The sequence below is a fragment of the Nicotiana tabacum genome, chromosome 17 (assembly GCF_000715075.1).
Source record: "Nicotiana tabacum cultivar K326 chromosome 17, ASM71507v2, whole genome shotgun sequence".
Lineage (NCBI taxonomy): Eukaryota > Viridiplantae > Streptophyta > Magnoliopsida > Solanales > Solanaceae > Nicotiana > Nicotiana tabacum.
The window spans coordinates 143,888,333-144,176,690 of record NC_134096.1 but is presented as its reverse complement, the minus strand read 5'-3'; the positions used below and the strand labels follow the sequence as shown (position 1 = coordinate 144,176,690).

Sequence of the window (288,358 nt, the reverse complement as noted above, 5' to 3'; positions counted from 1 at the left end):
ATCTATCCAAATTAATTCAATTCAGTCAATACTAATTATAGGAATTAATTCCATATGAAAATACTAATTTTCTAATAAAATTCGAAATTTAACTCAAAAATTGCCCGTGGGGCCCATGTCTCAGAATCTGATGAAACTGAGAAAATCCGACAACCCATTCAATTATGAATCCATCCATACAAATTTTATCAAATTCCGATAACAACTCGACCTCCAAATCTAAAATTTTCGTTCTTGAAAAGTTTTGCAAAAATCTTGATTTCTTTCATTTAAATCCGAAATAAATGATGAATATAACCATGTATTTATTAAATATAATCACTTTTGGATATAGGACACTTACCCAAGTCGAAGTCGTGAAGAAATCCTCAAAATCGCCCAAGAACCGTGCTTCAAAAATCCAAAACGAAATGAAGGAAATGACCATTTTTTGTCCTTAAGTTTTTTCCTATCCATCACTAAAAGTCCATTTTCCGTCAATAAAAGTCTATTTTTCTTCACTAAAAGTCCACATTAGAACTTCCTTGCACCAGCAGTTATTCTTTTTACTAAAAAGGCTCTAACTCCATCATAGGAACTCGAAATTCGACGATTCTTGTTCCTATGAGTCACAAATAATAATACGAACCTAGTCGTTCAATCGAAACTCAATTTAGATCTCATTTGCTCAATGTGATCCCAATTTTGCTCGTTAAACAATTAACTCAGATTTCGCGCTAAAAACCCAATCGCGACTTGATGAAATTAGACCAAACTTTCTAGATCACTCCTATAATTCATTATCAAAATCCCAGAAGTCTCAAAATCAAATTTCGATCTCTAGAACTAAAAATTGACCTTTGGATCATTACATGGTTATGCTGAAAACATCAAACTCTTCCAAAACTATTCCCCGACAGCCTGTAGTGTATCAACCATAACTTCTTGTACTCAACTCCAATTGCCAAACGTTTTAAATTTCTGCAAACTAGATACAAAGGGCTACAACCTTCACATTTTGCTCATCGCCAACTCCTTATAGATTGCGAGATATAAGCTCCCAAAGTCAGCCCTGTGCAACAGAAATTTCTGGCGATGCACAATGCTGTAGCCAAAATTTGCAGTATCAGCTTCAGTCAATCGATCATAACGTTTTGTACAAATATCCGAATGATGAATGGTTTATCATTCTAGAAACTATAATCAAAGGGATACAACTTTCATGTTTTGGTAATTTACAGATTCCTTATAGATTTTGAGATATAAGATTCCAAAGTAACTTCTGCGCATCAGAAATTTCGCACAATGCTGTAAAAGAAAACCAGCAGTAAATAAATGATCCGAAACCACTTTGAAACTCACCCGAGGCCGTCGGGACCTCAACTCAATACACCAAAAAGTCCTAAAATATCATACGAACTTAGTTGAAACCTCAAATTATATAAAACAATGCTAAAACCATGAATCATATCCCAATTCAAGCTTAAGGAACTTAAGAATTTTCAACTTCTACATTCGATGCTGAAACCTATCAAATCAATTCCGATTGACCTCAAATTTTGCACACAAGTCATAAATGACATAACGGATCTATGAAAATTTTCAGAACTGAATTCTAACTCCGATATCAAAAAGTCAACTTCCCGGTCAAACTTTCCAAAAATTCAACTTTCGCCATTTCAAGCAAAATTTCACTACGGACTTCCAAAAAAATTTCGGACACGCTCCTAAGTCCAAAATTATCATACGGAGCTATTGGAATCATCAAAACTCCATTTCGAGGTCGTTTACACATAATTCACCATCTGGTCAATTATTTCAATTTAAGCTTCCAAAATAAGAATTGTTCTTTCAATTAAATCCTGAATCATCCGAAAACCAAACTTGACCATCCTTGCAAGTCATAATACACATTTCCAAGCTGCTCGATACCTTAAGCCACCGAACGAAACGTAAATTCTTAAAATGACAATTTGGGTCGTTACACAAGGAGAGGCCGATTAATTAGCAAATTATAAGATTTTTTACCTTTTATAGAATTGTATCAAGAGTATGACTCCCCTACTATATAAACGGAGGTCTGATCATTTGTAAGACATATCAAAAAATGCATCCAAAGCAATACACTGTTATTTCTAGTTCTTATTATCTTGTCATTCTATTCCGACATCGATTGAGGCACTTCTTGACTCGAGGGTCACCAACCTTCAAGGCTAAGGTTGTTCAATTTGGGTGATTTGCATTTATTTTCTTATCATTAATTTTAATATTAATCTATTCTTTCAATTTGTATCAAGTTAAATCATGTATCCTTAAAACAGCGTATAAATTCAATTGTTATCTGATTTTAGGGTAAACACATATATTTAAGTAATTTTGAAGAAATATAGCATTTTTATACATGGTGTAGGGAGAGGACTATGGGTTCACATGAACCTATATCCATCAACCTCGATACGCCTCTGCATCGGAGGGGCATACGGGACCGAGACATAGATGGTTATTATTATCGATGATCACTCTACAACCCGATCCCGTACCTCTTCGATGTGATTTCAATCCGTGAATAAACATTACGCTCGCCTATTGATCAACTACTGCTAGCTTAGAACAAAGGAGTAATAGGTATGGTTTTTACGTTCTTTCTATTCTTGTTTGCAAAACAAAGTTTGCTCATGGTAGGTATGTAGTTTCACGTATCTTTTATTGGAGATATCACTTCTTTGAACCCCATGATCCACATTCCACACAACTAGAGATATTATAATTCCATATTTCATATTCGTGGACCACCTAAGATTTGGTTAGTTCGGGGTTACTTGAAGAACCTAAAAGAAATGAAATCTTAGATAATCTCCTTTTAAGATGTTTATAGTTTTTCAACTTCTCATGTTTATAATCCTTCTGTATATGATTCTCTTGTTTATGCATGTTGTTAATGAATGGTGTTTAAGACTTGAACCTTCCCCTTTTTTTTCAAGTTTGCGGCAAGTTTTTAAGATCAAATAGCATTACTAACCGGTTCGATATATTTCCTATATATCTTGGTATTTCCTATAAACCAGTGCCAATTAATAAACAACGAATTAAATAGATAAATTGGACAATAAAATAAATCAAACCGGTATGCAAACAATGCCTCGACCTCGATTCGAGATAGTCCCAAGGTTAGTTAATAAGAACAGTAGAGGATGGAAGAACCAGCGATGAACAATAAGTAAAACAAAGAAAGCAGCGTATGTGTATATTATTATCAGTGAATAATGATTGTCCCCCTTACAAGTGAATGGGATCCCCCTTTATATAATAGAGGAATCCTAAATAAGGTACAACTCTAATAACGGAAGTAGGTCCCATGATTGGCACTAATAACTGCTTTGATTTGATCTGTTCCGGGATTTTCGCCGTGATCTTCGACCGGTTGCTGATATCTCGCCATTCCGTTTTTACGCTTTACTCGAAGTCAGTCATGCTTGATCTCGATTGTTGCTGGCCTCGATCTCAATGAACACTTCGATCTCCAAGCTTGATGTTCTATCTTTGAGCTCGAGCCCGATCTATTATGAGGTTACCCTCGAGGCAACCACCCTGCTAACGAAATCGGGTATGCCCAATTTCGACCGTATACAGATAGTCCCCTCGTTTTTTGGAGTATAACGAGAAGAAACGAATTCGAGACTTCGATTTAATACCTCGATCAATTATGATATCAACATCGTGATGTAAGCGACATAAGCGATTGAAGCGTCACATCTGCACAGCTCCCAAGGTCATTAATTAACGCCAGTTGATGGTCGGCCACCAGTGCTTTCAAACCATCAAAGTGGCTTTTATAAATAGACCACCTTCATAATCTTCTCAAACTTTACTTTCAAACTTCTTCTAATCTTCAAAAACTCTTCAATTCTCTTAAAGTTCATCAACTTTGCCGGTTTCCGATTGCCAATCTCTTATTAAACCACAAATTCTGCCTTCTTCTTCCTTAAACCTAATATAGCAATGGCAAAAACATCAAAGACCATTCCTCAAGAAGAAAAGGCCTCCTCATCGCGGCCGGCCGGTGACAAAACACCGGTGGATCCACGTATCAAAGAGTGCATCCCCAGGCCATGTGAATTTACTTCCGACTTTAAAGTCGAAAAACCCTCTTCGGTTCCTGGCCGATGCAAGCCCATGTCTAGATATATTTGTTTGATATCCGAAGGCAATCTCTAGCAGGTGAAAAAATACTGCCACTGGGAGAATAAAGAGGTGGTAATTCCTACCCCCGAGGAGGACATCACCACTCATGTGAAAGGGTTCTTAAGTGTGTATACTTACCCTTTCACACTGGGTTCCGTCGACCCTATCATAATCGACTTCTGCCGCCAATACCGGATAACCCTAGGCCAGATCTACCCCTCTTTTTGGCGCATTGTCATTTTGCTCAGATTCTTCTCGAGCAAGGTCGAGGGGATGTCTTTCACCCTCGATCATCTCATTAGGCTATATAGCCCCTGTCTTTATCGAGGCGGATTAATAAGGCTTCAGCGCTGGGCCATGAAGGTGCTGTTCTCGAGCATAGACAAGGACCGAGGATGGGTGGGCCGGTTTGTCCGAGTCAGGACCTCCGACTTAATCCTCGCCGAGAGGATGCCATTCCCCGAAGAATGGAACATGAAGCATAAGTAGAACCTCACTGATAATGTTTGATTACTTGTTATATATTCTTCTTTATGGTGCAGCTTCCCCCTGGTTTCCTGGTGCAGTCCCGGACCTTGTAAGTTGGGTTCGACAACTGGTTTCAACCTCTTCGTATGCTGAGAGCTCGTGGCACGATTTGGCCAAGGGTCGATGGGAGGCCAAAAATCATGGTAAGTTCCCCTGTCCGTGTTTGATGCTTTCCTGTGAAATACTTCTTTTTAACTTGATTTCTTCTCATACAGGTCTTGGAGGTAATGTCATCATGAGGCCGCCTCCCCTCGGGGAAGAGGAGGTCCCGAAGTCAACCAAAGACAAGAAAAGGAGAAGGGCCTCACCTCTAGATACCCCAAAGAACAGGAAAAGCAGGGCTCAAAAGTCGAAGACTGATCCCGCTGTTCTGTCTGCCGATATAGTCCAAATACTACGAGATGAAGACGAGGAGAGAGAAGATGCTGACTGCCTACTTGTGGCTCGGAAGAGGGAAGGCATCAAAGCTTCGAGAACTGATGAGCCGGTGACGGTCGAGGAGGTTCAGCCGCTGACCGAGATGATCTCGGAGGAAGGCCCGAGCAGAGTCTGCGAGTCATCGGGTGTTGATGATGCCTCCTGCCGTGATGAGCAACCGGTGGGTATGTCTGAAGGGTCTAGTTCTGAGGCCCTTCAAAGAGAAGATAATGCCCCAAGTGACTCGCTCGGGGCAATTAACATTGATGATTCGCCGCCCGGCCCCCCGTTCTCTGAGGGGCAGTTTTGGGATACTCGGTCCATGGGGACCCCTGATGTGGGGACGCCCCCGAAGGGGATGATATATTTCGCGGCTGCTTCGCGGGGGTCGATGATGTTCCCGACCTGGACACATCACTCATTTTTGATGAGGCTCAGTGGTTTCTGAACCAAGTGAGTTTTAGCCCATGTTACCATGCTTGCATTTGTTCTTAATTCTCTAAGTCTGATTTAATTCCTTTCTATACAGGCTACAGCGCTCCATCGAGAAGCGTCCTCCAAATATCGAGCTGAGCTGGCCCGATGTGAGGCTGATCTCAAAAGGCTTACGGGGGAGAGAGACGCCCTCAAACTCCTCTATGTGCAAAAAAAGAGGAGATCATGAGTATTTGAGCCGAGCTGACAAGAGCTCATCAAGATCAAACCGAGCTCATTGAATGGGTAATGTATATTTTTGAGAGCTTGTTATGTATTAACTTGATATTGGCTACTAACACTTTGATCCTGCAGGTTCAGCAGAAGGCCAAATTGGTTGAGCAGCTTCGTGAGGAGGCCAAGATGAAAGAGGCAGAGACTTTGGGGTAGAAGCAGAACATGGACCGTCTCGCCTCGGAGAAAGATGCGGTTTGGGCCCAACTGTCTTCGCTTGAGCATCAACTCCAAAGTGTGAAGGAGGAGAACTTGGCTCGAGCACAGAAGGTTGAAGAGCTCGAGACTCGGTTGGCCGCTGAGCTTGCAAGGGCCACATCCGAGGCAGAGGCACTCGTGACCTCCTACCGAGCCGACGCTGAAGCCGCTAACACTCGGGCAAAGGAAATTTCCGATGCTACTGATGTTAGATTGTCCCGTGTTGCCGAGCATGTTAGGCGCCGGTCTCATAGAGAGACTCTTGAGGAGGTACATGCTTGTGGTTTCGGCCTCATGGCTAATATCGAGAGTGTGAAGGTTTTGAAGGATGAGGTCAGAGCTTTACTTTTCGATGACGAAGACTCTACGAGTGGATTCGAGAACGGAGGAGACGAAGATGAAGCTCCCGAAGATGCGGCTCCCGAGGCGGACTAGGCACTTAGGATGTTTTTTTGTGTGTAAGACCCTGTGTGGTCTTTGTAAATACTTTGCATATATGAAAGATTCCTTTTCTTTCCATTTCGTCTCCGATTTCTGATTTATGATAAATTCTGTTTTGCCTTTGCCTTGTGAAAACTTTATTGCAATCGGGTTGGTGTAGCCTCTATAATAGAGTGAGCAATAGCTCGAACTCAGAGTATAACAACCCCTTGGGATTTTTAGTTAAGCGAGGGCGAGTCCCCGAGCTCAACAATATGTTCGGGATTTTGATTTCGGATGGCTTGATCAAATTCGTAATTGTACTATATTTTATAGCCGAGTTCGAGTAAGTTTCAAACTCACACTAACAGATCCCATAAGGTTTTATATCAAATAATGATGAATCCTTGAGCTATATTCAAGTCAGTTTTATTTGGGCTCGGAATAGTGGAACCCTTAAGTCCGAATTGAGTGAGAACAAAATCTCGAACTCTAAGTATATTGGCCCTTAGGCTCTTTAGATTGGGCCGATATGGCCTCTAAAAGATGGTTGTTTTTCCCTTTTTGGGCTTAGAAGACTTAGTAAAAAGTTTCTTTATGCCTTAACACGTATTCTTTACCCATTGGGTTTTTTGAGGTTTCGATGTCGATTGAAACCCCTTTACTTTTTATGCCTTAGCACGTTTGTATTAAGATAATTCGATACCTCTTAAGGTTTTTCGAGGGCTGATTTCATTGAAGTCCTTTTGATTACTTGCCGAGGGTATCCTTTTTTAACAGGCTTTTCAAAGAATTCGAAGGCCTATTTTTATTGCGGGATTCGGACGTCTCCGAGCAGCCTTAATTTGGCCGTAGCCTTTGGGTATGCCTCTTGGGCTTATTTCCCAATAATACTTCAAACATGTTCGAAGTGTTAGTCCCCGAGAGTGATGTCCTTGGCCTATAGATCGAGGGGTGCCTCTTTGAGGTCTTATGAATTTGAGTTTAGATAACTCGAATATGTCGATTGTCGACGACAGTCCCCGAATGTATGAGGTATATTTGCACTTGGCCCTTGAGCCATTTCTCACAAAATCATAAGTATGGAGCTTGTTTAGTAGAAAATTTTCTTTGAGACACAAGATGTTTGATATAGGAAGAATGCTTCTTTGTATAATTTATACATGCGTACATGTTTTTCCATCTGGGCTCGACTAATCTATATGGACACGGTTCATTCGACCGTTTGGCCCATTACAAAGTTTCTCTATCGAGACCCTTTGACACGAAGTATTTTCCTCAAAAGTGTAACATCCGAGGGTGATGCCCCCCAGTATTCGAGGTTGATTGTAAAGAAGCCTTGGATACTGTTGAATTTTCCTCAGGCAACACATAATTGTTGCCTCGTTAAAACCCTCGCCGAAAAAACCCACTTGGGACAAAAACCGATCTAAGGGAAAAAGAGTGCAACGTGTGCTTTAAAACCTGAGGTCTCGATGTCTTCGATCAAACACCTGCAAAGAGTTAGTGTCAAATATATAAATGAAAAAATGGGATAAAGTCATACCTTAGCAATAATACCGTTTGAGAAGCGATATGTTCCAATTATTTGGCAGTTGTTCGCCGTCCATCGTGCTTAGCTTATAAGATCCCTTTCCGACGATGTCGAGGACTTGGTAGGGTCCCTCCCAATTTGGGCCGAGCTTCCTTTCATTAGGATCTCGAGTGTTGATGGTGACTTTCCTCAGGACTAGTCCCCGACTCTAAAGTGGTGAAGGTTGGTTCTCCTATTGTAGTATCTTTCGATTCGTTGCTTTTGTGCAGCCATTCGAACGAGTACGGCTTCTCATTTTTCATCCAATAATTCGAGGCTAGTATTCATAGCCTCGTGATTTGACTCTTCTGTTGTATGTCAAAACCTGGCACTGGGTTCCCCGACATCGACTGGAATCAAGGCTTCGGAGCCATATACTAAGGAGAACGGGGTTGCCCCCGTACTGGACTTGGATGTTGTTCGATATACCCAAAGGACTTCGGGTAGAATTTCTCTCCATTTCCCCTTAGCGTTGTTCAACCTTTTCTTTAGGTTTTGAATGATAGTCTTATTCATCGATTCGGCATGTCCGTTCCCACTAGGGTGATACGGTGTTGATAATATCCCACTAGCATCATTGATTTTTCCTTTTTATTTTGTGATCTTCGAGGAATTTCGTCACTTTGCTGCCGATAAATTATTTTCCATTGTCACACACTATTTCGGCGGGTATCCCAAATCGACATACGATGTGATCCCAGATGAAGTCTATAACCTCTTTCTCTCTCACTTTCTCGAATACCTGTGCTTTAACCTATTTAGAGAAATAGTTAGTCATAAATAAAATGAATAGAGCTTTACCTGGGGCCGATGGCAGAGGGCTGACGATATCCATTCCCCATTTCATGAATGGTCATGGGGATAGGACTGAATGAAGTTGTTCTCCGGGCTGATGGATCATCGGTGCAAACCTTTGACATTTATCACATTTTCGAACAAACTCCTTAGTATCTTTTTCCATGGTATCCCAGTAGTATCCTGCTCTAATGATTTTGTGAATCAGTGATTCGGCGCCGGAGTGGTTCCCACAAGTGCCTTCATGGACCTCTCGTAGAACATAATCGGTATCTCCTGGTCCTAAGCATACTGCCAATGGTCCATTGAATGTCCTTTTGTGTAATATTCCATCTTCAGCCAATGTGAATCGAGCAGCTTTGGTTAGTAGGGCCCTCGACTCTTTAGGGTCCGATGGGAGCTTTTCGTTCTTCAAGTATTCAATATATTTATTCCTCCAATCCCAGGTTAAGCTTGTACAGTTTATCTCGGTATGACCTTCCTCGATCACGAATCTCGAGAGTTGAACGACAGTCCCCGAGCTGATCTCATCTTCCTCGACCGATGACCCCAAATTTGCAAGTGCATCGACCTCACTATTTTGTTCTTGAGGTACATGTTGTAAAGTCCATTCCTTGAAACGGTGCAAAGTTACCTGCAATTTGTCCAAATACCTTTGCATTCTATCTTCTCGAACTTCGAAGGTTTTGTTTACTTGGTTCACCACCAGTAAAGAGTCACACTTAGCTTCAATGAATTCTGCTCCCAAGCTTTTATCTAGCTCGATACCTGCAATCATGGCCTCGTACTCGGCCTCATTGTTAGTCAACCTAGAAGTTTTGATAGATTGCCTAATAATCCTACCCATGGGCGGCTTCAAAACGATGCTTAGCCCGGATCCCTTCACATTCGAAGCACCGTCTGTGAAGAGGGTCCATATCCCCGATGATGTACCCGATTTCAACAAGAGTTCCTTTTCAACTTCGGGTACGAGAGTTGGCGTAAAATCGGCCACGAAGTCCGCTAAAATTTGAGACTTGATGGCCATCCATGGTTGATATTCGATATCGTACCCACTGAGTTCGATGGCCCATTTTGCCAATCTGCCTGATAGTTCGGGCTTGTGCAAAATATTACGAAGTGGGTAAGTGGTTAGTACGCATATAGGGTGACATTGAAAGTATGGTCTTAACTTTCTAGAGGCGTTTATCAGTGCAACTGCCAATTTTTCCAAGTGTGGATATCTAGTTTCTGCATCTCCTAAGGTTCGACTTACATAATAAACGAGAAATTATGTACCTTGCTCTTCTCGAACTACGACACCACTTACCACGATTTCTGATACTGCCAAGTACAAGTAAAATTTCTCATCTGCCTTTGGAGTGTGAAATCGTGGTGGGCTCGATAGGTATCGCTTCAATTCCTCTAATGCTTGTTGGCATTCCGGGGTCCAGGCGAAATCGTTCTTCTTTTTTAGTAGAGAGAAAAATTTGTGGCTTCAATCCGACGACCTCAAAATGAATCATCCTATGGCAGCTATCCATCCAGTTAGCCTCTGCACGGCTTTTACATTGTCCACGATGATGATGTCTTCGATGGCCTTGATTTTATCGGGGTTGATCTCGATCCCCTGATTTGATACCATGAAGCCAAGGAACTTGCCCGAACCGACCCCAAAAGCACATTTCTCGGGGTTGAGCTTCATGTTGTATTTCCTTAAAATCTCAAACGTTTCCTGCAAATGAGCCAAATGGTCCTCTTCGCGCAGGGACTTAACTAGAATGTCATCAATATAAACTTCCATTGATTTACCTATTTGTTCTTCGAACATTTTATTTACTAGGCGTTGGTAAGTAGCTCCTGCATTTTTTGCCCGAAAGGCATTACATTATAACAATATGTTCCATACTTGGTGATAAATAAAGTCTTTTCTCGATCCTCCGGGTTCATTTGGATTTGATTGTACCCGGAATAGGCATCGAGAAAAGTAAGGATCTCGTGGCCGGTCGTGGCATCGATCATGTGATCGATGTTAGGCAGTGGAAAAGAATCTTTGGAGCACGCCTTGTTTAAATCCTTATAATTTACACACATTCTAAGTTTGTTCCTTTTTTTAGGGACTACAACTACATTGGCTAACCATTCGGGATATTTCACCTCCCGAATAGATCATATTTTGAGAAGTTTAGTTACCTCATCCTTTATGAATGTGTGCTTTACCTCGGACTGGGGTCTTCTCTTTTGATTCACCAATTTGAACCTAGGGTCCAGGCTTAGCCGCTGCGTCGTTATCTCCGGTGGGATCCCTATCATGTCCAAATGGTACCAAGCAAAACAATCTATGTTATCAATAAGAAATTGAATAAGCTTTTTCCTCAGTTCGGGGGTTAATCCCGTTCCCAGGTATACCTTTCACTCGGGCAGGTACTCGATCAGTATAACCTGTTCCAGCTCTTCGACCATTGATTTGGTGGCATCAGAATCTTAGGAAACAATAAAGGTTCGAGGGGTCAGAAAATCCTCATCTTCTTCTTCTATCTCCTACTTCCCCGATACGGTCGAGGCTGGTGGATGTGACTGCTATTTGACTTCCTGTTTACCTTTGATGCTCGACCTTTTCGAGGTTGATAGTGTCGATATCGGTGTTACCTCATCGACCGCAAGCATTTCCTTTGCAGTATGTTGTTCCCCGTATGTTGTTTTTACACCGTCCGACGTCGGGAATTTCATCATTTGGTTGATAGTCGAAGGGACTTCCCTCATATTGTGGATCCAAGGCCTTCTGAGTAGGGCAATGTACCTCATGTCGCCCTAGATTACGTGGAACTTGGTATCTTGAATGGTTCCAGCCACGTTCATCGGTAGAATAATCTCCCCTTTAGTTGTTTCACTGGCCATATTAAAGCCATTTAAGACCCGAGTTGCGGGCACGATTTGATTTTGTAGGCCGAGCTGCTCCACGACCCTCGATCGGATGATATTCGTCGAGCTACCTGGATCCACTAAAACACGCTTAACTTGAACTTTATTCAATAAGATAGAAATTACCAGAGCGTCGTTGTGGGGCTGAGAAATGCCTTCTGCTTCTTCGTTGTTGAATGATAAAGTACCTTCGGGCACATAATCTCAGGTTCATTTTTTCCTAATGATTGATACCTTAGTGCGTTTGAATATGGGTCCCTATGGAATGTCGACTCCACCGACGATTATATGAATGACATGTTTGGGTTCCTCCTGCTCATTTTTTCTGTTAGCGTCTCTTTCTCTGAAATGATTCTTGGCTCGATCGCTGAGGAACTCTCAAAGGTGGCCCTCATTGAATAGACGGGCTACCTCCTCCCTTAATTGCCTGCAATCCTCGGTCTTGTGACCATGCGTGCCATGATACTTGCACATCAAATTTGGGTTTCTTTGGGAAGGCTCAGTTTGTATGGGTTTGGGCCACCTAGTATCTCTGATCCTTCCGATTGCCGATACAATGCCCGATGCATCAATGCTAAAGTTATATTCCGATAACCGAGGTGCCTCTGTGGGATCGGCATACTTGTCAAAACTACTTTTGCTCATAAGTCCTCGAGAATTCTGTCCTCGATCACTTCTTCGATCGTTCCGGGCGGAATTGCATCCTGAACCATTGTTCCTTCGATCTGCGATATATGGTTGATATCGGTCTCTGTTCGACCTTGGCTCCCCGTCGATGTCCCTCTGGTTTTTAACTGCCGACCTGTTTGGATGTACTGAACTGGAAAGGGCTCCTAATTGGTCGTCCTCGACCCTGATCTTCGATTGATATCGATTGTGCACATCTGCCCAAGTTATAGCTGGATACTCGGTCAAATTTTGTTTCAACTGACGTGATGCTATCGAACTCCACTCTTTCAACCCTTGGGTGAAAGCTTGAACGGCCCAATCATCTATGACTAGTGGCAACTCCATGCGTTCCATTTGAAATCACGACACGAACTCCCTCAGCATTTCATTATCCCTTTGTCTTAACTTGAAAATATCTGATTTTCTCGTTGCGACCTTTATGGCCCCGGCGTGTGCCTTTACGAGAATCTATTAATATGGCAAATGAGTCGATGGAATTCGGTGGCAGGTTGTCATACCAAATCATTGCTCCCTTCGAAAAGGTCTCTCCGAATTTTTTCAACAGCACAGATTCGATTTCATCATCTTCTAAATCGTTACCCTTGATGGCGCATGTATATGAAGTAACATGCTCATTGGGATTGATGGTCCCATTATATTTGGGTATGTCTGGCATACGAAACTTCTTTGGAATAGGCTTCGGAGCCGCACTTGGAGGAAACGGATTTTGTACAAACTTCTTCGAATCCATCCCTTTCAAGATTGGCGGTGCCCCCGGTATCTGATCAATATGAGAGTTGTATGTCTCCACTTTTTTATCGTTGGCTTCGATTCTCTTCTCCACTGATTCAATTTTTTTGGTGAGCTCCTCGAGCATTTTCATTACCGCAGGATCAGTCCCTGATTCGTTACCATTCGACCTTTCCCGTACTAGTTCGGTACGGAGAGTAATTTCCGGCTCGACCTTATTCGGGGCTCTATGTTGATTTTATAACTGAGCAATAGTGGCTTGCTGAGCCTGAATCATCTCGAATATCACTTGGAGACTGACTCCTTCGTCTCATCTGCCCTGTGTTCCTTGGCCACTAAATCGGCCTTCTCTGCGTACACTCCCATCGAGATATGCGCCTAAGTCCGCATTTAGAGCAACGTGCGAACTGACATCGACTGGGTTAGCAACCGGTGCTCCCCCGAGATTAGCATGTGGCACCTCGACTCCTGGAGCAATCACATTTTCATTTTCACCATGGAATCCGAGGCCATTGTCACCGTGTGTGGATGCGTTTTGTGAGTTTGACATGTTTTAACCTGAAAGCAAAGATACTTGACAAGAACAAGCGTAAAATAGTGTGTTTTATCAGAATCAGTACTGAACAATCACTATTTTCCTTAGCCCCACAGTGGGCGCCATTACCCTAAAAATTGAGTAACAATTAAACTTATATTATGGTTTTAAGGATATTTGATTTAAACTAGTACCAATTGATAAACAACAAATTAAATAAATAAATTGAACAATAAAATAAATCAAACCGGTCTGCAAATAATGCCTCGACCTCGATTCGAGATAGTCTCAAGGTAGGTTAATAAGAACAGTAGAGAATGGAACAAACAGCGATGAACAGTAAGTAAAACAAAGAAAGCAGCGTATGTGTATATTCTTATCAGTGAATAATGATTGTCCCCCTTACAAGTGAATGGGATCTCTCTTTATATAATAGAGGAATCCTAAATAAGGTAAAACTCTAATAACGGAAGTAGATCCCATGATTGGCACTAATAACCGCTTTGATTTGATCTGTTCCGGGATTTCCGGCGTGATCTTCGATCGGTTGCTGATATCTCGCCATTCCGTTATTACGCCTTACTCGAAGTCAGTCATGCTTGATATCGATTATTGCTGGCCTCGATCTCAATGAACACTTCGATCTCTAGGCTTGATGTTCTATCTTCGAGCTCGAGCCCGATCTATTATGAGGTTACTCTCGAGGCAACTATCCTGTCAACGAAATCAGGTATGCCCGATTTCGACCGTATACAATTACAGATTGGACCAACTGCACACGACCAGCATAAGACATCTTCTTAGCAGTCCAGGAAGAAATCGTGGCTGTGATCTTTTCAATCAATGGTTGCCACTGTATGAGAGCTATTTTCTTTGTAAACAAAGGAATGCCTAGGAACTTGAAGGGTAAGGATCCACTTGCAAATCCCAGGTGTGCCAATATCTGGTCCTTCACAATTTGCTTTACCCCACCAAAATATACTGAACTTTTTCCTAGATTAGCCTGTAAGCCTGATGCCTGAGAGAATTGAGTAAAGCATTTGTAAAGTGTAGCCACTGAAGAGAGATTATCCTTAGCAAATAACAGAAATTCATCAGCAAAACTCATATGAGTAATGCCTAGCTTCCTACATATGGGATGATATTGGAAGTTAGGCTCCTTCTTAAGTCCATGCAGTGATCTACTCAAGTATTCCATCGCTATAGCAAAGAGAAAAGGGGAGATAGGATCTCCTTGTCGAAGACCCTTGGCATCATTGAAAGGTTCTGTGGTTTCCCCATTCACAAGAATAGTATAGTTGACAGTCTTAATATATTCCATTATCCATCTGATAAACCTGTCAGGGAACCTAAGCTCCTCCATAACCTGTTGTAAGTAGATTCATTCTACTGAGGCGTAAGCTTTCTGAAGATCAATCTTTATCATACATCTAGGGGATATCTAGGCTCTTGTGTAGGATTTGACTAGCTCATGAGTTAGAATGACATTATTAGCAATCTTTCTACCAGGAATGAAGCCTTCTTGAGCCTCACAAATGATGTAAGGCATGACTTTCTGTGATCTGGAAGCCAAGATTTTAGAGATCATCTTGTAGAGGATTGAACAACTGGCTATTGGTTTGTACTCTTTGAATGTGGTAGGTTTATTCACTTTAGGCACCAATGTACGATAGTGCAATTTATGGCCTTATAGAGTTTTCCAGTTGAGAAGAACTCTTTCACAGCATCTATAATCTGAATATTGATAATGTCCCATGCTTTCTTGAAGAAAACTGCATTAAAGCCATTAATGCTTGGAGCTTTATCATCACCAATTGCTTTGAGGCTCTCAACAATCTCTTGATTGGTTACTTCTGCACATAGATCAACCCTTTGTTGGTGAGATAGTGTAGGACGTCCATGCTTCATGTATGTTCTGTTGATGGCAGGCAAGGTAGTGGTAGTTGTTCCCATTAAACTTTTATAGAAATCAACAATCTCTCTTTTGATAGCATCAGGGTCAGTTAGCTTGTCTCCTAGCAAAGTTGTAATTTCTGTGATTTGCTTCTTTTGAGTTCTATTCTTCATCACTGCTATGAATGATCAGTCTACAATCCGATCCCGTACCTCTTCGATGTGATTTCAATCGGTGAATGAACATTACGCGCGCCTATTGATCAACTACTGCTAGCTTAGAACAAAGGAGTTATAGGTATGGTTTTTACTTCTTTCTGTTCTTGTTTGCAAAACAAAGTTTGCTCATTCTAAATATATTATGTACTTTCATCTATGTTGTGTTGGAAATCTTTCTTTGAAAACCTTGATCCACGCAACTAGAGTTATTATAATTCCATATTTCATATTGGTCGACCACCTAAGATTTGGTTAGTTCGGGGTTACATGAAGAACCTAAAAGAAACAAATCTTGGATAATCACTTTATAGTTTTTCAACTTTTCATGTTTATAATCCTTCTGCATATGATTCTCTTGTTTATGCATGATGTTAACAACTATCTTCAAGATTTGAACCTTTCCCTTCTTTTTTTAAGTTTGCGGCAAGATTTTAAGATCAAATAGCATGTACTAAACGGTTCGATTTCCTATATGTATATATTGGCATTGAAATTACTTTAGGAGAAAAAAGGGTTTTCATACATGCTGCAGTTATGTTTTACGATCGATAAAGGTGATACATGCTAGCCAATATTTCCAGAAAAAGAAAAAAAAAGGTTTTCATTCATTGCCTACAAGCCCGAAGGCTACTAAATTTCCATTTTTAATACAACTTATCCTATGTCTATAGGGGAAGTTTGTTTGAATTCTCCTTAGGTCTTTCCGTGGAGAAAGTGTTTTCTGCCTTCTCTCTATTCAATGTATATTTTTGAATTCCAATCAAGATTATGAGAAAACTAATAATGACACTTAATTTGTTTCCTTACTGATATGCTTTTGAATCTCATTAAATTTGTGGTGTATGTGTTTTAATTTATTCCCAAAAAGGGATAATTTGCGCATAATTAGGAATCGCCTTCCTCCTCGGGAGACTTGATCCAAAGAATAAGGAAGAAAGTTCTACTTGAGCTATAAAAAATAGACCAATTTGATTTTTTGTTGTTGGCTTTAATTAATTCCTCACACCCAACATTTAGATGTCAATGTATTTTGCGGCTTTCTGAATATAGTTGCCGCCTAAATTTGGGTAAGGTTATCTAATTTAAAGGATAGTATAATTAGTATTGCAAGGAAATATAACAAGTGTTCCCTCTTTTTTACTTTATGTGACTCAGTTAATATTTGAAAAGTCAAAGAAATTCCTTTTATATCTTTTTGCAAATACTTTTTAAGTGTTCTGAATTACTAACAATTATAATTTATAATACTTTTTACATACTTTCTAAATATGTAAATTTTATTTTAACATATTTAATAATTCTATGTTCGAATTCACATTAAAAATTAGTTAGCTTAACTCTCATACTCTGAGCTAGTTAGGTGCGGATCTACATATTAAATTTGGGTGATCGAGCACCCAATAAACTTGACTCACAAATATATTATTGTATAGAAAATTTGAGAAAATTAATATAAATCGTCAGCACTACCCTCTAGATAATCAGTCTGATGGGTGCTTTGGCTAAGAAAGGGTGCTCGAGGTTTGTGAAAGTTGAGGGGGCGAGAGTTCGAGACAAGCCTTTTTTCACAGGCAAATTTTTTTTTTTTTTCTTATATTATCAAGCTACTTTCTCTCTTTTGTTCTTTGCCGTTTTCACCAGCCACTTCTTTTACCCCGTACTACTTTTTAAAAAAAAAATTTGCTGACTTTGTTTCATCTTTTCTTTTTTTAACAAAATCTAATTCACTATAAAGAAAAAGAAAGAAAATGAAAAAGGACTCTAAAGTTTGACCCTTCTGAAGACGAGCAATTCCTCCTGATCAATCTTTTTTCTGATAGTTGTGTTATTCAACACAATTTTATGGTGTCTATTACTCGTTAACTTTTTTCATCATGTGTTCTAATAGTTGCACTTATACGATACAATTGACAGCATCCACGAACCAAAATTCCTGCATTCGCCAAATGGAACGGAGGAAGAATAAAGTATTATTCTTTGTTTTTTTTTAATTAATTCTGCATTGAAAAGACAACGAATATATATATTAGATCTAAATGATAAAAAATAAAGTAATGGGTTATAAGTTATAACTTATTAACCCTTGGGTATTTTCTAAGGGTATTTTGGATTAAATAATACAGCATTATATTCTTATAAGTTCTACGTCATAAGTATTACTTTCCGAAAAAGAAACATTACCATCTATTAGGCGGCGGTATTCTTATATATAGGCTTATTGGTTTTAACCTACAGAGAGTTGGCAGTTCATATATATCTATATATAGTTCTTATATATAGGTAAGGTATATTGATTAGCCTTAGACAAAAAGAAGGAACCTGTTCTTTGCCCTAGAGAAAAACAGAAGAAGCGAGATATGAACAACTTCACTGTTTGAAACTACATCGAAGGGGCGTAAGGGATTGAGGCATAGATGATTATCATCCGTCTAACAACCCCTTGCCTCTTCGATGTGATTTCAATCTGTGAATGAACATTACGCCTATTGATCACAAATGAGCAACAAGTATTGTTTTTTACCTTCTTTCTCTTCTTTTTTGCAAAACAAAGTTCGCTCATTCTAGGTATGTAGTTTCACGTATCATTTGTTGAAGATATCACTTCTTTAAACCTTTGAATTTCATGTTTCTTTGTCGACCGTTGAAGATTTGGTTAGTTCGGGGTTACATGAAGAAGAAACGAAATCTTGGAATTATAGATTTTTTAACTTGTCATGTTTATAATACTTCTGCATATGATTCTCTTGTTTATGCATTATGTTAACAGCTATCTTCAACATTTGAACCTTCAATTCCCCATCTTTTTTTAAGTTTGCGGCAAGATTTTAGGATCAAATAGCATATACTAACCGGTTCGATTTCCTATATGTATATATTGGCATTGGAATTACTTTAGGGGGGAAAAAGGTTTTCATACATGCTACAGTTATTTTTTACAATCGATAAAGGTGATACACGCTCAACAATTAATGCTCCCAGAAATTTAACAGAAATCTTGATATATTTCTTGAGTTTCTTCTTGATTTGAACCCTTTTCCTTGCAGTTAGATGATATAAGATCATATACCTTAATTATTACTGTAGAAGGCAATTCCCAATTCAAAGCAGGATATTATATTGGCACACATATTTGTACGTACAAAAGATGCAAGCATGAGAAACTTTGTTCGATCAGTTAGTCATTGTAGGTAGATCATTAGCATCCAAAGGAAACAATTCACTCACTATATGCCGGCCAAGTTTTCCCTAAATTAGGCACTATGAAAAGTGATTAATAACTAGGCCACTCCTAACGATAGTTCTCATTGATCAGAATTGAGATGGGAGCAACTGTGCCGAACTTCTCCTTGGAATCCAGTAAGAACGCCAATATTTGACAGTTTAACCATGGCATGAGCAAACTCAGTCCTAAATATAGCCCCCTCATCCAAAGCATAATCCATCACCACCGCTGCCGTCTTTTCATTAGCCATCAACTGTTGATCAGCAAACAGCAGCCCTCGTCCTCTTGTCAGAGTCTTGTAGTAGTGATTATCAAATGATGTTCCAACCGAGGAAAGCGCTGACAGTCCCTGGGAGTATGATATAGCAGACTCACTCAGACCCCTCGCTGTATGTTCGTTGAACATATTGTTGATGGTGCTGTTATCGTCTGGACACTTCTGCATCAACTCTTCAAGAAAATCAGAAGGAATCGTTGGATCAGGTAAACCTGTCCCCATGAAATTACTGAGCCTTGGCCGAATGAATTCACAACCAATCTTCCCGATGTTATGTCCTCCTTCAGATGATGAAGAAAATAAACAGAAGAGAAATTTCAAAAGATGTACATGTGTTCCAAAAAAGGATGCAGACTACAACATATGAAAATTAAAGTATAGGATTAGAAGATTACCAAGTAGTGCCACTGTTTCCCTCTCATCAAATCCTCTGAGCGAAAACAGCCTAAGAGTTTCAGAGATATTCCCATTTGGTCGTGGAATTTCAGCCATTGCCTCATCAAAGAATGATTCCTTACTGTCCCTTCTGCCCGTAAGCACAGGATAATATAGACCACCAGCCTAAAATGTACAAAAGCAGCATGTGAAAGGGAAAGCTTAAAGATATAATACTTGATGATAAAGTGTCAATTTGTTCGCAAAACTAGAAGATATCAAAATGCACTGTTTATAAATATTGTACCATATTTTCGGAATTGTACCCTGTTAACATATATATGATACCTCTAAGAGGTGTAAAATGTTCTATTATGTACTAAATATCTGAATATGCACTACAAGATCATTCAACTAAACTACTTCAAAGATATAATACTTGGAGTTGAAATGCCAATTTGGTCCGCAAAGCTAGAAGATACCCTAATGCACTGTTTAAGAATATTGTCATATTTTCTGAACAATGCCCTGTTGACATGTAAATGATACCACTAGAAGGTGTAAAATGTTTTGTTATGTATTAAATATCTGAATATGCACTAGGATCGTTTAACTAAACTATTTCAAGAAAGATGGATTGCATGCTAGTGCATGAGTTACATCCATTTCACGCCAAATTCTATTCTCCAATTGCTCCTTGAACAGGAACACAGAACAGATCCATGTAAAATAGAAATTAAGTACTAAGAGTAAGAATGAAGAAATCAGCAAAAACCTTAAGGTGCTGGATTATAAGAAACAAAGGATATGGCGAAATTCATACCAGAACGATGCCATCTCTTGTTGCAAGGACAAGGATATCAGAACAAGAAACAACCCCAGGGCATGCCTCCTCAATCTCATCTTTTATCATATCAATGAAATCAAAGCCTTTCAATGTCCTATTTGGGATGGCGTCACGTTCAACAGTCCCATTCTCGTTATTACTGTCAGCTAGCAGAACAGATGCATCACAACCCTGAAATCAATGAAACAGAAACTTCACTGTCTGGAAACTCTGCCTTATCCAAAAAGAAAAGAAAAAAATTCATTGTCTGGAATTGTTTTCACAATCAGTCTGAGCTCCTTCTTTGCTAAATATCATTTCTCGACTCCCTTAGGACTCTAAAAGCTCACCTCTATTTCAGAAGTAATACCATCCCGCCCTCTTTTTATTACCCAAAGGATACATACACAGAGGGATATAACTACAGGTAAATATACATTAAAAAATATTCGGAACTCAATAAACATAAAACTGAGAAAGCAACTGATCCAAGATCAGGTAAAAGCTCCATCTGAATCAAACGACGAACACAAGGCACAAAGACACATGACAACATATGAAGAATCACATGTGCACAATGCACGAATCAAGATACGCGGCTAATTATTAAGAGAGAAGCATCCACAAGTACATCAAAGAAATGCATTTGCACGGGCGCGCATCAGGAACCAATGCAAATAAGAAATACAAAATTCACCAAGTATTGTCAATATATATCTACATGGACAAGACCAGTACAAAAAGTCAGCATAGAGCAAATAATTTGAAACTCAGTAAAAACACACTTCTAAAAATTGGGAGGATAACAGGAACTGACCCAATTGAAGCAGTTAAAGAACTTAACATAAAAGACTAAGACAAGAAAAGTTCACACGACGCAAGACAACAAATATCACAAGGCTAATTATAAAAGAAATGTCGACAAATCTATAAGAGAAATACATAAAATGAATTCACAATCGATACATGCATGGAACGTGTAACAGAGGAATAATAGTGACAAACAGTGAAAATACTAAAAATATTTTGTGTATCGAGGTCACATGCACTTGAGATTGTAGAACCTAAAAAACTAAGAACTGCATCAAATAACAGAAGGAACGACACAAAATAGATCAATTATCATCATTTTCTTGATAATACGAATTGGAGTTGCTTCCAAATATTAAAAGTGAAACAACATTAATGCAGCAATAGAGTACACAGCATAAGACGTTAGTCTCTTTTAATACGATTGCAAGCCTCTTTAATCCCCTTTCTCTGCTTCATTATTAAAGGTACTAAATCCTTTTCTTGATGTAATCAAGCTTACATTTTCAAAAGAAACGATTATACATAGGTGTGCGCACACCAGATTCATGAACAGATAAATATTTGTCCAAGACTGATGAGAAAATGAGATGAATAATTTACAGTTCCACAAAACCCAGTAAAAAGAACTCATGAACGATGCACATATCAAGAATCAGTAAAACAGTAAAAAATGACAAAATAAGAAATTGAATATACTTAATCAAAGGATTCAGAAAATGGAGAGTAGACGTACCCGAATGAAACAATCATGGAAGAGAAGGCGTAAGAGTTTTGCTGGGGCGTTGTGTTGCAGCTGAACAATTCTCAGCATCATTCTCCTCACAATGTTGTCAACATTCCCACATTTCTCCTCATAATAATCATATCGAAGGGGCGTACGAAATTGAGAAGCATTACCAGGGGCAGATTCTGTTTGCGCTGCCATTGTTGTCACAATGCTGGCAACCAAGAATGAGAAAACCGCCATTAAAGCCCAGTTCTTGTTTACCATTTTGAAAAGAGAGTAATGGAAAATGACGACTTAACAGAAAGTGAAAATTGGGAAAGCGTCGGTGAGGAATTGACACCTGACTTGCTTTCTAATCTACACCGCTATATATAACACAGAAAACTAGCTCGCGCGCGCGCCAGGGTTTGAAACAGAAGATGGAATATAACCGTATAACAAATAGCATTTCTTTTCTTTTTTTATTGGGCCAAGATTTTGATAGAATTGGATACATTGAGAGTGAGTATCCGAATTCCATGACTCAATTGAGAGCAAGGTCGATCAGAATTGTAAGGAACCTGAAGGGGGAACGGAGAAATGGAAGGGATTTAGGAGGAATTAGGAAAGTTCTGTAATGGGGGACACGTGTATATGTGTTATAGTGTAAAATAATAAAAAACTGATACTCTGAAAAATAATACTTAAAAAATAGCTAATATATAAAAGGTAACAGATGGACGGTTAAGTTCGAAGAAGGCAAGTTATATTTCACGAGTCAGGATTTTGCTTCTTGTGATATTATCATTCCTTTTTGGTGTAATTAGTTCGACCAATTTAAATTCACTTCGTGTAAGTGGCTATAATAGCGTTTGACCAAACTGGAAAAATTAACTTACTTTGAGAAGTGTTTTTGATAAGAAACAGTTTGTATTTAGCTAATTAATTTAAAAAGTACTTCTAAGCAGCAATTAATATTTGACCAAGCTTTTAAAAAATATTTTTAAGTATATTTTTCTCAAAAGTGCTTCTAGAAGAATCTACTTTTTCTGCTTCTCCTCAAAATACTTTTTTTCTCCTAAAGGTTTGGCCAAACACTTCAAATTTGAAAAAAAAATATTTTTTTTGAAAAACAAATGCTTTTGAACTAGGAGAAGCTTGGTCAAACAGACTATAAGTGTATTAAGCTGGATAAAAATACTTTCTATTAAAAAAACAAAATTCTAAAATCCTTTTTGCCTAACCAATTCGTGCACAACTTAATTCGCCACTCTACCGAAGATCGAACTACCACGCTCTTGAAACCTCGTAAATTTGCTTTTCTTTTATGAGAATACAAAGAAAATTACTAATTTCGCTTCTCGGACCCATTTGGTGTTTGAGCACCACCACCTTCACTGCTTTTACGTAACAGAATGAATTCGTCAATTCGATGCGATAGAGAACCGAAGGGATTATCCAATTCATCACTCAATTGGTAGAGGTCAAAAAGGATAGAGACATTATCATGTAAATCGGTTATAAGTGGGTTTCCATTAAATAATCAAATCATACAAAGATTTAAGTAGCAATTTTTTTTATGAGTGAGGGAACAAACATATAGAGTGCAAACATAGAGCCAATATGAAATCAATACAATTATTACTTAATTGATTCCCCCGACATTCAAACCAGCTAATAGCTAGAATGTGGAGAAAAAAAATTAAGAAGATTTAGCATACTACAAGAAAATGGTTTAGACTTTAGACCTCCAACGGCTCTAACTTCGTTGCCATAAATAAGTCTTTTGTCCTTATAGAATACCTCTCATCCACAATATTTAGTTTGCTCATAGCATTTGCTTTGGTTAATCACTTCTTTTCAATTCCTTATCTTCTTCTTTATAATTCAAGCATTTACAACTGTCTCTATCTATTAAATATTAATTGTTGTATATGTTTGTTTACCTGTAAAACTCTATTAAATATTAATTGTTGTATATGTTTGTTTATCCGTAAAAAAGTACAATTGAATTTGTTACGTGGTTAATAGACAAGCGAATTGATTTGATCCAAGAAATGATAAAGAGATAAAACTAATATTAAGCTTAGCAATTGAAATTGAATAAGATGACAAGCTTGGCTCCGAACGCAGTGCCTCCGAAAGCAAAAATGGAAATATCGACAAGGTGCAAATAAAATTCTTAAATTGAGAGCGAAAGTAGTAAAATAAAGCTTAGGTATGCAGAAAAATTTCTCTCTCTACAATGGTTGCAGAGCCTGCTATTTATAACTTTACCTAGGGACGAAACAAAGACCCTAGGATCAAGCTTCTCTTAAATGATAATAAAAGAGTCATTGATGAACATGTAACGACGGACCATGAATGCAAATATTCTCTGCAACGGTCGCTCATTTAATGTTAAAGAATATTCCCTCATTGAATGCTATCTGATGGCAAATTCTTGATCTTCCTCCGTTGACTACGCTCCCTTCGGGATTTATCTGGTGCTGATTACATTTGTTGTATCCGGTATTGCCTTTTGCATATCTTTGATTCCACGTGTCATGTTACCATTCGACTATATGTTATAAACAGGGGCGGAAGGGGGTTCATCCGAACCCTCTTCGCCGAAAAATTACACTATATATATAAAGCAAAATCTGTGTTTTACCTCTATATATTATGTTTTTAATTCCAACTAGCTATAATCTTTTTAAACTTTTTTTAACCCCCTTAGCGAAAAATTCTGCCTTCGCCACTGATTGTAAACCAATTTTACCCTATTAGTTATATGACCCTCCGGCATACAAATGAATGTATTGTTTTTGAATTCCAGTTAGGTTTATGAGAACTAATAATGACATTTAATTTTTTTTCTTTTCTAATATGCTTTTGTAACTTGTTTAATTTGTGGTGTATATGTTAATTAGCTCGACTAGTATTTGCATTCACAATACAATTGCCTGCACAACTATGTCAATTTTAATTTGTTTGAGATTTTTCTGATTTATGTTGGGCCAAATAAAAAAGATACCTTCAAATTATCAAGTTGAACAATTAATTTCCCCCTTCAAATAATGAAATACTCTAAACAACCATTCCTTATGTCGGAAATTGTTATAATTTTCCTTTTTCCCCCTTTTTTGATATAATTTATATACACTATACAGTGTACAATCCGAGTAGTTCAAAGAAAAGTTAGAAGCTTGAAATGTCGAACTAGTTTTGTATTAAGGCTGAGTTGTTTGATTGGCTGAGGCTGGCAGTATATAAATATGAAAGGTGCTACGTCACAAGTATTAATAGTTTCCAGAAAAGAAACGCTACCATGTATTAGGCGGTGGTAGTTTTATATATATAGGGATAGTGATTTTAACCCTAGTAGTATATATTGATTAGCAGAGTTTGCCTAGAGAGAAAAGGAAGAAGAACTTCATTGTTTGAAGCTACATCTGAGGGGCATACGGGACCGAGACATAGATGGTTATTATTATCGATGATCAGTCTACAAACCGATCCCGTACCTCTTACATGTGATTTTGATCAGTGAATGAACATTATATTATGCATATTGATCTACTACTGCTAGCTTAGAACAAATTAAAGGAGTAACATGTATGTATGTTTTTTTACTTTCTTTCTGTTCTTGTTTGCAAAACAAAGTTTGCTCATGCTAAATATATTATTTAGTTTCATCTATGTTGCGTTGGAAATCTTTCTTTGAAAACTAGAGTTATTATAATTCCATGTTTCATATTCGCCGACCACCTAAGAAATTAAGAGAAACGAAATTTTTGATAATCTTTTTTTTATGATGATGTCTATAGTTTCCATGTATATGATTCTCTTGTTTATGCATGATATTAACATCTTCAAGAATTAAACATTCTATTAACATCTTCAAGAAATAAACCTTCCCTTCTTTTTTTCTTTTTCAATGTGCGGCATGATTTTAGGAAAAAGATAGCATGAACGAACTGGTTCGATTTTTGCGTCGGAACTACTTCCAGGGAAAAGGAAGGGTTTCCATAAATATTACAATTATTTTTCCACAACCGATAATGGTGATAGTATACTCGCCCAGCAATGTTTCCAGAAATTTAAAAATTCTGGATAAAATCTTGAATTTCATCTTGATTTGAACCCTATTTCTTGCAGCGCGATGATATAAGATATCCGTACCTTAAAAGCAGAATATTATATTGGCGCACATATGTGTACGTAAAGCTGCAAGCATGAGAAACTTTGTTAAGTCAATCAGTGATCGTAACTAGATCCATTAGTATCCAAAGAGAAAATTTCACTGAATGCCACCTAAATCAGACACTAGGAAAAGTCATGAATAACTAACTAGTCTACTCCTCCCAGGTAGTTCTCATTGATCAGAATTGAGATGGGAGCAACTGTGCCGAACTTCTCCTTGGGATCCAGTAAGAATACCAATATTTGACAATTTAGCCATGGCATGTGCTAACTCAATCTTTTCATATTAATAATCCATCACCACCGCTGCTGTCTTTTCATTAGCCATCAACTGTTGATCAGCAAACAGCAGCCCTGTTTTAGTAGTGATTATCAAATGAAGTTCCAACCGAGGAAAGCGCTGACAGTCCCTGGGAGTATGACATAGCAGACTCACTCAGACCCCTAGCTATATGTTCGTTCAACATATTGTTGATGGTGCTATTATCGTCTGGACACTTCCGCATCAACTCTTCAAGGAAGTCAAAAGGAATTGTTGGATCAGGTAAACCTGTCCCCATAAAATTACTGAGCCTTGGCCGAATAAATTCACAACCAATCTTCCCGATGTTATGTCCTCCTTCAGATGATGAAGAAAATAAAAAGAAGAGAAATTTCAAAAGAAGTACATGTGTTAAAAAGAGGATGCAGACTCCAGCATATGAAAATTATAGTAGTAGGATTAGAAGATATTCCAAGTAATGCCACTGTTTCCCTCTCATCAAATCCTCTGAGCGAAAACAGCTTAAGAGTTTCAGTGATATTCCCATCTGGTCGTGAAATTTCAGGCATTGCCTCATCAAAGAATGACTCCTTACTGTCCCTTCTGCCCGTAAGCACAGGATAATATAGACCACCAGCCTAAAATGAAAGCTTAAAGATATGTAGTAATACTTGATGATAAAGTGTCAATTTGTTCCCAAAACTAGAAGATATCATAATGCACTGTTTATAAATATTGTACTACCTCCGTTCAAGTTTATGTGAACCTATTTCATTATTGGTCTGTTCCAAAAAGAATGACCCCCTTCTAAATTTTGAAACAATTTTGCTTAAACTTACATTTCTACCCTTAATGAGAAGCTTTTATAACCACAAAAATACTGTAGGCTCCTTTTTGAATTGTTTAGGACCACAAATTCCAAAAGTCTTCATTTTTTCTTAAACTTCGTGCCCAATCAAACAGGTTCACATAAATTGGAATTGAGGGAGTACCATATTTTCAGAAGTGTGCCCTGTTAACTATATGATACCTCTAAGAGGTGTAAAGTATAAATGAACAGAGAGTTTATGATGAAGTTGTTATCTTTCATTGATAGGAGCTGTAAATATATAGAGTTTACAAGAGATTAAACTTGAAAAGATAAGTACAAGGAAGATACGGATATACATGGATACATATCATGATTAGTTTGAATGTAACTAAAATCTAGGAAATGGTCGGATCATGTTAATATGTAATCCTTTATCATTATCCTTTATCATGCCCCCGCAAGATTGGCGGGATTGAGAGGAGGCCAATCTTGGTAACTTGTTGAAGGAATTGCTGCTTTGGAAGCGGTTTGGTTAGCGGATCTGCAAGTTGTTCACCTGCTGGTATATGTTTCACACAAATTTCTCTCTTGGCAACTTGATCGCGAACAAAGTGAAAGTCGATTGCTACATGTTTCATTCTACTATGGAAGACAGGATTTTTGCAGAGGTATGTAGCACCAATATTATCACAATATATGACAGGAGCTTTGAGCCGGGGTAAGGAAAGCACACGAAGCAGATGAGATAGCCAATTTATCTCTGCCACTGTTGTTGCCACTGCCTTATATTCTGCTTCAGTGGATGAGCGAGCAACTGTACGTTGTTTCTTTGAGGACCAGCTAATTGGAGTGGACCCAAGAAATACTATGTAAGCTGATGTGGACATACGGTCATCATGGTTCCCTGCCCAGTCAGCATCTGAAAATGCTGTGAGTGAAAGAGAGGTGGACTGTTTAATATGCAGACCATATGTGATTGTATTCTTGAGGTACCTGGGAAGTCTTTTGACTGCTTGCCAATGTTTAGTAGTCGGACAATGCATGAATTGAGCTAACTTATTAACTGCAAAGCAAATGTCTGGACGAGTGAAAGAGAGGTATTGCAAGGCACCTATGGCACGTCGATATTCGGTTGCATCTGTTGGAGCTGAACCATCATTGGCCGTCAAGACTTCAGAGGAAGACATTGGAGTGGATACACCTTTAGCATTTAGCATATGGTGACGTTCTAACACATCTGAGATATACTTATGTTGTGTGAGAAGTAATCCGCCATTGCCGGGAGTGATTCGACACCAAGAAAGTAATGAAGATGCCCCAAATCTTTCAAAGAAAATCGATTGGCCAGTGTTGTGACGAGCGAGCGAACAGCGAATACCGAGATGCTTGTAAGAATAATATCGTCTACATAGACTAGAAGAAACAAGTGATTGTCTGACCGAGCATTAGTGAAACCATACGAGATAAGAAAGGAACGAAGCTCCATGTACCAAGCACGTGGAGCCTGTCATAGACCATAAATTATCTTCTTCAAAAGACACACATGATTGGGAAATCGAGTGTCCTCGAAGACTTGGGGTTGCTTCATAAAAACAGTGTCATGCAAAGAGCCTTGTAAGAAGGCATTATTGACATCTAACTGGTGGATGGTCCAACCCAGGGTTACGGCAACAGTGATGATAAATCGGATTGTGATGTGTTTTGCAACAGGGCTAAAGGTGGAGTCGAAGTCAAGGCCAGGTCTTTGGCTATACCCTTTCGCTACAAGACGTGCTTTGTAGCGTTCTACCGTGCCGTCCGTATTGTGCTTGATTTTGAAGATCCATTTGCAACCTACAACATTTTGGTGAGGAGATGGGGGTACTCCAGGTTTGGCTACGTAGAAGAGCATAAAATTCTACTTGCATTGCAGCACGCCATTCAGGATATTTAGATGCTTGACGATAAGTGCTAGGTGCTAAAGGGAGTGCCGACAACCCTGTGGTGGCTAGGTAATCAAAGACTTCTTTGGGCTTGAAAATGTTGTTCATAGAGCGTGTCACTGGTCTATTTTGGGAGGCTGTAGGCTGAGGTGACGTGTAATTTGGAAGTATATTTGATTGTACAGTAGAAGAGTTGGTGGAATCGGGGTATGGTGTTGGTGAGGCAGACTTGTTAGTGTTACTGGATGGGGGATCAGGGTTGTTTTCCACATGTGCAGGAGGGATTAAGGAAGGGGAGAGATGTGAAGAACTTACCTGTGAAGTTGGGGCAGCATGCTCTTCTTCGTTCAAGGCAGGATCTTGGGGAAGTCTATGCGCCGTTAGAATTGGCAGATCTTCATGTAGGTTGGATATGGATTTGGAGGTTGTGTCTTCAGTAATTGATGGTGTTGCAAAAATGGGAGAAAGCCATGGTGCTAAATCTTTTGGCATGACACAAGGCAGATTTGTTTGGTAATCTTTGAAAGGAAATACTGATCCAACAAAGATAACATGTCTAGATGAATAAAAATTTTGATGTTGAGGGTCATAGCAGATGTAGCTGCTGGAAGCTTTGGCATACCCCATGAAGACACATGGTCTTGATTTACTGTCCAGCTTATGATTAGTATATGGCTTAAGCCATGGGTAACATAGACAACCTAAGACACGTAACTTAGAATAATTAGGTGAGGTATGAAATATTGCTTCGTAAGGTGATTTATTATTTTGATTGGGGGAAGGTAAACGATTAATTAAGTATACTGCTGCTTGACATGCGAGAGACCAGAAAGAGAGTGGAATTGAAGCATGGTGCATTAGCGTGAGAGTCGTCTCTATTATGTGACGATGCTTTCTTTCGGCTGTGCCTACGTGTTGGGGAGTATAAGGTGGACTCGTAAGGTGTTGAATACCATGTCTATTAAGCAAGGAGCACATACCAACGTATTCACCACCCCCGTCGCTATAAACAGACCTAATGGAAGTATTAAAATATCGTTCAACCTGATTTTTGAAGTTATCAGAAATATTGGTGACATCAAATTTTTGTCCAGAAGTAAAGAGCCAAGAGTACTTGTGAAATGATCAACAAAGACTATGTAATAGTGAGTTTTATCTAAAGAAATGACCGGTGAAGGTCCCCACACATCAGAATAAAGAATATCAAGAGGACGGACACTTTGCAAGGTGTTGATGCCAAAAGATAGTCTATGGCTTTTATTAGATAAACAAGAATCACAGAAGGTAAAAGACATAGATGTAGAGACTGGAAGATTCAATGATGAAACAATCAACTTGGTTATTCGAGGTTGCGGGTGTCCAAAGCGAGCATGCCATAAGTGTAGTGAAGGACGACAGGTGGAGGTTGCGAACTGGGTGGTCGCTAGTGATATCCTAGTGGTTGATTGGGTTGATGGCCATTCATATAGATCCCCATTATTCCGGTCTTGAAAAAGTGATGCCCCCGTTCTCAGATCCTTCACAAGAAAATAATATGGGAAAAATTCAATAGATGTATTATTTTGTCTGCAAAACTTAGCTACTGAAATAAGATTTTTTCGAATATTTGGAGCACACAACACGTTATTAAGCACAAAAGGACTGGAATGGGAAGAGGTCTTTGGGAGAGAGGTATCACCTATGTGAGAAATAAGAATACGGTTACCGTCACCAATGATAATCTCATCCGATCCAGAGAAGTCTGATACTGACGGAAGATTTTGTGGATCATTTGTCATGTGGTGCGAAGCTCCTGAGTCAATTACCCACCGACTATTTGGGGTGTTAGTGCGAGCAGCAAAATTCGCTTGTATTTCAGCAGTAGAGTGAGATCTTGATCGGCAAACTTTGGCTATATGTCCAAATTTATCACAGAGTTGACATTGAATGCGATAATTATTAGACTCCCTTGATGGATTTCTATTTTGTTGTCTGTACTGATTATTGATGTTGGGTTGTTCATTCATGGGAAACGATTTGCAATTGGTGTTGTAGTTATTACGCGATCTGCTTCCCAAGTTTGTGGAGTTCCTCTGATTGAGTTGAGCAGTGATGATTAGTTGTTCCTTCTTGGCATCTTCATGTTTGAGGAAGACTTCATGTCCAAGTAGCTTGTCGTAGAGTTCCTCAAAGCTTATTGGTGTGTCACGGGCACGGATGGCTGCAGAGATCTCTTTGTACTCAGGTCCCAAACCACTAAGAACTTTAATTGTTAATTCTTCACTGCTAAGAGGGGAGCCTGAGGCAGCTAGTTCATCTGCAAGAGTCTTGACATAACAATAACAACAACCCAGTATAATCCCACAGTGGGGTCTGGGGAGGGTAGTGTATACGCAGACCTTACCCCTACCCTGGGGTAGAGAGGCTGTTTCCGATAGACTCTTGGCTCCCTCCCTCCAAGAACTCCCTACCTTGCTCTTGGGGTGACTCGAACTCACAATCTCTTGGTTGAAAGTGGAGGGTGCTCACCACTAGAGCAACTCACTCTTGTCATCTGCAAGAGTCTTGATCTCTCCCATAAATTCAGCAACGGACCTGGAGCTTCGCTTAAGAGTGGATAGTTGTTCACGAAGTCCAAAAATACGGGCTTGTGATTTGTTTGCATATGCAGTATGTAGACTTTGCCAAGCAGTTGCAGCTGTTGGGGCATTAGCAATAACTGGTGCAATCGTGCTATCTACCGAGGCCATGATTGCATTTCGGAGAAGACTATCATGTCTTGTCCAGATTTTGTAAGTCGGGTTGAGCGTTTGTTGAGTATTTGAGCCATTTTGTTGAGTTGAGAAACTGTGGAGGAAACGGTTCAGTGCCGTCGAGATAGCCCATAAGATCATAGCCAAAGATAAGGGTAGATATTTGTGCTTTCCAAGTAGAAAAATTATGGCTCCCAGTGAGTTTCAAGGGTAGTTGCGAAGCTGCATTGATTGAGATCAGTTGGGGCTGTTGTGGGATACCAGATGCAGCAGTCACAATTGTTGTTGTGTTGGCTGTGGAACCCATGGTTTGTGTGGTAAATATTGGTAATTGGTTTGAGGAGAAAGTGAAGTTGCAATGTTGGTTAGCCTTTTTACCAGAATCGAGAGGCTCTTTAGAGCATTTGCTGGCCTGATACCATATAAATGAACAGAGAGTTTATGATGAAGTTGTTATCTTTCATTAATAGGAGCTGTAAATATATAGAGTTTACAAGAGATTAAACTTGAAAAGATAAGTACAAGGAAGATACGGCAACATGGATACATATCATGATCGGTTTGAATGTAACTAAAATCTAGGAAATGGTTGGATCATGTTAATCTGTAATCCTTTATCATAAAGCATTTTGTTATGTCCTAGATATCTGAATATGCACTACAAGATCATTTAACTAAACTATTTCAAAGATATAATAGTTTAAAGATACAAACTTGATGTTGAAATGCCAATTTGGTTGGCACAGCTAAAAGATACCATAATGCACTGGTTATGAATATTCCCATATTTCCAGAACTGTGCCCTGTTAACATATACTATATGATACCACTAGAAGGTGTAAAATGTTTTTTTATGTACTAAATATCTGAATATGACACTACAAGATTGTTTAAAAACTATTTTAAGAAAGATGGCACACATACCACTAGAAGGTGTAAAATGTTTCGCTATGTATTGAATATCTGAATATGCATTACAAGATCGTTTAACTTGTTCAAGAAAGATGGCACGCATGCTAGTGCATGAGTTACATCCATTTCACTTGCCAGAGTCGACTCTCCAGTTGCACCTTGAACTGGATCACGAAACAGATCCATGTAAAATAGAAAGTAAGTACTATTAAGAGTAAGAATGAGGAAATCAGTAAAGAAAAGCTGCTGGACTATAAGAAACAAAGGATATGGGGCAAATTCATACCAGAGCGATGCCATCTCTCGTTGCAAGGACAAGGATATCAGAACAAGAGACAATCCCAGGGCATTTCTCCTCAATCTCATCCTTTATCATGTCAATGATATCGAAGCCTTTCAATGTCCTGTTCGGGATGGCCTCACGTTCAACATGAGTCCCATTCTCATTACTGTCAGCTAGAAGAACAGATGCATCACAACCCTGAAAAATCAGTAAAACACAAAACTCATTGTCTGGAAACTCTACCTTATGAAAAAAAAACAAAAACAATAAAGTCATTGTCTGGATCTGTTTTCACAATCTGCTCCGAGATCCTTCTTTTGCTTAATATCATTTCTTGACTCCCTTAGGACTCTAAAAGCTCACCTCTACCTTTTCAGAAGTAATGCCATCTCATCCTCTTTTTATTACCCATAGGAAAAGTGGGAAAAGGAGTGTCGGTACTGGGTACACACATAAAGGAATATAACTACAGGTAAATATACATTAGAAAAAAAAAATGAATAAGTGAATCTGCTGAAACTAGTGAGAAGAACAGTACATGTTTTTATCTTTATGTACGCATTCCAAACTGAGAAAGCAATATACCAAATTGGATCAGTTAAAACCTACATCTTGAATCAGAGGACGAACACAATGCACAAAGACACATTACAACATATGAAGAATCACAGTGCACAATGCACAAATCAAGATCACACGGCTAATTATAAAGAAAGAAGCATACACAAGTGAATCAAAGAAAAAAAATAAGAAAAAATACAAATGCACAAAATCGTGCGCGCATTAGGAACCAATGCCAAATATGGAAAAATACAAAATCCACAAAAGTATTGTAAATACACATATTCATGGACAAAACCAGTATAGATAAATCAACATAGAGAAACTAATTTGAAATAAGTAAAAACACACTTCTGAAAATAGGGAGGATGAAGAAGTTAAGGACCTTTATGCAAAAGACTGAGAAGGCACAAAAAGTTCACACAATGCAACACAACAAACATCACAAGGCTAACTATAAAAGAAATGTCTACAAACGTATAAGAGAAATACATAAAATGAAGTCACATCCGATACATGCATGGGGTGTAACAGTCTAACAGAGGAATAATAGTGACAAACGGCTGGAAGTACGTATTTGTGTTCAGATCGCGGACACATGCATTTGAGATTGTACAGCCAAAAAAGGTAAGAACTGCATCAAATAACAGAAGGAAAGACACAAAACAGATCATTTATCGTCATTTTCTTGAAAATAAGAATTAGACTTGCTTCCAAAAAAATTAAAGTGCAACAGTAGAGTTGACAGTGTAAGACGTTAGTCTCCAATAATACGATTGCAAGCCTCTTCAATCCCCTTTCTCTGCTTCATTGCAAGCCTCTTCAATCCCCTTTCTCTGCTTCATTATAAAAGGTTCTAAGTCGTTTTCTTGATTTAATCATGCTTAAATTTTCAAAAAGAAAGATTATACCTAGGCGTGCGGACAATAGATTCATGAACAGACAAATATGCTTCTAGAGTGATGAGAAAAATTAAATGAATAATACTATATTCCAGGAAACTCAGAAAAACCCCAATAAATGATGTACATATCAAGAGTCAGCAAACTGTATACGTACAAGAAAATAGAAATAAAGAGTACGAATAGAAGAACACCATTGCACATACAAGAGCACCTAAAATTTGGGAAAGACACAACAAAAAATATGAAAGTCAATATATTTAATCAAGGATTCAGAAAATGGAGAGTAAACATACCCGAATGAAACAATCATGGAAAAGAAGGCGTAAGAGTTGAGCTGGGGCGTTGTGTTGCAGCTGGACAATTCTCTGCATCGTTGACCACACAATCTTCTAAATATCCTCGCATTTCTCATCATAATAACCATATCCGAGGGGCATACTGTCATGACTCAATTTCATCTATAGGTCGTGATGGCGCCTAACACTAAAGCTAGTCAACCCAACTAGTAATTTAAACTCATATTCAATTCTTTGAGTACTTAAACTCTTCTTTCTTGCAAGAACTAAAACAATAGGCCCATTTCCATTTTCTTGGCTTCGGTTTCCATTTTGACACCTTAACTAAGCTCATTACCTAACTTCAACCTAAATCAATGTATACCTATTAAACACAAAAACTGACATGGCAAGAGAATTGTATTTCACCCCCTCTTACGCGCGTGAATTTAATGGGTTTGAGATCATGTTTTTTTTTTGTTTAAATCAAAATTGACTTTTTTTTCTAAAGGCCACCCATAACCACCTGATCCGCGACGAGTAACGAAAGCAGAAAAAGAACGACAATAAATTTTATTGCTGGAATTAATGGAGATCGCCGGAAAAGTCAGAACTCCGGCCAGGTCCAAAGAGGCGACAAGCAACAGTAATATGTTATCAAAGTTTTAACATTTACACACCAAGCACGAAACCAGTAATAGACAGAACACGAACGAATCTCCGATACCACAATGATGGAAGACCAGAAATGGTGATAAATGTCGCCGATTTTAATGGTAGCCCCCGAAATATTAAATGTCTGGTTACTTCTTTCAGTTCTGCTCTTTTATCAGTTAAAACAACAACGAAACAAAATAATAGAGATGAAGGAGGAAAGGAAATGAGCAATGGCCGGTGGTTGCTAGAATCGCCGGATTCTTTTTTGTTTCTTCCTTTTTTTTCTCAACTTGGATTTTTTCTTCTCCAGTTAGCTAAAAGAAGGGATTTTCAACCCAAAAAAGAAAGAAAAAAAATTGACATAAATTTCTCCCTTTCCCAGATATGAAAATCCAAAAACGGTACCTGTGTTTTTTCCTTTTGGCAGATGAAAACGGTAGTCTTCTGGTGGTTGAAGAGCCAAGGAGATTGGGGAAGACGAAGGTGGGTTTCTATAGAAGGGGCTGGTGGGATTCCATGGAATGAAAAAAGAAAGGGGGTGGTTGGGAAGAAGGTGACGGTGGGAGGGGGGTGTTTAAAATAAATCTTTTTTGTTTTCAAAACTTCTTTTTGACTATTTTCCAAATGCCACATGTCTCCCTCTTATTTGTCATTTTGCTAAGTCATTCATGTGTGAATTACACGCACCTTATTGTTTTTACTGGTTATGAGTAAAGTGTTCAATAGATCACTTTATATAATATTAAAATGTTCAATAGGAAAAACGCTAAGTTAAAGTATCAAAATAGAAACTGGAGCCAAGTTTAAGGGGCTGTACACCTATTTGGCCAAAATAATATGAAAAGACCTAGTAAATTAAAATAATCAAAAAATATAATATTAAAGTGTTCAATAGGAAAAACGCTAAGTTAAAGTATCAAAATGGAAACTGGAGCCAAGTTTAAGGAGTCGTACACTAAACAATATGAAAAGACCTAGTAAATTATAATAATCAAAAAAAAAAATTTAATCAAGCGCAGGTGTGATTGAAGCCACTTCCCCTTCCGCTTCTGCGATTAAAGCTCGCATCTGCGAGGGGTCGCACCTGCGGCTGTACAAGCGCAGGTGCCAACGTACCAGAAGCAGAAAGCTTCAGCATTTTTCTCCTAAGTCCGAAGTTGGTCCGAGCCTCGTCCGGTTAACACTCGGGGCCCCCGGAGCCCCGCCCGAATATACCAACAAATTTGAAATCATAAAACGGACTCGATCGAACTCTCGAAACGTGTAAAACAATATCAAATCTAAGAATCATACCCCAAACCAAATTGATTCAACTTAGAAATTTCAAATTCTTCAAACTTACTCTGAATGCACCGAAATATACTTATACTACTCGGAATGACACCAAATTTTACGTGCAAGTCTTAAATCACTATACGGAACTATTCCCAAACTCGAAATTTCAAACGGACCTTGATTACTCCAAAATCTATTCCAAACCAAATTTAAAGAACTTTAAACCTTCAAATAGTTAATTTTTACTATTAAGTGCTAAAACGCTCCCAGGTTATCCAAAATCCGATTCGATCATCCGTCCAAGTCTGAAATCATCAAACGAACCTATTGGAACCGTCAAATTCTGATTCCGGAGTCATTTTCTCAAAATGTTCACCGAAGTCAAACTTGGCCTTTTAAAGCCAAACTAAGGAACCAATTGTTCCGATTTCAACCTGATCATTTCCATATTCCGAATCAACCATCCCGGCAAGTCATAAAATCAAAATGTTCGTCCACATCTTAAACAAACGTTCATCCTCGAATAAGTTTAGAATTGTACCTGGAGTGCCAATTAAGTGTGGATATCTGCTCCGCATATTTTTCTCGGCCTCCCAAGTCGCTTCCTCGACTGGTTGGCCCCTCCACTGGATTTTTACTGCAGAAATCCTCTTGGACCTCGACTGGCGAACCTGTTTATCAACAATGGCAACTGGTTCTTCTTCATAGCACAAACTATTATCTAGTTGAACTATGTTGAAGTCTAGCATATGTGATAGGTCGGCATGATACTTCCGGAGCATAGATACATGGAAAACCAGATGAACTCCCGATAGTCTGGGAGGCAATACAAGCTCATAAGCAACCTCCCCAACTCGTCTCAACACCTCAAATGGGCCTATAAACCTTGGGCTCAATTTTCCCTTTTTCCCAAATCTCATGATTCCCTTCATCGGCGAAACTTTCAAGAGAACTTTTTCACCTATCATAAATGATAAATCACGCACTTTCTGATCTGTGTAACTCTTATGTCTGGACTGCGCTGTACGAAGTCACTCCTGAATCAACTTTACCTTTTCCAAGGTATCCTTCACCAAATCAGTACCATATAACTTAGCCTCACCGATCTCAAACCATCCGATGGGCGAACGACATCGCCGGCCACATAAAGCCTCAAATGGAGCCATCTCGATGCTAGATTGGTAACTGTTATTATAAGCAAACTCGGTCAAAGGCAAGAAACGATCTCACTGACCTCGAAAGTCAATCACACATGCCCTGAGCATATCCTCCAAAATCTGAATTGTCCACTCTGACTGCCCGTCGATCTGCGGATGAAAGGCTGTGCTGAGCTCTACACGGGTCCCCAATTCACTCTGTACTGCTCTCCAGAAATGTGAAGTAAACTGAGGGCCTCTATTTGATATGATAGAAATCGGCACACCATGCAACCGAACTATCTCCTGAATATAAATCTGGTCCAACCTCTCTAAAGTATATGTAGTCACAACAGGAATAAAGTGTGCCGATTTGGTCAACTTGTCAATAATCACCTAAACTGCATCAAACTTCCACAAGGTCCGCGGCAACCCGACTACAAAGTCCATAGTAATGCGTTCCCATTTCCACTCTGGTATAGTCATCTGCTGAAGTAGGCCACCTGGCCTATGGTGCTCATATTTAACTTGCTGGCAATTTAGACACCTAGCTACATACTCAGCTATGTCCTTTTTCATTCATCGCCACCAATAATGCTGCCTCGGGTCACGATACATCTTCGTAGCACCTGGATGAATAGAATACCGAAAACTATGTGCCTCCTCCAGGATTTTTTTCCTCAGTCCATCCACATTAGGAACATATAGACGATTTTGGAGTCGCAGAACACCATCCGCTCCAATAGTAACTTCCTTGGCACCACCCCGTAGTACCGTTTCTCGAAGAACCACTAAGTGTGGATCATCATACTGGCAAGCCTTGATCTACTCAACTAGTGAAGACTGAGCTACAACACATGCAAGAACTTGGCTGGGCTCTGAAATATCTAGCCGTACAAGTCTGTTGGCCAAGAACTGAATATTCAAAGCTAATGGCCTCTCCTCTGCTGAAATGAAAGCCAAACTACCTATACTCTCCGCTTTTCTACTCAAGGTGTCTGCAACTATATTTGCTTTGCCCGGATGATATAGGATAATAATATCATAATCTTTTAGTAACTCCAGCCATCTGCGCTGCCTTAAATTTAGGTCCCTCTGCTTGAACAAATGCTGCAAACTGCGATGATCAGTGTAAACTTCACAAGACACCCTATAAAGATAATGCCTCCAAATCTTAAGAGCGTGAACAATCGCAGCTAACTCCAAATCATGTACCGGATAATTCTTCTCGTGGGACTTCAGCCGATGTGAAGCATATGCAATAACTCGCCCTTCCTGCATTAATACACAACCTAAGCCAACGCGTAAAGCGTCACAATACACTGTATACATCCCCGAACCGGAAGGCAACACTAATACTGGTGTTGTAGTCAATGTTGTCTTGAGCTTCTGAAAGTTCACCTCACAATCATCGGACCATCGGAACGGAGCACCTTTCTAGGTTAATTTGGTCAAAGGTGCGCAATAGATGAAAAACCTTCCATGAACCGACAATAATAACCTGTTAAACCCAGAAAACTCTTGATCTCAGTTGCCGAAGTGGGACGATGCCAATTCTGAACTGCCTCAATCTTTTTTGGATCAAACTTAATACCCTCGCCCGATACAATATGCCACAAAAATGCTACAGACTCTAGCCAAAACTCACATTTAGAGAATTTAGCATATAGCTTTTGTTCCCGCAGCGTCTGAAGCACCACTCACATGCTGCTCGTGCTCCTCCTTACTGCGCGAGCAGATCAAGATGTCATCAATGAAGACAATGACAAACGAATTAATATATGGCCTGAATACCCTGTTCATCAAATCCATAACCGCTGCCGGGGTGTTAGTTAAACCGAAGGACATCACCAGAAATTCATAATGACCATATCTAGTCCTGAAAGTCATTTTCGGAACATCCAAATCCTGAATCTTCAACTGATGGTACCCTGACCTCAAGTTGATCTTAGATAACACCCTAGCACCCTTCAACTGGTCAAATAGATCATCAATACGCGGCAACAGTTACTTGTTCTTAATAGTGACTTTGTTCAATTGTCGATAATCGATACACATTCGCATAGTACCATCCTTCTTCTTCACAAATAATACCGGTGCACCCTAAAGCGATACACTCGGTCTGACGAACCCTTTGGCTAGTAACTCCTCAAGCTGTTCTTTCAATTCTTTCAATTCTTTCGGAGACATGCGATATGGTGAGATAGATATAGGCTGGGTATCTGGAGCCAAATCAATACAAAAATCAATATCACGATCTGGTGGCATGCTTGGGAGATCTGAAGGAAATACATCGGAGAACTCCCGAACTACAGGCACTGAATCAATAGTCGTAGTCTCTGCAGTAGTATCCCGAACATAGGCTAGATAAGCTAAACAATCCTTCTCAACCATGTGTTGAGCCTTTATAAAAGAAATAACCCAATTAAATGCACTAACAGACGAACCCTTCCATTCCAACCTAGGAAATTCTGGAATAGCCAAGGTAACAGTTTTGGCATGGCAATCTAGGATGGCATGATATGGAGATAACCAGTCCATGCCCAGGATAATTTCAAAATTGATCATCTCAAGCAATAGGAGATCTGCTCTAGTTTCATAACCACAAAATATAATAATACAGGACCGGTAGATCCGATTCACAACAACAGAATCGCCCACAGGAGTGGACACATAAACGGGAGTACTCAAGGACGCACGGGAAACACCCAGTAAACGAGCAAATAGAGATGACACATAGGAATATGTAGATCCTAGATCAAATAATACGGAGGCATCTTTGCCGCAAACAAAAATAATACCTGTAATCACGGCATCTGAGGCCTCTGCATCTAGTCTGGCCTCTACCTGGCTGACCTCCACCTCTAGGACGACCCCTACCCACCTGTCCTCCACCTCTTGGTGGTCGGACGACTGGTGGAGCAACTGGTGTTGTAATCATAGGCTGCTGACCCTGCTGCACTGGTCTACCCTAAAGTCTGGGGCAGAATCTCCGTATGTGACTGCGACCCCCACACTCGTAACAACTCTTAGGTACAATGGGTTGCTGACTAAGAATCTAGCCCTGGTGACCTGAATACCCACTGGAAGGACCCTAAATAACTGGTGGGCGATAAGAACTCTCTGGTATAACACTAAAATAAGGTCGCATTGGAGCACCCCGAGGAGGCGTTGGTGCTGGATATGGGGGCCTACTGGACTGCCCTCTCCCGAACTGACCTCTGCCCCTAGACGAAGCACCTCTGAACTCTCCAGAATACCTAAACTGCTTATCTCTCATAACCTGCTCTCAGCTACGCTGACGCACACCCTTAATCCTTCGGGATATCTCCATGACTAGCTCAAAAGAGGTACTCATCTCAACCTCTCGATCCATAATGGCCTGAATGCCAGTATGTAAATCCGCAACAAACCTTCGCACTTTCTCCGCCTCAGTAGGGAGTATCATAAGTGCATGGCGAGATAACTCAGAGAACCTTGCCTCATAATCGGTCACTGACATCTGACCCTGATGGAGCTGCTCAACTGAAATCGTAACTCTTCCCTCTGAGATGGTGGAATATACCTGTCCAGGAAGATACAGGTGAACCTGTCCCAAGTCATGGGAGGAGAATCTGCTGGTCTGCCAAGAATATAAGACTTCCACCATCTACGGGCTCTGCCCTCTAGCTGAAAAGTAGCAAAGTCAACCCCATGAGACTTCCAATATCCTCATGTTGTACAGTCTATCCTTGCACCGATCAATGAAATTCAGGGGATCCTTATGTCGCTCACCCCCAAAAATAGGATGATGTAGTCCAGTCCATCTGTCCAACAGTTTCTGCAGATCAGCGGCTGCAGCTGGCCTTGGCTCAGGAGTAGCTGCTGCCACTGGCTGGGCTCCACCCACGGGTAGTGCATCCTGGGTCTGATATACAGCAGCTACCTGCCCATGAGCCTGCGTGGTAAGGGTCTGTGCTCCCCCGCCCGCCTGAGATATAGCTAGGTCTGCCAGAAATAAACCGGCCTGAGTCATAGTGTCCATGAACCGCAGCATATGACCCATGACATCCTGGAATCCTGGTGCAGATGTGAAATCCACCGGAGCTGGATTTGCCACAGGCACCTCACCCTGTTCCTCAACAATGGGATTCTCTGCTGGACCCACTGGCGGCATAACTGGAACAGTCCTGGGACGTCCTCGCCCCCTACCACGGGCTGGAGCCCTCCCTCGGCCTCTGCCTCGACCTCTAGCAACTGGGGGAGTAGCTCCTCCCTGGTCCGGAGTCTCATTAGAGCGCGTTCTCAGCATCTGTGAGAGAGTATGATAAAGATATTTAGTACTACATTAATTGCACGATGGAAGATGAAGAAAGGTAGTTTCCTAACACCCTATAGCCTCTCGAAAATAAGTACAGACGTTTTCGTACCGATCCGCAAGGCTCTATTAGGCCTGCTCATAACTTGTGAGACCTACGTGAACCTCGTGCTCTGATACCGTGTTTTCACGACCCAATTTCACCTATAGGTCGTGATGGCGCCTAACACTACAGTTAGGCAAGCCAACTAGTAATCTAAACCCATATTCAATTCTTTGAAAATTAATCGAGTACTTAAACTCTTCTTTCTTGCAAGAACTAAAACAATATGAAAAGACCTGGTAAATTAAAATAACCAAGAAAAATAATTTACTCAAAACATTCTACTAGTGTGTGTGCCAAGACCTGGTGTCACAAATGTATGAGCATCTAGTAGATTATACAAAACTCCAAATATTGTCTGAAATAAAATAGACAGAATGTAAATACAAGAAGAGACATTGGTAGCTGCAGAACGGCTCAGAAAGGCAGCTCACCACTACGCCTCTGGATAACGTGGGTGTAAGATGATAGGTCCTCCACTAGTACCTGCCTCAGGTCCTGCACAAAAAGTGCAGCAAGTGTAGTATGAGTACGTAAACAACGTGTACCCACTAAGTATCAAGCCTAATCTCGAAGTGGTAGAGACGAGATGGTCGACTTTGACACTCACTAAGGGTCAACAATAATAAATAGAATTATTTAAATCAGCATGATTCACAAAGTTACCAATAATTTTATTCAATTAGCAGAAATAATAAAAATCCTTCAAATACAATAATTTCCAATCTATTAATTAAATTCACAAGCTGTAATTAAAATAGCAAGGTATTGTGTAATTATTATTATTAGGCACGATTTCTGTCGAAGTTATACGGCCCGTTCCAGAGTGTTGTGTACACTGCCGAGGGACGTGCGGCACGATCCATAGATGCATTTATCCTGCCGAGGCGTTCGGCCCGCTCCACAAGAAAGGAGGACATTTTCTTATGTACCTCTGGAAGGAGAGTATATTTATTATAAGATCAATTCGAGAGGATGAACAATTTCTTTTAACAATTAATTAATTTAAACAGAAAATTAAACATATGAGATTTTCATCTTTTAATATTTTCCCCTAACAATTTACAATATATATATATATATATATATATATATATATATATATATATATATATATATCAAATAATTTTAATTAAACAAAGAATAAAATTTACACAAGTAGTTTATGATTTGAGTCCTAGACTACCCAGACTTTAGCATAAATAGTAGCTACACATGAACTCTCATCACCTCGTGCGTACGTAGCCCCCAAAATTTAGCACAATTATTTAATTTAATCACCTATGGGGTAAATTTTCACAATGAGTACGAAAATCTTATAAAAATATTTAGGAATAAATAATTCAGCAAAATAATATATCAAAATCTTTAATACGTTGCTTCAATACCAAATTTAAAAATGTCAAATACTTCATATTAATAATATTTAATTTTAAAAAAATCAACTTCAAATAATGCACAGAATAAAAGAAATCAAGTTTCAACTAAACAGGTAAAACAATTAGCAGAAAAAGGTTGAGCAACTTTAAAACATTAAATCAATGATGAAGAATAAATGAGAATAAAATCGTTTAATTAATGCGCAACAGTGATCTACACAATTTAAAAACATAATCTTTCACATTTAGCCCGTGTACACACTCGTCACCTCGTATACACGACTTTCAACACATTACAATTTATCACTTCAATACCAATCCTAGGGAAAATTTCCCTCACACAAGGTTAGACAAGTCACTTACCTTGACTTGCTCCAATTTAACCAAGTAGTATGCCTTTTCCTCGATTTTCCGACTCCGATCGACTCGTATCTAGTCATAATTAATTCGATACAGTCAAATAAAATTATAGGAATCAATTTCATAAGAAAATATTATATTTTTCAATAAAATCCGAAATTAGTTCAAAAATCGCACGTGGGGCCCATGTCTTGGAATCCGGCGAAACTTATAAAATCCGACAACCCATTCAATTACGAGTCCAACCATACCAGTTTCACTCAAATCCGACTCCGAATCGACACAGAAATCTCAAAAATTTATTTTTATGAGATTTCTAAAAGTTTCCCAAATTTCCATTTCAATACACTAGTTAAATAGTGAAAACAATGATATATTCGTGTATATTGACCAAATCCGAGTTAGAATCACTTACCCCAATGTCTTTCCTTGAAACTCTATCAAAAATCGCCTCTGCTCAAGCTCCAGTTTGTTAAAAATGGCGAATGGGATGAATGCCCTCTTTTATAAATCTGCCCAGGTAGCCTTCGGAACTGGGCCTCGATCGTGGCTTCGATCATAGCCCTCGAGCCTAGGTCTTGATCGTGGTTTCGATCACAGGCTCGAGCCTGGGCCTTCGGTCATGGCATCGATCATGGCATCGAGCCTGGTCCTTCGATCATGGCCTCGATCCTGACATCAAGCCTGGGACTTTGATCATGGCCTCGATCATGGCATCGAGCCTGGGCCTTCGATCATGGCCTCGATCATGGCATTGATCCTGAGCCTTCGATCAATGGCCTTCGATCACTGGCCTTTGAGCTTGCCTTCGATCATGGCCCTCGAGCCTTGCCTTCGATCATGGCTCTCGAGCCTGCCTTCGATTATGGCTCTCGAGCCTTGCCTTCGATCCTCAGCTCGATTTCTAGGCTTGATTTCTAGGCTCGACTTCTGGCCTTCGATTTTTGGGCTCGACTTCTGGGCTCGATTACTGAGTAGAGGAAAATTTGCAGCAGCTGTTTAAGTCTCATTTTTGATCCGTTAATCATCTGAAACTCACACGAGGCCCTTGGGACCTCAACCAAATACACCAACAAGTCCTAAAATATCATACGAACTTATTTGAAACCTCAGATCACATCAAACAATGCTAAAATCACGAATCATGCTCCAATTCAAGCTTAATGAAACTTAGAATTTCCAACTTCTACATTCGATGTCGAAACCTATCAAATCAAGTCCGATTGACCTCAAATTTTGCACACAAGTCATAAATGATATAACGGAGCTATGAAAATTTTCGGAACTAGATTCCGACCCCGATATCAAAAAGTCAACTCCCCGGTCAAACTTCCAAACTTTAAATTCCTATTTTAGCCATTTCAAGCCTAATTTCACTACGGACTTCCAAATAAAATTTTGATTACGCTACTAAGTCTAAAATCACCATACGGAGCTGTTGGAATCATCAAAATTCTATTCCGGGGTCGTTTACACATAATTCGACATCCGGTCAATATTTGAACTTAAACTTTTAATGTTTCATCAAAATTCCATATCTCGGGCTAGGGACCTCAGAATTTGATTCTGGGCATACGCCCAAGTCCCAAATCACGATACGGACCTACCGAAACTATCAAAACATTGATCCGAGTCCGTTTGCTCAAAATGTTGACCAAAGTCAACTCGGTTGAGTTTTAAAGCTCTAATTCATATTTTAATCCATTTTTCACATAAAAACTTTCCGAAAAATTTTACGGACTGTGCACGCAAGTCGAGTAATGATAAATAGTAATTTTCAAGGTCTTAGAATATAGAATTAATTATTAACTTTAAAGATGATATTTTGGGTCATCACATGCACAGACAACTCACGTGTCATAATATCCTAACCTCACCGACAGGCCCTCGGCCTTACTCAATCCTCAACCTCTCTAGTCTCTCAGGCTCTCAGAAATCACAAAGATTAGCCCAAACAAAGATAACATAGTGTATCAACAAATATCCAGAAAAGACTGAGGTATAATATGCAAGAAAAATCATGACTGAGTACAAGACAACAATTAGCAAATAATTCAACAAGTACGCGACCTCGGTGGGTCCCAATAGTATTATCACATAGCCTCAGCATGATTTCTAATATGATTTATAGTCAAATTGTTTTAACATATAGAGAGCATATAGCTAACAACAAATTATTCAACTTTACAGTTTCACAGGACGGACCAAGTCACAATCCCCTCGATACACGCCCATACGCCCGTCACCTAGCATGTGCGTCACCACCAAAATATTCACATGACACAAAATTCTGTGGTTTCATACCCTCAAGACCAGATTTAAAACTGTTACTTACCTCAGAGTGTGAAATTCTTTACTCTGCTATGCCTTTGCCTCGCAAATCGGCCTCTGAAAGCCTCGAATCTAGTCACAAATAATTCGTTTCAATCAATAAAATTTATTAGAATTAATTCCCTATGAAAAATATAATTTTCCATAATAATCCGAATTTTAGCTCAAAAATTGCCCGTGGGGCCCACATCTCGGAACCCGACAAAAGTTATAAAATCCAAAAGCCCATTCAACCACGAGTCTACCCATACCAACTTTACCAAAATTCGACCTCAACTCAACCCTCAAATCTACATATCTTATTTCAAATTTCTAAGTTCCAATCTCCGATTTACACCTCAAAATCATGTAATCTAGTCGGATTATTCGATGATAATTCAATATTATGGAGTAGAAATGATCACAAGGGACTTACCTCAAGTTTTCCTTGAAAATCTATCAAAAGTCGCCTCTCCTCAAGCTCCAATTTGACAAAAATGGCGAATGGGACGAAGTTCCTATTTTATAATACTGCCCAGACAACCTCGGTTCTGCCTCGATCTTGGGTCTTGATCTTGGGCCTCGATTATGGTTGTCGACCCTGGCCTTCGATTATGTCTTCGACCCTGGCCTTCGATCATGTCTTCGACCCTGGTCTTCGATCGTGACCCTCGACCCTGTGCTCGATCGTGGCTTCGATCCTGATCCTCGACCCTGCCTTCGATCGTGGCCCTCGACCCTGGACTCGATCGTGGCTCGAATCTAGCAGAAGAAATTTCCAGCATAAGGAAATTGCAGCAGCTGTTGTAGTTCAATTTTTGATCCGTTAACCATCCGAAACTCACCCGAGGCCCTCGGGACCTCAACCAAATATACCAACAAGTCTTGCCCCAGTTTGGCACTGAGAAAATTTTGCGAGTTATTGGGTAAAACTGCAGGTCAATTTATTTTATTTGAAAGATCCAAAAATGAAACTAAAGGCTCCGAAAAGGATGTTCTTATCTTAGGTATAAAATTGATATAACTTGGACTTAGGAGGTGCGTGTCCCATGGGTATCATTGGAATGGCTGTGAGATTGAAGGACTCGAACTAGGAATTGCATCTCCTTGGAATAATGACTCATATTAGGGAGTGCATCTCCTATTAAAATGAATACGGTTGACTCACGCTAGGAAGTATGTCTCCTACGAGTGAGGTTGAAAGACTCGGACTAGGAAGTGCATCTCCTAGGATTAATGGTTCATATTAGGAAGTGTGTCTCCTATTGGAATGACTCAAGCTAGGAACTGCATCTCCTATGAGTGAGGTTGAAAGACTTGGAGGGAATGTAACCAGGGGTTGGCGCCCTGTATCACTGAGAAAGAATGTAACTAGGGGTTGGCGCCCTGTATCACCAAGAAAGAATATAACCAGGAGTTGGCGCCCTGTATCAATAAGGGGGGATATAATCAAGGGTTGGCGCCCAAACTAGGAAGTGCATCTCCTACGAGTGAGGTTGAAAGACTTGGAGGGAATGTAACCAGGGGTCGGCGCCATGTATCACTAAGAACGAATGTAACTAGGGGTTGGAGCCCTGTATCACTAACAAAGAATATAACCAGGGGTTGGTGCCCTGTATCACTAAGGGGGAATATAATCAAGGTTTGGCGCCCAAACTAGGAAGTGCGTCTCCTACGAGTGAGGTTGAAAGACTTGGAGGGAATGTAACCAAGGGTTGGCTCCCTGTATCACTGAGAATGAATGTAACCAGGGGTTGGCGCCCCGTATCACTAACGAAGAATGTAACCAGGGGTTGGCGCCCTGTATCACTAAGGGGGAATATAATCAAGGGTTGGCACCCAAACTAAGAAGTGTGTCTCCTACGAGTGAGGTTGAAAGACTTGGAGAGAATGTAACCAGGGGTTGGCGCCCTGTATCACTGAGAATGAATGTAACCAAGGATTGGCGCCCTATATCACTAACAAAGAATATAACCAGGGGTTGACGCCCTGCATCACTAAGGGGGAATATAATCAAGGGTTGGCGCCCAAACTAGGAAGTGCGTCTCCTACGAGTGAGGTTGAAAGACTTGGAGGGAATGTAACCAGGGGTTGGCGCCCTGTGCCAATGAGAATGAATGTAACCAGGGGTTAGCGCCCTGTATCACTAACAAAGAATGTAACCAGGGGTTGGCGCCCTGTATCACTAAGGGGGAATATAATCAAGGGTTGGCGTCCAAACTAGGAAGTGCGTCTCCTACGAGTGAGGTTGAAAGACTTGAAGGGAATGTAACCAGGGGTTGGCGCCCTGTGTCACTGAGAATGAATGTAACCAGGGGTTGGAACCCTGTATCACTAACAAAGAATGTAACCTTGGGTTGGCGCCCTGTATCACTAAGGGGGAATATAATCAAGGGTTGGTGCCCAAACTAGGAAGTGCGTCTCCTACGAGTGAGGTTGAACCACTTGGAGGGAATGTAACCAGGGGTTGGCGCCCTGTGTTACTGAGAATGAATGTAACCAGGGGTTGGCGCCCTGTATCACTAACAAAGAATGTAACCAGGGGTTGGCGCCCTATATCACTAAGGGGGAATATAATCAAGGGTTGGCGCCCAAACTAGGAAGTGCGTCTCCTACGAGTGAGGTTGAAAGACTTGGAGGGAATGTAACCAGGGGTTGGCGCCCTGTATCACTAACAAAGAATGTAACAAGGGGTTGGCTCCCTGTATCACTAAGGAGGAACATAATCAAGGGTTGGTGCCCAAACTAGAATGAATGTAACTAGGGGTTGGCGCCCTGTATCACTAGCAAAGAATGTAACCAGGGGTTGGCGCCCTGTATCACTAAGGGGGAATATAATCAAGGGTTGGCGCCCAAACTAGGAAGTGCGTCTCCTACGAGTGAGGTTGAAAGACTTGGAGGGAATGTAACCAGGGGTTGGCACCCTGTGTCACTGAGAATGAATGTAACCAGGGGTTGGCGCCCTGTATCACTAACAAAGAATGTAACCAGGGGTTGGCGCCCTGTATCACTAAGGGGGAATATAATCAAGGGTTGGCGCCCAAACTAGGAAGTGCGTCTCCTACGAGTGAGGTTGAAAGACTTGGAGGGAATGTAACCAGGGGTTGGCGCCCTGTATCACTGAGAATGAATGTAACCAAGGGTTGGCACCCCGTATCACTAACAAAGAATGTAACCAGGGGTTGGCGCCCTGTATCACTAAAAGGGAATATAATCAAGGTTTGGCGCCCAAACTAGGAAGTGCGTCTCCTACGAGTGAGGTTGAAAGACTTGGAGGGAATGTAACCAGGGGTTGGCGCCCTGTATCACTGAGAATGAATGTAACCAGGGGTTGGCGCCCTGTACCACTAACAAAGAATGTAACCAGGGGTTGGCGCCCTGTATCACTAATGGGGAATATAATCAAGGGTTGGCGCCCAAACTAGGAAGTGCATCTCCTACGAGTGAGGTTGAAAGACTTGGAGGGAATGTAACAAGGGGTTGGCGCCCTGTATCACTGAGAAAGAATGTAACCATGGGTTGGCACCCCGTATCACTAACAAAGAATGTAAGCAGGGGTTGGCGCCCTATATCACTAAAGGGGAATATAATCAAGGTTTGGCGCCCAAACTAGGAAGTGCGTCTCCTACGAGTGAGGTTGAAAGACTTGTAGGGAATTTAACCAGGGGTTGGTGCCCTGTATCACTGAGAACGAATATAACCAGGGGTTGGCACCCTGTATCACTAACAAAGAATGTAACCAGGAGTTGGCGCCCTGTATCACTAAGGAGGAATATAATCAAGGGTTGGCACCCTGTATCAGTGAGAAAGAATGTAACCAGGAGTTGGCACCCTGTATTACTTAGAGAGAATATAGCCAGGGATTGGCACCCTTTATCGCTGAGAGAATATAACCAAGGGATGGCGCATTGTATCACTTAGAGAGAAAGTAACCAGGGATAGGATACCTTGTATTAAAGTGGAACCTCACTAAGGATTAGTGTACCTTAGGTTGGAAAATACATCTAGGAATTGGTGTACCCTATACTGAACATGCGACTAGGGTGTGGTGTGCCCTATATCAAAATGGGACCTCAACTAAGGACTGATGTACCTTATGCTGGAAAATGCAATGGTTGATGAAGTAATTATGGGCATGCCTAGAAAGCAGAAGTAGAGTCTTTGAAGAACTTACATTTGGTACATTCGTACTTTGAGAACTTCATTCCTACGCTACTTTGTTTCCTGCTTCAAACAAGGAAAGATTTGTGAGTTTAACAGTGGTGGTCGGTTTGTGGCCTTGATCCCCTGAGTAGTTTGAATTTGCGGCCACCTTGCTGAAAAAGAACTGATTCTTTCAGCGCGATACCGAGTTGCTCGGATACTCTGTATTGCTTTTTGGAAATCTTGGTTTTCCATCATTGCCCTCGACTATTTTCGTACCCGAATGTCTAAGGTGATGTTGAACCTTGTCTATAAAGCAAGTCTTCACTTTGGAGGTTTTTTCCTTTAAAAATCAAACTTGATTATCTTGCACCCGATATCAGTTTGTGTCTGTGGTGCTATCCGTTTTGCCCATGAAGCAAGTCTTACTTAGTGACCTTTTCGATTTCTTCAAAACACTTTGTTCGGCTTATTAGAGGAAATCAGAGTTGGATTTGTGCCTTTGTCAATACCGTGTATGCCTTACATCATTTGTTTTGCATTTACGGGGAATGGTGACCAATTTTGTGTCCCTTTCTTTGTTGGTTTCTAAGCAAATAGACCAGCAAAGTTTTCTCTTTGGAACTTTCGTCTGCATGAAACCTTAGATATCGTTTAATCTCAACAACTTATTATGCATGTTGCCTTCTGGATATGTCCTATTTGATGTGCTAGGATAGAATTCGTTTTGTATAGTTAGAAAGCTGGTAACAGATTTTGAAATCATTTCTCTTTTGTTTTTATAAAAACTGACTCAAAATAATAATGCAAATGAATAAAATGACGCGATGTGAAAATGAGAAAGAATAGTATTTAACTGAAAAATGACACTTTACGAGGAGAGAAACATAGAATGGGCTCTTTTGAATATTGTAGTAAAGCTTTAATGATCATGACATGCATTTTGGATTGAGCGGCCAAATCTATCCAGCCAATCTACCCTTTCTACTTGTTGTTCCCTTTCGTCTTTGAAGTTGGCCTCTTTGTGCTAATCATTTGCATAAAATCATAGCTCACCTTCGACTGGTAGTGCCCCGGAAGGTTTTCACCAGCCGATCTCTCTCATTTATTTATCTCTACTTACCATCACCTTACAGTGCCCATGAGGGTTTTCACTAGTAAGACTCTCTCATTTTTTTATTTGTTTTATTTTTTTTTGCATTCTTGTGTGAGCAACTTGACATTGTTCTATGTCGTGTGACAACTGTTGCTTATTACGTGCTTCGCTTGGCATTCTCAGAGATTAATTGGGAGGTCTTTATTTGTATGGATTTTGGATAGGGTTAAAAAGAAAGGGTTGTATGAAGGCTCAAAATAGACTCAAGATGATAGGGTTGTATACTTACAACTCTTGGAATCGACTCTTCATAAAAACATAAATAAAAAAATAAAATAAAAAATAATAAATAAATAAAAAAAATTCCCGCCCCAGTTTCAGATACTGGGGAATTTTTATTTTTGATTTGGTTGGACTGAACCCTAGTATAGAGCTGCCTACGTATCCTTTAAAGGAATCAAGTCAAACGTAGTTCAAACAAACACGAAAGATTTCTTTGTTGTCTTTTTTTTCTTTTCATTTTTTTATTTTTCTTTTCTCCTTTCCTTTTCTTCTCTTCTCTTTTTTTTAAACAACAAATTGACCTAGCTCCTATTTTCTGGTGGCATGTATTTTTTTTTATTTTTTATTTTATTTTTTTGAACTTTGACTCTATAGTTGATTCCAAAAGAGGGGGGTCAAAGAAAAATAAAACAGGCTCAAAAGGGGTGACGAAGGGTATAAGTATTTAGGTAGCAGAAAAATGGCCTCCCGCCTCAAGAATGCCAAACATACTATCTATTCTCAGGTTCGGCATTGATAGACATGAATGTCTTCTTGGTTTTGCCAGTTGTACAGCTCCGTAGTCAATATCTTATTCGCAACAAATGATCTTTCACAAATTGGAGCCATATTTTATTGGTCTTTGCCTTGATGTGAAATGATACATTTCAGTACCAACTAATCTATTTTAAATTCCCTGGAATGCACCTTCTTTGGAGATTTGGGTCATCTTCCCTGATATGATTAGATTATGGCAGGTCGTGGCCAAAGAGACTTTCATTGATTACTCCGATTAGGCTTCAAAACTTTTAATTATCCTTAAGCCGGTATTCATGATAGGTTTGAGATAAACATCTTTAATCTCTACGGATATGACTATATTGGTTCCATGTGACACAGGCTTATCATCAAAGTTCTTCAACTTCTTATTTATCCTTCGAGTATTTTTTCTCGATTCAATTCAAGATTAGACAGACTTTCTAAAATCTAGCCGAAAACTTCGCATGCATGTCATGTCACTAAAATTAGCATGAAAAGAACTATATATGCAAAAGAACCATACATAGTGGATTAAAATGATACAAAGCGAAAAGTTGCATTTTATTGATTAAAGGATAGAGAGGTTTGATAACAGGACAATCAAACAACATTTGGATCACAACCTCGAAATAATACGGATGATAGAAATTATGACAAAATAAATTACCAAGACTCCTTCCCGGCAAGGTGGGGAGTGTCTTTCCAATTATCAAGCTCAAATATCTTAGCTACGAATTTGCGCATCAGCATCAAACAAGACCTTCAACAATTTTGATTGCCTTACATTCAGCGGACAGGTTCTTGACATTTTTCACCAAACCGTACCCATATTCTTTATCATTGTAAATCATATGAACAGTGCGTGCTTGGTCATGACGTTTAGGATGCCATTATCTTGAACCATGATCATTCCTTCTTGAATCATCATTTCTATTTCCTTTTTCAAAGCCCGACAATCCTCAATGCTATACCCCTGGACATTAGAATGGTACATGCATCGTACATTAGGGTCAAAACCTTTTGCATATGGATCAGGAACATACCCTTGAAGAGGCTCAATCATGCCACAACATTTTAGCCTTTCAAACAAACTTATGTAGGATTCTACGATTGGCGTGAAATTGTCCCTCTGCTTATGTTCCCTTTCACACTCTTGTTTTGGACGAGGACGAAAGTATGTTAAAGCCGGGGCTTGCATATGTTGGCGATTGGATGGCTTGGCATAAGACTGAGCATTGAATGTTGCATACTGTGGAGCAACTGAGTATCATGGATCCGGGGGTTGAGATGTTCCCCTTTGGCCTCTTTTTGCCCGTGATGCCATCATGGCCTCCTCATCTTTCTTCTTTTGATTAACAAGGTTGTCCGGCCTATTCTGGATTTCTTGGGTGGCTGCTTTGAGAGCTACTTGACTTATAATTCGGCCAGTATTGAGGCCATTCTCGATCATTTCTCCTATCTTGATTGCGTCAGCAAAAGGTCTGCCCATTGCGGACATCATATTTTGAAAATAATCAAGATCCTGAGCCTGAAGGAAGACAATGATTAACTCATTGTCATACATGGGTGGCTTAACTCTAGATGCTTGCTCTCTCCATCTAACGGCATACTCCCTGAAGCTTTCAGTCAGCCTTTTCTTCATATTGGACAGGGAATTGCGATCTGACGCAATGTCAATGTTGTACTGAAATTGTTTGATGAAGGCTTGGGCCATGTCATCCCAAATATGCTAGTGAGAGACATCTTGGTCAATGAACCATTTAGAGGCTACCCCCACAAGGCTCTCCCCGAAATAAGCCATCAACAACTCTTCTTTTCCTCTCGCGCCCCTCAGCTGGCTGCAGTACTTTTTCAAGTGGGCGATAGGGTCACCGTGTCCATCATATTTTTCAAATTTTGGGGTCTTGAACCCTGGTGGAAAATGGATGTGAGGAAACAAGCATAAATTACTGAATGAGACACTTTTGTGACCACCTAGTCCTTGTATGTTCTTTATGTTCTGCTCAAGACTTTTCATTTTCCTGACCATCTCATCTGGCTCTCCTGTCTTGAGAGCCTTCTCATTTTCTGTAGGTGACTCATACTGTAGGGTCTGATTGTGTGGAGTCGAAACCTTAAAAGCCATATCTGGAGAGTAGCACTGGCCATCATAAGCACGATATAATGGCTCGATGTTTGGTCTCGTCATAGGATTTGGTGGCGGGATTGTATACACTGGCACGCCAGACATAACGAGAGGGGTGTTCCTAACCGGTGCGGTAGGAGGTCATACATTGGAAGTACCAGGTGCGGCAGGGAAATTGTAATTTGGCACATACCCCGGAGGCAAAATATGATCACTCGTTGTGGGGAGCGGTGGTTGAGTATCCTGGGGTACGGTGTAAGTTCCCTCTGAGGGACCCTGAGGCGGAGGCTGACCGGAGACCCAAGCCTGATACACGTCAGACAGTTGTCGTTTCAATCTTCTTACTTCCTCCGACTCTTGCTCAACTGTTTGACCCTGAGGGTCGTCACTAACCACCTCGATTTCATCATTGTTAGCCATTGCGACCTTCTTCTTAGATCAGGTAAAGTAATGATGTGTTGCCAGTTTCACCACAAACCAACCACCTTAAACTTACTAGATAAGAGACAACAAACGTGTTAGGGTTAAGCATTTTACAGATATGAATCATACATAATATGCCATGATCCTAACAATATCAACACTTCTAACATGCTTTTGGAAGGCTTCATGTTTCATTCCGGCTTATAAGGTTGCTGCATATTATTTTCTCTCTTTCTTCTCTTTTCTTCTTCTTCTTCTTCTTCTTCTTCTTCTTCTCTTTTTTTTTTTACTCTTTTTTATCTTCTTCCCTTTATTTTGGAATTATTGAGAAATATTTCGATTGAACCTTTTGGGGGTTGCCTACATATCATGCCACCGCATGAATCAGATCGTTACGTAGTTCAGGAAAAATCGGGAATAAAGTAAAATAAACTAACTTTTTTTTTAGTCATATACAATTAATCCCATAAAAGCTGCTAGCAAGGAAAAATATTTCGGATTTTGTTTTTTTGGAATTTTGTTTTTTTTTTGTTGAAAGAAAACTTCTAAAGATAGATTTTTTTTTGGAATCTTCGAAAGAAATACTTTTTTTAAAAAAAAAAAAAAAAATTTAAAAAGACAAAAAATAGTTTTTTGGATTTTGATTTTTTGTTTTTTGAATTTTGGGAGAAAGACCTTTTTTTAAAAAGAAGAAAATAGTTTTTTGGAATTTTGGATTTGACGTATCAAAGAAAGACTTCTAAAGAAGGAATTAAAGAAAAATATTTTTTTTGGATTTTTTGAAAATTGAGGGCCGGAACCAATGAGGTTTGCCTAAGTATCTCACATCCGATGAGAATCAGACCCGCGTAGTTCGGTGATAAAATTTCCAATGAAACTAACTATATTTTCTCTCTTTATGAAAAATTAATCATGGACACCAAACGCACCAAATCACTTTGGGCTTTTTTTTTATTTTTTATTTTAAAAAGAACGAACATTTGTATAAAAATCGGGAGCATGTTTTTATTTTTTTTTATTTTTCTCTGCTTATTTAACTAATCCACCCTAAAGTCGGTCGACATGTAAGCCTCCCAAATAAAGTAACAAGTCGCACATAAGTGAACGTTATGGTCTCAAAGAGGATACCTGTCTTATACGGACCCGGCTTCTGTGCCGAGTTTCGCTAAGTCAAATGCACGTGATGCAAATAAAGCGAACCTACTAGGGATATCCGGCATGAGGTATATTCTTCTAGGTTTAAATCCTGATGGAGAAGGTGTCTAGACTGGCTTACTCGAGCGGACAACCCAAGCCGAGGAGCGTCAAGCGTCACCAGTAGTAGAACAACACTGGCTAGCTAACGACTCTCTCGCCTAAGCATGTGTGACTAAATTCTTTACCAGAAGCTGGTAGGCTAACTGGCTTTATCTCAAGACAGAAATTTTGTAATGCTGGTAGGCAAACATAACATAACTAACTATAAGACGACTCAGAGGGGTGCGAGAGAGGATACAATTTATATGTACAGTTCAACAATATCAAAAGAGTATAAAGTGGACAAGTAACAGATTAGGCCCAAATACATCACAATATATACAAAAATTAATAAAGCCAAATAAAGTCAATATACATGCTCGAATTCTTAATGTCCCCAGCAGAGTCGCCAGAGCTGTCACACCCCTTTTTCTACCCGCAAAATAATATTGTGTGGATTAAAGGGTTTTTCCAATTAAAGTGACAAAATTGAGTAGGGATTATTTTATTTACAGAGTCGCCACTTGGAATTGATTTTGTTGGTGTTCCAAGTCACCTTTTATTTGAATCCTTAATCAAAGGAAGATTTGACTCTATTATTATTGGTCTGCGAAAATAAAGTCCGGGTAAGGAATTCTGTTAACCGGGGAGAAGGTATAAGGCATTCCCCGAATCCCGTGGTTCTAGCACGGTCGCTTTTATTGACTAAAATTTGGCTTGAATTATTTTTGGATAAAGTGTGTATTATTTGCCTTAAGTTACTATTGTCTAGTGCTGCTTAATAATTAATAATTTTGGCCTAGGAGCGTGCAAGCACACAAAGTCCTTATTTGATTATATGTATTAAAACAAAGAACGTGTCGGTACACATGGTTTAAATACAATTAATATTGAAAAGTCAAGGAGCGGGAATGCACACATGACTACTTTATTAAAAATAAAATCGACCAAGGACCGTGTATGAACACATGGTCTACATCTCAAACGTGCCTAAAATTGCCTATCGCTTAAATTAATTAAAAAGCGCTTCTTTTTTATTTATTACTTGTTCGACTGAAAAAAAAATATTATTATTAAAAACAATTTTCACTAATGCAAGACATTAAACCTGGGTAAGCTTATGTTAAGCTTTCATGGTATTGGGCCACTTATTTTATTTAACAAAAGACAATTTATTGGATTTAAAGAAAATGCCCATCTTGCTTTCTATTGTCATTGGGCCTACAAATTTTAGCTTAATTGGCCCATGTTGCTTAAGAGACTCGATGACCAAGACAACACAAAATAACAAGTATTCTTCTAAGCCCAAATTGCTTCTTACATTGATGTCCAAACTAAAAATTATTATTTTTTCCATAAAAGAAACTTACATGCTAATTATTATCTTTTATCTTCTTAACCAACTATTTCTTAAGGACTAACATAATATTTCTACTCATCTACACCAATCATGGCACTAATCAAACTACACTCATTAACAACATAAAAACCACGACTAAATATAAAAACTACAAAAAACGGTAATACTTCAATGCTAAAGAGAAGAACTATATTAAGTATAACATTATGTTGACTATAATTCAAAGCATCAAAACATTTGAAGCTAGAAGTCTTTCTTAGATAATTATACATGAACCATGAAAGTAACTCACGGAAAAGAGCCCAAACTAAGCAAACATGGTTAAAAGTGGGGTCTTTTATCTTTTCCTTAAACTAAGTAATCTTAACAGAATGCAATTTCAATCACATATATAAAGAACAAAATGATAATTTAACTAATTTTTAACAGATTTACATGATGATAACACTAATAATCATTCATCTTGAAACAAAATCAGATCTAATATGTTCCATCAACCAAACCGGGATCAAATCCTTCTTATTATCATCAAGAATCTGCAATATAAGAATTTGAAAGTTACCTGGTTTGTGGAATAATAAAATACAGCAGTGCAGCAACAAAAAATTCAGCAACAAATACAGTAGAAACAACAGCAACTCAAGTGTTAAGACAACCCAGAAAACTCAACAAAGATGCTTGAAACTGGTAGCTATCAACTTCACAAATTGCCTAAGGGATCTTTCTATTTTTCTCGAGGTTTTTGCACTCAAATAATCCTCACAAACTCTAAAATTTCAGCTTGTTATATGTATTAAGCTGCTGATTTTTCTCAAAGATATATGTCTTTAAGCAACTCTCCAAGATGTGTCTCAGTATAAGATAGAGTGTGTAATAGAGTGTCCCCCTTTTCAGTGAGTAGGCCTCTACATTCTAAGTGTAAGAGAATCCCTTTTATAGGAGAAAAACAGCCCTTTCAATAGGCAAATAAAGTTAGATTTTTTGGACAGATTTTGCTTCACCAAAAATTTGTCCAAAAGACTACCTTTATGTGCTAAACACTGTTCAAGGTCTGTCCCAAAGGTGAAAGGACAACCTGAAAATCTGTTGTGTCAGAAACAAGGAGAAAAAATATCCTTTCAGCCACCCTACTAGTAAAAGTAGGCTACTATTACCCTATTTTGTGATAAAATAAACTAAACTTCAGATTTTAACCATCAACAACAAACTACTTGCTCAAACAAATCAAACTTGGACAACTATGAACTGACAAAGCATAGACAAGACTAAAAACGTAATTGAACTAAGTATTAAAACCAACTTGATGGGAATGAATTCGATTTGTGCAAACTAATTACTAAACAAACAACTAAATTCACAAACTAATGCTCAAAATAGAACGAGCATCGTTAACAATCGGACGATGACTAACAACAACTAAATAATCGACTAACTAAGTGAACGATTTAACTAATACACTAAATATCATGTTTAAATCAATAACGAATCTAACAAACTACTATACTAAATAGAGATAGCTAATTAAATAAACCTAACTTGAAACTCTAATTAACAAGAAATAACCAAAACAGAAAAATAAATAATAATAAAAAAATCAGAAACTAATCTACTAAAAAAAAATCAGAAATTAATTAAAGAGATGATGATTATACCTAACAAGTATGCTTGAAGCCGTTCGAGCCACGAAAAGACGCCGGAGATGCTAAAAGGCGACTACCCGACTCCATAACGCATGTTTCTTTCGGGTAGATGCTAGAACGAAATGCGTTTCAGCATCTCGCCAAAAGAAACGAGTGTCTTTGAGTCGAAAAATAGCTAAAATGGGGGTTCGGGGTATTTTGGCAGTGGTGAGGCGGTGGAGCCGTGGCAGCGGCGAGGAGCGGGCCGGCGGCAACGGGGATTTTGGGGGTGAAATGGGTAGGAAAAGATAGGTCTCGTGGAGCTCTATCCATTCATGTATGTGTTGTAGGGTGGTGTTGGCCGGAGCTTCAAGAATTTGGACCAAAAAGTGGCGGCTAAAGTTTCTTAGATCTAAAATTCAAGGAGTTTGAGGGTTTTTTTGAAGGAATTGGTTTGGAGATATGGGAAGAGGAGGTTGTGGAGATTATATGGTGTTAATTTGGAGGTGTTTGGAGGTGGTCCGCAGCCGATGGCTGATTTCCGGCGGCGGCGGCAGAGCGGCAGAGAGAAAAGAGAGGAGAGAGAGAGAAGAGAGAAAGAGTTATGGGGGAAATGAGGGAATTTTTCAGATTTTTGAGGCTTTAAATACCTCTTGAGAGATCAAATATGGACCATTAGATCAAGGGGTGATCAATGGGTGAGATTTGATCTTGGGTCACTTAATGAAACGATGTAGTTTTGAGGCAAAACTACGTCGTTCCGGACCCTTTCAAAGGCAGCCCCTTATCTTGCACTTTTGTCCACTTTCTCTTTCAAATTTGGCCCAATTTCTTTCTTAATCCTACTTATTAAACTAAATTTATACAAACAAATAAATTAATTAAGTAACTTATTCAAATGATCAATTAACTAGATTAATTCACCAATTTAATAGTTAGTTAATTCCTAAAATGCACAAATAAAGAAAGAACTATTTTTTTGGTATTTTTATGATAGGAAATATGCAATCAAAGACACAAAAATTGGGAAATATAATTAAAGCAACAAAACACTAATGACTTTAGGAGGTGTTAAAATAGTACAAAAATTAGGTATTCACACAAATGAATGAAAATAATATTGGCAGGAAGATGGATGTAATTTGAATGGTTGGATAAAGACATGTTTAAAATGAATTGTAGTCATGGAGGAGTGTAATAGTTGCATGGAGGAGTGTAATGGTTGCATGGAGAGTGGAAGAGGCTAATGGGAAGTATAATGGCTGAATAGGGTCTCCACAAAGAGTCTTTAAGTTATATTGGAAAGTGGAATAGCTGTATTATAACTCCCTCTATATATTCCTCGTCTGCTAACCCTGCATAAAACAAAACAAACTGAAACTGCTACTACTTCTAAGCATAACCATGGATAGGACTCTGAACAAGAAAGTTGTTGAACAACCACTCCATGGCTCACCCGTTAGTCATAATGTTTTGTACCAAAATCTTAAGCATGACTTTAGGAAGCTGCAGTGTGCGGCTAATGAATTGCTTGAGAGGCTGGTTCGTGACTCAAGCATTGATTACCTAAAAATTGTCATGTTGGAGGAGCATCCGTTAAATTCAATTTACACCATGCTTGATGATTTGACCAGATCATCCGTCCAAAATGGAGCCAGGAGCAATTCCATTATTGTTATCACTAGTGACACTGAATCGGCCTCTAAGACCACCAAGTCTCTCTTTGTTACTGTAACGACTCGATCGATCGGTTTGACCTCTAGCTCATCGTTCGGCAGTTTGAGCCCCTGAGTAGTTTTGCTTCATGTATTATGACTTGTACGCGTAGTCTGAACTGAATTTCGGCAAGTTCGGAGTTGATTCGGATGGAAAAATCTCATTTCGGAAGCTTTACGTTGGAAGAGTTGACTAAGGTTTGACTTTTGAGGAAACGACTTCGAAATCGGGATTTGAAGGTTCCAATAGGTTCGTATGATGATTTTAGACTTAGAACATATTCGGATTGAGTATCGGGTGGTCCGGAAGCATTTCGGCACTTATTATGGAAAGTTGGCATTTTGAAAGTTTAAGAATTTCTAAAGTTTGATTTGAGGTGAATTTTGGTGTTATCGATGTCCATTTGGGGTTTCGAGCCTTTGAATAGATTTGTATCATGATTTATTACTTGTGTGTAAAGTTTGGCATCAATCCGGATTGTTTAAGTATGAATCGGATGCGTTGTCGAAGTTTGAATGTTAGAAAGTTTAAATAAAGGTTCTGATTGTCGATTCGTAGTTTCGATGTTGTTTGGTGTGATTTGAGGCATCGATCAGGTCTTTGTCATATGTTTGGGACTGGTTGGTGTAATTGGACGGGGTCCTGGGGACCTCGGGTGTGTTTCTGGATGGTTTCGAACCAAGTTTGGGCGATTTGCAGTTGTTGGTGCTGGTGTCTAGTTTTGTTCTTCGCGAATGCGAAGGGTTTCACGCATTCGCGAAGAAGGATTTTGGACTGCTGGATTTTTGTTCTTCGCGAACGCGACATAGGGGCCACGAATGCGGAAGAGAACCTGAGTCAGCCTGTGCAAACGCGATGTGGAGGTCGCAAACGCAAAGGAAGAAGGGGAGTTGGGGGCATGGAGGTGTTAAGCCTTCGCGAACGCGGCTGTGTGACCGCGAACGTGAAGCATTAGGACCCGGAGGCATCGCGAACGCGGCATAGGCATCGTGAATGTGGCGTAGGCATCGTGAACGCGACATAGGCATCGTGAACGCGGCGTAGTTAACGGGAGCGCGAAGAGGAATTTTGGAAGCAGTGACTTTAAGTCTTCACGATTGCGAAGATGCTCCCGTGATCGTGTAGAATAACGGACCTGGGCATACTTGGTTTTATATGGGATTTGGTCATTTTCTTTCATTTTCACTAGGTTGGAGCGATTTTTGGAGAGCTTCAAGGGGATATTTTCATCATCTATTGCAAGGTAAGTAATTCTCGCATATTGTTAGCTAACTACATGGATTCTACAAAGATTTAAACATGAAAATTAGTAGAAATTGTGAGATTTTGAAAGAAACCTAGAAATTGGTATTTTTGGATTTTTACCATGAAATTGGACATGGAATTAGCAATAAATCATATATTTGAGTTCGTGGAATTATGGGTAAAGTTTATCTTCAAATATGTTTGGAATCCGGGCATGTGGGCTCGAGGGTTGACTTTATTAACTTTTTGAGCGGAGTTGGAAATTGTTATCAGTTGATTAATTATAAGCATTGGAGTATATTTTGATTGATTTGCACATTGTTTGACTAATTTCGGATCGTTTGGCTTTGAATGGAAGAGTTAGAGAGGCATTAGAGCCCGGTTATGGAACTTCGGAGCAAGGTAAGTCTCATGTCTAACCTTGTGAGGGGGAAACTACCCCCTAGGTGATGTAATTGTTATGTGCTACTAATTGTGGGTGCTACGTGCGCACAAGGTGACGAGAGTCCGTACGTAACTAAAGCATGTTTATGTCCGGGTATACTTAGGACTTTATCATGTAACATTTAAATTATTTGAACTCATTCTGCTAGCTTAATTAATTGAATTTATAATTGAAATTTATTTACTAATATACGTATATATTAGGCCAAGCCTTATCACCTTCAGTTGTTGGCAAGTTATTTGAGAAACGGGAAAGGTTATACTTGGTGCTCATGTACGGTATTGTAAGCACGTGTATCTTAATTCGGTAATTTCCTTCCTTTCTTGTGGAGCGGGCCGAATGCCTCGACAGTATAATAGATGTATCTATGGTTCGTGCCACTCGACCCTCAGCAGTGTACACATTATTCTGATTTTGCCGAATGACCTCGGCATAATCGTGCGTTATTTCGCTGGCAGTTCGAATATTCGCGAGGTTATCCTTCCACTGATACCTGGCATTCTATATAGTATTTCTTATCCGTTTGTGACACGACCCAAAATCCAACTAGCCGTGATGGTACCTAACCTCACCCGCTAGGTAAGCCAAATAGCAACAATCCAATTCAATTAATATTTAACTGACTCTAATACACTCCCCAAGGACTGGTAGTACAAATCATGAGCTTCTAAGATAAGAATTTACAAGGCTGACGTGAAATAAAAATAGATCATATGTTTGAAATATACATGAAAAGATTAAATATTCTAAAGCTACCATGAACAAGATGCAGTTGTGACTGGATTGCAGGTACATATTCAATGATAGCTCCCGCCATACACAACAACATCAGCATCAAAAATCTGCACACAAGGTGCAGAAGTATAGTATGAGTACAACCGACCCCATGTACTCAATAAGTAACAAACCTAACTTATATTGAAAGTAGTGACGAGCTTGTACCAAGGTCATACTCTACACAAATAACCAATAACATCTCATAACAATACAATTTAAAACAGCATAAGTAATAATTAAGTATTGAATCTGTGATTTTTCTCAAAAACTTTAACGACAGATAAGAAATTTCATTATCAGATGGCATGAGGAAAAAACTTCTCTATGCCTAAATATCAAGTATGCATGTCAAATACAAAGCAACACAGTGATGAACTCATGTACACACTCTCTCAGAGTACTCGGTATCACTGTCTCGCTTATCCACTCATCACGCTCAATATTCAACACACTTAGTCACTCGGCATTGTACAGGGCAGATCCAACCCAAGTATAAATAACAACTCTCGCACAGTCACTCATTACTGTATATGGCCAATCCAGCCCAGGGAAGATCCATTCCAAATATATACATAATAACTTACATTCATTCATTCAGTATTGTATAAGGCCAATCTAACCCAGGGGAAGATCCATCCCCAAATATAAATAATTCGAACAAGATCCATGTCCAGGGAAGATCCATCCCTCAATATAACTCATCGGGCAAGATCCATGCCCAGGAAGATCCATCCCTCAATATATATATATATATATATATATATATATATATATATATATATATCAATTGCGCTCACTGTTGGGGGTGTGCAGACTCCGTAGGGGCTCCTTTAGCCCAAGCGCTATAATGAGCCAGATCCAGGCATAAGTAAATAAAACTTTTTGCGACGTGCAGCCCGATCCCATAATAATAACCTCACAATCAGGCCCTCTGCCTCACCCATTCACCATTCTCTCTAGTCTCTTGGGCTCACAATGTCATGAAACTAGCCCAAAATGATGATATGGTGTATCAATAAATAATAACAGAGACTGAGATATGCTATTCAATGAAGGAAATAATTCAACAGCAATATGACCTTTGTGGGTCTCAATAATAGTGGCATATAGCCTCAGCATGATTTTTAACATAATTCTTTGCTCAATTTCTTTAACACATAAAACCACACGAGTAATGCCAAGATTATTTGACTACACAATTCCACGGAACCAATTACGTCAAAAATTTTACGGTGCACGCCCACACGCCCGTCACCTACCATGTGTATCACCTCCAAACAATTCACATAACATGTATAATCAGGGTTCATACCCTCAGCTCCAAGTATAGAAATGTTAGTTACCTCGAACAAGCCGAATCCAATGCCGAGCAAGAAAAGCAATACTCCAGAAATTCCATTCTGCGCGTATCAACCTCCATACGCCTTCCTATCTCCTCAACTCAAGCCAAACGATTTGTATCTATTCAAACAACGTGCAAATTAATCACAATTTACTCCAATGCTTATAATTTAACAATTTATAAAAATTCTCAACTCCGCTCGAAAATTCGGTAGTGGGGCCCATATCTCAGAATCCGACAAAACTCATAAAATCCGACAACTCATTCAATTATGAGTCCAACCATACTAGTTTCACTCAAATCCGACTCCGAATCGACATTCAAATCCCAAAAATTCATTTTATGAAATTTTTACAATTTTCCCCAAATTTCTATCTCAAAATACTAATTAAATGATGAAAATCAAATCCGAGTTAGAATTACTTACCCTGATAAGAGTGGGTTTGTAATGACCTGGCCGGTCGTTTTGAGTATTATAACTCCATTCCCCCATTTACTGCTCAATTTATGTTTTATAGTTATTTTATGACTTACTGGGGTAGTTGATTCGGGTCCGGAAGGAATTCGGAATGAAATGAGACACTTAGTCTCATAATTAAAAATTTTAAGTTAGAAAAATGGACCGGATATGGACCTATATGTAAACGACCTCGAATTTGAATTTTGATGATTCCAATAGCTCCGTAAGGTGATTTTGGACTGTCACGACCCGGAATTCACTAGTCATGATGACACCTAACCCAACCCGTTAGGTAATCCAATTAACGATTTCCCATTTTCAATTAGTTTAATAACACAATTTAATAAAGGAGTTATCTAAGTCTTATATAACCCCAAGGACTGGTACAAATTATGAGCTTCTAAGAATAGAATTTATAAGCTGATATGAAGTAAATACATCTTCTGTTTGAAAAGTACATAAAACGAGTTTTTATAAATCTAGGGCTACCATGAACAAGAGGCAGCTACAACAGGAACACAGGTACATCTTCAATCCTCGCAACCATATAACACAGCTACAACAACAACCAATATCTGCACGCAATGTGCAGAAGTAAAGTATCAGTACAACCGACCCCATGTACTGAGTAAGTATCTTGTCTAACCTCGTCGAAGTAGTGACGAGGCTTTGGTTAAAATATGCTCATTGATAAAACTTGTAATGTAACTAACAATAAAACTATACTATAGTACAACAGAGTAGAGCACACGAAACGATTATACAAAGCAATAACGGAGTACTAAAAGAAAACACAATTCAACAGGTATCAAAATCTCACCCAATCCTTTCTTGAGAGCGAAAGCCAATAAATCACAACAATCACATCAAAACTTTCATAATGTGAGAAATATACCCAAGACATCAAATTCAATGGCACGACAACACCCTTTGTGCATTTATCTCATTCTTACCAATTATGCGTAAAGCAGTACAAGGCAATTGACAGAAATGTCGATAACAGAAGTGACAGAGTGGGAAATACGCAAATAACTATGGAGAACGAGAGTGTACATGAGAACATCAATAACAGACTGAACAGAAAGCATATAGGTAATGACAATGATTAGGAAAAAGGAATGTAATTTTGACTAACTAGCAAGGTGAAGGCATGAAGACAAATATGACAAATAAGGAAGCGGACACATGATCTTTATAAGTTAGCAAATAGGGACATGAACGACTAGTATGGAATAAGACCTACACTTAAGTGCAACAAAACAGATGGCATGGATGAAATCCTAACAGCAGGAAATAGGCATGATATTAGCAAGTTTAGGCAAATAGAAGGCATGATAGCATGACAACAATGTGATAGAGGATAAAGACAGAACAATAACGACATATCACATAAGAACCATGAACACAATAATAACAACTCTAGGTAAAGACATGAAGGTATCTGCAAGAAACAAATATCACAATATAATGCATGTCTCTCGTCCTCACTTTCACGGAAACACCCTTCGTGCCATGAACTCACCATAACATGAAAGCGTAATAATATAAATATAATGGCACAACATCACCCTTTGTGCTTTTACTCACATAATATGGCACGACATCACCCTTCGTGCTTTTACTCACAATTATATGGCATGGCATCACCCTTCGTGCTTTTACTCTCAATAATATGGCACGGCATCACCCTTCATGCCTTTACTCTCAATAATATGGCACGGCATCACCCTTCGTGCTTTTACTCTCAATAATATGGTACGGCATCACCCTTCGTGCTTTAACTCTCAAATAATATGGTACGGCATCACCCTTCGTGCTTTACACTCTCCCTCACATGATAATGCATAGACAAAGGCACGGCATCACCCTTCTTGCTTTACACTCTTCCTTACCAAGCATATGTATATCAATGACAAACAAGGCGGGAAGCATAAATAATATCAAAGGGAGTGTTTAAACGAATATTTCAAATGAATCCCAATCACAACTTTCCAAGCCAATAATTGTTCAATAAACCCACAAGAACCTTTTTATTCAACTATTCCAACAAATTTCACAAATGATCTACAACACAAGTATAGAATCTAGTATCTCAAGAATATCGGCCGTAGCAACGTATTAATGATTATGCAAATTGATGACCGAATTAAACACCAATGTATTCTCAGAATTTCCATCAAATTTGATCAAGTTATAATAAGCTCTTAGTTTCTAACATTTAATACTATGTTCTTAGTATCTAGGAGCTAAGTAAGGCATGAGGCAAGAAGATCACGTGATTCTACCAGACACAGTTTATAACATATTTTACCCCCGAGCATGGTTACCATGGCACATGCATATATGTTCGTCACCTCATATATGTATCACCCCCGCATGTAGCAAACAATGTCAAATAGTAGGAAAAATTCCCTCAACAAAGTTAGGCAAAACACTTACCTCAAAGAAGGCAAACCGATACTCAAAATGAACTTCTCGGGTGATATGACCTCCGGGCGGCTCAAATCTAATCAAAATAACTTCAAAGTACAAATAAAACTCGTAAGAGACTATTCCGGATCATAAAGTCTCAATCTTTAACAAAGTCTAAAAATTGACCCAAAAGTCGACCCCAGGGTCCCCACCTCGGAACCCGACAAATTTCACAAAATATGGCCACCCATTCAAGTACGAGTCCAACCATACTACTTTCACTCAAATCCGACTCCAAATCGATGTTAAAAACTCAAAATTTCATATTCTAAACTTAAGGCCAAAACCTCCAATTTCCTCTATAAAATTCATAATCCAATTATCAAAAACGAGGGTAGATTCGTGATATAAGATAAAAAATAAGTAGAGAACACTTACCCTAGTCAACAAGATGAAAATTGCTCCAAAATCGCCTTAATCCGGTCTTGGAAATGTTAAAATGAAGTCAAAATTGCGATTTTTAAAAGAACATTGCACAGGTCTTTTATGCATCGCGAACGCGGAAGAACTATCGTGTTCACGAAGAAGAAAACAAAAGCTGCCCAGAATACCCTTCGTGAACGTGAGAAACGGGACGCGAACGCGATGAACAAGGGACAGGACTTACGCGAACGCGTAAGAGACACGCAAACACGAAGAGGAAAATGATCACCAGTGCCCGGGGCCTGGTTTGCACTTCGCGAATGCGACATATGGAATGCGAATGCGAAGAAGGAGGTGGCAGAACTTTGCGAACACGAGAGGGTAGCTGCGAACGTGAAGAGGAAATATTCCACCCTCCAAAATAACACTACGCGAACGCGAGTGGAAGGACGTGAACACGATGAAGGAAAACCATATGACAGATTCAGTAGTTCAAAATAGGAGGAAAATGTCCAGTAGCCCACCTGGAACACACCCAAGGCCCCCGGGACCCCGTCCAAACATACCAACAAGTACCATAACATAATACGTACCTACTCGAGGCCTCAAAACACAAAAAAAAAAATTAGAACGACGAATCACACCTCAATTTGAATTCAATGAACTTGAAACTTCAAACTTCCATAACCGATGCCGAAACCTATCAAATCATGTCTGATTGACCTCAAATTTTGCACATAAGTCACATTTGACATTACGGACCTGCTACAACTTCTGAAATTGGATTTCAACCCCGATATCAAAAAGTCCACTTCCGGTCAAACTTATCAAAAACCTTTAAATTTCTAACTTTTTCCAAACGACTCCAAAATGACCTACGGACCTCCAAATCCATTTTTGGACGCGCTCCCAATACCAGAATCATCATACAGAGCTATTCTTAGACTCAGAATCCCAAACAGACATCGATAACATTGAAATGCACTTCAGCCCAAATATGATGAATTTCATCCAAAAATGCTAACTTCCACAATAGGCGCCAAAATGCTCCCGGGTTATCCAAAACCCAATCTAAACATACGCCCAAGTCCGAAATCATCATACGAATGTGCTGGAACCTTCAAATCTCAATTCCGAGATCGTTTACCCAAAAACCCAACCTTAGTCAATTCTTCCAACTTAGAGCTTGAATCTTGAAGTTCATCCTTCCAAATCGATTCCGGATAACTTGAAAACCAACACCGACGATTTACACAAGTCATAACACATCATGCGGAGATGCTCGAGCTCTCAAAACTCCGAGCAAAGTGCAGATTCTCAAAATGACCTATCTGGTCGTTGCATGGACTTAGGAGCGTGTTCGAAAACTTATTTGAAGGTCCATAGTGGAATTAGGCTTGAAATGCCGAAAGTTAAATTTTTGGGAAGTTTGACCGGGGGTTGACTTTTTGATATCGGGGTCGGAATCCGATTCTGAAAATTTGTCAAATCAATTAAAACAATGCTTAAAACATGAATTACACCCCAATTCAAGCCTATTGAACTTGTCAAATCACGTCTGTTTGACCTTAAATTTTGCATACAAGTCATAAATTACACAACGGACTGACTTGAGAGAATTAGGAACCTTAGATTATTTGCTAAGTGAAATTCATGTGAGCCGCTTATATGTGAGGTGACGAGTACTTATGCGCCGCCAATTTACCTGTTTTTCCATGTTTCTTCTGTTTTCTTATATTGTCTCTTCCTATGCCTAATTGCTACATGTTTATACTAGTGTTGTTAAATTCATCGTCATTATCATGTTTACGGATTTTCTGTTGGTAATCGAGTATTTATTTAAAAGTTGAGATTTATATTGTGGAAACCAAATGTTGAAGTAAGGTTTGTACTTGTTATTCTATCTCCCTGTTGTTATTTATGCATTGCATTATGGTAAGTGAGAGTGTTAATGCACGAAGGGTGATGTCGTTCCATATTGTGAGTGTTAATGCACGAAGGGTGATGTCGTGCCATATTGTGAGTGTAAAAGCACGAAGGGTGATGCCGTGCCATGATATGAGAGTTAATGCACGAAGGGTGATGCCGTGTCGTGATATGAGTGTTAATGCACGAAGGGTGATGCCATGCCATTTCTATTTATTTTATGGGGAGATTGAGAGTAAAAGCACGAAGGGTGATGCCGTGCATTTTTCCTTACTATATTCACTATTCCTGTTGTTTCATGGTATATTGACTGCTCCGGTGATCATTCTGTTGTAGTTCTTTATCTTGTATTCCCCTCAGTATGTTCCCCTCTCGACATTTCATGTTTATTTCTTCATTTTTGTTATTTGTATATACACTGTTAAATTGTACAGGTTGATTTGTAGGTGCTTTGCCTTAGCCTCGTCACTACTTCGTCAAGGTTAGGCTCGACATATACTAGTATATGGGGTCGGTTGTACTGATACTGCACTCTACACTTTCTGTGCAGATTTTGATACCGCCTCAGGTTGATCGAGATTTTGCTATTGGTCCGCTGTCCGGAGACTCAAGGTAGATCTGTCGGCGTTCACAGACCTTGAAGTCCCCGTCTATATTTACTGTTTTACTGTTTCTTTCATTCAAACAATTGTATTTCTTTCAGACTATTACTCATAGTAAATTCTAGAATGCTCATGAATTGTGACTCCAGATCTGGGTGGTAGTAATTAATACAGTTTTATGATATTCTGCACTTATTATATTTTATCTTAGTTAATTATTGATAATTACTGAATGGGAATAAGGAATTGGTTTAATGATTCTCTAACATTGGCTTGCCTAGTAAGTGAATCATTAGGCGCCATCATGGTCCTGTTGGTGGGAAATTTCGGGTCGTGACAAGTTGGTATCAGAGCACTAGGTTGCCTAGGTCTCACGATTCACGAGCAAGCTTAGTAGAGTCTGGAGGATCGGTACGGAGACGTCTGTGCTTATCTTCCAGAGGCTATGAAGTTTAGGAACAAGTTTTACTTCCATTCTTCTCTGTCGTGTGATTTTTCTTTCTCAATGCTGATTGAACTCTTCTACTCTTATTCTCTCGCAGATGGCGAGAACACGTACCGCTTCCTTAGCTGAGCAGCAGCCAGAGCCTCCAGAGCCTCTAGTGGCAGTTCCTACGCGGGGCAGAGGTCGAGGTCGAGGCCAAGGCCGTGCCAGAGGCCGGGGCAGGGCTCAGCCTAGAGCACGAGCAACAGCCCCAACAGTGGAGCCTCAGATAGATATTGATGAGGAGATTCCAACTTAGACTATTCCTTCCGGACCAGCTCAGGTTCCGGAGGGGTTCATTGCTACCCCAGTACTTCAGGACGCTTTGGTCCGTTTGGTGGGCCTTATGGAGAGTGTGGCCTAGACTGGTGCATTTCCCATGGCACCAATAGTCTCTCAGGCTAGAGGAGGAGCCCAGACTCCCACCACTCCCACTCCAGAGCAGATAGCTCCCCAGTGGCAGGCTCCAGCAGCTCAGCCAGTCGGATTAGTTTAGCCGATTATTGCGGCACAGGTCGAAGATGGGGCAGCTATGTCTTCTTGGGCTTTGTAGAGATTGGACAGGTTTACCAAGCTCTTTCCTGTTCACTTCAGTGGTGCTCCTTCAGAGGACCCCCAGGAATATCTTGATATCTATCACGAGGTTCTACGAAATATGGGTATAGTGGAGACCAATGGGGTCGATTTTGCTGCATTTTAGATGACTAGTTCCGCCAAGAAGTGATAGAGGGATTACTTGTTGTCCAGACCAGCTGGGTCGCCTGCTCTTACTTAGGACCAGTTCTTCTCAGCTCTTCATAGAGACGTTTCTGCCTATCACATTGAGAGAGGAGCGTCGCCGCCAGTTTGAGCGTCTCCAGCAGGGCGGTATGACCGTTGATCAGTATGAGACCCATTTTGTGGATTTGTCCCGTCATGCTATTATTCTGTTTCCCATCGAGAGAGAGAGAGGGTGAGGAGGTTTTGCTCAGCCTATCAGATTGCAGATGGCTAAGGAGATTGGGAGTGAGATTTCTTTTCAGGCGGTTGCTAATGTCGCCAGACGAGTCGAAATGGTTCTTACTCAGGGAGGTCAGGGGTCTGACAAGATTTATTATTCCGAACAGCCAGCCTACAGTGCACCACCAGCACCTATTTGTGCACTTCCAATCCAGAGTTATCAGGGTGGTTCTTCAGGGCGATAAGGTGAGTTTCAGGGTCAGCAGTCACAACAGCCGAGGTTATGTTATACTTGTGGTGATCCGAGGCACATTGCTAGATTTTGTCCTCGGGCAATGGACAGCTCACAACATCAGAGTTCTCGTGCCATGGTTCAGGCACCAGTTGCTGCACCACCTGCTCAGCTAGCTAGAGGCAGGGGTCAGGCAGCCAAAGGTAGAGGCCAGACTGTTAGAGGTGGAGGTCAGGCCGTTAGAGGTGGTGACCATCCAGTTAGAGGTCGTCCCAGGGACTTAGTTCAGAGTGGTGGGGCCCAGCCCCGATGTTATGCTTTCCTAGCCAGACCTGAGGCTGAGTCATCTGACGCTGTTATCACAGGTACTATTTCAGGTTTTAGTAGAGATGCTTCAGTTCTATTTTATCCCGGGTCTACTTACTCCTATGTGTCATCCTAATTTGCTTCATATTTGGTTATGCCCCGCAATTCCTTGAGTGCTCCTGTGTATGTGTCCACACTAGTGGGGGATGCTATTGTTGTAGATTGTGTTTATCGTTTGTGTGTGGTCAGCATTGGGAGTCTTGAGACTCGTGTAGATCTTCTACTTCTCGATATAGTTAATTTGGATGTCATACTGGGTATGGATTGGCTATCACCTTATCATTCTATATTAGATTGTCACGCCAAAATAGTGACCTTAGCCTTGCAGGGATTGCCTCGATTAGAGTGGAAAGGGACTCTTGGCCATTCTACCAGCAGGGTTATCTCTTATTTGAAGGCTCATCATATGGTCGAGAAGGGGTGTCTAGCTTATTTGGCTTATGTCCGCGATTCTAGTGCAGAGGTTCCTTCTATGGATTAGGTGCCGGTTGTTCGTGAGTTTCCAATGGTGTTTCCTGCAGACCTGCCGGGGATGCCACCCGACAGGGATATTGATTTCTGCATTGATTTGGCTCCGGGCACTCAGCCCATTTCCATTCTGTCATACCACATGGCCCCGCCAGAGTTGAAAGAATTGAAGGAGCAGTTGCAAGATATGCTTGATAAGGGCTTCATTAGACCTAGTGTCTCGCCCTGGGCTGCACTTGTGTTGTTTGTGAAGAAGAAAGATGGATCGATGAGGATGTGTATAGATTATCGACAGTTGAACAAAGTCACCATCAAGAACAAGTATCCATTGCCGAGGATTGATGATTTATTTGATCAGCTTCAGGGTGCTAAGGTGTTTTCAAAGATTGATTTGAGATTTGGATACCATCAGTTGAGGATTAGGGCATCCGATGTTCCTAAGACAACTTTTCGGACTCGGTATGGGCATTATGAATTTCTAGTAATGTCATTTGGGCTGACAAATTCCCCAGCAACATTCATGGATTTGACGAACCGGGTGTTCAAACCCTACTTGAATTCCTTTGTGGTTGTGTTTATTGATGATATCTTGATCTACTCCCACAGTCGAGAGGAGCATGAGCAGCATCTTCGGATCATTCTTCGGACTCTGAAAGATAGCCAGTTATATGCTAAGTTCTCAAAATACGAGTTTTGGTTGAGTTTAGTTGCTTTCTTGGGTCACGTTTTATCATCAGAGGGTATTCAGGTGGATCCTAAGAAGATTGAGGCAGTTCAAAACCGGCCTAGACCCACATCATCTATAGAGATCCATAGTTTCTTGGGTTTTGCGATCTATTACCGTCGATTTGTGGAGGGGTTTTCATCCATAGCAGTCCCATTGACCAGATTGACCTAGAAGGGTGCCCCGTTCAGGTGGTCAGACGAGTGTGAAGCGAGCTTTTAGAAGCTCAAGACTACTTGGACTACGACACCAGTATTGGTGTTACCCACAGGTTCAGGATCTTATACAGTATATTGTGACCCATCTCATATTGTTCTAGGTGCGGTATTGATGTAGGGTGGCAAGGTTATTGTATATGCTTCGCGGCAGTGGAAGGTTCACGAGAAGAATTACCCTGTTCATGATCTAGAGCTGGCAGCCATTGTTCACGCGCTGAAGATTTGGAGGCACTATCTTTACGGCGTGCCATGTGAGGTATTCACTGATCATCGGAGCTTGCAGTATTTGTTCAAGCAGAAGGAACTCAATTTGAGGCAGAGGAGGTGGCTGGAGCTATTGAAAGACTATGATATCACCATATTGTATCATCCCGGGAAGGCCAATCTGGTGGCCGATGCTTTGAGTAATAGGTCAGTCAGTATGGGTAGCCTTGCATATATTCCAGTTGGTGAGAGACCGCTTACATTGGATGTTCAGGCCTTGGCCAACCAGTTCGTGAGGTTGGATATTTCTGAGCCCAGCCGTGTTCTAGCTTGTACAGTTGCTCGGTCTTCTTTGTTTGAGCGCATCAGAGATCAGCAGGATGACGATCCTTGTTTACTTATCCTTAGAGTCACAGTGCGGCATGGTGGTTCCAAGCAGATTACTGTTGGAGATGACGGCGTTTTGAGGATACAGGGTCGTATTTGTGTGCCTAATGTGGATGGACTTCGTGAGTTGATTCTTGAGGAGTCCCACAGTTCCCGACATTCTATTCATTCGGGCGCCGCCAAGATGTATCAGGATTTGAGGCAGCATTATTGGTGGAGGCGAATGAAGAAGGACATAGTTGCCTATGTAGCTCGATGCCTAAATTGCCAGCAGGTAAAGTGTGTTAGAGACTTGGTGGTTTACTTCAGAGGTTAGAGATTCCTGAGTGGAAGTGGGAGTGTATCACTATGGATTTTATTGATGGACTCCCACGGACTCAGAGGAAGTTCGATGCAGTTTGGGTCATTGTGGACAGGCTGACTAAGTCAGCACATTTCATTCTTGTGGCAGTTACCTATTTCTCGGAGCGGTTGGCAGAGATTTACATTCGTGCGATTGTCCGTCTTCACGGTGTGCCCATGTCTATCATTTCTGATCGAGGTACGTAGTTTACCTCGTACTTTTAAAGGGCATTTCAGTGTGAGTTGGGTACGCGGGTTGAGTTAAGCACAACATTTCATCCTCAGACGGACGGGCAGTCCGAGCGTACTATTTAGATCTTGGAGGATATGCTCTGCGCTTGTGTTATAGACTTTGGAGGATCATGGGATCAGTTCTTTCCCCTTGCAGAGTTCGCCTACAACAACAGCTACCAGTCGATCATTCAGATGGCTCCCTATGAGGCATTATATGGTAGGCAGTGTCGGTCGCCAGTTGGGTGGTTCGAGCCGGGAGAGGCTCATTTGTTGGGTACAGACTTAGTACAGGATGCCTTGGATAAGGTCAAAATTATTCAGGATCGACTTCGCACAGCTCAGTCCAGGCAAAAGAGTTATGCTGACCGTAGAGTTCGTGATCTTGCATTCATGGTCGGAGAGAGAGTGTTACTTCGGGTATTACCCATGAAGGGTGTAATGAGGTTCGGAAAGAAGGGCAAGTTGAGCCCTAGGTATATAGGACCTTTTGAGATTCTGGAGAGAGTAAGAGAGGTGGCTTACAGGCTTGCATTGCCACCTAGTTTAGCAGCTGTTCATCCGGTATGCCACGTGTCCATGCTTCGAAAGTATCACGGAGATTTGTCTCATGTGTTAGATTTTAGCTCTGTCCAGTTGGATAAGGATTTGACTTACGAGGAGGAGCCGGTGGCTATTTTAGCCCGGCAAGTTCGCCAGTTGAGATCAAAGAGTTACCCTTTAGTTCGAGTGCAGTAGAGAGGTCAGCCTATTGAGGCAACTACTTGGGAGTCCGAGTCAGATATGCGGAGTAGATATCCCCACCTTTTCACAAGCCCAGGTACTTTTCTATGTCCGTTCAAGGACGAATGGTTGTTTTAGAGGTGGAGAATGTGATGACCCAAAAGGTCATCTTATATTTTAGAACTCGAATATGTTCTCTTAAGCCTTAAAAATCTCATTTTTACCCTCCTCGATTTGCGTGCGCAGTCCGGGCATGTTTTCGGAAAGCTTTTATGTTGAAAATTGATGAAAATAAGAATTTAAGACTTAAAAGTTAATTTTAGTTGACTTCGGTCAACTCTTTTGGTAAATGGGCCCGAATTTGTGTTTTGACGGTCCCGGTGGGTCCGTATCGAATTATGGGACATGGGCGTATGCCCGAAATCGAATTCGGAGGTCCCTAGCTTAAGTTATGAATTTTTGAAAAAATTAAAAGTCTGAAAATTATTTGTTTTTAAGAATTGATTGATGTTTGGCATTGTTAGTACCTGGTCCGTATTTTGGTTCAGGAACCTGGTACAGGTTCATTATGATATTTAAGACTTGTCTGTGAAATTTGGTGAGAAATGGAGTTGATTTGACGTGATTCGGACGTCCAGCTGAGAAAATAGAAATTTTAAAGTGTTCTTGAGAATTTCATTTGATTTGGTGCTAAATTCGGAGTTCTACGTGTTATTTTGGCGATTTGATCATGCGAGCATGTCCGTATGATATTTTTAGACTTGTGTGCATGTTTGGTTTGGAGCCCCGAGGGCTTGGGTGAGTTTCAGATAGGCTACGGGATGTTTCGAACATAGAATTTTTGTTGTTTGCTATTGCTGGTGCACATGTATTTTGTGCTTCGCGATCACGAAGCAACTCTCGCAATTGCGAAGTGTAAACTAGGCTGGGAGGTAATTTATTCTTCGCGAACGCGAAGCATTGGGGGTGGTACTCTTCGCGAACACGATCAGTCTCCCGCGAACGTGATAAGTTAAGGGACCTGGGGGAGGGGGTCATGTTCTTCTATGCGAACACGTCCACTGGGCCACGAACGCGAAGGCTTGGGGGGAGCCGCCTTACGCGAACGCGAATGCCTTAGGCTGCTATGTATCGCGATCGCGACAGGCCTCTCGCGAACGCGATGAAGGCATGTCCAGTGTTTTAAAACAGACTTCAAAATGGTATTTGTTCAAAATTTCATATTTTCTTCCGTAGAACTCGACCTAGGGCGATTCATGAAGAAGGATTTCGACACCCAATCATAGGTTTGCACTTTCTAACTTGTTTTCTTCAATTTCCATCATCATTTATTGAATTCCTAGTCTTTAATCTTGTTCTTTAAGGGTAGAAATTAGGGATTTTGGGGGAATTGGGAATTTTACAAATTTGGGGATTTAGACCTCGATTTGAGGTCGGATTCCAAACTAATTACATACTCGGGCTCGGGGGTGAATGGGTAAATGAATTTTGGTCCAAACCTCGGGTTTTGACCAAGCAGGCCCGGGGTTGATTATTTTGACTTTGTGGAGGAAAATTTGGGAAATTTAATTTATGCAATATAATTTATTTCTTTAGCAATATTTGATATTATTGAGTCATTTTTGAATAGATACGAGTGGTTTGGAGGTGAATTCCAAAGGAAAAGCTGTGATTGAGAATTAAGCGGCCTTCGAAGTGAGGTAAGTGTTGTGTCTAACCCTAACTTGAGGGAATTAGGAACCTTAGATTATTATCTAAGTGAAATTCATGTGAGCGGCGTATATGTGAGGTGACTAGTACTTATGCACCGCCAATTTACCTGTTTTCCATGTTTCTTCCATTTTCTTATATTGTCTCTTCCTATGCCTAATTGCTACATGTTTATACTAGTGTTGTTAAATTGATCGTCATTATCATGTTTACAGATTTTCTGTTGGTAATCGAGTATTTAGTTAAAAGTTGAGATTTATATTGTGGAACCAAATGTTGAAGTAAGGTTTGTACTTGTTATTCTATCTCCCTGTTATTATTTATGCATTGCATTATGGTAAGGGAGAGTGTTAATGCACGAAGGGTGATGCCGTGCCATATTGTGAGTGTTAATGCACGAAGGGTGATGCCGTGCCATATTGTGAGTGTAAAAGCACGAAGGGTGATGCCGTGCCATATTGTGAGTGTAAAAGAACGAAGGGTGATGTCGTTCCATGATATGAGAGTTAATGCACGAAGGGTGATGCTGTGTCGTTTCTATTGATTTTATGGGGAGATTGAGAGTAAAAGCACGAAGGGTGATGCCGTGCATTTTTCCTTACTGTATTCACTATTCCTGTTGATTCATGGTATATTGACTGCTCCGGTGATCATTCTGTTGTAGTTCTTTATCTTGTATTCCCCTCAATATGTTCCCCTCCAGATATTTCCTGTTTAGTTCTTCATTTCTATTATTTGTATATACATTGTTAAATTGTACAGGTTGATTTGTAGGTGCCTTGCCTTAGCCTCGTCACTACTTCGTCGAGGTTAGGTTCGACACTTACCAGTACATGGGGTCGGTTGTACTGATACTGCACTCTGCACTTTCTATGCAGATTTTAATACCGGCTCGGGTTGATCGAGATTTTGCTATTGGTCCGCTGTCCGGAGACTCAAGGTAGATTTGTCGGCATTCACAGACCTTGAAGTCCCCGTCTATCTTTTCTGTTTTACTGTTTCTTTCATTCAGAAAGTTGTATTTCTTTCAGACTATTACTTGTATTAAATTCTAGAATGCTTGTGAATTGTGACTCCAGATCCGGGTGGTAGTAATTAATACAGTTTTATGATATTCTACTCTTATTATATTTAATCTTAGTTAATTATTGATAATTACTGAATGGAAATAAGGAATTGGTTTAATGATTCTCTAACATTGACTTGCCTAGCAAGTGAAATGTTAGGCACCATCACGGTCCTGTCGGCGGGAAATTTCGGGTCGTGACAAGAAATCTCACAAATACATATATAAACACTCCCAAAACCCGGTGTCACTGAGTACATGAGTATCTAAATAAATACAAGGTCTGACTGATAAAATCATTGTCTGAAAATATAGAACAGTACAATAACTTCAAAGGAAGGGAGTGAAAGTTTGCGAATGCCAAGTAGCTACCTTGATAATCTCCACAGAATAAACTCCTAAATCTAGCAACCGCCGTATCTGGGAGCACCTGGATCTATACACGAGGTGCAGAGTGTAGTATGAGTACAACCAACTCAATAAGTAACACGACTAATCTCTGGGATAAAAGTAGTGACGAGCTCCGCAGGTACATTCCAGTATAAATAATGGTACAGAAATATAGGCATGGTTTCAAGTTCAATAGTTAAACTCAGTACAAGTGAAATAGATCAATACTGCATGATATGAGAAATATGTCATCTCAGTGGAAAGACCTCATGTAATACTGGTCACAAATCATTCGGTCACTCCGTACTGTTTATGGCTAATCCAGCCCAGGGATATTTCATCCCATATATATATACACATCAATAGTCAGTCAGTCACTCAGTACCGTATAAGGCCAATCCAGCCCTGAGGTAATTTATTCCCCAAATATAAATGATACGGACAAGATCCATGTCCAGGGAAATATTCATCACAATAATATAAATAAGGCAAGTCCATGCCCTAGGAAGTCCATCCCGAATATGCAATTATCTACGTTCACTGGAGGTGTGTACAGACTCCGGAGGGGCTTCTTCAGCCCAAGCATAATATAAAGCCGATATGGCCTACTACAGGCAGGCAGTCCCGATTCGTATAATAAATAAGCCTATAAGGCCTGCGGCAGGCGGGCATCCCTGATCCATATAATAATAAAGCCAATAAGGCCTGCGGCGGCGTGCATCCCCGATCAAGAACAATAAAGCCTATAAGGCCTGTTGCGGTGTCACGACCCAAAATCCCACCATAGGCGTCGTGATGGCACTTAGTCTCTAAAACTAGGTAAGCCGATTAAAATTATATTTCGATCCATTTTTGTTTTAGATATTCGAAACCAACAGCGGAAATAAATATAACAACCTCTCAAGACTGATAATACCGAGTCATGAACTCTAATTGAATACATGCAGTGATCTCAAGGATCGAATATAAAATACTGTTCTGGGATCGGGCTGCACGCCCCAGCAGGCCTTATAGGCTTTATTGTTCTGGATCGGAGCTGCACGCCGCCTCAGGCCTTATTGGCTTTATTATTATATGGATCAGGGTTGCCCGCCTGCAGCAGGCATTATAGGCTTATTTATTACACGGATCGGGACTGCCCGCCTGCAGTAGGCCATATCGGCTTTATATTACGCTTGGGCTGAAGGAGCCCCTCCGGAGTCTGTACATACCCCCAGTGAGCGTAGATGATTATATATTTGGGATGGACTTCCCAGGGCATGGACTTGCCTTACTTATTTGTATTGTGATGAATTTTTCCCTGGACATGGATCTTGTCCGTATCATTTATATTTGGGGAATAAATTACCCCAGTGCTGGATTGGCCTTATACGGTACTGAGTGACTGACTGTCAGTCGACGTGTATATATATACGGGATGGAATATCCTTGGGCTGTATTTGCCATAAATAGTACCGAGTGACTGAATGATTTGTGACAAGTATTACATAAGGTCTTTCTACTGAGATAACTTATATCTCATATCATGCAATATTGATCTATTTCACTTATACTGAGTTTAACTGTTGAACTTGAAAGCATGCCTACATTTATGTACCATTATTTATACTGGACTGTACCTGCGGAGCTCGTCACTACTTTCAGCCCAGAGGTTAGTCTTGTTACTTATTGAGTTGGTTGTACTAATACTACACTCTGTACCTCGTGTGCAGATCCAGGTGCTCCCGGATACGGTGGTTGCTAGATTTTGGAGTTTATTCTGTGGAGATTATCAAGGTTGATGCTTGGCGTCCGTAGACTTTGACTCCTTTCCTTTTGAGTTATTGTACTGTTCTATATTTTCAGACAGTGATTTTATCAGTCAGACCTTGTATTCATTTAGATGCTTATGTACTCAGTGACACCAGGTTTTGGGAGTGTTTATATATGTATTTGTGAGATTTTTTTTGCTGAATTTAAATATTATGTCTTCAAACATAAAAGATATGGTGGTTTATTGAGATTGTTGGCTTGTCTAGTATTGAGATAGGCGCCATCACGACAGGTGAGATTTTGGGTCGTGACAAGTTGGTATCAGAGCCTAGGTTACATAGGTCTCACGAGTCATGAGCAATTTTAGTAAAGTCTTGCGGATCGGTACGGAGATGTCTGCACTTATCTTCGAGAGGTTGTCGAACCCTTAGGAAAATTTTACTTTCTTGTATTCTATAGTACGGAATAGATTCAGCTTGAAATATAACTCTTTGAATTCCTTCCACACTTTCGTGTGCGCATGTGAGCGCTAAGTATCAATTGTGCATCGATGGCTTGTGATTCCATGAACGAGGTTCGAGATGAGTATTATGTGTTTTGTTGATGGGCCAGTCTAGAGGACTTGAGGCCGGAGTTAGACCGCAGCTTAAGCTCGGTAGTTTCGATTGTGAGAACCTGTGATATTGGACTTATGTGTTCGGTAGTATTCCTATGAATGAAATTTGTGGCTCGATGATCGGTTGAATGACTATATGATAAGTATGATGTGAATGCGAGATGTGTTCAGATGGGTTGAATGAGACAGATAAATTTTACTTGTGACTCAAGAGTTTGCTATTGGGTACTTGATTCCTATTTTGATGTGACGTACGGTCTTGAGTTGTGAGTGCGTTGAGGGATCTATCATGATGTTTAATTGCAGAGTGAAGTAGATATTTATTTCTTGTTGATCAGTTCAAACTCAAAAATATTAAGTGATTCCGTAGTAATTGTGGTTGCAAAAGGGTATAGCAAGATGCCAGTTCGAGGCTAAACAGGTGGGTTATCTCTTGCGGAGTAATCTACGTATGTGTGTTCCTTATAATACTGAGTGGAGGGTTTCTTTTCTCCAAGCGGGGTATATGTGTTGAAATTTGAGTTTGGATTAGTTGAGAAAGTTGACTTGACCATCACGGGGATGAAGGCGAGCTTAGTATATGCTTTGAGGTATTTTATGGTTTGTGTTACCTGAGCTTGTGAAGAATTTCCGTGGAATTGACTGCGGGATTATGACAATAGTAGAGTATGGGCATGGTGAGTTATCAGATGTTTTGTTATATGGCTTTGAGCCAAGTGGGGGGAGTCTGCTATCTACGATTTGATTGCACGATTATATGCGGTAACAGAGGCATACTTGTTGATTAGTTATGACTTGCAGAGGTTGAGATCGGGGATGACTCGAGTAAGAAAATTTTTTGAATGCGGGTTATACTGCACTTTATGAAAATATGAAAAATCATGAAATGATTAAATTATTATTTTGAAGGATGTAGTGCGCACGAAGTGTCACGACCCAAAATCCATAAAGGTCGTGATGGCGCTGGACTACACTGTCAGGCAAGCCAACAATAAATACTTAATTGGGTTCTCATTTTGTTACTTTTGAAATCATGTTTTATCGTTCAATTTAAATCGTAAAAGATGAAATTTACAAAAATAAATAATAATATCTTTAAAATTTCAAATACAACACAACCCATAATCCTCCCAAAACTGGATGTCACAAGTGCATGAGCATTAACTAGGAAGGTAAAATAAAATACAACAGCTGTCCGGAATACAAATTGGACAGGAAAAGAAAATACAATATTCTGAGGGAGACTCTGTTGGCTGCGAATCATCGTAAAGAATGCAGCTCACCTAAGTCCCTGCCATAATCGTGCCTCTGCGCCCACAAGGCCGCTAAACATATGTGTACCTGCACAAAAATATACAGCAAGTGTAGCATGAGTACATAAATCAACGCGTACCCAGTAAGTATCCCGCCTAACCTCGAAGAAGTAGTGACGAGGGGTCGACTCGGACACTTACTATGGGCTACAATCAATATACCAATGATATGATAATTATGGATTTTTATGAGGCAACAGTAAACACAATAACATGAGGCAGGTAAATAATTCTCTTGTTAATAGGGGATTTCCAACTTTATCTTCATCTTTTAACAATTTATATCTCCGGCCAATGAGGCCATATCAATTATCAATAATTCCACACAATCAATTAAGTCATGTGCAAATCATGCCGAGGTCGTACGGCCCGATCCAACATAATATTTAAATTGTGCACTGCCAGAAGAACGAATGACGTGAACCATAGATGCATCTATAAATTTCCCCGCTCACGAATCATACCTGCGACGCGGTCCCCGCTCGCAAATCATACCTGCGACGCGGTCAAATATAAATTTAAGGAAATACCCCGCTCGCGAATCATACATGCGACGCGGCCATATATAAGTTTAACATTTAAATCATATTTATTTCTTGATTCTTTTCAAAATAAGGAAAATTCAACTTGAAGCTTTTTAAGGAAAATTACCCCGCGCGCGAATCATACCTGCGACGCGGTTACACATAGATTTCTTAAGCTATTATAATATTCCTTAATTCTTTTCGAAATTACGAAGTTCAAACGAAACCTTTTAAATCTTAATTTATTCAAATTTCCATTCTTTCACGACAATCATTAGTCAACCTCAATCTTGCTTCTTCTCGAGGCAAACAATAACATAAATCGACAGCAACGTTAACAAGGCATGATGTAAACCTAGACTACCCGGACATAGGCATAACTAGTAGCTACGTACGGACTCTCATCACCTCATGTGTACGTAGCCCCCACAATTAGAAGCATATATTAATTTAAGCATATATTAAATTATTTCACCTATGGGGTTAATTCCCTCTTATAAGGTTAGAAAGGAAACTTACCTCGCTCCGAAATTTCATAATCGGCTTCCCAGCCATTCAATCAACTCAAATCGATGCCCAATGCTCCAAAACTAGTCAATAAATGAGAAAATCTATAAATATATACTCTAATACTCATTATAATCCTATTTATAACAATTTCTAACTCCGGTCGAAAAGTCGATAAAATCACCCTCGGGCCCACGTGCCCGGATTCCGAAATTTGTTTTAAAGATAATCATTACCCATAACCTTATAAACTCAAATATATGATTTATTCCCAATTCCATGCCAAAATTCATGGTCAACATCCAAAAATATCAAATTCTAGGTCTTCTACCAAAACCTCACAATTTATACTAATTTTCCATGTTTAAATCCTTATACAAACCATGTATTTAACTTATAATAAGTGGGAATCACTTACCTTGAGTTACTTGCTGAATATCTCCCCTTGAAGCTCTTCAAAATCGCCCAAACCAAATGAAAATGAGAAAAAAGGGCCAAAACTCCGCTTAAACGCATTCTGCCCAGCACGACCTTCGCACCTATGGCTCCGCAGGTGCGGTCCAAATTTCGCTCGTGCGGTTCTCACTGCCTGTTCAAGACCTCACACTTGCGGTCAAGTAACCGCACCTGCGGCTTCGCAGGTGCGAGAAACCTTCCGCTTTTGCGCCTGCTTCCGCTTCTGCGAGGCGCTTTTTGCTTTTGTGCTTGCACAGATGCGTCCAAAAGCTCCGCACCTGCGGCCCTTCACCTGGCCACCCTGCTCCGCACCTGCGACTCTAATGTTGCTTCTGCGCCCTCCGCACCTGTGGTCAAAACATCGCAAGTGCGGGTACACCAGATATCAGCTGCCTCAACTTTTCTTCAAATTCCAAATTCGATCCGTTAACCACCCGGAATCCACCCGAGACCCTCGGGACCTCAACCAAATATACCAGCACGTCCTAAAACACGTTACGAACTTAGTCGAGCCTTAAAATCACATCAAACAACGTCGAATTCATGAATCACTCCCCATTCCAAGCTTAATGAACTTTGACATTACGGACCTACTCCAACTTTCGGAATAGGAATCCGACCCCGATATCAAAAATTCCGCTTCCAGTCAAACTTCTCAAAAACCTTCAAATCTTCTAACTTTCGCCAAACGACTCCAAAATGACCTACGGACTTCCAAATCCACTTCCGAATGCGCTCCCAGTACCGGAATCACCATACGGAGCTATTCTCAGACTCGGAATTCAAAACGGACATCGATGACATTGAAATGCACTTCAACCCAAATTTATGAAATTCTTCCAAAAATGCCAACTTCCACAATAGGCGCCGAAACGCTTCCGGGTCATCCAAAACCCGACCCGGACATAGGCCCAAGTCCGAAATTATCATACAAACCTGTTGGAACCTTCAAATCCCAATTCCTAGGTCGTTTACTTAAAATCCAACCTCAGTCAATTCTTCCAACTTAAAGCTTCCGAAATGAGAATTTTCTTTTCAAATCAACTCTGAGCTTGCGAAATTTCAATTCCGACCACGCGTACAAGTCATAATACCTGCAGTGAAGTTGCTCATGGCCTCAAACTACTGAACGACGTGTTAGAACTCAAAACGACCGGTCAAGTCATTACATTCTCTCCCACTTAAACATACGTTCGTCCTCGAATGTGCTAAGAACTGCATTGGAATTGCCCGAAATCACTGTTTAACACCTCGTGCACCTAACCATGCTACCACAACATAGTTGAGCGCATTAGTTCGATCAAATCTGAAGATATTCTCTCTTATTTAGGCAAATAAGCCTTAGAGCCCAGTTCCAACATCCGAAATTCTCTGCCAGGCCGGCTTCCCACATACGAACACCATAACAATCACCACACGATGTACCAGAACATGACTGCCTACCTTTGCTGAATTCACACCATGCACCGCATGATTCACATGACCATAATAACATCTTCTGATATCAATAGCCGAAATCTCACGAATCCGATGCTCACAATACACCTCATGACATATATAAGTCTTGTTTTAACTCTAGCAATACCGCCACGATGGAACAGATGTGTAGAAATTCATAACCAACTACCGAGTCAACAAACCATTGAACCTCTCCTCTTGACTAGAATCATCACCTTATTATGAACCAAATAATGGTATTTGCTCTTTAATATACTTCATATAATCCGATCGCACTGATCCCAGATCCAAAATCTCGTCTCACCCAGTGTAAGCTGCTCAGGCAACAAGCCACCTCAGACACGATCAAAAGTCTCATGTGATGCCACAATGTGCCAACAAGCTACCAACTTGAACGTGATACATAAGGAAAATTAACTCTAGAAGGGATTACTCAACCCACTTAACTAATTAGACAACCGAAAAAGTGTTATGAACCTTCCCTAGAAAATGGAAAATAAAACACACGAAAATAGATATAGGGGACTGCAATCAACATCCCACTGTTGTGGCGTACAACCCGATCCAAACAACATACCCATGGCGGCGTGCCACCCGATCTACACATAAAATCTACAAAAAGAGATACTTACCGAGCTAGAATGCTCATTACTACAAAATACCCGAATATCGGCCACAAGCACGCTAAGTGCATAATACCATCCCTGGGGAGACAGATAGTGCCAGCTCATTCTAAGTATCTAAATTCCTTTTCCCTACTCATCCGAGCTCGTGACATCCTTGTCAATACCGAACTGCAACCTTAATCCCTAATCTTTCAAATTTCATGCCGCTCACTGCACCAATCTTACCAATGCGCAAGGACCCAAGAATCACATCATAGCTCCTTAACCACTAATAGGATACACACTTCACTTTGTAGAAACCTTTCGGTTTACTCATTTCAGGAGAATCATTGCAACACATGACTGAATTCTCATAACCGTAGAACACACAACTCCTCCAGTAGTGGTCTAAACCACCATAACCCTTTCGGGATCCGCCTACACATAACAAGCCATAATACTCGAATGCATCCAAATATAATCAATTACGGTGGCCGTCAAGCCTCGCACGCCCCTCCACAAATCACATGCATAATTTAATCACGCTGGAGGAATTGATCACTGCCACCATCATGCCAATTCAACCATGGCTAACCGATCCGACTTCTTCTAACTTATCCTTAACCTGACTTGGAAATAATAATAACTCCAGTCAACATATAACAAACTCAATCCACATTCATTCTCATGCTGTCTCAAATCCCACGAACCATCTCATACCCTCCTTTTGCGTATGTTCGCATCTTTAACTGGTACACCTATTCTGGAAAATCCCTCTATGAATTCAAAGTTATTTTCTTTCATTCTTCCAATGCTACACCGCAACCCGAAGATAACGTAGAACACTTCAAGCCCCTTTCATAATCTGCTACAAAAGCTCGATACTTAACCATACTACAAGCTCAAAATCCTTAGGCACTGCACTTTAACTTTTGAATCCACTAGGACAGTTGTTGAGAGTCACCCACTTTGACTTGGCCCCGAATATAAGCCAAACTCTAGTGCCTCTGCTAGCACGTGAACACCCTATCTAAAAAGCACCCGACTGAATTCTTTTCCCTTGTACATTACTCCCACCAGAAGCAGAAACTCTGAGTCTTCCCCAAACTGAACATGAATCGATAAGACCCAAATATAGCACACATTCCTCAAGTCCTTTGCTCAAATTACCACTGATATTCTCTTCCCTTAGTTGTAATAACCCACCAATATGCCGATCACCAAAAATCTCACAAATGGATGACCATGTAATCCAACCGTAGGCGGTGGGACTCTCCCACTTAGCTTAAAGTCACTTATTACATAACTCTGGAACCCACTAAGATTCTTTCCCCATCGTTGACCTAATATTGCACAACCAAAACCCGCCAAATTCCTCGAAACCTTTTTGTTAAACACTTTATGAACACTCTGAATCACTAGCCACATGCACATATTCGACCTCTTCCTGGATAGTTAGTAGAAATTCTCCATAGGAGCTTCGTCAACACCACGCGACCGCTAACCTGCTCACAAGAGATAACCCACCTGTGGAAACTCCATGCCGACATCTTCCAATGCCGCTGCACTAGGTACAATTACTACAAAATCAGTAACCCATATGCTACTCTGCCACTCTCCCACTTTGATCAAACCCTATCCTTTAAGTGAATACCCAATTTCTGCTTCTCACACTTGGCCTTCTAGAAACTTAACCATGACAAGACACTTCCCACACGTTTTTCCTCATCCTTCGCTGCCCAGTTGTTGCCTTAAATCAAAATCTACATCTGTAGCACTTGAACCCATCTATCGCTACCGACTTTAACCTTTCCGAAGATTATCTTCCTTGAGCCATCAATACTAGAAGTGCCAATTCGACCCTAAAACCTCTACACTCCGTTATCTCTGACAATCGCATCTCAAGCACCATTTCACAGTTTGAGAACTTTTCTACGCTCGAAAATGCCAAGCCTCGTTAGTCCATCAACCCAAATCTGGACATTCATAGGCCAATTGCTTTTCCTCCGCCGGAAATGAGATACTGAATCTCGGAACCATGAACTGAGTAAACCTCCTTCCAAGTCATTCACTACCTCGACACATAGGCAAGCATCCTACCATCACATCAATACAATGCGATTACAACTCATGAGCATCATAGCAACCTATGCATAGTCTTAAAGCTCCCAGAAGTACAACTACTGAGCTGAAATGACAGAATATCCTTCCACAAGGCGACGACAATAGCCCAATCAACTACGCAGGGAGGAACATCCCGCACCACATCTGTAGTACCATTACAATTCCTCAATTCTCGATCGATAGCAAGCGCTTCACGTCACATAAGATTGAATGGGAAATAAATGAAGGCATAAACCTCAAAGGAATCAAATCGCACGATGAGAATCAAGAAGGGAAGTGCTCCTAATAGCCTTGCAGCCTATCGAAGATAAGTACATACGTTTCCGTACCGATCCGCAAGACTCTACTAGACTCTCTCATGACTTGTGAGACCTAATTGAACCTAGTGCTCTGATACCATGTTGTCACGACCCAAAATCCATAAAGGTCGTGATGGCACTGGACTCCACTGTCAGGCAAGCCAACAATAAATACTTAATTTGGGTTCTCATTTTGTTACTTTTGAAATCATATTTTTCCTTCAATTTAAATCGTAAAAGATGAAGTTTACAAAAATAAGTAATAATATCTTTAAAATTTCCAATACAGCACAACCCATAATCCTCCCAAAATCCGGTGTCACAAGTGCATGAGCATTAACTAGGAAGGTAAAATAAAATACAACAGCAGTCCGGAATACACATTGGATAGGAAAAGAAAATATAATACTCTGAGGGAGACTCTGTTGGTTGCGAATCGTCGTAAAGAATGCAGCTCACCTAAGTCCCTTCCATAATCGCGCCTCTACGCCCCCAAGGCCACTAAACATATGTGTACCTGCACAAAAATATGCAGCAAGTGTAGCATGAGTACGTAAATCAATGCGTACCCAGTAATTATCCCGCCTAATCTCGAAGAAGTAGTGACGACGGGTTGACTCAGACACTTACTATGGGCTATAATCAATATACCAGTGATATGATAAATTATGGATTTTTATGAGGCAACGGTAAACATAATAACACGAGGCAGGTAAATAATTCTCTTGTTAATAGGGGATTTCCAAATTTATCTTTATCTTTTAACAATTTATGTCTCCGGCCAATGAGGCCATATCAATTATCAATAATTCCAAACAATCAATTAAGTCATGCTCAATTTAGATTTGAGCATAGTGGGTGACTTTCGAAAGGGATCTAATGGATTCAAAAATGTATTTGTGTCAATTGAAAAATTTTCGAAATTTGTATATTGCAAGAATCAATTATTTACACTGGTTGGTGCACTTGCAGTAATTCTGTATGACTATGGATTCTACATTTAAGTGTAAGAAAGGTAAAAAGGAACAATCTTAAGTCCACATAAGGCCTTTTTCAGTGTCGGGGTCTCGGTTGTGGTACTTTTATGGTGCTTAAGAAGAATACAATGGCTTATGGGCCTTAGGGCGGTGTGGTTTTATGTCAGGGTGTCTTGTAGTGAGCTTTGGGTAAGGATAGTAGTGTTCTTATAAGGAGAAATGTCAACTTGAGGGTAATTCAGAAGAAACTCGGAAAAAATAGAAAAAATGGGTAACATGCTGGATCAGTATGGTAATGGTATGCTTGGTTCATTTGGTTCTTATGATGAGGTGGGGCTTTACGGGTGTTTTGTGGCAATACTCTCGGATTTGACAACCTGAGTGACTTGGTCGAGTTAGAGGAATTCAGTTCTGATAGCTTGGTTATGTGCAAATGGATTTCAAAGTATTCTTGATGGTTTCTACCATGGTTTGAGCCGGATATTTTCTACCGGTGTGGGGAACATGTTGTGTATTGTGATTTTCTTCTGGAAAGAAGCAAGAGAAAGGTTTCTAACTGACTGGGTATGCAATTTGTTGGTGACTCATAGTTGATAATGAGATTCTCGTGCTTGTCACATGATGGCATGATAGATGTGGTGTGGTGTGCGGGATTAAGATTTACATGTACAAGATGGCAATTTATTCTTGAAGGGAAGGTCACGAATTCTTGACAGAATGGTTAGTTTTAAATATTTAGATTTATGTTATAACTGCTCGGTAATCCCTGAGAAGGGTACGTATTTCAGAAGGCGCATTGTGTTTTGACTTACGGATATTCATCGGTATTGCGGTACTCACCTGGGTGATAGACTACTGATATTCCAACTATCGCTATGTGGCACGGAAGAATTTTGGAAGTATTCCTAGTAGGATGATCGTGCATGAAGGATGTGATAGTCATTCGAGTGCTGGAGTTGTGATCAGTTACAGTGGTTCACGTATTCTATGAATTTGGGGGAGTGGGAGTTCTCAGAAGCAAATTGTTTCAGGGTTGCGACCTGGTTGAGGTGAGTATTTTATTTAAACTCAATGGAGGCACTAGTTGCATTAATTATTTCTGAAAGATGCGCGCTACGAGTGCGTATATATGTGAGGTTTTGAGCCCATGTATGGGTATCGGGGAAAGTATTCATACTCGGAAGAATGCTTAGGCAAAGATATGCCTATAGTTGACTGTTAAGCGTAAAGTTATAACGTCTCGTATTCGTACCTTTGTCGAGAACTATCTGGACTACACTTGAGGTTACAAAGAGTCTAATTCCCTGAATAAATTGGGTAGTTACTATTTCTATGTTAACTTGCCGATATGAGTAGTGATAACACACTTTGCACCTGCCTACTCTATGGCGTGTTATTTATACCAGTCCAGGAGCATGAGAATCTTAATTAATTTATCATATACATATGTATTTATTTAATTGATCTGGTATGACTTGGACTGGGGGCTTGTGTCCATGCTAGATGGATTATATTATTGGCATGTAAGTTGTCCGTGCGGGTACAAATATTGATACTATAGCACGTGAGTTGTCCGTGCGGGTCCAGATATTGATACTATAGCACGTGAGTTGTTCGTGCAAGTGATGATAATGTGAGCTCTAGAAGAGCTGGTTACTCTTATTAAATTCGTGTGTCTTGGTTCTACTATATATAATGAGCTTATAACATTTCAGTTGTGTTGGTACTTGTTGAACTTGAAATACGGTTCTCTACTTTGAAACATCTTCCATTTTGGGTACAAGGTTGAGTAGTTATGGCTTGAGTTGTATTGGTGTGGCATGTCAGTGGGATAGTTATATTTAATAATATATGGTCATTGGACCTAGAATGGGTACTAATCAGATTTTATTACGGTATATTGGGAGGATAATATTGAAATGTCTTAGAAAGTGATTATGGTTCTGGTTGGGGCGAGGGAGCTCCATGACTTGTTGATTTGATAAGGAGTTATAAGATTTCGCGTGTTTCTTTTTTATCAGCAGTGTACGAAGGTTTTGGAATAAGGTTTGGCTTGATATGGGGTTTAATACTATTACCAGGATAGTTTGGAGTAGTTACTGTGATCGGGAATGGTGCTGCGAGCATGCGAGTTGTGTAGTATATTACGTGATTATATTCGGGGTTATGGTTATGGCTTGATACTGCTTGTTCAGACTCATACAATGTGTAGATGTGAGATTCGGGTCTTGAAAAGAAATTCTGAATGTTGGAAATTGAGTTCCAAGGTCTATGGGCTAAGGTTGAAGTAATGGTCTTCAATTACGTGGTACTGTCAGGCCTATATGGAATAGGGTGGCGTGAGATCACCCCCGGGTATGTGCGTGGTAAGATGGAATAGTGATGTGAGGGCTTGGAAATAACTCCTGGCACGTTCGAGGACGAATGTATGTTTAAGTGGGGGAGAATGTAACGACCCAGCCGGTCATTTTGAGTATTTTAGCCCCGTTTTCCCCATTTACTGCTCAATTTGTGCTTTACAATTATTGTGTCACTTGCCGGGGTAATTGGTTCTGGTCCGGTGAGGTTTTGGAATGAATTGGAATACTTAGTTCCAAGGTTTAAAGCTAAGGTTTAAATAGTGACCGAATGTCGACTTATGTGTAAATGACCCCGGAATGGAGTTTTGATGATTCCAATAGCTCCGTATGGTTATTTTGGACTTAGGAGCGTGTCCGGAAAATTATTTGGAAGTCCGTAGTGAAATTTGGCTTGAAATGGCGAAAGTTGAATTTTTAGGGAGTCTGACTGGGGGGTTGACTTATTGATATCGGGGTCGGAATCCAGTTCTGAAAATTTTTATAGATCTGTTATGTCATTTATGACTTGTGTGCAAAATTTTAGGTCAATCAGAATTGATTTGATAGGTTTCGGCATCGAATGTAGAAGTTGGAAATTCTTAAGTTCCTTAAGCTTGAATTGGGGTATGATTCGTGGTTTTACCATTGTTTTATGTGATTTGATATTTCAACTAAGTTCGTATGATATTTTAGGACTTGTTGGTGTATTTGGTTGAGGTCCCGAGGGCCTCGGGTGAGTTTTGGATGGTTAACGGATCAAAATTTGGACTTAAACGTCTGCTGGAATTTTTCTGCTGGAAATCGAGGCTGGAAAATCGAGGTTGGAAAATTGAGGCTGGAAAAATCGAGGCTGGAAATCGAAGGTTGGTAATTGAGGTCAGAAAATCAGGGTCAGGAAATCGAGGTCAGGAAATTGAGGGCAGCGCATGGACAGGAACTTTAAGTAATAAAACGAGGGCTTCATCCCATTTTCTATTTTTGAAAAATTGGAGCTTGGGGAGAGGCAATTTTTGAGAGATTTTCAAGGAAAACATCGGGGGTAAGTGATTCTAACTCAGATTTGGTCAATAAACACGAATATATCATTGTTTTCATCATTTAATTAGTGTTTTGAGATGGAAATTTGGGGAAAATGAGGAAGAGTTCTTGGACTAGAATTTTTAGGTTTTTAATGGGATTTTGTTATCGGATTTAAGTAAATTTGGTATGGTTAGACTCTTAAGTAAATGGGCTTTCAGGTTTTGTTACTTTTGTCGGATTTCGAGACGTGGGCCCGCGGGCCAGGTTTGAGCTGATTTCGTATTTTTGGCTATAATTTCGTATCTTTCTTGTGGAGTTGATTCCTTTAGCCTGTATTGATTGTACTGTGCTACTTGTGGCTAGATTCGGGACGTTTGGCATGAGGCAAGGGCATAGCGGAGTAAGTAATTACGCGGTTTTGAGGTAAGTAACACTTTTAAACTTGGTTCTGAGGGTATGAATCCCCGAATTTTTGTTATATAAATTGTTTTGAGGTGACACACACGATAGTTGACGAGCGTGTGGACGTGCACCATTGAAATTGTGCCTTGAATAAATTTTGTGAAGTTGTAAAAATTAAAGAATCATGTTATTATCTGAACATGTTCCACGTGTTAGAGAAATTGAGCTTAGACTCTTATTAAAGATCATGTTTAGGATACGTGCCGATATTTTGGGACCCATAGGGTCGTGTTGCAATTGAATTAATTGTTTAAAAAAAATACATTTCACACTAAGTCATAATCGTCCATTGAGAGGATATTATGGGATCGAGATGCGCACCGCAACAGGCCATATTGGCTTTATATATTATTATTATTATTATTATGGGATCGGGCTGCACGCTGCAGTAGGCCTTATAGGCTTTACTATTATGGGATCGGGCTACACGCCGCATGTAACACCCCGAAAAATTTCAAAGTTTTTTAATACCATTAAGAAGATTGGCGGGTGCTAATTATATTAATTCGGGTATGAACAAGACTGATAATTTGAATGATATCAATTGATCATGATAATATATGTATGAGGTGCATTAAGAATTGTGTATGGTCTAAGAAGAGCCCTAAGGCTAAGTCAAGTTGAAAATTATATGATGGGATAAAGCTTCAAGTGAGTTCGCACAAGACCTAATTTCAAACGAGAATAACTCTCAAGATATGAAGATTTATATGGTGTATAACCTATCAAATTAAATCCCTTTGTGTCTCGTTTCCAACGCATCAAACTGTTTGTCAGTTGGATATGTATACAGAAAGTTATGGCAATTTTACTGGACATGTATCATATGCGCGCCCAGATGCGCGGCCGCGCATATTTGAGAGTTTCTGCCTCAGGTGTGCGACCACTTGCCCAGGAACGCGACCGCGCACATATGAGCCTATTAAAGAACCCCAAGGACGGGTAGAGAGAGGGGCTAAGTCATTTCTTCAAGACTAGGGCTTTCTCTCCATCACCCATCCGGCCAAGGCTTCCAATACACACCTAAGGTGAGTTTTTAAGTGTGTTTTTATGATGATTTCACTGATTGGATTCCATAGGATTTCTTCAAAATCTCAAGAACACCCCAAAATTTATCTTTCAAGATTTGGTCTACAATAGGTATGTCTACTACCTCTAAGTAATTCATGGTGATTATTTATGTACTAAATATGTGTTAGGACTTATGGGATAGTGATTGGAAGCAATAGGTGCGCAACCTAGGTGTGTTGGTATTATAGAGATTGTAAAATAAATTAATTGATAAGATTTGTGGGTTGGGACTGAATTGTTGGGCATGCATGTGCTAAGGGAAGTGTGGATCACCTAGAGACAATTGTGAGATCAATCATTTCTATGGAAGGTGATTGTTAGGTGAAGAAATTCCATTGAAGGAAGTTGTAGAAAAATATGCACATTAGATATTTGATAAAATGTCTAAATGACTTAAAGTATAGAAATCTTGCTAATATTGGAGGAATTGTATTGCATTATTGTAGATTGAAATTTATTTACTTTGGTGGACCATCGTAGTATTATGAAGGGGTGAATTTCAGATTTGAGCAGTCCGGAGGTGGCTTCACTCGTGAAGATCATTTAAAGTATTGATTTAGTTTCGTCGAGGTAAGTATCTTGCCTAACCTTGAGTGGGGGAATTACCCCTTAGGCATTGAGTCTTATGTGGAAATTGTGTAATTGCAAACCATGTACGCGAGGTGACGAGTACGTACTCAGTTTATATGTGCAAATTATATCGGTTAAAATTCGTAGACGCCCTTATGTATTAAATTGGAAAATTGTTGGAACTTAGTAAATCCTTGATTTGTCATGCCTCATTCCTTGTTTGTGGAGTTTGTATTTTATATGATAATTTGGTGTGATTTCCACTTGGATTTTAAATTGAGGCGTTTATATATTTATCTCAAATTTGGATTAAAGAAGGCGTTGTCCTATGATGAGTTATTTTTCCCATCCTTGTGGTTGTTTTTGAGATTTTATATACATTGTGTTAAGCCATGGACTATCTGTTATGAAATTAATTGACTTTATTATACCTTTGGAATGGTTGTGGCGTACGAAAAATTTGTAAATACGAGTTGATGATGTTGTGCTATTGTGATAATATTCTGTGTGAATTATTATGTGATATGGGTTACTGCTAAGCGGCGTATAAGGGTGGCATTCCATTGTTGACATTATGAGGGTGGCATTTCACTGTTGTTATGGGTGTTGGGATATTGTCTGGGCGGAGTGATAAGGGAGGCTAATATAGGAGCGATAAGGGTGGCTATAGGAGCGATAAGGGTGGCTATTGAAATCGTCAGGGCGGAGAGATAAGGGAGGCTAGTATAGGAGAGATAAGGGTGGCTATAGGAGAGATAAGGGTGGCTATTGTCAGGGATGATATGTGATGATGTGGGGTTATTATGTTGATGATTGTTATATGATGATGTGGGATTATTGTGTTGATGATTTTTTTGTGTTATGTTGCGATTCTCCTTGAGTTTATTTTTATCTCTTGTGCAACTTGTCTTGTTGTTTGGTATCTTGATAATGGTCTAATTCATGTTGAAATTGCGAGCCTATGGCTATTGCCGGGCGGATTATGTTATTGGCACGTGAACTGTCCGTGTAGATGTGATATGAAATATGGGCACGAGGTGCCAGGGAAATATAATGATTATGTTATTGGTACGTGAACTGTCCATGCAGATGTGATATTAAATATGGGCACGAGGTGCCAGGGAAAGATAATGATTATGTTATTGGCACGTGAACTGTCCGTACAGATGTGATATGAAATGTGAGCACGAGGTACCAGGGAAATATAATGATTTTTATTATCGGCACGTGAGTTATCCATGCGGTGTAGAGAGAAATATGGGCATGAGGTGTCGTGGAAATATGAAAGCGGGCTTAGACTCATGATACGAAAATATGAAAGTGGGCTGAGACCCGTATTTTATGATTATGAAACGAGGTGTCACAAAGTGAATTTTATTCGAAGGAATTATATTCAGAAGATATTTATTTGAAAGAAGTATATTCGAAAGATGTTTATTTGAAAGAAGTATATTCGAAAGATATTTATTTGAAAGAATATATTCGAAAGATATTTATTTGAAAGAGTTTTATATTCGAAGGATGTTTACTTAAAGAAATACATTCGGAGAGTATTTATTCAAAAGAATTATATGTGAAGGATTTATGTTGAAGGACTTGTTTAATTGGGTGTACTTGTGTTTCTTATTCGTTTGAGTAATAATTTTGGTGTCTTGCTGCCTTGCTGTTTACATCACTATTTGATTATTGTTGCTATCACTGCAATTTGTTTTCTATTATTTTTGTATACTATATTACACAGGTTATTAGACTAGTGAGTGTCTTGACTGTATCTCGTCACTACTCCACCGAGGTTAGCCTTGATACTTACTGGGTACCGACTGTGGTGTACTCATACTACACTTTTGCACATTTTTGTGCAGAGCCGGGTATTGGAGATATCAGACTCGGACAAAGTTAGTGAGTTTATCGCAAGGATTCAAGGTAGGGCTGCTTGGCCATCGCAGTTCGATTTGTCCAACCTCCATTTTCTAGCCTCGATATTTTTTTCCATCCTCGATTTCCAGTAGAAAAATTCCAGCAACTGTTTAAGTCCATATTTTGATCCGTTAACCATCCGAAATTCACCCGAGGCCCTCGGGACCTCAACCAAATACACCAACAAGTCCTAAAACATCATACGAACTTAGTTAAAACCTCAAATCATATAAAACAACGCTAAAACCACGAATCATACCCCAATTCAAGCTTAAGGAACTTAAAAATTTCCAACTTCTACATTCGATGCCGAAATCTATCAAATCAATTCCGATTGACCTCAAATTTTGCACACAAGTCATAAATGACATAACAGATCTATGAAAGTTTTCAGAACTAGATTCTGACCCCGATATCAAAACGTCAACTCCCCGGTCAAACTTCCCAAAAATTCAACTTTCGCCATTTCAAGCCAAATTTCACTACGGACTTCCAAATAATTTTTCGGACACGCTCCTAAGTCGAAAATCACCATACAGAGCTATTGGAGTCATCAAAACTCCATTCCGGGTCATTTACACATAAGTCGACATCCGGTCACTATTTGAACTTAAGCTTTAAACCTAAAAACGCTAACGAGAATGATGATTCCATGCCTTAAGGCTGACTGGCGCTTCCCTCGCTTCTCAGAGAACCGTATGTCAGACTTTCCGTCACGACCCAAAATCTCACCCGTCGTGATGGCGCCTATCTCAATACTAGCCAAGCCGAAAATCTCAATAAACCACAATTTATCTTAAGTTTGAAAATATAATATTTTAATAAAATCTAAAAATCTTACAATTACTGATACAACCACTCCCAAAACCTGGTGTCACTGAGTACATGAGCATCTAATCTGAATAAAAGTCTAGAAAATACGGTCTATAATAGTTTGAGACCAAATACAATAAATAAGGAGATAGGGAAGAAGAGACAAGGTGTGCGAAACACGACAGCTACCTCTGAATCTCCAAAAAAAGTCAACTGTGCGAGAGAATCAACACCCGCTATGACCGCGAACACTGGATCTGTACACGAAGTGCAGGGTGTAGTATGAGTACAACCAACTCAGTAAGTAACAATAATAAATAAAGAACTGAAGATAGTGACGAGCTACACAGCTACAGTTCATATTCAGTAGTTCTAGCAAAGAATAGACATGCTTTCAAATCTGGCAGTTTAATGTCAAATCAATTTTTATACAATTCATGTTCATGTAATTCGTATATAAAATCTTTCAGAGATTTCACAACAATGACAAATAGCAACTTGGTGTAACAACAAATGGAAATCAAGTACAACCTCTCAGGACAACAATCACTCACTGGGCTCCCAGCCCTCATCACTTGTTGGGCTCCCAGCCCTCATCACTCACACTCAATGGGTACTCGCACTCACTGGGGGGTGTACAGACTCCGGAGGGGCTCCTACAGCCCAAGCGCTATAATCTGCACGGACAACTCACGTGTTGCACGGACAACTCACGTGCCATAATATAAATATCTCAATCCGCACAGCCAACTCACGTGTTGTAGTATCATATAAGGATCCGCACGGCCAACTCACGTGTTGCACGGCCAACTCACGTGCTATAGTATAATATAAGGATCTGCACGGCCAACTCACATGCTGCACAAAAAACTCACGTGTTATAGTATCAATATCTCACAATCAGGCCCTCAGCCTCACTCAGTCATAAATCTCTCTGTGATGACCCAAAATATCATCTTTACATTTAATGTTTAATTTTGTGATCTAAGACCTCGAAAAGCACTATTTTATCATTACTCGACTTGCGTGCACAGTCTGTAAAATTTTTCGGAAAGTTTTTATGTGAAAATAGATTAAAATATGAATTAGAGCTTTAAAACTCAACTGAGTTGACTTTGGTCAACATTTTGAGCAAACAGACTCGGATTAGTATTTTGACATTTCCGATAGGTCCGTATCATGAATTGGGACTTGGGCGTATGCTCGGAATCAAATTCCGAGGTCCATAGCCTAAGATATGAAATTTTAATGAAAAATTAAAAGTTTAAGTTCAAATAGTGACCGGATGTCGAATTATGTGCAAATGACCCCGGAATAGAATTTTGATGATTCCAACAGCTCTGTATGATGATTTTGGACTTAGGAGCGTGATCAGAATTTTATTCGAAAGTCCGTAGTGGAATTAGGCTTGATATGACAAAAGTTGAATTTTTGGGAAGTTTGACCGAGGGGTTGACTTTTTGATATCAGGGTTGAAATCCGATTCTGAAAATTTTCATAGCTCCGTTATGTCATTTATGACTTGCATACAAAATTTGAGGTCAATCGGACTTGATTTGATAGGTTCCGGTGTTGTTTGTAGAAATTGAAAGTTTCAAAGTTCATTAGGCTTGAATCTATGTGTGATTCATGTTTTTAGTGTTGTTGGATGTGATTTGAAGATTCGACTAAGTTTGTATGGTGTTTTAGGACTTGTTGGTATGTTTGGTTGAGGTCCCGGGAGCCTCGGGTGTGTTTCGGATGCTTAACAGGTCATTTTGGACTTAGAGAAGTAGCAGATTTTTCTGGTTTTTGTTGCAGAAGATTGTTCTTCGCGTTCGCAAAGAAGATCTCGCGTCAAAGTGTGGTCAGTGGAAGCATCGTGAGCGCAAGGAGTAGGACGCATTCGCAAAGAGTGTTTTCTGAGTGTGAAGTTTTGTTCTTCGCATTCGCGAAGGGGAGGATGTGAACGCGAAGGTATGGTCTGTGTGTGCATCGCGAACGCGTGAGTGGCATCGCGTTCGCGAAGGAGAGCGAGGCAGCTGCCAATCTTTTGTTCTACGCGTTTGCGAGATAAGGGACACATTCGCGGAGGTCTGAGTTAGCAAAGCTTCGCGTTCGCGAAGCGTTGGTCGCATTCGCGAAGAGGAAAGTTGGGCAGCACATTTTTGTGCTTCGCGAACGCGAGACAACGGTCACGTTCGCGAAGAAGAAACCACTGGACAAAACATCCCATTTTCCATTTTTAACGATTTGGAGCTCGGATTGTGGCGATTGTTGAGAGATTTTCAGAGAAAACGTTAGGGTAAGTATTCTTAACTCAATCTTTGTTAGATTACCCGAATTTATCACTGTTTTTAACAATTAATTGGGGATTTAAGTTGAAAGAAATTCGAAAACCCTCTTAGATAGATTTGAGGATTTGAGGGTCAAACTGTTATGGGAATTTAGTCATTTTGGTATTATTAGGTTCGTGGTTGAATGGGCGTTCATATTTCGTAACTTTCGTCGGATTCCGAGATGTGGGCCCATACTAGTCATTTCGGATTTTTATTGAAAATTGTAATATTTTCTTATAGAATTAATTCTATAATTTTTGTTGACTGTATCGACTCAATTATGACTAGATACGAGTCAACCGGAATCGGAAAATCGAGGAAAAACCATACTAGTTGGTTGAATTGGAGCAAGTCGAAGTAAGTGACTTGTCTAGCCTTGTGTGGGGGAAATTTTCCCTAAAATTGATATTAATGTGATTATTGAAATGTGTTGAAAGTCGTGTACAAGAGATGACGAGTGTGTACACGGGCTAAATGTGAAAGATTATATTTTTAAATTGTGTAGATCATTTTTGCGCATTTATTAAATTATTTTATCTTGTTATATTCTTCATCATTGATCTGAGATATATACTTTAAATTTGTTTGACCTTTTCCTGCTAATTGTTTTACCTGTTTAATTAAAACTTGGTTTCTTTTATACTGTTCATTATTTGAAGGTTGATTTTCTTTAAATTAAATATTATTAATATGAAGTATTTGAAATTTTTAAATTTGATATTGAAGTAACGTATTAAAGATTTTGAAATATTATTTTCCTGAATTATATATTCCTGAATATTTTCGTAAGATTTTTGGTACTCATTGTGATGGAGCCGTGAGCTCTTTATTGTGGAAACATATTATTGTTGGATTATTTTGGCATGAGCCATGAGCTCTTTATTATTGAAAAATGTTGTTGTTGATTTATTTTTGGAAAATTGAAATATTGGGCACTTGAGGTGCAAATTATGATATATTATGATATTGATACGCATGCAGTGGTATAAGGTCTGGGTATTGAAATGCATGTGGTGAGATAAGGGTGGCTAGATACGCGTGGCTAGTAGGGGTGACTACTAGAAGTCATGCGGTGTGATAAGGGTGGCTAAAACGCGGGATGCTATTTTGGGAAAAATATTTTCTTTAAATAAATTATGAAGGCTTCCGCGGTGATATAAGGAAATGAGATATTGTGAATTTATTTATGATTTGGGACTACGAGGCAGTACCTCGGTAGTGCCCTTGTTGATATTGATTTATGGCCATAGTTGCCTTCGATTAATTGTTGTGATTTTCATAAAGTTGAACGGAATTCTGTTTTGATTCCACGAGATATTATTTGCAATTATTTGGTGTCATTAAATGTAACATACTATTTGATTCATTTCCACAGTCATTTTATCTTATTAAATTGCTTAAACATTTTTCCATGTCATTATCTATTCTCCAGTAGGGCCTGACCTGACCTCGTCACTACTCTACTGAGGTTAGGCTTGGCACTTACTGGGTACCACTGTGGTGTACTCATACTACGCTTCTGCACATCTTTTTGTGCAGATCCAGGTACATCTTACCAGTCTAGACGTCAGTGAGATACCTGCGCACGGAGACTTCGAGGTATATCTGCCAGCGTCCGTAGACTCCGGAGTCCCCTTCTATCATTTTATGTTGCTTCCTTATTTTTCTTTAGACCTTGATACATAGAAACATTGAGAATAAATTTTTAAAAGCTTGTGACTTATTATTACCTGGTTTTGGGAGTTGTAATTATTTGAATTGTAGTTTATTTATTTCAGATATTTATGATTATTCCGCATTGATAGGCTTACCTAGTCTTAGAGACTTGGTGTCATCACGACCTCCTACGGAGGGAAGTTGGGGTCGTGACAAGTTGGTATCAGAACAATAGGTTCATAGGTGTTATGAGTCACAAGCAGGTTTAGTAGAGTCTTGCGGATCGGTACGTAGACGTCTGTACTTATCTTCGAGAGGCTATGGAAATGTTAGTAAATATTCACTTCTTTGATTCCTTATCGTGCGCCTTTGTTGATTTCAAAGTTCTAAACAATTGTCTTTCTTTTCTCTCACAGATGGTGAGGACACGCACAACTAGATCTGATGATGAGACACCCGTGCCCACAGTTGGAGCCGCAAGAGGCCGGGGTCGGGGCAGAGGCCGAGCCAGAGACCGAGGAAGACCACGTGGTGCAGCCAGAGCACCTGTACGAGCTGTTGCACCAGAGCCACCAGTAGCTCCAGTTGGAGAGCAGGCACCTGAGATGCCTGTTACTACTTTTGCACTTTAGGAGACTCTTGCCCGATTTTTGAGCATGTTTGGCACTCTAGCTGAGGAAGGGTTAATTCCACTTGCTCCTGTCACATCTCAGGCCGGGGGAGGAGCACAGACTCCCGCCGCTCGTACTCCAGAACCACAGGCCCATGTTGACCATGCCCCGGAGGTTATACCAGTGCAGCCAGTTGTCCCAGTTCGGCCGGAGATTAGGACAATAGTTTCAGAGGGGGAGCAGCTCAGGCTCGAGAGGTATAAGAAGTACCACCCTCCCACTTTCAGCGGTTTAGCTTCAGAGGATGCTCAGGGTTTTCTGGAGGAATGTCACCGTGTCCTTCGTACTATGGGTATTGTGGATTCCAGTGGGGTTTCTTTCACGGCATTCCAGTTTAGAGGAGCAGCCTACCAGTGGTGGCGGGCATATGAGTTGGATAGTCCGTCTAAGGCAGCTTCACTTACTTGGACTCAATTTTCAGATATATTCTTAAGGGAGTATGTTCCTCAGAGTCTTAGAGATGCATGGCACACAGAGTTTGAGCAGTTGCGCTAGGGTTCTATGACCTTGTCAGAATATGCGGTCCGATTCAGTGATTTGGCTAGGCATGCACCAGCCTTAGTTGCTACTGTTCGAGAGCGGGTTCACAGATGTATTGAGGGTCTCCACCCTAGTATCAGATACAGTATGGCCTGAGAGCTAAAGATCGACATCACATACCAACAGGTGGTGTCAATTGCTAGGAGATTGGAAGGTATGCGGACTCGGGAGAGGGAAGAGAGGGAAGCTAAGAGACCCCGAGATTCTGGCACATATAATAATTCTCATGCCCCAGTTGCAGCCCGTCATGGTAGAGGTTATGTGAGCCGTCTTATTCATTAAGCACTTCCAGCTTCCAGTGGTATCATGACTACTCCCAGACCTCAGGTTCCATATTATGCACCACCAGTGTCTTCTATACCTCCTGTACGGGGTGCTTTCAGTGGACAGTCTAGTCGATCAGGCCCGAGCCAGTCCCCGTAGCCACATCCTCCGAGGGCTTGTTTTGAGTGTGTTGACACTCGTCATATCATGAGGGATTGCCCCATACTTAGGAGGGGTGCACCTCCATGGATTTCTCAGGCCCCACCTATTCCACAGTGTCCTCAGGCTTCTAAGGCCATGATTACTACACCAGTTGCCACTCCACCTGCACATCCAGCTAGAGGTAGAGGTCGGGCAGGTAGAGGTTGCCCTAGAGGGGGAGGCCAGGCCAGATATTATGCCCTTCCTGCTAGGACAGATACTGTTGCATCCGATTCTGTTATCACAGGTATTATTCCGGTCTGTCATAGAGATGCGTCAGTCTTATTTGATTCAGGCTCCACTTATTCTTATGTGTCATCTTATTTTGCCCCATATTTGGGCGTATCATGTGATTACTTGAGTTCTTCTGTTTATGTATCTACACCCGTGGGTGAATCTATTATTGTGGACCGTGTGTATCGGTCGTGTTTAATTGTTATTAGTGGTTTTGAGACCAGAGCTGATTTATTATTGCTCAGTATAGTGGATTTCGATATTATTTTTGGTATAGACTGGTTGTCGCCCTATCACGCTATTCTTGATTGTTACACCAAGACAGTAACATTGGCTATGACAGGTCTACTGCGGCTAGAGTGGAGAGGTACCTCGGATCATGTTACTAGCAAGGTTGTTTCATTTCTTAAAGCTCAACGAATGGTTGAGAAGGGGTGTGATGCGTATCTGGCCTATGTGAGAGATGTTAGTATTGATACTCCTACTGTAGAGTCAGTTCCTATAGTAAGGGATTTTCCTGATGCATTTCCAGCAGATCATCCGGGTATGCCACCCGATAGGGATATTGATTTTGGTATTGATTTATTATCGGGTACTCAGCCCATTTCTATTCCACCATACCGTATGGCCCCAGCAGAGTTGAAAGAATTAAAAGAACAGTTACAGGAATTGCTTTATAAGGGTTTCATTCAGCCTAGTGTATCGCCTTGGGGTGCTTCTGTCTTATTTGTAAAGAAGAAGGATGATTCTATGCGGATGTGTATTTATTACCACCAGTTGAACAAGGTTATAGTGAAGAACAGGTATCCATTGCCACGTATTGATGACCTATTTGATCAGCTTCAGGGTGCCAGGGTATTCTCTAAAATTGACTTGCGTTCAGGCTATCATCAGTTGAAGATTCGGGAGCCAGATATCCCAAAGACTGCTTTCAGGACTCGGTACGGTCATTACGAGTTCATTGTGATGTCTTTTGGTCTGACCAATGCCCCAGCAACATTTATGTACTTAATGAATAGTGTATTTCAGCCCTATCTTGATTCCTTCGTCATTGTATGTATTGACGACATTCTGGTGTATTCCCGGAGTCGGGAAGATCATGAACAACACCTGAGAACTGTGCTTCAGATTTTGAGAGAAAGGAAGTTATATGCAAAATTTTCAAAGTGTGAATTCTGGCTTGATTTAGTGGGATTTTTGGGTCATATAGTTTCATGTGAGGGGATCAAGGTAGATCCAAAGAAGATTGAAACAGTACAGAGTTGGTCCAGACCGTCCTCAATTATGGAATTCTGGAGTTTCCTTGGTTTGGTTGGGTATTATCGCCGATTTGTAAAGGGTTTCTCTTCTATTGCTGCATCTATGACCAAATTGACCCAGAAGGGTGCTCCGTTCAGGTGGACCGAGGAATGTGAGAAAAGCTTCCAAAAGCTCAAGACAGCTTTGACTACAGCCCCAGTATTGGTATTACCTACAGGTACAGGATCTTATACTATGTATTATGACGCGTCGCGTATTGGTCTCGGCGCAGTGTTGATGCAAGACGGTAGGGTGATTGCCTACGCGTCCAGACAGTTAAAGGTGCATGAGAAGAATTGTCCTGTACATGACCTGGAGTTAGCAGTTATTGTTCATGCCTTAAAAATTTGGCGGCATTATTTGTACGGTGTCCATTGTGAGATCTACACCGATCACCGGAGTCTACAACATCTGTTTAAATAGAAAGATTTTAATTTCCGGCAGCGGAGGTGGTTGGAGTTTCTTAAGGATTATGATATCACCACTCTCTATCATCCTGGGAAGGCCAATGTGGTGGCCGATGCCTTGAGTCGTAAGCGAAGAGTTTGGGCAGCTTAGCATATTTACCGGTAGCAGAGAGGCCTTTAGCCTTAGATGTTCGAGCCTTGGCCAACCAGTTTTTTAGACTGGATGTTTTCGATCCGAGTCGAGTTTTGGCTTGCGTGGTTTCTCAGTCTTCTCTTTATGATCGTATCAGGGAACGTCAGTATGATGACCCCCACCTGCTTGTCCTTAAGGATACAATTCAGCATGGGGATGCAAAGGAAGTCACTATTGGAGATGATAAAGTATTACGGATGCAGGGCACGCTCTGTGTGCCTAATGTGGACGGCTTACGTGAGTTGATTCTCCAGGAGGCTCACAGTTTGTGGTACTCCATTCATCCGGGTGCTGCAAAGATGTATCAGGACTTGAGACAACACTATTGGTAGAGGTGGATGAAGAAAGACATAGTAGGGTATGTATCTCGGTGTCTAAGTTGTCAACAGGTGAAATATGAGCATCAGCGACCGAGTAGATTACTTCAGAAGTTAGAGATTCCAGAATGGAAATGGGAGCGGATCACTATGGATTTTGTTGTTGGGCTCCCACGGACTCAGCGTAAGTTTGATGCAGTTTGGGTGATTATGGATAGGCTGACCAAATCAGCTCATTTCATTCCTGTGATTACTACTTACTCTTCAGTGCAGCTGGCTCAAGTATATATTCGCGAGATTGTCAGACTTTATGGTGTACCGGTATCTATCATCTCTGACCGGGGTCCACAGTTTACCTCATGGTTTTGGAGGGCAGTACAGCGTGAGTTGGGTACTCGGGTAGAGTTGAGTACAACATTTTACCGTCAGATGGACGGGCAGTCCGAACGCACTATTCAAATACTGGAGGATATGCTTCGTGCGTGTGTGATAGATTTTGGGGGTGCTTGGGATCAGTTCTTACCACTTGCGGAGTTTGCTTACAACTACAGTTACCAGTCAAGCATTCAGATGGCTCCGTATGAGGCTTTGTATGGTAGGCGGTGCCGGTTTCCAGTGGGTTGGTTCAAACCGAGCAAGGCTAGACTATTGGGTATAGACTTGGTTCAGGATGCCTTGGAAAAGGTTAAGTTAATTCAGGATCAACTTCGTACAACCCAATCTAGATAGAAGAGTTATGCGGATCGGAAGGTTCGTGATGTTGCATTCATGGTTGGTGAGCGGGTATTGCTCCGGGTTTCGCCTATGAAGGGTGTGATGAGGTTCGGGAAGAAGGGCAAGTTGAGACCTAGGTATATTGGGCCTTTTGAGATTCTTGAAAGGGTTTGAGAGGTGGCTTACAGACTTGCGCTACCACCTAGTCTCTCTGCGGTTCATCCGGTATTCCATGTTTCTATGCTTCAAAAATATCACGGCGATCCGTCTCATGTGTTAGACTTCAGTTCGGTTCAGTTGGACAAGGATCTATCTTATGTTGAGGAACCTGTGGCTATTTTAGATAGGCAGGTTCGAAAGATGAGGTCAAAGAACATTGCTTCCGTGAAGGTTCAGTGGAGGGGTCATCCGGTCAAGGAGGCGACTTGGGAGGCCGAGCATGATATGCGCAGCCGTTATCCACACTTATTCACCAGCTCAAGTACTTTTTATAACTCCGTTCGAGGATGAACGTTTGTTTTAGAGGTTGAGAATGTGATGACCCAAAATGTCATCTTTTAATTTAATGATTAATTCTGTGATCTAAGACCTCGAAAAGCACTATTTATCATTACTCGACTTGCGTGCGCAGTCCATAAAATTTTTCAAAAAGTTTTTATGTGAAAATGGATTAAAATATGAATTAGAGCTTTAAAACTCAAATAAGTTGACCTTGATCAACATTTTGAGCAAATGAACTCGGATCAATATTTTGACAGTTCCGGTAGGTCCGTATCGTGAATTGGGACTTGGGCGTATGCCCGGAATCAAATTTCGAGGTCCCTAGCCCGAGATATGAAATTTTGATGAAAAATTAAAAGTTTAGGTTCAAATAGTGACTGGATATCAAATTATGTGCAAACGACCCCGGAATAGAATTCTGATGATTCCAACAGGTCCGTATGGTGATTTTGGACTTAGGAGCGTGATCGGAATTTTATTTGGAAGTCCGTAGTGGAATTAGGCTTGAAATGCCGAAAGTTGAATTTTTGGGAAGTTTGACTGAGGGGTTGACTTTTTGATATCAGGGTCGAAATCCGATTCTGAAAATTTTCATAGCTCCGTTATGTCATTTATGACTTGCGTACAAAATTTAAGGTCAATCGAACTTGATTTGATAGGTTCCAGTATTGTTTGTAGAAATTGAAAGTTTCAAAGTTCATTAGGCTTGAATCTATGTGTGATTCGTATTTTTAATGTTGTTGGATGTTATTTGAAGATTCAACTAAGTTTGTATGTTATTTTAGGACTTGTTGGTATGTTTGGTTGAGGTCCCGGGGGGCCTCGGGTGTGTTTCGGATGCTCAATGGGTCATTTTGGACTTAGAGAAGTAGCAGATTTTTATGGTTTTTGTTGCAAAAGATTGTTCTTCGCGTTCGCAAAGAAGATCTCGCGTTCGCGAAGGTGTGGTCAGTGGAAGCATCGCGAACGCGAGGAGTAGTATGCATTTGCGAAGAGTGTTTTCTGAGTGTGACATTTTGTTCTTCGCGTTCGCGAAGGGGAGGACGCGAACGCGAACGCGAACGCGAAGGTATGGTCTGTGTGTGCATCGCGAACGCGTGAGTGGCGTCGCGTTCGCGAAGGAAAGCGAGGCAGCTGGGAAGCCCACTCTTTTGTTCTAAGCGTTCGCGAGATAAGGGACGCGTTCACGAAGGTCTGAGTTAGCAAAGCTTCACGTTTGCGAAGCGTTGGTCGCGTTCGCGGAGAGGAAAGTTTGGCAACACATTTTTGTGCTTCGCGAACGCGAGACAAGGGTCGCGTTCGCGAAGAAGAAACCACTGGACAGAATGTTTAAGTTCAGAAAATGGGACTTCGTCCCATTTTCCATTTTTAACGATTTGGAGCTCGGATTGTGGCGATGTTTGAGAGATTTTCAGAGAAAACGTTGGGGTAAGCGCTCTTAACTCAATCTTTGTTAGATTACCCGAATCTATCACTGTTTTTAACAATTAATTGGTGATTTAAGTTGACAAAAATTTGAAAACCCTCTTGGATAGATTTGAGGACTTGAGGGTCGAACTGTTATGGGAATTTAGTCATTTTGGTATGATTAGGCTCGTGGTTGAATGGGCGTTCGTATTTCGTAACTTTCGTCGGATTCCGAGACGTGGGCCCCATGTGCCATTTTTGAGTTAATTTAGGATTTTTATTGTAAAACGTAATATTTTCTTATAGAATTAATTCTATAATTTTTGTTGACTGTATCGAATTAATTATGACTAGATACGAGTCAACCAGAATCGGAAAATCGAGGAATAAGCATACTAGTTGGTTAAATTGGAGCAAGTCGAGGTAAGTGACTTGTCTAACCTTGTGTGGAGGAAATTTCCCCTAGAATTGATATTAATGTGATTATTGAAATGTGTTAAAAGTCATGTACACGAGGTGACGAGTGTGTACACGGGCTAAATGTGAAAGATTATATTTTTAAATTGTGTAGATCATTGTTGCGCATTTATTAAATTATTTTATATTGTTATATTCTTCATCATTGATCTGAGATATATACTTTAAATTTGTTTGACATTTTTCTGCTAATTGTTTTATCTGTTTAATTGAAACTTGGTTTCTTTTATACTGTGCATTATTTGAAGGTTGATTTTCTTTAAATTAAATATTATTAATATGAAGTATTTGACATTTTTAAATTTGATATTGAAGCAACGTATTAAAGATTTTGAAATATTATTTTTCTGAATTATATATTCCTGAATATTTTCGTAAGATTTTTGGTACTCATTGTGATGGACCCGTGAGCTCTTTATTGTGGAAAAATATTATTGTTGGATTATTTTGGCATGAGCCGTGAGCTCTTTATTATTGAAAAATATTGCTGTTGATTTATTTTTGGAAAATTGAAATATTGGGCACTTGAGGTGCAAATTGTGATATATTGTGATATTGATACGCATGCGGTGGTATAAGGTCTGGGTATTGAAACGCATGCGGTGAGATAAGGGTGGCTTGATACGCGTGGCTAGTAGGGGTGACTACTAGAAGTCATGCGGTGTGATAAGGGTGGCTAAAACGCAGGATGCTATTTCGATAAAATTATTTTCTTTAAATAAATTGTGAAGGCTTCCGCGGTGATATAAGAAAATGAGATATTGTGAATTTATTTATGATTTGGGACTACGAGGCGGTACCTCGGTAGTGCCCTTGTTGATATTGATTTATGGCCATAGTTGCCTTCGATTAATTGTTGTGATTTTCATAAAGTTGAAAGGAATTCTGTTTTGATTCCACGAGATATTATTTGCAATTATTTGGTGTCATTAAATGTAACATACTATTTGATTCATTTCCACAGTCATTTTATCTTATTAAATTACTTAAATATTTTTCCATGTCATTATCTATTCTCGAGTAGGGCCTGACCTGACCTCGTCACTACTCTACTGAGGTTAGGCTTGGCACTTGCTGTGTACCGCTGTGGTGTACTCATACTACGCTTCTGTACATCTTTTTGTGCAGATCCAGGTTCATCTTACAAGTCTAGACATCAGTAAGATACCTGCGCACGGAGACTTCGAGGTATATCTGCCAGCGTCCGCAGACTCCGGAGTCCCTTCTATCATTTTATGTTGCTTCCTTATTTTTCTTTAGACCTTGATACATAGAAACATTGAGAATAAATTTTTAGAAGCTTGTGACTTATTATTACCGGGTTTTGGGAGTTGTAATTATTAGAATTGTAGTTTATTTATTTCAGATATTTATGATTATTCCGCATTGATAGGCTTACCTAGTCTTAGAGACTAGGTACCATCACGACCTCCTACGGAGGGAATTTGGGGTCGTGACACTCTCCAGTCTCTCGGGCTCTCAATAATCATAAAATCAGCCCAAACAACAATGATATGATGTATCAATAATAATAACAAAGACTGAGATAAAATGTGCAAGTAAACACTGAGACTGAGTACATATAGCATTTAACAGGCAATTCAACAAGTACATGACCTCTGTGGGTCCCAACAGTAATATCACATAGCCTAAGCATGATTTCTAAAATAATTTACAGTCAAATTCTATCGACACATAGAGAGCATATAGCTAACAATAAATTATTCAACTTTACAGTTTCTTGGGACGGACCAAGTAACAATCCCCTCGGTGCACGCCCACACGCCCATCACCTAGTATGTACGTCACCTCCAAAATAGTTACATGATACCAAAATCCGGGGTTTCATACCCTCAAGACCAGATTTATAACTGTTACTTATCTCAAACCGTGTAATTCTTTATTCCGCTATGCCCTTGCCATGAGAATTGGTCTCCGAAAGCCTCGTATCTAGCCACAATTAATTCGATTCAGTCAATACCAATTATTGTAATTAATTCCATAAGGAGATACTAATTTTTCAATAAAATTCTAAATTAACTCAAAATATTACCCGTGGGGCCCACATCTCAGAATCCGATAAAAGTTACAAAATATGAACGCCCATCCAACCACGAGTCCAACCATATAAATTTCACCAAATTCCGACATCAACTCGAACCTCAAATCTTCAATTAAAGTCTTTGAAGATTTCTACCATTTTCAACCCAATCTTTACCCATTTGAACTCAACAATCTTTCCATAAACCTTATTGATATGTATAAATAATACTATTACACCCAAGAATCATACGATTAATCACCCATCTTTACCCAAACTCGAAATTGAAGACTAGGGGTTAGAACCTTACCTCTTGGGTGAAGATCTTGTGATATTTCCTTGTTGGATTTCAAAGATTGAACAAGATCTTGATGAACAAAGCACTTGAGCTTCTTCCTCTCTCTAGAACACTCTCCCTTCTCTCTAAAAATGTCATATTTTTGCTCCAAAATGTGTCCCAAAGCCTATTTATCAAAATGGGATCGGGTTATGAAAATAGAAAAATTAACCCTCAGAAAGCAGGTATGCGGTCGCATAATGGACCGCATAATGGGTATGCGGGCCGCAAAGTTGATCACAAAATCGGTGCCCAGAACCTCTTCTAGTCCATTCTGCGACCAGTTTGCGGTCATAGAAGGAGTTTTACGATCGCATAATTGGTCGCAAAATTGCATATTTCCAGCTTTTGGTAATTTGGTCATAACTTCTTGTAGGAATGTCCAAATAATGAACGGTTTGAAGTGTTAGAAACTAGACTCAAAGATCTTTCATTTGATAGGTAACACACCATATAACACTTTATATCATGAGAGTTATACCTATTTTAAATTGGGTCTTGTGCGAACTCACTTGAACTTTAGTCTATTATGAAATTTCCAACTTCTACCTTCGATGCCGAAACCTATCGAATCAAGTCCGATTGACCTCAAATTTTGCACACAAGTCATAAATGACATAAAGAACCTATTTCCATTTCCGGAATTGGATTTTGACCCCGATATCAAAAAGTCAACCTCCCCGGTCAAACATTCCAAAAATTCAACTTTCGCCATTTCAAGCCAAATTCTACTACGGACCTCCAAATAATTTTTCGGACATGCTCCTAAGTCCATAATCATCATACGGAGCTATTGGAATCATTAAAATACTATTCTGGAATCGTTTACACATAAGTCAATATCCGGTCAACTATTTCAACTTAAGCTTCCAACATGAAATTCATTCTTCCAAGCTAACTCTGAAATACCTTAAAACCAAAACCGACAATTCACACAAGTCATAATACCTCGTAGAAAGTTATTCAAGACCTCAAATAGTTGAAAGGGGCGTAAATGCTCAAAACGATCAGTCGGGTCGTTATACTTCCGCCTCATACGACTTTGTCCCGAGCTTCCATCGTCGGCCTTGGCATTAAACCACTATCTATGCATGTATTTTCAGCCTGGACTAACGAATCTTTTGCTTCTCGGGTAGTGTCGAACAATGGTGCTTGCGTCTTGCTCTTAATATTTATGTAACTTTTTTAAAATTAATTTACTCATAAGAATGGATACACGCGTAACGCGCATACATTATATAAATTAAAATATATTTAGAACAAATATATATCTAGAAATAATTAAAAACTTCAATAATACTAATGCTTCGACAAACACAAGGTGCAAGAGTTCAAATTTTTACCATTTGTAACGGAATATTTTTGTGGATAAAAGTATAAATATTAGATATCAAATCTTTATTTGAGCTAATATTAAGAATTTGAATCCTCAAAAATTAATTATTTTCTTGAATGACAAGAATAAATGATTAAGTGGTTGAATTAACTAATTAAAAAAATTATTTGAATGAAGTAATTAGCAAAATAATTCAATTTCATTCTTTTTCCAAATTCATCATATAAGTAAAATTATTTTTCAAGTTGATAAAAATATTAAAGTACATAAATTTATTTTCATGAAATATTATCATCGATGAAAGAAACCAAAAGAATCAAGCAAAATTGATTATAATATAATATTGAGAATAAATAAAATACAAACTTGAACATAACGATGAAACAGTCGAAAATAAAATATATTCATAACGAAATGTGAGGTGAGATATAACTTACCATAATAAGATATAAACTACATGTGTCATCACAAATATTGTACATAATTTAACTAATTAAGAAGATATTGAATTCAGTTATTGTGTCAATGTAATATTCCTAACATTTATTTTCATTATTTAAACTAACATTACATTTATTTATAGTCAATGTATACATTTTTAATTGATTGACGCTACACACACGTGCAACATACGTACACTTAAAACTAGTACTATATTAAAAGCACGAAAACCCTTAGCGAAATGTTGTTCACCTTTTTTATCCTTTAAAAATAGATTTCACATTGGACAGAATATTATTTTAAATTATTTTTCTAATATTTTAGACTTTAAAATCAACTAAAATTTTGGTTATCAAATCTTTTCTTTTTGAAATATTCACTTAAGATTTACCTTACACAAATTCTTTTCCTAATTAAAGTATATAACATAAGTAATTGGTTGTAAAATTAGAAAACATTTAAGGCAAAACGTTAGCTCTAGTCTCTAGGCATAAAGTTTTTATCGCAAAATAACTATAATTCGTTTATGTTGTTTTTCCTAATATTTAGTATCTTGAGATCAACTAAAATTTTATTTATTAATTTTTTTTAATTTGAACTAAGTCCTTATATTTAAAATTTTGAAATCAATTAAAATTTGACAAAAAATAATATTTTTATCTTATATAAATTACGTTGTTTTTTGAATAATGTATAATAACCATATAAATTCCTTCTATATTACTTTTGAATTCCTTCTATATTAATTTCTCAGGCTTTCCCCATAATTAGCTAACTAGTCAGCATCCATATTGCCTTCTCTGTGAATATGAACAAAAACAAAATTACCACTGCTAGAGAGATGGACAATCTGATCAATGATGTGCTTAATATGCCAATGGGCCTTCATTTTGTAATTAATCATGTTGATAAACAATTGAGAGCCAGATTCCACAATCACCTTAAAAATGCCTTTACTAATACACAATTTTATGCCATGGAGCAAAGGTTTAGCCTCCACCATATTGTTACTTTCCTGGAGCCAAAATAAAACACCCCAGGTTATCTCTAATGATACCCCCTCCTCCAAAGCTACCCGGATTTCCTTTGCAATAACCATCAATATTTAGTTTTAGCAAACCATCACCAGGCTTCTTCCAGCGAACCATTTGAATACTAATGGCTTGTTTAGCTTTCTCCACAACAGTGCACATATCATTCCCACTCAAAGGCAATTGGACATCAGAGAATTGACTATTAAGAATGATAAACATGTACCTGGATACTTGCTGGTAGGGATGTACATAAATCGAGTTGGTTCGAATTTTTTAATTATCAAACCAAACTAATGGTGTCGGGTTTTTTAATTTATAAACCAAACCAAACCAACAAAGTTAGGGTTTTCAACCTTGGTTTTTCTCGAATTTTTCGGATTTTCAGGTTTTTTTCCGATAAAGTCTTCATAGCATAAAATATGTAACTTGTGCTCCAAATATTTCTTAAGTCCTAGTAAAATACAATTATATAATGTATTTTTCAAGAAACTAACACAATAATATGAGATAAGTCATAGCATTATACTAAAATATTCAATAACAAAGATAAAATAATAAAATTACATAAAATAAATATTGCTAATTAATAAGCCATAATAAAAATTAACATAATCTAAAAATACTATATAGGTCATGCTAAAATAAGTATAGCTAATAAGTACTAATATTAATTACATAACTAAGTACTAAAGAAAAAGATAAACTAAGTTATGCATTTTCATTATAAACCAATGTAAAACTAAAATAATTATCCAACACTATCGTCATTCCTAATATTGAATTGAATTTCTTTTGTTAGTATTAATATTGATTTGAGCTTTGTTTGAGTTACTATATTTATGGGCTATAAAAATTTATTTACCATTCAAGAATGTTAAGTCTAAACTTGAAATAATAAGTTAAAAGATAAAACTGTGAAAAGGTTTAAGAAATATTTATAAATTACATTACAATAAATATTTATATGCATAAAATATTTTTAAAAATTATATAAATGTACTATCGGCCTGCTTTGGTTTCGGTTTGACTTTTTTTAGTTAAAACCAAACCAAACCAATTATGATCGGATTTTATTTTCCAATACCAAACCAAATCAAACCAAACAACATCGGGTTTTGTTTTCCGGTTTGATGCGATTTATCGATTTTCTTTGTACACCCCTACTTGCTAAATAATAATTATGTTATTCATGAAAATATTTTCGTATCTTGCGGTGCATATACTCTTCCATATCTCCTAACTGATAAGTATTTGAAGGCATTGTAATAGCATTGCATGAATTTTGTTATTTGCCTTAGATATTTGCCACCAAGACATAAGGAGTTGTCTAGTGTTACCAAGGCTAATGTCGATACCAAAACTTTGACCAAAGAATGACCAAATGTTCTTTGCAATTTGGCTTTCACAAAATAAACATGTAATGGTTTCTGCCTTGTGATTAGCAAAACAGGAGCACTGAGATGGAATCATAATAGTAAATTTCTGAGTAATATCATCTATAGGGATTCTATTTCAGAGCATCCTGATCATGAAGAACGATATTTTAAAAGAAATATTTTTATTTCAGATCATGCTAGCAGTGAAGGGGCAGTTCTTATGATTTCTCAAATATTGCCAAGCAGATTTGCAAGAAGAGACTCCAGAAGTATCAATTATCCAGACTGGTCAGTGTTCTTTTTCATTATGAATTTCAATTTTGAGGATATCATTTACAATGTTGTTTGGAAAGATGTCTCTGAGCTTTGTGATATTCCAGGCCCCTTCATTGATATAACTGTTCACGTGAATATTTCTGGGTGCATTATAATAATAAGTGATCATGGCTAGTGATCCACTACTTTCACGACTCAATTTCCCCTATGTGTGACATTGTGACGGTACCTAGTCTCTACAACTAGGTAAGTCTAATATTTTTGCGGAAATATGAAATAAAGATATATATTTTACCAACTATTCAAAAATACACAACAAATCCCAAAACCCGGAAAATCGTGAATCACAAACTACAGAAGGAAAGATCAAGTGTCTCTATACATCAGAGTCTAACAAGGAAAAATACAGAACATAATGGACATGGGAAAGAGTAGAAGGGGACTCCGAGGTCTTCGGACACGGCAGATATACCTTGAAGTCTCCAAAACTGTCCCGACTCACTGATAGTGCGGCCGATAAGGTGCACCTGGATCTGCACACGAAATACATGCGCAGAGAGTAGCATGAGTACACCACAATCGGTACCCAGTAAGTGCCAAGCCTAACCTCGGTCGAGTAGTGATGAGGTCGGGTCAGGGCCCTACTGGTAAATATGCAAGACAGGGGGATCTCCCAGAATACCGTTCCCTAGTCCCAAAGTAATTATGCAGTACAGGGGGATCTTTCGGAATACCGTTCCGTAGTCCCAAAGAAAATATGCAGTGCGAATGGTAGAAATACAAGTACATCACGAAATTCTTACAATTTAGACTAAGTACCAGTCAGGGAAGAAGCAGAAAATTCACTAAGCATGCTGCACATAATTCACATAAAAAATTAAGACACGTAGACATATTGTATTAGACTAAACATGGTAGCTACACATATTGGAATAACTCAATTAAGAATGAAAATAGATTAGTACTCATTAAAATGGTATAACTCAAAATAACTGGAAAACATGTTGCTGCTCAGTAAGAAAATCGGGTTTTACCATAACTAGCCCGTGTACGTACTCGTCACCTCACGTACACGGCGCTCACATATCACAATAGTTCCAAAATGTTAAGGGGATTTCCCCCACACAAAGTTAGGCAAGACACTTACCTCGAGTCAAGCTCAATTAATCGGTCACAATGCCTTTCCCAGGAATATCCAGCTCTGAATGGCCCAAATCTAGCCAAAAGAAATTACGTATCATAAATACAACAATAATAGACTCATCTAATTAACGAAATCAACATTTAACGAAAATTCCGAAATTTAACTCAAATATCGCCCGTGGGGCCCACTTCTCAGAATCGGGTAAAAGTCATAAAATACAAAAGCTCATTCACTCACGAGTCTAACTATATCAAATTTACTAAAATCCGACACCAAAATCTTGGTCAAAACCGCAAAATTTGGCCTAAGAATGTTTCTTAATTTTTCACCCCAAATCCGAATTTAAACGATGAATTCAAGCATAGATTAGTGGAATATAACCATAAGGGAGTTAAGAATCATTACCCAAAAACTTCCTCCGAAAATCTCTCCAAATTCCGCCTTCTACCGAGCTCTCAATCAAATTTCTGAAGTGAACTTCAAACCCTCGAATCTACCCCTTTTCTGCCCAGTTATTCTGCATCTGCGGACCTTGGGTCACACCTGCGATGTCTCACCTGCGGAATTTCCTTCGCAGGTGCGAAAACTACTTAAGAGGGCTGGGTCCGATTCTGCGGAAAAAGGGCCGCACCTGCGAGTGCGCGCCTGCGGACTATTGTTCGCTTCTGCGATCTCCCCAGCGCCTGCGGGTCCTTTAGCGCATCTGTAGGCATCACAGATGTGGCATTTCTCTTCACACCTCCAACCCCTGACCACACATCCTAAATCCTCTTCTGCGCTTGCCTCTCCACACGTGCGATCACGCACCTGCGGTCTCTCCACCGCAAGTGCAAAAATGACAGATGCCTGAAGACTTCAGCAGCAACACAAATCCAACTTTTGATCCGTTAAGCACTCAAAACTTACCCGAGGCCCCCGGGACCTCAACCAAACCTACCAATCAATCCTATAACACCACTGGTTCCTTAAGGTTGGCTAAAAGGCTAAGTTTGACTTCGGTCAACATTTTGAGTAAACGACCTCAGAATTGGGATTTGAAGATTCCAATAGGTTCATATGATTATTTTGGACTTAGGTGTATGTTCGGATCGGGATTCGGATTACCCGGGAGCATTTCGGTACCTAATAGTGAAAGTTAGTTCTTTGAAGGTTTTGAAGTTCTTTAAATTTGGTTTGGAGTAGGTTTTGGTGAAATTGAGGTCCAAGTGGGATTTCGAGACCGGGAATAGTTCTGTATGATGATTTAAGACTTGCACATAAAATTTGGTGTCATTCCATGTAGTCGTAGTCGAGCTCTCAAATCACATCAAACAACGCTAAAATCACGAATCACCCTCCGATTCAAACTTAAAGAACTTGAAACTTCAAAATTCTACAACTGATGCCGAAACCTATCAAATCACGTCTGATTGACCTCAAATTTTGTGCACAAGTCATAATCCATATTACGTACATACTCCAACTTCCGGAATCAGAAACGACTCCGATATCAAAAATTTCACTACCAGTCCAAAACTCCAAAAATTCGACTTTCGCCATTTCAAGCCTAAATGAGCTACAGACCTCCAAAACACAATTCGGACACGCCCCTAAAACCAAAATCACCTAACGGAGCTAATGGAACTGACATAATTCCATTCCGGAGTCTTCTTCACACAGTTCCGACTACGGTCCAAATCCTAAGGTTTAAGCTCTCATTTAGGGACTAAGTGTCCCAAAACACTCTGAAACGCAAAACCAATCATCCCGGCAAGTCACAATAGAAGAAATAGATATGGGGAAAGCAGTTAGTAGGGGTTCGGGGCTCTAACTCTCAAAACAACCAGCTGGGTCGTTACATCTACCGGTCTAATTATCGCACCAGAAGGACACCAAACCTGGTGGGATAATGTCTTCATCCTTTAAAGTCTAAACCCCTTTCTTGTAGTATGCTAAATATTCTATTAAATATTTTTCACATTCTAGCTATTAGCTGGTTCGATAGTCGGGGGAATCAATTAAGTCATATTTGTATTGATTGCATACTAGCTCTATGTTTGCACTCTATATGTTTGTTCCCTCCCTCATGAAACAAATTGCTACTTAATTGGGTCAATACGCGATGAAACACACATTAAATCTTTGTTTGATTTGGCCATTTAGTCGAAAAACCACTTACAACTGACTTACTTGATAATGTTTTCATCCTTTTTGACTCTATCAAACACAATGAGGAATTGGATAACCCATCCAGTCCTCTATCGCATCAAATTGATGAAGTCATTATATTATGTAAAATCAGTAAAGGTGGTGGTGCTCGAACATCAGGTGGGATTGAGGAACAAAATTACTAGTTTTCTTTATATTCTCTTGAAAGATAAGCAAATTTATGAGGTTTCAATAGCGTGGTAGCTCGACCCTCGGTCGAGTGGCAAAGCAATGGGTTAGGCGAAAAGGGTTTTAGAAATAAAAAACTTCTTGATAGAAAGTATTTTATCATGTTTAATGTAACGACCCGATCGGTTATTTTGAGCTCTAGCACGCCGTTCAGAGGTCAAAGACCTTGCGTAGCTTCACTTCAGGTATTATTACTTGTACGTGTGGTCAGAATTGAATTTCGAGAAGTTCGAAGTTGATTTGGAAAGAAAATTCTAATTTTTAGAAGCTTTAAGTTGGAGGAATTAACTAAGCTTTGACTTTTGAGTAAACGACCTCGGAATCGGGATTTGAAGGTTCCAATAGGTTCGTATGATGAATTTGGACTTGGGCGTATATTCGGGTCGAGTATCGGGTAGCCCGGGAGTATTTTGGTGCTTATTATGGAAGGTTGGCATTTTGAAGGTTTAAGAATTCCCTAAGTTTGGGTTGAAGTGGACCTTTATGTTATCGATGTCCGTTTGGTATTCCGAGCTGGGGAATAGTTCTGTATGGTAATTTTTGTCTTAAGAGCGTGTCCGGACGTTGATTTGGTAGTCCCTAGGTCGTTTCGGCGTCCATTGGTGGAAGTTGGAAATTTGGATGATTTTTGAGAAGTTTGACCGGGAGTCGACTTTTTGATATCGGGGTCAGATTCTGATTCCGGAAGTGGGAGTAGTTCCATAATTTCAATTATGACTTGTGTGCAAAATTTGAGGTCAATCAAACTTGATTTGATAGGTTTCGGCATCGGTTGTAGAAATTGAAAGTTTCAAAGTTCATTAGGCTTGAATCTATATGCGATTCATGTTTTTAATATTTTTTGAGGTGATTTGAGAGTTCGACTAAGTTCGTATTGTGTAATAGGACCCGTTGGTATGTTTGGTCGAGGTCTTGGGGGCCTCGTGTTGATTTCAGATGATTTTCGGAACAAGGTTTGAAGTTGAAGAGTTGCTGAAGAATTTGCAATTGCTGGTGTAAACGCATCTGCAGAGTGGGCACAGCAGGTGCAAGCCCGCAGAAGGGGGAAGAGGGCCGCAGAAGCGGTCAAGGAGGAGGCGAGCAGAGATCGCAAGTGCGAGGTCATTTTCCGCACCTGCGTGGACGTAGATGCGGCGTTAGGGGCGCAGGAGTGGAATGCTCGCAGGTGCGATGGTGAATTCTGCACCTGCGATTGCGCAGATGCAGGGAAAGGGTCGTAGAAGCGGAGGCATGCTAGGTAAATGAATTCTGCAGGAGCGGAGGTTTAACCGAAGAAGCGGGTCCGCATGTGCGGATAAATTGCCGCAGAAGCGAAATTGGGCAAATTATTAAGGGGCCGAACTATGTCTTTTTACCCACTTCGTTTTGGATTTTTAGAGCTCGGTTCTTGAGCGATTTTGAGGAGTTTTTACCATGTAACATGAGGTAAGTAATTTCCCACTTATTGTAAGCTAAATGTAAGGTTTATATGTGGATTTAAAGAAGAGAATTTAGGAACAATTGTGTGATTTTGGTGAGAAAATCTAGAATTGATAATTTTGGATTTTTACCGCGAGATTGGACATGGAATTTGGAATAAATCATATATTTGAGTCTGTGGTGTTATGGATGTAGTTTATCTTCGAAAATATTCGAAATCCAGGCACGTGGGCTCGAGGGTTTATTTTATCGACTCTTCGAGCGGAGTTGAAATTAATTATGGGTATTAGAACACATTTTGATTGGTTTGCACATTGTTTGCATAGTTTTGGATCATCAAGCATTGGTTTGAGGTGTTAGAGTGGCATTGGAGCCTGCTATAGAACTTCGAAGCGAGGTAGGTCTCTTGTTTAGCACTGTGAGGGGAAAACTACCCCTAGGTGATATTAATTGTCATGTGCTACTAGTTGTGGGTGCTATGTATGCACGAGGTGATGAGAGTCCGTACGTAGCTAAAATATGTTTATGTTCGGGTAGACTTAGGATTCTATCATGCAATATCTGAATTTCTTGAACTTATTATGTTGACTTAATTAATTGGAAATATGATTGAACTAGATTTAGAAATTTCATACATCTTAGGCCCAGCCTTATCACTTGAATTGTTGAGAAGAAAAATTGAGAAAACAGTAAAGGTTATATTCACTTTGTGCTCATGTACTATGTTCTAAACACATGTCTTGTGATTCAAAAACTTCCTTACTTTCTTGTGGTGCGGGCCGAACGCCTCGGTAGTATATAGAGGGGCATCTCTGGTTCATGTCGTTCGACCCCCGGCAGTATACACACCACTCTGGATCGGGCCGAACAACCTCGGTACAATCGTGCACTATATCGCTAGTAGTCTGAATATTCACGAGATAAACATTTCATTGATGCACAGAAATTTTTATGGTATTTCTTATTTATTTGATATTGACACTTGGCATCTTTCTGAGCTCTTAAGGTAGAATAAAAGATCGAGGGATTTATGTTTTAAAAGAGGAAATTAGAAAAATTATGAGATTTCAGAGTTACTCCATTATTGCTGTGCATTTCATATTTGTTATGAACTATCGTATCACTTATTTATTTGGACCTCTAGTAAGTGTCGATGTCGACCCCTCGTCATTACTTCTCCGGGGTTAGGCTGGATACTTACTGGGTACGCGTTGATTTACGTATTCATGTTGCACTTCTGCACTAAATGTGCAGGATCTGACAGGTCGCTTGGTGATCATCTTGGCGCGTAGGCACACCTGCTGGGGAGACTTTATGTAAGCTGCAAATCTAGGTTACACACCACAGTCCACCAAGTCTCAATTACATCATTCATTTTACCCTGTCTTATTACCTCCGGGACAGATGTGTAATATTATTGTACTCCGTAGAAAAATGCCCATGCACTTGTGACACCGGGTTTTGGAAGTTCTTATTGGTTGTTGTTATCGTAGATCACGTAATTATCACCATTTACTCTGTAAATTATATTTTATACTGTTAAATTATTGGTAATTAGAAATTCCAAGGTAATAAAATTCATGAATAAATTGATAAATCAACGTTGACTTGCCTGACGGCGGCGTTAGGCGCCATCACGACCTATAGTGACATTTTGGGTCGTGACAGCTTGGTATCAGAGCATTAGGTTCACTTGGATCTCACGAGTCATGACCAAGTCTAGTAGAGTCTTGCGGATCGATACAGAGACGTCTGTACTTATCTTCGAGAGGCTACATGGATGTTAGGTGCACTTCCCTTCTTGATTCCTCATCGTGAAATTTGATTCCTTCGAAGCTTATGCCTTTATTTCCTTCCTATTCATTCTTGTAAGGTGTTGAGCACTCATGTCAATTAGGCCTCGAGGAGTTGCAGTGGTACTACAGGCGTGGAGCATGATGTTTCTCCTTGCGCATTAATAGGTTATTATCGCCTTCTTGCGGAAGGATGTTCTATTATTTTGGCTCAGTAGCTGTATTTCTGATGGTTTTGAGGCTATGCACAGTTGCTATGATATTCATGAGTTTTTATCTCACAGTATTGATGTAGTGGTGGGGTGCTTGTTTATGCATCGAAGTAGTGAACGACTTGAAAGGAGGATTTCTTAGTGCAAAGGAGGTTCAGCATTTCATTCTAGCAAAGGAAAGGCAATCGGGCTATAGTTGTTCAGGCTTGAGTTGGTGGGGTACCGAGACTTGATATTTTGAGTATGGTGGAATTTTCATTGATGATGTGGTATCGTCGTACTTGTTTGAACGTATTAATGTTCGCCAGTGTTATGGACTTCTTTGATTTGCCTTCGGGGCAGGGTGTGGTGGAGTGGTGCTTGAGAAGCGATTGTTATAAGTGGTAGAGTATGGCGGTTTCGGAATTGAATCGGTGTTTCTAATGCCAATGGCACGAGAGAGATGATCTTCGAAGAGGTTTAGAATTGGTAGTGACTTATAAGTTTAAGTGCTACAGAGATGGATTTTGATTTAAGGCAACAATTAGGCAGCGAAGGATGAGGAACAACACGTGGGAGGTGTCTTGCGGTGGTTGAATTTCTAGAAGGTCAAGTATGATAAACTGAGGTCGAGAAGTTGCTTAAAGGAGATGGTTTAACCGAAGTGGAAGTGGCAGAGTAGCGTATGGGTTTTGTGGTAGGATAGGCACGTGACTTGATAAAAGTTTAGAGTGATTTTGGAATCCTGGTGGACAGAGACTAGGTCTATGGACTTAATTTGGAATGTTGGGTACTATACTGAGGAAGATTGGATACGAGAGAAAGGAGTTTTCTTGATATGAAGGGGAATGCAACATGACTTTGGATTGGAATGTATTGTCGCACTTTTAGTTGACGTCAATGAGGAGTGAACAGACTTGTACAACTGGTGAGTGAGCACGGGCTCAGGAGGGATTACTGATTTTGTAGTAATTATACCCAGTGCAGCGTCGTTAGGAGATGTTGGCATGGAATTTCCACAGGTGGGTTATCTCCTATGAGCACGTTAGCGGTTGCGTGGTGTTGTTGAAGCTTCTACGAAAACTTTTACTGGCTATCCGGTAAGAGGTCGAATATGTGAATATGGCTAGTGATTCAGGTTCATGAAATGTTTAACAGAAAGATTTTGAAAAATTTGGCGGGTTGATTGTGCGAGTTCATGGTAATTGGGAAGGAGGAATATTGGCGGGTTCCGGGGTTATGAAATTGTAGCTTCAAGCTAAGTGGGGAAGCCCCACCATCTATGGTTGCATCACATGGTTGTTTGCTTGTGCAGTTTCTGGTCATCGGTGTATTGGTGGGTTATTATGATAAGGAAAGAAAACATCAGTGGTAATTCGAGCATAGGATTTCACGAGTGTGTGCTATACTTAGCCTTATCGATTCATGTTCAGGTTTTGGGAAGACTCAGAGTTTATGTTACTTGTTGGGGTGATGTACAAGGAAACGAATCCAGTCGGGTGCTTCTTTGATAGGGTGTTCCCGTGCTAACAACGCACTAGAGTCTGGCTTATATTCGGGTCCAAGTCAGAGTAGGTGACTCTCAACAGTGGTTCTAGTGGATTCAAGAATTTAAGTGCAGTGCCTAAGGACTTAGAATGATTTACGTTATCATTGGGTATGCAGTGCCGTATTGGAGGAAGGGAAGAAATAGCTTCGAATTTGTGAAAGGTCTTGCAGAATGGGTGTACCAGTTGGTGATGCTATTATGTGCGTAAGGAGAATAAGAGATGATTCATGAGTAATGAGACGATGTGGTCTCGTGATGTGGGTCACTCGAGATGAGTGCGGATTGAGTTCGTTATATTTTGAATGGAGCTATTATTATTTCTAAGGCATGTCGAGAATAAATTGGAAGAAGTTGGGTTAGTTAGTAATGGTTGAATCAGTATGATCGTGGCAGTGGCCAGTTTCTTCAGCGTGAAGTTATACATGTAGTTGGTGGTTGTACTCTTGGGCTTGAGCGCCACCACAACTTGGTTGATTTGGGAGGTATTTGATTCGAGTGGTTTTATTGTGTAAATGGAATTTTGGAAGAGTTATGGCAGTTTAGATCACGACTTGAGGTTTGTATTTCTGCGGTTTGAGAGTTCAATTGCGTGTTGCGTTGGTTCTTCTGAAATGAACTAAGTGAAAGGCTTTCCAGCCAATAAAGTGTTTATTATACTAGTAGTTCAGGAAGTATGATGGATTCTGGTATTCTCGCGTAGCGGCATGATAAGTGCAGTGAGCGACATGGGAACTAGAGGTTGAAGGTCAAGGTTGCGGTTCAATGTTGATAGAATGTCACGAGCTTGGATAAGCAGGGGTGAATTCAGATGTTCAGAGTAAGGTGGCATTTTCTATAGTGTCACCTGAGAATGGTGTTCTGTGGAAGAGGCTTTGTGTATTGACTTGCGGATTTTGATTCGCTTTACATAATCTGAGCGGATGATGGTATGGATGTGCGGACTTTGCTACCTGAGCATAAGGTTGTAGGAGTGTACCCCGACGGGGAGATTTGTATAAGTGTGGCATGTCAGTCACTTGATCGTTAAAGATTGGAACCAAGTATGGAGATTATGGTAATATCATAAATACGAGAGTTTATGCCTGAGAGGCATTCTATTCCTTGGGTTGTGGGCCATGTGAGTTTGTTCCGAAATTGAAGGTTGTTCTTATGTGTCATGAATAGGTCATTGTGGATTCCTGGAAGGTTATTAGCCCAGTATAGTATGATCAGAATCGTCTTGAGGTCCGTTAATGGGTCCAAATGTGGATGTGTGCCCTACGCTAGGCCGGGTGTGTTCATTCAGCATAAAATTTCCTTATAGAGGAGTCTTCAAGCGTTGGATGTTGTTTTTGTCGTCGACTATTTCATGTAATACTCTATGGTGCCATGTGGGTTGTAAGACAGCTTGATTATTCGCACATGTGTTGAGGTCCTATGTAGCTGTGGTGTTATATGAGCAGGATGACTCTCGGGATGCAGATCATATATCGCACCTTAGTTGAGCTTGAGTTTCGTAGCGCATGGCGCTATCCGTCTCCCCAGGATTTGTATTATGCACTTGGCGTGCTTGTGGTTGATATTCGGACATTTCGTGAGTATAAGCGTTACAACTTGATGTGTGTTTACTTTTGATTGTTATGTATGGGTCGGGTGGCATGCCACCATAGGTATATTTTTTGGATCGGGCGGCACGCGGCCACTGGTATGTGGTGTGGATCGGGTTGCACGCCGCAATAGTGTCACATTGGATCGAGTTCCACGCCGCAACAGCAAGATGTTAAGCACGATTCTTTATATTTATTTTGGGTATCCTGTTTCTTACCTCTGAGAAAGGCTCATAGTAATTGATGGCCCTTTTATTCGTTACGCGGGCTGGATAGTTCCTTTCCAGAGTTCGTTCTTCCTTATGTGTCATATTCAAGTTGTAGCTTGTTGGCGCATTGATGGCGTCATATGAAATCTTAGATAGTGTTTGCGGTGGCTTATTGCCGGTACTGGGTGAGACAAGATTATTGGACCTGGGATTAGTGCGATCGAATTTATATAAGGCATATAATGAGCAAATATTATTATTTAGTTCAGAATGAGGCAATGGTTCTTGTCAGGGAGAGAGACTCAATGATTTGTTGATTCGGCAGGTGCTTATGAATTTCTACATAGCTTTTCCATCGTTGCGAGAGTTGGAACAAGACTTACATGCATTATGAGGTGTGTTGTGGGCATCGGATTCATGGAATTACGGCTATTGTTGCCAGCAGATGTTATTATGGTCATGTGAATTATGCGGTACATGGTGTGAATTCAAAAAAGGTATACAATCATGTTTTGGTATAGTGTGTAGTGATTGATACGGTGTTTGTATGTTGGGAACAGGCCTGGTAGAGAATTTCGGATGTTGGAATTTGGCTCTAAGGATTATTTGACTAAATAAAAGGGGGGATCTTTAGATTGGCTTGAGATAATGTGCTCAATAGGAATGTGGTGGCAAGAGTAGGTGCACGAGGTATTAAATAGTGATTTCAGACAACTCCGGGGAAGTTCTTAGCACGTTCGAGGACGAACGTATGTTTAAGTGGGGAGAATGTAACGACCCGACCGGTTATTTTGAGCTCTATCATGCTGTTCAGCAGTCTGAGGCCTTGAGTAGCTTCACTTCAGGTAATATGACTTGTACATGTGGTCGGAATTGAATTTCGGAATGTTTGAAGTTGATTTGGAAAGAAAATTCTAATTTTAGAAGCTTTAAGTTGGAGGAATTGACTAAGATTTGACTTTTGGGTAAACGACCTTGGAATCGAGATTTGAAGGTTCCAATAGGTTCGTATGATGAATTCGGACTTAGGCGTGTGTTCGGGTGAGTATCGGGTGGCCCGAGAGTATTTCAGTGCTTATTAAGGAAGGTTGGCATTTTGAAGATTTAAGAATTCCATAAGTTTGGGTTGAAGTGGACCTTTATGTTATCGATGTCTGTTTGGGATTCCAAGCCTGGGAATAGTTCCATATGGTGATTTTGTCTTAGGAGCGTGTCCGTACATTGATTTGGAAGTCCGTAGGTCGTTTCAGCGTCAATTGGCGGAAGTTGGAAATTTGGATGATTTTTGGAAGTTTGACCGAGAGTGGAATTTTTGATATCAGGGCCGAATTCTGATTCCGGATGTGGGAGTATGTCCGTAATGTCAATTATGACCTATGTGCAAAATTTGAGATCAATCGGACTTGATTTGATAGGTTTCGGAGTCGGTTGTCAAAATTGGAAGTTTCAAAGTTCATTAGGCTTGAATCTATGTGCGATTCATGTTTTTGATGTTGTTTGAGGTGATTTGAGAGTTAAACTAAGTTCATATTGTGTTATAGGACCCGTTGGTATGTTTGGTCGAGGTCCCGGGGGCCTCGGGTTGATTTCAGATGATTTTCAGAACAAGGTTAGAAGTTGAAGAGTTGCTGAAGAATTTGCAACTGCTGGTGTAAATGCATATACGGAGTGGGCACCACAGGTGCGAGCCCGCAGAAGTGGGAAGAGAGCCACAGAAGCGGGCAAGGAGGAGGTGAGCAGAGGTTGCAGGTGCGAGGTCATTTTCCGCACTTGCGTGGACGCAGATACGGCGATAGGGGCGCAGGAGCGGAATGCTCGCAGCTGCGATGGTGAATTCCACACCTGCGATTGCGCAGATGCAGGGCAAGGGTCGCAGAAGCAAAGGCATGCTGGGTAAATGAATTCCACAGGAGCGGAGGTTTAACTGCAGAAGCGGGCCCGCAGGTGCGGATAATCGGTTCTTGGGCGATTTTGAGGAGTTTTCATCATGTAACATGAGGTAAGTAATTTTCCACTTATTGTGAGCTAAATGTAAGGTTTATATGTGGATTTAAAGAAGAGAATTTAGTAAATATTGTGGGATTTTGGTGAGAAAATCTAGAATTGATAATATTGGATTTTTACCCCGAAATTGAACATGGAATTTGGAATAAATTATATATTTGAGTTCATGGTGTTATGGGTGAAGTTTATCTTCAAATATTTTCGGAATCCGGGCACGTGGGCCCGAGGGTTGATTTTATTGACTCTTCAAGCGGAGTTGGAAATTGTTTAAATTGATTAATTATGGGTATTAGAACACATTTTGATTGGTTTGCACATTATTTGCATAGTTTTGGATCGCCAAGCATTGGTTTGAGGTGTTAGAGTGGCGTTGGAGCTGGCTATGGAACTTCGGAGCGAGGTAAGTCTCTTGTCTAGCCCTGTGAGGGGTAAACTACCCCTAGGTGATATTAATTGTCATGTGCTACTAGTTGTGGATGCTACGTACGCACGAGGTGACGAGAGCCCGTATGTAGCTAAAGCATGTTTATGTCCCGGTAGACTTAGGATTTTATCATGCAATATCTGAATTTCCTGAACTTATTCTGTTGACTTAATTAATTGGAAATATGATTGAACTTGATTTAGAAATTTCATACATCTTAGGCCGAGCCTTATCACTTGAATTGTTGGCAAGAAAAATTGAGAAAACGGTAAAGGTTATATTTACTTTGTGCTCATGTACTATCTTGTAAACACGTGTCTTGTGATTCGAAAGTATCCTTCCTTTCTTGTGGAGCAGGCCGAACGGCTCGGTAGTATATAGAGGTACATCTATGGTTCGTGTCGTTCGACCCTCGGTAGTGTACACACCACTCTGGATCGGGCCGAACGACCTCGGTACAATCATGCGTTATATCACTAGTAGTCCGAATATTCACGAGATAAACCTTTCATTGATGCCCAGAAATTTTTATGGTATTTCTTATTTATTTGATATTGACACTTGGCATCTTTCTGAGCTCTTAAGGTAGAATAAAAGATCGAGGGATTTATGTTTTAAAAGAGGAAATTAGAAAAATTATGAGATTTCAGAGTTAGTCCACTATTATTGTGCACTTCATATTTGTTATGAATTATCGTATCACTTATTTATTTGGACCTCTAGTAAGTGTCGATGTCGACTCCTTGTTACTACTTCTCCGGGGTTAGGCTGGATACTTACTGGGTACGTGTTGATTTATGTACTCATGTTGCACTTCTGCACTAAATGTGCAGGATCTGACAGGTCGCTTGGTGATAATCTTGGCGCATAGGCGCACCTGCTGGGGAGACTTTATGTGAGCTGCAAATCCAGGTTACGCACCACAGTCCACCAAGTCTCCATTACATCATTCATTTTACCCTGTCTTATCACCTCCGGGACAGATGTGTAATATTATTGTACTCCTTAGAAAAATATTCATGAACTTGTAACACCGGGTTTTGAGAGTTCTTGTTGGTTGTTGTTATCGTAGATCATGTAATTATCACCATTTACTCTGTATATTATATTTTATACTGTTAAATTATTGGTAATTAGAAATTCCAAGGTAATAAAATTCATGAATAAATTGATAAATCAACGTTGACTTGCCTGACGGCGGTGTTAGGCGCCATCATGACCTATAGTGAAATTTTGGGTCGTGACATTTAATATGCTTATTAGTCACTTACACGCTGTGAATTTAAATTGGTCGAACTAATTACCCCCAAAAGGAATGATAATATCCAACAAACAATCCTGACCCTTGAAATATAACTTGGCTTCTTCCATAGAACTTAAACCGTCTATCTGTCACCTTTTATCTATCAGCTATTTTTAAAATTACTTTTTAGAGTATCAGTTTTTTATTATCTCACTACATTAGAACATATGCATGTTTCCCTCCCTCATAAACTTGCTACTTAATTGGGTCATTACATAATGAAACTCAATAAATCTTTGTATGATTTGGTCATTTAGTCAAAATTTAGAAATAAAAAAACTTGTTGGTAGAAAGTATTTTATCCTGCTTAATACACTTAGGCCTCATTTGTTTGCACTTAATGGAGTCTGAATCTTAATTATTCAGATCTTAGACTTTAAGTACGTTTGTTTTTAAAGTTTGAATTTTAATTATTTAAATTTTAATCATTAAGTGTGTTTGTTTTTTTTACTTCACAACCACTTAATGGGTATGAATAGGTATGTATGATTAAGATCTATAACAAAGGAGACTTAATTTCATTAAGATACTATCATCCACATTCATTATTGGCTGTCGCCACCGCCAACCATTATCAACTACCACCATGTCACCCACCACAACCACCACCACCATCATCATCCTTAATCATAGCCTCCATTATTGTAACGATGCGGCCGGTCATTTCGAGGGTATTAGCCCCGAAATGCTATTTATTTCTTCCTCTACTTCATTTTGTGGTTATGTAACTTGCCGAGAGGATTTGTTTTGGTTTCAGAGTGAAAGGGGACATATAGTCCCGAAAATGGAAGTTTAAGTCGTAGGAATCGACCATAGTTTAATTTGTATGAAGACGACTCCAGAATAGAGTTTTGACAGTTCCAATAGCTCTGTAGGTTGATTCTGGTCTTAGGAGCATGTTCGGATGTTGAATTGGAGTTCCATAGATCATTTTAGAGTCAAGTGGCAAAAGTTGAAAAATTAGATGATTTTTGGAAAGTTTGACTAGGAGTGGACTTTTTGATATCAGGGTTGGATTCCGATTTCGAAAGTTGGAGCAGGTCCGTAATATCAAGTATGACTTGTGTGCAAAATTTGAGGTGAATCGGACTCGATTTGATAGGTTTTGGCCTTGGATGTAGAAGTTTGAAGTTTTAAAGTTCGTTGGCTTGAATTGATGCGCAATTCGTGTTTTTAGCATTGTTTGATGTGATTTAAAGGCTCAACTAAGTTTGTATGATGTTTTAGGACTTGTTTGTAAGTTTGGTTGAGGTCCCAGGGGCCTCAGGTGTATTCCGGATGGTTAACGGATCAAATTTTGACTTGTGAGATTGACCGCAGGTGCGAGCCCGCAGAAGCGAGCAATTGGGCCCAGATGCGGGGCTGGGGTATTTGGTCAGTGGTCGCAGATGCGACATGAAGACCGCAGAAGCGGAGTCGCTTCTACGGAGGAATGAGCGCAGAAGCGAAAAGGCCGGGGAGGCTTGTTGGTCATAGAAGCGGACTTGGTCCGCAGGAGCGGGTGCGCAGAAGCGCTCCTTGGCCGCAGAAGCGGAAGCGCAGATGTGCGTTTGGGTTCGCAGAAGCATACGTGCCTGGACTAAGTTAGAACCGCACTTGCGATGGAAATTCTGCATGCGCGGAGCCGCAAATGCGGCTGTGGACTCGCAGAAGCTATTTTGCTGGGCAGAAAAGGGGCAATTCCGAGGGTTTATTTCATTCTTCATTTTGGACATTTTGAACTCGATCTAGGGAGATATTTGAGAGCACTTTCGAGGGATTTCTTTAGGTAAGCCACTTATGAACATTTTTATTCAATAATCTTGTTTCCCCATTGATTTTCCCACCTAGCTAGTGTGTATTTAAGGTGGAATTTGGGAGTTTGAGGTTAGGGATTTGGAGAGTTTGATTTGAGGAATTGAGTGGCGATTTGGTATTGGATTTTGGTAATTTGGGTATGGGTGAACTCGTGGTCGAGTGGGAGTTCGTATTTTGTGAATTATACCCGATTCCGAGACGTGAGCTCGGGTCGACATTTTGGGCCGAATTTTTGATTCTTTGCTAAAGTCGTAGATTTATTATTTAAATTAGTTTCTTGTAGATGTATTCAAGACGTGTAATTTCTTTTAGCTAAATTCTGGCCATTCGGAGTTGGAAAATCGAGGGAAAGGCATCCTTATCGATTGATTGAGCGAGATTTGAGGTAAGTGACTTGTTTCACCTTGTGTGGGGGAAATCCCCTTAGGATTTGGTATTGCTTTAACACTTTGTAATACATGAGCGCCGTGTACGCAAGGTGACGAGTGCGTACACTGTCTAATTGTGGAAATTTCGGTTCTTGCTGAGTTGTCTTCTTTTAAATTTATTAACTGAGTTGCCTTAGCATATGTAGTGATCATGTTTAGCCAAGTATCACATGTCTACGTGCCTTAACTCTTACTTGCAATATGTGCAACATGCTTAGCTGAATTACCTATTTTCCTTGATTTGAATTAAATCTTTAACTGTAAGATTTCTTGCTGTAAATTCATATTTCCTTCGATTATCTACTGCATATTTACTTTGGGACTATGAGGCGGTACCTTGGGAGATCCCCCTGTACTGCATATTTACTTTGGGACTACGAGGAGGTTCCTCGGGAAATCCCCATATACTACATATTTACTTTGGGACTACGAGGCATTTACTCAGGAGATCCCCATGTACTGCATATTTACTTTGGGATTACAAAGCATTTACTCGGGAGATCCCCATGTCTTGCATATTTACTTTGGGACTACAATGCGGTACCTCGGGAGATCCCCCTGTCGTGCATATTTATATTTGGGACAACGAGGCGGTACCTTGGGAGTGCCCCCTGTTGTTTACCTCTATTTATTGTGCTAATATTATCTGAAACTTCTTATTGTTTAAATTCTTTGTCATTTCAAAATATTATTATACCTATGGCTTACTTTTCTTTTAAACCAGTAGGGCCCTGACTTGACCTCGTCACTACTCTACCGGGGTTAGGCTTGGCACATACTAGGTACCGTCGTGGTTTACTCATACTACAATTATGCTATCTTTTTGTGCAGATCCAGGTTCTTCCCACCATACCAGATACCAATGAGTTGGACCGCACGTGGAGACTTCAAGGTATATCTCCCAGTGTTTGCAAACCTCGGAGTCCCCACTCTATCCTTACTATGTTGTTTTTGCCTTATTTTCTTTAGACTTTGATTTATAGAGACACGTAGTATTTGCTCTTAGAAGCTTGTAACTTGTTTCCACTGAATTTTGGGAGTTGTAATTATTGAATGGCAATTTTATAATTATTTCATGTGTTGGGAATTGGGCTTCAGTTTTATATTATTTATTTCCGCAAATCTGTTAGGCTTACCTAGTCTTAGATACTAGGTGCCATCACGACATCCTACGGAGGAAAATTGGGGTTGTGACAATTTGGTATCAGAGCTCTAGGTTCATAGGTGTTATGAGTCATAAGCAGGTTTAGTAGAGTCTCGCGGATCGATACAGAGACGTCTGTACTTATCTTCGGGAGGCTATGGAACTGTTAGGAAAAAATTCACTTTCTTTGATTCCTTATCGTGTGAGATTTTGACTTTGAACTCTAAACTTCTGTCTTTCTATTCTCTCATAGATGGTGAGGACACGTACAGTTGGATCAGATGATCAGACACCCACGCCCCCTGCTAGAGCCGCGAGAGGCCTGGGCCGGGGTAGAGGCCGAGGACGTCCATGTGGTGCAACCAGAGCACCCGCATGAGCTACTATAGAGGAGCCACCAGTAGCTCCAGTTGAAGGGCAGGCACCTGAGATGCCTATTACTGCACCAGCCCTCTAGAAGACTCTAGCCCAGTTCCTGATCATGTTCAGTACCTTAGCTCAAGCAGGATTTATACCACTTTCTCCTGCCATATCTCAGGCCGGGGGAGGAGCACAGACTCCAGTCGCCGATACCCCAGAGCAGCGGGTTCAAGTAGACTAGGATCCAGAGATTATACTGATACAGGTGGTAGCTCCAGTTCAGCCTGTGGTTAGGGCAACATCTTCTGAGGCGGAGCAACTCAGGCTCGAGAGGTACAAAAAGTACCACCCTCCTACTCTCAGTGGCTTGGCGTCAGAGAATGTCTAGGGTTTTCTTGAGGAGTGCCACTGTATCCTCCGTACTATGGGTGTTGCGGAGACTAGTGGGGTTTTCTTTCACTACGTTCTAGCTTAGAGGAGCGGCCTATCAATGGTAGCGCGCATACGAGTTGGATAGTCCAGCTGAGGTAGCTTCACTCACTTGGACTTAGTTCTCAGATATGTTCCTGAGGGAGTATGTTCCTTAGAGTCTTAGAGATTCTTGGTGCATAGAGTTTGAGCAGTTGCGCCAGGGTGCTATGACCGTGTCAGAGTATGTGGTCTGATTCAGTGATTTGGCTAGGCATGCACCAGCCTTGGTTGCTACTGTTCGGGAGCGGGTTCGTCTATTCATTGAGGGGCTCAACCCCAGTATCAGATTGAGCATGGCCCGAGATTTTGAGATAGATATTGCGTACCAGCAGGTAGTAGGGATTACTAGGAGGTTGGAGGGTATGTTGACTCGAGATAGAGAGGAGAGAGAGGCCAAGAGGTCTCGAGAGTCTGGCACTTATAGTGGTACTCTTACCTCAGCGGCAGCTCATCATGGCAGGGGTTATATGGGTCGCCCTGTTCATTCAGCACTTCTAGCTGCTAGTGGTGCTCCAGCCACTACTATTCCCCAAGATCCTTATTATGCACCGCCAGTGTCTAGTGTGCCTCCTGCACGGGGTGTTTCCAGTGGTCAGTCCAGTCAATCAGGCCCGAGCCAGTTGCAGCAGCCACATCCTCCGATAGCTTGTTTTGAGTGTGGCGACACTCATCATTTGGTGACTGATTGCCCCAGATTCAGGAGGTGTGCACCTCCACAGATTTCTCAGGCACCGCGTGCTCCACCGAATCCTCAGGCTATGATTACAACACCATCTACCACCCCACCAGCACAGCCAGCTAGAGGTGGAGGTCGGACAGGTAGAGGTCGCCCTAGAGGGGGAGGCCAGGCCAGATATTATGCCCTTCCTACTAATATAGAGGCAGTTGCATCCGATTCTATTATCACAGGTATTGTTTCGGTCTGTCATAGAGATGCATTAGTCTTATTTGATCCAGGCTCCACTTATTCCTATGTGTCATCTTATTTTTCCACATATTTGGATGTATCTCGCGATTCTTTGAGTTCACCTATTTATGTATCTACACCTGTGGGTGATTCTATTATTATTGATCGTATATGTTGGTCGTGTTTGATTGTTCTTAGTGGTTTTGAGACCAGAGCCGATTTATAATTGCTTTGTATAGTGGATTTCGATGTTATATTAGGCATGGACTAGTTGTCGCCCTATCACGCTATCCTTGATTGTCATTCCAAGACGGTGACATTGACTATGCCAGGTCTACTGCGGCTAGAGTGGAGAGGTACCTCGGATCATGTTCCTAGCAGGGTTGTCTCATTTCTTAAAGCTCAGTGAATAGTTGAGAAGGGGTGTGATGCGTATCTGGCCTATGTGAGAGATGTTAGTGTCGATACTCCTACCGTCGAGTCAGTTCCGGTAGTGAGGGATTATTCATATGTATTCCCGACAGATCTTCCGGGCATGCCGCCCGACAGAAATATTGACTTCGACATTGATTTGTTACCGGGCACTCAGTCTATTTCTATCACACCTTATCGTATGGCCCCAGCAGAGTTGAAAGAATTAAAGGAATAGTTGAAAGAGTTGCTCGATAAGGGCTTCATTCGGCCCAGTGTATCGCCTTGGGGTGCTCCTGTATTGTTTGTGAAGAAGAAGGATGGTTCTATGCGAATGTGTATCGATTATCGTCAGTTAAACAAGGTTATAGTGAAGAACAGGTATCCATTGCCATGTATTGATGAACTATTTGATCAGCTTCAGGTTGCTAGAGTGTTCTCTAAGATCGACTTACGTTCAGGCTATCATCGGTTGAAGATTCGGGAGACGGATATCCCGAATACTGCTTTTAGGACTATGTATGGTCATTACGAGTTCCTTGTGATATCTTTTGGGCTGACCAATACCCCAGCAGCATTCATCACTTGATGAACAATGTATTTCAGTCCTATCTTGACTCCTTCATCATTGTGTTTATTGACGACATTCTGATGTACTCCCAGAGTTGGGAGGATCATGAGCAGCACCTGAGGACTGTGCTTCAGACCTTGAGAGAAAAGAAGTTGTATGCAAAATTTTTGAAGTGTGAATTTTGGCTAGATTCTGTGGCATTTTTAGGTCATGTAGTATCGAGTGAGGGGATCAAGGTAGACCCGAAGAAAATTGAAGCAGTGCAGAGTTGGCCCAGACCGTCCTCAGCTATGGAGATCCGGAGTTTTCTTGTCTTGGCAGGGTATTACTGTCGATTTGTAGAGGGTTTCTCGTCTATTGCCTCACCTATGACCCGATTAACCCAGAAGGGTGCTCCGTTCAGGTGGACCGAGGATTGTGAAGAGAGATTTCAAAAGCTCAAGACTACTTGACTATAGCCCTAGTGTTAGTGTTGTCTACTGGATCGGGGTCCTATACAGTGTATTTTGATACGTCATGCATTAGTCTCGATGCGGTGTTGATGCAGGATGGTAGGGTGATTGCCTACGTATCTAGACAGTTCAAGGTGCATGAGGAGAATTATCATGTCCACAACCTTGAGTTAGCAGCTATTGTTCATGCCTTGAAGATCTGGCAGCACTATTTGTATGGTGTTCCTTGTGAGGTTTTCACCGATCACCGGAGTCTATAACATCTGTTTAAACAGAAGGATCTTAACTTGCGGCAGCGGAGATGGTTGGAGTTGCTTAAGGATTATGACATCACCATTCTCTATCATCCTGGGAAGGCCAATGTGGTGGCCGATGCCTTGAGTCACAAGGTGGAGAGTTTGGGCAGTTTAACAAATCTACCAGTAGCAGAGAGGCCTTTAGCCTTGGATCTTCAGGCATTGGCCAACCAGTTCATCAGATTGGATGTTTCCGAGCAGAGCAGAGTGTTGGAGTGTGTGGTTTCTCAAACTTCTCTTTATGATCGTATCAGGGAGCGTCAGTATGATGACCCCCATATGCTAGTCCTTAAGGACATGGTTCAACACGGGGATGCCAAGGAGGTCACTATTGGAGATGACAGTGTATTACAGATGCAGGGCATGCTATGTGTGCCTAATGTAGATGGTTTGCGTGAGTTGATTCTCTAGGAGGCTCACAATTCGTGGTATTCCATTCATCCAGGTGTCGCGAAGATGTATCAGGACTTGAGGCAGCACTATTGGTGGAGGCAGATGAAGAAAGACATAGTGGAGTATGTCGCTCGGTGCCTAAATTATTAGCAGGTGAAGTATGAGCATCAGCGACCGGGTGGATTGCTTCAAAAGTTAGAGATTCCAGAGTAGAAATGGGAGAGGATCACTATGGATTTAGTTGTTGGGCTCCCACGGACTTAGAGGAAGTTCGATGCACTTTGGGTGATTGTGGATAGATTGACCAAGTCAGCGCATTTCATTCCTGTGGTTACTACTTACTCTTCGGAACAGCTAGCTCAGGTTTACATTCTCGAGATTGTCAGGCTTCATGGCGTACAAGTATCTATCATCTCTGACCGGGGTACGCAGTTCACATCACGATTCTGGAGAGCCGTATAGCGTGAGTTGGGTACTCGTATGGAATTGAGTACTACATTTCACCCTTAGACGGACGGACAGTCCGAGCCACTATTTAGATATTGGAGGATATGCTTCGTACGTGTGTGATTGAATTTTGGGGTGCTTGGAATCAGTTCTTTCCACTTGCAGAGTTTGCTTACAACAACAGTTATCAATCGAACATTCAGATGGCGCCGTATGAGAATTTGTATGGTAGACGGTGCCGGTATCCAGTAGGTTGGTTTGAGCCTGACGAGGCTAGGCTATTGGGTACAGACTTGGTTCAGGATGACTCCGAGAAAGTTAAATTGATTCAGGATCGACATCGTATAGCCCAGTCCAGACATAAGAGTTATGCGGATAGAAAGGTTCACGACATTGCATTCATGGTTGGGGAGCGGATTTTGCTCTGAGTTTCACCCATGAAGGGTGTTATGAGGTTCGGAAAGAAGAGAAAGTTGATCCCTAGGTATATCGGGCCTTTTGAGATTCTTGAGAGGGTTGGAGAGGTGGCTTACAGACTTGAACTGCCACCTAGTCTCTCTACAGTTCATCCACTATTCCATGTTTCCATGCTTCAGAAGTATCACGGCGATCCGTCTCATATGTTAGACTTCAGCTTAGTCCAGTTGGACAAGGATCTATCTTATGTAGAGGAGCCAGTGGCCATTTTGGACAGGCAGGTTCAAACATTGAGGTCGAAGAACATTGCTTCAGTGAAGGTTCAGTGGAGGGGTCATCCGGTCGAGGAGGCATCTTGGGAGACCGAGCAGGATATGGGCAGATGTTACCCTCATCTTTTCGCCAGTTTAGGTATGTCTCTATACTCGTTCGAAGACGAACGTTTATTTTAAGAGGGTGAGGATGTAACGACCCGGCCGGTCATTTCGAGAGTATTAGCCCCAAACCCCTATTTATTTCTCCCTCTACTTTATTTTGTGGTTATTTAACTTGTTGGGAGGATTTGTTTTGGTTTGGGAGTGAAATGGGACACATAGTCCCTAAAATGGAAGTTTAAGTCGTAGGAATCGACCGTAGTTTAATTTGTATGAAGACGACTCCAGAATGGGGTTTTGACGGTTCCAATAGTTCCGTAGGGTGATTCTGGTCTTAGGAGCGTGTTCAGATGTTGAATTGGAGGTCTGTAGATCATTTTATCGTCAATTGGCGAAAGTTGGAAAATTGGATGATTTTTGAAAAGTTTGATCGGGAGTGGACTTTTTGATATCGAGGTCGGATTCCGATTCCGGAAGTTGGAGCAGGCTTGTAATGTCAATTAAGACTTATGTGCAAAATTTGAGGTTAATCGGACTCGATTTGATAGGTTTCGGCGTCAGATGTAGAAGTTTGAAGTTTTAAAGTTCATTAGGCTTGAATCGATGAGCAATTCATGTTTTTAGCATTGTTTGATGTGATTTAAAGGCTCGACTAAGTTCATATGATATTTTAGGACTTGTTGGTAAGTTTGGTTGAGGTCCCGGGGGCCTCAAGTGGATTCCGGATGGTTAACGAATCAAATTTGGACTTGTGAGAATGGCTGAAAGCACCAGTTCTGGTGTAATTGCACCTACGCAAGATTGGCCGCAGGTGCGAGCCTGCAGAAGCGAGCAAATGGGCGCAGATGCGGGGCTGGGGGACTTGGCCTGTGGTCGCAGATGTGATATGAAGACCGCAAGAGCAGAGTCGCTTCTGCGGAGGAATGAGCGCATAAGCGGAAAGGCCTGGGAGGCCTGTTTGTCACAGAAGCGGACTTGGTCCGCAGGAGAGGGTGCACAGAAGCACTCCTTGGCCGCAGAAGCAGAAGCGCAGATACACGTTTGGGTCCGCAGACGCGGACGTGCCTGGACTAAGTTAGAACCACACTTGCGATGGAAATTCCGCAGGTGCGGAGTCACAAATGCGGTTGTGGACTCGCAGAAGCGATTTCGCTAGGCAGTAAAGGGGCAATTCCGAGGGTTTATTTCATTCTTCATTTTGGACATTTTGAACTCGGTCTAGGGAGATTTTTGAGAGCACTTTCGAGGGATTTCTTGAGATAAGCCACTTGTGAACATTTTTATTCAATAATCTTGTTTCCTCATTGATTTTCCCACATAGTTAGTGTGTATTTAAGGTGAAATTTGGGAGTTTGAGGCTAGGGATTTGGAGAGTTTGATTTGAGGAATTGAGTGGCGATTTGGTGTCGGATTTTGGTAATTTGGGTATGGGTGAACTTGTGGTCAAGTGGGCGTTCGTATTTTGTGACTTTTACCCAATTTTGAGATGTGGGCCCGGGTTGACTTGTTTTGCCGAATTTTTGATTCTGTGCTAAAGTCATAGATTTATTATTTAAATTAGTTTCTTGTAGTTGTATTCATTATATGTAATTGCTTTTGGCTATATTTGGGCCATTCAAAGTCGAAACATCGAGGGAAAGGCATCCTTATCGATTGATTGAGCGAGATTTGAGGTAAGTGACTTGTGTAACCTTGTGTGGGAGAAATCCATTTAGGATTTGGTACTGTTATAACACTTTGTGATGCGTGAGCGCCGTGTACGCAAGGTGACGAGTGTGTACACGGGATAATTGTGGAAATTTTGGTTCTTGCTGAGTTGTCTTCTTTTAAATTCATTAACTGAATTGCCTTAGCATATGTAGTGATCATGTTTATCCTAGTATCGCATATCTATGTTCCTTAACTCTTACTTGGAATTTTTGCAACATGCTTAGTCGAATTATCTGTTTTCCTTGATTTGAATTAAATCTTTAACTATAATATTTCTTGCTGTAAATTCGTGTTTCCTTTGATTATCTGCTGCATATTTACTTTGGGACTACGAGGCGGTTTCTCGAGAGTTCCCATTGTATGGCATATTTACTTTGGGACTACGAGCCGTTTACTCGGGAGATCCCCATGTACTGTATATTTACTTTGGGACTACGAGGCATTTACTCGGGAGATCCCCCTGTCTTGCATATTTACTTTGGGACTAGGACATGGTACCTCGGGAGATCCCTCAGCCGTGCATATTTATATTTGGGACTACGAGACGGTACCTCGGGAGTGCCCCTGTTATTTACCTCTATTTACTGTGCTGATATTTTCTAAAACTTCTTATTGTTTAAATTCTCAGTCATTTCAAAATATTATTATATCTCTGCCTTACTTTTCTTTTAAACCAGTTGGGCCCTTACCAGACGTGACCTCGTCATTACTCTACCGAGGTTAGACTTGGCACTTACTGGGTACCGTTGTGGTGTACTCATACTATACTTCTGCACATATTTTTGTGAAGATCTAGGTTCTTCCCACCATACCAGATACCAGTGAGTTGGACCGTACGTGGAGACTTCAAGGTATATCTGTCAGCGTCTGCAGACCTCGGAGTGCCCCCTCTATCCTTACTATGTTGTTTTTGCCTTATTTTCTTTAGACTCTGATGTATAGAGACACGTAGTATTTGCTCTTAGAAGCTTGTGACTTGTTTCCACCGGGTTTTGGGAGTTGTAATTATTGAATGGCAGTTTTATAATTATTTCATGTGTTGAGAATTGGGCTTTAGTTTTATATTATGCATTTTCGCAAATCTGTTAGGCTTGCCTAGTCTTAGAGACTATGTACCATCACGACATCCTACGGAGGGAAATTGGGGTCATGACAATTATTGACTACCATCACCCACCATCCCCACCACTCCCACTACCATAATTTTCAACTACAACCAACATTCATCCACCTCAACTATCACAAGTAACCACCCCATCACCATTAACAACCATAGCCGGCACTGCCCATCATTATAAACTACCACCACCCACTACCACCTTCCTCAATCACTACTACAACCACCACCTGCCATTACTAAGTATCACCACCCACCACCACAAGGGATAGATTTACAGGGAGGGGTATGGGTTCACGTGAACCCATGCTCCCCTCCCTAAATTGTATATAGCACTATAACTTTTCTGATATTATACTTAATTAGATCCGGGTGAACCCATGCGCAAGATGTCACTTTGGTCTGTTGATGGTTGTGTACTCCTTTGATAATCCAGGTTAGGGGTTCGAATCCCCTCTCCCCTATTTCCCTTTATACTTTTTGTATTTTCTTTTTCTGTTTCTTGTCTTCCTTTTCCTTATTTTCTTTTTTGGTTTCATTTTAATGTTCTTCTTTTATTGTTTTATCTTTTCTTTATTTTATGTTTATTATTTTCTCCCTTTTTCTTTTCTTTTTTGGTTCATTCTTGAGTTTTAACATTTCTAAAAAATTAAAATTCACATCTCCTCCTTACCTCTCTTTCTATCTCAATTGTTTTACGAATCCTCTAACTAATTTCTTTATCATTTATCTCATTTATATTTTCCTTCAATTTTTTTTTTTTAATTTGTGAAGTGAGTTTTCTTCAAATAACGATGCTATTATTAATCATTTTTAAGGTATAAAATTTGTTAAGAACAATTGTAAACAGAATAATATTTTTTTGTGATAATAGTATTAACCATGGTTTGTTCGGTAAGTTGTTGTCATAGCAAAATTTTGATGGAGTCAATCTAGACGGTAGTATAGTGCACCCATACTCTTAAAATCCTAAATACGTCTCTGACCACCACAATCCTCAATCATAATAGCCACCACTACCAATTACCACTAGCTACTACCCTGAACTATCACCCTCAACCAAAACTACCACCAACCGGCGCCTAGTTGGTATTCACAAGCACCACCGTTAGCTATCACGATCAGCAACTACCATAGAATATTAGATTAATTAGTATTTCATTTGAATGTTGTGTTTATTAATTTTCAAATAAAGATAAATTTTGTACATTCAGATGTTAAAAATCAAAACAGTCTTAATCATTTACATCTTGTTTGGATGGTTGTTACCCATTGTATCGTATTGTATTGTTATCTCAAAATAATATTTGTTTTAATTATTTCATTAAAATTGGTTGTATTGTATTGTTAAATCCATTGTTTCGAACAATGAAAAGTCCCATTTTTTTAGACAACCGATTTGGTGTGGTGGGATTATTTCCTATTTTTTTTTTTAATTATGCCCTAACTTATTACTCCATAATTCTATTTTACCCTTTACCTTTTTTATTTTAACTCCAAATCTCTAACCTATAACATACTTTGTCTTAGTCCCCTTTTTTTCAAAACTTCTGCCGCTTCCAACTCCAACATAAAAGATATAGGTTTCGCCTTCTTTTTGTTTTATTTTTTCTTCTAATGTGATTTTAACTGCAATTCTAATTACTTTAACTACAATTCTTTGTTCTGCCAATTCTCGTTCCTTTCTTTATCATAGTTCTTTATTTTTTTCTAATGATAGTTAAAGACATATTTGGTAATAAATTAGTAGAAAGGGATTTTCTTAAATTATTTTATGCGTAATTCATGATAATTTTAATATTTAAATAATTGACGGTATTTTAGTAAACTTATCAGTTACAGTACAGTACGATACAGTCAAACCAAATAGCAAAATGTTATTTAACAACAACAAATAATACAATATATCCAAATATTATATTCATAAAACGATACAATACAATACAATACAATATAATATAATACAACACAATACAATACATTATAAAATAATGGGTAACAACCATTCAAACAAGCTGTTAGTATTCTATAACGACCCGGTCGGTCGTTTTGAGATTAATAGCCCTGATCCCCTATTTACTATTTTCCCCGTATCTTTTTCTGCTTAAGTGACTTGCCGGGAGCTTTTGTTTTGGTTTCGGAGTATTTTGGGATACTTAGTCCCTAAAACGGAAGCTTAAGTCTTAGGATTTTGACTGTAGTCGGAACTGTATAAACACGACTCTGGAATGGAATTTCGTCGGTTCCGTTAGCTCTGTTGGGTGATTTTGGACTTAGGAGCGTGTCTGGATTTCGTTTTGGAGGTCTGTATCTCATTTAGGCTTGAAATGGCAAAAGTCAAATTTTTGGAGATTTTGACCAGTAGTGAAATTTCTGTTATCGGGGTCGGATTCCGATTCTGGAAGTTGGAGTAGGTTCGTAATGTTAAATATTACTTGTGTGCAAGATTTAGGGTCAATCGGACATGGTTTGATAGGTTTTGCCATCGGTTGTCGAATTTGGAAAATTCTTAGTTCTTTAAGTTTGAATCGGAGGATGATTCGTGATTTTAGCGTTGTTTGGGGTCGTTTGAGGGCTCGATTAAGTTCGTATGGTGTTTTAGGATTGGTTGGTATGTTTGGTCGAGGTCCCGGGGGCCTCGGGTGAGTTTCAGGTGCTTAACGGATGGAAAATTTGACTTGTGAATATTCTGAAGTTGATGGTTCTAGTGTTTTCGCACCTGCGGTGGGATGTCCGCAGGTGCGGTCCCGCAGAAGCGAGAAAAAGGTCACAGGTGCGCTTTTAATCTTGAGGGCCAGTGGTTGCAGGTGCGACGAGTAAGCCGCATCTGCGGAAGAGAGATCGCAGAAGCGGATTTGGGGAGGAAGCCAAGTTCCGCAGAAGCGGAAGATTAAGCACAGAAGCGAATCCGCATATGCGGATATATGTGTGCAGGTGCGGAGCCGAGGAATTTAATGAAATTCTACAGGTGTGGAGCTTTAGCCGCAAAAGCGGTTAATGGACCGCAGGTGCGGTTTAACTGGCATAAGAGGGGCCAAATCGAGGGTTTGATTCATTTCTTCATTTTTGGAATTGGGAGCTCGGGAATTGGCGATTGTTCGAGGGATTTTCAGAGAGAGCTTTGGGGTAATGATTCCTAACTCGTTTTTTGTTGTATTTCATTAATCTATAGTTGTTTCCTCCATTTAATTTCGGATTTGGATTGAAACGTTGGGAAACTGGGGGAAGAGTTCCCTAACCGAATTTATGAGTTTTGATTGGGATTTAGACACCGAATTTGGATAGTTTTTGTATGAGTGAACTCGTAAGTGAATGGGTGTTCGTATTTTGTGACTTTTACCCGATTCCGAGACGTGGGCCTGGGTCGACATTTTAGGGCGAATTTCGGAAGTTTTGTTAAAGTATTGATTTCATTAATTAGATGAGTCTATTATGGTTGTATTTATGATATGTAATTGCTTTTGGATGGATTTGGGCCATTCGGAGCCGGAAATTTGTGGGAAAGGCATTTTGACGATTGATTGAGCTTGGTTCAAAGTAAGTGGCTTGTCTAACCTTGTGTGGGGGAAATCCCCTTAGGATTTAGTACTGTTTTGATATGTAAGCGTCGTGTACGTAAGGTGACGAGTACGTACACAGGCTAATTGTTGTAAAAACCCGATTCCTGCTATGTAATAACCTGTTTCCTTCTTATTTGAGTTACATCAGCATGTGTAGTATCCTATTAGCTTAGAACAGCATGTCTACTTGCCTTAATTGCTTATCTGAACTTCGTGCAGCATGTTTAGTGAATTTCCTATTTTTCCTTGACTTGTACCTTGTCTAAATTGTAGGATTTCGTGTTGTAGCTATTAATTCTATTATTTGAGCTGCATATTTACTTTTGGGACTACGGAACGGTATTCCGGGAGATCCCCTGTACTGCATATTTACTTTGGGACTACGGAACGGTATTCCAGGAGATCCCCCTATACTGCATATTTACTTTGAGACTACGGAATGGTATTCCGGAAGATCCCCCTGTTCTGTATATTTACTTTGGGACTACGGAACGGTATTCCGGGAGATCCCCCTGCACATTTACGTTTGGGACTACGAGACGGTATCTCGGGAAATCCCCTATTGTTATCTCTGTGTACTGAGCTGTTGTCTTCTATGATTTCATTCCTTTTAAATTTCAGTCTTTACTTTACTGCGGTATTTCATTCTACCTTGTTTTATTATATATATATACCAGTATGGCCCTGACCTGACCTCGTCACTATTTTTATACCAATAGGGCCCTGACCTGACCTCGTCACTACTCGACCGAGGTTAGGCTTGGCACTTACTGGGTATCGATTGTGGTGTACTCATGCTACTCTTCTGCACATGTTTTTCATGTGCAGATCCAGATGCTCTTTATCAGCCACACTATCAGTGAGCCGGAACAGCTTTGGAGACTTCAAGGTATATTTTCCGCGTCCGCAGACCTCGGAGTCCCCTTCTACTCTTCCCATGTCCATTATCTTCTGTATTTTTCTTTTGTTAAACTCTGATGTATAGAGATACTAGACTTCCTTCTGTAGTTTGTGATTCACGATGTTCCGGGTTTTGGAAATTTGCTGTGTATTTTTGAATAGTTGGTTATTGTACATGCCAAACGGTATGGTACCCAGTTAGTTGTTAAATTTATGTTTTCATTTCATTATTCTGCAAAATGTTAGGCTTACCTAGTCATAAGAGACTAGGTGTCATCACGACATCATACAGAGGGGAAATTGGGTCATGACATATTCAGATATTAGTATACATCTTAATATTCAGATTCAGATGTCTTAATCTTAATACACATCTTGATATTCAGATGCGTCTTAATCTTAAAAAACAAATGAGGCCTTAATAGTCGCTTAACCGATGTGGAAGTGCCTCCCGTCTTAGTATGCCCCTCAGATATAGTTATTATGATGAGAAATGCGAGGACATTGAGAAGATTATGTGGTCAACGATGCGGAGAATTGTCCAGCTGCAACACAATGCCCCAGCACAACTCTTACGCCTCATGATTGTTTCATTCGGATACGTCTACTCTCCATTTTCTGAATCCTTGATTAAATATTTGTTGTTTCTGTAATGACCCAACTGGTCGTTTCGACTTTTAGAACCCCGCTCCCTTAAATAAAACTCCCCGAATGTGTTTTTAATAATTTATGACTTGCAGGAATGGTTGGTTCGAGATTTGGATGTGTTTGGGTTGAAATCGGAACACTTGGTTCCTTAAGTTAACCTTAAAAGGCCAAGTTTGACTTCGGTCAACATTTTGAGAAAAATGACCTCGGAATCGGGATTTGACGGTTCCAATAGGTTCGTATGATGATTTCGGACTTGGGCGTATGTTCGAATCGGGTTTTGGATAACCCAGGAGCGTTTTGGCACTTAATAGTGAAAATCAACAATTTGAAGGTTTAAAGTTCTTTAAAATTGGTTTGGAGTAGGTTTTTGAGTAATTGAAGTCCGTTTGGAATTCCGAGTTTGGGAATAGTTCCGTATAGTAATTTAAGACTTGCACACAAATTTTCGTGTCATTCCGAGCAGTTTAAGTATATTTCGGCGCATTAAAAGTAAATTGAAGAACTTTAAATTCCTAAGTTTGAATCAATTTGGTTTAGGGTATGATTCTTAGATTTGATGTTGTTTTATGCGTTCCGAGAGTTCGAGCGAGTCCGTTTTACGATTTCAAACCTTTTGGTATGTTCGGGCGGGGGCCCGGGGGTCCCGAGTGTTAACCGGACGAGGCTCGGACCAATTTTGGGGAATTGAGCAAGGACTGAAGCTCCCAGTTACTGTCATAATCGCACCTGCGCTTGGACAACCGAAGGTGCGAGCTCGCAGGTGCAAGCCACCAATCGCAGGTGCGAACGAGAGAAACATGCCCAGCCATCACAGATGCGAAGCATTTGGCGCACCTGCGAATGCGCAAGTGCGATGGCCTTGTGCGCAAAACCGGAAAAATGCGCAGGTGCGAAGGGATGGGCGCACCTGCGCTTGCGCAGAAGCGAGCATTTCTTCCGCAGGTGCAGAACGAGGAAAATAAGGAAAATGCCCACCTGCGAGGAATTTCTGCAGGTGCAAAAGCCGCATGTACGGTACTCCTTCCGCAGGTGCGAAAAATCTGGCTGGGCAGAACCTTAAAACGGACGAAAACTCAGTCCATTTCTTTCTATTTTTCATCAATTGTTGGACGATTTCAGAGCTTTTGAGAGGAGATTTCAACTAGCAATTGAAAGGTAAGTTAATTCCACACTCCTTCAGATAAATACATAGATTATAGGTATATTATAACTAGTAAATCTTAGAAATCAAGGGCTTAGGTGAAAAACCTAGATTTTTATAAAAATGAGATTTTAACCACGAAAATAGTTATGGAATTGGGTAGAAATTATATATTTAAGTTCTTGAGATTATGGGTAACGTTTTCATCCGAAAATTTCATGAATCCAAGCACGTGGGCCCGGGGTAAATTTTAGAAATTTTACCATTTTGGATAAGGTAATTTATTTAATAGATAAATTTGGAATCATTTAGCATATATTAATTATTTTGTATAATATTTGGATAGTTTTGGATTTTTGACATCGAATCGAGAATTCAACGCGACGTGGTAATCGGAAAGTGGACTTTGAGACGAGGTAAGTCTCTTGTCTAATCTTGTGAGGGGGAAATTACCCTATAGGGATTAAATTGAATAATTATTGACTAATTGCGGGGGCTACGTACGCACGAGGTGATAAGAGTCCGTGCGTAGCTACTATAAATGCTAAAGTCCGGGTAGTTTAGGACTCAAAGAATAAATTACTTGTGTAAATTGTATTTCTTGATTAATTAATATTAATTAATATATATGAATATATTGTGAATTGTTAGATAAAGATATTAAAGGATGGAAATCTCATATGCTTGATTTTCTGTTTAAATCAATTAATTGTTAAAAGAAATTGTTCTCCTCCAGAATTTATCTCATAATAAATATACTCTCCTTCCAGATGTACATACGAAAATGTCCTCCTTTCTTGTGGAGCGGGCCGAACGCCTCGGCAGGATATATGCATCTATGGATCGTGCCGCACGTCTCTCGGTAGTGTACACGACACTCTGGATCGGGCCGTACGTCCTCGGCAGAAATCGTGCTTAATAATAATAATCGCACGATACCTTAATAGTTTATTGCAGCTTGTGAAGCTAATTGTTAAATTGAAAATCTTTGAAATTTAATGAATTATTATTCATGCTTGTTAAGGAATTAATTGTTATTCCTGTAAATGAGATTAATTGATAAATTAGAAATTATTTGAATTGAAGGAATTTAATTAATATATTGAAAATTGTTGCATTTGAAGGAATTTGATTATTACTACTGGTTAAATAAATTATTGTAAATTCTGTGAATCATGCTGATTTAGATATTCTAGTTTTATTTCAATTATTATTATTGACCCATAGTGAGTGTCAAAGTTGGCTATCTCGTCTCTACCACTTCGAGATTAGGCTTGATACTTACTGGGTACACGTTATTTTCGTACTAATACTGCACTTGCTGCATATTTTATTGTGCAGGTACATATATGTATAGCGGTCTTGTGGGCGCAGAGGTGTGGTTAATAATTGTGGGGACATAGGTGAGTTGCATTTTATATTACGATCCGCAGCTAGCAAAGTCTCCTTCAGAGTTATTATATTTTTCTGTCTAATTTGTATTCTGGACAAATGCTGTATTTTATTTTTAATTCCCTAATAAATGCTCGTGCACTTGTGACACCGGGTTTTGGGAATGGTTGTGAATTGTTTAGAAATTTAGTTGCTAAAAAAATATTTATCATTTACTCTATGAGTTTTATCTTTACAATTTCATTGAAGAAATTGTTATTTCAAAAATACCAAAATGGATAATTAAGTTAATTGATTATGGTTGGCTTGCCTAACAGTGGTGTCCGGCGCCATCACGACCTTTTTGGATTTTGGGTCGTGACAACATGGTATCAGAGCATAAGGTTCACTTTGGTCTCATGAGTCATGAGCGAGTCTAGTAGAGTCTTGCGGATCGGTACGGAGACGTCTGTGCTTATCTTCGAGAGGCTACAGGGCTGATAGGAATACTTCCTTTTTTTGATTCCTCATCGTGCGATTCGATTCCTTTTAGGCTTATGCCTATATTTTCTTCTTATTCAATCTTATACGAAGTGAAGCGCTTGTTATAAATTGGGGTTCGAGGAAATTTTTAATGGTACTACAGATGTAGTGCGGGATGCTTCTCCTTGTGTAATTAATTGGGCTATTGTCGTCGCCTTGCGGAAGTCTGCTCTATCGTTTCAGTTCAGTATCAATACTACCTAAGGTTTTGAGATTTGGCATTGATTGTTATGACGATTCATGCGTTGTTATCGCATAGTGTTTATGTAATGGTAGAATGCCTATCTATGTGTCAGGGCAGTAAACGACTTGAAAGAAGGTTTTTCTCAGTACATGATTCAGAGGTTCCATGTTTTAATTCCAGCGGAGAAAAGGAAATCGAACTATGAATGTTCAGGTTTGGGGTTGATGGAGTAACAAAGCTTGATATTTTCGAGTGTGGTAGAATTCTCAATTTTTATGTGGTGTCATCGCCTTGTAAAATGCGTTAAGGTTCGTCGGTGTTATGGTTTTCTTCAACTGGCCTTCACGACGGGGTGTTAGGAATTTGTATAGGGAAACAGTCGTTAGAGATCGCGGTGTCCAGTGATTCAGGATCGAAGCAGCGTTTCTAGTATTGATGTCTCAAGAAGAATGATCATCAGAAAGGTTTAAAGATGGTAACGAGCTATTGGTTCAAGTGCTATAGAGACGGATTTTGAGTTAAAACAACAACTGGGCAGCGAAGGATGAGGAAGGACATGTGGTAGGTGCCTTGCGGTGGTTAGACTCCGAAAAGGCCAAGTGTAAGAAAACAAAAGCATAGTAGTTGCTGAAAGGAGATGGTTGACCAAAGTGGGAGAGTGCCAAGGTAGCACATGGGTTACGTGGTAGGATTATTACACATCTTGAGGAACGTTTGGAGTGATTTGGGATGTAGAATGGACAATGACTAGGTCTACGGACTTAAGTTGTAATATTAGCTGCTATATTGAGGAAGATTGGATAAAACAGGAAGGAGTTGCTTGATATGAAGAAGGATACAACATGACTTTGGATTAGAAGGTATTGTCGCACCTGTAGTTGACGTCCATGAGGAGTGAATGGACTGGTGCAGCTTGTGAATGAGCCTGGACTCAGGATGATCTACTGATTTCGTAGTATTTGCAGATAGTGCAGCGGCGTTGGAATATGTCGGCATGTAATTTCCATGGGTGGGTTATCTCCTGTGAGCAGGTTAGTTGCATGGTATTGACGAAGCTTCCTGTAAGAAATTTAATATGTAAATGTGGCTAGTAGTTCGGAGTATTTATTAAAGGTTAATAGAAGGATTTTGAGAAAATTTAGCGAGTTGCGTGTGCAGGATCATGTCAACAATGAATAAAGAATCTCGGTGGATTCCAACAATTTTGTAATTGTAGCTTCAAGCTAAGTGGGAGAGCCCCATCATCTATGATTGGATTGCATAGTGTCAACTTATATGGTTTCTTGTTATCGGTGTATTGGTGGGTCATTGCAACTAAGGAAAGAAAACATCAGTGGTAATTTGAGCAAAGTATTTGGGGAATGTGTGCCATATTTGGCCTTATCAATTCATATTCAGGTTTTTGGAAGACTCAGAGTTTATGCTTCGTGTAGATGTAATGCACAGGAAAGTGAAACAGTCGGATGTTTCCTTGATAAAGTGTCCATGTGCTAGCAGGGCCTTGGAATTGATCATGTTTGGGAACAAGTCAGAGCAAGTGACTCTCAATAACGGTCCTAGTGGATTCAAAAAAACATTAAAGTGTGGTGCCTAAGGATCTCGAGTCCGTAGTATGGTTGAGTATCGAGCTTTTGCAGCAGATTATGAAACGGGGTTCGGAGTACTATGCGTTATCTTCAGGTTGTGGTGTAGCAATAGAGAAACATAAGAAAATAACTTTGGATTCATAAAAGAAGTATCAAAATGTGTGTACCAATTAAAGATGTGAAAGTGCGCACAAGAAGAGATATGAGAAAATTAGTGGGTTTTGAAATAGCGTGGTCTCGTGAAATAAGGTCACTCGGGATGAGTACGGATTTGAATTCGTGATGTAATGAATGGAGCTATTATTATTTCTAAGGGAAGTTGAGAATAAATTGAGAAAAGACGGATCGGCTAACAATGGTTGAATCGACACGATGTTGGCAATGATCAGTTCCTTCAGCGCATTGAATTATGCATGTGATTTGTGGCGGTACGTGCGAGGCTTGACGGTAGCCTTAATTGATTTTATTTGAAGGAATTCAAGTATTATGACATGTTATGTGTTGAGGGATCCCAAAAGAGTTATGGTGGTTTAGACCACTACTTGAGGCCGGTATTTTCTACGGATATGGGAATTCAGTCACGTGTTGCAATGGTTCTCTTGAAATGAGTTAAGAAGATGGTTTCTATATGATAAAGTATTTACCCTATTAGTGGTTTGGGAGTTATGATGGAATTCTTGTACTCTTGTTCATTGGCGTGGTTAAGTGCACTAAGTAGCATGGGATTCAAAAGTTGAGGATTTAAGATTTCGGTTCGGTGTTAACAAGGATGTCATGAGCTCGGATGAGCAGGAAAGGGATTTAGATGTTTAAAGTAAGATGGTATTGTTTTTGGCATCATCTAAGGTCGATGTCAGGTGTAAGAGACCTTGTGTATTGATTTATGGATTCTTGATATGCTTTACATCATTAGTGTAACCGGTAGCATGGATGTGCAGACTTGTTACCTGTTGCGGAAGGTCGTGGCAGCGTGTCTCACGGAAAGATTGTGTAAGAGTGACATGTAGTCACTTGATTGAGTAAAGATTGAAACGAAGTATGAAGATTGTGGTAATATCGCTGATTCAAGAATTTATGCCTGGAGGGCACTCGGTTCATTTGGTTGTGGACTATAGAAGTTTGTTCTGATTATGATGGCTATTCTTGTGTGCTATGGGAAAAAGGGTTATTATGGATCCTTGAAAGGTTATTAGCCTAGTACGGTGCGATCAGAATCAACTTGAGGTTTGTGGATGGATTTAAATATGAATACGGGCTCTATATCAGGCCGGATGTGTTCATTTCAACATAAAAGCTCCCTATGGAGGAGTATTCAGACGTTGGATGTCGTTTCGTCGTCAGTTATTTCATGTAATACTATATTGTGCCGTGTGAGTTATGAAACGGCTTGATAAAATTCTTATGTGTTGAGGTTCCGCGTAGCGATGGTGTTATCTGAGCAGGATGACTCTCGAGATTCAGATCATATATCGCACCTTAGTTGTGCTTGAGTTTTGTAGCGTATGGCGCTGTCGGTCCTTCCAAGGATGGTATTATGCACTTAGCGTGCTAGTGTCCGATGTTCGGATATTTTGTAAGTAATGAGCATTCTAGCTCGGTAAGTATTTTATTTTTATATAGATTCTTTTTGTACGGATCGGGTTGCACGCCGCAACAGTGTGATGTTGAGTACAGTTCCCTATATTCTATTTTGTGTGTTTTTGTGTCCCATTTTCTGAGGAAGGTACATGACACCTTTTCAGTTGTTTAATTAGTCACGTGGGTTGAGTAATCCTTTCCATAGTCTATTTTCCTTATGTATCGCAATCGAGTCCGTAGCTTATTTGGTCATTGTTGCGTCATATGAGACTTTTTGTCATGTCTGAGGTGGCTTATTGCCTGAGTAGCTTATACTAAGTGAGACGACGCTATTGGATCTGGGATCAGTACGATCGGATTATATGAAGTATAATAAAGAGCAAATACCATTATTTGGTCCATAATGAGGCAATGGTTCTTGTCAGAAGGAGAAACTCAATAGTTTGTTGACTCAGCAGTTGGTTATGAATTTCTACACATTTCTTCCATCGTGGAAGCAGTTCAAGAGTTGGAATAGGAATTATAGGTATCATGAGGTATGTTGTGAACATCAGATTCGTGAAATTTCGGCTATTGTTATCGGAGGATGATATTATGATCATGTGAATGATGCGGTGCATGGTCTAAATTCAACCAAGGTATGCAACCCTGTATTGGTGCATCGTGTAGTGATTGATACGACATTCATAGGTTGGAAACATGCATGGTGGAGAATTCTGGATGTTAGAATTGGGCTCTAAGGCTTATTTGCCTAAATAAAGGGGAGAATGTTCAGATTGGCTCGAGTTAATGTGCTCAAATGGGTGTGGTAGCACGGGTAGGTGCACGAGGTGTTAAACAGTAATTTTGGATAACTCTGGAACACTCCTTAGCACGTTTGAGGACGAACGTATATTTAAGTGGGAGAGAATGTAACGACCCAACCGGTCGTTTTGACTGTTAGAATCCCGTTCCCTTAAATAAAACTCCCCGAATATGTTTTTAATGATTTATGACTTGCGGGAATGGTTGGTTCTGGATTTGGATGTGTTTGGGTTGAAATCGGAATAGTTGGTTCCTTAAGTTAACCTTAAAAGGCCAAGTTTGACTTCGGTCAATATTTTGAGAAAAAACGACCTCGGAATCGGGATTTGACGATTCCAATAGGTTTGTATGATGATTTCGGACTTGGGCGTATGTTCGAATCGGGTTTTGGATAACTCGGGAGCGTTTTGGCGCTTAATAGTGAAAATCAACTATTAGAAGGTTTAATGTTCTTTAAAATTGGGTTGGAGTAGGTTTTTGAGTAATTGAAGTCCGTTTGGAATTTTGAGTTTGGGAATAGTTCCGTATAGTGATTTAAGACTTGCACGAAAATTTTTGTGTCATTCCGAGCAGTTTAAGTATATTTCGGTGCATTGGAAGTAAATTGAAGAACTTGAAATTCCTAAGTTTGAATCAATTTGGTTTAGAGTATGATTCTTAGATTTGATATTGTTTTATGCGTTCCGAGAGTTCGAGCGAGTCCGTTTTACGATTTCAAACCTGTTGGTATGTTTGGGCGGGGCCTCGAGGGTCCCGAGTATTAACCGGATGAGGCTCGGACCAATTTTGAAAAATTGAGCAAGGACTGAAGCTCCCAGCTACTGTCATAATTGCACCTGCCCTTGGACAGCCGCAGTTGCGAGCCACCAATCGTAGGTGCGAACGAGAGAAACCTGCCCAGCCATCGCGGATGCGAAGCATTTGGCGCACCTGCGAGCGCGCAGGTGCGATGGCCTTGTGCGTAGAAGTGGAAAAATGCGCAGGTACGAAGGGATGGGCGCACATTCACTTGTACAGAAGCGAGCATTTCTTCCGCAGGTGCGAAATCAGGAAAAGAAGAAAAATGCGCACCTGCGAGGAATTTTTGCAGGTGCAAAAGCCGCATGTGCGGTACTCCTTCCGCAGGTGCGAAAAACCTGGTTGGGCAGAACCTTAAAACGGACGAAAACTCAGTCCATTTCTTTCTATTTTTCATCAATTGTTGGGCGATTTCAGAGCTTTTGAGAGGAGATTTCAACTAGCAATTAAAAGGTAAGCTAATTCCACACTCCTTCAGTTAAATACATAGATTATAGGTAGATTATAACTAGTAAATCTTAGAAATCAAGGGTTTAGGTGAAAAACCTATATTTTTATAAAAATGAGATTTTAACCACGAAAATAGTTATGAAATTGGGTAGAAATTATATATTTAAGTTCTTGAGATTATGGGTAACGTTTTCATCCGAAAATTTTTAGAATCCGAGCACGTGGGCCCGGGGTGAATTTTAGGAATTTTACCATTTTGGATAAGGTAATTTATTTAATAGATAAATTTCGAATCATTTAGCATATATTAATTATTTTGTATAATATTTGGATAGTTTTGGATTTTCGGCGTCGAATCGAGAATTCAACGCGACGTGGTAATCGGAAAGTAGACTTTGAGACGAGGTAAGTCTCTTGTCTAATCTTGTGAGGGGAAAATTATCCCATAGGGATTAAATTGAATAATTGTTGCTAATTGCGGGGGCTACGTACGCACGAGGTGACGAGAGTCCGTGCGTAGCTACTATAAATGCTAAAGTCCGGATAGTTTAGGACTCATAGCATGAATTACTTGTGTAAATTGTATTCCTTGATTAATTAATATTAATTGATATATATGAATATATTGTGAATTGTTAGATAAAGATATTAAAGGATGAAAATCTCATATGCTTGATTTTCTGTTTAAATTAATTAATTATTAAAATAAATTGTTCTCCTCCCGAATTTATCTCATAATAAATATACTCTCCTTCCGGAGGTACATAAGAAAATGTCCTCCTTTCTTGTGGAGCGGGCCGAACGCCTCGGCAGGATAGATGCATCTATGGATCATGTCGCACGTCCCTCGGTAATGTACACGACACTCCGGATCGGGCCGTACATCCTCGGCAGAAATCGTGCTTAATAATAATAATCGCACGATACCTTAATAGTTTATTGCAGCTTGTGAAGCTAATTGATAAATTGGAAATCTTTGGAATTTAATGAATTATTATTCCTGCTTGTTAAGGAATTAATTGTTATTCCTGTTGTTGCGACCAAACACACTCACGCAAGTATACGCGGTCGTCAAGTAATAAAGTGACTAAAAGTCGGATGTCGAACCCACGAGGACTTATGATTAACTATTAACTAAATTAGACTATCCCAATTATCTAAACAAGAATTAAATCTAAAAATATTTTATTCTAAACTAATTAAATAAGAAAATATAAATAATAAACTTTGAACAGAGAAAGAGCAGATTTTAATGATATCAATGTAATGAAAACGATCTAGGGTTATGGGCTATCTAACAATCCTATTGTATTCTTCAATTGAATTGACCGACTAATTTATCTAGCTTATTGGTTGACAGGGTTAATGCTCATAAGAATCTGTCGAGTTCTTACTCGCCTATTCAAGCTAACCTAACGCCTATATGTCTATGGAGTTAGAATCAACAAGAACGCATTCATAATTCCTGTAAATCAACCAAGCAAGGCAATTAGGTATATGTCTATCCTAACTACGAATCCGTTCCCCGATGCCCGAGTTCAAGAACTTGCCCTATTCAATCCTATATGCAATATAGAATTCCCACTTTCGAGTTCAATTCTAGATTCGTAGATAGTATTCAATTGGTGATCAAGCAATTAAATAATTAAGCGCAAGATTGAATAAATAAACTAATATGATAAATCAAGAAGTCAAAATCAATATCCGAATAACAATAGTCATGAAAGAACCACAACCCTAGAACGTGAAGTTTAGCTCCACATAGACATGGTAGCCAAACAACAAATCATACAAAGAAACATAAAAATTACTAAGTTTGGTGGGAGAAAGAAGAAACTTGATGAATTCCGGCCTCCACAGCTTTGTCGTGGCTTTTTTCCTCTTTCCAATATGTTAGATAACCTAAAAGAGGCGTTTTTAGCTTATATATTGCGTACAAAAGTCGTGGGCCAAAGCTCTCCTATTCCTAGTCCAAATCGGCTTCAGGGATTGATGCTAAGATGGATGCGACGCATCCATCTTGTCCTCCATTTCAATTTTTTGCCTGCGAAGGTGGATGCGACGCATCCACCTTGTCCTCTATTTCTCAGCTTTGCACGCGATGGTGGACGCGACGCATCCAGCCTTCTCTTCTACTTCCCAGTTTTGCACACGATGGCGGACGCTATGGCCCAACTTCACTGCTAAGGTTGCATGCAGGATGATGTTTTCCTAGGTTGGATGCGACGCATCCAACCCTTCTTCCTCTGGCTAAACCACCTTTTCTTCATATTTTGCACTCCGAACACCTTAAATCGTCACACATAACTTAATTAGTCATCAAACCAATAATTACACCATGTTGGGTGTTTTAAAGATTAAATAACATCAAAAAGTGGTTAAAACATGGGCAAAGTAACATCAACACATATCGAAATATGCCAAACATCACTACCCCACACTTAAACCTTTGTTCGTCCTCGAACAAACCATCCTATAGTAGACGAAACAAAATTAAGCTCTTATCATTCAAAGCACACTGCACCTATGACCGTGGTTATTTGCAACAATTAGGCTCTAGGCTATGCATCACATACCCTTCCCTTTACTTATGCCATTCTTTAAAAATATTCGAACAAAGACAACATGCTCACAACAATCCTAACCTCAAAAACCGACTCAATGTCACAATGCACTCATGGCTTGAACAACCAACATCATAGAGAAGTCTAATAACGTTACCTATCCCTCGTGAAACCATGTGCCCTCACAACAAAAGCAGAGAGAGTAGAATCAATCCACACATTCGAATCTCATGCTCACAAAGAAAATCGCTCACTCTCACAAAAGAAGTCACATGCATGTAGTTGGTACCATAGGCTTGCCCTTAATGTAAATCTCTACTAATGTAAGCTCGCTCGATCTAAAATCAATTAGGACTTTTTCATGGTTGTAATGTGGGCTAAGGGACGGGTAGGATATATTTTAGGAATAGTGACTCAACCTCCTAAGCACTTTAACACATCATCAAATAACTTAAGCGCAAATTCTTCAACACCACTTCAATTTCACAAATAATATCACCCCAACAATATTTCCTCTTTCTTTAAGCACTACTTTAATTCATACCCACTAGCAAGAATAAGACAACAATTTATTCCTCTATATTTTTCTTTCTTTTTTTTTTTCTCTTTTTTTTTTATTTTTATTTTTCTTTTTTTTTCTTTTTTTTCGCTAGTGGCGTATTATTTTACAAAATAAGTGCACCCTTCTTTCTTTCATTGGTTCCACTCAAAAGTCACCCCACACTTAGTCCCTTCTTACTTCTTTTAGCGCTCATCTAACACTTAAAGTGCTTTAAGAGGTAAAAGGATCAAAACAATGTCAATTAAGAATAAAAAGGGTGTAGGCTTGTAATGTGGGTACCAAATAAAAGGTCTACAGGCTCAAAAGGTTTAACTAGGGATAGATTTTATTTGTGATAAACAATAAGCTCAAAAAGATCAAAGAAAGCCTAAAATCATTTTTCAAACCGAGCATCACCTAAAATTTCGCTTCAACTCACATACCGGGCAAGTTCTAGACACAAGTACACTACATGGACTACACAAAAACCTCACCACACATGGCACATGACTCGCTAAGGACGGTCACATTCCGACTCTCAAACAATGCAAGTATTCACGGAGCAACGAGATATTAAGCATTAAGCGCAAAGTGAACACAAGTCAAGAAAATGAGAAATAGGCGCCACAAAACATGCTATCCGTTTTAACAAGGCATCATCAATAATTTCAGAGTGAGAAGAGAAGATATTACATATGTAAAAGCTTAAATATGCCATTATCAACCAAGTCAAGGTCACATAGGTTCATCATTCTTCCTCCTTTTATTCCCTACATTCCTACTCTACTCTAAAAAGAAAACAAAATTACCCGGTTCAAACTACATCCCATGGAAAAGAACCGAGGCACAAAGAAAAACCACAGGGGATTATTACTATCTACAAAGATACTATATATATATATATATATATATATATATATATATATATATATATTATTTTTATTTTTTTTTTTTCATAATGATAAACTGATAGTTACTCCATATAGATGAATTTACTGCTATTTTATGCCATTAATCCAGTGAATATATTAGTACATTCATCCATACATCAAACATGAATCACCCCCACCCCACACTTAGGACTGTGCGTTGTCCCCAACGCACACAAACAAGGTAAAGTAGGGTGAGAAGAACTCCCTCAAGTCAAGGTGGAGGGCTCATCCGCAGTCTGTGGAGGAGCATCTGCATCCATAGCATTCCTATCATCAACAACTGGTGCGGATTCTGTATCAGGTGTTACAGCGACCTCAGTAGGCCTGTTGAGTGGAGCCTCGGTGACTATGGGAGGAACAGGAGTGGATGGTCCGGCAGTGGATGATGCAATCAGCTGGGAGATGTCTGTACCTGCACATTGAACCAGAGCTCTGAGGAGTAATGATATCTCCTTCATCATCGTGGCCTGCTCGGTCTGAACTCGGCTTAGATCCGCACGAGTCTGTCTCAACTCATCCCTGGTGGCACTCAACTCGACACGAGTCGCTATCAGCTCAGCCCTGTTCTCTTGCATATCTGCTTGCATATGCTCAAATAATTGTTGGATGGTGAGCTTAGAAGACCTTCCCTTGTTCGGCTCTAGAACATGAGTGACATCATATGGTCCTGGAGCTTTAGCCTCAATGTCGTCATTCTCCTTGTCCCATAGTACTCCCCTCTCTGTTAAAAAAGCCGTTAGGGTATTAGCAAAGAACAGCCTCCACTTGTAATTCATCCTGGTTCGCTGCATTTGATCATGCATGATGGCTCCGAAGTTGAGTGGTATCCCCTCTAATAAAGCATATAATACGAGTGCGCGGTAACGAGGGACATCAGTTTTATGTTGGCATGGCAGCAGGCGGTTACAAATGAAATTTAGAGCCACACGTGCTAACGCACTCATGAATTCCTTTGCTATAGAGTGGTACTCCATACTCCCATGCTTCCATTCTGCATCCTTCCTGGTAGGGCATAGGACAGACTTAATGTGTGCATAATCTGGTGTTTTGCATATGGCGTCAAACCTGTCTGTAAGTATGTGTGGCACCCTTAAGAAGTTATTCAGAGCTTCAGCTGACACATTAATATCTACCCCTCTTACTCGCACAATGTTTCCCCTTGCGTGACGCCAATTGGCGTAGAGCTCTCTAACAATGGTGAGGTTGGCTTTGCCGTGACCTTTCAGAATGGGTCCCCATTTTTGCACCTCTCGAATTGACTTGAGAAACTCTGAGTACTTTGTCTTAAGTGGTCCGATGTTTATCGGCTTTTCCGGAATATACTTCTTTGAAACCAGTATCTTCTTATAGGCTCGGAATGCCTTCTCATTAACAAAGTATTTCTCCCAATCAACTCGGTCTATGGGTTCACCCTCGTCTTCATCACTCATGTTGACCTGTAGGTGGTCATTGTCCGAATCGGAATCGGATTCAGATTCTGTAGTAATCTTCTCCTTCCCTTTATCAGTCGGAGCACTCATTCTCGAAGCTTTTCTTTGGTATGTCACAGGCTCTCGTATCTCTATTCCTTTGCTTGGTGTAATACCCTTCTTCACTGTCCTCCTGACCAATGTTTCCTCCTCCTCTTGCTCTGAATCATCACTTAACTGCCTAGGCAGCAGTTCCATTTCCTTCTCCGTCCGCTTCCTTTTTTTCTGTGGATTTGGACCGCCCGCTGCCCTTCCGGTAGGCTTTTTGGGCGGTTGCTTGTTACCATCTTTGTCTTGTTGCTTGGATGGTTTACTCGCTGCTGTCATTTTACAAATCTAAGTACCTACAATGCAAAGAATTCAACAATTAGCAGATGAAACAGCGAAGTTCAGCTTGAAAGCAATTGCAACAGCTTGCAGACTTCAATTTATTCGTAAAGTCATGCCATTCACTCTTCATGGAATTGTAGCTCATGACTTTCAGCAAGTATGTGATAACTCTTTTCAAAAATTCAATTTCACATAGCCCCTCACTCGACCCCACACTTATTCTCAAGCATACACCAATGTTGCTCGGTTACTCAGACTTCACCGACGCCTAAATTTTCCTCAGGGACAATTCGTCGAACATGTGGTATGCAACAAGTGTGCCTAGTTCATTCTATTAGTTGAGCAATGCAACTACCCTCCCAAAGTTGGACGAGATGAAGGGAATTATAGTTTATCATCTCGCAACCATTACAACTACCAAGAACGACAGCCCTAAAAATCTTGAAATTGCAAAACCTACTTGTTGCTACCATTGAAGGAGGGAGGAGAGACGAATTAGGAGAGAAGCCAATGGAAGAACGAAGAGGATGATGCGTACCTGTCGCGTTTGAGCTTATTGCGTTTGTATGCGTTACAATTTCGATGAGAGAATTCTGTTCTGCGTTCGTAGGCGTCGCCAAAAAGAGACGAGTGGATGCGTCGCAAGAAACATTTTTTTTTCGAATAGGTTATCTTAAGATGTGTTAAAATATATATTACTTACCTGTGCGTGCGAGCTTTGACGCGACGCATCCCCTTGTCTTCCTTCAAAAATTTTCGGACGCGATACGGGCGCGATAGGCAGACTTCACTGCCTTGAGCAATTGGCCCGTCAAAAAAAAATTTTTTTTTTTTTTTTTTTGCTGAGGGGGACGCGACGCATCCGCCTCGTTTTCTCATATCTGGGGAACTTTTTAGTTTTATCTGGGGAACTTTTTTTTTTTCTTTCTACGTCCTACAAATAAAAAAATAAAAATAAACTAACTAACTTGGGTGGCCTCCCAAGAAGCGCCTGATTTAACGTCGCGGCACGACGCAACATGTTCTTCATGCCTCCACTAAATCCATTGTGGTCTTGTGACGTGCAATGCCACCACCCCAATAGTGTTTTACTCTTTGGCCATTTACCAAGAATGTCGTATTGGACCCCTTATCACACAATTCTATCGCACCATGAGGTTTCACACTAACCACTTCAAACGGACCCGACCATCGAGATTTAAGCTTTCCTGGAAAAAGCTTTAGCCTTGAATTAAACAGTAGAATTTCTTGACCTGGTTCAAACTCACGATGTTGGATATGCTTATCATGCCATCTTTTGGTCTTCTCTTTATATAATTTGGCATTTTCATACGCATGCAATCGAAACTCATCAAGCTCGTTGAGTTGTAGCAATCTCTTCTCACCGGCCAAGTCCATCTCCATATTTAGCTTTTTAATCGCCCAATATGCTTTGTGTTCAAGCTCGACGGGCAGATGGCAGGCCTTCCCATAAACCAACCTGTACGGAGAAGTGCCTATTGGGGTCTTGTACGCAGTGCGATATGCCCATAATGCGTCATTCAGCTTCCCGGCCCAGTCCTTTCTATTCATACTTACTGTCTTTTCCAAAATCTGCTTGACCTCTCTGTTGGAAACTTCTACTTGACCACTCGTTTGGGGATGATAGGCAGTGGAAACTTTGTGCTTGACTCCGTATTTTGCAAGAATATTATTCAGCAGTTTGTTACAAAAGTGAGTTCCCCCGTCGCTTATCAACACTCTTGGGGTCCCAAAACGTGTGAAGATGTGCTTCTTTACAAAGCCTACCACAACCTTTGCGTCGTTAGTAGGAAGAGCTATGGCCTCTACCCACTTAGAAACATAGTCGACCGCCACCAAGATGTATCTGTGTCCGTTAGAATATGGGAATGGTCCCATAAAATCAATCCCCCAAACATCAAAAAGTTCTACCGCCAGTATATTTTGCAAGGGCATCTCGTGCTTCCTCGTGATAGTTCCAGTTCTTTGGCATCTATCACAATTTTTAACGAAGGCATGTGCATCCTTAAACAATTTTGGCCAATAAAAACCTGATTGTAGCACTTTTTGGGCGGTTCTATCCCCGCCGTGATGACCTCCATATGGTGACGCATGGCAGTCATGTAGTATAGCCTTCATCTCTTCCTCAGGAACACACCTTCTCACCAACTGATCTGCACACTGCCTATATAGGAATGGCTCATCCCACACGTAGAACCTTACATCATGTAGGAATCTTTTTCTATTGTCAGCTGTCCATTCTAGTGGCGTTACCCCACTTGCGATAAAATTCACATAATCTGCATACCATGGGGCTTCACCTGAGGTGATTGCTAATATTTGCTCATCCGGAAATGTTTCTTTAATTGACCCTCCTTCAGCTACATGGTTCCGGCTCTCTAATCTGGACAAATGATCGGCCACTTGATTTTCTGTCCCTTTTCGATCTCGGATCTCTAAGTCAAATTCTTGCAAGAGGAGGACCCAACGAATCAGCCTCGGCTTGGCGTCTTTCTTTTCAAATAGGTATCTGATAGCTGAATGATCTGTGTAGACGATGACTTTGGTTCCCACTAGATAGGATCTGAACTTGTCAAACGCCCACACCACTGCAAGCAACTCCTTTTCAGTCACTGTATAATTCATCTGAGCTGGATTCATAGTTTTGCTTGCATAATAAATGGAGTGAAAGATTTTATCCCTCCTTTGCCCCAACACCGCTCCAATTGCTATGTCACTTGCATCGCACATCAACTCAAATGGTTGTGCCCAATCGGGGCCAATGATAATTGGTGCAGTCACCAATCTTCCCTTCAGCTCCTCAAATGCTTTCAGACATGCATTATCAAACTTGAAGGTAACGTCTTTCTCTAGAAGCCTGCACAAAGGGGAAAAAATTTTCGAAAAATCTTTAATGAAACGACGATAAAAACCTGCATGACCCAAGAAACTGCGAATGCCTTTGATGGATGTCGGCGGGGGCAATTTTTCGATCGTCTCCACCTTTGCTTTATCCACCTGTAGACCATCTTTTGAAACCTTGTGCCCCAAAACTATACCTTCACGTACCATGAAATGGCACTTTTCCCAGTTTAGCACCAAGTTCGTCTCTTCACACCTAGCTAGCACTTTATCAAGGTTCATCAAACAACTATCAAAAGAACATCCAAACACAGAAAAATCGTCCATGAATACTTCTACATATCTTTCAACCATGTCAGTGAAAATAGCCATCATACACCTTTGAAAAGTCGCAGGTGCATTACAAAGACCGAAGGGCATTCTCTTGAACGCATACGTGCCATAAGGACATGTAAATGTAGTTTTCTCTTGGTCTTCTGGGGCTATAGCAATCTGATTATACCCCGAATAACCGTCCAGGAAACAGTAGTATTCCTGGCCAGCTAATCTATCAAGCATTTGGTCAATAAAAGGAAGGGGAAAGTGGTCTTTCCGGGTGGCATTGTTCAGTTTTCTGTAATCTATGCAAATTCTCCATCCAGTTACAGTTCTTGTAGGAATTAAGTCATTATTTTCATTAACTACTACGGTTATCCCCCCTTTTTTCGGCACACATTGAACGGGGCTTACCCATTTACTATCAGAGATTGGAAATACAATATCTGCATCAAGCCACTTAATCACTTCTTTCCTTACCACTTCTTTCATGATTGGATTTAGTCGGCGTTGGTGTTCTACACTTGGCTTGTGTCCATCCTCCATGAGGATTTTGTGCATGCAGAAAGCTGGACTAATGCCTTTAATGTCAGACATTGTCCACCCAATTGCTCGCTTGTGCTCACGTAGCACCCTTAATAGCTTTTCTTCCTATAATTTAGACAAGTGAGCAGAAATAATAACAGGTAAAGTGTCAGAACTTCCCAAATAAGCATATTGAAGGTGAGGGGGTAGGGGTTTAAGTTCCAAATTTGGAGCTTTTTCAATTGACGGCTTTGGTGGGGGGCCACTTGGCCTATTCAGGGGCTCAAACGGGATTATTCCTTGCATGTAACCACATGATGTATCTAGGATATGCATCATCTCCTCAACCTCATCATCCATCTCTAAGCTATCAAACATCATGATTGCTTTTTCTAAACAGTCGCCTAGATATACACTCGTGTCAAGAAGTTTCTCATCCACCTCCACCACAGATATCATAGAGAGCTCCTCATAGTGGCGGGGGAGTTGGATTGCTTTGTAGACATTGAAGACTGCCTCCTCGTTGTCCACTCTCATAATCATTTTCCCTTCTCTCACTTTAATTATTGCATCGCCAGTAGCCAAGAGAGGTCGTCCCAATATGATTGGAACTTGTTCATCAGCCTCGAAGTCTAGAATAATGAAGTCAGCTGGGAAGATAAATTTTCCAATTTGCAGCAGCACATCTTCAATCACTCCTTCGGGGTAGGCTATGGATCTATCAGCTAATTGCAACATCACGGTGGTTGGTCTCGGAGCTCCCAGACCTAATTGCTTAAACAAGGATAAAGGCATCAGATTTATGCTTGCACCCAAATCACACAGAGCACGTCCCACGTTAATATTACCGATTTGTACTGGAATGGTGAAGCTGCCAGGGTCCTTAAGCTTTTGGGGAAGCTTGTTTTGGACCCTTGATGTGCACTCCTCAGTAAGTGCAACCGTCTCGAACTCAGTCAATTTCCTCTTATGAGCCACTATGTCTTTTATGTACTTAGCGTACTTTGGAATTTCACGAAGTACATCCACTAATGGAATATTTAATTGAACCTGACTCAACATGGAGAGAAATTTGTTGAACATGCGATCGTCATTCCTTTTCTGCAATCTTTGGGGGAAAGGTGGTGGTGGCCTTGTAACCTCCATTCGCTCTGAACTTGCATCATCTTCCTTTGACTCTTGTGTTGCCTTAGGTGTCAACTCCCCCAGGTATAGGTTTTTCTTTTATCTTCCTTGGCACTTCCTCTAGTTCCCTCCCGTTTCTAAGTGTAACTGCATTAATTTGAGGGTTCTTCTCTATATCACTGGGAAGTGAGCCTGTAGGTCTAGTATTTTGGTTTGCTGCTAACTGCCCCATTTGCCTCTCAAGATTTCTGAAATCGGTCCTGAGCTGTTGATTGTCTAGTAACAACTTTTTCAGCAAGTCATTCGTACTTTCTTCCATTTGTTGGGGTAGCTTCTGAGGTTGAGTAAAATTCCCTTGAGGCCTATACTGATTCTGTTGACTTCCGCCCCATGAGAAGTTAGGATGATTCCTCCAGTTTGGGTTGTAAGTGTTCCCATATTGCGCATGTTGATTCATAGGACCTCTGTTTTGTTGCCCCACATAGTATATAGATTCAGGATTCGTGGGGCACATGTCAATCATATGACTGTCTCCGCATAGTTCGCAACAAATAGACATCTGTTGTACATGTTGCATTTGTTGTGTTGTCATTCTATTCATCTGATTTGCCAATTTTGCTATATCGGCTCTCATGGCGGAAAAGTCATCAAGCTCAATCAAACCGGCGGCCTTCTGTTTAATTCCCCTTCGTGAATCCCCCTCTCCTTGCCAATTATGGTCATTAGCAGTGAAATTATTTAGCAAGAGTTGTATTTCACTATACGGTCTTGCCATGCAACTACCCCCACAAGCTGAGTCAAGATTCATCTTTGATGCTTCATCTAACCCATCAACAAAAGTGTGACCCAATACCTCATCAGTTTGACAATGATGCGGGTAGTCTCTGAGTAGCTTCTTGTATCTTTCCCAAGCTTGACGAAGTGTCTCGCCATCCCGTTGTTGGAACCCAAGAATTTGGCTCCTCAACGACTTTGTCTTCTTAGTTGGGAAAAACTTGATCAGGAATTTCCTTGCTAGATCATCCCAAGTGTGGATAGAGTTCGCGGGCTCCTTTTGCAACCATTCTTTAGCTTCCCCCAACAGTGAAAAAGGGAATAGTGTCAGCCTGACATAGTCCTTGGAGACGTTCGGATAATTGTAAGTGTCCATGATTTCCAAGAAGTTCTGAATATGCCTCTGCGGGTCCTCATGAGATAGACCCACATATTGTCCTGTGGACTGAATCAGCTGTACCATGTACTGTTTGAGTTCAAAATGCCCAGTGATATCAGGCTTCACAATAGCCTGAGTCATATTCGCAAGATTGGGCCTTGCGGCTTCAATTACCGGACGCTCTTCATTGCCTGCCATATCTATTGGCTGTGGTTGGACTGCGATGTCCAAATCTCTTTCTATTCTCGTTCTAGCTTCGTGTTCCCTTCTCACTCTATGTAGTGTTCGTTCGATTTCTGGATCAAGAGGAATGAGGTTGTTTGCACTTCTACTCCTCTGCATTCGAGAGAAGACCCTGCGTTGACACAAACCAGGCAAACTGAAAATTAAAACTTGAAAACAAATATCTAATAAAAGCTTAACTTAGTCACGTAGCTAATTTCTAAGTCCCCGGCAACGGCGCCAAAAACTTGTTGCGACCAAACACACTCACGCAAGTATACGCGGTCGTCAAGTAATAAAGTGACTAAAAGTCGGATGTCGAACCCACGAGGACTTATGATTAACTATTAACTAAATTAGACTATCCCAATTATCTAAACAAGAATTAAATCTAAAAATATTTTATTCTAAACTAATTAAATAAGAAAATATAAATAATAAATTTTGAACAGAGAAAGAGCAGATTTTAATGATATCAATATAATGAAAACGATCTAGGGTTATGGGCTATCTAACAATCCTATTGTATTCTTCAATTGAATTGACCGACTAATTTATCTAGCTTATTGGTTGACAGGGTTAATGCTCATAAGAATCTGTCGAGTTCTTACTCGCCTATTCAAGCTAACCTAACGCCTATATGTCTATGGAGTTAGAATCAACAAGAACGCATTCATAATTCCTGTAAATCAACCAAGCAAGGCAATTAGGTATATGTCTATCCTAACTACGAATCCATTCCCCGATGCCCGAGTTCAAGAACTTGCCCTATTCAATCCTATATGCAATATAGAATTCCCACTTTCGAGTTCAATTCTAGATTCGTAGATAGTATTCAATTGGTGATCAAGCAATTAAATAATTAAGCGCAAGATTGAATAAATAAACTAATATGATAAATCAAGAAGTCAAAATCAATATCCGAATAACAATAGTCATGAAAGAACCACAACCCTAGAACGTGAAGTTTAGCTCCACATAGACATGGTAGCCAAACAACAAATCATACAAAGAAACATAAAAATTACTAAGTTTGGTGGGAGAAAGAAGAAACTTGATGAATTCCGGCCTCCACAGCTTTGTCGTGGCTTTTTTTTTCTCTTCCCAATATGTTAGATGACCTAAAAGAGGCGTTTTTGGCTTATATATTGCGTACCAAAGTCGTGAGCCAAAGTTCTCCTATTCCTAGTCCAAATCGGCTTCAGGGATTGATGCTAAGATGGATGCGACGCATCCATCTTGTCCTCCATTTCAATTTTTTGCCTGCGAAGGTGGATGCGACGCATCCACCTTGTCCTCTATTTCTCAGCTTTGCACGCGATGGTGGACGCGACGCATCCAGCCTTCTCTTCTACTTCCCAGTTTCGCACGCGATGGCGGACGCTATGGCCCAACTTCACTGCTAAGGTTGCATGCAGGATGATGTTTTCCTAGGTTGGATGCGACGCATCCAACCCTTCTTCCTCTGGCTAAACCACCTTTTCTTCATATTTTGCACTCCGAACACCTTAAATCGTCACACATAACTTAATTAGTCATCAAACCAATAATTACACCATGTTGGGTGTTTTAAAGATTAAATAACATCAAAAAGTGGTTAAAACATGGGCAAAGTAATATCAACACATATCGAAATATGCCAAACATCACCTGTAAATGAGATTAATTGATAAATTGGAAATTATTTGAATTGAAGGAATTTAATTAATATATTGAGAATTGTTGCATTTGAAGGAATTTGATTATTTCTGCTGGTTAAATAAATTATTGTAAATTCTGTGAATCATGCTAATTTAGATATTCTAGTTTTATTTCAATTATTATTATTGACCCATAGTGAGTGTCAAAGTCGGCTATCTAGTCTCTACCACTTCGAGATTAGGCTTGATACTTACTGGGTACACATTGTTTTCGTACTCATACTGTACTTGCTGCACATTTTATTGTGCAGGTACATAAATGTATAGCGGCCTTGTGGGCGCAGAGGTGTGGTTAATAATTGTGGGGACATAGGTGAGCTGCATTTTATATTACGATCCGCAGCTAGCAGAGTCTCCTTCAGAGTTATTATATTTTTCTGTCTAATTTGTATTCTGGACAGATGCTGTATTTTATTTTTAATTCCCTAGTAAATGCTCGTGCACTTGTGACACCGGGTTTTGGGAATGGTTGTGAATTGTTAAGAAATTTAGTTGCTAAAAAAATATTTATCATTTACTCTATGAGTTTTATATTTACAATTTCATTGAAAAATTTTTTATTTCAAAAATACTAAAATGGATAATTAAGTTAATTGATTATGGTTGGCTTGCCTGACAGTGGTGTCCGGCGCCATCACGGCCTTTTTGGATTTTGGGTCGTGACAGTTTTGTTTCCCAAATTTTGGGTGCTCTTGTATGTGCAATGGTGTTATTGTATACAGTTTGCTGATTCTTGATATGTACATCATGTGTTCTTCTTGCATCATCTTAATTATAGTCTCTTTATTCACTTATTGGGGGTTTTTTGACTTTTCTGGGATTATATTATTATTCGTTTAATTTTTCTCATCACTCTAGAAGCATATTTATCTGTTCATGAATCTGTTGTGCGCACACTTACGTATAATCTTGCTATTTGAAAATTTAAGCATGTTTAAATCAAGAAAAGGACTTAGAACCTTTAATCATGAGGCAAATAAAGGGGATTGAAGAGGCTTGCAATCGTATTATTGGAGACTGACGTCTTACACTGTATTCTCTACTGTTTCATTGATGTTGTATTGCTTTAATTTTTTGGGAGCAAGTCTAATTCTCACTATCAAGAAAATGACGATAATTGATCTATTTTGCGTCTTTCCTTCTGTTATTTGATGCAGTTCTTAGCTTTTTTTGGTTGTACAATCTCAAATGCTTGTGTCCGTGATCTGAACAAAATATTCTAAGTACTTCCAGCCGTTTGTCACTATTATTCCTCTGTTAGACTGTTACACCCCATGCATGTATCAAATGTGACTTCATTTTCTGTATTTCTCTTATACATTTGTGGACATTTCTTTTATGATTAGCCTTGTGATGTTTGTTGTGTTGCATTGTGTGATTTTTTGTGCCTTGTCTTAGTTTTTTGTATTAATGTCCTTAACTTCTCTATCCTCCCTGTTTTCAAAAGTGTGTTTTTACTTATTTCAAATTATTTTCTCTATGTTGATTTTTCTTACTGGTTTTGTCCATGAATATGTGTATTGACAATACTTTTATGGATTTTGTATTTTTTTCATATTTGGCATTGGTTCCTAATGCGCGCACAATACACTTGTATTTCTTTGATTTACTTGTGGATGCTTCTTTCTTTATAATTAGCCGCGTGATCTTGATTTGTGCATTGTGCACTTGTGATTCTTCATATCTTGTAATGTGTCTTTGTGCCTTGTGTTCGTCGTGTGATTCAAGATAGAGGTTTTAACTGATCCAATTTGGTCTATTGCTTTCTCGGTTTTGAATGCGTAAATAAAGATAAAAACATGTACTGTTATCTTCACTAGTTTCAGCAGAATCACTTATTCAGTTTTGGACTTTTTCCTAATGTATATTTACCTGTAGTTATATCCCTCCGTCTATGTACCCACACTCCTTTTCCCACTTTTCCTTTGGGTAATAAAAAGAGGATGAGATGGCATTACTTCTGAAAAGGTAGAGGTGAGGTTTTAGAGTCCTAAGGAAGTCAAGAAATGATATTAAGCAAACAAGGATCTCGAAGCAGATTGTGAAAACAGGTCCAGACAATGACTTTTTTGTTTTTGTATTTTTGATAAGGTATAGTTTCCAGAAAATGAATTTTCTGTTTTGTTGATTTTTCAGGGTTGTGATGCATCTGTTCTGCTAGCTGACAGTAAGTCAGTAATGAGAATGGGACTGTTGAATGTGAGGCCATCCCGAGCAGGACATTGAAAGGCTTCGACTGTCTCTTGTTCTGATATCCTTGTCCTTGCAACAAGAGATGGCATCGTTCTGGTATGAATTTGGCTCATATCCTTTGTTTCTTATTAGCTCAGCACCTTAACTTTCTTTGCGGATTTCTTTAATCTTACTCTTAGTAGTCCTTGCTTTCTCTTTTGCATGGATCTGTTTTGTGTTCCTGTTGAAGGAGCAATTGGAGAACAGAATCTGGCAAGTGAAATAGATGGAACTCATGCACTAGCATGTGTGCCATCTTTCTTGAATAGTTTAGTTAAACGATCTTGTAGTGCATATTCAGATATTTGGTACATAACAAAACATTTTACACCTTCTAGTGGTATCACATAGTATATGTTAACAGGGCACAGTTCTGAAAATATGGGAATATTCATAACCGGTGCATTATGGTATCTTCTAGCTGTGCGGACCAAATTGGCATTTCTACATCAAGTTTGCATCTTTAAACTATTATATCTTTGAAATAGTTTAGTTAAATGATCTTGTAGTGCATATTCAGATATCTAGGACATAACAGAATGCTTTACACCTCTTAGAGGTATCATATAGTTAACAGGGCACACTTCCGAAAATATGGTACAATATTTATAAACAGTGCATTATGATATCTTCTAGTTTTGGGAACAAATTGACACTTTATCACCAAGTATTACTACATATCTTTAAGCTTTTCCTTTCACATGCTGCTTTTGTACATTTTAGGCTGGTGGTCTATATTATCCTGTGCTTACGGGCAGAAGGGACAGTAAGGAGTCATTCTTTGATGAGGCAATGGCTGAAATTCCACGACCAGATGGGAATATCACTGAAACTCTTAAGCTGTTTTCGCTCAGAGGATTTGAGGAGAGGGAAACAGTGGCATTACTTGGTATATCTTCTAATCCTACTCCTATAATTTTCATATGCTGGAGTCTGCATCCTCTTTTTAACACATGTACATCTTTTGAAATTTCTCTTCTTTTTATTTTCTTCATCATCTGAAGGAGGACATAACATCGGGAAGATTGGTTGTGAATTTTGTCGCACCTCCTTTTTCCCGAGGGGATATTGGGATAGGGGAGTTTTTTCAATTAAAGTGACAATATTCGAAATGAGATTATTTATTTGATCAGAGTCGCCACTTGGAATAATTTATGGTGTCCCAAGTCACCGGTTTATTTTAAATCCCAAATCGAGAAAATTTGACTCTATTTATGTGAATGGAGGGGAGAGTGCACCCATTCTCTGTTGTGGTTCGCCAGAGAGAGGGCAAATTAGGGTCTATTTTAGATATGAAGGGGGATATTGGGCTGGCGGGTAGCGGGCTTGGGCGAATGGAAGGAAAATGGGCCACTTGAAGCACCTGGCCCAAAGCTGTAATGAGACCCCATAGCCTTCTCTTTTCTTTCTTTGCATTTTGCAAAACTAATCAATTTATTTAACACTCCTAATTCCAACTAATTTGCAAAATTAACCTAATGGCCTATTTTTCTACAATTAACTAATTCAATTAGCTAACAAATGCATGTAGACTAATGTATTTTTTGGTATTTTAGTGTTTTACAAATGCAATTAATTATGCAATTAAAATCTAAAAAATGTAAAAAATAAAAATATTTTTGTATTTTCTTTAGGATTTAAAATGCAACTTAAAAATGCATCAAACATTAATACGTACAAAGAAAACTAAGTAAAAATATAGAAAAATAATTTAAAGCTATTTTTTAGATTTTTTAGGAGTAATTTTATATCAGGGCAAAAATTAGGTGCTCACAACTGCCCCTCTTTGCTCGGAAACATGAAGAGTTTTCGGGAAAAGATAAAGTGAGCAATTACGAGTAATTTTTGCCCGTTTGATACTCCATGGGAAGCATTTTAGAAAAGTTCGACCGAACCTTGCTTCGGAGGTTGCCTACATATCCTTGGCTATAAAAGAATCAGGTCAGTGTAGTTCTGAATGTTTTGGTAACTGGGACTACCGAGATGCTGTGATTTCACTTCTACTGCTGCTGCTGCTCTTTCTTCCTGAGCTCCCTATTACACCAAAGTCAAAATGAAAAAGAAACTAACTAAGCCTATCAGCTATGAGTTACAAGATTCCTATCTATGAGTCTTCTGAAGCCTGATCTTGAGTCTTGAATGGTTCTTCATGCGGACTTTTGATTTGAACCTTGATGCTTGCTAGTTGCAGGTGCTAGTTCTTTCTTCTTCAGCTTTTTGGATCAAGACGGGACATGCAAAGCTTGTGACTTCAGCCATGTCTTGAGCAGTTCACATCTTTCATCGGCTTCTACATTTTGGATTCACTTCTCTTCTTCTTTTTTTCTTTTATTCTGGATTGAGACTTCTTCCTTTGGTCATCTCGGACTGTCAGCTCGCATTCTTGAGGCGAGCTTCTGCTACTTCTGACTTGAATTGAATTCTGAAATGATTTCCCTCGTTCTTTAGGTGGGCGCCTGATGCTAACTTAAAACTTGAAATGAATTCCCTCATTCTCTAGGTGGCCGCCTGTTGACTTACACTTGAAATGAATTCCCTCATTCTCCAGGTGAGCGCCTGATGCTGACTTAAAACTTGAAATAAATTCCCTATTACACCAAAGTCAAAATGAAAAAGAAACTAACTAAGCCTATCAGCTACGAGTTACAAGATTCCTATCTATGAGTCTTCTGAAGCCTGATCTTGAGTCTTGAATGGTTCTTCTTGCGGACTTTTGATTTGAACCTTGATGCTTGCTAGCTGCAGGTGCTAGTTCTTTTTTCTTCAGCTTTTCGGATCAAGACGGGACATGCAAAGCTTGTGACTTCAGCCATATCTTGAGCAGTTCACATCTTTCATCGGCTTCTACATTTTGGACTCACTTCTCTTCTTTTTTTTTTCTTTTATTCTGGATTGAGACTTCTTCCTTTGGTCATCTCGGACTGTCAGCTCGCATTCTTGAGGCGAGCTTCTGCTACTTCTAACTTGAATTGAATTCTGAAATGACTTCCCTCGTTCTTCAGGTGGGCGCCTGATGTTGACTTAAAACCTGAAATGAATTCCCTCATTCTCCAGGTGGGCGCCTGTTGACTTACACTTGAAATGAATTCCCTCATTCTCCAGGTGGGCGTCTGATGCTGACTTAAAACTTGAAATAAATTCCCTCATTCTACAGGTGGGCGCCTGCTGACTTAAAAACTTGAAATGAATTTCCTCGTTTTCCAGGTGGGTGCCTGATGTTGACTTAACACTTGAAATGAATTCCCTCATTCTCCAAGTGGGCGCCTGATGCTGACTTAAAACCTGAAATGAATTCCCTCGTTCTCCAGGTGGGCGCCTGATGACTTACACTTGAAATCAATTCCCTCATTCTCCAGGTGGGCGCCTGATGACTTAAAACTTGAAATAAATTCCCTCATTCTCCAGGTAGGCGCCTGCTGACTTAAAAACTTGAAATAAATTCCCTCGTTTTTCAGGTGGGTGCCTCATGTTAACTTAACACTTGAAATGAATTCTCTCATTCTCCAGGTGGGCGTTTGATGCTGACTTAACACTTGAAATGAATTCCATCATTCTCCAGGTGGGTGCCTGCTGACTTTAAAAACTTGAAATGAATTCCCTCGTTTTCCAGGTGGGTGTCTGATGTTGACTTAACACTTAAAATGAATTCCCTCGTTCTCCAGGTTGGCGCCTGATGTTGACTTAAAACATGAAATAAATTCCCTCATTCTCCAAGTGGGCGCCTGATGACTTAAAACTTAAAATAAATTCCCTCATTCTCCAGGTGGGCGCCTGCTGACTTAAAAACTTGAAATAAATTCCCTCATTTTCTAGGTGGGTGCCTGATGTTGACTTAACGCTTGAAATGAATTCCCTCATTCTCCAGGTGGGCGCCTGATACTGACTTAACACTTGAAATGAATTCCCTCATTCTCCAGGTGGGCGCCTGCTGTTGACTTAAAACTTGAAATAAATTCTCTCATTCTCCAGGTGGGCGCCTGCTGATTTAAAACTTGAAATGAATTCCCTAGTTTTCCAGATGGGGGCCTAATGCTGATTTAAAACTTGAAATGAATTCCCTCATTCTCCAGGTGGGCGTCTGCTGTTGACGTAATACTTGCAATAAATTCCCTCATTCTCCAGGTGGGCGCCTGCTACTACAGCAAAACGAAAACAACAAAAGAAACTTTTTCTACCCTAGTTTACACTAGGAAGATTTGTCAGTTATTAGCAGAACTATAAATTACCTATACTATTGATGAAGGATGCAATGATGAGAGTAAAATTGAAGACTCGACTAGGATGTGCGTCTCCTAAAGAAATAAAAATCTAAAAAACCCAAACTAGGAAGTATGTCTCCTAAATTTGAGATTGAGCTTGCAGAAAACTATAAACTAAGCTTGACTAAACTAAAAACTGACCCTATTCTCCAGGCGGGATCCCTGATTTCAAGAAAACTAAAGATTGATAACTTAAGAAAACTAAAAATTGACCCATTTTTTGTTAAAAATCCAGACTTCCCTTTTTTTAAAAAAACTTATTATCCTAGGAGAAAATTCATCTCACTAGGTTTTAATCTTAGGAGAAAGATTCATCAGATTAAGATTTTGATCCTAGGAGAAAGTTCATCAGACTAGGTCTCTTTTCTTTTCTTTTTTTCTCTTTTGGGTATCTTAGGAGAAAGATTCATCAGACTAAGATTTCTATCCTAGGAGAAAGTTTATCAGACTAGGTTTTCAATCTTAGGAGAAAGATTCATCACACTAAGATTTCAATCCTACGAGAAAATTCATCAAACTAGGTCTCTTTTTTATTATCTTAGGAGAAAGATTAATCAGACTAAGATTTCGATCCTTGGAGAAAATTCATCAGACTAGGTTTTCTATCTTAGGAGAAAGATTCATCAGACTAAGATTTTGATCCTAGGAGAAAGTTCATCAGACTAGGTCTTTTTTTTTGTTATCTTAGGAGAAAGATTCATCAGACTAAGACGTTTCTAGGAGAAAATTCATCAGACTAGGTTTTCTTATCTTAGGAGAAAAATTCATCAGACTAAGATTTTTATTGGGAGAAAATCCATCAGACTAGGACTTTTTATCCTAGGAGGAAAAATGTGAAGAGCAATGGCAACATTTATGCACACTAGCAAGACAAATGAAGGCAAAGATTTGAGAAACTTCCCTTTGTCGGCTCTTCTCTTTTTTTTTTTTTGAACCAACTTCCTTGCACTGCTTTGTTCCTGTTTCAAACAAAGAAAATTGTCAGTTTTAAAAGTGGTGGTCGGTTTGTGGCCTTGAGTCTTGGGCAGCTTGGCTTTTGCTCAATCAGCTTGAGTCAGTTTCAAGAGACATTTTGCTCTACATCAACCCTGATTGTTTCACACTTAGTATCATTTGTATTTGTGGCTGAATCAGCCTTATCTCAAAAAAGAGATTTCTTTTCTTGGATAACCTTTTCTGATATCTTGAATGGCTTTACTTTTGGAGCAATTTGTCTATCAGAGAGAATCATAACTGGCAAGAGCCTTTTGCACGATGTGCACACTTCATAGTCATTGTTCGGTACTACAGAGAATCTCTGATTAACCTTGAGGTTATCTTTGCTTGCTTTACCCGAATAGGCTGACGTCTTTTGGGGGGAAGCCTTTGCATGAATCCTCAAGGCATGTTGACAGTAACAACTGAGTGTGCTGGCCAAATTTACTTTGTGCAACTGAAAAGCTGGTAGCAGATTTTGAAATCTTTTCTTACTTATTTTGACAAGGACTGACTTAGAGTGAAGGGACACAATGGTGCAAAGAAACAGTATTAACAAGAAGTGCCCCTGTCGGGAAGGACATAAGGAAGAGTTTTTTTTTTCAATAGCTAGCCTTAATGATCATGACATGCATTTTGGACTTAACGGTCTGATCTATCAAACTGACCAAATCTTCCTTTTTACCATTCTTATGATTTTGAAGTCGGGCTTGTTCGTGCCAATCCTTTGCATCAGCTTCATGACTCACTATCGACTAATGGTGCCCCGAGGGGTTTTCACCAACACGTCTCTCTCATTTATTCATCTCTGCTTACCGTCGTCTTACAGTGCCCGTGAGGGTTTTCACTAGTAAGACTCTCTCATTTTTTCTTCTTTATTTTTCTTTTTCTTTTGCTTTCTAGTGTGAGCAACTGACAGTGTTTTATGTTACGTGACAATCGTTGCTCATTGCATACTTCTCTTGGCATTCTTGAAGGCATATCAGGAGGTCTTTATTCGGAAGGTTTTTGGATAGTGTTGGAAAGAAAGGATGGCATAAGACTCAAAATACACTCAAAATGAGGGGTTGTAGACTTACAACTCTTGGAATCGACTCTTTCAAAAGTGGAATAAAATCTTTGTCCCAGTGTCTGGTACTGGGGATTTTTGTATTTTTTCTTTTTTTCTTTTTTTTTTTGAATTCTTATTTGGTTGGACCGAACCGTATAAGGCTGCCTACGTATCCTTTTTTTTTTAAAGGAATCAGGTCTAACGTAATTCAAATATCTGACCTAACTATTATTTTTTCATCTTTCTTTCTGCTCTCTTTTTTTCTTTTTTCTTTTTTTCTCTTTTTTTTCAAAACAAGTTGCCCAACTTCTATTTTCTGGGACATGGACCTTTGACTATTCTATTTTTTTTGTTTCACTTGTACTTTCTAAGAGTTGCCCTAGTTTGGTCTCTTAGGGCATGGACTTTTTTTTTAATTTTTTTTTTGAACTTTTGACTCTAAACTTAATTCCAAAAGAGGGTGGTCAAAGAAATTAACACATGCTCAAAAGGGGTAACAAAGGGTATAAAGTGTTTGGATAGCAGAAAAAGGGCTTCCTAGCCTCGAGAATGCCAATTATAGTATCCTTTCGTGATCACAACATTGATAAGCATGTATATCTTCTTGGTGTGTCGTGGTCGAAGAATACTTTCCATCTATTAATCTCAAATTTTCCACCAAACTTCAATTGGTTCTTCCTCAAACCTGATCTTCACAATGATTTGAAGGTAAATTTTACCCGAGCTTAATTCCAAAGTGTTTCAACTCTTTATTCATCCTCAAAAATTTCTTGTTCTCAGTTATCCAATTCAAGATTAAATCAATTTTCTAAGATCTGGCCAAAAATTCCGCATGCATGTCATATCACTAAAACTAGCGGAAAAAGAACTAAGCATGGAATAACACAAAAGGACAAACTGTATTTCATTGAGTAAACAACAAGACAAACAACCTAAAATCCGAGTTACAACCCTAAAATAACCCGGTTAATGAAAATAGCAACAAAACGGACAGACAAGACTCACACAAACAAAATAGAGGGATAGAAGGGTTTGACTCAATAAAACAAATAAAATCTGGATCACACCTTGGAATAACCCAGATAATACAAAAAATATCAAAACAAGCTACCAAGATTCCTTCCTAGTGAGGAGGGAATGACTTTTCAATTGCTAAGCTTGACATTTAGCCACAAATTTGCTCATCAGAATCACCATGGCCTTCTCCAATTTCAGTCGGCAAGTTCCCGAGAGGATTCTCATACTCCATGTCACCACACATCATCCCTACAAAGTGTGCATCATCATGTGCATGTAAAGGATTCTGCCTGATATTCTGGGTGCCATTATCTTGGATCACAATCAGTTTTTCCTGGATCATCCTTTCTATTTCTCTTTTCAAATCCCGACAACTTTCAACATTGTTCCCCTAGGCATTGGAATGGTATTCACACCTTTTATAAGGGTCAAAGCTTCTTGCACGTGGGTCCACATGATTTGGAGGAATAGGTGCAATCATGTCATAATGCTTTAATTTCTCGAACACACTTCCATAGGACTCTCCTATTGGTGTAAAATTATCTTTCAACCTTTGTTCCCCTCTATACCACTGGCTTAGATGTGGGTTATAGGGCACTTGAAACTTTTGTGGAGGCTGGTGGAGATTTTGCGGTGCTGGTGCTCGCCTTCTGGGGTGTCTTGGTGGCTGGACAACATACTGAAGTGGAGCAATAGAGTATTGTGGGTTCTGAGGTGGATAGTAGTGCTCAGGGGAATTATCGGAAACCTGATGAGGCTGCTCATACCTTCGAGATGTTCTCCTAGGACCTCTTCTCGACCTTATTGTCATCATGGTTTCTTCATCCTTTTCATTCGTGTCACTAAAATTATCAGATTCAATCTGGACAGCCAGAGTTGCAGCTTTGAGAATTGCTTGACTTATAATTTTGCCTGTCTTAAGGCCATTCTCAACTATTTCCCCAATTTTGATTGCTTCCGGGAAGGATTTGCCAACTGCGGACATCATGTTTTGAAAATAATCTGGCTCTTGAGCCTGAAGGAAGACAGTGATTAGCTCGTGGTCATCCATGGGTGGCTTAACTCTAGCTCCTTGCTCTCTCCATTTAATGGCATATTCCCTGAAGCTTTCAGTCGATTTCTTCTTCAGGTTAGAAATGGAATTGCGGTCTGGGACGATGTCGATGTTGTACTGGAATTGTCTGACAAAGGCCCGGGCCATGTCATCCCAAACATGCCAATGAGAGGTGTCTTGATCAATAAACCATTTAGAGGCTACCCCTTTCAGTCTTTCCCCAAAATAAGCCATTAGTAATTCTTCATTTCTTCCAACACCTCTTAGCTGATTGCAATACCTTTTCAAGTGAGCTATGGGGTCGCCGTGTCCATCATACTTTTCAAATTTAGGGATCTTGAAACCAAGTGGTAAACGAATATTGGGGAACATACATAGATCCTTGAAGGCAATACTCTTCTGACCTGCCAACCCTTGCATGTTTTTCAACTGTCGTTCTAAGCTTTTCATTCTTTGGGTCATTTCTTCTTGTGCCATCTTTTGGGCAGGCTTCTCAATTTTTGCAGGAAGATCAAATAGATACGCGTGGTACTCAAGAGAATGGTATTATTCTTGATGGGTAACAAATTGTGACTCGTGACTTTTCTTTTGTACCACTGTTGGCTGAGGGATAGTGAAAACGGGCATAACAACAGTGATTGTCTGATTGGTTATCAATGGCACACTTTGGGAGCGCGCAACAAAAGTTCCAGTTGTAGTCGTACAGTTGGGATAAAGACTGAACCCAAATGGATAGGATCGATCAGACAATGAGACAGGAGTGGTAATAGTCGAGATGGGTGTGAATTTTGGGAAAACATGAGAAAGGGGTGGTCCTTGACCATTGGCCGATGCTTGACACATTTCACTCATTTGCTGTTTCGGTATTCTATTTTCCTCAACCACAGTAGACTTTTGTTGAACCCTCTGACCCCGAGTCTCTTGACCACTCGTAACAGCTTCAATGTCAGTTGTCAATGACATTTTTTCTTTGGATTTTGTGTTGCCAGCTTGCCACAAACCGACCACCTCAAACTTTCTTCTATGATTCAAAATAAGAGACACGTTAGAATGGACTCAGTCGGTCCTTATTATCATCATCATTTTTTGTTTTATTTTTTTTCATTTTTATTTCATTTTTTTTTGTCGATCGAACCTGATGTGGGTTGCCTACGTATCATGTGGGAACATGAATCAGATCGTGCGTAGTTCGGGAGGATTATGAATAGGTAAATAAGCTAACACTTTTTTTTACTTTTGAAAACACTCAGACAATAAAAGCATTTAGAAAAAGAATATGTACTTTTTTGCAATTTTGTTTTTGTTAAATTTTCGAAAGAAAGGCTTTTAAAGAGGAAGAAAATATTTTTGAATTTTTGGTTTTGGTTTTTTGATTTTGATTTTTTTTAAATTTTTTTTTTGAAAGAAAGACTTCTAAAGAAGAAATAAAATATTTTTTGTATTTTTGATTATTTTTTGAATTTTGGGAAAAAGACTTCTGAAAAAAAGGTAGAAAATATCTTTTGCATTTTGATTTCATTTGTTTTCTTTTTCTAATGAAAGACTCCTACAAATAAAATATTTTTTGGTTTAAAATTTTTCTTATTTTTTATTTGTTTGTGATTTTCAAAAAAAATACTCCTAGAGAAGAAATTAAAGGAAAATATTTTTGAATTTTTTTAAAAATGGGGGCCGAAACCGATTAGGTTTGCCTACGTATCTCACATCCGGTGAGAATCAGACCCGTGTAGTTCTGCCAGTTTTGACGGAACAGGGGAAAATGTGACTTTTTGAAAACATTGACTTTTTCTTTTCTCTTTTTTTTTCTTCAAAATTTTGGCAGAGTTTCGGATTTCAAACACCTACCTCTCACTCTTTTTTTTTTATTTTTTTTATTTTCTTTCCCTATTCTAGAAGCTAGTCAACATGCAAGCCAAAACAAACAACTGCACATGTAGTACGTAAAATGCATCAGGATGGTCTTTTTAATTTGGGTACACCTGTCATAGACGGACCCATCCCCCACCCCCCCAGTGTTGAGTCCCCAAAGTCAAAATGCGCGTGATGCAAACAAACGTACCAACTAGGGATCCGGCATGAGGTTATGTTATTCTAAATTTGAACCCTAAGGTGTATTGTTCTAGACCTGACTTACCCGAGCGGACAACTCGAGGGGAGGGGGGGCAGCGTACCAGGAATACAGAAGCTTCAGCGGCTTTGCAACTTGTCCGAACCTCGTTCTAAAATTAGGATATGACTCTAACAGAAAAGAAGCCACGCGAAGCGCACGCTTCCTAGAAGATTTAGAAGACTCAGAGAGAAGAAGGGTTTCGTAGCAGTTTATATACAATTCACACAATATCAAAGCGGTAAAAAAAAGCGGCATTTAGCACATTAGGCTCAAACACGTAAAAGTCAGACAATCATGAAAGCCAATTATAACAGCTATTCTAAGCTTGAATTCCGAACCCTGAACCAGAGATTCTGGGTTCTTGACCCAAGCAGAGTCGCCAGAGCTGTCACACCTCCTTTTTCCCGAGGGGATATGGGAATAGGGGAGTTTTTCCAATTAAAGTGACAATATTCGAAATGAGATTATTTATTTGATCAGAGTCGCCACTTGGAATAATTTATGGTGTCCCAAGTCACCGGTTTATTTTAAATCCCAAATCGAGGAAATTTGACTCTATTTATGGGAATGAAGAAGGGGGGAGTGCGCCCATTCTCTGTTGTGGTTCGCCAAAGAGAGGGCAAATTAGGGTCTATTTTAGAGATGAAGGGGGGTATTGGGCTGGTGGGTAGCGGGCTTGGGCGAATGGAAGGAAAATGGGCCACTTGAAGCACCTGGCCCAAAGCTGTAATGAGACCCCATAGCCTTCTCTTTTCTTTCTTTGTATTTTGCAAGACTAATCAATTTATTTAACACTCCTAATTCCAACTAATTTGCAAAATTAACCTAATAACCTATTTTTCTACAATTAACTAATTCAATTAGCTAACAAATGCATGTAGACTAATGTATTTTTTGGTATTTTAGTGTTTTACAAATGCAATTAATTATGCAATTAAAATCTAAAAAATGTAAAAATTAAAAATATTTTTGTATTTTCTTTAGGATTTAAAACGCAACTTAAAAATGCATCAAACATGAATACGTACAAAGCAAACTAAGTAAAAATATAGAAAAATAATTTAAAGCTATTTTTTGTATTTTTTAGAAGTAATTTTATATTAGGGTAAAAATTAGGTGGTCACAAATTTATTCGGCCAAGGCTCAGTAATTTTATGGTGACAGGTTTACCTGATCCAACAAATTCCTTCTGATTTCCTTGAAGAGTTGATGCAGAAGTGTCCAGATGATAACAGCACCATCAACAACATGTTCAACAAACATACAGCTAGGGGTCTGAGTGAGTCTGCTATGTCATACTCCCAGGGACTGTCAGCGCTTTCCTCGGTTGGAACTTCATTTGATAATCACTACTACAAGACTTTGATGAGAGGACGAGGGCTGCTGTTTGCTGATCAACAGTTGATGGCTAATGAAAAGACAGCAGCGGTGGTGATGGATTATTAATATGAAAAGATTGAGTTAGCACATGCCATGGCTAAATTGTCAAATATTGGTATTCTTACTGGATCCCAAGGAGAAGTTCGGCACAGTTGCTCCCATCTCAATTCTGATCAATGACAACTACCTGGGAGGAGTAGACTAGTTAGTTATTCATGACTTTTCCTAGTGTCTGATTTAGGTGGCATTCAGTGAAATTTTCTCTTTGGATACTAATGGATCTAGTTACGATCACTGATTGACTTAACAAAGTTTCTCATGCTTGCAGCTTTACGTACACATATGTGCGCCAATATAATATTCTGCTTTTAAGGTACGGATACTACTATTATATGTTAGTATCTTATATCATCGTGCTGCAAGAAATAGGGTTCAAATCAAGATGAAATTCAAGATTTTATCCAGAATTTTTAAATTTCTGGAAACATTGCTGGGCGAGTATCACCATTATCGGTTGTGGAAAAATAATTGTAATATTTATGGAAACCCTTCTTTTTCCCTGGAAGTAGTTCCGACGCAAAAATCGAACCAGTTCGTTCATGCTATCTTTTTCCTAAAATCATGCCGCACATTGAAAAAGAAAAAAAGAAGGGAAGGTTTATTTCTTGAAGATGTTAATAGAAGGTTTAATTCTTGAAGATGTTAATATCATGCATAAACAAGAGAATCATATACATGGAAACTATAGACATCATCATAAAAAAAAGATTATCAAAAATTTCGTTTCTCTTAATTTCTTAGGTGGTCGGCGAATATGAAACATGGAATTATAATAACTCTAGTTTTCAAAGAAAGATTTCCAACGCAACATAGATGAAACTAAATAATATATTTAGCATGAGCAAACTTTGTTTTGCAAACAAGAACAGAAAGAAAGTAAAAAAACATACATACATGTTACTCCTTTAATTTGTTCTAAGCTAGCAGTAGTAGATCAATATGCATAATATAATGTTCATTCACTGATCAAAATCACATGTAAGAGGTACGGGATCGGTTTGTAGACTGATCATCGATAATAATAACCATCTATGTCTCGGTCCCGTATGCCCCTCAGATGTAGCTTCAAACAATGAAGTTCTTCTTCCTTTTCTCTCTAGGCAAACTCTGCTAATCAATATATACTACTAGGGTTAAAATCACTATCCCTATATATATAAAACTACCACCGCCTAATACATGGTAGCGTTTCTTTTCTGGAAACTATTAATACTTGTGACGTAGCACCTTCCATATTTATATACTGCCAGCCTCAGTCTATCAAACAACTCAGCCTTAATACAAAACTAGTTCGATATTTCAAGCTTCTAACTTTTCTTTGAACTACTCGGATTGTACACTGTATAGTGTATATAAATTATATCAAAAAATGGAAAAAAAGGAAAATTATAACAATTTCCGACATAAGGAATGGTTGTTTAGAGTATTTCATTATTTGAAGGGGGAAATAAATTGTTCAACTTGATAATTTGAAGGTATCTTTTTTATTTGGCCCAACATAAATCAGAAAAATCTCAAACAAATTAAAATTGACATAATTGTGCAGGCAATTGTATTGTGAATGCAAATACTAGTCGAGCTAATTAACATATACACCACAAATTAAACAAGTTACAAAAGCATATTAGAAAAGAAAAAAAATTAAATGTCATTATTAGTTCTCATAAACCTAACTGGAATTCAAAAACAATACATTCATTTGTATGCCGGAGGGTCATATAACTAATAGGGTAAAATTGGTTTATAATCAGTGGCGGAGGCAGGATTTTCGCTAATGAGGTTGAAAAAAAGTTTAAAAAGATTGTAGCTAGTTATAATTAAAAACATAATATATAGAGGTAAAACACATATTTTGCTTTATATATATAGTGTAATTTTTCGGCGAAGGGGGTTCGGGCGAACCCCCTTCCGCCCCTATTTATAACATATAGTCGAATGGTAACATGACACATGGAATCGAAGATATGCAAAAGGCAATACCGGATACAACAAATGTAATCAGCACCAGGTAAATCCCGAAGGGAGCGTAGTCAACGGGGGAAGATCGAGGATTTACCATCAGATAGCATTCAATGAGGGAATATTCTTTAACATTAAATGAGCGACCGTTGCAGAGAATATTTGCATTCATGGTCCGTCGTTACATGTTGATCAATGATTCTTTTATTATCATTTAAGAGAAGCTTGATCCTAGGGTCTTTGTTTCGTCCCTAGGTAAAGCTATAAATAGCAGGCTCTGCAACCATTGTAGAGAGAGAAATTTTTCTGCATACCAAAGCTTTATTTTACTACTTTCACTCTCAATTTAAGAATTTTATTTGCATCTTGTCGATATTTCCATTTTTGCTTTCGGAGGCACTGCGTTCGGAGCCAAGCTTGTCATCTTATTCAATTTCAATTGCTAATCTTAATATTAGTTTTATCTCTTTATCATTTCTTGGATCAAATCAATTCGCTTATCTATTAACCACGTAACAAATTCAATTGTACCTTTTTACGGATAAACAAACATATACAATAATTAATATTTAATAGAGTTTTACAGGTAAACAAACATATACAACAATTAATATTTAATAGATAGAGACAGTTGTAAATGCTTGAATTATAAAGAAGAAGATAAGGAATTGAAAAGAAGTGATTAACCAAAGCAAATGCTATGAGCAAACTAAATATTGTGGATGAGAGGTATTCTATAAGGACAAAAGACTTATTTATGGCAACGAAGTTAGAGCCGTTGGAGGTCTAAAGTCTAAACCATTTTCTTGTAGTATGCTAAATCTTCTTAATTTTTTTTCTCCACATTCTAGCTATTAGCTGGTTTGAATGTCGGAGGGAATCAATTAAGTCATAATTGTATTGATTTCATATTGGCTCTATGTTTGCACTCTATAGGTTTGTTCCCTCACTCATAAAAAAAAATTGCTACTTAAATCTTTGTATGATTTGATCATTTAATGAAAACTCACTTATAACCGATTTACATGATAATGTCTTCATTCTTTTTGACCTCTACCAATTGAGTGATGAATTGGACAACCCCTTCGGTTCTCTATCGCATCAAATTGACGAATTCATTCTGTTATGTAAAAGCAGTGAAGGTGGTGATGCTCAAACACCAAATGGGACCGAGAAGCAAAATTAGTAATTTTCTTTGTATTCTCAAAAAAGAAAAGCAAATTTACGAGGTTTCAAGAGCGTGGTAGCTCGATCCTCGGTAGAGTGGCGAATTAAGTTGTGCACGAATTGTTTAGGCGAAAAGGGTTTTATAAATATATATTTTTTTTGATAGAAAGTATTTTTATCCAGCTTAATACACTTATAGTCTGTTTGACCAAGCTTCTCCTAGTTCAAAAGCATTTATTTTTCAAAAAAAAATATTTTTTTCAAATTTGAAGTGCTTGGCCAAACTTTTAGAAGAAAAAAAGTGTTTTGAGGAGAAGCAGAAAAAGTAGCTTCTCTAGAAGCACTTTTGAAAAAACTATACTTAAAAATATTTTTTAAAAACTTGGTCAAATATTAATTGCTACTTAGAAGTACTATTTAAATTAATTAGCTAAATACAAACTATTTCTCACTAAAAATACTTCTCAAAGTAAGTTAAATTTTCCAGTTTGGTTAAACGGGCTATTATAACCACTTACGCGACGTGAATTTAAATTTACACCAAAAAAGAATGATAATATCACAACAAGCAATCCTGACTCGTGAAATATAACTTGCCTTCTTTGAACTTAACCGTCCATCTGTCACCTTTTATATATTAGCTATTTTTTAAGTATTATTTTTCAGAGTATCAGTTTTTTATTATTTTACACTTTAACACATATACACGTGTCCCCCATTACAGAACTTTCCTAATTCCTCCTAAATCCCTTCCATTTCTCCGTTCCCCCTTCAGGTTCCTTACAATTCTGATCGACCTTGCTCTCAATTGAGTCATTGAATTCGGATACTCACTCTCAATGTATCCAATTCTATCAAAATCTTGGCCCAAAAAAAAAGAAGAAATGCTATTTGTTATACGGTTATATTCCATCTTCTGTTTCAAACCCTGGCGCGCGCGAGCTAGTTTTCTGTGTTATATATAGCGGTGTAGATTAGAAAGCAAGTCATGTGTCAATTACTCACCGGCGCTTTCCCAATTTTCACTTTCTGTTAAGTCGTCATTTTCCATTACTCTCTTTTCAAAATGGTAAACAAGAACTGGGCTTTAATGGCGGTTTTCTCATTCTTGGTTGCCAGCGTTGTGACAACAATGGCAGCGCAAACAGAATCTGCCCCTGGTAATGCTTCTCAATTTCGTACGCCCCTTCGATATGATTATTATGAGGAGAAATGTGGGAATGTTGAGAACTTTGCGAGGAGAATGATGCTGAGAATTGTTCAGCTGCAACACAACGCCCCAGCACAACTCTTACGCCTTCTCTTCCATGATTGTTTCATTCGGGTACGTCTACTCTCCATTTTCTGAATCCTTTGATTAAGTATATTCAATTTCTTATTTTGTCATTTTTTACTGTTTTACTGATTCTTGATATGTGCATCGTTCATGAGTTCTTTTTACTGGGTTTTGTGGAACTGTAAATTATTCATCTCATTTTCTCATCAGTCTTGGACAAATATTTATCTGTTCATGAATCTGGTGTGCGCACACCTATGTATAATCGTTTCTTTTGAAAATGTAAGCTTGATTACATCAAGAAAAGGATTTAGTACCTTTAATAATGAAATCTCAAGTGCATGTGACCTCGATACACAAAATATTTATAGTATTTTCACGGTTTGTCACTATTATTCCTCTGTTACACGTTCCATGCGTGTATCGATTGTGAATTCATTTTCTGTATTTCTCTTATAGATTTGTAGACATTTCTTTTATAATTGGGTCAGTTCCTGTTATCCTCCCAATTTTTAGAAGTGTGTCAAATTATTTGCTCTATGCAGACTTTTTGTACTGGTCTTGTCCATGTAGATATATATTGACAATACTTGGTGGATTTTGTATTTCTTATTTGCATTGGTTCCTGATGCGCGCACGTGCAAATGTATTTCTTTGATGTACTTGTGGATGCTTCTCTCTTAATAATTAGCCGCGTATCTTGATTCGTGCATTGTGCACATGTTATTCTTCATATGTTGTCATGTGTCTTTGTGCCTTGTGTTCGTCGTTTGATTTAGATGGAGGTTTTACCTGATCTTGGATCAGTTGCTTTCTCAGTTTTATGTTTATTGAGTTCCGAATATTTTTTAATGTATATTTACCTGTAGTTATATCCCTCTATGTATGTATCCTTTGGGTAATAAAAAGAGGGCGGGATGGTATTACTTCTGAAATAGAGGTGAGCTTTTAGAGTCCTAAGGGAGTCGAGAAATGATATTTAGCAAAGGAGCTCACACTGATTATGAAAACAATTCCAGACAATGAATTTTTTTCTTTTCTTTTTGGATAAGGCAGAGTTTCCAGACAGTGAAGTTTCTGTTTCATTGATTTCAGGATTGTGATGCATCTGTTCTGCTAGCTGACAGTAATAACGAGAATGGGACTGTTGAACGTGACGCCATCCCAAATAGGACATTGAAAGGCTTTGATTTCATTGATATGATATAAGATGAGATTGATGAGGCATGCCCTGGGGTTGTTTCTTGTTCTGATATCCTTGTCCTTGCAACAAGAGATGGCATCGTTCTGGTATGAATTTCTCCATATCCTTTGTTTCTTATAATCCAGCACCTTAAGTTTTTTGCTGATTTCTTCATTCTTACTCTTAGTACTTAATTTCTATTTTACATGGATCTGTTCTGTGTTCCTGTTCAAGGAGCAATTGGAGAATAGAATTTGGCGTGAAATGGATGTAACTCATGCACTAGCATGCAATCCATCTTTCTTGAAATAGTTTAGTTAAACGATCCTAGTGTATATTCAGATATTTAATACATAACAAAACATTTTACACCTTCTAGTGGTATCATTTACATGTCAACAGGGCATTGTTCAGAAAATATGGGAATATTCTTAAACAGTGCATTAGGGTATCTTCTATAGCTTTGCGGACTAAATTGGCATTTCAACTCCAAGTATTATATCTTTGAAGTAGTTTAGTTGAATGATCTTGTAGTGCATATTCAGATATTTAGTACATAATAGAACATTTTACACCTCTTAGAGGTATCATATATATGTTAACAGGGTACAATTCTGAAAATATGGTACAATATTTATAAACAGTGCATTTTGATATCTTCTAGTTTTGCGAACAAATTGGCACTTTATCGTCAAGTATTATATCTTTAAGCTTTAGTATAAAAAAGTATTATATCTTTAAGCTTTCCCTTTCACATGCTACTTTTGTACATTTTAGGCTGGTGGTCTATATTATCCTGTGCTTACGGGCAGAAGGGACAGTAAGGAGTCATTCTTTGATGAGGCAATGGCTGAAATTCCACGACCAAATGGGAATATCACTGAAACTCTTAGGCTGTTTTCGCTCAGAGGATTTGATGAGAGGGAAACAGTGGCACTACTTGGTAATCTTCTAATCCTATACTTTAATTTTCATATGTTGGAGTCTGCATCCTTTTTTGGAACACATGTACATCTTTTGAAATTTCTCTTCTGTTTATTTTCTTCATCATCTGAAGGAGGACATAACATCGGGAAGATTGGTTGTGAATTCATTCGGCCAAGGCTCAGTAATTTCATGGGGACAGGTTTACCTGATCCAACGATTCCTTCTGATTTTCTTGAAGAGTTGATACAGAAGTGTCCAGACGATAACAGCACCATCAACAATATGTTCAACGAACATACAGCGAGGGGTCTGAGTGAGTCTGCTATATCATACTCCCAGAGACTGTCAGCGCTTTCCTCGGTTGGAACTTCATTTGACAAGAGGACGAGGGCTGCTGTTTGCTGATCAACAGTTGATGGCTAATGAAAAGACGGCAGCGGTGGTGATGGATTATGCTTTGGATGAGGGGGCTATATTTAGGACTGAGTTTGCTCATGCCATGGATAAACTGTCAAATATTGGCGTTCTTACTGGATTCCAAGGAGAAGTTCGGCACAGTTGCTCCCATCTCAATTCTGATCAATGAGAACTATCGTTAGGAGTGGCCTAGTTATTAATCACTTTTCATAGTGCCTAATTTAGGGAAAACTTGGCCGGCATATAGTGAGTGAATTGTTTCCTTTGGATGCTAATGATCTAGCTACAATGACTAACTGATCGAACAAAGTTTCTCATGCTTGCATCTTTTGTACGTACAAATATGTGTGCCAATATAATATCCTGCTTTGAATTGGGAATTGCCTTCTACAGTAATAATTATGGTATATGATCTTGTATCATCTAACTGCAAGGAAAAGGGTTCAAATCAAGAAGAAACTCAAGAAATATATCAAGATTATTTCTGTTAAATTTCTGGGAGCATTAATTGTTGAGCGTGTTTCACCTTTTTCGATTGTAAAAAATAACTGTAGCATGTATGAAAACCTTTTTCTCCCCTAAAGTAATTACAATGCCAATATATACATATAGGAAATTGAACCGGTTAGTACTTGCTATTTTATCTTAAAAACTTGCCGCAAACTTAAAAAAAAAAGAAGGGGAATTGAAGGTTCAAATCTTGAAGATAGCTGTTAATTATAACATGATGCATAAACAAGAGAATCATATGCAGAAGTATTATAAACATGACAAGTTAAAAAAACTATAATTCCAAGATTTCGTTTCTTTTGAGTTCTTCATGTAACCCCGAACTACCCAAATCATCAACGGTCGACAAAGAAACATGAAATTCAAAGGTTTAAAGAAGTGATATCTTCAACAAATGATACGTGAAACTACATATCTAGAATGAGCGAACTTTGTTTTGCAAAAAAGAAGAGAAAGAAGGTAAAAAACAATACTTGTTGCTCATTTGTGATCAATAGACGTAATGTTCATTCACAGATTGAAATCACATCGAAGAGGCAAGGGGTTGTTAGACGGATGATAATCATCTATGCCTCAATCCCTTACGCCCCTTCGATGTAGTTTCAAACAGTGAAGTTGTTCATATCTCGCTTCTTCAGTTTTTCTCTAGGGCAAAGAACAGGTTCCTTCTTTTTGTCTAAAGGCTAATCAATATACCTTATCTATATATAAGAACTACCAACTCTTTCTAGTTCTAGGTTACAGGCTGCAATAAACTATCAAAGTATCGTGTAATTATTATTATTATTATTATTAGGCACGATTTCTGCCGAGGTCGTACGGCCCGATCCAGAGTGTCGTATACACTGCCGAGGGACGTGCGGCGTGATCCATAGATGTATCTATCCTGCCGAGGCGTTCGGCCCGCTCCACAAGAAAGGAGGACATTTTCTTATGTACCTCCGGAAGGAGAGTATATTTATTATAAGATAAATTCGGGAGGAAGAACAATTTCTCTTAACAATTAATTAATTTAAACAGAAAATCAAGTATATGAGATTTTCATCCTTTAATATTTTTATCTAACAATTCACAATATATGTATATATCAAATAATATTAATTAAACAAAGAATATAATTTACACAAGTATATATATATATATATATATATATGTGTGTGTGTGTGTGTGTGTGTGTGTGTGTGTGTGTGTGTGTGTGTATCAATTAATATTAATTAAACAAAGAATACAATTTACATAAGTAATTCATGCTTTGAGTCCTAAACTACCCGGACTTTAGCATTAATAGTAGCTACGCACGGACTCTCGTTACCTCGTGCGTACGCAGCCCCCACAATTAGCAACAATTATTATTTTAATTACCTATGGGGTAATTTTTTCCTCACAAGATTAGACAAGAGACTTACCTCGTCTTGCTCCAATTTAATCCACTAGTAGGCCTTTTCTTCGATTATGCAACTTTTATTGGCTCGAATCTAACCAAATCACCAAAAATTATAGAATCAATTTCATAAGAAAATACTACATTTTCAATAAAAATTCCGAAATTAATTAAATATTCGTCCGTGGGGCCCACGCCTCGGAATCCGGTAAAAGTTACGAAATCTGATAAACCATTCAATTACTAGTCCAACCATACTAGTTTCACTCAAATCCGACTCCGAATCGATACCGAAATCTCAAAATTTTATTTCTACGAGATTTCAAAAATTTCCCAAATTTTAATCTCAAAACACTAATTAAATGGTTAAAACAATGATATATTCGTGTATATTGACCAAATCCGAGTTAGAATCACTTACCCCAATGTCTTTCCTTGAAAATCTATCAAAAATCGCATTTGCTCAAGCTCCAATTTGTCAAAAATGACGAATGAGACGAATGCCATCCTTTATAATTCTACCCCAGGCAGCCCTCGATCATGACCTCGATCCTCGGCCTCGATCGTGGTTCGATCATGGCCCTCGATCCTCGGCTTCGATCCTGGCCTCGATCCTCGGCCTCAATCGTGGCTTCGATCATGGCCTTCGATCCTCGGCCTCGATCGTGGCCCTTTGAGCCTTTGCCTTCGATCATGACCCTCGAGCTCTGCCTTCGATCATGACCCTCGATCATGGCCTCGATCTTGGATCTCGATCCTGGGCCTCGTTCTTGGGCCTCAATCTTGGGCCTCGATCACAGCCCATAATTTCCAGCAGAAGAGAAAAAATGTTGCAGCTGTTTTAAGTCCAACTTTTGATCCGTTAACCATCCGAAACTCACCCGAGGCCCTCGGAACCTCAACCAAATATACCAACAAGTCCTAAAACATCATACGAACTTATTGAAAACCTCAAATCACATAAAACGACGCTAAAATCACGAATCATGCTCCAATTCAAGCTTAATGAAACTTAAAATTTTCAACTTCTACATTCGATGTCGAAACCTATCAAATCAAGTTCGATTGACCTAAAATTTTGCACACAAGTCATAAATGACATAACGGAGCTATAAAAATTTTCAGAACTGGATTCCGACTCTGATATCAAAAAGTCAACTCCCCGGTCAAACTTTCAAACTTAAATTCCTATTTAGCCATTTCAAGCCTAATTTAACTACGGACTTCTAAATAAAATTCCGAACACGCTCCTAAGTCAAAAATTACCATACGGAGTTGTTGGAATCATCAAAATTCTATTCTGAGGTCGTTATCGAAAAATATTGACCGAAGTCAAACTTGACCTTTAAAAGCCAACTTAAGGAACCAAGTGTTCCGATTTCAACCCAAACACTTCTAAATCCCGAATCAACCATTCCCGCAAGTCATAAATCATTAAAAGCACATAAAAAAAGTTCTATTTTAGGGAATGAGATTCTAAAAGTCAAAATGACCGGTTAGGTCATTACATTCGTACTTTAATATAGTATTGTATACGGGTGAAATCGAGCTCATGGTGCATCCCGACTTCCGACGGGATAAGCCAGGCTCAAGACATGGTGGCAAGGTACTGAAATCGAGCCAAAGGTCCCACCGAGCCAGAATCCGGGGGCATGATGTCTGCCCTCGAGAATGTCGAGATCATGATTCCGGAATCGGTCCTAGCCTCGAACGATTTCGAAGAACATTGTCGGACAATCAAGCATAGCCAACAGAAGGCCAAAATATCCGTGACCGGCCGGATATCACGGGGGGAATCTCGGCACGTATCGATGAGGAACCGATAGCCAGTTAATCAGAAGATTTTCTTTTACCTTTTATAGAGTTGTACCTAAAGTAGGACGCCCTTCTATATAAAGGGGGTCTGATAATTCATGAAGTACATTGTAACACGCACTCAAAAGTAATATATTATTATTTTCACTGATATTAGCTCTTTCTCTTGTTCATCAGTGCTGGTCATAACGAGTTCGGGTCGAGGGTGAAAATTCCAAACAGTTTGGAACTATCGTCCTTGTTCGGTTTGAATCTATTTTATCTTTATTTGTTCAAGTCTATTTAATTTATTACTCTGTATCAAATTAATCCGCATATTCTTAAAATCACTTACAAATTTAATTATTATCCGATTTTGAGGGTAAACAAGTATAGATAATATTGTATTATTTAATCAAAAATATCATTAGAAAATATCTAATTGCGGTCGAAGGGTTAATAAGTTATAACTTGTAACCCATGCCTTATTTTTTATCTGTTGGATCTGATGAGCAATGTTGTCTTTTCAACGCACGCCGAAATTTAGGTTCGTGGGTGCTTATTACCAATTACATCATATAAGTGCAGAACTATTTGAATACATCATGAAAAAATTAAGAAGAACAGTCATAGTACTAATATAATGGACGCAATAAAACTGTGATGAATTATACAACTATGAGAAAAAAGATTGATAGGTTTGCTCCTTCGGGAGGAATTGCTTGTCCTCGGAAGGGTTAAACGTTAGATTCTTTTTTCTTTTTCTTTCTTTTTCTTTATAGTAAATTAGATTTTTTTTTTTTTTTGTAAATAATAATAAAAAAAAGTCAGCAAAAAGAAATTGGGTAAAAAAAGTGACTAGTGAAAACTGCAAAGTTCGAAAAAGAGAAAGTAGTTTGATAATATTAAAATAAAAATGCATGTGAAAAAAAGCTTGTCTCGAACTCTGACCCCGACAACTTTCACAAACCTCGAGCACCCTTTATTGGGTGCTCGATCACCCTAAATTAATGTGTAAATCCGCCCTAACTAGTTCGGAGTATGAGGGTTAAGCTAATTAATTTTTAATGTGAATTCGACATAGAATTATTAAATATTTTAAAATAAAATTTATATATTTAAAATTATGTAAAAAGTATTAAAAGTTAAAATTGTTAGTAATTCAAAACACTTAAAACGTATTTGCAAAAAGATGGTAAAGGAAATTTCTTTGACTTTTCAAATATTAATTGAGTCACATAAAGTAAAAAAGAGGGAACACTATGTTAAATTTTCTTGCAATACTATTCTTAAAATTAGATAACCTTACTCAAATTTATGCGGCAACTATGTTCAGAAAGCCGCAAAATACATTGAAATCTAAATGTTGTGTGAGGAATTAATTAAATCCAACAACAAAAAATCAAATTGGGTATAGTATCTTGTATCATCGTGCTGCAAGGAAAAGGGTTCAAATCAAGAAGAAACTCAAGAAATTTATCAAAATTTCTGGGAGCATTGGCTCAGCCAGCATCACCTTTATTGATTGTAGGAAATTGTAGCATGTATAAAAACCTTTTTTTCCCCAGTAATTCCAATACCAAGATATATAGGAAATATATCGAACCGGTTAGTACATGCTATTTGATCTTAAAAACTTGCCGTAAACTTGAAAAAAAGAAGGGGAAGGTTCAAATCTTGAACACCATTCGTTAACAGCATGCATAAACAAGAGAATCATATACAGAAGGATTATAAACATGAAAAGTTGAAAAACTATAAACATCTTAAAAGGAGATTATCCAAGATTTCGTTTCTTTTAGGTTCTTCAAGTAACCGTGAATTAACCAAATCTTAGGTGGTCCACGAATATGAAATATAGAATTATAATAACTCTAGTTGCGGGGATCAAGGTTTTCAAAGAAAGATTTCCAACACAACATAGATGAAAGTACATAATATATTTTTGCAAACAAGAACAGAAAGAAGTAAAAACCATACCTATAACTCCTCTGTTCTAAGCTAGCAGTAGTTGATACTTGATCAATAGGCGTGCGTAATGTTAATTCACGGATTGAAATCGCATCGAAGAGGTACAGGATCGGGTTGTAGACTGATCATCGATAATAATAACCATCTATGTCTCGGTTCCGTATGCCCCTCCGATACAGAGGCATATCCAAGTTGATGGATATAGGTTCACGTGAACCCATAGTCCCCTCTCTGTAACAATCCTATATTTTCAAAATTACTTAAATATATGTGTGTGAACCCATGCTCAAAGACTCCTATGGTGCAATTATTATTAGGTGCACCTCTATAAGTGAAAGTGGCGGTTCAAATCCCACTCTGAACGGTCTTGATTTCGCACGGAGTATAGATATATATGTAAAAATTACTAAAATTTCAAAAAGAATATAATTTTGAACCTATAATTTCAAAAGTATAGTGAGTTCATGGTAAGAGACTAGAGTTAAACTCGTCAAATATAAATTCTAGATACACTTCTTTACAACAGTACACCCATCCTCTTGAAATTCTGGATCCGCCTCTGCTCCGATATAGCTTCAAACAATGAACTTTGTTCATATCTCACTTCTTCCTTTGACCAAATAAACTGACACAAACTAAATACACCGGACGGAAGTAGTTCCGACACAAATATATACCAAAAAATCGAAGCAGTTTGTTCATGCTATTTTTTCCTAAAATCATGCCGCACGTTAAGAAAAAAGAAAAAAGAAGGGAAGGATTAATTCTCGAAGATGTTAATATCATGCATAAACAAGAGAATCATATACAGAAGGATTGTAACCATGGAAACTATAGACATCATCATAAACAACAGATTATCAAAGATTTCGAACCAAATCTTCAACGGCCGACAAAGAAACATGAAATTCAAAGGTTTAAAGAAGTGATATCTTCAACAAATGATGCGTGAAACTACATACCTAGAATGAGCGAAATTTGTTTTGCAAAAAAGAAGAGAAAGAAGGAAAACAATACTTGTTGCTCATTTGTGATCAATAGACGTAATGTTCATTCACAGATTGAAATCACATCGAAGAGGCAAGGGGTTGTTAGACGGATGATAATCATCTATGCCTCAATCCCTTACGCCCCTTCGATGTAGTTTCAAACAGTGAAGTTGTTCATATCTCGCTTCTTCTGTTTTTCTCTAGGGCAAAGAACAGGTTCCTTCTTTTTGTCTAAGGCTAATCAATATACCTTACCTATATATAAGAACTACCAACTCTTTCTAGTTCTAGGTTAAAACCAACAAGCCTATATATAAGAATACTGCCGCCTAATAGATTGTAATGTTTCTTTTTCGGAAATAATACTTATGAGTCTTCTAAATATTTTATTTAGCTGGCTCAATAAAGAAAGAATTCATTTCATAAAAGTTCTTAGATGCCTCATTGCAGTTTCTGAGGACTTTCTATAGGAATATCTTATAAAAAAAGTATTGTTATTTCTGTGACCTAATACAAAAATAAATAAAAGAACAAATAAATATTTTTATCAACAAAATTTGTCAAAATAAGATAAATTTAAAAAGTTGAATTTCTCTGTCATTTTGTGAATGAAGAGGTTGGTGTTATGCTCATAGAAAAATGATAAGGGGAAATGTAAAGTCTAAATAACTTATATTGTTTACAAAAAAAAAATTAATATAAAACATAAGGGGAGTTGTCATTTGTAAAATAATAATAATAATAATAATAATAATAATAATAATAATAATAATAATAATAATAATAATAAATGACTAGTATGTAATATCTCTTATACTTTTCTGATCCTACTATTGCTTCAAGTTTGTAATTTTACGAATTTGACTCTTAATCCTATTATAACCAATTTTGCTATATGCTAATGCTATTCTTATCAAAACAAATTTATATATCCTATGAGATTTGCCAATTTGAAAACAATCTTACTCATATGATGAATGTGAAAAATAATTAAATTGATTCTTGTCAATTCGTTAATTTAAATGCTTAAATTTTTGTTCTCAACGTTAAAGGAAATAATTATTTTTGTTGATTTAAATTCTTCGTATTAGTTCATCCAATTTTAAATAATTAATTATAATTATAATTTTATCTTAAGTTTTATTGTCAAAGAGTAAAAAATGATAATTTGATATTTCACTGTTTGGATTTTTGTTTGTAGAATCATTAATGTACCTGAATCTTGTCAACCGTTTAAATATTTTGTTAGTGATTTTTTCAATATTGGTCGGTGTTATTTTCAATTATTATGTTACAATAATAATAACAATTATTATTAAGAAAAAATATGTAGCACGAATGAAAATTCATGCGCACACATATGGTCTTGGATGGTCTAATTAGGATTAAAAAAAGTTAACGATATAAATTTACGTGAATGAAGTTCCTAAATAGTAGGGACTTTGCATAATTTCAAATAAGGAATGTTTGAATAACCAATATTTTTGTTGATTTGAAATTCCTAAATATTAGGAACAATTACAATTTTATCCAATGTGAAACCTATTCTAACGGGTAAAAAAGACGAATGATATTTCGATAGGGGCTTCGTTGTCACGACCCAATTTCACTTATAGTTCGTGATGACGCCCATGTCACGACCCAATTTTATCTATAAGTCATGATGGCGCCCAATACTACAGCTAGACAAGCCAACAAATAAATTAAACATATATCAATTATTTTCAGAATAATTTTCTAAGTAATTTTATTATTTTTCTAGAAATATTAAAGAAATTTGAAAATATACTGATTAACTTAAATCCAAAAAAATAATACAATTCCAAATTCTACCAATGTGTGTGCCAAGACTTGGTGTCACAAGTGTATGAGCATCTAGTAGATTATACAAAACTCCAAAATACTGTCTGAAATAAAAATAGACAGAATGAAAATACAAGGAGAGGCACTGGCAGCTGCAGAATGACTCAGCAAGGCAGCTCATCACTACGCCTCTGGATAACGTGGATGTACGATGATAGGTCCTCCACTAGTACCTACCTCAGATCCTGCACAAAAAGTACAGCAAGTGTAGCGTGAGTACGTAAACAACGTGTACCCAGTAAGTATCAAGCCTAATCTCGAAGCGGTAAAGACGAGATGGTCGACTTTGACACTCACTAAGGGTCAACAATATTAAATAGAATAAAATATAATTTATTTAACTCAGCATGATTCACAAAGTCAACAATAATTTTATTTAATCATCAGAAATAATTAAATTCCTTCAAACGCAACAATTCTCAATGTATTAATTAAATTTCTTCAATTCCAATAAATTTTTAATTTATCAATTAGCTTTACAAGCTACAATAAACTATCAAAGTATCGCGTAATTATTATTATTAGGTACGATTTCTGCCAAGGTCGTACGACCCGATTCAGAGTATCGTGTACACTGCCGAGGGACGTACGGCGCAATCCATAGATGCATCTATCCTGCCGAGGCGTTCGGTCTGCTCCACAAGAAAGGAGGACATTTTCTTATGTATGTAACGACCCGATTTGTCGTTTTAAGAATTTACGCCCCGTTCAGTGACTTAAGATCTTGAGCAGCTTCGCAATATGTATTATGACCCGCGAGTGTGGTCGAGTTTGATTTACTGAAGATTTGGAATTAAATTAAAATAACAATCCTTATTTAGAAGCTTAAATGGAAAGAGTTGACTTTTGAGTAAACGACTCCGGAATGGAATTTTGATGATGTCAATAGCTCCGTATGGTGATTTTGGACTTAGGAGCGTGCCCGAAAAATTATTTGGAGGTCCGTAGTGGAAGTAAGCTTGAAATGGCAAAAAAAATTAAATTTTGGGAAGTTTGACCGGGGGAGGGGGGGGGGGAGGGGTTGACTTTTTGATATCGGGGTCGAAGTATTATTCTGAAAATTTGAATAGCTTCCTTATTCATTTATGACTTATGTGTAAAATTTGAAGTCATTCCGGATTGATTTGATATGTTTCGGCACATGATATAGAATTTGAAAGTTTAAAGTTCATAGATTTTGATTTGAGGTGTGATTCATCGTTTTGATGTTGTTTGATATGATTTGAGGCCTCGAGTAGGTCTGTGTTATGTTATGGAACTTGTTGGTATGTTCGGACGGGGTCCCGAGGGTCTTGGGTGAGTTTCAGATGCTTAACGGATCGAATTTGGATTTGGAGGAGGAGCTGAAGCAGCTGGGCTGCTGGTGTGATCGCACCTGCATGAAAAAGGGCCGCAGGTGCGAGCTCGCGGATGCGAAGAATGATTGGCAGAAGCGAAAATGCATGGGCTGTCCAGGCACCACGGGTGCGGAAAACATCACTGCGGGTGCGAAGAAATCACCGCGGATGCGAAGACCGCAGGTGCGAAGAAATCACCGCGGATGCAAAGACCGCAGGTGCGAAGAAATCACCACAGATGCAAAGACCGCAGGTGCGAGGAAATCACCGCGGATGCGAAAATCCTGGATAAAATGTTAAAAACAGAGGGGGTTTTGAGTTTTGCCATTTTTGGACCTTCAAGCACGGTTTTTGGGGCGATTTTGAGAGAGAATTCAAGGAAAATTTGAGGTAAGTCACTTGTGATCATTTCTACTCCATAATATTGAATTATCATCGACTAATCCGACTAGATTACATATTTTTGAGGTGTAAATCGGGGGTTTGAACTTAGGGATTTGAAAATAAGATTTGAGGATTTGGAGGTCGAGTTGAGGTCGGATTTTGGTAAAAAAAATAGTATGGTTAGACTCGTGGTTGAATGGGCTTTCGGATTTTGTAACTTTCGTCGTGTTCCAAGATGTGGGCCCCACGGTCGATTTTTGAGCTAATTTCAGATTTTTTGTTGGAAAATTAGTATTTTCTTATGAAATTAATTCCAATAAATTTTATTGACTGAATCGAATTATTTGTAACTAGATTCGAGGTGTTTGGAGGTCAAATTCAAGCAAGAAGGCGATTATGGAATATTGACATAACTTCAAAAAGGTAAGTATCTTGCCTAACCTCGAGTGGGGGAATTATCCCTTAGGCATTGAGTCTCATATAAAAATTGTGTAATTGAAAACCATGTACGCGAGGTGACGAGTACGTACTTGGTTTATATGTGCAAATTATATCGGTTGAAATTCGTAGACGCCCTTAAGTATTAAGTTGGAAAATTGTTGTAACTTATTAAATCCCTTATTTGTCATGCCTCATTCTTTGTTTGCCGAGGTTGTTTTTACAGGATAAATTGGTGTTATTGTCACTTGACTTTTATGTGAACTCTGTGTTTGTTTGAGTTGCCATTTTTTAATGGAAAACACTTTCATTATTGATTTTACTTACAAATAATTAAAATAGAAAATTTAGTTAATAAGATGAATTACTTTTCAGTTCACATTGTGGAAAATTTGGTATTGAATTACAACGGCTGTGAATCATATTAAGGTAAAGTGCCAAATTGTAAAATATTATTCGGTTGAGTTGTTCACTCCCGAATATTTTGTTAAGATGTTGTGCACATTATGATCGAGTCATGGCTCCTTATTGTGGAAAAGTAATATGTTGTTGATTTATGTGGCAAGTTGTAATATTTGAGCACTTGATGTGCAATTTGTGATATGTTGTAATATGTGAGCACTTGATGTGCAATTTATGATATGTTGTAAGATTTGAGCCATTGATGTGCAATTTGTGATATGTTGTAATATTTGAGCACTTGATGTGTAATTTGTGACATGTTGTAATATTTGGGCACTTGAGGTGCAAGTTGTATTATGCTGTGATATTGGGGCACTTGAGATGAGATTTGTGAAATATTGTGATATTGATACGCATGCGGTGAGATAAGGGTGGCTTGAAACGCATGGCTAGTAGGGGAACTACTAGAAGTCATGCAGTGATATAAGATCAGGGTGTTAAAACGCATGCGGTGAGATAAGGGTGGCTTGAAACGCATGGCTAGTAGGGGAACTACTACAAGCTATGCGATGTGATAAGGATGGCTAAAACGTGGGATGCCTGTCACGACCCAAACTAACCCTCCGTAAGTTGTCGTGATGGCACCTAGGCTTTACGACTAGGTAAGCCTAATATTACGAAAAATATAAAGAAAACACAATATTTTAAAGATAACCAGCATATTGTGAATAGCCAAGAGTAGTACCACTCGATATATACAAAATAATTTCCCAAAACCCGGAATATCACTAAGTCACAAGCTGCTATAATCTATGTAGCTCTATACAAAAGTCTGAAGATAATAAAGAAAGTCTCTAGGTGAGGGAGTAGAAGGGGAATCTGAAGATCTGCGGACGCAAGCAGAAGTACCTTGAAGTCTCCTAGAATCAGCAGCACGCACTAACCCCAAGGTTGATAGCTCGTACCTGGATCTGCACACGAAAACATGTGCAGGAAAGGACATGAGTACACCATAATGGTACCCAGTAAGTGCCAAGCCTAACTTCGGTCGAGTAGTGACGAGGTCAGTTCAAGTCTCTACCGGAGTAAATATAATAAATTAAACAGTAAAAGGCATAAGTAAAATTTACGGTAACACAGTTAAAGAAACTCTCGAAAATTTAACAGTTAAGGGAGTCCTCGACACTCAGAACAGGGTAAATACAGAGGGGAATCTCCTGGGATACCGTCCCATAGTTCCAAATGAATATGCGGTACAGGGGGATCTCCCGGAATACGTCCGTAGTCCCAAGTAAATATGCAGTGCTGGGGGATCTCTCGAAATACGTCCGTAGTCCCAAAGTAAATATGCAATGCTGGGGGATCTCCCGGAATACGTCTGTAGTCCCAAAGTAAATATGCAGTACAGGGGGATCTCCCGGAATACGTCCGTAGTCCCAAAGTAAATATACAGTACATGGGGATCTCCCGGAATACGTCTGTAGTCCCAAAATAAATATGCAGTACAGGGGGATCTCCCGAATACGTCCGTAGTCCCAATGCTGTGCAACGCAAGATAAAATGGCAGGTATGGCATCGAGTTATACAGTTTATACTCAACACATATAAGGAAAGTAGGGGCTTAACTAATGTCAAATAGGCCGTTAAAACACGTAAGCATGCTTCTCTAGCCTAAATTTAACAATTAAGCGTATTAGTGCAATTTAATAAGTAAAAATAGTTTATGATTTAGAATGGAAAAAGGGGATTTTTGCAATAATAGCCCGTGTACGTACTCGTCACCTCACGTACACGGCGCCCACACATCAATTAATATCAAACATCTTAAAGGAAAGTCCCCAACACAAGGTTAGGCAAGCCACTTACCTCGAACCGCTCAAATCACCTCAATAACACGTTCTTGTCACGAGTATCCGACTTCAAATGGCCCGAATCTATTCAAATAAATTGTATAAATTAAATATAACTACAAGTAACTAATTGAGCTAATTAATTCGAAGCTAAAGCGTGAAATTAGGAAAAATGCCCAAAATGTCTCCCCGGGCCCACATCTCGGAATCGGGGAAAAATTACAATTTATGAACACCCATTCACTCACGAGTTCACTCGAACAAAAATCATCTAAATCCGATGTCAAATTCCCATTCAAATCTCAGATTTTCAATTGGGGAACCCTTTTCCCCCCATTTCCAAACGTCTACCCTCAATTTCCTTAATTAGACGAGGAAAACATTAATAGATAAATGTATTATGATCAAAATAGAGTTAGAATTAGTTACCCAATAGTTCTCCTTCAAAATCCCTCGAGAAATCATCTCCCACCGAGCTCTAAATCGAATTTTGTGTTATGAAATTTCAAACCCTCGAAATCCTCTTTTCTGCTCAGCGATTTCCGCACCTGCGGACCTAGGACCGCACCTGCGGACAATCCATCGTAGGTACGAAGTCCACTTACTTGGGCTGGGTCCGCACCTATGCGCATGAGTCCGCACCTGCGGATGCGCTTCTGCGCTCAATCGTTCGCTTCTGCGGAACCTTGGGTCCTTCACACCTCCGTATCTGCGACTGCCCATCCGCAGATGCGGCTCACTCGTCATATCTGTGACCACTGACTCCCTGGCCTAAAAGCGCACCTGCGATCCCAGCCTCGCTTCTGCGAGGCCGCACCTGCGGACTCCCCACTGCAGGTTCGAAAACACCAGAACCAGCAACTCCAAAAATTCCTCTAAGTCCAAGTTCATTCCGTTAAGCATCTGAAACACACCTGAGGCCCCTGGGACCTCAACCAAACATACCAACCAATCCTAAAACACCATACGAACTTAGTCGAGCCTTCAAACCACGTCGAACAACACCAAAATCATGAATTAAGCACGGATTCAAGCCTAAGAATTTAAAATTTTTCAAATTCTACAAATGACGCTGAACCACATCAAATCTAGTCCGAATGGCCTTAAATTTTACACACATGTCACAAATGACATTACGAACCTACAGCCACTTTCGGAATTCCATTCTGAGCTCGATATGAAAATTTCCACTATCGGCCGAAATCGCCAAAAAACTAACTTTCGCCAATTCAAGCCTAAATCTACTACAGACCTCTAAAACACATTCCGGACGTGCTCCTAACCCTAAAATCACTCAACGGAGCTAACGGAGTTGAAGGAATTCCATTCCGGATCCTTTGTCACACAGTTCCGACTACGGTCCTAATTCTAAGGCTTAAACTCACAACTAGGGACTAAGTGTCCCCAAACTCCCCGAATTCTATAACCAAACACTCCGGCAAATCCCAAAAGTAGAAATAAATATGGGGAAAGCAGATATTAGGGGATCGGGGCTCAAATTCTCAAAATGACCGGACGGGTCGTTACATCCTCCCCCTCTTAAAACAATCATTCGTTCTCGAATGAGTATAAAGACATACTTGAAACTGTGAAAAGATGAGGGTACTGGCTACGCATATCCTGCTCGGTATCCCAAGTCGCCTCCTCGACCGGCTAACCCCTCCACTGGACCTTTACTGAAGCAATATTCTTTGACCTGAGCTTTCTGTCATGCTTGTCCAATATGGCTACTGGCTCCTCAACATAAGATAAATCCTTGTCCAACTGGACTAAGCTGAAATCCAATACATGAGCTGGATCACCGTGATACTTACGGAGCATAGAAACTTGGAATACCGGATGAACTCCTGCTAGGCTGGGAGGCAAGGCAAGCTCATAAGCAACCTCCCCAACTCGCCGCAATATCTCAAAAGGACCAATGAACCTCGGGCTCAGCTTGCCCTTCTTCCCGAACCTCATGACGCCCTTCATAGGCAATACCCGAAGCAAGACCCGCTCACCAACCATAAATGCCAAATCACGAACCTTCCGGTCCGCATAACTCTTCTGCCTAGACTGGGTTGTGCGAAGTCTCTCCTGAATCACCTTCACTTTATCCAGGGCATCCTGGACCAAATTTGTACCCAACAATCGGGCCTCGCCCTGCTCAAACCATCCCACTGGGGATCGGCACAGTCTACCGTACAAAGCCTCATACAGTGCCATCTGAATACTGGACTGATAACTGTTATTGTAAGCAAACTCTACAAGTGGCAAGTATTGGTCCCATGACCCTCCGAACTCCATCACACAGGCACGAAGCATATCCTCAAGAATCTGAATCGTGCGCTCGGACTTCCCGTCCGTCTGAGGGTGAAAGGCTGTGCTCAGCTCCACCCTAGTACCCAACTCCTTCTGTACGGCTCTCCAAAATCGGGATGTGAGCTGTGTACCTCTGTCTGAAATGATGGATACTGGAATACCGTGAAGGCGGACAATCTCTTTGATATAAATCTCAGCCAACCTCTCAGAAGAATAAGTGGCCAACACTGGAATAAAATGAGCTGACTTAGTCAGCCGATCCACGATCACCCAAATAGCATCGAACTTTCTCAAAGTCCGAGGAAGTCCAACCACAAAGTCCATGGTGATCCGCTCCCACTTCCACTCTGGGATCTCTAACTTTTGAAGTAATCCACCCGGTCTCTGATTCTCATATTTAACCTGCTGACAGTTGAGACACTTGGCCACATACCCAACTATATCCTTCTTCATCCTCCTCCACTAGTAGTGCTGTCTCAAATCCTGATACATCTTTGCGGCACTGGGATGAATGGAGTATCGCGAGCTGTGGGCCTCCTCGAGAATCAAGTCCTGAAGCCCATCTACATTGGGCACACAGATCCGGCCCCGACCCTGCATCCTCATCACACCGTCATCACTAATAGTCACATCTCTAGCATCACCTCGCTGAACCCTATCCTGAAGAACTAGAAGATGAGGTTCATCATACTGGCGCTCCCTAATATAGTCATAAAGAGAAGACCGAGCAACCACACAAGCTAATACCCGGCTAGGCTCTGATATATCCAATCTCACAAACTAGTTGGCTAAGACCTGAACATCCAAGGCTAAGGGTCTCTCAACTGCTAGAAGATATGCCAAACTCCCCAAACTCTCTGCCTGGCGACTCAAGGCGTCGGCCACTACATTGGCCTTCCCCGGGTGGTATAATATAGTGATATCATAGTCTTTAAGTATCTCCAACCACTTCCGCTGACACAAATTAAGGTCCTTCTGCCTGGACAAGTACTGCAAACTCTGGCGGTCAGTGTAAATCTCATAGGGAACACCGTACAAATAATGACGCCAGATCTTCAAGGCGTGAACAATAGCTGCTAACTCGAGATCATGAACCAGATAATTCTTCTCATGCACCTTCAACTGCCTAGACGCATAGGCAATCACCCTACTAACCTGCATCAATACCGCTCCAAGGCCAATCCTCGAGGCATCACAATAGACAGTGTAGGAACCCGAACTTGTAGGCAATACTAATACTAGGGCTGTAGTCAAAGCTGTCTTAAGCTTCTGAAAGATCTCCTCACACTCCTCAGTCCACCTGAACGAAGCACCCTTCTGGGTCAGCCTGGTCATAGGTGATGCAATGGATGAAAATCCCCCCACAAAGCGACGGTAATACCCCGCCAAACCAAGGAAAGTGCAGATCTCCGTAGTTGATGATGGTCTGGGCCAACTCTGCACTGCCTCCACCTTTTTTGGATCTACCTTGATCCTATCACAAGACACTATGTGGCCCAAGAATGTCACTTAATCAAGCCAGAATTCACACTTAAAAAATTTTGCATACAATTTCTTCTCCCTCAAAGTATGAAGCACGGTCCTCAGGTGCTGCTCATGATCTTCCCGAGACCAGGAATATACCAGGATGTCATCAATAAGCACAATGACGAAGGAATCAAGATAAGGCCGGAACACACTATACATCAAATGCATAAAGGCTACTGGGGCATTGGTCAGCCTAAATACATGACAAGAAACTCATAGTGACCATATTTGGTACTGAAAGCAGTCTTCGAGATGTCTGGCTCCCGAATCTTCAGCTGATGATATCCAGAATGCAAGTCAATTTTGGAAAACACCCTGGCACCCTGTAACTGATCAAATAAATCATCGATGCGAGGCAAAGGATACCCGTTCTTCACTGTAACCTTGTTCAACTGCCGATAATCAATACACATACGCATAGAACCATCCTTCTTCTTCACAAATAAGTCCGGAGCACCCCAAGGTGATACACTGGGCCTGATGAAACCCTTATCAAGCAACTCCTGCAACTACTCCTTCAACTCCTTCAACTCAGGAGGAGCCATATGGTAAGGAGGAATAGACATGGGCTGAGTGCCTGACAACAAATCAATGTCGAAATCAATATCTCTGTCGGGCGGTATGCCCGGAAGATCAGCTGGAAACACATCTGGAAAGTCCCTCACTATTGGAACTAACTCAACTGTAGGAGTATCAATACTGACATCTCTCACATAGGCCAAATATGCATCACACCCCTTCTCAACCATTCATTGAGCCTTAAGAAATGAAATGACCCTGTGGGGAGTATACTCTAAGGTACCTCTCCACTCTAATCTCGGCAAGCCTGGCATAGCCAGCGTCACGGTCTTAGCGTGACAATAAAGAATAGCATAATGGCGAGAAAACCAGTCCATGCCCAAGATAACATCAAAATCTACCATACTGAGTAATAACAAATTGGCTCTGGTCTTAAAATCACTAAGAACAATCAAACACGACCGATATATATGGTCCACAATGAGAGAATCTCCCGTTAGAGTAGATACATAAACAGGGGAACTCAAAGAATCCCGAGATATCCCCAAATGTGGAGCAAAATAAGAAGACACATATGAATACATAGAGCCTGGGTCAAATAATATTGATGCATCCCTATGACAGACAGGGACGATACCTGTGATGACTGAATTTGAAGCAACGGCCTCTGAACGGGCTGGAAGGGCATAGTACCTGGCCTGGCCTCCCCCTCTAGGGCGACTTCGACCTCCCCGCCCTTGACCTCGAGCTGGCTAAGGAGGTGGGGTGGCAGCTGGTGCTGGAAGAATGGCCGGAGGACCTGGTGGAACACGTGGAGGCTGATAAGTCTGTGGAGGTGCACCCCTCCTGGCTTTGGGGCAATCTTTAACCAGGTGATGAGTGTCACCACACTCAAAACAACCTCTCGGAGGGCACGATGACTGAGACTGACTCAAACCTGGCCTGCTGGACTGGGCGGTAATAGCACCTCGAGTAGGAGGCATACTGGATACTGGCGGTGCATAATAGGGCTCCTGAGGTCTAGGAGGAGCTGGAACACCGCTGGCTGCTGGAAGAGCTGAATGAACAGGGCGACTCACAAAACCCCTACCATAGCATGCTGATGGTGCACGAGCTCCTGAATAATGACCAGTCTCTCGAGACCTCTTGGCCTCTCTCTCCTCTCTGTCCCGGGCAAACATGCCCTCCACCCTCCTAGCAATGCTCACTGCCTACTGATAAGTGATGTCCATCTCCAACTCCCTGGCCATACTGGTCCGAATACTAGGGTGGAGTCCCTCAATGAAGCGACGAACCCTCTCTCTGACTGTAGCAACCAGAGCCGGTGCATGGCGAGCTAACTCACTAAAATGGACTGCATACTCTGACACAGTCATAGCACCCTGACGCAACTGCTCAAACTCTGCGCGCCAAGCATCCCTGAGGCTCTGAGGAACATACTCACGCAAGAACATCTCTAAAAGTTGAGTCCAAGTGAGTGAGGCTGCCTCGTCCGGACTACTCAGCTCAGCCCAGAGCATCATCTGAAGCTAGTCCGCTGAAAGTAGGTAGGTGGTACTTCTTGTACCTCTCAAGTCTGAGCTGCTCTGCCTCAGAAGCAGCTACCCTGATCTCATGCTGAACCAGAGCCACTAGGTGCATAGGAATATACTCTAGGGCCTGATCAACCTTGACCCTCTACTCAGGAGTGCGGGCTACGGGAGTCTGTGTCCTTCCCCCGCCCTGAGATGTAGCGGGAGCTATCAGAAATAGTCCAGCTCGAGCCAGAGTGCTGAACATGCTCAAGAACTGAGCTAAAGTCTCCTGGAGGGCTAGAGTAGCAATAGGGATCTCCGGTGCTGGCCCTCCAGCTAGAACTACTGGGGGCTCCTCTGACGCAGCTCTCGCAGGTGTTCGGGCTGCACCGCGTGGTCGTCTTGTACCCCGACCCCGACCTCTAGCGGTTCTGATAGAGGGCTCGGGTGCCTGATCGTCGGTCCTCCCAGTACGGGTCCTCATCATATGTGAGAAAGAATAGAACATAATCTTAGAATTTTTGGTGTCAATAACTCGCACGACAAGGAAATCAAAGAAATATGATTGTTCTTAACAGTTACATAGCCTCCCAAAGATAAGTACGGACGTCTCCGCATGGATCCACGAGACTCTAATAAACCAGCTTGTGACTCGCGACTCCTATGAACCTAGTGCTCTAATGCCAACTTGTCACGACCCAAACTAACCCTCCATAAGTTGTCGTGATGGCACCTAGGCTTTACGACTAGGTAAGCCTAATATTACGAAAAATATAAAGAAAATACAACATTTTAAAGATAACCAGCATATTGTGAATAGCCAAGAGTAGTACCACTCGACATATACAAAATAATTTTTCAAGACCCGAAATATCACTAAGTCACAAGCTGCTATAATCTATGTAGCTCTATACAAAAGTCTGAAGATAATAAAGAAAGTCTCTAGGCGAGGGAGTAGAAGGGGACTCCAAAGATCTACGGACGCAAGCAGAAGTACCTTGAAGTCTCCTAGAATCAGCAGCACGCACTAACCCCAAGGCTGATAGCTCGTACCTGGATCTGCACACGAAAACATGTGCAGGAAAGGGCATGAGTACACCACAATGGTACCCAGTAAGTTCCAAGCCTAACCTCGGTCGAGTAGTGACGAGGTCAGGTCAAGGCCCTACCGGAGTAAATATAATAAATTAATCAGTAAAAGGTATAAGTAAAATTTATGGTAACACAGTTAAAGAAACTCTCAAAAATTTAACAGTTAAGGGAGTCCTCAACTCAGAACAGGGGAAACACAGTGGGGAATCTCCCGGGATACTGTCTCGTAGTTCCAAATGAATATGCAGTACAGGGGGATCTCTCGGAATATGTCCGTAGTCCCAAGTAAATATGCAGTGCTGGGGGATCTTCCGGAATACATCCGTAGTCCCAAAGTAAATATGCAGTGCTGGGGGATCTCCCGAAATACGTCTGTAGTCCGAAAGTAAATATGTAGTACAGGGGGATCTCCCGAAATACGTCCGTAGTCCCAAAGTAAATATGCAGTACATGGGGATCTCCCGGAATACATACATAGTCCCAAAGTAAATATGCAGTACAAGGGGGATCTCCCAGAATACGTCCGTAGTCCTAATTTAAATATGCAACGCAAGATAAAATGGCAGGTATGGCATCGAGTTATATAGTTTATACCGAACACATATAAGTAAAGTAGGGGCTTAACTAAGCATGGCATACAGAATGTCAAATAGGCAGTTAAAACACGTAAGCATGCTTCTCTAGCCTAAGTTTAACAATTAAACGTATTAGTGCAATTAAATAAGGAAAAACAATTTATGATTTAGAAGGAAAAAAATGGGATTTTTGCAATAATAGCCCATGTACGTACTCGTCACTTCACATACACGGCGCCCACACATCAAATAATATCAAACATCTTAAAGGAAAGTCCCCAACACAAGGTTAGGCAAGCCACTTACCTCGAACCATTCAAATCAACTCGATAACACGTTCTTGCCACGAGTATCCGACTCCAAATGGCCAAAATCTATTCAAATAAATTACATAATGTAAATATAACTACAAGTAACTAATTTAGCTAATTAATTCGATGCTAAAGCATGAAATTAGGAAAAACGCCCAAAATGTCTCTCCGGGCCCATGTCTCGGAATCGGGTAAAATTATAAATTATGAACACCCATTCACTCACGAGTTCACTCGAATAAAAATCATCTAAATATGACGTCAAATTCACATTCAAATCTCAGATGTTCAATTGGAGAACCCTTTTCCCCCCATTTCCAAACTTCTACCCTCAATTTCCTTAATTAGACGAGGAAAACAACAATAGATAAATGTATTATGATCAAAATAGAGTTAGAATTAGTTAACCAATAGTTCTCCTTCAAAACCCCTCGATAAATCATCTCCCACCAAGCTCTAAATCGAATTTTGTGGTATGAAATTTCAAACCCTCGAAATCCTCTTTTCTGCCCAGCGATTTCCGCACCCGCGGACCTAGGACCGAACCTGTGGTCACGCACCTGCGGACAATCCATCGCAGGTGCGAAGTCCACTTACTTGGGCTGGGTATGCACCTGCGCGCATGAGTCCGCACCTGCAGATGCGCTTCTGCGCTCAATCGTTCGCTTCTGCGGAACCTTGGGTCCTTCACACCTCCGCATCTGCGACTGCCCATCCGCAGATGCGGCTCACTCATCGCATCTGCGACCACTGACTCCCTGGCCTAAAAGCGCATCTGCTATCCCAGCCTCGCTTTTGGGAGGCCGCACCTGCGGACTCCCCACCGCAGGTGCGAAAACACCAGAACCAGCTACTCCAAAAATTCCTCCAAGTCCAAGTTCATTCCGTTAAGCATCTGAAACACACCCGAGGCCCCCGGGACCTCAACCAAATATACCAACCAATCCTAAAACACCATACGAACTTAGTAGAGCCTTCAAACCATGTCAAACAACACCAAAATCATGAATTAAGCACGGATTCAAGCCTAAGAATTTAAAATTTTCCAAATTCTACAAACGACGCCGAACCACAACAAATCTAGTCCGAATGACCTCAAATTTTACACACAGGTCACAAATGACATTACGAACCTACAGCCACTTTTGGAATTCCATTCCGAGCTCGATGTCAAAATTTTTACTGTCGGCTGAAATCGCCGAAAAACTAACTTTCGCCAATTCACGCTTAAATCTACTACAGACCTCCAAAACACATTCCAGATGCGCTTCTAACACCAAAATCACTCAACGGAGCTAACAGAGTCGACGGAATTCCATTAGAGATCCGTCTTCACAGAGTTCCGACTACGGTCTAAACTCTAAGGCTTAAACTCACAACTAGGGACTAAGTGTCCCAAAACTCCCCGAATTCCATAACCAAACACTCCGGCAAATCCCAAAAGCAGAAACAAATATGGGAAAAGTAGATATTAGGGGATCCGGGCTCAAATTCTCAAAAAGACCGGCCGGGTCGTTACAATGCCATTTCGGGAAAAATGATTTCTTTAAAAATTAAATTTGAAGGCTCCCACGGTGATATAAGAAAATGAGATATTGTGAATTTATTTATGATTTGGGACTACAAGGCGGTACCTCGAGAGTGCCCTGTTGATATTTCTTTATTTATGTTCCTGTCTTGGTGATTTTGTTTCATTGAATATGTAAATTCTTATCTTCTTCCTTGATGTACTAGTTGACTTTATTATCATGTGTTTTGTCTTCCTAGTTATATTGTGTTGGCTTTGGCTTTTTATCACGTGATTCTGAAGAAGTATATTTCTGGGTTTTCTTACTGATTTTCGATGATTGAGTTGATTTAAATAAAAAGGAATTATTATTTTATTTTAAATTATATAATTTTACAACCAAACCAGTAGTTTATGTAATGCCTTAATTTAAGTGAAATGTTACTTTCTTCATCCAAATGAACTCTAAAAATAAATTCAATTCTTTGTTGATTTCTTACTTGATTTAAAAATTTCAAACTCACTTTAGTGGAAATAGATTGATCATGTGGATCTTATATACATTGAGGATATTTGGCATGTGAGTTGTTCGTGCAGTTGAGATATGAATTGAGGGTACGAGGTGCCGGGGAAACATGATGATTTAATTATGGGGCACGAGGTGCCGTGAAAATATAAAAATGGGCTGAGACCCGTGTTTATGAAAAATATGAAAATGGGCTGAGACCCGTACTTTTATGATTATGAAATGAGGTGTCACATGGTGACTTTTTAATTGAATGAATTATATTCAAAATATTTATTTGGAAGGTTTTTTATTCAAAAAGACATTTATTTGAAGGACTTGATTTAATTGGGTGTAATTGTGTTTATTAATTGTTGAGGGATATTAATGGTATTCTTGTTGTCTATTGTGCATATCACTGGTTGTTTTATTCTGCGCTTATTGTTATTGTTTCCTAGTATTTTTTATATTATATTGCACAGGTTATTAGACTAGTAAGTGTCTTGACTGTACCTTGTCTCTACTCCACTGAGGTTAGTCTTGATACTTACTGGGCACCGCTGTGGTGTGCTCACTCTAGACTTCTGCACATTTTTGTGCAGAGCCAGGAATTGGAGGTATCGAACTTGAGTAGAGTTAAAGCGCGATCGTAAAGATTCAAGGTAGAGCTGCTTCGCCGTCGCAGTCCCTTGGAGTCTTTTCATTTCATTGTACTATTAATTTATAATCAAACAATATTGTATATTCGGTCCTCATGACCATTCCATTTATTCAGTTAGAGTTCGTGACTCAGTACTACCAATCTTGGGAGGTTGTATATTGTAATTATTTCCGTTGTTAGTTTTGATTATTTATTTAATTAAAAAAAATGGCTTCAAAAATGCAATGGAAATCGACTTACCTAGTCTTAGAGACTAGGTGCCATCGCGACTCCTGTGGTGGGATTTTGGGTCTTTACAAGTTGTTATCAGAGCTTTAGTTTCATAGGTTTTATGAGTCACGAACGAGTCTAGTAGAGTCTTGCGGATCGGTACGGAGACGTCTGTACTTATCTTCGAGAGGCTACAGAACTGTTAGGAAATTTCCATTTCTTTAATTCTTGTCGTGTGGAATTTATTGAATTTGGAATTTGAACCTTTGTATCTCCATTCTCTAACAGATGGTGAGGACACGTGCTACTAGGTTAGCTGAGCAGGCATCCGCACGACAGTTGAGGAGCCACCAGTAGCTCCAGTTGGGGGACAGGAACCAGAAGCACCTATTGTTACCCCCGGACTTCAGGAGACTTTGGCATAGTTCCTGAGTATGTTTGGTACTCCTACCATAACTCCAGAGCAACAGGTTCACGTTGGTTAGGTTTCGGGTGTAGTACCGGTACAACCTGTTATTCTGGTTTGGCATGAGATCAGGCCCGAGGCATCAAAAGAACAAATGAGACTTGAAAGGTTTTAGAAATATGATCCACCAACTTTCAGTGGCACAGCTACAGAGGATGCCCAAGAATTTCTAGAAAATTATCACTGAAATGTTTTTGAAAGAGTTTGTTCCCCAGACTCTAAGAGATGTGTGGCGTACAGAGTTTGAACGGTTACGTCAGGGCACTATGATAGTGTCAGAATATGCTATCAGGTTCAGTGAATTAGCCCGTCATGCATCTATCTTAGTTCCTACAATCAGAGAACGGGTCCGCAGATTCATTGAGGGGCTCGATTATGATATTAAAATATGCATGGCTCGTGAGTTGCAAACTAATGCTCCATTTCAACAAGTAGTAGAGATTGCAAGGAAGATTGAGGGTGTTTTAGGCAAGGAAAAAGAGTCTAAGGAGGCCAAAAGGTCTCGAAGATCTGGAGGGTTCAGTGGATTTTACTCTTCAGCTAGAACCCATTATAGCGGAGGCTCGAGCAGTCGGCAGCTCAGCCCGCACATCAGATTACTCGGGGTGCTCCAGTTTATAGTGCACCACCGACACGTGATTCTTACAGTGGTTATTCCAATTATCTGGCGTAGACTCAGTATGAGCAGCCGTGACCTCAGAGGGGTTGTTATGAGTGTGGCAATACTAGGCATATCATGAGAGATTGTCCCAGACTTGGGAGGGGGTGGATTTCATCAGAACACTCCAGCGACAAGCTTTATTCCAGTTTATACTCCATATGCACAGTCAGCTAGAGGTGGAGGACAGGCGGGTAGTGGGCGCCTAAGAGGTGGAGGCCCGACCCGTTGATTTAATCACTATGATTTGGCTGAGGCCAATACACCAAATGGTGTCGTTGCAGGTATGATCCTTATTTTTATTATAAAAGGATATTTTTCTTAATTTGATTCGGTTCTGAATAATGAGGTGAGTCCTCCTATTATGCTCCACTTATGGTGAGCTTCGTAAATTTGTGACCCACTTATATGTTTATCCCTGTTGGGAGATTTAAAGATGTGAGTCTGTGTCTGTTATTTTATTTCTGTACACCATTTAGGGCTATAAGTCCAAAAATAATTTTTATTATTCATTACAGTGGGTTTAATGTGTTTTGGAATAATTGATTCCAATTTTTATGAATTATATGCCCTACCGGTATGAGGGTTCATTATATGTTGTGAAAATTGTTTATGTATTGAAATGTATTGAAAGGAAGAAATAAAGGAAATTGAAAATTTCAATTGGCACAATGTGCAACATAATTGTGATTCAGATTTGAGGACGAGATCCTCGCATTTTTACATGATGTGAAATATTTAAACCGAGCTGAAAGCTGCGATGGAAGTTATATAAGGATGAGGTCCTTGTGGTGAAATGTTTATGAGTTTAAAATTCTCCCTTATGAAATTTAATTTGTGCAATAATATAAATAGTGAGTCATGCTGGTTAGGCTTATTTGATAATGCTTGTATATTTTCTGTTCATATTCAGCCATTTTCGTGCTGTAAATATTGAGTTTTAGCCTATGAGATGAGTGCCCAGGTGGCGTTAAATGTGACTCATTAATCCGAGTAAATAATCATGAGGTCTTCATGCCACACGTTCTGTTGTCAGTATTGTGAAAATTCGAAATGAGATGATGGTAAATGTGAGATTAATTGATGATGCTGGAATTAATTATGAACAGTTTTTAAGACCAGAGATGTGGTGATGAGCATACATATGATGTGCTTTATGTCCTGATATCATTATGATAAGGCAATGCTGAGATTAATGTTATTGATATATACCCTATGGTATTTTGTTGGGTTGTGGATATGTTGTTAGGAGTTGTTTGGGTGTTACTCTGGCAGGTGGATAGGCCCAATTACAGGGAAGACTCTGCCGAAATTTTCTGAAAAATTTGGGAGTTAGAAAAATTTGGGGGATTGAGATGTGCAAAAGAAGAGATAAGTTATGTTATGTGTTTGAGGGCGAATGATCCTAAGCGAGGAAGAATGAAATACCCCAGTGAAACAAAATAAATAAAAAATAAAAAATAAAATTTTTTGAAGTACTTCAACACTATCAAGAAAGTTGATGTGTGCATAGGCATGAGTTGCTATAGCCAGTTGAGACTAATACCGTGCGTCGAAGTGAAAATCAGGTATTTTGGAAATGAATGGAGAGTTGGGGATTTTTGCCCTAAAGCTTATAAGAATGGCGAAAAGAAATAATCTCAATTGAGATGGTGTTGTCGGACCCGTGTTAAATTGCAGGAATGTAGAATCGCAAACAAGTATGTGTGCAAGAATATACTCAGTAATTTAAAATCCTCAAAAAGATTCTTAGCACGTTCGAGGACGAACGTTTGTTTAAGAGGTGGAGAATGTAATGACCCGACTTGTCGTTTTAAGAATTTATGCCTCGTTCAGTGACTTAAGATCTCGAGCAGCTTCGCAATATGTATTATGACCCGCGGGTGTGGTCGAGTTTGATTTACTGAAGATTCGGAATTAAATTAAAAGAACAATCCTTATTTAGAAGCTTAAATGGAAAGAGTTGACTGGAGAGTTGACTTTTGAGTAAATGACTCCGGAATGGAATTTTGATGATGTCAATAGCTCCGTATGGTGATTTTGTACTTAGGAGCGTGTCCGAAAAATGGCGAAAATATTGAATTTTGGGAAGTTTGACCGGAGGGTTGACTTTTTGATATCGGGGTCGAAATATTATTCTGAAAATTTGAATAGCTTTGTTATGTCATTTATGACTTGTGTGCAAAATTTGAAGTCAATCCGGATTGATTTGATATGTTTCGGCACAAGATATAGAATTTGAAAGTTCAAAGTTTATAGATTTTGATTTGAGGTGCGATTCGCCGTTTTGATATTATTGATATGATTTGAGGCCTCGAGTAGGTCCGTGTTATGTTATGGAACTTGTTGGTATGTTCGTATGGGGTCTTGAGGGCCTCAAGTGAGTTTCAGATACTTAACGGATCGAATTTGGATTTGTAGGAGGAGCTGAAGCAGCTGGGCTACTGGTGTGATCGCACCTGCGCGAAAAAGGGCCGCAGGTGCGAGCTCGCGGATGCAAGGAATGATTCGCAGAAGCAAAAATGCATGGGCTGTCTAGGCACTGCGGGTGCGAAAAAAATCACTACGGGTGCGAAAGCAGTCATCGTGGGTGCGAAAGCAATCATCGCGGGTGCGAAGACCGCAGGTGCGAAGAAATCACCGCGAATGCGAAAACCGCAGGTGCGAAGAAATCACCGCGGATGCGAAGACCGCAGGTGCGAAGAAATCACCGCGGATGCGAAAATCCTGCACAGAATGTTAAAAACAGAGGGGGTTCCGAGTTTTGCCATTTTTGGACATTCAAGCACGGTGTTTGGGGCAATTTTGAGAGAGAATTCAAGGAAAACTTGAGGTAAGTTACTTGTGATTATTTCTACGCCATAATATTGAATTATCATCGACCACTCCGACTAGATTATATGTTTTTGAGGTGTAAATCGGGGGTTTGAACTTAGGGATTTGAAAATAAGATTTGAAGATTTGGAGGTCGAGTTGAGGTCGGATTTTGGTAAAACTGGTATGGTTAGACTCGTGGTTGAATGGGCTTTCGGATTTTGTAACTTTTGTCGGGTTCTGAGATGTGGTCCCCACGGTCGATGTTTGAGCTAGCTAAATTTTGGATTTTGTTGTAAAATTAGTATTTTCTTATAGAATTAATTCCAATAAATTTTATTGACTGAATCAAATTATTTGTGGCTAGATTCAAGGTGTTTGGTGGTCAAATTCAAGCAAGAAGGCGATTATGGAATATTTGCATAACTTCAAAAAGGTAAGTATCTTGCTTAACCTCGAGTGGGGGAATTATCCCTTAGGCATTGAGTCTCATGTGAAAATTATGTAATTGAAAACCATGTACGCGAGGTGACGAGTACGTACTTGGTTTATATGTGCAAATTGTATCGGTTGAAATTCGTAGACACCCTTAAGTGTTAAGTTGGAAAATTGTTATAACTTATTAAATCCCTTATTTGTCATGCCTCATTCTTTGTTTGCCGAGGTTGATTTTATAGGATAAATTGGTGTGATTGTCACTTGACTTTGATGTGAACTCTGTGTTTGTTTGAGTTTCCATTTTTTAATGGAAAACACTTTCATTATTGATTTTACCTACAAATAATTAAAATGGAAAATTTAGTTAATAAGATGAATTACTTTTCAGTTCACGTTGTGGAAAATTTGGTATTGAATTATAAAGGCTGTGAATCATATTGAGGCAAAGTACCAAATTGTAAAATATTATTCGGTTGAGCTATTCACTCCCGAACATTTTGTTAAGATGTTGTGCACATTATGATCGAGTCATGGCTCCTTATTGTGAAAAAATAATGTGTTGTTGATTTCTGTGGCAAATTATAATATTTGAGCACTTGATGTGCAATTTGTGATATGTTGTAATATTTGAGCACTTGATGTGCAATTTGTGATATGTTGTAAGATTTGAGCACTTGATGTGCAATTTGTGATATGTTGTAATATTTGGGCACTTGAGGTGCAAGTTGTATTATGCTGTAATATTTGGGCACTTGAGGTGCGATTTATGAAATATTGTGATATTTATACGCATGTGGTGAGTTAAGGGTAGCTTGAAACGCATGACTACTAAGGGAACTACTAGAAGTCATGCGGTGATATAAGGTCAGGGTGTTGAAATGCATGCGGTGAGATAAGGGTGGTTTGAAACGCGTGGCTAGTAGGGAAACTACTAGAAGCTATGCGGTGTGATAAGGATGGCTAAAACGTGGGATGCCATTTCGGGAAAAATAATTTCTTTAAAAATTAAATGTGAAGGCTCCCACGGTGAGATAAGAAAATGAGATTTTGTGAATTTATTTATGATTTAGGACTACGAGGCGGTACCTCGGGAGTGCCCTGTTGATATTTCTTTATTTATGTTCCTGTCTTGGTGATTTTGTTTCATTGAATATGTAAATTCTTATCTTCTTCTGTGATGTACTAGTTGACTTTATTATCATGTGTTTTGTGTTCCTAGTTATATTGAGTTGATGTACTATGTAAATTCTGATTTTCGATGATTGAGTTGATTTAAATAAAAAGGAATTATTATTTTATTTTAAATTAAATAGTTTTACAACCAAACCAGTTGTTTATCTGATGACTTAATTTAAGTGAAATGTTACTTTCTTCACCCAAATGAATTCTAAAAATAAATTCAATTCTTTGTTGATTTCTTACTTGATTTAAAAATTTTAAACTCACTTTAGTGGAAATAAATTGATCATGTGGATCTTATATATATGGGGCATGAGGTGCCGTAGAAATATGAAAATGGGCTGAGACCCGTGCTTACGAAAAATATGAAAATGGGCTGAGACCCGTATTTTTATGATTATGAAATGAGGTGTCACATGGTGACTTTTAATTGAAAGAATTATATTCAAAATATTTATTTGGAAGGATTTTTATTCAAAAAGACATTTATTTGAAGGACTTGATTTAATGGGTGTAATTGTGTTTATTAATTGTTGAGGGATATTAATGGTATTCTTGTTGTCTATTGTGCATATCACTGGTTGTTTTATCCTGCCTTTATTGTTATTGTTTCCTAGTATTTTTTATATTATATTGCACAGGTTATTAAACTAGTGAGTGTCTTGACTGTACCTCGTCTCTACTCCATTGAGGTTAGTCTTGATACTTACTGGGCACCGCTATAGTGTGCTCACTCTACACTTCTGCACATTTTTGTGCAGAGCCAGGCATTGGAGGTACCGGACTTGAGCAGAGTTAAAGCGCGATCGTAAATATTCAAGGTAGACCTGCTTGGCCGTCGCAGTCCCTTGGAGTCTTTTCATTTTATTGTACTGTTAATTTGTAATCAAACAGTATTGTATATTCGGTCCTCGTGATTATTCCATTTATTCAGTTAGAGTTCGTGACTCAGTACTACCAGTCTTGGGAGGTTGTATATTGTAATTATTTCTGCTGTTAGTTTTGATTATTTATTTAATTCAAAAAAAATGGCTTCAAAAATGCAATGGAAATCGATTTACCTAGTCTTAGAGACTAGGTGCCATCGGACTGCTCCACAAGAAAGGAGGACATTTTCTTATGTACCTCCGGAAGGAGAGTATATTTATTATAAGATAAATTCGGGAGGAAGAACAATTTCTTTTAACAATTAATTAATTTAAACAGAAAATCAAGCATATGAGATTTCCATCCTTTAATATCTTTATCTAACAATTCACAATATATTCATATATATCAATTAATATTAATTAAACAAATCAATTAATATTAATTAAACAAAGAATACAATTTATACAAGTAATTCATGCTTTGAGTCCTAAACTACCCGGACTTTAGCATTAATAGTAGCTACGCACGGACTCTCGTTACCTTGTACGTATGCACCCCCCACAATTAGCAACAATTATTACTTTAATTACCTATGGGGTAAATTCCCCCTCACAAGATTAGACAAGTGACTTACCTGGTCTTGCTCCAATTTAATCTACTAGTAGGCCTTTTCTTCGATTATCCAACTTTTATTCGCTCAAATCTAACCAAAAATAATTCGATACAGTCACCAAAAATTATAGAATCAATTTCATAAGAAATACTACATTTTCAATTAAAATTTCGAAATTAATTAAATATTCGTCTGTGGGGCCCACGTCTTGAAATCCAGCGAAAGTTACAAAATCCGACAACCCATTCAATTACGAGTCCAACCATACTAGTTTCACTCAAATCCGACTCCGAATCGATACCGAAATCTCAAAATTTTGTTTCTATGAGATTTCAAAAATTTCCTAAATTTTAATCTCAAAACACTAATTAAATGGTGAAAACAATGATATATTCGTGTATATTGACCAAATCTGAGTTAGAATCACTTACCCCAATGTCTTTCTTTGAAAATCTATCAAAACTCGCCTCTGCTCAAACTCCAATTTGTCAAAAATAGCGAATGAGACAAATGCCCTCATTAATAATTCTGCCCAGGCAGCCCTCGATCATGACATCGATCCTCGGCTTCTATCGTGGCTCGATCATGGCCTCGATCCTCGGCTTCGATCCTGGCCTCGAACCTCGGCCTCGATCGTGGCTTTGATCATGGCCCTCGATCCTCGGCCTCGATCGTGGCTTCGATCATGGTCCTCGAGCCTTTGCCTTCGATCATGACCCTCGAGCCCTGCCTCCGATCATGACCTTCGATCTTGGGTCTCGATCTTGGGCTCGATCACAGCCCAGAATTTCCAGCAGAAGAGAAAAAATGCAGCAGCTGTTTTAAGTCTAACATTTGATCCGTTAACCATCCAAAACTCACCTGAGGCACTCGGGACCTCAACCAAATATACCAACAAGTCCTAAAATATTATACGAACTTATTTGAAACCTAAAATCACATAAAGCGACGCTAAAACCACGAATCATGCTCCAATTCAAGCTTAATGAAACTTAAAATTTTCAACTTCTATATTCGATGTCGAAACCTATCAAATCAAGTCCGATTGATCTCAAATTTTGCACACAAGTTATAAATGACATAAAGGAGCTATAAAAAGTTTTAGAACTGAATTCTGACTCCGATATCAAAAAGTCAACTCCCCGGTCAAACTTCCAAGCTTAAATTCCTATTTTAGCCATTTCAAGCCTAATTTAACTACGGACTTCCAAATAAAATTTCGAACATGCTCCTAAGTCCAAAATCACCATACGGAGCTGTTGGAATCGTCAAAATTCTATTCCAGGGTCATTTTCCTTATGTTGACCCAACTTAAGGAACCAAGTGTTCCGGTATCAAGTGTTGCGATTTTAACCCAAACACTTCCAAATCCCGAATCAACCATCCCTGCAAGTCATAAATCATTAAAAGCACATATGAGAATTTTTATTTTAGGGAACAGGGTTCTAAAAGTCAAAATGAGCGGTTGGGTCATTACATTCTCCACCTCTTAAATAAAAGTTCATCCTCAAACGGGTTTAGAATTATACCTGAAGTGCTGAATAAGTGTGGATATCTTCTCCGCATGTTTTCCTCGGCGTCCCAAGTCGCTTCCTCGACTGGTTGGCCCCTCCACTGGACTTTTACTGCATAAATCCTCTTAGACCTCAACTGGGGAACCTGTTTAGCAACAATGGCAACTGGTTCTTCTTCATAGCCCAAACTATTATCTAGCTGAACTATGCTGAAGTCTAACACATGTGATAGGTCGGCATGATACTTCCGGAGCATAGATACATGGAAAATCGGATGAATTCCCGATAGACTGGGAGGCAATGCAAGCTCATAAGCAACCTCCCCAACTCATCTCAACACCTCAAATGGGTCTATAAACCTTGGGCTCAACTTGCCCTTCTTTCCGATTCTCATGATTCCCTTCATCGGCGAAATCTTCAAGAGAACTTTTTCACCCATCATAAAGGATAAATCACGCGCTTTCTGATCTGCGTAACTCTTCTGTCTGGACTGCGCTCTACGAAGTCGCTCCTAAATCAATTTTACCTTTTCCAAGGTATCCTTCACCAAATCAGTACCATATAACTTAGCCTCACCGGGCTCAAATCACCCGATGGGCGAATGACATGGCCGACCGTATAAAGCCTCAAATGGAGCCATCTTGATACTGGATTGGTAACTGTTAGTATAAGCAAACTCGGCCAAAGGCAAGGAACGATCCCACTGACCTCCAAAGTCAATCACACATGCCCTGAGCATATCCTCCAAAATCTGAATTTTCCGCTTTGACTGCCCGTCAGTCTACGGATGAAAAGTTGTACTGAGCTCTACCTGGGTCCCCAACTCACCCTGTACTGCTCTTCATAAATGTGAAGTAAATTGAGGGCCTCTATTTGATATGATGGAAATTGGCAAGTCGTGCAACCGAACTATTTTCTGAATATAAATCTGGGCCAACCTCTCTGAAGTATACGTAGTCACAACCGGAATGAAGTGTGCCGACTTGGTTAACCTGTCGACAATGACCCAAACTGTATCAAACTTCCGCAAGGTCCGTGGCAACCCAACTACAAAGTCCATAGTGATGCGTTCCCATTTCCACTTTTGTATAGTCATCTGCTGAAGTAGGCCACCTGGCCTCTGGTGCTCATATTTAACTTGCTGGCAATTTAGACACCTGGCTACATACTAAACTATGTCCTTTTTCATTCGTCGCCACAAATAATGCTGCCTCACGTCACGATACATCTTCGTAGCACCTGGATGAATAGAATACCGAGAACTGTGTGCCTCCTCTAGGATCTTTTTCCCCAGTCCATCCACATTAGGAACACATAGATGATCCTGGAGTAGTAGAATATCATCCGATCCAATAGTAACTTTCTTGGCACCACCCCGTAGTACTATTTCTCGAAGAACCATTAAGTGTGGATCATCATACTGGCAAGCCTTGATCTGCTCAAATAATGAAGATTGAGCTAAAACACATGCAAGAACTCGGCTGGCCTCTGAAATATCCAGCCTCACAAGTATGTTAGCCAAGGACTGAATATCCAAAGCTAATGGCCTCTCCTCGGCTGAAATGAAAGCCAAACTATATATACTCTCCGCTTTCATACTCAAGGCGTCTGCAACCACATTTTCTTTGCCCGGATGATATAGGATAGTAACATCATAATCTTTCAGTAATTCCACCCATCTGCGCTGCCTCAAATTTAGGTCCCTCTTCTTGAACAAATGTCGCAAACTACGATGATCAGTGTAAACTTCACAAGACACCCCATAAAGATAATGCCTCCAAATCTTAAGAGCGTGAACAATCACAGCTAACTCCAAATCATGCACTAGATAATTCTTCTCGTGGGGCTTCAGCTGACGTGAAGCTTATGCAATAACTCGCCCTTCCTGCATCAATACACAACCCAAGCTAACGCGTGAAGCATCACAATACACTATATGTATCCCCGAACCAGAAGGCAACACTAACACTGGTGTTGTGGTCAATGCAGTCTTGAGCTTCTGAAAGCTCACCTCACAATCATCGGACCATCGGAACGGAGCACCCTTCTGGGTTAATTTGGTCAAAGGTGCTGCAATAGATGAAAAACCTTCCACGAACTGATGATAATAACCTGCTAAACCCAGAAAACTCTTGATCTCAGTCGCCAAAGTGGGACGATGCCAATTTTGAACTACCTCAATCTTTTTGGGATCAACCTTAATGCCCTCTCCCGATAAAATATGCCCCAAAAATGCTACAGACTCTAGCCAAAACTCACATTTAGAGAACTTAGCATATAGCTTTTGTTCCCGCAACGTCTGAAGCACCACTCTCATATGCTGCTCGTGTGCCTCCTTACTGTGCAAGTAGATCAAGATGTCATCAATGAAGACAATGACAAACGAATCAATATATGGCCTGAATACGATATTCATCAAATCCATAAATGATGTTGGGGCGTTAGTTAAACCGAAGGACATCACCAGAAACTCATAATGACCATATCTAGTCCGAAAAGCAGTCTTTGGAACATCCGAATCCCGAATCTTCAACTAATGGTACCCCGACCTCAAGTCGATCTTAGAGAACACCCTAACACCCTGCAACTGGTCAGATAGATCATCAATACGCGGCAACGGGTACTTATTCTTAATATTGACTTTGTTCAATTGGTGATAATCAATACACATCTGCATTGTTCCATCCTTCTTCTTCACAAATAATACCGGTGCACCCCAAGGTGATACACTCGGTCTGACAAACCTTTTGGCTAGTAACTCCTCAAGCTGTTCTTTCAATTCTTTCGGAGCCATGCGATACAGTGGGATAGATATAGGCTGGGTATCTGGAGCCAAGTCAATACAGAAATAAATATCACGATCAGGTGGCATACCTAGAAGATCTAAATGAAATACATCGGAGAACTCCCGAACCACGGGAACTGAATCAATAGCCGGAGTCTTTGCAGCAGTATCCCGAACATAGTCTAGATAAGCCAAACAACCCTTCTCAACCATGTGTTGAGCCTTTATAAAATAAATAACTCGATTAAATGAACTAACAGACGAACCCTTCCACTCCAGCTTAGGCAATGCTAGAATAGCCAAGGTAACAGTCTTGGCATGACAATCTAGAATAGCATGATATGGAGATAATCAGTCCATGCCCAGAATAATTTCAAAATCAGTCATCTCAAGCAATTGGAGATCAGCTCTAGTTTTATAACCACAGAATGTAATAATACAGGATCGGTAAATCCGGTTCACAATAACAGAATCGCCCACAGGAGTGGACACATAAACATGAGTACTCAAGGACTCACGAGAAACACCCAGGAATGGAGCAAATAGAGATGACACATATGAATACGTAGATCATGGATCAAATAATACTGAGGCATCTTTGCCGCAAATAGAAATAATACTTGTAATCACGGCATCTGAGGCCTCTGCATCTGGTCTGGATGGAAAAGCATAGAACCGAGATAGAGCACCAACTAGCTGGTGTCCACCTAGCTGGCCTCCACCTTTAGGATGGCCCCTACCCACCTGTCCTCCACCTCTTGGTGGTCGGACAACTGGTGGAGCAACTGGTCCGGTAATCATAGGCTGCTGACCCTGTTGCACTGGTTTACCCCGAAGCCTGGGGTAGAATATCCTTATGTTACTGGGATCCCCGCACTCTTAATAACTCTTCGGTGCGATGGGCTGCTGACTAAGAGTCTGTCCCTGGGGAACTGAATACCCACTGGGAGGACCCTGAATAGCTGGTGGGCGATAAGAACTCTCAAGTATAGCACTGAGATAAGGTCGCACTAGAGCACCTCGAGGAGGCGGTGGTGCTGGATATAGGGGACTGCTGGACTACCATATCACGAACTGACCTTTGCCCCTAGACGGAGCACCTCTGAACTCTCCAAAATACCTAAACCGCTTATCTCTCATAACCTTCTCTCGGCGCCGCTGGCGTACACCCTCAATCATGCGGGCTGTCTCCACGACTAGCTTATAAGAAGTACCTATCTCAACCTTTCTAGCCATAGTGGCCTGAATGCCAGTATGTAAACCCGCAAGAAAACTCCGCACTCTCTCCGCCTCTGTAGGGAGTATCATAAGTGCATGGCGAGATAACTCAGAAAACCTTACCTCATAATCGGTCACTGACATCTGACCCTGCTGGAGCTGCTCAAACTAAAACCTCAACTCTTCCCTCCGGGAGGGTGGAATATACCTGTCACAAAAGATACAGGTAAACCTGTCCCAAGACATGGGAAGAAAATCTGTTAGTCTGCCAAGAACATAAGACCGCCACCATCTACGGGCTCTGCCATCTAGCTGAAAAGTAGCAAAGTCTACCCCATGAGACTCCAATATCCTCATGTTGTACAGTCTATCCTTGCACCGATCAATGAAATCCTGGGGATCCTCATGTCGCTCACCCCCAAAGATAGGAGGATGTAGTCTAGTCCATCTGTCCAATAGTTTCTGAGGATCAGCGGCTGCAGCTGGCCTAGGCTCAGGTGTAGCTGCTGCCACTGGCTGAGCTTCACCCACAGGTAGTGCACCCGGGTCTGATATACAATAGCTGTCTGTCCATGAGCCTGCGCGGTAGGGGTCTGTGCTCCCCCGCCCGCCTGAGATGTGGCTGGGTATGTCAGAAATAAATTGGCTTGAGTCATATTGTCCATGAACCGCAGCATACGACCCATAACATCCTGGAATCCCGGTGCAGATGTGAAATCCACCGGAGCTGGCTCTGGCACATGCACCTCACCCTGTTCCTCAATAATGGGATTCTCTGCTGGACCCACTGGCGGCATAATAGGAATAGTCCTGGGACGTCCTCGTCCTCTACCACGGGCTGGAGCTCTCCCTCGGCCTCTGCCTCGACCTCTAGCAATTGAGGGAGTAGCTCTTCCCTGGTCTGGAACCTCATTAGAGCACGTTCTCACCATCTGTGAGAGAATAGGAGAAGGATATTTAGTACTACATCAATTGCATGATGGAATATGAAGAAAGGTAGTTTCCTAACACCCTATAGCCTCTCAAAGATAAGTACATATGTCTCCGTACCGATCCTCAAGACTCTATTAGGTCGTGATGGCGCCCATGTCACGATCCAATTTCACCTATAGGTCGTGATGGCGCCCAACACTACAGCTAGGTAAGCCAACAAATAAATTAAACATATATCAATTATTTTCAGAATAATTTTCTAAGTAATTTTATTATTTTTCTAGAAATATTAAAGAAATTTGAAAAGATACTGATTAACTTAAATCCAAGAAAATAATACAATTCCAAATTCTACCGATGTGTGTGCCAAGACATGGTGTCACAAATGTGTGAGCATCTAGTAGATTATACAAAACTCCAAAATACTGTCTGAAATAAAAATAGACAGAATGAAAATACAAGGAGAGGCACTGGCAGCTGCAGAACGGCTCAGCAAGGCAGCTCACCACTACGCCTCTGGATAACGTAGATGTACGATGAAAGGTCATCCACTAGTACCTGCCTCAGATCCTAAACAAAAAGTGCAGCAAGTGTAGCATGAGTACGTAAACAACGTGTACCCAGTAAGTATCAAGCCTAATCTCGAAGTGGAAGAGACGAGGTGGTCCACTTTGACACTCACTAAGGGTCAACAATATTAAATAGAATAAAATATAATTTATTTAACTCAGCATGATTCACAAAGTCAACAATAATTTTATTTAATCAGCAAAAATAATTAAATTCCTTCAAATGCAACAATTCCCAATATATTAATTAAATTCCTTCAATTCCAATAAATTTCCAATTTATAAATTAGTTTTACAAGCTGTAATAAACTATCAAAGTATCGTGTAATTATTATTATTAGGCACGATTTCTGCCGAGGTCGTACGGCCCGATCCAGAGTGTCATGTACACTGCCGAGGGACGTGCGGCGCGATCCATAGATGCATCTATCCTGCCGCGGCGTTCGGCCCGCTCCACAAGAAAGGAGAACATTTTCTTATGTACCTCCGGAAGGAGAGTATATTTATTATAAGATAAATTCGGGATGAAGAACAATTTCTCTTAATAATTAATCAATTTAAACAGAAATCAAGCATATGAGATTTTCATACTTTAATATTTTTATCTAACAATTCACAATATATATATATATATATATATATATATATATATATATATATATATATATATATATATATATATATATATATATATATATATATATATATATCAAATAATATTAATCAAACAAAGAATACAATTTACACAAGTAATTCATGCTTTGAGTCCTAAACTACCCGGACTTTAGCATTAATAGTAGATACGCACGGACTCTCCTCACCTCGTGCGTACGTAGCCCACGCAATTAGCAACAATTATTACTTTAATTACCTATGGAGTAATTTACCCCTCACAAGATTAGACAACAGACTTACCTCGTCTTGCTCTAATTTAATCCACTAGTAGGCCTTTTTCTCGATTATCCAACTTTGATTAGCTTGAATCTAACCAAAAATAATTCGATACAGTCACCAAAAATTATAGAATCAATTTCATAAGAAAATACTATATTTTCAATAACAATTTCGAAATTAATTAAAAATTCATCCGTGGGACCCACGCCTCGAAATCCGACAAAAGTTATAAAATCTGATAACCCATTCAATTACGAGTCCAACCATACCAGTTTCACTCAAATCCGACACTGAATCGATACCAAAATCTCAAAATTTTGTTTCTACGAGATTTCAAATTTTTTCCAAATTTCAATCTCAAAACACTAATTAATTGGTGAAAACAATGATATATTCGTGTATATTGACCAAATCCGAGTTAGAATCACTTACCCCAATGACTTTCCTTGAAAATCTATCAAAAATTGCCTCTGCTCAAGCTCCAATTTGTCAAAATTGGCGAATGGGATGAATGTCCTCCTTTATAATTCTGCCCAGGCAGCCCTCGATCCTCGGCTTCGATCGTTATTTGATCATGGCCCTCGATCATGTCCTCGATCTTTTGCTTCGATCCTGCCCTCGATCCTCGGCCTCAATCGTGGCTTCGATCATGGCCCTCGATCCTCGGCCTCGATCGTGGCCCTCGAGCCTTTGCCTTCGATCATGACCCTCGAGCCCTGCCTTCGATCATGACCCTAGATCATGGTCTCGATCTTGGGTCTTGATCCTGGGCCTCGATCTTGGGCTCGATCACAGCCCATAATTTCTAGCAGAAGAGAAAAAATGCAGCAGTTGTTTTAAGTCCAACTTTTGATCATCTGAAACTCACCCGAGGCCCTCGGGACCTCAACCAAATATATCAACAAGTCTTAAAAAATCATACGAACTTATTGGAAACCTCAAATCACATAAAACGACGCTAAAACCACAAATCATGCTCCAATTCAAGTTTAATGAAACTTAAAATTTCCAACATCTACATTCGATGTCGAAACCTATCAGATCAAGTCCGATTGACCTCAAATTTTGCACACAAGTCATAAATGACATAACGGAACTATAAAAATTTTCAAAACTGGATTCCGACTCCGATATCAAAAAGTCAACTCACCGGTCAAACTTCCAAACTTAAATTCCTATTTTAGCCATTTCAAGCCTAATTTAACTATGGACTTCCAAATAAAATTTCGAACACACTCCTAATTCAAAAATCACCATACGGAGCTGTTGGAATTGTTAAAATTCTATTCCGGAGTCGTTATCTAAAAATGTTGACCGAAGTCAAACTTGGCCTTTTAAAGCCAACTTAAGGAACCAAGTATTCCGATTTCAACCCAAACACTTCTAAATCCCGAACCAACCATCCCCGCAAGTCATAAATCATTTAAAGCACATACGAAAAGTTTTATTTTAGGGAACGAGGTTCTAAAAGTCAAAATAACCGGTTGGGTCATTACATTTGTGCTTTAATATAGTATTGTATACGGGTGAAATCGAGCTCATGGTGCATCCCGACTTTCGACAGGATAAGCCAGGCTCGAGACATGGTGGCAAGGTACTGAAATCGAGCCAAGGGTCCTACTGAGCCAGAATCCGGGGGCATGATGCCTGCCCTCGAGAATGTCGAGATCATGATTCCGGAATCGGTCCTAGCCTCGAACGATTTCGAAGAACATTGTCGGACAATCAAGCATAGCCAACAGAAGGCCAAAATATCCGTGACCGGCCGAATATCACAGGGGGAATATCGGCACGTATCGATGAGGAACCGGTAGCCAGTTAATCAAAAGAGTTTTTTACCATTTATAGAGTTGTACCTAAAGTAGGACGCCCTTCTATATAAAGGAGGTCTGATAATTCATGAAGTACATTGTAACACGCACTCAAAGTAATATATTATTATTTTCTCTGTTATTAGCTCTTTCTCTTGTTCATCAGTGCTAGCCATAACGAGTTCGGGTCGAGGGTGAAAATTCCAAACAGTTTGGAACTATCGTCCTCGTTCGGTTTGAATCTATTTTATCTTTTTTTGTTTAACTCTACTTAATTTATTGCTCTGTATCAAATTAATCCGCGTATCCTTAAAATCACTTATAAATTTAATTGTTATCTGATTTTGAGGGTAAACAAGTATAGATAATATTGAATTATTTAATCAAAAATATTATTAGAAAATATCTAATTGCGGTCGAAGGGTTAATAAGTTATAACTTGTAACCCATGCCTTATTTTTTATCTGTTGGATCTGATGAGCAATGTTGTCTTTTCAACGCACGCCGAAATTTAGGTTCGTGGGTGCTTATTACCAATTACATCATATAAGTGCAGAACTATTTGAATACATCATGAAAAAATTAAGAAGAACAGTCATAGTACTAATATAATGGACGCAATAAAACTGTGATGACTTATACAATTATGAGAAAAAAGATTGACAGGTTTGCCCCTTCGAGAGGAATTGCTTGTCCTCGGAAGGGTCAAACGTTAGATTCTTTTTTCTTTTTCTTTCTTTTTCTTTATAGTAAATTAGATTTGTTTTGTAAATAATTAAAAAAAGTCAGCAAAAAGAAATTGGGTAAAAAAATTGACTAGTGAAAACTGCAAAGTTCGAAAAAGAGAAAGTAGTTTGATAATATTAAAATAAAAATGCCTGTGAAAAAAAGCTTGTCTCGAACTCTGACCCCCTCAACTTTCACAAACCTCGAGCACCCTTTATTGGGTGCTCGATCACCCTAAATTAATGTGTAAATCCGCCCTAACTAGTTCGGAGTATGAGGGTTAAGCTAATTAATTTTTAATGTGAATTCGACATAGAATTATTAAATATTTTAAAATAAAATTTACATATTTAAAATTATGTAAAAAGTATTAAAAGTTAAAATTGTTAGCAATTCAAAACATTTAAAACGTATTTGCAAAAAGATGGTAAAGGAAATTTCTTTGACTTTTCAAATATTTATTGAGTCACATAAAGTGAAAAAGAGGGAACACTATGTTAAATTTTCTTGCAATACTATTCTTAAAATTAGATAACCTTACTCAAATTTATGCGGCAACTATGTTCAGAAAGCCGCAAAATACATTGAAATCTATATGTTGTGTGAGGAATTAATTAAATCCAACAACAAAAAATCAAATTGGGTATAGTATCTTGTATCATCGTGCTGCAAGGAAAATGGTTCAAATCAAGAAGAAACTCAAGAAATTTATCAAAATTTCTGGGAGCATTGGCTCAGCCAGCATCACCTTTATTGATTGTAGGAAATCGTAGCATGTATACAAACCTTTTCTTCCCCATTAATTCCAATACCAAGATATATAGGAAATATATCGAACCGGTTAGTACATGCTATTTGATCTTAAAAACTTGCCGTAAACATGAAAAAAAAGAAGGGGAAGGTTCAAATCTTTAACACCATTCGTTAACAGCATGCATAAACAAGAGAATCATATACAGAAGGATTAGAAACATGAAAAGTTGTAAAACTATAAACATCTTAAAAGGAGATTATCCAAGATTTCGTTTCTTTTAGGTTCTTCAAGTAACCCCGAATTAACAAAATCTTAGGTGGTCGACGAATATGAAATATGGAATTATAATAACTCTAGTTGCGGGGATTAAGGTTTTCAAAGAAAGATTTCCAACACAACATAGATGAAAGTACATAATATATTTAGAATGAGCAAACTTTGTTTTGCAAACAAGAACAGAAAGAAGTAAAAACCATACCTATAACTCATTTGTTCTAAGCTAGCAGTAGTTGATACTTAATCAATAGGCATAATATAATGTTCATTCACTGATCGAAATCACATCGAAGAGGTACTGGATCGGGTTGTAGACTGATCATCGATAATAATAACCATCTATGTCTCGGTCCCGTATGCCCCTCCGATGCAGAGGCGTATCCAAGTTGATGGATATAGATTCACGTGATCCCATAGTCCCCTCTCTATAACAATCCTATATTTCTTCAAAAATAATTAAATATGTGTGTGAACCCATGCTCAAAGACTCCTGTGGTAGAATTATTATTAGGTGCACCTCTACAAGTGAAAGTGGCGGTTCAAATCCCACACTGAACGGTCTTGATTTCGGCACGGAGTATAGATTTATATGTGAAAATTACTAAAATTTCAAAAAGAATATAATTTTGAACCTATAATTTCAAAAGTGTAGTGGGTTCATGGTAAGAGACTCGAGTTAAATCCGTCAAATGTAAATTCTAGATATACTTCTTCACAGCAGTGCGCCCATCTTCTTGAAATCTTGGATCCGCCTCTGCTTCGATGTAGCTTCAAACAATGAACTTTGTTCATATCTAACTTCTTCCTTTGACCAAATAAGCCGACACAAACTAAATACACCGACAGAAGTAGTTCCGACGTAAATATATACCAAAAATATCGAAGCAGTTTGTTCATGCTATTTTTTCCTAAAATCATGCCGCACGTTAAGAAAAAAGAAAAAAAGAAGGGAAGGATTAATTCTCGAAGATGTTAATATCATGCATAAACAAGAGAATCATATACAGAAGGATTGTAACCATGGAAACTATAGACATCATCATAAACAACAGATTATCAAAGATTTCGAACCAAATCTTCAACGGCCGACAAAGAAACATGAAATTCAAAGGTTTAAAGAAGTGATATCTTCAACAAATGCTACGTGAAACTACATACCTAGAATGAGCGAACTTTGTTTTGCAAAAAAGAAGAGAAAGAAGGTAAAAAACAATACTTGTTGCTCATTTGTGATCAATAGACGTAATGTTCATTCACAGATTGAAATCACATCGAAGAGGCAAGGGGTTGTTAGACGGATGATAATCATCTATGCCTCAATCCCTTACGCCCCTTCGATGTAGTTTCAAACAGTGAAGTTGTTCATATCTCGCTTCTTCTGTTTTTCTCTAGGGCAAAGAACAGGTTCCTTCTTTTTGTCTAAGGCTAATCAATATACCTTACCTATATATAAGAACTACCAACTCTTTCTAGTTCTAGGTTAAAACCAACAAGCCTATATATAAGAATACTGCCGCCTAATAGATTGTAATGTTTTTGTTTCGGAAATAATACTTATGAATCTTACGGTACGCGCAAATCCTATATTAATACAATATACTAATTCAAATTATTACAAAATAATTAATAAACAATGTGTTTGACTTTTAAAATAAAAGATAACAAAAATTCTATAATTTCTTGAAAATGATGACTGCTAAATATTTTATTTAGCTAGCTCAATAAAGAAATAATTCATTTCATAAAAGTTCTTAGATGCCTTATTGTAGTTTCTGAGGACTTCTATAGGAATATCTTATAAAAAAGTATTGTTATTTCTGTGACCTAATACAAAAATAAATAAAAGAACATATTAATATTTTTATCAACAAAATTTGTCAAAATAAGATAAATTTTACTAGTTGAATTTCTCTGTCATTTTGTGAATGAAGAGGTTGGTGTTATGTTCATAGAAAAAATGATAAGGGGAAACGTAAAGTCTAAATAACTTATATTTTTTACAACAAAAAATTTATTATAAAACATAAGAGAAGTTTTCATTTGTAAAATAATAATAATAATAATAATAATAATAATAATAATAATAATAATAATAATAATAATAATAATAATAATAATAATAATAATAAATGACAATTCTTCAGAATATAGTTTGTATTCTATAATTTCCTCCTATTGCTTCAAGTTTGTATTTTTACGAATTTGACTCTTAATCCTATTATAACCAATTTTGCCATGTTCTAATGCTATTCTTATCAAAACAAATTTATATATCCTATGAGATTTGTCAATTTAAAAACAATCTTACTCATATGATGAATGTGAAAAATAATTAAATTGATTCTTGTCAATTCGTTAATTTAAATGCTTAAATTTTTGTTCTCAACGTTAAAGGAAATAATTATTTTTGTTGATTTAAATTCTTCGTATTAGCTCATCCAATTTTAAATAATTAATTATAATTATAATTTTATCTAAGTTATATTGTCAAAGAGTAAAAAATAATAATTTGATATTTCACTTTTTGGATTTTTGTTTGTAGAATCATTAATATACCTGAATCTTGTCAACCATTTAAATATTTTGTTAATATAATAATAACAATTATTATTAAAAAACAATAGGAAGCACGAATGAAAATTCATGCACACACTACTAGAAATTCGGCAAAAACCGACCAAGGTCGACCGACCAACTTTGGTCGGTCAAAAAACCGACCAAAGTTGGTTGGTTTTTCAAAATATTTTTTTTTAATTTTTTTTTTTTAACCGACCAACATTCGCGATTTTTTTTTCAAGAAACCGATCAACTTTGGTCGGTTTTTTAATTTAAATAAATAAATATTAATATTAAAAAAACCGATCAAAGTTGGTCGGTTAATTCGGTAGGTCATTTTAAAAAATCGACCAACTTTGGTCGGTAATTTTATTTTTCAATAAAACCGACCAACTTTGGTCGGTTATTTTCGTGCGAAAATACAATTAAAGAGTATAAATTAAATAAAAGATAGTTTTAAAATAAAATACACCAATGGTCTAGTGGTAGAATAGTATCCTGCCACAGTACAGACCCTGGTTCGATTTTCAGATGGTGAATCTTTTGATTACATAATTAAAATACCGACCAACTTTGGTCGGAAAAAAAACGACCAACTTTAGTTAGTTTTGTTTTGAAATATTAGTTTTTTAAATTTAATTGACCGACCAAAGTTGGTCGGTAATTTCCGACCAACTTTGGTCGGTATGCCTTTCCGACCCCTAAAATACTGTCCACACGTAAATGGTCGCATTTTGGACGGTTATTGGCCATTACCGACCAAAGTTGGTCGGTTTTTTTGGTCAATTTTTACCGAATTTCTAGTAGTGACACATATGGTCTTGGCTGGCCTAATTAGGATTAAAAAATGTTAATGATATAAATTTCTTAGGTGAATGAAGTTCCTAAATAGAAGGGACTTTGCATAATTTCAAATAAGGAATGTTTGAATAACTAATATTTTAGTTAATTTGAAATTCCTAAATATTAGTGTGAACACCTAGTTTTTGACCGCACCCAAATTCGATGCTATTTTAGTGTAAATATTTCTTTTAAGTATAATTTTGATATTGTAAACTTTTATCTTACTCTTAATAGGTTTTATTTAAGAAAATTAAAAAATACAAAAAAATATTCGCATTCATAGAGTATAACTTTTGTTCCTATTTTTGAATAGAAAAATAAAATATATATTTGGTTTCTTCTAATTTTAAATGTAAGCTATAGTATTTCTTTCTTAGTATAATTTAAACTACAGCGTAAATATTTAGTTTTCTTATGTATATAATATTTAAGTCTAAAAATAGCTGACTAATATTTTTAGCTATACATTTTACTTTCTCTTTTGTTCATTTAGAAAAAATATAATAATAAGTAAAACTGTTTTTTTTTTTTAAAAAAAAAAGAAGAAGCAACTAACGAAAAAAAAAGGTAACAAAATAAGTAATACAAATGTTTTTCTCTTAATCTTAGTTACATCACGTCCCTTCCCCTCAACCCCTCACGTCTCACTCACATTGCGCATAAACACATACGACACAATGTACACACAGTGCACAAGTTACACTTTCCCTCCACGACTCACACACTGCACTATATAAAATATTTTACTTTTAGTATTTAAAAGGGGAGGCCACTATTTTGAGAAGGGGACAGTTGAAACAAAAAAGAGGAGGGGAAAAAGAAAGCAAAGAATCCTAAAGCTCAAGGTCTAAAAGTTGCGCAGCAGTAAAAAGAGAGTAGCAGTTGCACTATTTTTCTTATTCAGCCCATAAACCTCTACTCTTCTCTATTTTTATCTACTACCACTCAACTTCTTTTTGCTTTGAAAATCTATTGAAAATCAGCCGCTAGTCGTTGTATAAATCCAGCAAACTTGAGTTGAGAGGTGGGGTTCGTGTTTGGATTTCTCGTTAAAACACGAGATATCATTCAAGTCCCGTTGCGAGCGAAGCTTCCGGTCCGCGTTTGTTTCAGATCCAAAGAAATAGTTGGAAAAGTTTTTATCTTTAAGGTTCATTCTAATCTTTGTGCTTTAAATCTTTATCTTTTATTTTTTGTATTTATGTGAATATGAATCCACACTATCTTTTATGAATGTTGTTCTGTTATTTAACTATATGTTCATGTGGTTTGTAAGTTATATTTTAAGTTGTATTATTTTTCTGAATAGTTTCATGTTACCCTTAGTAATTAAAATTGGAAGCTTCATAAATTTAACGCACAAATTGATTCATTTGTGCGTTACATCTTTATTGTGGACCATGTTTAGATTTTTGTGTTAATCTGTTGGATGCATTCTCATTACGATATTATGAGTGGGTATGTGCTTTAGATCTTATAAAATTCGTGACGTTTGATTTTATTTGTATTACTGCTTGTGTTTCACACATTTGTCATCTTAACTTTTATAATGTTAAATCTGTCATAAGGACAAAAGGAGTTTGGGGCATGATATTAAAGAGAATCATATTTTTAAATTAGTTAAATAATTCAGTAACTTCAATCTCTTACCCTCTAGCAATTGTGATGGCTCCCCTGTGAATTGTCGGAATCTTTGAATAATTGTAGCACAAATGCTTCGCTATTTTTTAGTTAAAACCTACTCTATTTCCACAAATAAATTCCATAACCTTTTAGCGTCATAATTATCCCAAGCTTAGGAAATGGAATACTCTAAAAATGGTAGAAAACTTTAGATGTACTTTAAATATTAGTCCGTGTATTCATACCCAAACCTTGGATTGATATGCTTAAGTAATGAAAGGATCATGTGCGCATTCCGCGCCTTGATGCCTTAAAATTTAAAATAATTATGTTATAACCATGTGTACATTCCATACCTTGGTTTAACATTTAATTTTAAAGAAGTACCTTGTGTGCGTACCGCATCTTGGTGAACACAATTAATAAAATATAATTATTAATTAAGCGGTAATAAATAAACCATAATCAATAAAATACAAGAATAGCTAAAAATTAATTTAAGCCTTACATTAGTCAATAAAGCGACCGTGCTAGAACCACGAGACTCGAGGGGTGCCTTACACCTTCCTCTCAGTCAACAGAATTCCTTACTCAGTCTTCTGTTTTCGTAGACCATAAATTAAGAGTCAAATCTTCCTTTTGATAAGGGATTCAATAAAAGGTGAGTTGGAACACCAAAACTCAATTCCAAGTGGCGACTCTAAATAATAAATAATCCCTTTTCAAAACGTCACTTTAATTGAAAATACTCTTCTAACTCAATCTCGTAATAAGGGTTGCGGGAAAAAAGAGGTGTGACAGCTCTGGCGACTCTGCTGGGGAAAAGAACCCAGAACGTTTTGTTCAGGGTTCAGAATTCGAGCTTGTAATGTGATCTATACTTGGCTTTATTGATTTGATGTTATTACTGTGTTTTTGGACCTAATGTGCTAATTACCTCTTATTTACCGCTTTGATATTATTTGAACTGTATTAAATTGTCTTCTTACGCCTCCCTTCTGAGTCTTTTGAATTTATGGTGTACACGTGCGCGTGGCCCACTTTTCTGTTAGAAGTCATACCAATTAGAACGAGGTTGGGTCAGTAACTAGGCCGGATAGACTTTCGTTCTCCTGGTACGTTGCCCCCACCTCGGCTCGAGCTGTCTGCTTGGGTAAGCCAGGTCTAAAACACTCCCCAGGATTTAAATCTAGAATAACATAGCCTCATGCCGGATCCCTAGTAGGAACGTTTGTTTGCATCGTGTGCATTTGACTTTAGGGACTCAACACAGGGGTTGGGTCCGTCTAGAACAGGTGTACCTGAGAATTACATGACCATCCTGATGCATCTTATGTGCTACTTGTGCATTATGTTTGATTTGGTTTGTGCATGTTGACCGATCTCTGAAAATAAAATAAAAATATAAAAATATTAATAAAAACAAGGAGGAAGAAAATAAAAGAGTGAAATTTAGCCGGTTCTCATAAAATCCCTCTTTTTAAAAATCAAGCCGTGTCAAAATTTTACTCAAAATATGTTGAAAAATAGACTGAGATTTTGAAATATTCCTCGCTTCTTACGAACTACGCGGGTCTGATTCTCACCGGATGTGAGATACGTAGGCAAATCTCATCGGTTTCGGCCCCCAATTTTTAAAAAATCCAAAAATATTTTCCCTTTTCTTAATTCCTTTTTAGAAGTTTTCCCTTAGAAAATTAAAAACAAATCATTAAATCCAAGCTGTAATAAACTATCAAAGTATCGTGTAATTATTATTATTAGGCACGATTTCTGCCGAGGTCGTACGGCTCGATTCAGAGTGTCGTGTACACTGCCGAGGGACGTGTTGCGCGATCCTTAGATGCGTCTATCCTGCCGAGGCGTTCGACCCGCTCCACAAGAAAGGAAGACATTTTATTATGTACCTCCGGAAGGAGAGTATATTTATTATGAGATAAATTTGGGAGGAAGAATAATTTCTCTTAACAATTAATTAATTTAAACAGAAAATCAAGCATATGAGATTTCCATCCTTTAATATTTTTATCTAACAATTCACAATATATATATATATATATATATATATATATATATATATATATATATATATATATATATATCAAATAATATTAATTAAACAAAGAATACAATTTACACAAGTAATTTATACTTTGTGTCCTAAACTACCCGGACTTTAGCATTAATAGTAGCTACACACGGACTCTCGTCACCTCATGCGTACGCAACCCCCACAATTAGCAATAATTATTACTTTAATTACCTATGGAGTAATTTCTCCCTCACAAGATTAGACAAGAGACTTACCTCGTCTTGCTCCAATTTAATCCACTAGTAGGCCTTTTCCTTGATTATCCAACTTTGATTGGCTCGAATCTAACCAAAAATAATTTGATACAGTCACCAAAAATCATAGAATCAATTTTATAAGAAAATACTACATTTTCAATAAAAATTCCAAAATTAATTAAAAATTTGTCTGTGGGGCCCACATAGCGAAAATTATGAAATCCTACAACCCATTCAATTACGAGTCCAACCATACTAGTTTCACTCATATCCGACTCTGAATCGATACCGAAATCACAAAATTTTGTTTCAATGAGATTTCAAAAATTTTCCAAATTTCAATCACAAAACACTAATTAAATGGTGAAAACAATGATATATTCATGTATATTGACCAAATCTGAGTTAGAATCACTTACCCCAATGTCTTTCCTTGAAAATCTATCAAAAATCGCCTCTGCTCAAGCTCCAATTTGTCAAAAATGGCGAATGGGACGAATGCCCTACTTTATAATTCTGCCCAGGCAGCCCTCGATCATGACCTCGATCCTCGGCTTCTATCGTGGTTCGATCATGGCCCTCGATCCTGGCCTCGATCCTCGGCTTCGATCCTGGCTTCGATCCTCGGCCTCGATAGTGGCTTCGATCATGGCCCTCGATCCTCGGCCTTGATAGTGGCTTCGATCTTGGCCCTCGAGCCTTTGCCTTCGATCATGACCCTCGATCTTGGGTCTCGATCTTGGGCTCGATCACAACCCAGAATTTCCCGCAGAAGAGAAAAAATGCAGCAGCTGTTTTAAGTCCAACTTTTGATCCGTTAACAATCCGAAACTCACCCGAGGCCCTCGGGACCTCAACTAAATATACCAACAAGTTCTAAAATATCATACGAACTTATTGGAAATCTCAAATCATATAAAACGACGCTAAAACCACGAATCATGCTCCAATTCAAGCTTAATGAAACTTAAAATTTCCAACTTCTACATTCGATGTCGAAACCTATCAAATCAAGTCCGATTGACCTCAAATTTTGCACACAAGTCATAAATGACATAACATAGCTATGAAAATTTTCAGAACTGGATTCCGACTCCGATATAAAAAAGTCAACTCCCTGGTCAAACTTCCAAACTTCAATTCCTATTTTAGCCATTTCAAGCCTAATTTAACTACGGACTTCCAAATAAAATTCCGAACACACTCCTAAGTCAAAAAATACCATACGGAGCTGTTGGAATCGTCAAAATTCTATTCTAGGGTCGTTATCTAAAAATGTTGACCGAAGTCAAACTTGGCCTTTTAAAGCAAACTTAAGGAACCAAGTGTTCCGATTTTAACCAAAACACTTCTAAATCCCGAATCAACCATCCCCGCAAGTCATAAATCATTAAAGCACATACGGGAAGTTTTATTTTAGGGAACGGAGTTCTAAAAGTCAAAATGACCGGTTGGGTCATTACATTATCCACCTCTTAAACAAACGTTCTTCCTCGAACGGGGTTTAGAATTATACCTGAAGTGCTGAATAAGTGTGGATATTTGCTCCGCATGTTTTCCTCGGCCTCCCAAGTCATTTTCTCGACTGGTTGGCCCCTCCAATGAACTTTTATTGCAGAAATCCTTTTGGACCTCAACTGGCGAACTGTGCTGAAGTCTATGACATGTGATAGGTCGGCATGATACTTCCGGAGCATAGATACATGAAAAATCGGATGAATTCCCGATAGACTGGGAGGCAATGAAAGCTCATAAGCAACCTCCCTAACTCATCTCAACACCTCAAATGGGTCTATAAACCTTGGGCTCAACTTTTCCTTCTTCCTGAATCTCATGATTCCCTTCATTGGCGAAACTTTCAAGAGAACTTTTTCACCCATATAAAGGATAAATCACGCGCTTTCTGATCTGCGTAACTCTTCTGTCTGGACTGCGCTCTACGAAGTCGCTCCTAAATCAACTTTACTTCCAAGGCATCCTTCACCAAATCAGTACCATATAACTTAGCCTCACCGGGCTCAAACCACCCGACGGGCGAACGACATCGCCGACCATATAAAGCCTCAAATGGAGCCATCTCGATACTGAATTGGTAACTGTTATTATAAGCAAACTCGGCCAAAGGCAAGAAACGATCCCACTGACCTCCAAAGTCAATCACACATGCAATGAGAATATCCTCCAAAATCTGAATTATCTGCTCTGACTGCCCGTCGGTCTGCGGATGAAAAGTTGTGCTGAGCTCTACCCGAGTCCCCAACTCACCTTGTACTGCTCTCCATAAATGTGAAGTAAATTGAGGGCCTCTATCTGATATGATGGAAATTGGCAAGTCGTGCAACCAAACTATCTCCTGAATATAAATCTGGGCCAACCTCTCTGAAGTATACGTAGTTACAACCGTAATGAAGTGTGCCGACTTGGTCAACCTATCGACAATGACCCAAACTGTATCAAACTTCCGCAAGGTCGGAGGCAATCCAACTACAAAGTCCATAGTGATGCGTTTCCATTTCCACTTTGGTATAGTCATCTGGTGAAGTAGGCCATCTGGCCTCTGGTGCTCATATTTAACTTGTTGGCAATTTAGACACCTGGCTACATACTAAACTATGTCCTTTTTCATTCGTCACCACCAATAATGCTGCCTCGGGTCATGATACATCTTCGTAGCACCTAGATGAATAGAATACTGAGAACTGTGTGCCTCCTCTAGGATCTTTTTCCTCAGTACATCCACATTAGGAACACATAGACGATCCCGGAGTCGCAGAACACCATCCGCTCTAATAGTAACTTCCTTGGCACCACCCCGTAGTACTGTTTCTCGAAGAACCATTAAGTGTGGATCATCATATTGGCAAGCCTTGATCTGATCAAATAATGAAGACTGAGCTACAACACATGCAAGAACTTGGCTGGGCTCTGAAATATCCAGCCTCACAAGTCTGTTAGCCAAGGACTGAATATCCAAAGCTAATGGCCTCTCCTCTGCTGAAATGAAAGCCAAACTACCTATACTCCCCGCCTTCATACTCAAGACGTCTGCAACCACATTTTCTTTGCCCGGATGATATAGGATAGTAACATCATAATCTTTCAGTAATTCCAGTCATCTGTGCTGCCTCAAATTTAGGTCCCTCTGCTTGAACAAATGCTGCAAACTGCGATGATCAGTGTAACTTCACAAGACACCCCATAAAGATAATGCCTCCAAATCGTAAGAGCGTGAACAATCGCATCTAACTCCAAATCATGCACTGGATAATTCTTCTCGTGGGGCTTCAGCTAACGTGAAGCTTATGCAATAACTTGCCCTTCGTGCATCAATACACAACCCAAGCTAACGCGTGAAGCGTCACAATAAACTATATATATCCCTGAACCAGAAGGCAACACTAACACTGGTGTTGTGGTCAATGCTATCTTGAGCTTCTGAAAGCTCACCTCACAATCATCGGACCATCGGAGCGGAGCACCCTTCTGGGTTAATTTGGTCAAAGGTGATGCAATAGATGAAAAACCTTCCATGAACCGACAATAATAACCTGCTAAACCCAGAAAACTCCTAATCTCAGTCGCCGAAGTGGGACGATGCCAATTCTGAACTGCCTCAATCTTTTTGGGATCAACCTTAATGCCCTCTCCCGATACAATATGCCCCAAAAATGCTACAGACTCTAGCCAAAACTCACATTTAGAGAACTTAGCATATAGCTTTTGTTCCCGCAACGTTTGAAGCACCACTCTGAAATGCTGCTCGTGCTCCTCCTTACTGCGTTAGTAGATCAAGATGTCATCAATGAAGACAATGACAAACGAATCAATATATGGCCTGAATACTATGTTCATCAAATCCATAAATGCTGCTGGGGCATTAGTTAAACCGAAGGACATCACCTGAAACTCATAATGACCATATCTAATCCGAAAAGCAGTCTTCAGAACATCCGAATCCTGAATCTTCAACTGATGGTACCCCGACCTCAAGTCGATCTTAGAGAACACCCTAACACCCTTCAACTGGTCAAATAGATCATCAATACGCGGCAACAGGTACTTGTTCTTAATAGTGACTTTGTTCAATTGGCGATAATCAATACACATCCGCATTGTTCCATCCTTCTTCTTCACAAATAATATCGGTGCACCCCAAGTCGATACACTCGGTCTGATAAGCCCTTTGGCTAGTAACTCCTCAGGCTGTGTTTTCAATTCTTTCAATTCTTTCAGAGCCATGCGATACGGTGGGATATATATAGGCTGGGTATCTGGAGCCAAGTCAATACAGAAATAAATATCACAATCAGGTGGTATACCTGGAAGATCTGAAGGAAATATATCAGAGAAATCCCGAACCACAGGCACTGAATCAATAGCTGGAGTCTCTACAGTAGTATCCCGAACATAGGTTAGATAAGACAAACAACCTTTCTCAACCATGTGTTGAGCCTTTATAAAAGAAATAACTCGATTAAATGAACTAACAGACGAACCCTTCCACTTCAGCTTAGGCAATGCTGGAATAGCCAAGGTAACAGTCTTGGCATGACAATCTAGAATAACATGATATGGAGATAACCGGTCCATGCCCAGAATAATTTCAAAATCGGTCATCTCAAGCAATAGGAGATCTGCTCTAGTTTCATAACCACAGAATGTAATAATACAGGATCGGTAGATCCAGTTCACAATAACAGAATCGCCCACAGGAGTGGACACATAAATAGGAGTACTCAAGGACTCACGAGAAACACCCAGGAATGGAGCAAATAGAGATGACACATATGAATACGTAGATCCTGGATCAAATAATACTGAGGCATCTTTGCCGCAAATAGAAATAATACCTGTAATCACGGCATCTGAGGCCTCTGCATCTGGTTTGGTCGGAAAAGCATAGAACCGAGCTGGAGCGCCAATTGGCTGGCCTCCACCTGGCAGGCCTCCACCTCTAGGATGGCCCCTACCCACCTGTCCTCCACCTCTTGGTGGTAGGACAACTGGTGGAGCAACTGGTCCGGTAATCATAGGCTGCTGACCCTGTTGCACTAGTTTACCCCGAAGCCTGGGAAAGAATCTCCTTATGTGACTGGGATCCCCGCACTCGTAACAACTCTTCGGTGCAATGGGCTGCTGACAAAGAGTCTGTCCCTGGGGAACTGAATACCCACTGGGAGGACCGTGAATAGTTGGTGGGCGATAAGAACTCTCTGGTATAGCACTGAGATAGGGTCGCACTGGAGCACCTCGAGGAGGCGGTGGTGCTGGATATGGGGACCTGCTGGACTGCCCTCTCACGAACTGACCTCTGCCCCCAGACGGAGCACCTCTGAACTCTCCAGAATACCTGAACCGCTTATCTCTTATAACCTTCTCTAGGCTCCGCTAACGTACACCCTTAATCATGCGGGCTATCTCCACGACTAACTTATAAGAAGTACCCATCTCAACCTTTCTAGCCATAGTGGCTGAATGCTAGTATGTAAACCCAGAACAAACCTCCGCACTCTCTCCGCCTCAGTAGGGAGTATCATAAGTGCATGGCGAGATAACTCAGAAAAACTCGCCTCATAATCGGTCACTGACATCTGACCCTGCTGGAGCTGCTCAAACTGAAACCTCAACTCTTCCCTCTGGGAGGGTGGAATATACCTATCCAGGAAGATACAGGTGAACCTGTCCCAAGTCATGGGAGGATAATCTGTTGGTCTGCCAAGAACATAAGACTGCCATCATCTACAGGCTCTGCCCTCTAGCTGAAAAGTAGCAAAGTTTACCCCATGAGACTCCATTATCCTTATGTTGTACAGTTTATCCTTGCACCGATCAATGAAATTCTGGGGATCCTCATGTCGCTCACCCCCAAAGACAGGAGGATGTAGTCTAGTCCATTTGTCCAATAGTTTCTGCGGATCAACGGTTGCAGCTGGCCCGGGCTTAGGTGTAGCTGTTACCACTGGCTGGGCTCCACCCACGGATAGTGCACCCTGGGTCTGATATACAGCAACTGCCTATCCATGAGCCTGCGTAGTAGGGTTCTGTGCTCCCCTGCCTGCCTGAGATGTGGCTGGGTCTACCGAAAATAAACCGGCTTGAGTCATAGTGTCCATAAATCGCAGCATACGAACCATAACATCCTGAAATCCCGGTGCAGATGTGAAATTCACCTGAGCTGGCTCTACTACAAGCACTTTACCCTGTTCTTCAATTATGGGATCCTCTGCTGCACCCACAGGTGGAATAACTGGAACAGGCCTGGGACATCCTCGTCCCCTACCACAGGCTGAAGCTCTCCCTCGGCCTCTTCCTCGGCCTCTAGCAACTGGGGGAGTAGCTCTTCCCTGGTCTGGAGCCTCATTCGAGCGCGTTTTCACCATCTGTGAGAGAGTAATAGGAAGATATTTAGTACTACATCAATTGCACGATGGAAGAGGAAGAAAGGTAGTTTCCTAACACCCTATAGTCTCTCGAAGATAAGTAGAGTCGTCTCCGTGCCGATCCGCAAGACTCTATTAGGCCTGCTCATAACTTTTGAGACCTACGTGAACCTAGTGCTCTGATACCATGTTGTCACGACCCAATTTCACCTATAGGTCGTGATGGCACCCAACACTACAGCTAGGCAAGCCAACTTAATAAATTTAGTATATATTGACAAAATTTAAATCCAAGAAAAATAATAAAACACCAAATTCTACCAATGTGTGTGCCAAGACCTGGTGTCACAAGTGTATGAGCATCTAGTAGATTATACAAAACTCCAAATACTGTCTGAAATAGAAATAGACAGAATGAAAATATAAGGAAAGGCACAGGTAGCTGCAGGACGGCTCAGAAAGGTAGCTCACCACTACGCCTCTGGATAACGAGGATGTGCGATAATAGGTCTTCCACAAGTACCTGTCTCAGATCCTGCACAAAAAGTGCAGCAACTATAGTATGAGTACATAAACAACGTGTACCCAGTAAGTATCAAGCCTAATCTCGAAGTGGTAGAGACGAGATAGTCGACTTTGACACTTACTAAGGGTCAACAATAATAAATAGAATAAAATAGAATTTATTTAATTCAGCATGATTCACAGAGTTAACAATAATTTTACTAAATCAGCAGGAATAATTAAATTTCTTCAAATGCAACAATTCTCAATATATTAATTAAATTCTTTCAATTCCAATAAATTTCCAATTTATCTATTAGCTTTACAAGCTGTAATAAACTCTCAAAGTATCGTGTAATTATTATTATTAGGCACGATTTCTGCCGAAGTCGTACGGCCCGATCCAGAGTGTCGTGTACACTGCCGAGGGACTTGCGGCACGATCCATAGATGCATCTACCCTGCCGAGGCGTTTGGCCCTCTCCACAAGAAAGGAGGATATTTTCTTATGTACCACCGGAAAGAGAGTATATTTATTATAAGATAAATTCGGGAGGAAGAACAATTTTTCTTAACAATTAATTAATTAATTAAAACAGAAAATCAAGCATAGGAGATTTCCATCCATTAATATTTTTATCTAACAATTCACATCCATTAATATATCAAATAATACTAATTAAATAAAGAATACAATTTACACAAGTAATTAATGCTTTGAGTCCTAAACTACCCGGACTTTATCATTAATAGTAGCTACGCACGGACTCTCGTCACCTCGTGCGTACGTAGCCCCCACAATTAGTAACAATTATTACTTTAATTGCCTATGGAGTAATTCCTCCCTCACAAGATTAGACAAGAGACTTACCTCGTCTTGCTCCAATTTAATCCACTAGTAGGCCTTTTCCTCGATTATCCAACTTTGATTGGCTCGAATCTAACAAAAAATAATTCGATACAGTCATCAAAAATTATAGAATCAATTTCATAAGAAAATACTACATTTTCAATAAAAATTCCGAAATTAATTAAAATTTCGTCTGTGGGGCCCACGCCTAGGAATCCGACGAAAGTTACAAAATCCGACAACTCATTTAATTACGAGTCCAACCATACCAGTTTCACTCAAATCCGACTCCTAATCGATACCAAAATCTCAAAATTTTGTTTCTACGAGATTTCAAAAATTTCCCAAATTTCAATCTCAAAACAATAATTAAATGGTGAAAACAATAATATATTCATGTATATTGACCAAATCCGAGTTAGAATCACTTACCCTAATGTCTTTACTTAAAAATCTATTAAATATCGCCTCTGCTCAAGCTCCAATTTGTCAAAAATGGTTAACGAGACGAATGCCCTCCTTTATAATTCTGCCTAGGCAGCCCTCGATCATGACCTCGATCCTCGGCCTCGATCGTGGTTCGATCATGGCCCTCGATCATGGCCTCGATCCTTTGCTTCGATCTTGGCCTTGATTCTCGGCCTCAATCGTGGCTTCGATCATGGCTCTCGATCCTCGGCCTCGATCGTGGCCCTCGAGCATTTGCCTTCGATCATGACCCTCGAGCCCTGCCTTCGATCATGACCCTCGAGCCCTGCCTTTGATCATGACCCTCGATCATGGCCTCGATCTTGGGTCTCGATCCTGGGCCTCGTTCTTGGGCCTCGATCTTGGGCCTCGATCACATCCCAGAATTTTCAGCAGAAGAGAAAAATGCAGCAGTTGTTTTATGTCCAACCTTTGATCCGTTAACCATCCGAAACTCACCCGAGGCCCTCGGGACCTCAACCAAATATACCAAAAAATCCTAAAATATCATACAAACTTATTGAAAACCTCAAATCACATAAAACGATGCTTAAACCACTAATCATGCTCCAATTCAAGCTTAATGAGACTTAAAATTTCCAACTTTGATATTCGATGTCGAAACCTATCAAATCAAGTCCGATTGACCTCAAATTTTGCACACAAGTCATAAATGACATATCGGAGCTATGAAAATTTTCAGAACTGGATTCCGACTCAGATATCAAAAAGTCAACTCCCCGATCAAATTTTCAAACTTAAATTCCTATTTTAGCCATTTCAAGCTTAATTTAACTACGGACTTTCAAATAAAATTCCGAACACGCTCCTAATTCAAAAATTACCATACGGAGCTGTTGGAATCATCAAAATTCTATTTCGAGGTTGTTATATAAAAATGTTGACCGAAGTCAAACTTGGCCTTTAAAAGCCAACTTAAGGAACCAAGTGTTCCGATTTCAACCCAAACACTTCTAAATCCCGAACCAACCATCCCCGCAAGTTATAAATTATTAAAAGAACATAAGAGAAGTTTTATTTTAGGAAATGGGGTTCTAAAAGATAAAATAACCGGTTGGGTCATTATATTCGTGCTTTAATATAGTATTGTATACGGGTGAAATCGAGCTCATGGTGCATCCCTACTTCCGACAGGATAAGCCAGGCTCGAGACATGGTGGCAAGGTTCTGAAATCGAGCCAAAGGTCCCACCGAGCCAGAATTCGGGGGCATGATGCCTGCCCTCGAGAATGTCGAGATCATGATTCCGGAATCGGTCCTAGCCTCGAACAATTTCGAAGAACATTGTCGGATAATCAAGCATAGCCAGCAGAAGGCCAAAATATCCGTGACCGTCCGAATATCACGGAGAGGATCTCGGCACGTATCAATGAGGAACCGGTAGCTAGTTAATCAGAAGATTGTTTTACCTTTTATAGAGTTGTACCTAAAGTAGGACACCCTTCTATATAAAGGGAGTCTGATAATTCATGAAGTACATTGTAACACGCACTCAAAAGTAATATATTATTATTTTCTCTGTTATTAGTTCTTTCTCTTGTTCATCGGTGCTGGCCATAACGAGTTCGGGTCGAGGGTGAAAATTCCAAACAGTTTGGAACTATCGTCCTCGTTCGGTTTGAATCTATTTTATCTTTATTTGTTCAACTCTACTTAATTTATTTCTCTGTATCAAATTAATCCGCATATCCTTAAAACCACTTACAAATTTAATTGTTATCCGATTTTGAGGGTAAATAAGTATAGATAATGTTGTATTATTTAATCAAAAATATTATTAGAAAATATCTAATTGCGGTCGAAGGGTTAATAAGTTATAACTTGTAACCCACGCCTTATTTTTTATCTGTTGGATCTGACAAGCAATGTTGTCTTTTCAACGCATGCCGAAATTTAGGATCGTGGGTGCTTATTACCAAATACATCATATAAGTGCATAACTATTTGAATACATCATGAAAAAGTTAAGAAGAACACTCATAGTACTAATATAATAGACGTAATAAAACTGTGATGCACTATACAACTATGAGAAAAAAGATTGATAGGTTTGCCCCTTCGGGAGGAATTGCTTGTCCTCGGAAGGGTCAAATGTCAGATTCTTTTTTCTTTTTCTTTCTTTTTCTTTATTGTAAATTAGATTTTTTTTTGTAAATAATTAAAAAAAGTCAGCAAAAAGAAATTGGGTAAAAAAAGTGACTAGTGAAAACTGCAAAGTTCGAAAAAGAGAAAGTAGTTTGATCATATTAAAATAAAAATGCATGTGAAAAAAATTTGTCTCGAACTCTGACCCCCTCAACTTTCACAAACCTCGAGCACCCAAGGGTGCTCGATCACCCTAAATTAATGTGTAAATCCGCCCTAACTAGTTCGGAGTATGAGGGTTAAGCTAATTAATTTTTAATGTGAATTCGACATAGAATTATTAAATATTTTAAAATAAAATTTACATATTTAAAATTATGTAAAAAGTATTAAAGTTAAAATTGTTAGTAATTCAAAACACTTAAAAAGTATTTGCAAAAAGATGGTAAAGGATATTTCTTTGACTTTTCAAATATTAATTGAGTCACATAAAGTAAAAAAGAGGGAACACTATGTTAAATTTTCTTGCAATACTATTCTTAAAATTAGAGAACCTTACTCAAATTTATGCAGCAACTATGTTCAGAAAGCCGCAAAATACATTGAAATCTAAATGTTGTGTGAGGAATTAATTAAATCCAACAACAAAAAATCAAATTGGGTATAGTATCTTGTATCATCGTGCTGCAAGGAAAAGGGTTCAAATCAAGAAGAAACTCAAAAAAATTTATTAAAATTTCTGGGAGCATTGGCTCAGCTAGCATCACCTTTATTGATGGAATTATAATAACTCTAGTTGCGTGGATCAAGATTCAAGGAGATTCTCTTCTTTCGTTTCGGAAGAATTGTTGGGCGAGTATCACCCTTATCGATTGTGGAAAAATAATTGTAACATTTATGGAAACCCTTCCTTTTTCCTGAAGTAGTTCCGACGCAAAAACATATACAGGAAAATCGAACCAGTTCGTTCATGCTATTTTTTTTCCTAAAATCATGCCGCACATTGAAAAAGAAAAAAAGAAGGGAAGGTTTATTTCTTGAAGATGTTAATAGAAGGTTTAATTCTTGAAGATATTAATATCATGCATAAACAAGAGAATCATATACATGGAAACTTTAGACATCATCATAAAAAAAGATTATCAAAGATTTCGTTTCTTTTAATTTCTTAGGTGGTCGGCGAATATTGTAATGACCCGGCTGGTCGTTTTGAGTGTTATAATTTCGTTTCCCCATTTACTGCTCAATTTATGCTATATAGTTGTTTTATAACTTAGCGGGTAAGTTGGTTCAGGTCCAGAAGGAATTCAGAATGAAATGAGACACTTAGTCTCATAATTGAACGTAAACGACCTCAGATTTAAATTTTGATGATTTCAATAGCTTCGTATGATGATTTTGGGCTTAGGTGAGTGTCCGAAATATTATTTGAAGGTCCGTAGTGGAATTAGGCTTGAAATGCCGAAAGTTGAATTTTTGGGAAGTTTGACCGGGGGGTTGAATTTTTGATATCGGGGTCAATATCCGATTCTGAAAATTTGAGTACCGCCATTATGTCATTTATAACTTGTGTGCAAAATTTGAGGTCAATCAGACGTGATTTGATAGGTTCCGGAGTCATTTATAGAAATTAAAATTTTCAAAGTTCATTAGACTTGAATCTATGTGTGATTCGTGTTTTAGTATTGTTGGATGTGATTTGAAGGCTCGACTAAGTTCGTATGATATTTTAGGACTTGTTGGTACATTTGGTTGAGGTCCCGGGGGCCTCGGGTGAGTTTCGGATGGTTAACGGATCAAATTCGGACTTAGAATAAATAGCTGAAGTTTCTGCCCTCTGTTGCAATCGCACCAGCGGAAATTCTATCGCAGGTGCGAGCTCGCAGAAACGAGCCTGGCAAGCGCAAATGCGCAAATGGACTATGGGACAGTGGTCGCAGGTGCGAGGGAAATTCCGCACCTGCGTAAGCGCAGATACGGAGGGATGCAGGCAGAAGCGGCCTGCGCAGGAGCGCAAACAGGCGCGCAGATGCGGGCAAAGGCGCAGATGCGGGACTTTTTCCGCACATGCGGTTGGCGCAGAAGCGGCCAAGTTACCGTAGATGCGAAAATTCCTGGATAGTACAAAAACACAGGGGTTCCGAGCTTTTGCCATTTTTGGGCATTTCAAGCTCGGTTTGGGCGATTTTGAGCAAGGTTTTCACGAAAAAACTTGAGGTAAGTCCCTTGTGATCATTTCTACTCCATAATATTGAATTATCATCGAATAATCTATCTAGATTACATGTTTTTGAGGTATAACTTTTGTCGGTTTCCGAGACGTGGGCCCCATGGGCTTTTTTTGAGCTAGATTACATGATTTTATAACTTTTGTCGGTTTCCGAGACGTGGGCCCCATGGGCTTTTTTTGAGCTAAATTTCGGATTTTTATGAAAAATTAGTATTTTCTTATGGAATTAATTCCAATAAATTTTATTGTCTGAAATGAATTATTTGTGACTAGATTCGAGGCATTCGGAGGACGATTTGTGAGGCAAAGGCATAGCAGAGTAAAGAGTTTCACGTTTTGAGGTAAGTAACAGTTTTAAATCTGGTCCTGAGGGTATGAAACCCCGGATTTTGATATCATGCGATTATTTTGGAGGTGAGCACATGCTAGGTGACAGGCGTGTGGGCGTGCACCGAGAGGATTGTGACTATGTGATAGTACTGTTGGTACCCACAGAGGTCGCGTACTTGTTGAATTGCATGCTAAATGCTATATGTACTCAGTCTCAATTTTTACTTGCACATTTTATCTCTGTCTCTGTTATTATTATTATTGATACATCATATCATTATTGTTTTGGATGATTTCATGATTTATGAGAGCCCGAGAGACTGGAGAGATTTATGACTGAGAGAGGCCGAGGTCCTGATAGTGAGATATTGATATCATAGCACGTGAGTTAGTTGTGCGGATCCTTATATTATACTATAGCACGTGAGTTGGTCGTGCGGATCCTGATATTTATATTATGGCACGTGAGTTGGCCGTGCGGATCCTTATATTATACTATAGCACGTGAGTTGGCCGTGCAGCACATGAGTTGGCCGTGCGGATCCAGATATTTATATTATGGCACGTAAGTTATCCGTGCAGATTATAGCGCTTGGGTTGTAGGAGCCCCTACGGAGTCTATACACCCCCTAGTAAGCGCGGGTACTCATTGAGAGTGAGTGATGAGGGCTGGGAGCCCAGGGAATGATGAGGGCTGGGAGCCCAGTGTTGTTCTAAGAGGTTGTACTTGATTTCCATTTGTTGTTGCACTTAGTTGTTATCTGTCATTGTTGTGAAATCTCTGAAAGATTGTTGATATATGGATTACATGAACATGAACTGTATAAAAATTGATTTGACATTAAACTGCCAGATTTGATAGCATGTCTATTCTTTGCTGGAATTACTGGAAATGAACCATAACTGTGTAGCTCGTTACTATCTTCAATTCCTTATTTATTATTGTTACTTGCTAAGTTGATTGTACTCATACTACACCCTGCACTTCGTGTGCCGATCCAGGTGTTCCCGGACATAGCGGGTATTGATCCTTTCGAGTGCCGAGAGGATTGTGACTTGGTCCGTCCCGAGAAACTGTAAAGTTGAATAATTTGTTGTTAGCTATATGCTCTCTATGTGTTGATAAAAAATTGATTGTAAATCATGTTTAGGCTATATAATAGTACTGTTGGGACCTACAGAGGTCGCGTACTTGTTGAATTGCCTGCTAAATGCTATATGTACTCAGTCTCAATTTTTACTTGCACATTTTATCTCAGTCTCTGTTATTATTATATATACATCATATCATTATTGTTTTGGCTGATTTCATGATTTACGAGAGCCCGAGAGAATGGAGAGATTTATGACTGAGAGAGGCCGAGGTCCTGATTGTGAGATATTGATATCATAGCACGTGAGTTGGCCGTGCAGCACGTGAGTTGGTTGTGTGGATCCTTATATTATACTATAGCACGTGAGTTGGCCGTGCAGCACGTGAGTTGGCCATGCAGCACGTGAGTTGGCCGTGCGGATCCAGATATTTATATTATGGCATGTGAGTTGGCCGTGCGGATCCAGATATTTATATTATGGCACGTGAGTTGTCCATGCAGCACGTGAGTTGTCCGTGCAGATTATAGCGTTTGGGATGTAGGAGCCCCTCCGGAGTCTGTACACCCCCAGTGAGCGCGGGTACCCATTGAGAGTGAGTGATGAGGGCTGGGAGCCCAGGGAGTGATGAGGGCTGGGAGCCCAGTGAGTGATTGTTGTCCTAAGAGGTTGTACTTGATTTCCATTTGTTGTTGCACTTAGTTGTTATCTGTCATTGTTGTGAAATCTCTGAAAGATTGTTGATATACGGAATTACATGAACAGGAACCGTATAAAAATTGATTTGACATTAAAATGCCAGATTTGATAGCATGTCTATTCTTTGCTGGAATTACAGAAAATGAACCATAACTGTGTAGCTCGTTACTATCTTCAGTTCCTTATTTATTACTATTACTTGCTGAGTTGGTTGTACTCATACTACACCCTACACTTCGTCTACAGATCCAGGTATTCCCGGACATAGCGGGTGTTGATCCTTTCGAGTGGTTGATTTTCAGGAGATTTTGAGGTAGCTGTCGTATTCCGCAGACCTTGTCTCTCCTTCTCTATCTCTTTATTTACTCTATTTGGTCTCAGACTATTATGGACTATATTTTCAGACTTGTATTCATATTAGATGCTCATGTACTCAGTGACACCAGGTTTTGGAGAGTGTTTGTATTGTATTTAAATATTTTATTTTCAACCTTAAAGAGAAGTTTTGGTTTATTGAGATTTTCGGCTTGCCTAATATCGAGATAGGCGCCATCACGACAAGTTGGATTTTGGGTCGTGACAAGTTGGTATCAGAGCTTAGGTTATGAAGGTCTCAAGAGTCATGAGCAAGTTTTGTAGAGTCTTGCGGATCGGTACAGAGATGTCTGTACTTATCTTCGAGAGGCTGCAGAACCCTTAGGAAAATTTCACTTTCTTGTATTCTGTCGTGCAAATTTGTTGATTCTAGAAACTAAATTTTTGCTATTCTATTCTCTCACAGATGGTGAGGACACGTACTACCGGATCAGATGGTCAGCCACCAGTGCCACCAGTTAGGGCCGCGAGAGGCCGGGACCGTGGTAGAGGCCGGGGCTGAGGTAGAGGTCGAGGTGTAGCTCGTGCCACAGTTGGAATAGCACCTGTAGTACCACTAGTTGTTCTAGCTCAGGAGCAGATTCCAGATATAGTTGAGCCGACAGGATCAGCTCAGGCACTAGCTGTGCCCATTCAGATTGCAGGCATTCAGGAGACTTTAGCCCAGATATTGGCAGCCTGCACTGGTCTTGCTCAGGTGGTTTCGGCTCAGGGAACACCTGCCACTTCTCAGGCTGAGGGAGGTACTTATACCCCCGTTACCCGTACTTCAGACTAGGTAGTATATGGACTTCAGATACCTGGGGCACTACCAGCCCAGCTGGTTGCAGCTGCTCAGGCCCCGGTAGTTCCTATTATGGCAGATGATGAGTAGAGGAGACTTGAGAGATTTGAGAGGCTTCGACCTCCACCATTTAGGGATACTGAGTCAGAGGATGCTCAATAGTTTCTGGATAGGTGTCAATAGATGCTTCGGACATCGGGTATTCTAGAGACTAGTGGGGTCTCATTTACTACTTTTTAGTTTTCTGGGTCTGTACTCAGATGGTGGGAGACTTACGAGAGACGTAGGCCTATTGGCGCAGCACCCCTTACTTGGCATCAGTTCTCCATGGTCTTTTTGGAGAAGTTCATACATCAGTCCCACAGAGAAGAGTTGCGCAAACAGTTTGAGCAGCTTTGCCAGGGTGATATGTCTGTGACACAGTACGAGATGAGATTTTCTGAGTTGGCTCGTCATGCAGTTTTGTTGGTTCCCACTAATAGGGAGAGGATTAGGAGGTACATTGATGGCCTCACATATCAGCTGCGGTTACTTATGACTAGGGAGAGAGTATCTGGTGCTACTTTTGATGAGGTAGTGGACATTGCTCGGAAGATAAAGATGGTTCGTAGCTAGGAACGTGGAGAGAGAGAGGCAAAGAGGCCTCGTGGTCCGGGTGATTACAGCAGTGTTCCTTCAGGGGGTCAGTTTTACCATGGTAGGGGCCGTTCTTACAGACACGCTCAGATGGGTCGTCCAGCTCATCGTGGTGCATCAGCTAGTCATGGTTCTTACAGTGCTCACTCAGGCCAGTCTTCATTCAGTGCACTACCAGTGTAGAGTTCTCATCATGCCTCTTACGCATAGGCTTCTGCAGGTCATTCCTCAGGTTATCAGGAGCAGCAGTTCTCGTCAGAGGAGGGGTTGTTTCGAGTGCAGAGAATTTGGTCATTTCAAGAGAAAGTGTCCTAGGCTGTTGAATGGGGTTTCACAACAGAGTTCTCGACTGACGGCACCAGCACCAGCAGTTACACCACCCGCCCTGCCATCTCGGGGTGCGGGTCAGGCAGCTAGGGGTCACCCAAGAGGGGGAGGCCGATCGAGATACGGGCAGGTTCGATTCTACGCTTTTCCTGCCAGGCCAGATGCTGTTGCCTCAAACGCAGTGATCACAGGTATTGTTTCAGTGTAACACAGGGAGGCTTCTATATTATTTGACCCTAGTTCCACTTATTCATATGTATCATCATATTTTGCTCATTATCTGGATATGCCCTGTGAGTCCTTAGTTTCACCTGTTTGTGTATCTACACCGGTAGGCGATATTATTACTGTAGATCGTGTGTATCGATCATGTGTGGTAACTATTGGGGAACTGGAGACTGGAGTTGATCTCTTATTACTCGGTATGGTTGATTTCGATATAATCCTAGGTATGGATTGGTTGTCTCCATGTCATGCTATTCTGGACTGTCACGCAAAAATTGTGACGTTGACGATGCCGGGGTTGCCAAAGGTTGAATGGAGGGGTTCTTTAGATCTTGTTCCTAGCAGGGTAATTTCTTATTTGTAGGCCCAACATATGGTTGGAAAGGGATGCTTGTCATATTTGGCCTTTGTGAGAGATGTTGATGCAGATGCTCCTATTATTGATTCAATACCGATCGTGCGATACTTTCCAGATGTATTTCCTGCAGACCTGCCGAGTATGCCACCCGACAGGAATATTGATTTCGGTATTGACTTGGTGCAGGGCACTCAGCCCATTTCTATTCCTCCGTATCATATGGTACCATCTGAGTTAAAAGAATTGAAAGAGCAACTTCAGGAACTCCTTGAAAAGGGGTTTATTAGGCCAAGTGTGTCACCTTGGGGTGCACCAATTCTGTTTGTGAAAAAGAAAGACGGTACTATGCGGATGTGCATTGATTATAGGCAGATGAACAAAGTTACAATCAAGAATAAATATCCATTGTCGCGTATTGATGATTTATTTGACTAGCTTCAGGGAGCGAAGGTGTTCTCCAAAATTGATTTGAGGCCTGGGTATCACCAATTAAAAATTCGGGATTCGGATATTCTAAAGACGACATTCAGGACTCGTTATGGCCACTATGAATTTCTTGTGATGTCTTTTGGGCTAACCAATGCCCCAACAACATTTATGCATTTGATGAATAGTGTATTTCAACCATATCTTGATTTATTTGTTGTGGTATTCATTGATGATATTCTGGTGTACTCACGTTGCCAGTAGCTGGCTCAATAAAGAAATAATTCATTTCATAAAAGTTCTAAGATGCCTTATTGTAGGACGCCCTTCTATATAAAAGGGGGTCTGATAATTCATGAAGTACATTGTAACATGCACTCAAAAGCAATATATACTTATTTTCTCTGTTATTAGCTCTTTCTCTTGTTCATTAGTGCTGGCCATAACGAGTTCGGGTTGAGGGTGAAAATTCCAAACAGTTTGAAACTATCGTCCTCGTTCAAGTTTGAATCTATTTTATCTTTATTTGTTCAACTCTACTTAATTTATTGCTCTGTGTCAAATTAATCCGCGTATCCTTAAAACCACTTACAAATTTAATTATTATCCGATTTTGAGGATAAATAAATATAGATAATATTATATTATTTAATAAAAAATATCATTAGAAAATATCTAATTGCGGCCGAAGGGTTAATAAGTTATAACTTGTAACCCATGCTTTATTTTTTATTTGTTGGATCTGACGAGCAATGTTGTCTTTTCAACGCACGCCGAAATTTAGGTTCGTGGGTGCTTATTACCAATTACATCCATATAAGTGCAGAACTATTTGAATACATCATGAAAAAAATTAAGAAGAACACTCATAGTACTAATATAATGGACGCAGTAAAACTGTGATGAATTATACAACTATGAGAAAAAAGATAGATAGGTTTGCCCCTTCGGAAGGAATTGCTTGTCGTCGGAAGGGTCAAACGTTAGATTCTTTTTTCTTTTTCTTTCTTTTTCTTTATAGTAAATTAGATTTTTTTTTGTAAATAAAAAAAAGGTCAGCAAAAAGAAATTGGGTAAAAAAAGTGACTAGTGAAATCTGCAAAGTTCGAAAAAGAAAAAGTAGTTTGATAATATTATAAAAAAATGCCAGTGACAAAAAGCTTGTCTCGAACTCTGACCCCCTCAACTTTCACAAACCTCGAGCACCCTTTATTGGGTGCTCGATCACCCTAAATTAACATGTAAATCCGCCCTAACTAGTTCGGAGTATGAGGGTTAAGCTAATTAATTTTTAATGTGAATTCGACATAGAATTATTAAATATTTTAAAATAAAATTTACATATTTAAAATTATGTAAAAAGTATTAAAACTTAAAATTGTTAGTAATTCAAAACACTTAAAAAAGTATTTGCAAAAAGATGGTAAAAGAAATTTCTTGGACTTTTCAAATATTAATTGAGTCACATAAAGTAAAAAAGAGGGAACACTATGTTAAATTTTCTTGCAATACTATCCTTAAAATTAGATAACCTTACTCAACTTTAGGCGGCAACTATGTTCCGAAAGCCACAAAATACATTGAAATCTAAATGTTGTGTGTGAGGAATTAATTAAATCCAACAACAAAAAATCAAATTCGGTATAGTATCTTGTATCATCGTGCTGCAAGGAAAAGGGTTCAAATCAAGAAGAAACTCAAGAAATTTATCAAAATTTCTGGGAGCATTGGCTCAGCCAGCATCACCTTTATTGATTGTAGGAAATTGTAGCATGTATAAAAACCTTTTTTTCCCCAGTAATTCCAATACCAAGATATATAGGAAATATATCGAACCGGTTAGTACATGCTATTGATCTTAAAAACTTGCCGTAAACTTGAAAAAAAGAAGAGGAAGGTTCAAATCTTGAACACCATTCGTTAACAGCATGTATAAACAAGAGAATCATATACAGAAGGATTATAAACATGAAAAGTTGAAAAACTATAAACATCTTAAGAGGAGATTATCCAAGATTTCGTTTCTTTTATTTAGGTTCTTCAAGTAACCCCGAATTAACAAAATCTTAGGTGGTCGACGAATATGAAATATGGAATTATAATAACTCTAGTTGCGGGGATTAAGGTTTTCAAAGAAAGATTTCCAACACAACATAGATGAAAGTACATAATATATTTAGAATGAGCAAACTTTGTTTTGCAAACAAGAACAGAAAGAAGTAAAAACCATACCTATAACTCATTTGTTCTAAGCTAGCAGTAGTTGATACTTGATCAATAGGCATAATATAATGTTCATTCACTGATCGAAATCACATCGAAGAGGTTCTGGATCGGGTTGTAGACTGATCATCGATAATAATAACCATCTATGTCTCGGTACCGTATGCCCCTCCGATGCAGAGGCGTATCCAAGTTGATGGATATAGGTTCACGTGATCCCATAGTCCCCTCTCTATAACAATCCTATATTTCTTCAAAAATACTTAAATATGTGTGTGAACCCATGCTTAAAGACTCCTGTGGTGGAATTATTATTAGGTGCACCTCTACAAGTGAAAGTGGCGGTTCAAATCCCACACTGAACGGTCTTGATTTCGGCACGGAGTATAGATTTATATGTGAAAATTACTAAAATTTCAAAAAGAATATAATTTTGAACCTATAATTTCAAAAGTGTAGTGAGTTCATGGTAAGAGACTCGAGTTAAATCCGTCAAATGTAAATTCTAGATATACTTCTTCACTGCAGTGCGCCCATCTTCTTGAAATCTTGGATCCGCCTCTGCTTCGATGTAGCTTCAAACAATGAACTTTGTTCATATCTAAATCTTCCTTTGACCAAATAAGCCGACACAAACTAAATACACCGACAGAAGTAGTTCCGACGTAAATATATACCAAAAATATCGAAGCAGTTTGTTCATGCTATTTTTTCCTAAAATCATGCCGCACGTTAAGAAAAAAGAAAAAAAGAAGGGAAGGATTAATTCTCGAAGATGTTAATATCATGTATAAACAAGAGAATCATATACAGAAGGATTGTAACCATGGAAACTATAGACATCATCATAAACAACAGATTATCAAAGATTTCGAACCAAATCTTCAACGGCCGACAAAGAAACATGAAATTCAAAGGTTTAAAGAAGTGATATCTTCAACAAATGCTACGTGAAACTACATACCTAGAATGAGCGAACTTTGTTTTGCAAAAAAGAAGAGAAAGAAGGTAAAAAACAATACTTGTTGCTCATTTGTGATCAATAGACGTAATGTTCATTCACAGATTGAAATCACATCGAAGAGGCAAGGGGTTGTTAGACGGATGATAATCATCTATGCCTCAATCCCTTACGCCCCTTCGATGTAGTTTCAAACAGTGAAGTTGTTCATATCTCGCTTCTTCTGTTTTTCTCTAGGGCAAAGAACAGGTTCCTTCTTTTTGTCTAAGGCTAATCAATATACCTTACCTATATATAAGAACTACCAACTCTTTCTAGTTCTAGGTTAAAACCAACAAGCCTATATATGAACTGCCAACTCTCTGTAGGTTAAAACCAATAAGCCTATATATAAGAATACCGCCGCCTAATAGATGGTAATGTTTCTTTTTCGGAAAGTAATACTTATGACGTAGAACTTATAAGAATATAATGCTGTATTATTTAATCCAAAATACCCTTAGAAAATACCCAAGGGTTAATAAGTTATAATTTATAACCCATACTTTATTTTTTATCTATAAGATCTAATATATATTCGTTGTCTTTTGAACGCAAAATTAATTAAAAAAAATAAAGAATAATACTTTATTCTTCCTCCGTTCCATTTGGCGAATGCAGAAATTTTGGTTCGTGGATGCTGTCAATTGCACCGTATAAGTGCAACTATTAGAACACATGATGAAAAAAGTTAACGAGTAATAGACGCCGTAAAATTGTGTTGAATAACACAACTATCAGAAAAAAGATTGATGGGTTTAGCTCTTCGGGAGGAATTGCTCGTCTTCATAAGGGTCAAACTTTAGAGTCTTTTTTCATTTTCTTTCTTTTTCTTTATAGTGAATTAGATTTTGTTAAAAAAAGAAAAGATGAAACAAAGTCAGCAAAAAGAAATTTTAAAAAGTAGTACTGGCTAAAAAAAGTGGCTGGTGAAAACTGCAAAGAACAAATTAAAACCAACATATGTTAATCAATATACCTTACATATATATAAGAACTACCAACTCTTTCTAGTTCTAGGTTAAAACCAACAAGCCTATATATAAGAATACCGCCGCCTAATAGATTGTAATGTTTTTGTTTCGGAAATAATACTTATGAGTCTTACGGTACGCGCAAATCCTATATTAATACAATATACTAATTCAAAATATTACAAAATAATTAATAAATAATGTGTTTGACTTTTAAAATAAAAGATAACAAAAATTGTATAATTTCTTGAAAATGACGACTGCTAAATATTTTATTTAGCTCGCTCAATAAAGAAATAATTCATTTCATAAAAGTTCTTAGATGCCTTATTGAAGTTTCTGAGGACTTCTATAGGAATATCTTATAAAAATGTATTGTTATTTCTGTGACCTAATACAAAAATAAATAAAAGAACATATAAATATTTTTATCAACAAAATTTGTCAAAATAAGATAAATTTAAAAAGTTAAATTTCTCTGTCATTTTGTGAATGAAGAGGTTAGTGTTATGTTCATAGAAAAAATGATAAGGGAAAACGTAAAGTCTAAATAACTTATATTTTTTACAACAAAAAATCTAATATAAAACATAAGGGGAGTTATCATTTGTAAAATAATAATAATAGTAATAATAGTAATAATAATAATAATAATAATAAATTACTACTCGTTCAGAATATAGTTTGTATTCTATAATTTCCTCCTATTGCTTCAAGTTTGTGTTTTTACGAATTTGATTCTTAATACTATTATAACCAATTTTGCCATATGCTAATGCTATTCTTATCAAAACAATTTTATATATTCTATGAGATTTTTCAATTTGAAAATAATCTTACTCATATGATGAATGTGAAAAATATTTAAATTGATTCTTGTCAATTCGTTAATTTAAATGCTTAATTATTCGTTCTCAACGTTAAAGGAAATAATTATTTTTGTTGATTTAAATTCTTCGTATTAGCTCATCCAATTATAAATTATTAATTATAATTATAATTATAATTTTATCTAAGTTATATTGTCAAAGAGTAAAAAATAATAATTTGATATTTCACTTTTTGGATTTTTGTTTGTAGAATCATTAATGTACTTGAATCTTGTCAACCATTTAAATATTTTGTTAGTGATATTTTCAATATTGATCGGTGTTATTTTAAATTATTATGTTACAATAATAATAACAATTATTATTAAAAAAATTAGGAAGCACGAATGAAAATTCATGCACACATATGGTCTTGGATGGTCTAATTAGGATTAAAAAACGTTAACGATATAAATTTCTTAGGTGAATGAAGTTCCTAAATAGTAGGGGCTTTGCATAATTTCAAATAAGGAATGTTTGAATAACCAATATTTTGGTTTATTTGAAATTCCTAAATATTAGGAACAATTACAATTTTATCGAATGTGAAACCTATTCTAACGGGTAAAAAAGGCGAACGATATTTCGATAGGGGCTTCGTAATTTAATATAGTATTGTATACGGGTGAAATCGAGCTCATGGTGTATCCCAACTTCCGACAAGATAAGCCAGGCTCGAGACATGGTGGCAAGGGACCGAAATCGAGCCAAAGGTCCCACCGAGCCAGAATCCAGGGGCATAACGCCTGCCCTCGAGAATGTCGAGATCATGATTCTGGAATCGATCCTAACCTCGAACGACTTTGAAGAACATTATCAGACAATAAAGTATAGCCAACAGAAGGCCTAAATATCAGTTACCGACCGGATATCACGGCGGGGATCTCGGCACGTATCGATGAGGAACCGGCAACCAGTTAATCGGAAGATTTTTTTACCTTTTATAGAGTTGTACCTAAAGTAGGACTCCCCTATTATATAAAGGCGATCTAATAATTCATGAAGTACATTGTAACACGCATTCAAAAGCAATATATTATTATTTTCTCTGTTATTAGCTCTTTCTCTTGTTCATCAGTGATGGCCATAACGAGTTTGGGTCGAGGGTGAAAATTCCAAACAGTTTGGAACTACCGTCCTCGTTCGGTTTGAATCTATTTTATCTTTATTTGTTCAACTCTACTTAATTTATTGCTCTGTATCAAATTAATTCGCGTATCCTTAAAACCACTTACAAATTTAATTGTTATCCGATTTTGAGGGTAAACAGTTTGGCGCCCACCTTGGGGCTAAGGATAATAGCGGCGATTTGATACAAATTTCTGTAACATACCCTACTTTACACTTGCTCTTTGAAGTACCTTTGATTTCAGGTTTGCGTTGAAATGTCGAACACCCAATATGCCCCTCTAAATATGGATGCTGAGTCTGGCCACCATGGCGAGAACAACAATATAACGCCCGGTAACGAGGTGCCTCCCGCCGATCCCAAAGTAATTCCGGTTGCGGACCCTATCGACGCCAGCTAACATGTGGCCATCAACATGAATTTGCCCACCGATCCTGAGAACAACATCCGTGGGGGATTCCGGTCGGTAGCTCAAAATGCTCGTGACGGTGAGGGAGATGGGATCAGCTTGCAGGTGATCTTCAAAATATTGCAAGCTCAGCAGGCAGCGATAGCCCAACTGCAGAACTGAAGTCGCGCTTCAAGTAGAGTTAAGCCCGAATCATCCCGGAAAAACACTCACATAAGTAAACCTGTCGCAGATAGGCCAAATGAAGTTGATCCTGAAACCAACCCCGAAATAATAAAGATGATCGAGGAATTAAAAAGCGGGTGGAAACGAGAGAAAAGAAAATCGAAGCTAACGACAAGAAGGTGGAGACTTACAACTCCAGGGTCGACCAAATCCCCGGAGCGCCACCGATATTGAAAGGCCTAGACTCCAAGAAGTTTATTCAGAAACCCTTCCCTCCAAGCGCAGCCCCGAAGCCGATCCCTAAAAATTTTCACATGCCTGAAATTCCTAAGTACAACGGGACAACTGACCCAAATGAACATGTGACCTCAAACACGTGTGCCATCAAGGGGAATGACTTAGGGGATGACGAGATCGAATCTGTCTTGCTGAATTCGGAGAGACCTTGGAAAAAGGAGCTATGATATGGTATCACAACCTACCTCCTAACTCTATTGACTCGTTTGCTATGCTTGCAGATTCCTTCATAAAAGCACACACAGGGGCTATCAAGGTCGAGACCAGGAAGTCAGACCTTTTCAAAGTGAAATAGAAGGATAATGAGATGCTCAGAGAATTCGTGTCCCGGTTTCAGATGGAGCGGAAGGACTCAGACGATTGGGCCGTTCAGGCCTTCACCGAAGGACTCAATACACGAAGCTCATTGGCTTCGTAACAATTGAAGTACAATCTGGTAGAATATATGGCTGTGACTTGAGCCGATGTGAATAACCGATATCAGTCAAAAATTAGAGTTGAAGATGATCAGCTCGGAGCCTCTTCCGGGTCTGTTTATCCTATTCGATCCAGTGACAGACCCAAAAGAGATATTGATCGTGAACCAAGGCCAAGTAGGGACCGATATCAGCCGTATATCGGTGATCGTAAGAGTAACGGATTCGGACGAAACCCTGCGTGAAATGAAAGGAGAAGCTATCGGAGACAAAATAACCGGGGACTCATAAGCAAAAATGGTTTTGACAGACCCATCGGGCCTAGGGAAGCATCACGGTTATCAGAGTACAAATTCAACGTCGATGCTGCTGCTATCATAACCACCATCGAATGCATCAGAGATACCAATCCATCCCAAAGGGATCCTAACCTAATGTGCAAATATCATGGCACTCATGGCCACAAAATGCAGGACTGCCGACAATTAAGAGAGGAAGTAGCCCGGTTATTCAACAACGGACATCTCCGAGAATTCCCGAGCAATCGAGCCAAGAACCATTTCAGGAATAAAGATTCTATAAATAGATCGATCAGAAGGAACCTCAACACGTCAGTAACATGATCATCGGCGGGGTCAACGTTCCCCGGGGGCTGATGCTGAAGCACACAAAAGTATCCATCACAAGAGAAAAATAGACTCGGGACTACTTGCCGGAGGGAACCTTGTCTTTCAACAACGTGGACGATGAAGGGATCATGCAGCCCCACAACGATGAACTGATAATATCTATACTCATAAATAAATATCTAGTTAAGAATGTGTTTATTGATCCAGGTAGCTCAGCCAACATCATCAGATCAAGGGTCGTGGAACAACTCAGTCTACAAGATCAGATCGTGCCTGCAGTCCGAGTTTTGAACGGATTTAGCATGGCTTGTGAAACCACTAAAGGGGAGATAACATTACCGGTAAACGACGCCGAGACCATTCAGGAAGCCAAGTTCTATGTGATCGAAGGAGACATGAGGTACAACGCTCTATTCGAAAGGCCATGAATCCACAACATGAGTCCGGTACCTTCGACTCTGCTACAAGTGATGAAATTCCCAATGCCAGGAGGGATAAAAACAATCTACTAAGAACAACCGGCTGTAAAAAAGATGTTCGCGGTTGACGAGGTGATTCCGGTATCCACACTTACAATGATGAAAGGTTTGGGTCCGGCCGCCAAATAAGAAACCAAATAGCAATTACAAACACCGGCACCGACCCAACCGGAGAAGCATGGGATCGATGGAGATGATGACTACGGGGTTCCCAGGTCTTTCGTAGCTCCCGACAATTCCGGCGCTACCAAATCAACGATCGAGGAACTGGAGCAAGTTGTACTGATCGAGTACTTGCCCGATCGAAAGGTATACCTGGGCACGGGGTTGAGTACCGAGCTCAGGAAAAGACTCATTCAATTCCTTATAGCTAACGTAGATTGTTTCGCTTGGTCCCACCTTGATATGATAGGATTCCGGCCGGAAATAACCACTCACAAGCAAAGCCTAGACCCGAAGTTCCACCCGGTCAACCAGAAGAGGAGACACCAGTCTGAGGTCAAATATGTGTTCATCAAGGACGAGGTATTTAAACTCCTTAAAATAGGGTCCATCCGGGAGGTCAAATACCCCGGCTGATTAGCAAACGTAGTAGTAGTCCGTAAAAAGGGAAACAAATTAAGAATGTGTGTGGACTATAACGATTTGAATAAGGCATGCCCCAAGGACTCTTTGCCTTTTTCCAACATCGATCGCATGATCGATGCGATGACCGGCCACGAGATTCTCAATTTTCTCGATGCTTATTCCGGGTACAACCAAATTCAGATGGACCCGGACGATTAGGAAATACTTCCTTCATCACTAAGTACGACACCTACTATTATAATGTGATACCATTCGGACTAAAAACCTGCTGGTGCCACTTACCAACGCCTAGTAAATCGGATGTTCAAAGAACAAATAGGAAAATCAATGGAGGTTTACATTGACGATATGTTGGTTAAGTTCCTGCGAGCAGAGGACCATTTGAAACATTTGCAGGAAACCTTTAGCATGTTAAAGAAGTACAATATGAAGCTGAAACCAGAGAAATGTGCATTCAGAGTCGAAGTCGGGTCCGGAAAATTCCTCGGGTTCATGGTATCCAACCAGGGAATCTAGATTAATCCCGATAAGATCAAGGCCATCAAAGATATCACTGTTGTGGATAACGTCAAGGCCGTTCAAAGGTTAATCGGACGTATAGCCACCTAGGGCGATTCATCTCGAGGTCCTCCGATAAGAGCCGTCGTTTCTTTTTACTGTTGAAGAAAAAGAATAACTTCTGATGGACCTTGGATTGCCAACAAGCCTTGGAGGAACTCAAGAGGTATCTCTCGAGCCCACCTCTGCTTCATACTCCGAATACAAACGAACAATTATACCTGTACTTAGCAGTATCCGAAATAGCGATAAGTGGAGTCCTGGTCTGGAAAGAGGAAGGTACGCAATTTCCAATCTATTATGTTAGCAGGACTCAAGGCAAGGCCGAAACTAGATATCCTCACCTAGAAAAACTGGCGCTCGCTTTGCTAAGCGCCTCTAGGAAGCTGAAATCGTATTTTCAATGTCACCCCATATGTGTTGTAACTACTTACCCAATGAGAAATATAATGCATAAACCCAAGTTCTCAGATGATTGGCCAAATGGGCCGTTGACATGAGAGGGTACGATATCGAATATTGGCCCCGGATCGCCATCAAGTCTCAAATTTTGGCAGTCTTTGTGGCCGACTTTACACCAACCCTAATAGCTGAGGTTAAAATAGAGTTGTTGTTGAACTCGGGGACTTCTTCGAGAATATGGACCCTCTTTACGCATGGCGCCTCGAACACAAAGGGGTACGAACTTGGCATTGTATTGAAGCCACCGACAGGTAATGTAGTTAGACAATCTATTAGTACTGTAAAATTGACTAACATCAAGGTCGAGTATGAGGCCATGATTGCAGGTCTCAAACTGGCCAAAAGCTTGGGGACAGAGGTGATCGAAGCTAAGTGCGACTCCCTCCTTGAGGTGAACCAATTTAATGGGACATTTGAAGTCAGAGAGGAACGAATGCAAAGATACCTGGATAAACTACAGGTAACGTTACATCGGTTCAAGGAGTGGACTCTATAACATGTACCTCAGATTGAAATCACATCTAAGTAAGCCAGTTTTTTGAAGACCATAAGATCAAAAGGATCCTATCAACACCTTATCACCCTACTGGGAATGGGCAAGCGGAATCCACGAACAAAACCATACTCCAAAACCTTAGAAAGAGATTGACCGACGCTAAAGGAAAATGGAAAGAAATCTTGCCCGAAGTCCTATGGGCATACCGTACGACCTCGAAGTCCAGTACCGGGGATACCTCATTCTCGTTGGTTTACGGCGTCGAGGCGCTAATACCGGTCAAAGTGGGAGAACCGAGTCTTAGGTTTTGATATGCTACCAAAGATTCAAACAACGAGGCCATGAATACGAGCCTGGAATATTAGATCAAAGGCGCGAAGCCGCCCTCGTCCGGTTGGTCGCCTAAAAATAACGGATCGAGAGGTATTATAATCGAAGAGCCAACTTTTGACACTTCAATGTCGGGGACTTAGTTTTAAGGAAGATCACACTAAGCACTCAGAATCCAAACGAAGGGAAGTTGGGGCCAAACTTGGAAGGTCCATATCAAAATATAAATATCACCGGGAAAGGATCGTACAAGCTTGGAGTGATGAACGGTGACTGAAACATAACTCACTTGAAACGATACAACTGTTAAGTTATGACCCCATTCATTTCTTTTATTTATTTAAATTTTGAACTAACACTTGCATGTGACCGTCAAAGAACGATGCAATTTTTAGGCCTGAAAGCACGCATTGCACTCGTTTTCCCTTGAACCGATTTTGTCCCAAATGAGTTTTCCGACAAGGTTTTTAACAATTCAACAGTGGATCATCTTCTGTTTGACCTGCGGGTTCTGACCATTAGTCACCATGTCCAGCTCATCGTCACTAACCTCAAAAATATTTACCTGTTCAACCAGGTCGGCTTGTTCTTTTCGAGCCGCGTCCAACTTAGCTCGAAGGCCCTTAGCCTCTCCTTCACGTTGCTCGCTGAGACGTTTGTATGTGTCTCTCTTCTCAACAAGCTCTTTGGCTTCTGCCTCGAGTTGGATCAACTCATCTCAGTACCGGAGGAAGGTATCGTGGTGGAGCATCGAAGACTACAAACACGAGGAAAGATATTAGAGCTATCAAAAATTAGTTCGAATATCAAAAGAAAAATTGGAATCATTAGGGATTATCGAGAGTTACCCGGTTCAGTGCGTGTTGCGCTTCGTTGAACAAGCATGGCGAATCCACCTCGTTCATTTTGGCCTGGTCTTCCTCCGCAACCAGGCACCGGAGGTAACTAGTTATCCCTATGGGGGCGAAAAGAACCCGGGCATCCTCCTGAACGGTGATGATAATTGACCGCTTCCAACCAGGATCCACGCTCGGGCCAGGGAACCGGTTGACCATTCTCGGGCTCGAGTTAGGCCCACCTGCCCCTGAGGACAGACTTTTTCTCAATACCTCTAAGTCACCTAACCCGGTGACGTCCTCCGTGGCGGTGGAATCGATACCATCAAAAAAGCAGCGGAGAGAATCATCTGCTCCGTAGGCCGCCTCATTGGGGAGTTCTTTCACCGTTTGGGCCTCGTTATATATGGAATCGATAAATGAGGTGATTCGGTGATGTCTATCACGCCCAGTGCCTCCTTTGTGGCACTGCCCACATCCCGGGAACCCTCAGCCTTGGCTTCCTCATTGACCTCCCTGGCTTGAGGCAGATCGGCCTCGCAGATCTTTGGTTCAATGGCCCCCTACTTTCCGAGGAGCAATGGCTTGTGGGCTACAAAAATGAAAGGCTCTTCTCCCTTGGACTCGTCCCTCAGCCGGTAGAGCACGTCCGAAGCTGGTGCTCGAGAGCTGGTGTTTTCCTTTGACTTACGCACCAGCCTTCTCCTGACTTTCGTTTTCTCCAAGCTCGGGGAACTCGAAGCCCTCCTCCTTTTCCTCTCTCCGGCCTGTCCCCGAGCAAGAGACTTAACAGGTAAGCCCTCTCCACTGACTGAAGGCCTAAGCTCGACATCCTTAGGCATACCTGCAAAAATAAGTAAAGGAGACGAGGGCTTAATGTTAAAAGAAGAATCCTAACATAACCTACTCGGGAAAGAAGTCTCACCATGGGAACGGGCCTCCCAACGGCCCTTCGAGAGTTTATGCCATGAGCGCTCGGAGTAATGCATCTATGAAATGATACCCTTGACCCACTCCTTGAGTCTAGGGACAACATTTGGGACTCGAGCGACGGATGCACCACCACGAATACCGATAAGGAAAAGAGAAGTAAACATAAAATCAACATTCGAAGAAAAGTTCTACTTACGTGACGTATTCAATTTCTCGGGGAATAGCCTGCATTCAGCCATAATTAAGTCCAAAGTCCTCACTCGGACAAAATGGCCCTGCCAGCCTCGATCCCAGTCCTTATTGATACTTGAGAATGGGGCTTTACTGGCCCGACGCACAAGCTTTATCATCCCCCTCGAAAGATTCGGGGACGGTATAAGCGATGTATATGATCAATGGTGAACGAGCACCCATTGAATTTGTTCATAAAATATCGGAGGAGGATCACGATCCTCCAGAGTGATGGGTGAATCTGGCCTAGGGACACGTTGTACCTCTTGCAGAAATATAAAATGACTGGGTCTACCGGGCCCAATATAAAGGGATAAGTGTAAATACTTAGATATCCCTAGACATAGGTGGTAATGGCCTCTTCTGGGTCAGGGACCACTATATCTTTATCGACCCAGTTGCAATATTTTTTGGACCGTAGGGAGGACCTCTTAGGTAATCGATCAGATCTATCTCGAGACCTCCTCGCTCCGACCCTGTACGGAGGAAGGCTTTTCAACCTTGTAATCGTCATTGACCGAGCATCCCCCAGGGATGAACATTTTCAAGGGGTGTCGGGTACTGGTTCATCAACGGCCACGCTTGGAGTAGTCTCTTCGACCTCAGTAGCCGGCCACGAAATAGAAGGAGCTTCTTTCTGGGGAGCAGTTTTTGAAGTCTTTGCCATTTATTTAGTAAGTAAAAATGGAGGAAAATCTGGGAAAATGAAGAAAGGAAGGACGTTAAAGAATTAGACTTTTTGGCTTGAGAAGAAGTTGGGCAAAAATTCTTGCAAAGGTTCTCGAGTAACCAGGGTAAAAGTGCTAAAGAGTATTGAAATCCTAAGGGTACGAGGATAGAAGGTTTGATGTAAAGTAAAAATGAACAAAAGAGGGGGTATTTATAGTAGTTCAATGACATTTCGCTTCCAGGGACGGCCGACCGGCGGATGACATGCATTTAATGATATTATGACTTGACTGACGAGACATTTCAGATATTTTGTCGTTTCTGTCACGATGTGTCGAAGTAAGAATCGGAAGCTCATGTCATTTCTCGTCGTTTACTCTTCGAAAAACGAGGGAACTATCTGTATACGGGTGAAATCGAGCTCATGGTGCCTCCCGGCTTCATACAAGATAAGCCACGCTCTAGACATGGTGGCAAGGTACTGAAATTAAGCCAAAGGTCTCATTGAGCCAGAATGCGGGAGCATGATGCTTGCCCTCGAGAATGCCGAGATCATGATTCCGGAATCGGTCCTAGCCTCGAACAATTTCGATGAACAATATTAGACAATCAAGCATAGCCAACAAAAGGCCAAAATATTCGTGACCGGCTGGATATTACGGGGGAAATCTCGACACGTATCGATGAGAAATCGGTAGCCGGTTAATCAGAAGATTTTTTTTATCTTTTATAGAGTTGTACCTAAAGTAGGACGCCCTTCTATATAAAGGGGGTCTGATAATTCATGAAGTACATTGTAACCATCACTCAAAAGCAATATAATATTATTTTCTCTGTTATTATCTCTTTCTCTTGTTCATCAGTGCTGTTCATAACGAGTTCGGGTCGAGGGTGAAAATTCCAAATAGTTTGGAACTATCGTCCTCGTTCGGTTTGAATCTATTTTATCCTTAAAACCACTTACAAATTTAACTGTTATCCGATTTTGAGGGTAAACAAGTATAGATAATGTTGTATTATTTAATCAAAAATATCATTAGAAAATATCTAATTGCGGCCAAAGGGTTAATAAGTTATAACTTGTAACCCATGCTTTAATTTTTATCTGTTGGATATGACGAGCAATGTTGTCTTTTAAAAGCACGCCGAAATTTAGGTTCGTGGGTGCTTATTACCAATTACATCATATAAGTGCAGAACTGTTTGAATACATCATGAAAAAAATTAAGAAGAACACTTATAGTACTAATATAATAGACGCAGTAAAACTGTGATGAATTATACAACTATGAGAAAAAAGATTGATAGGTTTGCCCCTTCGGAAGAAAATGCTTGTCCTCATAAGGGTCAAACGTTATAGTCTTTTTTCTTTTTCTTTCTTTTTCTTTATAGTAAATTAGATTTTTTTATTGTAAAAAAAAATGTCAGCAAAAAGAAATTGGGTAAAAAAGGTGGCTAGTGAAAATTGCAAAGTTCGAAAAAGAGAAAGTAGTTTGATCATATTAAAATAAAAATGCATGTGAAAAAAATTTGTCTCGAACTCTGACCCCCTCAACTTTCACAAACCTCGAGCACCCAAGGGTGCTCGATCACCCTAAATTAATGTGTAAATCCGCCCTAACTAGTTCGGAGTATGAGGGTTAAGCTAATTAATTTTTAATGTGAATTCGACATAGAATTATTAAATATTTTAAAATAAAATTTATATATTTAAAAATTATGTAAAAAGTATTAAAAGTTAAAATTGTTACTAATTCAAAACACTTAAAAAGTATTTGCAAAAATATGGTAAAAGAAATTTCTTGGATTTTCAAATATTAATTGAGTCACATAAAGTTAAAAAGAGGGAACACTATGTTAAATTTTCTTGCAATACTATCCTTAAAATTAGATAACCTTACTCAACTTTAGGCGGCAACTATGTTCAGAAAGCCGCAAAATACATTGAAATCTAAATGTTGTGTGTGAGGAGCCAACAACTCCATGAGGTACCAAACCTCGGACAATTCACAACTCACGGTTCTCAATACCTGAACCCTAACACTTGGCATTCTGTGTTCTCAGAACACCTCATAACCGCACTGACGACTCACGTGCCAATAGAGTCATTCTCACATAGAAGGCAAGTAAACAAATGTGAGCATCTATGCTCAACAATATCAAGAACACCTCTTATCTGATAAGAGTGCTTAACTACGTGTATGCTTGTGCAAGTGTCCTACCATAGTCCATATAAGCAAATAAGCATAAGGAAAAAGAAAGAACATCACGTAGAATATTTTCTCACAGCTTTCACAAGATAAAGCTCACACAGGTACATATACCACTTCACAAATATCAACAACAAGAATGCCCCCAGGCCACAAATCATCACAAATCAATCCCTGACACAACCCACCTTGTCTCGCCACGTGTGTAATAATAAAGTAAGTACCCACTTTGTCTCGTCACACGTGCATAACAATGTTCCCACCTTGTCTCGCCACATGCGCAACCCCCCCCCCCCACACAAATATATATATATATATATATATATATATATATATATATATATATATCTCACCTTATCACGCCGCATGTGCAAATATCAATAGTAATAATAGCACGGCAAGAAATCTCGTGCAACCCTATAACAACAACCGCACGACAGAAACCTCGTGCATCACAATGATAACAACTACACGGCAGAAACTTCGTGCATCACCATAACAAATATAATAACAACAATGGCAATAATACAAAGTACAACAAGTAAATCAACTCAAGAACTTTTAAATCACAAGAAAATGTAGAACCAATTCACAAGGAATAACCACAGTCTGGAATGCTAGGCGTAAAAAGAACAGCTCAACAAGAAAAAACTAATGTGTAGCAACGATCCCACAATATACACCTCAACAACAGGGAAGCTAACACGAGTCAAATAATTCCAAATAAAATAAGTCGACTGAGATATAGGATATCTAAACTTCTTTTAAGGTTGAGAAAATTATGAAAGATATTCAACAATTCAATTAAGGATAACCAGCGGAAAAATAATCATAACCTCAATTAAGATTGAATAATTATAGGATGAAATAATATTAATTCTAAATAAAGATAAACAGTTATGAAAAAGTTAGCATGACAACAGAGGAGGTAAAATCTTCAGTTAAGTCAAATCAGAGTCAAATAGGCAATAAGAGTGAATCCTGAAGCAATTAATTCTAATTAAAGCATGTAGAGGTGAAACTAGTAAATAGGGACTTAATCACATCAAGAACAACTTCATACTCGGTGAATGTAAGGACCTAAGAATCCTAAAAGGCCAACTTTCCACAAATAAGTCCGAGCACGTACTCGTCACCTCGCGTACATAGACTACAATTAACATAGAAGACTCAAATCCTAAGGAAAAATTTCCCACACAAGGTTAGGCAAGATACTTACCTCAAAGAAGACAGACCGATACTCAAAAATGAACTTCTCGTGTGAAATGACCTTCGGGCGGCTCAAATCTAATTAAAATAACTTCAAAGCACAAATAAAACTCATAAGAGACTATTCCGGATTATAAAGTCTCAATCTTTATCAAAATCTAAAAATCGGTCCAAAAGTCGACCCCCGGGCCCGCACCTCGGAACCCGACAAATTTTACAAAACCCGAACACTCATTTCGATATGAGTCCAATCATACAAAAATTATCAAATTCCGATACCATTTCGTCCCTCAAATCATGATTTTTTATTTTGGAAATTTTCTTCAAAAACCAACATTTTCCTCAACTCAAAACACAAATTAAATAATAAAAACAAAGATAAAATCACGGAATATAATAAATTTTAGGTGAAGAACACTTACCCAATTGATTTGCTTGAAAAAACCCACAAAGAATCGCTCAAAACCGAACTCTAGAACTCCAAAAATGGCGAAAATGGCAAACCCTCGGAATAGAGGACTTTATATTGTGCCCATGAATTTTGTGCATCACGAACGCGGAGAAAGGGACGCGTTCGCGAAGAAGAAAAACAAAAGCTGCCCAGTTGTTCTTCGCGAACGCGACAACACGTTCGCGAACGCGACAACATGTTCGCCAACGCGGAGAGGAAAAATATGGTGGCCCAACGACTGCTCTTCACGAACGCGTGAAGTAGTACGTGAATGCGAAGAGTGTAATGGAATAGCTACGCGAACACGTAAGCGACACACGAACGCGAAGAGGAAAATGATCACCAGTGTCTAGGGCCTGGTTTGCACTTCGCGAATGCGAGATAGGGAATGCGAACGCGAAGAAGGGGGTGGCACAACTTCGCGAACGCGAGAGGGTGACTGCGAACGCCAAGGGGAAATAATTCACCCTCCAAAATAACAGTACGCGAACGCGATGAAGAAAACCAGATGACAGATAACAGCAGTTCAAAATAGGGGGAAATGACCCGTAGCCCATCCGAAACTCACCCGAGGCCCCCGGGACCCCATCTAAACATACCAACAAGTCCCATAACCTAACATGGACACGCTCGAGGTCTAAAATCAAATCAAACAACGCCGAAAATACACATCGCACCACGAATCGAACTTATGAACTTCCAAAACTTCCAACTTTGAAAACTCGTGCCGAAACCAATCTAACCAACCCGAAATGACGTCAAATTTTGCAGGCAAGTTCCAAATAACATAACGGAGCTGTTCCAACTCTCGGAATCACATTCCGACCCCGATATCAAAAATCCCACTTCCGGTCAAAATCTCCAAAAAATTTAACTTTTTCCATTTCAAGCCTTAATCAGCTACAGACCTCAAATTCACAGTCTGAACAAGCTCCTAAGTCCAAAATCACCCAACGGAGCTAACGGAACCGACAGAACTCCATTCCGGAGTCGTCTTCACACAGTTCCGACTACGGTCAAAATCCTAAGACTTAAGCTTCCGTTTTAGGAATTAAGTGTCCCAAATCACTCCGGATCATCCAGTAACGGAATTCAACCACGTACGCTAGTCAATACACATAATATGAAGTTGTTCAAGACCTTATGCTGCTGAACGGAGTTTAAATTCTCAAAACGACTGCCCGAGTCGTTACATCCTTCCCCTCTTAAACAAACGTACATCCTCGAACGTGCTAAGAATCGCCTCGAAGTCTTCAAATCACTGAAAGTACATATCCAATATACATCCGCGGGCGACTCCACCTCACCCCCAATCCACATAAGCCTGACGACACCATCCCAACTGTAATGCATCCTTTCTGCCAACACCGATAAGCCTTAGAATCAAAAATTCTCACCTTCCATTTATCTTTAAAAGACCCGATTCTAAATCCATAACCGGTATCAGTCTCAACCAGTTGTAACAACTCATGCCTACACCCACAAGGTACGACCACACAACAAGACACACAACACATAGGCCCATAATAACATTTCTGATCACAATAGCTGCCCGTAATCAAAACCATCACCGGCAATTAGCCTCATATCTGTTAGAACCCTATTCAAACCTCCACAACACTGACAACGATGCAAGAAACACGAAGACCTCTTAACTATACACCCAAATCAACAATTCACAATTAACACCACCGGGCACACAACCCGCAAGCTAAAACTCGAGAAGCACGGAATGCAAATGACTGAATATGTAAAGAGAAACACATAAGGGAAATATCAAACAAGCCCAATAGACACAACTCTCTAACAGTATCATAATACAAATCAATTCAAAAGGAAAAATCAAAGTACATGAAAAAATCATAAGGATCTCATCCTGGTATAACCTTCCACCGCGGCATGCAGCCTAGCTCAAACATATCAAATCACATGGAATCGCGAGGGTCTCACCCTCAACTCTGAATCACAAGTCGAATACACATCATACCAATAGAAATATTCCACTAATTCAATTATGCCAATAAAATCACAACACTTACTAAACCCTCACCCCGGTAGAGTATCAAATTACAAATCGTAACCAATTTACTCAGGAATCACATCAAACCTGCCATAATGGACAACATGAATTCACTTCTAGTCTCGTAACTTTTAAAAATGAATAGAAACAAATGATAGACACAGGCTACCACTTATAGAGTCTCCCAATAGGGGTAAACACCTAAATATAATACTAAGTTATAAACTCACCCATAGGTGGGACAACAAATAGGGGAACCCGCCCTGATAAGCAGAACCGAATCAAAAATACAAATGGTGCCTCTCTATAACAAATCAAAAGCATACATGTATGACATCATCTGGTGCAGTGGCCTCAAGCCTACTATATGAAACACATCAACGGGTCGGGCCTTCCCCTCTTGGGCGCCCTCTACTCGCCTGAATACCCCGCTGTGACACACATGTCCGGAGTCTAGGACAATCTCTCACCCTGTGGCTGGTATCTCCACACTCGAAGAAACCTCTCTGCTGACGTGGTTGGGAGAACTGTGCGGTACGGGTACTCTGAGACCCATGAGCACCTGAAACACAGTGCAAAGCCTGAAGTGCAAACTGAACTGGTTGACCCACAAAACCTTTACCATGTTGTACCCTGCCTCCAAAATAAGGACCAGTAGATCTCTCCGGTCTACGAGGCCTCCTCACCTCCCTGTCCTCTCTCTCCTGATCTCGCATGTACTCTCTCTTATGGCCTCGCCTGTCTTCTCTCTCCTGGTCCCACCTGCCCTCTACTCGGTGAGCGATCCCTACCACCTGCTGAAACGAAACATCTGACTCTAACTCCCGAGCCATGCTGAACCGAATATCATGCCTGAGTCCCTCAATGAATCTACAGACACGCTCTCTAACTGTGGAGACCAAAGCAGGTGCATGACTGGCCAAATCACTAAATCTCACGGCATACTCTGACACTGACATAGTGTCCTGCCACAACTGCTCAAACTCCGCGTGCCATGCATCTCGAAGGGACTGAGGTACAAACACTCTCAGGAATATCTCTGAAAACTGAACCCATGTAAGTGAAGCTAACTTGGCTGGGCTACCCAAATCATATGCCCACCACCACTGATAAGCCGCTCCCCTGAGCTGGAACGTAGTAAAAACAACCCCGCTCATCTCCACAATACCCATAGTACAGAGAATGCGGTGACACTCCTCCAGAAAAACCTGTGCACTCTCTAAAGCCAAACCACTGAATGTAGAAGGGTCATATTTCTTGAACCTTGCAAGTCTAAGCTGCTCTTCCTCAGATGCTGCTGCCCTGACCACGGGCTGAACTGGAACCATAGACTGTGTCGCCATGACACCTGGAACCCGACCAACATGAACTCCCTGCTTTGGGTGTGGGCGGCGGGAGTCTAGGTTCCTCCCCCGGTCTGTGAAGTAGATGGTGCAACCATAATCAACCCCGCCTGAGCCAATGTACCAAACATGCTCAAGAACTATGCTAAGGTCTCTTGAAGTCCGGGGGTAACAGCAGGCGCCTCCGGTACCTGCCCCCCAACTGGAACTACTGGCAGCTCCTCAACTGCTGCACTGATAGGTGCTCTAGCTGCGGCACGTACTCTTAGTCAACCTCTGCCTCTGCCCCTAGCGACATCTACTCCGGGGGTAACGTTATCAACAATTGCAGCTCGTGTCCTCACCATCTGTGAGAGAATGGAATGATAAAAGTTCAATCTTCGAGATCAATGAACTCGCACGATAGAAATGAAAGAAGTGAGATTGTCCTAATAGTTCTGTAGCCTCTCGAAGTTAAGTACAAACTTCTCCGTACCGATCCGCAAGACTCTACTAAACTCGCTTATGACTCGTAGCACCTATGAACCTAGAGCTCTGATGCCAACTTGTCACGACCCAATTTTCCCTCCATTTGGTATCGTGATGGCACCTAGTCTTAGGGACTAGGTAAGCCTAACATTAATTGAAATAATATTATTTAAATAACATCTATCAAGTTAAATAGAATTCTCTTACAATTCCCAAAATTGGTAGTACAAGTCATAAGCTCTACGGAGTGTTTGCTAGAAAACTTCTAAATATGACTGTCCAGAAATAAGAATAAATAGTGTAAAATGAAAACTTGAAGGTGACTCCGAAGCCTGCGAACGCAGCGACAGGTTTACCTTGAGTCTCCGCAACAACAGTCCACACAGCTAGCTAACGAACAATTACCTGGATCTGCACAAAACAATGTACAGAAGAGTAGCATGAGCACACCACAGTGGTGCCCAGTAAGTATCTAGACTAACCTCGGTGAAGTAGTGACGAGGAACAGTCAAGACACTCACTGGTCTAATAAACTAAACAGGTATAAATATATGAGCAGCAGAAGTATGATGTCTACATAAAGACTATGCAATATGGCTCACAGTATTGTAATGGCAATAAGGAAGGAAACAATCAGTGTCAGCGAAATATCATGAAAATGATACAGAAAAATGAATGGAACCCAACCTATATTCAGAATCACCAATACAGCAAGGATAGGTAATAACTCAGCGACTACAACCGCTTTTACATTAGGTTTTAGCCAACAACTCCACGAGGTACCAAACCTCGGACAATTCACAACTCACGGGTCTCAATACCTGAACCCTAACACTTGGCATCCTGTGCCCTCAGAACACCTCATAACCGTATTGATGACTCACGTGCCAATAGAGCCATTCTCACAAAGAAGGCAAGTAAACAAGGGTGAGCATCTATGCACAACAATATCAAGAACACCTCTTATCTGAAAAGAGTGCTTAACTACGTGTATGCTTGTGCAAGTTTCCTACCATAGTCCATATTAGCAAATAAGCATAAGGAAAAAGAAAGGACAGCACGTAGAATATTTTCTTACAGCTTTCACAAGATAAAGCTCACAGAGATACATATACCACTTCATAAATATCAACAACAAGAATGCCCCCAGGCCACAAATCATCACAAATCAATCCCTGACACAGCCCACCTTGTCTCGCCACGTATGCAATAATAAAGTAAGTGCTCGCCTTGTCTCGCCACACGTGCATAACAATGTTCCCACCTTGTCTCGCCACATGCGCAACCCATATATATATATATATATATCCCACCTTGTCATGCATCATGTGCAAATATCAATAGTAACAATAGCACGGCAGAAACCTCGTGCAACCCCATAATAATAACCGCACGGTAGAAACCTCGTGCATCACAATGATAACAACCGCACGACAGAAACCTCGTGCATTACCACAACAAATACAACAACAACAACAATGGCAATAATACAAAGTACGACAAGTAAATCAACTCAAGAACTTTTAAATCACAAGAAAATGTAGAACCAAATTACAAGGAATAACCACAGTCTGGAATGCTAGGCGTAAAGAGAACAGCTCAACAAGAAAAAACTAATATGTAGCAACGATCCCACAATACACACCTCAACAACAGGGAAGCTAACATGAGTCAAATAATTCCAAATAAAACAAGTCGACTGAGATATAGGATATCTAAACTTCTTTTAAGGTTGAGAAAATTATGAAGGATATTCAACAATTCAATTAAGGATAACCAACGGAAAAATAATCATAACCTCAATTAAGATTGAATAATTATAGGATGAAATAATATTAATTCTAAATAAAGATAAGCAGTTATGAAAAAGTTAGCATGACAACAGAGGAGGTAAAATCTTCAGTTAAGTCAAATCAGAGTCAAATAGGCAATAAGAGTGAATCCTGAAGCAATTAATTCTAATTAAAGCATGTAGAGGTGAAACTAGTAAATAGGGACTTAATTACATCAAGAACAACTTCATACTCGGTGAATGTAAGGACCTAAGAATCCTAAAAGGCCAACTTTCCACAAATAAGTCCGAGCACGTACTCGTCACCTCGCGTACATAAACTACAATCAACATAGAAGACTCAAATCCTAAGGGGAAATTTCCCACACAAGGTTAGGCAAGATACTTACCTCAAAGAAGACAGACCGATACTCAAAAATGAACTTCTCGTGTGAAATGACCTCCGGGCGGCTGAAATCTAATCAAAATAACTTCAAAGCACAAATAAAACTCATAAGAGACTATTCCGGATTATAAAGTCTCAATCTTTATTAAAATCTAAAAATCGGTTCAAAAGTCGACCCCCGGGCCCGCACCTCGGAACCCGACAAATTTTACAAAACCCGAACACTCATTTCGATATGAGTCCAATCATACAAAAATTATCAAATTCCGATACCATTTCGTCCCTCAAATCATGATTTTTCATTTTGAAAATTTTCTTCAAAAACCAACATTTTCCTCAACTCAAAACACAAATTAAATGATAAAAACAAAGATAAAATTACGGAATATAATAAATTCTAGGTGAAGAACACTTACCCAATCGATTTGCTTGAAAAACCCACAAAAAATCGCTCAAAACCGAGCTCTAGAACTCCAAAATTGTGAAAATGGCAAACCCTCGGAATAGAGGACTTTATATTCTGCCCAAGTGTTTTGTGCATCGCGAACGCGGAGAAAGGGACGCGTTCGCAAATAAGAAAAACAAAAGCTGCCCAGTTGTTCTTCGCGAACGCAAAAACACGTTCGCGAACGCGGAGAGGAAAAATATGATGGCCCAACAACTGCTCTTCGCGAACGCGTGAAGTATTATGTGAACGCGAAGAGTGTAATGGAATAGCTACGCGAATGTGTAAGGGACACGCGAACGCGAAGAGGAAAATGATCACCAGTGCCCAGGACCTGGTTTGCACTTTGCAAACGCGAGATAGGGAATGCGAACGCGAAGAAGGGGGTGGCAGAACTTCGCGAACGCGAGAGGGTGACTGCGAACACGAAGGGGAAATATTTCACCCTACAAAATAACACTACGCGAATGCGAAGGCAAGGACGCAAACGCGATGAAGGAAACCAGATGACAGATAACAACATTTCAAAATAGGGGGAAATGACCCGTAGTCCATCCGAAACTCACCCGAGGCCCCCGGGACCCTGTCTAAACATACCAACAAGTCCCATAACCTAACACGGACTCGCTCGAGGTCTCAAATCACATCAGACAATGCCAAAAATACAAATCGTACCACGAATCGAACTTATGAACTTCCAAAACTTCCAACTTTGAAAACTCATGCCGAAACCAATCTAACCAACCCGGAATGATGTCAAATTTTGCAGGAAAGCCCCAAATAACATAACGGAGCTGTTCCAACTCTCGAAATCACATTCTAACCCTAATATCAAAAAGTCCACTTCCGGTCAAAATCTCTAAAAAAAATTTAACTTTTGCCATTTCAAGCCTAAATCAGCTACAGACCTCAAATTCACAGTCCGGATACGCTCCTAAGTCCAAAATACCCAACGGAGCTAACAAAACCGACAGAACTCCATTCTGGAGTAATCTTCACACAAGTCCGACTACGGTCAAAATCCTAAGACTTAAGCTTCGGTTTTAGGGACTAAGTGTCGCAAATCACTCTGGATCATCCGGTAACTGAATTCAACCACGTACGCTAGTCAATACACATAATATGAAGCTGTTCAAGACCTTATGCTGTCGAACATAGCTTAAATTCTCAAAATGACCGGCCGGGTCGTTACATGTCATTTATGACTTATGTGCAAAATTTGAGGTCACTCGGACTTGATTTGATAGGTTCCGGCGTCGTTTGTAGAAATTAGAAATGTCAAAGTTCATTAGGCTTGAATTGGGGTATGATTTGTGGTTTTAGTGTTGTTTGATGTGATTTGAAGCCTTGACTAAGTTCGTATTGTATTTTGGGACATGTTGGTATATTTGGTTGAGGTCCCGGGGGCCTCGGGTGAGTTTCGGATAGTTAACGGATTTATTCTGGACTTGACACTTTGCTGGTTTGTTGGTGATGATGTTGCTCTTTGTGAACACGAAGGGACTCACGCGTTCGCGAAGAAGTAAGTTGAGGGGACAACTGATTTCTCTACGCGAACGAGAAGAGAGGCTCGCGAACACATAGGTGAACCTGGCAGTGCTTCGCGAATGCGGAGGCCCAACCGCAAACGCGAAGAGGAAAATAGAGGAAATGGGCAGAAGGCCTTTGTTCTGCGCGAACACGAGAGAGGAATCACGAACGCGAAGGGTTGGGGCAACGACCCATCATGAATGCGACGAGCTGGACGCAAACGCGAAGCATATTTTGGGGTAGTAGCACTTTTGTGCTTCGCGAATGCGAGGCAGTGGCCGCATTCGTGAAGAAGAAAATACTGGACAGAAACTTTAAGTTCTGAAAATGGGACTTCGTCCCATTTTCCATTTTTGATGGATTGGAGCTCGGGAAGAGGTGATTTTTGGGAGATTTTCAGAGAAAACAACGGGGTAAATATTCTTAACTCAATATTGGTTAAATTACCCGACACCATGGTTGTTTTTAACATTTAATTGGTGAATTAATTTAGAAAGATTAGAAAACCCTCTTGGTTAATTTGAAGATTTGAGAGTCGAGTTGATGTCGGAATTAGGTAAAATTGGTATGGCTAGACTCGTGGTTGAATGTGCTTTCGGATTTTGTAACTTTTGTCGGATTCAAGATGCGGTCCCCACAGACGATTTTTGAGCTAATTTCGGATTTTTGTTTGAAAATTAGTATTTTCTTATGGAATTAATTCCAATAAATTTTATTGACTGAATCGAATTATTTGTTGTTAGATTCGAGGCGTTTGGAGGTCAATTCAAGCAAGAAGAAGATTATGGAATATTGGCATAACTTCAAAAAGGTAAGTATCTTGCCTAACCTTGAGTGGGGGAATTATCCCTTAGGCATTGAGTCTTATGTGAAAATTGTGTAATTGAAAACCGTGTACGCGAGGTGACGAGTACGTACTTGGTTTATATGTGCATATTATATCGATTGAAATTCGTAGACGTCCTTAAGTATTAAATTGGAAAATTGTTGTAACTTATTAAATCCCTTATTTGTCATGCCTCATTCCTTGTTTGTCGAGGTTGTTTTTATATGATAATTTGATGCGATTGCCACTTGACTTTTATGTGAACTCTGTGTTTGATTGAGTTTCCATTTTTATGGAAAACACCTTCATTATTGATTTTACATACAGATAATTTAAATGGAAAAAAATTTAGTTAATAAGATGAATAAATCTATTTATTTCTTGAAGTTGTGATTTAAAGGAGGTGTTGTTCCTTGAAGAATTACTTCTCAGTTCACGTTGTTGAAAATTTGGTATTGAATTATAAAGGTCGTGAATCATATTGAGGCAAAGTGCCAAATTGTGAAATATTATTCGGTTGAGTTGTTCACTTCCGAACATTTTTGTTAAGATATTGTACACATTATGATCGAGTCGTGGGCTCCTTATAGTGACAAAATAATATATTATTGATTTCTGTGGAAAGTTATAATATTTGAGCACTTGATGTGTAATTTGTGATATGTTGTAATATTTGAGCACGTGATGTGCAATTTATGATATGTTGTAATATTTGGGCACTTGAGGTGCAAGTTGTATTATGCTGTGATATTTGGGCACTTGAGGTGCGATTTATGAAATATTGTGATATTGATACGCATACGGTGAGATAAGGGTGGCTTCAAACATGTGGCTAGTAGGGGAACTACTAGAAGTCATGTGGTGATATAAGGTCAGGGTGTTGAAATGCATGCAGTGAGATAAGGGTGGCTTGAAATGTGTGGCTAGTAGGGGAACTACTAGAAGTCATGCGGTGTGATAAGGGTGGCTAAAACGCGGGATGCTATTTTGGAAAAAAAATAATTTCTTTAAAATTAAATGTGAAGGCTCCCGCGATGATATAAAGAAATGAGATATTATGAATTTATTTATGATTTGGGACTACGAGGCGGTACCTCGGGAGTGCCCTGTTGATATTTCTTTATTTATGTTCCTGTCTTGGGTGATTTTGTTTCATTTAATATGTAAATTTTTGTCTTCTTCTGTGATGCACTAGTTGACGTTATTATTATGTGTTTTGTACTCCTAGTTATATTGTGTTGGCTTTGGCCTTTTAGCACGTGATTCTGAAGAAGTATATTTCTGGTTTTTTTTTACTGATTTTCGATGATTGAGTTGGTTTAAATAAAAGGAATTATTATGTTTTAAATTAAATAGCTTTACATCCAAATTAGTAGTTATCTGATGCTTTAATTTAAGTGCAAATATTATTTTCTTCACCCAAATTAATTCTAAAATAAATTCATTTCTTTTTTGATTTCTTACTTGATATAAAAAAATTGTAAACATATTTTATTGAAAATAAATTGATCATGCGAATCTTATATTGTAACGACCCGACCGATCGTTTTGAGTATTACAGCCTCGTTCCCCTATTTACTGCTCAATTTATGCTTCACAGTCGTTTTAAGACTTACCGGGTTAGTTGGTTCGGGTCCGGAAGGAATTCGGAGTGAAATGAGACACTTAGTCTCATAATTAAAAAATTAAGTTAGAAAAGTGGACCGAATATGGACCTATGTGTAAACGACCTCAGATTCGAATTCTGATAATTCCAATAGTTTCGTATGGTGATGTTGGACTTAGGAGCATGTCCGGAAGAATTTTTGGAGGTCCATAGAGGAATTAGACTTGAAATGCCGAAAGTTGAATTTTTGGGAAGTTTGACCGAGGGGTTGACTTTTTGATATCGGGGTCGAAATCCGATTCTGAAAATTCTAATAGGTATGTTATGTCATTTATGACTTGTGTGAAACATTTGAGGTCAATCGGGCGTGATTTGATAGGTTTCGGCGTAATTTGTAGAAATTAGAAATTTCAAAGTTCAATAGGCTTGAATTGGGGCGTAATTCATGGTTTTAGCGTTGTTTGAGGATTCGACTAAGTTCGTAAGATGTTTTAGGACTTGTTGGTATATTTGGTTAAGGTCCCGATGGCCTCGGGTGAGTTTCGGATGGTCAACAGATCAAAAAATTGAACTACAACAGCTGCTGCAATTTCCTTCTGTTGGAAATTTCTTCTACCAGATTCGAGCCCAGAAATCTCTCAGAATTGAGCCCAGAACCTGCCAAAATCGAGGGCCAGGATCGAGGCCTAGGATCGAGGACTGGGATCGAGGTTCAGGATTGAGGGCCAGGATCGAGGCCTAGGATTGAGGACATCGATTGAAGGCCAAGATCGAGGCAGAACCGAGGTTGTCTGGGCAGAATTATAAAAACAGGGACTTCGTCCCATTCGCCTTTTTTGACAAATTGGAGCTTGAGGAGAGGCGATTTTTGATATATTTTCAAGAAAAATTTGAGGTAAGTCCCATGTGATCATTTCTACTCCATAATATTGAATTATCGTCGAATAATCCGACTAGATTACATGATTTTGATGTGTAAATTGGAGATTGGAACTTCAAAATTTGGAAATAAGATTTGTAGATTTGAGGGTCGAGTTGAGGTCAGAATTTGGTAAAATTGGTATGGGTAGACTCGTGGTTAAATGGACTTTCGGATTTTATAACTTTTATCGAGTTCCATGACGTGGGCCCCACGAGCGATTTTTGAGCTAAAATTTAGATTTTTATGGAAATTAGCATTTTCTTATGGAATTAATTTCAATAAATTTTATTGAATGAAACAAATTATTTGTGACTAGATTCGAGGCATTCGGAGGCCGATTTGCGAGGCAAAGGCATAACGGAGTAAAGCATTTCACGCTCTGAGGTAAGTAGCATTTTCAAATCTGGTCCTGAGGGTATTAAACCCCAGATTTTGGTATCATGTGATTATTTTGGAGGTGACGCACATGCTAGGTGAACGGGCGTGTGGGCGTGCACCGAGAGGATTGTGACTTGGTCCGTCCGGGGAAACTGTAAAGTCGAATAATTTGTTGTTAGCTATATGCTCTCTATGTCTTGATAAAAATTTGACTGTAAATTATGTTAGAAATCATGCTTAGGCTATGTGATAGTACTGTTGGGACCCATAGAGGTCGCATACATGTTGAATTACCTGCTAAATGCTATATGTACTCATCCTCAGCTTTTACTTGCACATTGTATCTCAGTCTCTGTTGTTATTATTGATACATCATATCATTGTTGTTTGGGATGATTTCATGATTATTAAGAGCCCGAGAGACTGGAGAGATTTATAACTGAGTGAGGCCGAGGGCCTGATTGTGAGATATTGATACTAAAGCATGTGAGTTATCCGTGCAGCACGTGAGTTGGCCGTGCAGATTCTTATATTATACTATAGCACGTGAGTTGGTCGTGCGGATCCTTATATTATACTATAGCATGTGAATTGGCCGTGCAGCACGTGAGTTGGCCGTGTGGATCTAGATAGTTATATTATGGCACGTGAGTTGTCCGTGCAACACGTGAGTTGTCCTTGCAGATTATAGCGCTTGGGCTGTAGGAGCCCCTCCGGAGTCTGTACACCCCCAGTGAGCGCGGGTACCCATTGAGAGTGAGTGATGAGGGCTGGGAACCCAGTGAGTGATGAGGGCTGAGAGCCCAGTAAGTGATTGTTGTCCTCAGAGGTTGTACTTGATTTTCATTTGTTGTTGCACTTAGTTGCTATCTGTCATTGCTGTGAAATCTCTGAAAGATTTTTATCTACGGATTACATGAACAGGAACTGTATAGAAATTGATTTGACATTAAACTGCTAGATTTGATAGCATGTCTATTCTTTGCTGGAATTACTGGAAATGAACTATAACTGTATAGCTCGTTTCTATCTTCAGTTTCTTATTTATTATTGTTACTTGCTGAGTTGTTTGTACTCATACTACACCCTACACTTCGCGTGCAGATCCAGGTGTTCCCGGACATAGCGGGTGTTGATCCCTTCGTGCAGTTGATTTTCTGGAGATTTTGAGGTAGCTGCCATGTTCTGCAGACCTTGTCTCTCCTTCTCTATCTCCTTGTTTACTGTATTTGGTCTCAGACTATTATAGACCATATTTTCCAGACTTGTATTCATATTAGATGCTCATGTACTCAGTGACACCGGGTTTTGGGAGTATTTATATTTGCACTTATGAGATTTTCTTCCGCTAAAATTAATCATTGTGTTTTTGTATTTAAAAGATATGTGGTTTATTGAGATTGTCGGCTTGCCTGGTACTGAGATAGGCGCCATCACGATGGGCTAGGTTTTGGGTAGTGACAAGTTGGTATCAGAGCCAGGTTACGTAGGTCTCATGAGTCATGAGTAGGTTTAGAAGAGTCTTGCGGATCAGTACGGAGACGTCTGTACTTATCTTCGAGAGGCTGCAGAACACTTAGGAAAATTTCCCTTCTTGTATTCTATCGTGCGGAATCGATTCAGCTGGAAACATAACTCTTTGAATTCCTTCCACGCATTTCGTATGCGCACATGAGTGCTCGGTATCAGCTGTGTATCACCAGGGTGTGATTCTATGAATGATGTTTGAGATGTATATTCCATGTTTTGGTGATGGGCCAGTCTGGAGGACTTGAGGCCAGGTTTAAACCACAACTTAGGCTCGGTAGCTTCAGTTGTAACCTGTACATTTGGACTCATATGTCCGGTAATGTCCCTACGAGTGGAATTTGTGGCTCGATAAGCGGTGGAATGGCTTTGTGATGAGTATGATGTAACTGCGGGATGTGTTAAGACAATTTGAATGTTCTTTTATTCCAGCTCAGTATATGATTTCGAGACTGTTCATGGGTTGCTACGATGGCTATGCGTCGTTATCGCACAATATTGGTGTAATGGTAAGGTGCTCGTTATGTGTTGAGGCGGTGAATGGCTCAAAGAGAGGATTTATCAGTACATGATTAAGGGGTTCAGCAATTAATTCAAGCGGAGGAAAGGCAGTCGGACTATAGATGTCCAAGCTAAAGTTATAAGACTTGGTATTTGCGAGCATGGTCGAATTTTCATTGTGATGCTCTATCGCCATCCTTGTTTGAATGCATTATGGTCCTCCGGTGTTACGGTCTTCCTGGATTTTGCCTTCGGAGCAGGGTGTTATGAAATGGTGC

The 288,358-nt window shown here is 39.6% G+C and overlaps 2 protein-coding genes and 2 pseudogenes across 3 annotated transcripts; 2 read left to right on the top strand and 2 right to left on the bottom strand.

Annotated features, from left to right (window-relative positions):
* Positions 1-18,864: 18,864 nt before the first annotated feature.
* On the bottom strand, positions 18,865-22,636 carry LOC107776268 (putative Peroxidase 48). 2 transcript variants are annotated; one of them, XM_016596145.2, is made up of 5 exons: positions 22,349-22,636; positions 22,015-22,219; positions 20,466-20,660; positions 19,663-19,828; positions 18,865-19,548 (listed from the first exon to the last, which is right to left on the bottom strand). In XM_016596145.2, the coding sequence occupies exons 2-5, from the start codon at positions 22,204-22,206 to the stop codon at positions 19,070-19,072; spliced, it is 1,032 nt and encodes a 343-aa protein (XP_016451631.2). In that variant the 5' UTR covers positions 22,207-22,219; positions 22,349-22,636; the 3' UTR covers positions 18,865-19,069. The 2 variants fall into 2 exon arrangements, with proteins under 2 accessions (XP_016451631.2, XP_016451630.2); XM_016596144.2 differs by having other exon boundaries at positions 22,015-22,636.
* Positions 22,637-26,529: 3,893 nt separating this feature from the next.
* Positions 26,530-36,024, bottom strand: LOC107776270 (putative Peroxidase 48). The gene is made up of 4 exons (XM_075233811.1): positions 34,854-36,024; positions 33,098-33,292; positions 26,909-27,072; positions 26,530-26,793 (listed from the first exon to the last, which is right to left on the bottom strand). The coding sequence occupies exons 1-4, from the start codon at positions 34,929-34,931 to the stop codon at positions 26,532-26,534; spliced, it is 699 nt and encodes a 232-aa protein (XP_075089912.1). The 5' UTR covers positions 34,932-36,024; the 3' UTR covers positions 26,530-26,531.
* Positions 36,025-60,559: 24,535 nt separating this feature from the next.
* On the top strand, positions 60,560-182,705 carry LOC142172153 (putative Peroxidase 48; annotated as a pseudogene).
* Positions 182,706-186,414: 3,709 nt separating this feature from the next.
* On the top strand, positions 186,415-189,894 carry LOC107784053 (putative Peroxidase 48; annotated as a pseudogene).
* Positions 189,895-288,358: the final 98,464 nt, after the last annotated feature.

What these genes read in the sequence shown, in the direction of transcription:
- LOC107776268 (XM_016596144.2), bottom strand. Translation starts at nt 22,272, where the DNA reads ATGGTAAACAAGAACTGGGCTTTAATGGCGGTTTTCTCATTCTTGGTT. An exon ending in TCCATGATTGTTTCATTCGG is followed by an intron (nt 20,661 to 22,014) that starts GTACGTCTACTC and finishes CATTGATTTCAG; the next exon opens with GGTTGTGATGCATCTGTTCT. An exon ending in CAAGAGATGGCATCGTTCTG is followed by an intron (nt 19,829 to 20,465) that starts GTATGAATTTCG and finishes TGTACATTTTAG; the next exon opens with GCTGGTGGTCTATATTATCC.
- LOC107776270 (XM_075233811.1), bottom strand. Translation starts at nt 34,931, where the DNA reads ATGCAGAGAATTGTCCAGCTGCAACACAACGCCCCAGCTCAACTCTTA. An exon ending in TCCATGATTGTTTCATTCGG is followed by an intron (nt 33,293 to 34,853) that starts GTATGTTTACTC and finishes CTGATTTTTCAG; the next exon opens with GGTTGTGATGCATCTGTTCT. An exon ending in CGAGAGATGGCATCGCTCTG is followed by an intron (nt 27,073 to 33,097) that starts GTATGAATTTGC and finishes CTTTCATTTTAG; the next exon opens with GCTGGTGGTCTATATTATCC.